A 288358-nucleotide genomic window follows, 5' to 3' on the forward strand; every position below is an offset into this window, starting at 1 on the left:
TTTTTGAGGGGGCATAAACAATCGGAGGGTGAAGGTTGGGAACTCGTACCTGTATTATAACAGTAGCAGCGGCCAGACGCTAGGGGAGAATCAACAGATGCCAAATTCCGAGAGCAGGCTGAGGTTGCTGAGGGGTGCTGAGGTGGTAGTGGTGGTGGTGACTGGTGTAGAGACGATGCTGAGGTGATGCTGAATGGTATTCAGGTCTTGCTGAGTGATGATTATGTGGTGGTGTACTAGTGCAAAGGTGTTGCTGAGTGATACTGATGTGGTGCTCAGTAATGCTGTGGTGGCCCTGAGTGATGCTGTGGTGGCGCTGAGTGATGCTGTGGTGGCGCCGAGTGATATTGTTGTGGCGCAGAGTGATGCTGTGATGGCCCTGAGTGACGCTGCAGTGGTGCTGAGTGATGCTGTGGTGGCCCTGAGTGACGCTGTGGTGGCCCTGAGTGTTGCTGTGGTGGCCCTGAGTGATGCTGTGGTGGCCCTGAGTGATGCTGTGGTGGCCCTGAGTGATGCTGTGGAGGCGCTGAGCGATGCTGCTGTTGTGCTGTGCTGGCCTTCAATAATTCCAGCATAACATTTAAATTCTTCTGCACTCTACCTTCTCTCCCGACCAATCTGCAACCCTTAAGTAGCTACCGTAAAATTCTACTTTACTCAGATTTATGAATAAAGTGCATAGTTAATTAAAGCCATTAAACTTGAAAACACATTAAAACCAATGCAATACAAATAGCGTAGTAAAACAGTTTGTATGTTAGGGTAAATGTTTTTCAAGTCAGGTCGACATGTGGAGAGGTTCCAATGGACTAGCTAATTCATTTCATATATCATTTTCTGTCTTGCTCTCACCGGTGAAGGTCTTTACTATGCCACGAATAGCTGTACACATTTGACAACCCTTTGACCTTTACTCATTCTCTGCTTCTGACCCTACTGATCTCCTCCTTCCCATCACTATGCCCATTTTAGCTCTTGCACTATTGTATTATCTATTTTAACAAATTGGGGTCCTTGCAAGCATTTCTAGGAAAAGTGCACAAGTGCTGCTTAGGGCAGTAGCACTATAGAAAATTGTTAAATAAAATGCAGGTGCAGAAAGGTAAAGGAGATTAATCTATAGTAATCTGCTATACAACACCAGTGATATTTCATGCATTTAAGTAGCTCTCTTGTCAGAGAAATTATTTCCCACTGTAGTTTCTGGTAGAAATGATCCTGCTCGTCAAGAAATACTAAACATCTGCAAAAACGAGTCTGGTTTTAGAAATTCATTTGAGCGGAATTGTGAAGGGTCTATAACCACCCTGTAGGCACCTCAGTGAGCTTTCTGAAAAGGATATGTATATATATTATTAGTAGGTTTCAATTCAGTATTCGAAAGAACCCAGGGGGATATTACCAAGAAATTGCGATAATTATCGCAAAGCGCGCTTAGCGCTGTTTTTTTTATCGCCGGCTATCACTGGATGTCATTGCGGAGATAACGCGTTATTATCAATGCTTATCTCCAAGGTGATAGAAAATCCAGCGATAGCGGCGAAACCCAGCAATAGCGTGAGAAATCCAGCGATAAATTCAACGCGCTAATGAAAAGCTTGCTAGTAGGCAGGTGAGGACTTAACCTTACAATCCACCTAAGTCAGGTTTTTAGCAGGTGTTAGATTCCAGCTATAGTCGCGGTTAGCACAATTTTTTTAGTGCTTCACGGGCATTGCTAATAGGGGGAAGCTGTGTTTGCGACTGTTTTCAGTCTCTTTAAGTTGGGAACGCCTACTTTGCATGTCATTAGCGATATATATCGCTGGCATGCAATGCGGCACCAAAACGGTCGCTTTCGCCATTAAGCTGTCGCTAACAGGTGTTAGCGACAGCTTGCTAATAGGGCGATGGAAATATCGCCGCTTTAGCGGCAAAAAGTGCCGCCAAAGCGGCGATAAGGCCCTTGCTAATATCCCCCCCAGTGATAGGGAAACAGGCGATCAGAGAAGGAGGGTGCCTGACAATGTCATCACTGAGTATTACAGAGATAGGGATTAACCTGCCAGGAGGACAGGCGTCAAATTAGCTCAAATTAGAGGGTGCGTTTGGAAAGATAAATAAAGTATGACCATCAAGCCCTTTCATTATGGTGAATCAGAAAAGATGGATAGTAAAAACATGTCTACCCAATAGCTTGAACTATGGGCAGACAGGCGAGATATAAATATGTCTAGCTTGGATAGAAGCTAGTGGAGATAAGCACAAACTAAAATTTCACTACATCACAGTATGTTAACTGATAAAAGTTTGCCACCTACTCGTGTCTCCTCCTGTAAAAAAGCAATTGTGTTCATGTATTCCACTCTTTAACACAATTATTTGTAAAATAATCCCCTTGTTAATCAAAATGGCTTCAATAAGAACAGGCATGTGCTTTGCAAATCTCAAGATCACCATGTGTGCAGCCACCTATCAGACTGGTTCTGTTTTAAAAACACAGTAGGGTACCTTTTGGCAAAGTAAATTAAGAACACACAACGCCGCTTGTTGATGCAACAATAATTAAAAACCAAAAGAGTTGCATGTTCACTGATGCCACACAAAACAATGGTGTTGAAGCATCTTTGTTCAAGCAGATGGAAAGGAGTCACCGGCTGGGAAAACTATGTAGAACCTCTCAATTGACTCCAGTATACCACGAGCCACCTTTTTTAATTTTTATATCCAAGCTAATTTCATTTGGACTTTATAGTTTAGTAAACATACGATTACTACTGTAGGGGTAGGGCGAAGTGGAGGGGGCCTTTACAGGTATATCACTTGCAGGATGAGTGCCTATGAGGGACATTTAGAAGCAGGGCGAGATCAAATCTTTTGTGTTGGGGTCTAGATGTAAGCCTTTGATTACAAGAAGAAAGTTGTGGTCCTTTTATTCACCGGACGCTCAAGTGTGCTGGCCAAAGAGAGGCAGGGTGAGAGCACGTGCCTCTTACAGGAGTAAGCAGTAGGGCAGAGGTCTTCAAACTTTTTTGCTTTGAGGCCCCCTAAGCAAGTTGTTTTGAATTCACGCCCCCCTCCAAAACTTTATGAGAAGGATTGGGGGAGCGGTAGAAACGGGCTGAGCACAGGGGACAAGACTTATCAGATCATTTCGGTGGTACCTGTCGTTCACAGTCCACACTGAATGTGAGACTTCTAAAACTGCAAATGCATCAAACAAAACCACTAATTGACCCAAAAATACTGCTCCCCATAATTGGGGTGTTGTGAACCCCTCACACTACTGGGCCCCAATGAAACTGCGCCTGCAGCACCAATGATAAACTGAGGCCCTGCATAGCAGGCTATCACCTCTGCTGCTTTCACCTCTTCCCCACCTTCCTTAACCATCATGCCAACCTTGTAACAGGCTCTCTGCCCCTTTCAAGAACAAACAGAAGCTCCCACATGATATCCCTCTTTTTTCTGCAGGGGTGTCCTAAAGTTACATATGACAATAACTCCTCTTCACCCCTTTTTAAAGTGAAAGTGATAATTGTGATGTAGTTTGCCCCTCAAAACTCTAGACTGCTGCACCTACTTCACCAATGATAGCCCGCTTTGCATGGCAGAAGCTATCTCCTCTGCCATTTGTTAAAAACAGAGCTCCCATTTTGCCACACCCCCTCCCTCCCTGCCACACCCCCTCCCTGCCATCTCTGTGAGGCTAAACTAAGGAGCCTTTTCTGCTTCAATTTTCCCCTCCCTTGAGCCATTGCTCTGAGGCTGAAAGCAACACTGACATACAAGTGTGCATTGGGCTCTAATTCAAGCCAAGGAGGGTGGAAAACTGCCATGATTGGCTCCTCATGCCAAGGGGACCTGGTACCACTCTACCTGCAGCACCAATCATACTTTCTGGCCTTGAGTGTGGGGAAAAAAAGCAGTAAGTGATATCCGGGCTCTTATGCTAGCGAGGACAATGGGCCCCTACAGCACCTTTTTCATAGTAAGGAAGACATAATTGTGGGACAGTGGTCACTTACACCCTTGCCTCAGTACCTGTTACACTAATGATTGTGATGGCCCTTTTATACAAATTAAAACAAAAAGCCCCTATATACCGCACCCTTCTTAGGGGGCATCTCTCTGAGTAAGTCGTCTCTGTTCATTTGTAAATGAAAAAATTAGCCCCCACATATTGCCCCTTGTTCTGAGCCGTATCTTTGTCACTACCCTTGGATCTTGTTCCTTTTGTGTTTCTTCTCTGTCGTTACTAATTGATAATGATACATATTCACAGTACTTTCTGTTGCAGGCTGGGACTTCATAGCGCTATAAATAAATAAGTCAGTATTCCACACTGCGCCAACTAGGATACAATTCTGTGCCTGTCTGGCCTCACACACAAAGCAAAACCAAAGGGGATGATGGACGAAGTGTTGAACATTGCAAGCACTCACCCCCAGTCAACTGATCTGGGTTTAATCCATCATCATTCTTTAGCTCACTCCGCCACCCCAGTTCAGACATGGCCATATGCAAATCAGTCTGACCCTGTGGCTCATGGGAACAGTCCAGCCCGAACTGCCAAGCCATGTCTTCCCTGGACTGGAAACAAGCATCCTGGGACCGGTTTCTTGCTAATCAGACGTCATCAGCCAGGCTAGCTTGAATCCAGTGGCAAAGTGAGCAAGGGACCCACGTTTGGGCATACCCTGCCAACTTAGGGTGAACAAAGCAAAACCAAAGGGGATGATAGACGGAGTGTTGAACATTGCAAACACTCACCCCCAGTCAACTGATCTGGGTTTAATCCATCATCATTCTTTAGCTCACTCGGCCACCCCAGTTCAGACATGGCCTGACACTCCGAAACCGGTCCCAAGATGCTTGATTCCAGTCCAGGGAGGACCTGGCTTGGCAGTTCGGGCTGGACTGTTCTCATGAGGCACAGGGTCAAGACTGATTTGCAAATGGCTGGGTTCAAACTGGAACGGCATGATGAGCAAAAAAACGATGGCTTTAGGCCCAGATCTCTGTAATGGGTTGAATGTATGCCATTGTTCTGCATTCTGTCCATCAACTGTTGCTTTTGCATTTGTCACCCCGAGTGGGAAGGGTATGCCCAGACGTGAGTCCCGTGCTCTCCATGCCACTGGAATCAAGCTATCCTGGCTGAAGAGGGGTGAAACCCGGAAACCGGTCCTAGGATGCTTGTTTCCAGTCCAGGGAGGACCTGGCTTGGCAGTTCGGGCTGGACTGTTCCCATGAGGCACAGGGTCAAGACTGATTTGCATATGGCTGGGTTCAAACTGGAACGGCATGGTGAGCAAAAAAATGATGGATTTAGGCCCAGATCTCTGTACTGGGGTGAATGTATGACATTGTTCTGCATTCTGTCCATCAACTGTTGTTTTTGCATTTGTCACCCCGAGTGGGAAGGGTATGCCCAGACGTGGGTCCCGTGCTCTCCATGCCACTGGAATCAAGCTATCCTGGCTGAAGAGGGGTGAAACCCCGAAACCGGTCCTAGGATGCTTGTTTCCAGTCCAGGGAGGACCTGGCTTGGCAGTTTGGGCTGGACTGTTCCCATGAGGCACAGGGTCAAGACTGATTTGCATATGGCTGGGTTCAAACTGGAACGGCATGGTGAGTAAAAAAACTATGGATTTAGGCCCAGATCTCTGTACCGGGGTGAATGTATGACATTGTTCTGCATTCTGTCCATCAACTGTTGTTTTTGCATTGGTCTCACACACAAACATCTACAGTGATCACATTAACCAACTGAGATGTCACATTTGGCACAATAAGATTACTTTTTTTGTGGGAATGTTAAATAGCGCAAATTTGACCCGAGATGTTACAGCACTTTAAATGAGCACAAATTACAGTACACAAGGTCACGTTCGTTTGTAGGCATGGGAGATTAAGTGATTTGCGCAGAAAAACAAGACCTTTAACTTGCATTTATTTTTTTATTTCAGTGTGTGGGTTACTTTGTTGCCTTTGTAACTGCGTATAAAAAAACAAAATCCTTACAGAATCATTTTTTCTTAGCCACCTCTTTGACCCTGCCACCACACTCAATGACCCCAGCCACCATATTGAGGGGTGTCTATACTTTACACTTCAAGTCTGTTTGTAAATTAAAACAGCATGGAAATGCACCAAATAAAGAAGGCCACACTTCTAGGCGATCTTCATTTACAATTCTTTGCTGAGGCATTTGCGCCCCACTGGGAATGCTGTCACGGACCCCCAGGGTGGCGGGCCCCACAATTTGAAGACCTCTGCAGTAGGGCCTTAAAGGGTCACGTTGCATCTTCTGGAGATTTGCTGGTAGTGGGAAGCAGGGTGCGAGCTCAGATCTTATCGAAGGAGTTAACACTGAGTGCTGAATTGCAAGGAGAGCATACGTTCTTACCTACGGGGCGAAGAAAGCAGGTTACTCCGTAGCTGTGTGCTGTCAAAGGGAAATGAAAGGACTGGGAGCTCAAAGAAGCATTGACAATGCAAGTATTACATTTGGTGTCCATGAGAACAACACAGACGTGAATAGTCACTGAAGGGAGGGGAAGGGATAACTGTTAGACACACAGCAGGCCATGAAGAACCAGAACCTTTTTGGACCTGGCGGCGCAGGGTATGCCTTAATCTCCTGTGTTCTCCTGCTTCAGCTAACAGAGACACGGGGACACTCTGTCGGCGTAAAAGATCAGATTTTATTAGCTGCAGCTAGTACAGTTGTCCTAGAAGTACACACGGTATGTTCTCAGGAGACTGCCACTTCACTCCGTGGCGCACAATCTTATATAGTACATAGATAACATATACATTAACACAGAACACACCTAAAACATACATGGAGGACCAATAAAGTAAAGTTAAAGACGGAACGTGTCCAATAGGAAAGGTTGAAAAACAAAGATATCGAGTAACTCGAAGAAGCCTCTCCTCCAACGGTGTTTGCCATCACTCCCACAGGTTAAGGTATTAACATGTCTGTAAGTGACTTGCAGGTGGCGAGATACGTTCGTGTGTTTTGGAGGACAGTTGTGAAACAAGAGAATACGAGCGGAGGACAACGAAGGCCAGAAGATAAGCTAAAGTCAGGAGAGAATAGTGTGAACCAACAGATAGTTAAGACAGGGATTAGGAAAACCAGACAGGGATTAGTGTACTCAGCCAGTGTCTAACACCAGCTTCGTAAACAAGGCTATTTTGACACAATATTGCAGGAAAAGCAGAAAAGACTTTGTTCGTCGTGCTGCCTGAGTGAGGGCAACACAAAATGGCAGCAGAGCACAAAATGGCGGCTCAATGCGATCGTGATCGAAAATTGAATTTCCTCAGACCCTCCTTTTGCCAGAACTCAGGCAAGATACATAGACTCACGTTAATCTGAGTCGATGTCGATGGCCATGAGGTCATCAAGCTGTTGCTGTAACATCATTCTAATATTCTCTGTTCTTTGTGCCTTGGGTTTTGGGATGCACATAGTAGCACAAAGGTCGCAGATGGCGGGACCACAGTGCATACAAAGACAAGAGAATACGATGGCTAAAACCATACCAAGGAATGTTAGCACTTTCCAACCCCATTTGGACAGTAGTCCCCCAAACCATCCCAATAACGACCAATCTCCTTCGTCCTGATGAATTGACTCTGAGATTACATGTAATTTAGAGATGGCCTGGTATACTGTCGGAACGTCATCAGGTATATAAATAGAACAACTCGATTTAATCAATTTACAGACTCCACCACGATCTGCAAGAATAACATCTAGAGCAACTCGGTTCTGTAAAGTCATAAGACCATCCGCCTGTAGTTCCGCTGTAATATTACTTAAAGCTCCTACAGTGATGTCTATAGTAGTCTCTACGACACGAACCAGTTGCCTCATATTCCTGCTGTTTGCCATAGGACCCCAAAAAGGAAGAAATCCCTTTAGGAAGTCTCCTCCCTCTTGACCTGCTGTGTCTTTGGAATCAATAATTCCTCTGCCATATCTGTTTTTATGAAAATCTGAAGAAGCAGTGTATGTAGGGGGAAGAAGAAAAGCTATATAGCAAGTTCCAGAAAAATCAGTCGGCAACCACGTATAGGCTCTATCATGACAGATGAAATACATGTCCTGAGATGGTACTAACAGCGGCGAATTCTGAGAGGAGTGGATGTAAGTATGGGAACAAAATCTTTTTCTTTGTTCAGGGTCAGTAGTTTGGCCATTGATTTGCAAACAGAAATTGCCTTGATGAGGTACAGTCCAAATTGGTGGAGATTTTCCTTGTTTAAACTTATCACTAAGGCTTGTGATGTAATGAGTGACATTCCAATTAGCGTATGCTTTTCTTTCATCAATAGAAATTTTACTATTTTCCATGATTTTAGCCATAGCTACCATTCCCTTTATCAATGAACTATGACTGAAATCTGGTCCACCAATATAAGAACTGACAGGTCGTTTAAATCGGCTTTGATTAGCGTTAGAGAAAATTACAAAATAAGCCCAAGCAGAACCTTCATAAGAGAATGGAAGGACTAAATATGGCATCCCCTTTTCTGTGGTATGAGGCATTAATCCACACACCCAACAATCGGTTGTATTAATTACTAATTGGTGTTGGTGTAATAATTGAATAAACGAATTATTGTAGTATTCGATTCTTCTTACGAGTTCATGTTGAGGAAGTGTTTGAAAGAGATGCAGAGAGATGGTAGAATAAGAAAGCACAGTAACAGAAGAAGGGACAACTTTTTGCTGCATAGCATAAACAATCCAACCTATACACGCCAATAGAATACACAATAATATGAAAACACATAAGGTTATGCTACAACGACTGTATATTATTTTACAATGATTATTCTTCATTTTGCTCCTTTTCTCTCTTTCGCCTAATGTAGTTTCCATCTTCTAAATGGATGCTCACGGCAATCTTCCTTAAACACTTGATCACGATTGTCTGCCGTCCTATGACACTGCAAGTCCTGCAGGCCTATTGCCACTACTCAGGTCACAACCAAGACTCCTACCGTGACCCTGCAACCGGAATAGAAACTACATAGAAGAGAGATTTTCCAATGTTCTTCTTCAGTCTGGGTCTCAAATCATAATGGGTCTTATCAGGCACTGTCTGATCCTGAAACAGTGTCCGTCGGTTTGTGGTGTTCAAACGAAAATGTGATGGTACAGCTTTTTGGAGAATGTCGTCGTTTTCTTTCTCTGACAATGTTCCAGTCAAACGTGCATCACTAAAGGGTACAAATCTGGGAACCTTCTCGCTTTCAGAGTCACTTATACCCTTACGGACCCACTGATCAAAGGGCAAAGGCAAAGGAACATTCTTGCAGTGTACACTGTGAATCCAGTTCTTCTTTCCTTCAACCTTCACTGCTGTACGGGTTGTTAGGAGGACCCGATGGGGCTCCCTCCAGCGAGGCTCCAAATTCCTCGTCCTTTGAAAATTCTTCACACAAACCCAGTCACCTGGTCGGATGGAATGACCTGAGTCTGTGGAGGCCTCTGGCAAAGCGTTCTGAACCTGTTGATGAAGAACACGCAATTTAGTTGTGAGGTCATGCAAGTAATCAATCAACATTGGGTATGGCAAGTCTGAATACTTTTTAGGGCGAGGGACTCCCCATATATTAGCTGGGCGTCCAAAAACTACCTCATAAGGGCTAAGTCCCAAACGAGAATGCACAGCCGTTCTGGTAGATAGAAGAGCCAAAGGTAGTGCATCGGGCCAACTAAGGCCTGTACTAGCCTGTACTTTAGCAAGCTTGAGTTTGAGGGTGCCATTATAGCACTTCACTAGACCCGCTGATTGTGGGTGGTTTGCCGCATGGAATTTTTGTCTTATACCAAGACCTGTACAAACTTTTTGCATGACTTGGCCCACAAATTCGCTCCCATTGTCACTCCAGACAATGCGCGGCAAACCGAATCTAGGGAAAAACTCTTTTAGAAGTACTTTGGCTGTAGATAAAGCAGTATTGTCTTTTAGGGGGTAAGCCTCTATCCATCGGGAAAAGGCACATACCACCACTAGAACATATTTGAGATTGTTGCATCGTTCCATGTGAATGTAATCGATTTGCAACACCTCAAATGGATAGGTCGGAGGAGCAAAGTGACCTGCTGGAGTTGGGGTTCCCTTTCCCGGATTGTACATTAAGCAAACAATGCAATGTTTCACTACATTGTCTGCACACTTCGGTATTCCCTCATTTTGTCATACTGGAGCCAGAAGCTTGCATATTCCTTTCGTACTTAGGTGGGCTGGACCATGCGCCATAGTAACTACAGGTAGTACATAGGCATCTGGTAACAGCCAACGTTGGTGCTCGGACAATTCCACCCAACATCCCATCTCATCTAACATTCCTGTACTTTCTTTCCACCTACTCAATTCTTTCTCTGTAGCCTCTTCTTGAATTGATTTCACACTTTCTACTGTATCCTCATACATTCCTCTTTCTCTGACCCAATTTGCAGGGCCTGCAACATACATGTAACTTGTAGCATCTCTAGCTGTCTTTTTCGCTACCCCATCCGCAAATGCATTCCCGCGACCAATATCGTCAGTAATCTTCTTGTGCGCACTACACTTCACAATTGCTATTTGGGTAGGCAAAGCAAGTGACTCGAGAAGGTCAGTCACCAACAGACCATGTTGTATCTTAGTGCCGTGGGAAGTAAGGAATCCCCTTTCTTTCCACAAACGTCCAAACTTGAACGCTACACCAAAAGCATACTGACTGTCGGTGTACACGTTCACTCTTTTTCCTTCGGATAACACACACGCTCTGGTTAGGGCTATCAGTTCAGCTGCCTGAGCTGAGTTATGTCTGATGCGTGCTGTTTCCACGACTGTATGCAAGGTAGTAACAGCATAGGCTGAAGTTGCTTCTCCATTAGGAAGCTTAAAACAAGAACCATCTACCCATAGTGTTCCATCCGGATTCACTAATGGCATATCTGTTAAGTCAATTCTACCTTTTGTCTCTTCCTCAGTAAGGAAGAAACAATCATGTTGCTCCTGAACACCTTTATCTTCTGGAAGAGGCAACAGAGTAGCTGGATTTAAAGTATTACATCGTTTGATGTGCACGTGACTTGCCAAAAGTGTCAGCTCGTATCCAGTTAAACGAGCGCTCGTAAGATGCTGCGTTTTTGTTCTGTTTAGCAAAGTATCCACTGCATATGGCACCATAACAATGAGAGTATTATCTAGCACCACTCCAGCAGACTGTTGAATAGAAATTGCTGCTGCTGCTGTCGCATTAAGACAACTAGGCAATGCTTTAGCTACTGGATCTAACGTAGCCGAGAAATAGGCACATGGCCGCTGTTTATCTCCAAATCGCTGCGTTAAAACTGACAACGCACAACCTTCTCTTTCGTGAACGTAGAGCGTAAAAGGCTTACTGTAGCCAGGAGTATCTAGTATAGGAGCAGAACACAGAGCAGCACGTAAATCAGTAAAACTCCTCTGACATTCGTCAGTCCATGGAAGGGGCTGAGGCGTATTTTTCAAAGTGAGTGCCAACAAAGGCTTGGCCAACCGAGAGAAGTTAGGGATCCACTGCCTACAATAGGAAGTGATGCCCAGGAAGGCACGTACCTCTCTTTGTGTGGATGGCACAGACATTTGCGCAATTGCTTGGATACTTTTTGGGGTTAATCGTCTTCCCTCCTTTGATAAGAGATGACCCAAGTAGGTAACCTCTTGGCGAACATATTGTAGCTTAGAAGGTGAAACCTTATGATTAAGATCGGATAAGTGTCGCAACAATGCAACAGTCACATTCTTACATATATCCTCTGAATCAGCAGCTATTAGCAAATCGTCCATGTACTGAATGAGAGCAGCACCAGACGGCAAAGAGAAAGCATCGAGATGACATTTCAAAGCTTGACTGTAAATAGAGGGGCTTTCACAATAGCCTTGAGGTGCGAGCTTGAACCGGAAGCTTCGGCCTCCAAGAGAGAAGCCAAAAATGTCCCTACTCTCTTCAGCAATGGGAATACTAAAGAAAGCATTTTTCAGATCGATAATAGAAAACCAAATCGCTGTAGAAGGTATCATCGTCAACAGCGCAGTGATATCTGGGACAACAGGAAACTGTGGTACAACAATTTTGTTTGTCTCCCGAAGATCAATTACAAAACGATAAACAGGAGGCTGAGAAGGATCAGTGCGTTTAAGAACAGGAAGAATAGGGCTGTTACATAAGTTACCTCTCGTTTCCTCAACCACATCTTTCTGAATCAAGTCATGAATGATTTCAAAAAGCGCTCTTTCACCTTCAATGGAAATTCTATATTGAGGAACACGTGGCAATTCAACATTGGGCTTGAGAGTAACAACATAAGGTGGAATTTCAAGACAACCAACATCATTTGGACCCGTAGCCTAAAGCGTTGTAGGAAGAGAGAGCAAATCAGGAGGGAATTGATCTTTAGACAAATACATTGGAGAAGTCAGTTTCTGTCCTAAAGTGAGATATACACCAGAAGGAGAACAATATATTGTTGCATGCAATCTTTTCAATAGATCCAAACCCAATAGATTCTCGCCGCAACCATTCGTTAAGAGAAGCGTACTTCTAAATCATAAGGGCCAATTGAAATAGTCAATGGGCAAGAAACCGGGTTACGGAATGGGGCGCCAGAAAAACCTACAGATTCATTCGTTAAGCCAGACAAAGGTGCCCCAGGGAGTTTTGAATGAATGATAGAACTTCTCATCGCACCAGTATCTAAAAGAAATGGCTCTGAAACACCCATTGTAGTGACATTAACATAAGGTCCATTCTGATCTACTGGAATCGACACAACTCCCTTACTTTGTCCATGGCTGTCCTAGTTAGCATGAAGACTTTTATTCCCGTCTTCAATATAACAATCCTCATTGTAATACTGTGTTGACCGAGCGTTTTGCTGATCAAAGTAGTTCACGGAACTAGAGGGAGGCAGGGAACGCTGTTCTTGGGTCAATATACCTCGACCTCTACCTCTGTTTGCTGACTGGAGGCCAGCACGACCTCGTGAAGCAGATAGTGTCCCATTTCGCAGCAATAAAACCGGACAACTATTCTTGAAATGACCTTCCTCTCTACAATAGGCACATTGATTAGGACCCAGCAAAGGTCGCGGAAAATATGGCTCAGGCTTTTGATACACCCTCTGAAATTGCGGAGGCTGTTGAAACTGGGGCTGAGCATAACGAGGTGGATAAGCCTGTTGCAAGAGAACCTTAGTTTTCAATTCTTTAGTCTTTTTCTCTTGCTTATCTTTTTCTTTTTTATCTCTATTTTCATAATATTGAGCAGTAGCCAATATCTGAGCTGAAGAAGAAACAGCCCATGAACTTTCGGAGTCTTTCAACTTATGCGACAGTTCGGGAAGCAAATTAAATACGAACTTATCTACAAATAACCGCTGTCCACCCTCCGTAGTCATGTCTTGACCACTGTGATCAATGAATGTCTCCTCAAAGCGAGTGAAGAAATCAGAGACACTCTCATCTTTCTTCTGTTTACACGCAGCTAGTTTATCCCAGTTAACTCTCAAGGCAGGCATCATCATTTTCATTAATGTAATAATCCTACCAGGGAGTTCTGAAATCAAAGCATCAGGCTTCGCACCACCCACTTGGTCTCTATCTGCGGCAATTATAGCATCCCAATTTCCACCTAATTCTTGGGCATGATTCTCTTTACGAATCCTAGCCCATAACGCTTGTGGAACTACATTCCCCATCAACATATCAATATCTGCAAAATTCATGATGCAGGCTTCAACAGTTTGTGACAATTCTTTATAATAGCCTGCATGGTTTTTACGAGGATCTGGTAGAGACTGTTTAAGGGCTAAAACTTCAGATCTTTTCCAGGGGACATGTACCCATATTTGCTGAAAGTGAGCAGGAATAGGTGGATTACCACCTGCTCCTGGAACCTCTTCTCTCCATACCGGAGGAACCTCTCTCATTGGATACTTTTTCAGTGTCAACCTAACTGAGGGATCGGAATCTAGAAAAGTCTGGGAGGTAAATAAGGTTCTATAGGAAACAAGTGTCTTTACAGCGTCCTCAACCTTAGAACCCACAACGAGTCCCTTATCAAAATCAGCCTGAATATCTAACAGACCCTGAGGAACCGAACTCAAGTCCATATCCTCCCAACCTTTAATAAGAGTATCACACATAGCATTGAAAACATATCTCTGCGTAGGCGCATTCCACTGTGAGAAGGTAGGCAAAATGTCGGGTACACTATACCGAGGACCCTTCTCAATCCATTTGCGAGCGAGAGAGTCCAACTTTTCTCGTTCTTCGGAAGCTGGGAACTGACTACGAGACTGTCTTCGAGAAAAAGCCAGAGACATATTTAATGCCTCAAAGAAAGGTGATAAAAGACCGGAGACCGTTTCTGTGAGTCGTTTACGCATAGACGGAGAATTGGACATAAGGATAGGGGACAAGGTATTAGGCGAACTAACTGAAGGGAAATCAGTAATTACCGGAGGAGCGGAAGGCAAAGAAGATGAAGGTAAAGGAGTCGAAGGCAAAGCTGGCAAAGGCGGCAATACTTGAGGGGGCAAATGTGGAAGAGCCGGAGCAAGCGGAGGCGCAAATGGCGGCTGAACAGGCTGTAACAACGGGGGTGCATTAGCACCTTGTACATAGGGCGGAGGCAATCTCAATAGGTGAGACATCAAGGAGTCCTCTTCTAAATCCTTTCTTTTATCAGAGGAGGAAGCTGGCAACATCGGATAGCATTTATCTATCGCCATACGATGCTGTCTCTCTGAAATTTCCTTCGCATTATCAACTTCATCATCTTTAAATTGCTGAGCAGCCTGTATAATTGTCATACCCTGTGCTTTCTTATCTTGTTTTTCTTGCTTAATTTTTCTCTGTTTGGCTTCCTTAAGCCAAAGGCGGAAAGAGTCAAACATTGCCGGCCGGGCTTTTCTTGTAAATAAAATAGTTTCCAAATTATCTAGTATGTCAGGCTCAAAGCTACCATTTTCTGGCTATTTTAAAACACCATCATTCTTCGTGTATCGGATCCATGCCTTGTTAAAGGCAATGGGGCCAACACCATGTTTAGAATAGAGCTCATAAGTGGGAGTTCCAACCGAAGGAATCGGACAAGAGTCCTCCAGCCGGGAATCCCTATTACAACCACAACAACAAAGTCTCTCAAACTTAGTCAGACCAGGCATCGTTATTTCACTGGACTGTTCACAAACATCAAGGGGGTTAACTTAATTAACACAGCACAAGTGTACTTACCCCTCGGCTTTGGTTATTGCAATACCCGAATCAAAGAACCTAAGAACCTAAGAATCAAAGAACCAAAGAACCAAAGAACCAAAGAACCAAAGAACCTAAGGACCAAAGAACCAAATGTGGGAGCGACCCACCAATACTTAACTAAGATGTCTTCTTACACCAACAGAGGCCCCGTCTATCGTCTCGCTTTGCCATACATCATCGAAAGAGGGCCAAGGCAGGGCGGCAGTCAGGGCAGCAGTCGTCAGTAGCCGTCAGGAAGGAGTAACCGCGCTGCAAAAGACCTTCGGACCACTTTTGACATACAGGGGTTGCTTGACGTGGCTCGCGATTCCTCCACAATTTTCTTGCGGGGTTCCTCACGACCTTCAGGCAGAACCACTACCTCTGAAGCCGCCCTACGTTGGGCGCCAGTTGAAGAACCAGAACCTTTTTGGACCTGGCGGCGCAGGGTACGCCTTAATCTCCTGGGTTCTCCTGCTTCAGCTAACAGAGACACGGGGACACTCTGTCGGCGTAAAAGATCAGATTTTATTAGCTGCAGCTAGTACAGTTGTCCTAGAAGTACACACGGTATGTTCTCAGGAGACTGCCACTTCACTCCGTGGCGCACAATCTTATATAGTACATAGATAACATATACATTAACACAGAACACACCTAAAACATACATGGAGGACCAATAAAGTAAAGTTAAAGACGGAACGTGTCCAATAGGAAAGGTTGAAAAACAAAGATATCGAGTAACTCGAAGAAGCCTCTCCTCCAACAGTGTTTGCCATCCCTCCCACAGGTTAAGGTATTAACATGTCTGTAACTGACTTGCAGGTGGCGAGATACGTTTGTGTGTTTTGGAGGACAGTTGTGAAACAAGAGAATACGAGCGGAGGACAGCGAAGGCCAGAAGATAAGATAAAGTCAGGAGAGAATAGTGTGAACCAACAGATAGTTAAGACAGGGATTAGGAAAACCAGACAGGGATTAGTGTACTCGGCCAGTCTCTAACACCAGCTTCGTAAACAGAGGCACAAGGCTATTTTGACACAATATTGCAGGAAAAGCAGAAAAGACTTCGTTTGTCGTGCTGCCTGAGTGAGGACAGCACAAAATGGCGGCAGAGCACAAAATGGCGTCTCAATGCAAACGTGATCGAAAATCGAATTTCCTCAGACAGGTAACACAAAAGTGGATATGATGGGACAGACAAGACAGCTGGGGAAGAATGTATTGGAGAAAGCATGACCCGCTCTAAACCTGCATTGGAAGTTGGTCATGATGTCACAAATCCTAAGCTATGACTGATCAGTTAAAGGAGAGGTGTTCACAGGGGTGGACGTCTGACAAACTACCTTCTCTGTGGTGGAGTTTAAAACATGCTCATTTTTTTATTTTTGTAGATACCTTCAATTTTAACACTTGTATGGCACAGGTTAGTAAACTATGGTATAAACAAACTTTATTTAAGCGCACTCTCTCGTAATTGTTTTTTACACACTAATTCAAGAAACACTGTGCTTAGGCAACCAGAATGGGAGGATAATTAATAACATTCACAGTCATGTATCATTGTTTGGCTGTAGCCTCTACCTGCAGCAGGAATGGGAGACAGGCAATTACAAGAAGGGTGTGAAAAGGAACAGGAACCACATGTTCTTGTACTACATTAATACCAACAGAGAAGAAATGTAATCACAGAATGAAAGCAGAACAGATTTTTTAGAGCTATGAATTTGGGGAGCAAGGGGTAACATGGGCATACAGCACCTCCCACAGGATCCTTGCTGGAGTACTTTGTAGCTGAGAAGGACATTAGAGCATGACCTGAGGTGGGGGAGGTGGGGGTCATATGGAGCCCAGAGGCCATTGCCTGATGTCGGGGGACAAACAACAGGCCGAGGTATGACGGGATGGCTGATGTGGTACAAGGTAGGCGTTACCTGCAACAGCTCCTGAGCGTTGGCCACTGCAATCTGCACCTTGACTTGCTCCATGATGATGCCCGGGTCCACTTTCCCAGAACCCCCTGCCCCCGCCGTGGAAAAGTCAGACGAGAAACCATCCATTTCTGCAGGCACCAGGATCAAAGTCACAGCGTGCAACGGAACACTCTCCGAAACCGGAAGAGCAGGGAGGGCGTTTCCAGTCATTAGCATGCTGGGAAGTGTAGTCATGAGCATTGGGGATTACAGCAAACAGAACCGCGAAAAGGTAGAAATAGAACAAGCACAAGCGCGTGCGCGCCTCGCGCGGCAGCAGGGAGAGGGGAGAAAGGAGGGGGCCTGCGCCGGATTCCCTTGTGGAAGCGAGCAGCAAGGCACGATAATTGCTATCATATGGCGCCGCTGCTCGCTCCCGCATGTGAATCGCCAAACGTGCACGCAAAGCTGTGCCGATTGCTAAAGGTCTTTTTCCTATGCAGCGCATGTGCGCTGCTTAGGCAAGACCTAAAAAACTTAAAAGTACATGTCTAACATTTTAAATACCCTGCACCCAGCACTTGGGGCTTTCTAGGGCCTACCTTAGGGGGGACTTATATGTATTAAAAAGGGAAGTTCTGGGCCTGGCAAGTGGGTTAACTTGCCAGGTCGAAATGGCAGTTTAAACTGCACACACAGGCTCTGCAATAACAAGCCTGATACAGGTTTAAAGGGCTACTGAAGTGGGTGGCACAATCAGTGCTGCAGGCCCACCCTTAGCATTTAATGTACAGGCCCTGGGCACATGTTGTGTGATTTTCTAGGGACTTATAAGTAAATTAAATATTCCAATTGGGGCTATACCAATGTTACTGTGTTTTAGGGAAAGAGCACATGCACTTTAGCACTGGTCAGCAGTGGTAAAGTGCCCAGAATCCTAAAACCGGTTAATAATGAAGTCAGCAAAACAGAAGGTCAAAAGGCAAAAAGTTAGGGGGAACCCCGCTAAGGAATTCAGGTCTAACAGTCGCTGTCTATCCCTGTCTGTAGGTTTTGCATTCCCAATGCCCTTCACTAGGATATTTGCAGCTCATCTTACACAAATAAATCTCCCATTTAGAACGCTGAAGATTCTTCTCTGCCAAATACTTGCCTGTACCAAGATTACATACACTTTCCAAATTATTTGGAAAAGGGTGTATCTCATGATAAATGAGGTAGAATGCAAGAATTTTTAGATGAATCTTGTTGCATATTCACAAAATTCTATCTATACTAAAATATATGAATGCATATTTATGAATAATTGATGTATCAAACTACAGCAGCGCAAATGCTGTATATTGCATGTGTGTATTTAATACTAAAGCACACGTTTACAAATGAAAAATGTGCACTCATAAATATATGAGTACATGAAATGTAATCCGGTACTGAAGCAGAAAAACACAAATATTGCATCACCAATGAAGCTCGAGTGGAATTTAAGACGGCCTGCATCACAAATAACACTGTACAAATGTCTATACACTCCAGTGTGGCTGACAAATTTAAAATATTTTGCTGTAAATGAGGGTTTTGAAATGAATCTTTCTCCTTGTGCTTTTTCGATTTAAAAAAAGTACAAGTTATAAAGCAATCCTTCTGTGGAAGTGCCTCAAGAATTTCGAAATTCACTTCCTTCATTTCTCCATATAATTCCTTGTATTGCTACTTTTAAAAAAGGAGCTTTAAATACTTCTGTTGCAAAGACGTTTTGGTCAAGACTTAGAATAATATATACTCAACTAATATTCAAGCTGTATCTGTAGCTCAACTGCAGTTTGGCTCCATCTGCTAGCTCAACACTTTGGTAGCCCAACCTTCTCACTGCTTTCTGAGTACCCCCGTCTTTTCTTTACACTTTGAATTTCTTACTTTGGTTCCACTCTGGATTTTTCTTGTTCTATTTCAAGGTCCTTACCTTTTCTGACCTTCTGTACCTCTCACTTATATCATCCAGTACGTCTCTCACTCAGGGCTGGCTCTAGGGCGGTGAGACCGGTGCCACCTCACTGGGTGCTGGCCTCCTGGGGGCGCCGTGTTTGCAAGTTTGTTATGTTTTTTAAAGCACCTGCTGCCGCGTTCCTTTTCTCCAGCAATTACCAGGCCTCACAAAAATGTCACATTAACTCTTGTGATTAATGTTCTTCCTGGAGAGATATTGGAGTTTTGTATAGTTGATGTTTTGACTTATGGGAAGGTCGTGCAGAGGTTTAATATGCCTGCTGCAAAGAATGTGTACCATGTAGATTACAGAGTGCATATAATGTAAATAGATCAGCAGGTTACTGCTTTTAAAAGAGACATCCTTTTGTTCCTTGCAATTGATAACTTAAAGTCCTAATATAGAACAGTGAGGTATTAACTTTCATCATAGAGCTGCATACACACTGCAAAGTATAGATTAGAGCATAGATTAATATTGCAAAAAGGGTTAATTTGGATAGAAATTGATTCTTATTATTAAAGAAAACTCCCAACTATACTGTTTCTTTTTCGACTCTGAGTTTGTGCTTCTCCACACCAAGGACTCTTAAACTATACTGCCTACCAGTATGGATGACAAGTGACTCCTACACTTTTAGTCCTTTGGCCCATGTAAACATTTCCTATACACTGATTTACACATGTATGATTGATTGTCTCTGTGTAATGTGTGTGTGGTGCAAAGTGCTCTGAGAGAGAGTGGTTATGGAGACTTGGTCACTGTTAAAAGGTGCTAGTGAGAGAATCCGTGGTGGATGTGGTCATTGAGGGGGGCACCAACTAACATTGTTGCACTGGGCGCCACCAGCGCTAAAGCCGGCCCTGGGCTCACTTGCTGGCCACTATTCTATTTGTCGGTCATGGACTCATTGAATTATGCATGAGCCAGTATTTGATGCCTTTTCTCAACCCTGTTCTACTTATCCTACTACCTGGTCTTATTCATCCTTGCTTTTCTTCTTGACATGCTTAGTTGTTCTACTGTAGTTCCTATTTGGCTGGTAACCTATTGTGTTCTTGGAAGTGATGGTTTGGTTTTACTGATGTGTTGGATGTACAATATGTTGTTTATTATACGTTGTGATTAGCATGTCCTTGGTCAAAGTTTTTACTACGGAAAATGGCACAAACATAATAGCGGACAATCTGCGCTTACATAATGGGCAGAAGGACCGCCATTCCACGCAGGTATACTTTTTCTTAACAGTGGCTCACGGTCCTCTGTAAATAAACTAGCACCAGAACACCAACAATCTTATAAATATTTTGGAATGTACCTGTCCACTAAGTCCATCCTTTCTTTCAACTTTTCTTTAGCCTTTGCAAAAGCTATTATAGCAAAAAGCTTGTATAGTGTTTAAACCCTTGATGATTGACTTTGCTTTTAATTCAGCTGCCTCAACTCCAACACTATTTTACTTTCTGATTGATACAGACTTCGAAACACTAAGGTAACCAATCAAGATTCTCCCATAAATGGTCCAAACTACCAGTGAACAGAGGGAGTTAACACAATTAGTTCTACAATGTGCTAACCATTGACTTTGTGGTTTCATCTTAGTTGGAGACTGGGAGAGTTGGGTGCCATCCATGCAAGGACACATGTAAATTGTATTTCATGTATTTCTGCGTGGCTACTACTTTCCATACTACAGGTCACAGGTCTTGTTGTGGGTTGTACTGCTTTGGAAAGGCCATGGCAGAAGCCCAGGACCAACATATCTGAGTCTTGTGCTGCACTTAATGTTTGGTAGGAGGAGATCATATGTTATTTTAGTACCTCCTTGAAAATCATCTTTAGTTTCCCTTGGGAGATGATCAATAAATAAGTCCAAAAACCGTTTTGTAACTACTCAGGAGAATGAAGGAACTACAGGGCCCCATTGAGGAACCAGAGGTCTGGCACAATATCTTACTAATGGGTGAAATTTTAAGGAAATACAAAAAAAATCGAAAATTAAAGGAAACATTTTAAAGGAAAGATAATTTTAAGGAAAAATCCAAAATTAAATAAACTTGGGTGGAGTTTAGGACTACTGTGGGGTTTTTGGTTTCAGGGATGGGTAATGTTTAGGGTAATGAGTAGTTTAAGCGGTGAGGAATAATTGGTGCTAGGTCATAGACAGGGGTTTTTAGGGTTCACAGCTGGGTGGAGTGTAGGGGTGGTGAGGGTTTTTTTAGGGTTCAGGCATGCAGGGTATTTAGGTGTATGAGCTATTTATAGGTTTTGGGATGGGTAGAGTGTAAGGGTGTTGAGAGGTTTTAGGGTTCATGGATTGTTGAAGTTTAGGGCTGGTGAGGGTTTGTAAGGTTCAATTTTGGGTAATGGCTTGGTGGTAAAGAGTTTTTAGGGTTCAGGGTGGTTTGGAGTTTAGGTTGCTGAGTGGTTTTAATGATTCAATGATGGGTGTAGTTTAAATGTAGAAAGGATTTTTTAAGGTTCAGGAATGAGTAGTTTAGGGTGATGAGGAGTTCTTATGAGCCATGGTCGACAGGTGTTTAAAGGAAGTGAGGGCTTTTTAGGGTTGAGGGATTACTGGAGTTTGGAAGTGCTGAGTTGTTTTAAGTGGTATAGGATGGGTGGGGTTAGGCGTAGGAAGGGTTTTTTTAGTGTTCAGGAATGGATGGAGTTAGGGGTAGTCAGTGATTTTATGATTCAGGATGGTGGATTTTTGTGGTAGAAAGGACTTTTAGGCTTCAGGGATGAGTGTAGTTTAGGTGTGGTGAGGGGCTTTGGGGTCAGGGATTATTGGTGTTTAGGGATTGTGAGGGGTCAGCGGTGGATGCTGTTTATGGGTGTGTTTATGAGTGGTGATGGGTCAGCAAATTAAAAGCATCCGAAGTAATTGTCTAACATTGTAAAAGATATAAATATGAAATAATATCCCCTAAGGTAAAACACTGAAATGAATATCTCTGACAAAACTTTTTCTTAAAGTAAGACCTGCAACCATTGCATTTACACTTAAAAAATAAGCTTTCAAAAGCCCCTTTTGACCATAAAGACATTCTATGAATTGGTTTCTATGAAAAGGTAAAGGCCATTCATTCAGGATGAAGGGGGCCTGCTAGGGGCCCCTAAAGTCAGTTTCTGACAGCCTTTTCGTGTTGAACGGACCAAGTCGGAAAGGCTGTCCAAATCCGATATCGTAATACGTCGGTCGGAAACGAGGTCCGTAGAGCTGTACGGTTCGGCTTTGACCGACTCGAAGTTTCTGATCAGAACCGTTTCGAACTGACCGAACGGTTAGCTTTACGAACGAGACCATCATAATCGGTTGGTCGGAAATGTTTTTGACCGAGTCGGAAACATAGGGTCCGACACGGTTTAGGGGAATCCAACTGCCATTCGGAGCATTTCCGACCAATAACGTAATGCGGCCCTAAGCAATAAAAAGCTAGCATTCCAGCATATTGTTAGAAGCTGTCAGCATTTTCTGTGGGAATAGATCTTATCTTGACAGTGAATGGGGATTAACCAGTGTGAACAGCTTTAGCAGAAGTATTGTAAATGCGTGGAGACAGGGGAAGTAAAAAAAAAGGTCCACACAAAAGCGAATGAAAACAGTTATTCAGCATTAGGAACTGATAAGAGCCCCCTTTTAAGATATATTAAATAGAAGAGATTTCAGAAGCACAGCACAAGATCTGTGCAGACAAAACCTAAAAGTGACTACATCTGACCATCAAAATTGGGCAGGCGGACATGTAGCCATTTCTCCAACAGCCCCTACTCCCCAGAGCCGTAGGAGAAGATGACCACGGTGGAGACAGAGTAGTCTTGGCCGTGGCCAATCTGAATGTCCACCCGCATTTAAATCAGGTGGGTAGGCCTTTATGTTGGCGATATGTATAATCTGGACCATTGCGACAAAGTATACATACCGCCTACATATAAATCCCCCCTAAGTCTCTAGTTCTAGATGAAGGACAGTGAAAAATGAAAGTCTAAAAATGAAAACTAATATTGGCTATACTTTTATTCATTCAGCCCTACAGAAGACAAATAGATTTCACTCACAGTAATGACCCATTGAGTAGTACACGAGCTTAGCCTGAAATGGCAAAAAACACCATATATACGATACAGATTGGTAGTCGGGCAATCACAATTGACATAGAGCAAAAAGCACATCAACAGTTCCTCTGAAAGAGAGCATGAGGTTAGAGTTCAATGTAATATAGGTACATGTCCTAAAGTTCAGATCCAGCCTAACCCCCCCCTTGTCAATGATGGGTCAAGCCTCACAAGCAACAAGTCTCTTTCCCTGATCCTTATTATTATTATTATTATTATTATTATTATTATTATTATTATTATGTGTACCCTTGCAAAATCAAAGCAATAGAAATAGTGCAGGTAATCTGAACATGGTTTGACTGTTCATGGCTGCTTTACAGTAATTTGCTTGTATGTTTCATGAGGTTTGTTTGTATGCATTCTGCTTTAACATCATGTTTGTTTCTTTTTCCCTTTCTTTGCCAGGAGCCTATACGGATCCTCATATTACTTTGCGCAGCCCAGAAGAATTTTATAGAGAAAGGCAGAGCTTCATTCTAGATCACACCCATCATAAAGGGGAAACTAGCGAAAAAAATACACCAGTTTCAACAGTATATAAGGGCAGCAATGCCAGCTTTCTTCATCATGAATGTTCGCCTGGCACAAAGGGACAGAAAGGTTACTGGAAGCAGAACAGCTACAATGGGATTCCTGTACCACCAAAAGGTGGCTCTTCCTCTGTCCCCTTTATTCATTCGGGGTATAGTGGAGGATACAACATGATGTTTGCCCAGGACACATTCCGTTATCATTTTGTCTCTGTCCTCAATCAGTTGCCTCCAGTTCCAAATATATCCATGCAGAACAATAGGATACCAGATGTTTTTAAAAGTTCACCTTGCTTCACTTACCACAGCCAGAAAATTCCACTGGACCATCAAAAGTGGGTGGAACCACACAATCATAGGATCTCATGCACGTCAGAAGCTAACAGAGTTTATGGTACAAAACCTATTCACACCAGTAACACTGACCTGCAGTATGGCTCTGAAAGGCCACAGCCAATTATTTCAATTATCCTTCATGAACGAGACTTCCAATTTGCTCCTGCTGGTGGAACATTTCGCCCTCTGCAGGCTCATGACCAAACGTTAAGACCTATTGTGTTTCAAACCCAAAATCTCTCTTCAGAACAAAAACCTGTAAAACAACGGTATGGACCTCCAAGAATTGACAGAGGTTTTCCAAACCTCTTTGACGTAACTGCACTTGGCCCATGTCAGCCAGTCAGTCAAATATCTTTATTCGGTTTAGGTGCAAACCATAAAAGCATATTACAAAACACGATATATAAAAAACAGTTGTAGGTACATAATTCATTTAGCACATAGGAACCTATAAAAAACATTCAAGTAAAACCAATAAAAACAATTTCATTTTTAACACAATAAAAAGAGGATATACATGATATAATTATAAGATCATTTCCTCAAAATTCTTATAGCTGCTGATAAAAAATTAGCTACGTTAAAAGATTCCCACATGTCAGTTAGCATTTGGAGGTAAAGAAGGGTATGTCTCACCTGCACAAACCCATTGTTTTTTAGGATAGGGAGAATAAAGCGTTTCCTAATAGCAATGAGGTGTTCACAGAAAAAAAGGAAATGTGTGATATCTTGTTGTGAGAAATTATCACAAGTACAAGGGCCAAGATCCTCTACCCTTTTCCATCCTTTCTGTTCTCCAATGAGAAGATGCAATTGATTGAATCTGAATCTAGTCAGTAAAAAGCGATGGTTATTCTTTGTAACATATCCTAGATATGGTTCCATGGATGGTGTTGTTTTACATAGCTGGTGAGCCCTTACTGTCACCTTTAACAGCTCACTCTCTTCCCTATCCATGGTGGCTATACGCAAAAACGTTTCCTTACACCATTTTATGTCACCCTTCACTAGAGCTTCTGGTGAGTGATATAATTCTGGGCGGCCCAACTTTATTGCCAGCCTCTGGATATATTTAAGCCAGGGTATATACAACCCATGGTCAAGTGACATACAATCTTTCATGATGATGTGATTAAGCAATAGGTCAGGATTTAACCAAATAGCTATCCATTTCAGTAATGGAGCCACAGCAATAGCATCTTCCACAAAGCCAATTCCTAGCTCCTGATAGATATTGTAGTTGGCTGTTGTTTTTGGGACAGATAGGAGATTCTTTAAAAACCTATCTTCAACAATCTGTATATTCTTTACATTTTTTGTGCCCCATAACTCGGCCCCATACATAGCTAGAGAAATACACTTGGCTCTGTATATTTGAATGAGAGCCTTCATTGGCCTGGCTCCTAGCTTTCTGGCAAAACCCAATACAGCCAGAGTTGCTCTAGTTAATACAATTTTTTTCGCTGTAATTTGGGTTACCCAGGATCCTTGGTCGTCAAAGAGTACACCCAAGTATGGGAATGACGACACCCTAGTTAATATATGACCCTCACAATAAAAGGTTTTAACCTTTGGTGATTTCTGTCCAATGGCCATTACGTGTGATTTTGAAAAATTTACGCTTAAGTCCAGTGCCTTCATGAAACCAGAAAAAGAGTCTAACAATAATTGAAGACCCACTGCCGTTCTTGCAAGGAGGGCGGCGTCATCCGCATATAAAAGTGCAGGAATCAGGCGTTTCCCTGCACTGGGAATATCTTTACAGGAGGCAATTAGGGCATTATCTAAGTTATTAATATATAATGTGAAGAGCAGGGGCGCCAGAATGCACCCCTGTCTAACTCCATTTGATATGGGTATCTCTTCCGTACAGTTGCCCTGTGGATCATACCTGACCGTTGCAGATAAATCCCTATGCAGGTCGGCTAGGAAATAGACGATGTTTTTGTCCACTCCACAGGTTAGGAGCAAGGACCACAGCTTCGACCTGTTTACTCGATCAAAGGCCGAGGACAGGTCCATAAAAGCTACCAATAGTGCTCCATTCTTTGCCACCATATATTTACCTATTAGTAGTTGCAAGTTCAGGCATTGGTCCGTGGTACCCATCCCTTTTCTGAATCCGTACTGGGCCATAGAGAGTGTTCCAGATTCCTCAAGCCAGCCGGTGAGTTGGCCAAGGACCACCCTACCCAATACTTTCACAGAGGAATCTATTAGGGATATCGGGCGGTAACAACTCAGGTCACCTCTATTACCCTTTTTATATATGGGTATGATAACCGATCGTGCCCAAGTGGAGGGCAGGCCCGAATGACAAGCGTTAACAAAGACATTGAATAAAATCTTAGACCAGGTTTTTACATCTGATTTAAAAAGGTCTGCCGGGACTCCATCGGGTCCCGGAGCCTTATTACTTGTCATTTGCATAATGGCATGTGTAACTTCTGATTCTGTGAAGGTCAAAGAATATTTTTCCATGTTTAAGACTGGGCCTTCCAACATCCCATTTCCATCATATACCTGTTTAAAATGACTGTGCCACATTTTTTCCTGGATACCACAATCAAGCTCGCTGTTACTTTTATCCTGGAAAAAAGGCTTGTTAACCACAGTCCAAAATTTAGCGCAATTCTTAATGACATCTATTGATAAAAGCTCATTCCAGGCTTCCTCCCTAATTTCGTTTTTTCGCTTTCTTTGTGCCTTTTTATAATCATTCCTAAGGGCAGCAATTTCCGCTTTGTCAGGCGGGTCAGCTTTCAATGCTTTTTCAGGAACAATGTCCTTTTTGTGATATTAATGCAGATATTAGGAGCGTGGACACTGGACCTTTTATAAGCTTCCGGTCCCCCCCTCTTTTGTATTGCAAGTCATGTACGGCGGCTCAGCCGTGGGACCTTACTATTATACCTTTTTTTTCCTTTTTTATCATAGGCGCATGAGATAATACCCTTTTGAAAGTGGTTCCCCCCGTTATACAGGCACCAGCAATTATGGACCCCTTGTGTATTCACTGGGTCTGTTAACAGTAATGTGGGAACTTTTCTCACTCTAGGAGATCTTACATATTGCAGCAATGATAATTGATTGTGAGCACGAGTTGAGTCTACACTCATTAATAGGCATTATCGTTTGTATTGAGCGCATGATTTGCGCATGTGTTGGGGATTAGTTTGCCCTACCTATGCACTTGCGCGTTAAGCTCATAAACTCGAGCATGCGCACTAAACTTTTCGACTATCCGGATTTACCGGATGGAGTTAACGCCCTGTACCTGACCCCGGTGATTTGTTATAATTGAACCGCGTAAAGCTTCGTTGCTTTCTAGCATATGCAACGATGGGGTAGGTGCACTGGCGGCAGTATCCGAGGAAAAATGTGAGTAGCCTTGTTTAAAAGGGATACAGGCACCACTATTAGTGGGGGCTTAATATATATTTGGTCCCATGTTTGTTTTTGTAAACTCCTTTTGATCTCCCGTTTTCCACAGCACGTTAAATTAGGGGCGTTTCATTGCTTGTGCCAGCGGGTTTTTTCTTCAGCAGTGCGAGGTAAGCACTCATTAAAAAACCCCTGTTTTAATTTTGATGGGGTGGTATGTGTATAAATCTTAGAGCGGTTGATTCCTCTGGACACAGTGTCCATAAGCACTATTCGATGTGGGTTATTATCTCATACGCCGATCTATTTCTTGTTTTTCATGTACTGGATGTGCACACAACGGTGGCACATCATGTGGCATCAAGGTGTTCCTGATGCTTATATTTGTGTTTTACTTCGTTTTGTTTTTTCTGTCCTAGGTACTGATCAGGAGCGGTTACATCATGCAGCTGTAGCCAGATTTCGGGTGATACAGGTTACTGCCCGCCCTGATCTATTTTGAGGGTATTTTAATTGGTTTTCACGTGCACATTACATTTTAATGTTCTGGTCCTGACGAAGCGCCAACGACCCTTATGGCGACGCAGGCGCGAAACATGTTGACCTATGTCTTTCTACACCCGGGCATAGTATGCCTTTGGGGCTAGATTTTATTTAGCAGTTGAGTCTGCTTAGGGTACACAATTCAGACAATCGCTGCAGGTTTACCCTTCACGAATTTTCTCTTCTCACTTGCACGCACTTTTGTTTTCACCCTCATTGGACCCCACACACCCACATGCACCATCCGGCAGTCCTATAAAAGATCTCCGACAAAGAGACCCTTCGGGGGACCCGTAGGGAATTGCAGCGCCGGCCCTACGAGGAGCAACTGCCCGATGATGAAGCATGACACCCTTTGGGGTGTGCGAGGGCAACAGAGGACACATTATGGTTTTCCCTTTCATCTGAGGGTCCCTTCACCTAGGTATTTCTCTCTTTCTTTTTCTTTTTCCTTCCTCTTTTCTCTTTTTTCTGATTCCTCTTCTTAACATATGGTGACTGTTTGCACCTTATTGTATGGGTGACTTTTTGCACCCTACTTTTCAGGAACAGTGTCCTTTTTGTGATATTAATACCATCAACTTCCGTTGGGCTATTGAGCAGTTGTGGTCAAACCATTTTTCCCCATTCCTAGATTGCCTCTTAGCTGCTTTTTTAAGGTCACTATCGACCTGGGTACAAATTCTGCCGTAGGCTACTAAGACCTCATCCCCTATGATACCATCTTTCAGGCAAGTGGTCATGTAATCCCCAACCTTTCCCAGCAAATTTTCCTGGAAATCCTTCGGTACCACACGGCACCATTTCAAGCGGCGAGCTTGATCAGTGGGCCTTATATCAAGAAATCCAGCAGTCAGTATGGGATTCGCTTTTTTCCTTAGGTCATCTGTCAGGGTCACCTTGACTGGATTATGATCTCCATAGGGAGACCAGCTGACATTATACTGACTAACCCTGTTTGCTAAGTTTACACTCACAAAGATGTAATCAATAGTAGACCCCAAACCTCTACCCTTATAGGTTGGGATGTCTCCTGTAAATTTAGTGGGGTAGATCAAGTCATTGCCAACGACCAAATCTTCTAAATACATTCCCTGCGGGGTGTGTTCAAAATGAATATTATCTTGGTTTGCTGGGCCTAAACTGTCCCAAACAAAACAATTACCTTTACAACAATGAACATTAAAATCTCCAAGCACAATAACCGAATAATGATTCGTACAATTAGCATTATACAATTCCAAATCGTGTAGACTGACTAAATGTTCATTTGGAGTATTCTTAACAAAAGAGTTATAAAAGTTGACAATGAGCCAATTCCCATTTGAATTAGTTTGGATTTCCACTGCAAGGCAATATGGTGTGCCAGTCTCCACTTTAGTATAAGTCCCTTCAAGTTTTAATGAAATGAAGGTTAAAAGTCCGCCCTTTGACCTCCCCATGGGGGTAGCAACTGCAGCCGACCAAAAACCCACATACCCATCCAGCAAAAAGGTATTCTCCGTGTCCCAGGTTTCTTGTAACCCAATAATTTCACAGTCTGTTAAACAGTTCCTCCACTGTACATCATTTGCTTTACTGTTCAGCCCAGCGCTGTTCCAACTGAGGACCCTTGTACCTAGACGTGTGGCCCTCACTACCACCAGACCATCAGTGGGGCTACCTTGGACATCCCCCATTGTATTCATAACATTTAGGGTACCACCCTCGCTAGGGCTCACTGAGTTTCCATTTAACCCACAATCCTCCTCCACAATCAGTGTGGGAGCTTCTATGGCAGGTGTAAGATGGTCCCGGCCATATTCAAGTCAATCATTTGAATCTAAGTCACTCAGGGGTTTATAACGATTTAATGTGGCAACCCCGTGGGCAGTGTGCCCTTCAGCGCCTATTCCTCTGCCCCTGCATAACTCATTAGCGGGCTGCTGTGTTAAATGTCTGTAGAAATATCCCAGTGAGCGAAGTGTGATGCCCTGATCAGAATGTGGCAGCGAGGACGCTCTTAACAAGGCATTATTAACTAGAAGTGGGTTACTGAAATTTATAATGACACAGTCCCCCCTGAAATTCTTGTGTGATCGTCCTATCCATGAGACTCTCCTGGTGGTTAATATCTGATGTGATAACCCTACTGGAAACCCACACTCTTTATTTAGCCACGAAACAGTTTTGTTCTTTAAGGAATCGTGGGATTCTAACTTGGTTGGCAAACCGCCCTCTATTAGAGGTGGAACATTAGTCAACACTGCAACAAATGGGGCCCATTCAGGAGGTAAGTCTGGTTGTGCACTAACCGTGCGACCGGACTTTGCTTCTGCCGTCCCCCTCTTACTCCCTAGGGATGTTACTGAAGGTGGAGTTTTACTCGCAGTTGTCAGGGGTACAGCGGCTGCTGGTTCTACTAAACTGGGTCCTTCCTTAAGGGGCTTAGGTAGCTCGTTGTTAACTCTGGGGCCCTTTTCAGCAGTGCTAACACTTACTGTTATATCACTACAGGGTCCCAGGAGGTTTCCTAGTCTCTCGATTTCCGCAGACAACATGTCAATTTTGACCACTAGAGGTTTAACTATCTTAGTGATTTTGGCCTCCAAAATGCCAATCAGGCAATCTATTTGTTCTGAGTCAATTTTAAATGTGGCGTTGTTAGACAAAACCTCATTCATACTATCCCCACTAGTGGGTGGCAGATCTATTTTTTTTATTAGAATTTCGGCCACCCCCCCCCCGTTTGATTTGTGTATGCTTACGGGATCTCAACACTCTCTGTGTTACCGGGGCCGAGGAACCCTCTAGTGGAGCATCATTAATATCATTTGGGTCAGCCGTATTTTCCTGAGTCTGCACTAATTCAGAGGGTAGGAGAGCTAAATCTGCCGTGTTTACCAGATCAAGTTGTTCAATGCTACAGCTAACACCCTGAGTAGGAGGAAAGGGCAATGTAGTGGACGAACTAGACAATGAAGAGGAACTAATACCCTAACCCAATGATTTGCGTCTTTCACTATTAATTTTAGTTACAACTTTCACCAGATAGTTATCGAGTGTTGCAGCCGCAGGAAGTGTTTTGCCTGTTGTAGATTTCAAAATTTTCAACGGTACCACAAGGTTTGTTATTAAAAATACGAACAATATATAATGCCTAAACAAACAAATAATAACAAAACAATCAAAAAAGGGGGATGTTCAGCTCCTTGTCCTATAAGATAGCCACACAAGCTCTTTAAAGAGAAGAAACTCACTATATCCAAAGGAACAGGGGACGGCAGCGAAAACCTGTTGCCAAGAGCCGTGGCCCAGCCCAGCCTCCTTATGCCTCTGAGGGCCCGCCCTTTGCCCGGGCTTAGCCCGGCGCCGTCCTCGCGCGTCCGCGACGCGGAGGAAGCACCCGGTGTTTATGCGCGCTCAGGCAGGAAGTGGGCGGTGCAAGATGTCCCCAGGCAGGCTGGGAGCTGTAGTCTCCCCCCGCGGCGACCGTGCAAAGCAACAGGCTACGGCGGCGGGGGAGAACAAACAGCAGATGGACCCCAGCAACGATGTTCTCCACGATGGTCTCTGCCCCAGGAAGTAAGTTTTACTGTCCCCCGCTCCGCTAAGGGAGCACCCGGTGTTTATGCGCCTCCGGGCGCGCTCAGGCAGGAAGTGGGCGGTGCAAGATGTCCCAGGGCAGGCTGGGAGCTGTAGTCTCCCCCCGCAGCGACCGTGCAAAGCAACAGGCTACGGCGGCGGGGGAGAACAAACAGCGTATGGACCCCAGCAACGATGTTCTCCACGACGATCTCTGCCCCAGGAAGTAAGTATTACTGTCTCCCATGTGTTTTGGAGGAGCCTACATCTCCAGAAATCTTATCTATAACCACTAAAGGGAATATATTCCAAAAGAACCAGATGTGTTGTTCAAAGAAGGTCCAGCTAGAGCCTTTAGAAAATGTAACTAAACATGATGACGTGCACCTTCAGAGCATTGCTCCACTTCAGCCTCTGGACAAAGTGACTGTGGACAGTCAATTGCACTGTTCACAGAATGTTCTGATAGCTTCTGAGAAGAAGTCTCAAAAAGCTCAACCACGACTTCCCGAAAAAATTCCCCTTGAAGCAGCTTTTAATTCCTTTAAATGCGAGGATCTAAGTCATAACGTTGTTTTCAGGGATGAGAGTGTACATTTCCATACGTCTAATGCTCTGAAGGGCATTGGCGCGGAAGTGAGTCATTCTTCCTCAGCTTATTACCCAGATATGTTCTCACCCCAACATACCAAGCAGTGGAATGAATCTGGATCCAGCACCAATGCAACATTTGAAGATGCTCCTTTTGGGGCAATTCCAAGCTCAACAGGTTTCTTATTTAAAACACCTTCTTCATGTTCAAGAGAAGATGGCATTTTTTCCAATCGCACAGCTTTGATGGGCTCACCAGTGCTAATGAATGCTACATGTGGTATGGCTTCCAATAGTAGTGACTCCAATGGAACCTTGTACAATAAGTCTCCATGTTCCCTTCCAGAAGATATTACTTCTTGTGATTACGAGGACCCTGCCATCCATTGTGTGCTGTCCTCCATGGATTACTTCTACAGTGTCAGCACGTATGTTGTAGTTTTCCACGAGTCTGAAACATATGATGGTGGACAGAAGGAGCAGACACAAGACCATAGCAACAGCCTGGAGAGAGAACTAGACTCCATGGTTAATGATTCCCAGTGGACAACAGAAAAAGACAATTACAAGACAGCTCCATGTGCAAACAAGGGTAAATGCGAGCTTTCATATGAGCACGCCCCTCCCAGGAAACACAGAGCTGGAGACTCCTCCGTTCTTGAGGCTGTGAAAGAGTTCTGCATCTCTTCCATGTCCCCACCCATGAAGAAACAGCTTGGGTTTGGGGATCAGTAAGGCTGAGAGAAGGCAGAATAGAGAAGTGAGCTCTTTAGTGATGGTGTACAAGAACAGCGTTTTGGCAACCGTCAGGTTCAGGAAATCCATTTGATGAGAATTCATAGATTTGAATTTTCCCAAAACTTATCCCTGCGCACGGACCAAAATGGAGCTCAAAACAATGTTTCTGGAGCCATATTTCTTTGGAGAGCTCCATTTTGATAGAATCAGTTTAGAGAAGTCTGCTCACCTACATCAGTTAATGTTGATAAGTCTCGTATGAGTTTATTACATATACAAAATCATCCTCTGGGGAACTGTGAAGTCAACCGATGATGGTTTATGTCTACAACCTTATCAGAACCATGTTGTCAGGTATTTTGTCGTCCAGCACATCGCTTTGCTTTTACCCACATTCTGGCATTAGGGAGTGGCTGCAATGGTGTTTGCTGTCCCAGGCGGTCTACACAAGTAGGAAAGACAAATGCTGGTGAACACAGTGAATCAAATTCTATTTTCGATGGCTACTTGTGTTGCTCTTTTGTTTCTTTACTAAAAACACTGTTGGTTCAGAAGCAGCACACTGTAAAGTGTGCGTAATATAATGTCTCTTTGACAAACAAGCTTGTATGGTGCATAATTTTAACTCCTTACAGTCTAGTCTGATTCACACAGAATCTATTTATTTCTTTGAGAAGTGTGACAGACAGACAACTGCATATTTTCGCAAATGCTACTTTATTTCGAGTGGAATACTGTCAGGATTATCGCGAGAGATCACATGACTGCAGTACCTTCTCAATGTCAGAACATGTCGAGCCACCTTTCAGATCAGAAGAGGTCAGGAATGGAGAGTGGGGAGGAAGGGAATGCCGAAGCTGGGTCAGCAATAGGGGTCCTGACTTCTAGGTTAAGGGCAGGACTTCTGAGGCCTTAGGGGTGAGAAGCTATAGAAGTCACACACAGCACTGGATAGGTCCCTGGCAAAGTTTACCAGCGGTCTTGCCTCCACCACTTTCGATCCAGTGTGTTAGTCGGCTTCCGTTTCCACTCACTTTGTTATTTCAGATCCACACTTGTGTTTATGCCACATTAAGCCCCTTGGTTCCTCATTCTTTCAGGCTTCCACACTTTTGTTCCATCTCCTACTTGTTTATGCTCTCCCAGTACTTAAGTTTAAGTTTATTTTTGTTTTGCATAGTTAATTAAAACCATTGCAATAAAATATTCCAAAATTCTTAAAACATTCTTGTTTAAAACCAATAAAAAATCGAAGAGTGAGAAATTCATAACAATTTAAAAGTGGTAGTTCAATCGAGCTGATTATAGATAAGCATTTATACGCTGGCTGCTGGAAAACGATTATCTCGGTTTACGCTTACTCTTGCACAGCGTGACCATTTGTCGTATTTTCCACAAGGACTCTGCTTGTTGCACAAATTGTCCCCCTGGTGCTAATGGACGTCCTTGATAAGGTACCGCTGAGTCTTTTTGCCCATCTACTGGTCAGCTTGGGTCGGTAGATTTTGTAGAGCATTTTCCATTATTTTTGGCATTCTCCGTTCGATCACCATCAGAAATTTTACAAATCTGCAGTTAAGTTTAGTATTTAACGGGTTTTAGGCAGGCCAGCACCGCTTGCCTTCTGGTGCAGATGCCTTTCTGCTGATCTTTGAGGAACTGTTGCTGGGCTTGATGCAGCTCTTCACATAGGCAGATTACGTGAAGGATGTCGCCATTGTTGGAGTTACACAGCCTACAAGTATCTTGTCCGTTTGTCCTCAGCCATGGTGGTAGGTGCCCAGTGCAAGGAAAAATCCCCAGTCTGTGCTTTAAGAAGTTCAATTTTAAGGCTTTGAAATAGCCCTGATTGAAGTATGTTTGTGGAGTTAGTGATTTGTAGGAGTTGAGAGTCATCCATGCGTGAGATCTTTTTGGGAAAATCGCCTTGTCCTCCAGTAAGGAGAGTGATTTTACATTTTTCCAAACAAATTTTTTTAAGTCGGGGTGACCAAATTGTGCATCCCAAAAATCAGAAGGTTTAGTGACTTCCAATGCTAGCGGAAGATGGTTTCTCGCCTCAGAGAAATCCCTGTGTTCTATGTCGCGCCACAATAGATCATTTATCGTGTTTGTGGTGGCGCTTCTTATCTTGTGCCAGCAGATGATGTATGCCCCATACCAGGCTAGAACTTGTTTTTGCAGGCCAAACTCCAGCCTTATTTGAGCCGGTGATGTGTAAGGCGGGAGGGAGAACATGGTTCTATAGGCTTTAACCTGCAAACTTTCCAGGTCTTTAGCGTCTCTTCCCCGCATTGCCTCACTACCATAGGTGATCGAGGGGAGCAGTTTGGCCTGAAGTACCTTCAGTAATGGGGTCAAAGTCGGGCCCATCAGTTGATTTGCCAGGTATTTCATTGTCATGGCGATCAATAAGCCTCTCCTTCGTATTTCCTGTTTCTGACGCACAAAGGTCCCCTCTTTATCGAATGTAACTCCCAGATATTTATACTCATAAACTGGGTAAATTTTTGTACCGCCGATGAACCAGATCTTCTGTGATTTCTTTTTATTATTTATTGACATTGTCCGTGTTTTGCTATGATTTATTTTTAGGTTGTTTTCTGTAGCATATTTCTGCATTTCAGTCAGTAGTCGTTGAAGGCCGATGTAAGTGTGGCTGAGCAGCACTACGTCATCTGCATGCATAAGATTGGTTAAGGTTTTCCCACCTACCCTTGGTGAGTGGGAATTGCAGGCGTCAAGCACTTTTGGGAGGTCTGCCATGAAAAGGTTGAACAAGGTTGGTGCAAGCACACATCCCTGTTTCAATCCTTTTGTAGTGGGTACTTTTGTGGACAGGTGAGTAACACCGCCTAGTTTCACCTGCACCCAGGTATCCGTGTATAAGAGCATCAGCATATTTAGAGTGGTCTGTGGAATGCCCCATCGCTCCAGGTTCCCCCACAGTCTACCTCTCTCTACATTGTCAAAGGCAGCGCTAAAGTCGATGTAACACAAATGTAGAGGAATCTTATATGTTTTTGCTGCGTCAATTATTAGTGAGATTGCGAGGATTTTTGTTGATGTTCCAGTCATTTTACGAAAGCCGGTCTGGTTCAACGGTATTACCTGGTTTGTCTCAGTCCAAAGTGTTAGCTCCTCTAGTATGATGCCTGCAAAATATTTAGCTTCATTGTCAATAAGAGCTACTAGGCGGTAGTTGTTTGGGTCAGCCTTGTCTCCTTTTTTTGTGGATTGGGACTATTGTAGAGCCCCTCCAGGATTCTGGAATTTTGTTTATAAGACTCTCCCAGTACTGCTGTCATGACTTTATCAGTACTTCAGTGGTGTTAGTGTTAGTGTGCTACCTTCCTGCTATTGCTGCAAACAGTACATCCATGTGGCACCTCCGCTTAATTTCGGCAGTTCTGTATTCCTCTCCTCAGCATATTATGCTCCTGGTACTGGGGGATAGTGAGCCAATCCGAGCAGATGTTGCTGCGGAGTCGACGAGCCAGCGGACTGCCGGACCGCCGGTACCTGGTGCCTGTGCGGTGCGATTCCCTGCCACCACCGTTGCCGTTACTGTCAGCTCCCGGTCTCCCTGCAACCGAGAGGAGCGACACGAGGTGAGCGGAGGAGCGGCGGCGGCGGGGTAGAGCGGAGGAAAAACCTGCGAGGGTCACGGTTGTGGAAGAGCTGCCCGGACCTCACCTGGACCTGTTTGGACAAACATGAAAACAGAAGGGAGGAGGAGAGCAAGAGGAGACTGCAACCGCGGAGCCGAGGAGGAGTGGCACATAGAGTGATAGCGGCGGGGTATCCAGGGCGCCCAGCAGCGGATCGCAGGGCAGAGGGAGAACACGCCCCCCCTCGCCGACCCCTTCCCTGTGGCGAGAGCCACCCCACCCAGAAAGCCGCAGGAGCCCGTCTCCTCAAAACCACAACTGTCAGCTGGGACAGAGCGGCCTGCAGGTTAAAATTTCAGATGTGAAGACCTTTGCCTGCTGATAAGACCAGAGACCGTTTGAAAACTCCTCCTATTTTTTTTATATACCCTTTATCCATCTCCTGTCCATTTCCCTAACCCAAGTATCCTCCTGGCACAAATACAAACCAAACTAACCTCCCTAGCGGAAAACGCTGCAGTGTTGATGCGATGAACAAGTGACCATATTGCAGGAAGTCACCTCGACGTGCACCCACCGGGAGGACTACTATACCTACAGTGCATCACTCCACGTAACAGCTACCGCGAGTGAGGACGAGGCGGGGGCCGTCTGTGCCCAGGGCACCCCTCTGAGAATTGAGAACTGATTACTGGCAGAGTTTGTGGTAAGCCCCTAAGAACTGAAGGCTGTATATCACAGGAGTGGGGCATATATAACCCCTTGATTCGAACTGTTATTAAATTGTTAAATTGTAAGCATTGTATTGCCCTGGGAGCTGCAAAAATAATAATAAATAAATAAATAAAAAGCAATGAGTAACATGGGCAAACGTAAGGGTGCTGCCGCCACATTGGACGCTTTTATTATTAGAGCGGAATCCCTACTAACCCATGAGATACAAATAGCAGAAAGACGACTATCTCTCGACCCTGCTAACTTATCTACACTTAGACAAATATGCTCACCTAAACTCACTGTGACCCCGCAAGTAACCCCGTTTAGGCGTACAATAACGGTCTTTAATGATTCAACGTTGCCCGATTTAACAACTACCCCCTTGCTTGTGTAGCCAGATGCCCCAAATAGTTTAACTAGTCCAGGTATGGCATCCAGATTACGAGCGTTAAGAAAGACAGAGGGATGCAAGGAGGGAAAACAACGGGGGAAAAAGAGAGCCAACTCTGGTTCCAAGAAACAGAAAATAAAGAAAGTCGGGGGAGATGGACATGTGGCAAAGCAGAATTGCCACATAGATGTCCAGTTGGTAATTAAGAATTCTGTTAGCACTCAGACCGAGGTAGATCCAGCTCTGCATTCCCCCCAAATGACAGCAAATGTTGGGAATATAGAGCGAGCTATAACACAGTCTATGGAATCTGCACTTGGGGTTATGCTATCGCAGATTGAAGAACTCATGACTGAGAAATTTAGTGCCTTGGACAAGAAGATAGCTCAGTGGAGCACCTCCCTAGGCCATTTGACGAATAGTAGTGGCAGTGCTCCTTTTAGCATACACGAGGGAGGGAACCAGACTACACGATACCAAACACCAATACAACTACCACCGCAAGCAGGGTATTCAGCTCCATCTAGCAAGGATATAGCGAACTCTATGAGTAATGTGGGAAGGGATATTCCTATGACAAATTTCCCCACAATAGTAAACAGCAGGGTGGGTAGTAAACAGGGTGGGTCACTGGATACATATGTCAACCAAGGAAGTCCGGTCAATAGACACTTGGCTCAAACATTTCCAGATGGTCCGGGAACCTATATTGGCCAGATAGCAACATATAGCCCTAAAAGCACAGACTTAATACCAAACACTGATGTCCTAAAATTACCTCCCGCTTCGTGTCCTTATGTGCTAATTTTAGCAGGGGTTCCTGTCCTAAGAAGGGAACAGAAAGAGTCCTGGAGTAATTTACGGAACAAAACAGTGGACTGGTTAACAAAATTTAAGAGATTGAACCCATTGAACACTGAAGATATTCTTATGGTTCGTAGGGTAGGGTGGGTCGGCGAGTCTAATAAGAACATAAAAGGTGATTGTGTGGTGATAAACTTTAGACGGCCTCAGATGGTTCGGAATTTACTAAATATGCAAGAAGTGATATCCCCTCGAAACACTTGTGTTTGCGCTCTCCCACTAGGACATTTCTATAGACCATCACCTGGAAACGGTGTTAATGGTGTGGTCACCCCTGTTGCACTCTGAAATAGATTTGAGGGACTATCATCATTAGATATCCCAGATTGACAACAAAAACCCTTGTATCAAAAAATGAGCAATGATCTTGTCATTTCACAGCCACATGACAACATGGCCTATTTATTGCCTTTACAAATGCAGAATGCAGAAGTGCCACAGTGTGCTCTAAAGATAAATGGGATTCAAGAACCACCAAAGCAGGTGAGGGCAAGAGTCATAGGTAGCTCACACGCCTCCCCTATAGGGCCACACCTGGATCAGCCAATGGAAAATAATATGTTAACCCCATATAATGGCATTGTGGAAAGTGGGGTACCTTCGTCTGTAGAACTGTGTAAGCAGATGGAAGTACGTCTTACCTCATGGAATATAGCAGGGCTAAATAGACATTTAACGGACATGGTATGGTATGAATACATTGAACAAAGCGACATCTGCCTTCTACAGGAGACTTGGACATTGGAAACTCCACACAGAGTGGGATTCAAGACATTTAGTGTGAATGCCATTCCATCAGCAAAAGTCAGGCCATCAGGGGGCCTTGCAATATGGATAAGGATCACCCTTGAAATCCAAATTATCCCACTGTACATAGCGTCACAGGACATGGTTGGTGTAAAATTGATTACACAGGATGGAAAAGAACTACACCTAATTAATATCTATAATAGACCAAGCCCTGCTACCAAAGAATCATTAACAATAGAACAGCTTGATTCCCTTTTAAGTACTTTGGGGTCAAAGATGAGGGTAATTGTTGGTGGAGATTTTAATTGTAACTATGAACCTGTGGCGGGTTTTGACAACCTTTTTGAGGGTGAAGATATGGCAAGTAATATTCCAGCCATAGAAAGTAACCAGGAAGTGCGGTGTACTGTAGCAGTTGCACAAATTATGAAGCTCACTACAGGTAATGGATTAAGAGCGTGCAATGGACGTCTGCCCTCCAATAGGCCAAATGCATATACATTCTGTAGAGGCAGCTCTCGGAGTCATATAGATTACATATTGGTGTCGATAGAGTTCTGGTCACATGTCCTCGACCTAAAAATAGATCCAAGAACCGAGAGTGACCATCGTCCCCTACAACTGTCGCTAGCGCCTCAATATTTCCTTTCTACTTCTTGGGGTAGTAGAAACAATAGTACTACTTTGGATGACATTATATTAAGTAACAACCGACGCGCCCTAAAGTGGCCCCGTATTTTGGGGAACAGCCAGTCCATGGCATGCATTTATAACATCTTTGCAGACACTATTACATCCTTCCTCCACTTACTAGATGATAAAACTTCAACGCTAGATCTACATAACACCCTTGTAGACGGTTTTACTCCGGTTATAAGTAACATACCCAAGGAGAGTACTACTGGAAGAAAGGAAAGGGACGAAGTGGCAAATCCCTGGTACAACAAAAGTTGCCGGGTAGCAAAAGTAGAACTTATCCAGGCAATAAAAAATAACAACATAATTGTAACTAGGGAAAAAAGGATAAAATATAAGAGAACCCTTGCGATTGCAAAAAAAACTTGGAATAATGATATTTGGACAGGCTTGATTAGTACAGCTAAGTCTAAAGATCAGTCCGGCTTTTGGAGAACAATAGCGAAGGGGAATCAGTCACAAAGTGTTAAGAAGGACTTGTTTTTGGACGCCAATACTTGGACTGACCACTTTTCCCGTCTCTATACAGACTCCGAATGTGTGCAATCTGGCACTATTAAAGACTTGGTATTTGTTCCAAAGATTTCTAATTTAAATTTTAGCATGAAGGAAACAATAGTGGCAATTGAAGCAGTTAAACCGGGGAAAGCTCCCAGACCTGACAAAATTCCGGGAGACTTACTGAAACATGATATCAGTGTTTGGGGACCATACATAAATCATTTGTGTAACGCAATAGCCTCCGGCACACCGATACCCGAAACATGGAAAGGGGCAGAAATCATCACGATTTTTAAAAAGGGTAACCGATATGACCCTGAAAACTATCGCCCTATCAGTTTAATTGATATTTTACAAAAAAAATTGCTAGGCATATTTTAAATAGATTAAATGAGTGGATTGAAGAGAATAAGGTTCTCTCAAAATTTCAGGCAGGATTCAGAATCAAAACTAGTACGATCGACCAAGTATTTAGATTTACATGTTTATGCTGGAAATACATACACATCAGAGGGGGTCACCTGTACATTGCTTTCGTAGACCTAAAGGCAGCATTCGACCTTGTACCCCGAAATCTACTTTGGGATTGGTTGAGATTGTAAGGGGTGCCAGGTGAACTATTCATACAAATAATCAGGCTCCAAGATGACAATTTTGCTAAAGTAAGATGGGGCCCGAGGGGGGAAATTACCAAGGCAATCCCGGTGAGAAGGGGTGTGCGCCAGGGGTGCGTACTGGCGCCCACCCTGTTCTCTCTGTACGTAAATGACATCCCTAATTATTTGAATGGCTGCCAGAATGATGCACCTAAGTTGGGGGGTGACTCAGTGCCAGCGCTTCTATATGCTGACGATACCATCCTAATTTCACAAACCCCAAAAGGATTGCAATGTTTAATGGACTCCTTCCATAAATTTTGTACTATGAAAGGTCTCGAAATTAACTCCAGCAAAACCAAATACATGTCAATAAATCCTCATAGATCGTTTAAAAAGAATTTAGTGCTTAATAATCAAAAATTAGAATATGTGCAAAGTTGTTATTATTTAGGCATCACATTGGACACCAAATTATCCTGGAAGCCACAATTGGAAAAAAACAAGTTAATTCTGCTTCAAAACTCACTTCCAATTTTAAAGAAACATGGGGACAGCACATCAAAGGCAGTATCCCCTGCCTTAGAAGTATTCAAATATAAAGCACAATCTGCCTCCCTTTCTGGAGCTGAAATATGGGGACCTTATTGCAAAAAGAATTTTGAATTGGAAGAAAATAAGTTTTTAAGGAAACTATTAAGCCTCCCCATTAGAATTCCCCTAATTCCGATTCTTATTGATTTAAATATCAAACGCACTGACCACCATGCTTTATTAAGACCACTTTTATTTTGGGTGAGGATATGGTCAACCCCAGAGTTGCTACATTATAAGGAAGGCCTAGAAGAGATCATGAGAAACAATAAGAGTAGGGACATCCCATGGCTTAAACATGTTGCTCTGTGGATGTCGAAGTTGGGCTTATCTCACTACTGGGAAGTACCAGCCCAGCTGACACTAGCTTGCAAGTCCACCTTGTGGGCCTACATCAATAATAGTGTGCTACATAGCCCCTTTATTGGGTCATTAACATCTAATTTTCTTTTGTTTGAAGATGTAGCAGAGTTTGAACCCTTTTTGGATGAGGTATGGCCACAATTAGCGAAATCTCTGTTCATGAAGTTTAGATATGGGGTGCTTCAAACAAATGCCAATAAATCACGATGGAGCAACATTCATGATGGCAAAAGTAGTGAACTATGCGTATTATGTTCAAACAACAATAAAGAAAATGATTTACATATATTATTCTTTTGTGGAAAAGGTGGATAAAGCCAGTTTGCAAAAACCTGAATACTAGATGGTGTAGTGAGGCTGAACGTGTATTGAAGACTGACACCTCACAATTGATTGTTTTCAATGTAAGTAGATATTTATTCAATGTGAGCCATATAAGAGCCAAAGCTGGGCTGAAGTTATAACAGGTTAGGATTGTGTATATTTTTGTAAATGTTTTTAGTGAATATTGCACTTGCACTTTACGATCTCTGGGTGTTTATGGGAAATTGTGATTCTGAAACGATAAAAAATTTTTTTTGCAATTAGAAACCTTCACCCAAATAGAAATTGATGTATATACAGAAGAAAAAGTTATGGATTTTAAATCAATGTTGCCTTGTTAATTTTGCCTAGCTTTTATTGTATTCATTGTAATATATACGTTTTAATGGCGATAGATGAAATAGGTAATCCAACTGCTATTTTATTAAAATGCTCCTACTATGTTCAATTGTAACTTATATATTTATATCAATTGTATTTAAACTAAAGTGTTTATAACTGTATCTTTTATGGTCGAAACTGACCGAAATAAAGATTTTGAATTGAATTTTCAGCTCCAGGCCTGATTCCTGGTAGAATTAGGACATGTCACAGATAAGCTGAGGATGCCACATGTGTGATGCACTGTGTGAATATATTTTTATTTACCCAAGATCTCACGTTGTTTATTTGTCTCTCTCTTTGTGAAGTTAAAGACCAATGGTTCTAAGATTATCCCAGGCTGCTGCTGGCGCCATTAGTTGCTCTGGTGGCTCTTCCCTTGTCCCCATTTGTACTAAGGTGCACAGCCAAGTATTGCTATTCAGTGCTTTGACTGTTTCAGGTAAATGGTCTGGATATTTCATTGTGCTGAACATTCCCTTTATACCTCATTCTGATAGACACTGCAGGTGGGCATCAGTCGAATGCACATAGTTTATAATTTGCCCAAATGTCGTACTAGATGAGGGTATTACCATGGCAGGACTAGGAATTAAAGTGGTTCTTGGACTATATGGTAAATACCATCATCACATTTCACACAAAAAGAGATTGTGCAAACCAATCGCAACCTTCTCAAGGGCGGGGGGGGGGCGGTTTCAGGTGGTGGGATAATCTCTATATCTCCCACCCCACATGATTTTTTAGTGAAAACGCTTGTGGTCTAAACAATATTTGTAACAGCACATTTTCAAGCTAAAATGGATACTAGATTTTGGAACCACCCCTAAAGGGAAAGTTGTGCAGAGATCCAACTTGTGAATGCCACAATAACCAAAAGAATCACTGAGGCACACTATGTGCCCGTCAGGAAACTGATCGGCTAGATGACTATCTGAATTCATAGCAGACACATGTTTGTGCATCAGAGGAAGTTGTGGCTAGCAGGAACATTTTGTTCCAGCATACAAAATGTCCATTGTGTTCCTTCTAGTTGAAATAAGACCAGTTTTATGTATTGGCTCCAAAGACAAACCCCGCATTACTATTAAGGGACCATTCCATAGATTTCAGTGCCAGAATATAAATGAATATCAACACTGCATAGAAAGATGTCCATATTGCATGCTAATGCGCTGCCATTATATATCTGGGTACCTCTATGATGCTCAAAAGGTCCTGCCAAGCCATGCAAAATGCTGCTCCTGCAGCTCAGTCGACCAGTGAGCTGTGTGGAATATCATGGTGATGCGCAGCATGTGACTGTTGAATTATCACAGTATGCTCTTCAGTCATGCTCTGAGGGTGTTGAAATATGCCACTGCTGCTCGGTTATGGTGATAGGTGCTCAGTGATGCTTCTGCGCAATAATGCAACAGAGTGCTGCATATATATGCCAGAAACTTGATCAAGAATGCCAGTGGTGTCTGTCAATTATGCTATATGGTACCCATGAAATAATTCAGAAACTATCAAAATCTGTCATAAAAACTGTTAAATCTTACCAAGAGACAAAAGGGGGAGTGATGTATGCCAAGGGCAGGGCAGCTCAATTATTGTGTGGTCTGATACTCGGTTATGTTAGAGAACTTTAGAAGTATGCCGTGCAGGATGATTGTTTATGCCTTTATACATGAATTTAATTTAAGGTGTAGAAATTTACCGCAGACAGGTGATGATTTCCTCTCGAAGGAGCAAATGTTTTTATAGTAAGTGGAGTTACCACTCAAACCCAACGTCAATGGCCAAATATGCACTAACAAGAATAAAACTGAGACAAACACTGCCCGTATCTGCTTGAGGATAATGTCCGATGTGGATTCTGATTGGCCCTAGCTCTCGACCATGTGCACAGTGTCTGTAAATTGAAAAGGTGGCAAGCAGTCCAGCTAGGATTCATTAAATTTGGTTGTGGTTCAGTGCCATTCATGCTAGGGATGCTTAGTCATGTCATGTGCAATGTGGGCTACCTGTGATGCATCTTAGTAGTGCCATGGGTATGCTCAAATATTCCACAGGGTGCTACTTAGATTTGAGATGGGGGCCTGCTAAAACGCCATGAAGTCACACCTAATTAAGAAATGGACCTGCTCAGTTTTGCTAGTGGTGGTGCCATTTGCGCCATGTAAGCAGTTAAGTTGGTGGTTTTTTTAATTATCTTGTGGGTAGCTGATCCATTATGTCAGTGAGGTGCCCAATTATGCTTAATAGATGCTAGATACATGGTAGATACATGTTAATTTTGGCTTTGGGTTCCTGCTCAGTTATTTCATGGGATCCCTGATGATGCCATGTAATTGTGCTTTCTTTTGGGGGGAACCGAGCTCACCTTATCGCTCACCTTAACGCTGCCATCAACAGGAGACCGCACCGAGCAGACGGTTGTGCCACCACCGCCAAGAGTCATTGCCAGCCAGATACCGCGTCGCCGCACAACGGGACTACGAATCCCAGCAGCACTTGCGGCGGCGCACAGCACGCACGTACCAACAGCGCCAGGAGGCGCATAAAATCAGCGCGAGGCCGGCGGAGCGGGGGGAACCGAGCTCACCTTAACGCTCACCTTAACGCTGCCATCAACAGGAGACCGCACCGAGCAGACGGTTGTGCCGCCACCGCCAAGAGTCATTGCCAGCCAGATACCGCGTCGCCGCACAACAGGACTACGAATCCCGGCAGCACTTGTGGCGGCGCACAGCACGCACGTACCAACGGCGCCAGGAGGCGCATAAAATCAGCGCAAGGCCGGCGGAGCGGGGGGAACCGAGCTCACCTTAACGCTCACCTTAACGCTGCCATCAACAGGAGACCGCACCGAGCAGACGGTTGTGCCGCCACCGCCAAGAGTCATTGCCAGCCAGATACCACGTCGCCGCACAACGGGACTACGAATCCCGGCAGCACTTGCGGCGGCGCACAGCACGCACGTACCAACGGCGCCAGGAGGCGCATAAAATCAGCGCAAGGCCGGCGGAGCGGGGGGAACCGAGCTCACCTTAACGCTCACCTTAACGCTGCCATCAACAGGAGACCGCACCGAGCAGACGGTTGTGCCGCCACCGCCAAGAGTCATTGCCAGCCAGATACCGCGTCGCCGCACAATGGGACTACGAATCCCGGCAGCACTTGCGGCGGCGCACAGCACGCACGTACCAACGGCGCCAGGAGGCGCATAAAATCAGCACAAGGCCCGCTACGCGGGACGCGTGCGGGCGTGTGCCGGGCTAAGCCCAGGCAAAGGGCGGGCCCTCTACGGCCCTCATCGGCAGGAGGAGGCAGGGGCTGGGCCATAAACGCTATACGAGCCATCTCTATCATCACTACTGAAGTAAGGCGAGCCTATACAAGACTTAATTTATAGTTGTATTTACGTTTGTTTGAAATATACGTTACTTCATTATAAGCTATGCCTAAAAAACTTGGTGGAGCCCAACTAAACAAGATTAATAATTATCTTGTTCAGACTGTACAGAAAATTAATATGCAAAGGAGGGAGTCCCTGGGGTTGAGCAAATCCCCTGATCTGGTTTGTCTGTCCCCACCCACATTTGATATTACTCTGACAGACGAAATCATTACGCAAAATGCTGATAGTGCAACCACGTTTGTTGATATCTCGTCCCAAATTATACCTGGTTCTCCGGATAAGGTATCCCCGGCCTATGAGGGTTTGCCCGCTGAGGGCAATGCAGATATCTACAGTGAAAATGATTTTGATCAAGATACACAGACTCAGGCCTCTGCTCTTGACCAATCTCCTCTAGGTCATGTAGCCAGACATAAGCAACATTGTACAAAGGTTCCCCCTAAGCGGGGTGGTCTACGCTCAGGGACAAAGCGGAAGAAGGCTATCACCCCAAAACGCATACAAGTGACTCATGCTGAGGATCACCCTACTTGTCTTCTTGAAGAAGCTCTTCTTGATAAAATTGCAGATCTTATCGAGACTAAAATCAGCATTATTGTTAAACCTCTCTTATCTAAGATTGACAAACTGCAAGCTGAGGTTAAGAAGTTGGGTGCTTCTCAAAATACAGTTGCAAGTGGCATTGAAAATATAACTACGTTAGTCACTGGTTTGGGCAATAATTCTAGGGGAGTTGTCATCGGAAGTGCTTTGGGGGTTGGAGAAGGAAGTGAATTACTTAGGGAGAACTTATCGCCATCAATCTTGTCTGATATCAGTGATGGCCCTATACTACCATGTCCCCCAATAAACCCAAACCCTCCAGCTAAAATTCCCCCAGCGCAAACACAAGCACAAGCCCAAACTTTTACTACGGATCCCCTGCAATTCATAGTTGAAGCCACACCCGTGGTTTTAGTGCTCGCAAATGTCCCCCCGCTGGAAAGAGGATTGGCGGAAAGCTCTAATTCACTGTGTAGCAAAGCCCTACATTGGCTAACTAGTAATATGCGGTTAGCTCCCGGGGGTCAGCATCATCTCGCAAATGCAATCAGATCAGCAACTAGGGTTCCCTGGCTGGGAAATCGGCCAAAAAAACTTAAAGGTGACTGTGTGGCTGTGAGCTTTTCAAATCAACACGTTCTTCCTAACATCCTTGCAAATATCCTTCCTCCCCAACGAAGACAAGGTACTGTGGTCCCCCTTACTTTGAAATTCTTTTATGGGGAACAACAGAATGTATCTATCCCAAGGACTCCTGCCCCAGGGTGGAACACTAATTGGGAATCGCATTCCAGATGGGGACAAGTTTCAAGGAATAACGCATCAGTTCATCGCCATTGTCCTTCTATGCTTAACCCTGATACCCAGCCTCTGGAACTGTTTAACCGCTTTATGCCACTATCTTCTATGGATCAAAATGACTGACTTTTGCCAAGTCACAAAAATGACGTAGAGGGAACACATCTTGCTTTTGGTTCGTCAGCACAGCCCTTTGCAGGCGTCAGGATCTGCAAAATCATGAGTTGGAACATCGCTGGGCTTAGAACCAAATTCAAAGATAAGATCTGGTTGGACAAAATCAGGAACTATGATATTCTTGCTTTTCAGGAAACTTGGGTAACGCTAGATTGTTTGGCCTTAGATGGCTATGCTCATTTCTTTGTACCTGCAGACCCAAGTAAAGCAGGAAGAGCAAGGGGCGGGTTGGCCATATATATTTCACTTGACATCAAAGGTAAACCTAGGCATATTAAGTCTAAATCTAAAAACTGTTTAGTGGTTGAATTGACTTCACCAAATTGTAACCCTATTTTACTTGTCAACTTTTATAATTCCCCGACCAGTCAATTTTTAAACGAGCACTTGTTATCCCTTGAGGACCTCTTATTCACTTATATCGAAAATAGTTGTCACGGGTATGAGGTGATCCTCATGGGAGATTTTAATATTCATCCCTGCTTGGCGGGTTGTCAGAGGGAAGCTAAGAAATTTTCTTTGTATTCCTCCTCGCCTCATTTTGAACACACACCTAGCGGAGAGGCTTTGGAATTGCTCTTGGCTACCCTCAATCTTTATGAATCATGTACCTGTTCAAATGATCTGAGGTTACCGACATATGTGGGTAACGATTCAGGCTCAATCATTGATTATATTTTTGTTTCTTTAAGATTTCTACCTGAAATAGATGCTTATAAGGTAGAAACTTCTGTTTTTAGTGATCACAACCCTGTGATTTTAGAGGTTTTAGCTCAAGGCGTCTTGGGAACTAGGAAGATGGACACATTGTGTGCGACAGATCTTGTGCTAAGAGATCAAAATCGGAGGCTCAAATGGGAACAAGTTACCCCAATAACTTTCCTACAGGAAACTCTGGCCAAAGTCGCCGGTGAAATTGCTATCTGTCTAGATAATACAAACCCCAGTGTCACTATGGTCGAGGCCTTTGGTGTTATTTGCCATCAAGTCAACTTAGACCTGACTGTAAAGGCAAAACTTAATAAAATAAAGGGCCCTAAATGGTTTGACACAAACTGTTCTAGGGCCCATTCAACCCTTCTTAAGGCCCTAAAACTTAAACCTAGAGACAGAGCGCTGATAGCGCTACTGAGGAAACAGTACAATCTAGCTATTAGGAAGAGGAAATCTGAGATAAAAGACGAGGCCTGGAATGATTTATTACTGCCCGAGACACAGAAAGATAGCGCTAAATTTTGGGCAGTTATAAATCACCCATATTTTGTGGGATTAGATAATCAGAGAGCTGATTGTATTATTCCAGATGAACAGTGGGTGACACATTTTAGTAACATCTATAGTTATACTCACACCACTATAGAACGTGAAACTCCTCTCCTAAAATCGCTAACTCACATCTCACCTTTTACTCAGGAAGAGGTGAAACAAGCAATTAAAGACACACTTTGTAAAAAGGCACCGGGGCCAGATGGGGTCCCTGCAGACTTTTTTAAGAGCGCTCCTGAACTTAGCTCAAAAATTTTAACTAACATTTTTAATGCTACAAGGGAATTTATTTTCCCCTCTAGCTGGGCAAATTCGACCATTGTGCCAATCTTCAAGAAAGGACAAAGGACAGACCCGGCCTGCTATAGGCCAATCTCTCTTATTGACTCGAGCGTTAAAATCTTAGGGAGAGTCCTCTTAGGTAGATTGACCTTGATTTTAGAAAGTAAGGGTATTTTATCTAATGCACAATACGGCTTTAGAGCCAATAGAGGAACTTTAGACCAGTGCCTAAACCTAGAATTAATCCTAAATAAATATGTAATCGCCAAGGGGGGTTCATTGTACATGGCCTTTATGGACCTCTCCTCAGCTTTTGACCTGGTCAATAGGTCGAAGCTGTGGGGGATCATTTTGGCTGTGGGACTTGACCCCCCTTTGGTTGAATACCTAGCTGAGCTACACAAGGACCTTATGACCTCAGTTAGAGTCACTAGGGAAGGAAGATGCACTTGTCATTTCAGGTCAGAGAGGGGGGTTAGGCAAGGGTGTATACTCGCCCCCCTCCTCTTCACTCTATACATAAATGACCTTGAGGCAGTAATGTCAAAATCCCATAGTGACATCCCGCGTGCAGGTGAGACAAAGATACCCGTCCTCCTGTACGCGGACGATGCTGTTCTTTTAGCACGCTCCGGAGTTGCGTTGAACAAACTTCTTACTTCCTTTGGAGTTTTCATGTCATCTTTGGACATGAAAATTAACACAGAAAAATCACATGTAATGATTGCTGGATCCGCAGGTAGGAAAAGAAAGTCGCTAACATTTTATTGCGCAGGGAAGGAGGTTAAGAGAGTCCCCTCTTTTCCATACCTAGGCGTGACCTTCGATGAAAAGGGCACCTGGGGCCCCCAGCTTTTGGTTAAAAGCAGCGCTGTCGCTAGAGCGGCCGCAGGGCTGCTAGGTTTTGCTAAAAAACTGGGCGCCCGCCCCATGGAAAGTATCATCAAAGTTTATAAAGCAAAATGTTTGTCAGTCGCCCACTATGGCTCTGCTATTTGGGGATATACTAGCTCTGTCAAAATACAGAACGTAGAAAATAAATTTTTGAGATCTCTGCTTTCTGTTCCCCAATCAACTCCGATCTTTTCACTGCATACAGAGTTAGGTTTGGGCTACATATCTGACACCCTAAAATTAGCTCCAGTGATTGGCTGGTTAAAAACTTGGCTCAACCAGGAGCTCACTTTAAATCATATTATCTTAAAAGATTGTTTAGCCCTGGATAGAGCCCTTAACATTCCATGGGTAAGACATGTGAAAATCCAGCTTACCCTAGCAGGTCGTCCGGAGCTTTTCTCATCTCCAGATGGAATAACCCATGAAGACTTAAAATCAGTCAAAAACACTCTGTTAAACTTATATTGTCTGGAGAGGGAAGAAACAGAGCTGAACAAAATCATGGTAAGGAAACACTGTATGCTTTCCTCTGCCCCAGGAATGGAACCATACCTTTTGTCGGTTACAAACCCTTACCACCGTTTTCTCCTAACAAGATTTCGTTTTGACTTAATTCATTTTATTTGGGGCGATTTTAGAACCTGGGCTAGACGTGATGACGCTGAACCATGTGACTGCGATCATTTTTCAACGCAGGACACAATGCACTTTATTATGTTTTGCGGTCATTATATTGAGATTAGAAAAAGATATTTGTTCCCTATTTTACGTAATCAGGGCTTCATTCAGGTAAAACCAGCCCTGCTGTTTTTGCAACTTCTTCCTAACACAAAAGTAGCTTTTTCAGTTGCTAGTTTTCTAGTTGCAGGAGCACGTTTAAACAAGCATCGTACAAGGCACAGGCACTTTATCTCTGAAAAATGAATTTTCTCTTTACTTAAATGAGCTTGTATTTTAATAAACCCTTCTTTTTATCTTTTTTAAATATTTATGCACATTTTATTGTAAATTTTAGTGTTTTTTTATAATGATTGTTTGTAAAAAATTTTGATCTGATGAAATGGTGACATGTACTTTTGCTCGTTCTTTTATGATTTTTAATAATCGAATAAAGATAATTGACTGACTGACTGGCTTTCTTTTGAAACAAACAACAAAGTGATGGAAGGAATGCCTGGGTTGATCTCACCAACTGGTGATTGCTTAGGGCAGCATTCCAGTCCATATTCATATCTTTGAGAGTCGTTCTTGACTGAGTGGCAGAGTGGGCAAGAAGATGATTGACTGGAATGTGTTCAAGAGTAATTACCAGCGCCTGAGATTAACTCAAGCATTCCACTAATCACTTTTGTGCTTTTCTCAGTGTGATGTCCTAAGTGTGGAGGTTTGCCAAGGTGTGGGCCCTATCTTCACTGTGCCATTAGAGGGAAGCTCCATCTTACTGATGAGACCCGAAGCCTAAACCAGTATGGGGGTGCCAATTTCCCATTCGGTGGGGCCCTGGCCTAGCAATATGGACCAGTGTACCTACTGGAGCAGGGCCAAGCCATGAGAGTGGTTTTTGTCTGGAGTGTCATGGTGGCAGGAGAAATGATGGGCAGGGAAGCTGCCCAAATTAATGACCAGTGGCTGAGACTAAATCAAGCATTCCTCCTATCACGTATTTGCTTTCCATGGTGCCACTCCTTCTTTTACAAGCATAATGCCAGAGGTAATGTTACATTATGCTGTAGATTGCGGCCTTGTTCTGTACAGCGCCTGCCCTTCTGTGACAGGGCTTGTTCATCTATGGCATGCGTGCCGCCTTAATTATTCCAAGGGTGCATCAATTAGGGCCATCAGCTTCTCAGTTATGCATGAGCATCATGCCAGTGATGTTACTCATTTAACTAAATGAAGACTGCTTCATAATGCAGTAGACAGTATGTGAACTGCATAATGGATTTATGCCATTGAGCTGTTCAAATATGCCAGAAGATGACCTATTAAACAATGAGGGGACTAAACTTCCAAAAAAGTGGAGCGCTTCTATTATCTTGTGGATCCAATGAATTAACGCATGTGATATTGTTCACTTATTATATTTTTACTGTTCAAATATGCCAGTGCTGCTTAAGAATGTGTTCATTTGTGCCATTAAGGTCTGTCGATTCAGTTTAAAACAGACGTTGTTCCTTCACGCCACGGATGAAGTTTATTCATTCCTTGGGGGTGTTCCATTATTCTATTGGAGAGTATACTTACAATAAAGACCTCCTTAAGCATGCCTGAGAGGATGCTACATTACAACATGAAGGTGTCTTCATAATCTTAGCATAAAAGCTGCTGAAATGTGCCATGAGGAATGCAATGATGCAGTGGCCAAATACCACCCTTCTCCTAGTTGTCTAGCTTTTTCCGACCTGTTTACTGATCCTCTGGTATGTGCTGTACCTGTTTTTGTATGTTGTCCAACAATAGAGAGCTCAATTCTGGTGGATGATGGGGTTGCACTCAAAGTGGTACTCTTTTTTTATCATGGATGCCTACTGTCTCCGTCACTATACCATGACATGACTAATTGTTGGGTAGCAGATCACATACAATTGTAGGGTGCAGTACATTTGCCTGAGACTCATTTGGGAGACGTCTTACTGGCTCCCACTTGTTTAGTATGTCTATTCTGTCATGAAATCCCCCCCAATTCCCATTAAATGTAAAAGGTGGAAACGGGATACACTGATGAGGGCTGCTCCTGTATATATGCAGCCCCAGAGGTTGGAAGACATTTTGTAGCATTTGGTGGTAGTGAAAACTGCTGCCTCTCAAAGGTGCCGGATCACCCCTGTGTTGCTCTCCACCCCTACCCCGGCCCTGCTTATGTCATTGTAAAGCTTCATTTACGTGTCTAACTAGGATTCACATTACTTTGAATGGAGTAGGATGGCTTCTTTCTGTTCACCTTCCCTGAATGAATCCCACTGCAAGAGGTCAGCCTAGGGTCTGAGACCTATAACACCGTAACAAAGGACTCTGATCAAGGGCAAACCCATTGCTGAGCACTTACACAAAGAGGCGGGCTGAGATTAACGTTATTTGGAGTGCTAATCTTCTGGAGAAGCAACAACCCGGCAACATTCTCTGTTAGGACAGAGGTTGTCTGACTCCTTTATATAATAGTAAGTTGACAATATGGGATTCCTGTGATACCCAAGGACATCAGATTGACACCATACATTTGGAAGCTGGCTGGCATGAACTGAACAACATCTACAGGATGATGTGCTTTGGAGTAATTCATTCCCTCAAAACATCTTTGTGTACCTTGAAATCTGATTGATCAGCTGACTTTGCTCCCACTGTCACTTTTTCTGAATATAAACTGATACAGTTGGTCAGCTTGGAGTACATTTCACGTTATTTTAAAGAAGCTCCAATCTCCTGTGCAATGAGAAACTAAGACCAGATATTGTTCCTTGACTGCCTTTTCTTGAGAAGTAGGTCCTGTAGATAAGGACTGTGGAAAATATTAGTTGTTTGTAGGAACAGAAAGGAGAGACAAAGGAGACGGTCGGGCTAATGGAGAACCCTATTCATCATGCTTCCTTGAGTAACTTCAATCCATGAAGTCGAGACAAGAAAGTAGACGTGTACCTGCTGCCCAGTACCGGCTCACAGATCAGTGGAGAATGGCAGAAACGAGGAACTGTGGGTAAGCATGGAGAAAAAGAAGATGCCATATTATAAGTACACTCAAAGCCTATATCCCATCCCATTGTCATGATGCAGCCTGGTGCACTACAATCTAAAGTGGAGTCCAACTGAAGTTGTCCTGGAAGTCTATGTCAAAGAGTGACCCTCCAGCTGAAAACTGCACTACTTCCGGAGAGACCGCAGACATGCAAGTGCCCAGGTACCTGACAAATGGATGTCCCCCAGAATCCTGTTGCATCCCTGATTAGTCTGTGACTCTTCAGAGGCAGCATGTTAGCCATTGTTGCCTGCCCTACTGTGCAGATGCCATTACAAGAATCAATCAGCATCTACAACCTGCATCCAGCTCTTGTGAGTGTACCCTTCATGCTTGTAACATCACTTATCGGACGTATGCGCCTCTGACTCCCCTGTGCAAGCCCAACAGCCTTGGAATTCCTGGGAGGGCAAGGACAGCTCCAAGTGACCGGCAAGTCATGATCAAATCCTAAGCCTCAGCAACAGACTCACACAGAACATTTGAAATGCTAGCATCCCTTTGAGGATTTAGAAGCTGTCCCACGGCTATTCCCCTTCATCTAGCTCTGACAATGTAAGTGCAGGGAGCATGGGCAGAAATAATTGACACACATGTGGTACTTCATGCCTATTGTGTTCATAAGTGAAGAAACAAATGCAGATGTTTCCTATATGAACACCTTTTTTTAATAACCTGATGGATATTGTTGAATGACCACTGGTAGTGTGCAAGGGCTCCTCAACACCCAAACACCTGATACATATCAGTAGAGCAAACATTTCAAAATATATATTACTCATATGTCCTGCACAACACAAACCCTAAAGTCACTTCGTAAACCACTGAGTGATTTGCTAATACGTCAGGCTCCAAAACACACAGAACATCACTTGCTACAGTGGACGGAAAAAAACCATATTGCCTCATCAGTATGTTTGACTAAACAAATGTACATTTGACTCAACCATTAAATGAGTGCCTTTAATCCTCAACAAAATGATGACTCAATGATTGAGAGGCTGCATTCAGTGGCATGGCTAGGTTGTTATGGGTCCTAATGAATACAAAGTAAATGGGTCCCCTCTCTAGGGTGACATCTCAGTCTGCCAAAGCCCCTGACACACCTCAAACTCCTACGATAAAGTCTGCATCTGTCTTATAAAAACGCACTATTCTCATACACACACTATTGTACTTCTATTCCCTGCACTGGATTTCTGCAAGTCAAATTCATAACCCTTAAAACCATTACCAAAATCAATATATTTGGCTCTTGCAAAGTGCATGCACACAAAGATATAACATGCTGGGAGTTGGGGCCCCAAATTCACATAGCTGCCCTCACATAGGCACATTCCTCACGCTGCACTCGCGCAGACATATACTTCACTCTGCATTCACACAGGCAGAACCGCAATCAACAGACCAATTACTGTGCACTTACAAAAGAAAATGTTACTCCTGCATTTACACAGGTACATCCCTCACAATGGACTCGCAGAAATTGTAGTTATACTGCAATCACACTGCTCACACACAGGTGCACCACTCATTAGGAAGGAGCAATGTTTGCCCAGAAGATTGCATAGGCGAGCAATGACAACAGAGCTGCTGGTACTCTCATTACTCAATTAGCACTAGCCTGCTTTTACAGGTGAGCTGCTGGGAGGTGAAGTAAAGGAAATATCTCCTGAGGTTGAACTTCTTTGGATGCAGAGTAACACAGAGTAAGCACATAAAAAACTATTACTCAGACTCCCTGACATCCTGAAGACCAGCGGTTGTCTACTTGGCAAAGTCAAACATTTGCAACAAAGCCAATGGCTGAAGAGGGCTGATGCACTGCCCAATTGTGTGTAGGCTGTTCTGAAGGCCTGAAGTAATATGCAGAGGACACTCTGTATTATGAATAACTAAAGTAGTCTTCCTAAAGCCCATTTTCTCCAAGAAAGATTATCTAAGCAAGATTATTTACTATTTATAAGAAAATATGAGGCTGCAGTGAAACTAAAACAGTCTTTTAGTCAGGGCTACAAAGCACAGAGAGCAGCAGTGCAGGGGGTCGTTGGCACGCACACATAAGACATACAGCACTGGTCAAGAGCATCACATTCTTCCCCAAAGGAAATAGAACAAGGGTGATACTGCAGGATCAGTGAAAGCTTTCTTTAGCAACATGGAACAAGTGTGGCACTGCAGTGCCAGCCAGTGCAAACCTCATTCAAAGACATTAAACAAGTATGCTACTGCAAGGTCAGTCACTGCAAGTTTCCTTCAAGGACATGGAACAATTGTGGTACTTAGGGCCAGTGCAAGCTTGTTTCAAAGATATGGAACCCATGTGGTATTGAGGGGCCACTGCAAAATTCCTTCAATGACAAACCGTGTTGCACTGGACAGCACCATTCACTGAGATACAATGAAAAATCAGCATTTTAGTTTTAATACAAGTGTACAGATCAGCACTGTGGTGTATGAGTACAAACTTGACTCACACGCATAGTAAGATATCCACACAAAAACAGGTACAGCACCAGGAAGGAATACACACTTTTCTCAAACTCATAGAAGACATACAATATGGTGAGCAACAATGCAAACTTCCTACACATGCACAGAACATGGACAGCATCTGCAGCAGCAGTCAAATCCTGTTCGTAAACATTCACAATGTGCAGCATTTGGCAGCCTTGTAAGTCCACCTCACATGCAGCACAGGTACAATATGGTCATCAGCAGTGCAAGCTAAGATATCCTCACATTCAAAACTGGTATCACACCGGCAAAAGCATCTAAGCCTATTTCAGGCACAGAATACCCAGAATTAACTATAGAGGTGGGAGAGCCACTGAAGGGAAAAGGGTATGCCCAGACAAGGGTCCCTTGCTCACTGCGCCACGGATTCAAGCTAGCTTGGCTGATGAGGGGTGGTACCCGGAAACTGGTCCCAGGATGCTTGTTTGTGGTCCAGGAAGGACCTGGCTTGGCACTTCGGGCTGGACTATTCCCATGAGGCGCAGGTTCCAGACTGATTTGCATATGGCTGGGTCTAAACTGGTGTGGCATGGTGAGCAAAAGAACATTGGATTAAACCCAGATCTTTGTGACAAGGGGTGATTGTTTGCATTGTTGAGCATTCTGTCCATCAAGTGGGAAGGGTACGCCTAGAAGTAGGTCCCGTGCTCACTGGGCCACTAGATTCAAGCTAGCCTGGCTGATGAGAGGCGATACCCTGAAACCGGTCCAGGATGCTTCTTTCCAGTCTAGGGAGGAGCTGGTTTGGCAGTTCAAGCTGGACTTTTCCCATGAGAATCAGGTTCAAGACTGATTTGTAAATGGCTGGATCCAAACTGGGGTGACATGGTGAGCAATGATCAATGATGGATTAGATTCAGATCTTTCCGACCGGGGGTGAGTGTTTGCATTATTCAGCATTTCATCCACCATTTTTCTTTTTACATTGAGAAAGTTGGCATTTTCTTACCTTGGTTGGGTGTATTTGGCAGTTGGGATGTATGTATTCCTCCTAGACATCCACACACAATGGGACCTTAGATGTGACTGAATGGGCCATCACTGGCAGAATGGGAGGGAGAAGCTGGGCCCAGCCTCACTTACACCTGAATAGGCTTTGCCCTGTCTCCACACAAAGGGCTGCATGCCCCCTGTAGTTAGACTGGAGCCAGGGCAGGGAGGGCAGGGCATCTGTGCACTTCAAATGCATACCTCTAGAACATACTCCCCACTTCAATGGCACAACATTGTAAAAAAGAAGAACCTCAGGCACCATCCCTTCAGCACACTTCTGAACCTGTGGCTACTCTGCCAGGAAGAAGGGCTGCTGTGCTGCTGAAGGACTGCCACTCTGCTGGACTGCACTCTGCGTGACTCCTGCTCTGCTCTATTGACTTGCTTTCTGCTGTCCTGTTGCCTGTGTGAGACCTGTATCTCTTGAACTCAGAACCCAGAGTGACTCTAAGAGCCAGTTGACTGGCCACTTGATCTGAAGCCTCAGGGACATAACAGAGTTTCAACCAACTTGCACCAGGACTCTGCCATCTGTGAGTCTACACTGCCAAGTGGTGCCACCCCAGTCCTGGACCCTTGGAAGTGGGACCAAAGTGCTTGCCTGCAGAACCAATGCATCTCCTTGGCTGAGCAGTGCATCCCAGAGCAGAGCTGATGCATCGCCTCTGCAGTCCTCAGAAACCATCTCAGAAACCTGCATCCCTCCTGCAGTCTTAAGAACCTACAGATTGCCCGACAGCGCTGCACATCCACAGTCCAGGCTCTCGCATCTCTCATTGACGGCAGCCTCGATGACAGCCCCACATCGCAGCCTGACAGCTCTTCGGAACTGTCACATTGCAAGATGCACGCCCTGTCTCTGATGTCGGATTTTGCATCGCAAGCCCCGCCGACTAGATTCACAATATAGACCCAACAGAACCTCACACCGCAGCCTTGCCACATCTCAGAAGTGACGCAATGCTTCAGATGTGCGGCGCATCTTCAACACAGACCCGTGCAATGCTCTGCCATCAGGATTTAAGGTACTCTGCTGAGTGGGCCTAACTGGGTCCCTGTAGCTGGCCTTTGCTTCATCGTGTTTTGCCTAAACATGTCACTTTCTCCTGGTTCAGTGCAACCAGATAGCCCCAACTGGCATCTTGTGCTTTTTGGTGCAATTTTCAATACAAACTTTAAAATTCAAAATCTCCGCTGCTACTAATTGGATTTTTGTCATTTTTTGTCATGTTAATCTTGTTTAATTTATTAAAAATACTCTAGGTTTCTTAATATGTTGTAGACTCCTTTTGTGGTGTGTTTCTACTACTTTACTGTTTGAAGTGTTGCACAAATAATTTACACATTGCCTCTAAGTTCAGCCTGACAAACTCTGTGCAAAGCTACCAGGGTGTTGAGTAAAGGTTAATTTGGATTTTCTTGTGCCTTACCCTGACTAGGATTGTGATTGCTGCTTGACCAGTGCTCACAGCCCAGCCAACAAGTAACCCAATTTCTAACAATAGCCTACCAGGAACTGGATGTATCTTGCTCAGTTTCCAGGTAGGCACTGTTTGGACTAACAGTCTTCGGTAGGAAGGGAGGATATTTTACACACTTACTTCACACACTCAATGAATCACTGATATAGGGAATGGTGAAACACGGACAACCTAGGCCTTCCAGTTTTCAGTTAAACAGAAAATAATGATTTTAACTTGTCAGATTGAAACTGTAGCTGGTCTGCTTTAAACCAGCAACCAATGATTTCAACTCATTGCAAGATAGTCCCTAAACATGTGTATGGTGATGTGGACCTCAGGGGCAAGGGTGGGTGCGGTTAGCCCAGAACATGAGCTGGTGCCCAGGTAGAGCGTAAGGAATTCGGATTCTTAGTCTCTCTGTGGGGTTCATGCTAAATGTGGACTGGTAAGCCTATTGCAGCACCCGCTAATCTCTGAGGATGTGATGCATGAGGTCAAACTCTGTCTGCTTCACATATTTAAACATAATTGGCTGATATCCAGCATTGGCATCTCCTATCCTGCCCCACATGAGTGATCTGTACTGCGGCCAGAGCCTGAACCTGCCTCAGGAACACTCTGACAGCCACATCAACACACAGTTGAGAGCTTTGCCATCAAGATAGAGCATGAGAAGAAAGTGAGGGTGATTACAATGTTGCCAGTTTTAAGAAGGGAGAATATTATGAGGTGATGCTGATTAGGTTTCACCATGCAATACTCTCACAATACCCCAAAGATGGTCCTTGGATTCACAATAATGAATCCTTAGCTCAGTCCTGGCAGAGTGACAAAGAGCAGTCAGGCTTTACTAGAGGAGCATATATTAAGCATTTCAGAGTACCAACATGTCCGAAAAGTAATTGACACAACTTGATAGAAGTCTGACAATTTATAAAAGCAAAGCAGGTTTTATATTAATTTAGACACTAAAACAAACAAAATTAGATACATATAACTAGAGTTATGGATTTTAGAATGAAACATAAATCACAGCAATTCTATATTGCGAAGCTGTAGCATTGCGGTCAATAGGAATTACTGGTAGTGACAATCGGTCACTTGTAGGTCGAGTTGCCTGGAACCTGAGGAGGGTAAGGGTGATGCAAGTCCCAGGACCAAGCCACAACAGTCAGTTAAATTTTGCCTGGCCGGAGAATCTGGGGTGCAGAGTTGTCCTGGCTGTCCTTGGTGCTGAAGCAGGAGCCACGGCAGAGCTGCTTTTACTTCTTAGATGGTGCTGCTGGGGAACCTGGTGCAAAATGTCGACAATTGAGCCACTGCTGGCATCAGATGAAGGTTTTGCAGAGTTCCCGGAAGGTGCAGTGTCAAGTAAAAGGGTAAGTTGTAGGACTGGTGACTAACAAGCCTTAGCAGTGGTAAGCTCAGCAAAAAGGCATTTTCATGTCTGGATGTCAGGGTGCTTATGGAAGCTACCTGAAACTTTGTGGCGATCAGGACTACATTTCCTACAATGCATTGGACCACCTACTTTTGTACATTCCCTCAGAGTGCCCAATGGCCAGCAGATCTTTGGTTCCGGTACATTTTTTAATCTGCGGACTGCCGATGAGTCTGGAGTTGCCTTTGGCTCTCAATGGGTCCCTCTGTTTGGGTGAGCCGAACATTGGTCCAGGATGCGTCGTAGTTGTGCAGTTCCAGGAATGTTATTGCAGGTGCAGAGTATTGCACCTTTGGTTTGTACAGATCCTCTTGTCACAGACAATGGTCTCTACTTTGTCCATCTTGCAAGTCAGATCAGAACGGAGGTTAAGTTGTCAGGTGGTGGCCCTTAAATCCTATTTATAGGGGCATCAGGGGTGTGGGTGCAAGTGACCAATGAGCTAGTAGCCTTATCCGTTAATCCACCCCTGAGGTGATCACATCGGGGGGAGTCATCTTTTCCACCCATAGCTCTCCATTCTAACACTTTTAAAAATGGCAAACGTCTTCCTCAGCTGTAGAGATCAGGCAGCCCACCCTAGAGGTATGGCTAGGCTTTTGAGGGTGTACACCTCCTGAATACCTAATGTTCCCACCTGCCTGGGTCCAAATGTGCCTCAGGCAGGGAAGGGCTGTTTACTCCTTTGGGAGGCAGCCTGGATGTATATCAGAGGCGGTGAATACGTTGAGGCTCACCGCCTTGATGTGCCACTTCAGTAGGCATCCTGGCAGGGAGGGAGGTGTCACCTCCTTCAATCCACATCATTGTTTCTGACCCCTGGGAGAGGTAACACCTCCTTGCAGGGGGTCAGATTCCTGTCTTGGCGGCAGCAGCTGTGGGCTGGCAACCAGAGCGCAGGAAAGGCTGGGGCAACCAGGTGGGCAACCTCTTTGGTAGTCACCTAGGTGCATGCCACATCATCCTCGACATGAGATTAGTGTCAGGGGTGATAAGACACATTTTTTATAAACCAAACATGACATTTAGGCAGTGCCATAATGGAGCTTCTAACCACGGGCTTTCCCGGCTGTACCGTTTATCACATATAGAAGCCTTTAATGGTAAAGGGACAGTTTGCACTTACATGTCCACACCTTTAATATAATGCACCCTGCCTTCTGGGCTCAGGAGGCCTTCCTTAGGGGTGACTGGCATATATTAAAAGGAGTGCTTTGACTTTGCCACACATGCTTAGGGCACTGTGGAGTTTGAGCATTTTACACTTTTCCTGCATTCTGCAATGGCAGGCCTGCTGTCAGTAGTTATCTTGGGTCACTCAGGGTGGCCCAAACAGTGCTTCAGGCCCTGGCGACCCCTTTAACACCCATGACCTGGGCACCACTGGTACCATATACTAGGGACTTATAAAGCCGTTAAAGTCTTTGCCATTTGGGGTTACCAATTCACGCATATAATAATGATAATAATAATTATAATAAACAAATTTATAAAGCGCATGGCTACACTAGGCTAGTGTGTCCCCGCGCTGCGGAACAATATCAGTTTTAGGGAGAGAGCACTGGCAGTGAGACTTGGTTAGCAGGCTTCAGTGCACTGCCAGAGTCAGAAACCAGCATCTAGAAGTCCAAATGGGGGCAAAAGGTGGGGGAGAGGGCATCCGCAAGTTGGCCTGTCTTCTTACACTAGGCATAAGGGGGAGGGCTTTCTAGAAGGAAAGGGCAGTGACAATATTACAGGAATGCTTTGAGTTGGGGGCTTATATTGTACATGGACTCCATGATGAGATTTGAGGTCTTAACTTCTTTGGAATCAAAGGAACACATGACCGTGATGTGAAAAAGGAAGGCTTATGAGAATAAAGAAAACATCCTAAAATGAAGCATGAATACTGAGATCTGATGGTATTTTATGTTCGTAATTAACAGGCAGAGATGTTAAGAGCTTGGACAAATGAAAATAAGAGTCAAAGTAAGGGTGAACATTTATGTATTGGGTACTGGTAATGCAATAGCTATAACAAGTGGATCAGCTTCCACGCCATCTGCAACTGACTGATTTCCACTAACGCCCCCTACATTTTTTCAACGCCTGTATATGACAGCCTCCATCAGAGGCCTTGGGATAAAGAAAACAAATCATCCTATCATTGCTGTGAAACCCCTTCTTCTTTTCACCTTTGCATCTGTTGATGCAGTGGCTCATGGTTGCTCTATACACTTAGCTGCCACACAAACATACTTGAGAATTATTTTCGGTAACATCAAGAAAATAGCTAGCAAAACACCTGGAAAATGTCAACCACTGATATTCAAAATATTTCTCTATCCACCTCCATCGGTCATGTTCATGTCCCAGTGCAATTAAAATGTGAATGTTTTTGGTAAAGAGTGGAAAACAAGCCTTGACAAAAACAGTGAAAACCACTGATTTTCAGAATATAATTCGAAGAGGAAGTACTTTTCATTATTAGGGGCCCCCTTCACCAGTACTCCCATAAAACATGGGGATGTTTTAATCTCTTTTTCATTTTAGAAACACCTTTAATCCTGCTTTCTGTATGCTTCCCATTTGGGGAAAAAACGTTTATGACTACCCAGTAAGGTACTTCGTGGTTGTTCACAGGAGTTTGCAAGCTCGCACATTACATGTAAAACACGCTTGCCTTCCCTTTGGTATCCCTAACTCAGACTTTTCCGCATAGAAAGTTTTGCCACGAAGGTGGCTTTCACCACATGAGCAGATTTTCTAGTCATAAAAATCCACACATTTAAATTCTATAAATCAGAATTTATGAACGGAGATTCACCGTTTTGTGACCCCAGAACGTTTTGTGAGTTAAGCCGTGAACAGGGTATATATAATGATTCGAATCCAAAACCATCGGATCCCCAATCAAGATGTTTGTAACAATTTTGATGCCATTCTTCAGCCCGTTCAAAACGCCACAATCAAAACTGTCGCAGCCCTTTTTCAACAACCAGCATCTGCTTGTTCTACCTCTCTTTCATGACCCGACCCTTCCGATACAATACTGGCATCTCTCTCTATTTAGGACAGGAGTAGGACAGAGGGGAGAAAAACAAAGATCTCTGGGCTAAAGGACCCAATATATCAGGCATCTCTCTACTTTCCAGTGCGGCACTAAAAAAGTGTTTTGATCTATATGGAAAGGGGCAGAGCTACGGTCATTTGCATAAATAGTGGATATAAATGAATTAAACTCCCAGACTTCTTACATTTAGTGGACAAGTTGTTTTTATTAAGCATTTAATAACTATTTAAACATCTCTTTGCTGACGAAAAGCATATGAAATTCATCAATGATGCATTGGTGGGACACATAAGATTAGGGACCGCTCACCCATACAAAAGCCGACCACATCTAACTATATCATGAATTTTTTCAGGGAACAAAAGTGATTTTGATGGGAAAAATACAGAACGCTGGCAGGTGCCAATATTGCAGAGGGAGTAGCATGACTCATCATGCCTGGTGCTTGTACAGGGAAAGTGTTGCGTCAAAAAACCTCTGATTGTGTAATGAATTACAGGAGATATGTATGGTGTTAATTACTAATTTATCACTGCATTGCTGCTTTAGGTAGCGATGCATCAGTTTCTTGTAAATGAGTCCCAAAAAGTGGCAGGTATTTTTAAGTCAGAACACTGAGATCAATACAAATAGCTTTTCCACACATTTCTGGAATTGGGAGTCTGAGATTGAGATCTTTTCAGAAATACAAGAGACCACTGGGGAAAATAGCTGATTTAGATTGGGTTTGAATTGGGTTGCTGGTGGGCATTTGACAGATATCATATACTTAATGTGCAAGTGAAACATTTATTTAGAATGGTTACAAAGTTTTCTCTTTACAATTCATTGGAAAGGACACTTCTAGAATTGTCATGATCACAGAATCATTGGTCAAACAAAGTAAAGCAATGCTACTTGGTGACGATTCATTTAGAAAGCACTATGACTGAGCACTGTTGATTTTTCTCTTGAAATCGCACACCCCATTTCCCTGTAAACAGGACTCTTTGGATGTATCAGGCTTAATACAGTTTTCAGAAGTCACATCTTTGCACATCACTATATTCCCACCACATGACCACGCTGATGTGTATTCACACTTACACGCAGTGTGGGCTATGGACGAGCGAGAGATTGTACAGCCACCAGGTTGATACTTGCAGTCACAACTGTCAGAATAGGCATTGCAGGTACCCCCACACTGAAGGCAGGTGCCTAGAGATTTATCTGGATTCTTACAAAAGAAAGCATTAGGTTGGGCACAGTCTCGGATTTCTCCTACACAATTCATCCCGTTGAGTTTGCAGTGGCAGGCCATGTTGGGAGGTGGTGCTGCCGCTATCATACATCCTCCAGCTTGGTAAACACAGTTACACGCATCAGGGTCATGATGGTGGTGACCTACAAACCAGACAATAGCAGAATTGAGTTAAAGTACAGTAAAGAATTTACTTTGCATCCTATAGTTTCTTACATTTATAATGTTCCTAGTGTCGCATCAACAGTTCAACAAGCATGAAAGTGGCATTCAGACGTATTTATGAAGATTTAAAAAATGAATAAACTCCTGATTTCAAATAGCAAGTGCAGGATACTTTTAAGATATTCCTTTTAATTGATCATGTTGCCACATAAGTACAGGGGTCAACTTAGAAAATATGACAGGTGTGCAAAGGAATGAATGTCAGTTCATGCGAACCGGTTCCCGATGGATGTGATCACTGTTCACATTAAAACTACTAGAGTTTCTGTTAAAAAAATTCCGTACACCATAATCTTTCTTTAGATGAATAAATCAACTGTTTCTGTTTTGATTAAATCAAAGATTTATTATCTTCTTTGATTCTTTTTTTTTATTTAGAACATTCCATAGTTTATAGTAATTCCATCAATCCAATTATTTTAACATGGCCCAATGCATTTCGGCTCTGAATTGACCCTTCATCTGGGGTCTACAAATAATAAAAAACAAGAAACCACATCAGTCGTTCTTTAGTTTAAACTTAGTTACATTACTGAAAAGATAATATGATTTAATTATTAAACCGTTGGTACTCGATATTGTGTTCGTCTTCCTATAACTATTGCCATGAATATGCATCCAACATTTTCATCTGTTAACTATTGCCATAAATAAAAACCAAACCTTTTTGTCCGTTAATCACGAACCAACCTAATATCTGTAACCATTATCATGCGATGTGCCATTGTGCTGAAAACAATAGTGTAACCACATAAACGTACTTGTTTAAATCAAAGAATACGGATCAACCGATATCTGTGTGTAGATCGCGCTACGCGCGCTTGCTCTTCCTGGTCGTGCGTTGAGCGAAATGACGTAACGTTATGTGACTCTTAAATTAAAGGAAACAATCCCGTGTGCGCGTGAGGTTTAACATAACGCAGTAGCGTCATGGAATCTTTACGACCTGATAAAGTAACTAGATTAAAAAATGGACAAAATACTGATCAATAAAGTAAAAAAAACGTGAATAATGACTAAATATAAAAAAAGAAACAGTCTTTTGTGTATAAATTGATATAACTTCTGGGAGAACCTGTATATTCGGAAGTTCTAGGACAGCTTTAACATGGCGCTACTGGCATCTATATGACTATGTATTATATGGTTTATAAAGGACACTGATTAATGGTGCAACTAAATATTTTGACATAAAAAACATTGTAAAATAATGTTTGAATGACAAGAAACATTCAAAACGGATCTACAATGAAATTAAATTATTGAAACATCGCAATCTTTTGTATGTGATATGAACGAAAAAATTAATGATACAAAGAATTACAACTATGTGATTCTAGGCATTAGTCAGGAAAACTATGATAGATCTATGTGTGCCATATGATTGCACGTTGACAACCTTACCACGTGATTAATGATTATCATCATGATCATTAACAACATTTCTGTTAATTTGACAATTCCAAAGCTTCTAAAGAAAACATGACATTTCAATACGATCATTCATCCCGTTCGGTTGCAAGGAATTCAATCTTTTATCCAGTAAAATTCAGATCCAAGCAATTGTTTGTGGATCAGTATCAGGTCTGGTTGTAGGCACTTCAAGAATGGTGAATCTGAGTTGTGAAATATTATGTCCAGCTTCAAGCCAATGCATGGCTATGGTAGATTTCACATTCTTTAATTAAATACTACTTTTATGTTCAGTGATTCTCACTTTGATTTTTCTCACCATATACCCACATATGTTTTCCCACAAGGGCACTGCATTCATAGTGTCACATGTACTTGAATGTTGAAGTGCTATCTTCGTGCCTTGTGATGGATGAGTACATTGATTTCCTACGATGACATTATTGCAGTGAATGCAATTTTCACACTTTTGCATGCCTTTAAAAGTTTTCATTTTGTTCTCTGGTTTCTTGTTGGATAGTAGTTCTCTAAAATTGCAAGATCGTTGATAAGAAAAAAACACTTTTTTTTCAGATATACACCGTAAATCATGTTATGTTTTTATCATCATCCAATGTTTATTGATGATATTTTTTATTTTCATTGCATGTGTTGAATATTTTAATACGCATACTATTGGTGCTTCTTTCACGGATTCCTTGGGTGTCAATAAGGTTTGTCTGTTAATGGTATTAACTCTGTTCATGGATTCCTCAATTAAAGACTTCGGGTATCCTCTTTTGATGTATCTTGTGGCGTATTTTTTAATGGTTTCTTCAGTTTCTTGCGAATGGCTTGTTATTCTTTTCAACCGAATGAATTGTGAAAATGGAAGGTGTCTTTTTAATGATTCTTTTGAAATGTAAACAGTTGTTACGGTCAGTTGTTTTAGTGTGTACATTAGTCTTAATCTATTTCCATCAATCTGTACTAGGACATCTAGGAATAAAAAAAATTATTTTTCAAACTGATGCTTGAATTTTATCTGCTCATGGCATTGGTTTAGTCTGCGAATATTTTCTTGTAACACTTTCAAATTACCCTTCCATATAATGAATATATCATCTATGTATCTCTTAAAGATAACTATATTCTCATTCCATGTGGGATCTTTCAAGATGTGCAACCAATGGAGTAGCACAACATTAAATTTAGTTGAATATTATTAAAATTTGTATTACTGAGTGCACTGAGAAACCTTATTGAGTTTATTTAAGGTGTGCAAAGGACACAGGCGAAAAGGGTTTTGATGTCTCCATACGTAAGCGATTGCTTTGCTGTTGTTAATGTAATGCCAATGTTTGTATATCAAAGATGGAAGTTAAGATACAAACCTGATGTTGCTAAAACACTTATGGCAGCTTCTTGTGTAACACTGTGAAAGGTCTCTAGTGATGCAAAGTGGGATGAACCCTGTAGTGTAAATTAAGCTGAATCGTGTTTCATACCTGTCTAGTGATCTTTAACAAGAGGTCATCTGACACCCTTCTTAACAACCCTTCACTAGATGGTGCTGGCTGTTGGGCAGTTGCCCATGTCACCAACAAACAATGCCAGAATACACCTACAAGCACCTAAGGTAACGCATTGACAGTGAAGAGTAGCATCAAGATGCAACGGTGTTTAGGGAGGCAAAGATGCTTTGGCCACTGGTCCTGCCCAGACGAACACCAATACTCATCTTCTAGATGAAGTTGTTCTCCACTGTAGTTGAAAATCTCAAATGTTATTGGGTAGAAGGCCATACACTGTCTGATGTAGTGAGGAAGAGAGCTGAAATTAGCTTTTTGGATGTGTGTCAGGCTTGAAGGCAACTCCTGCACAGTAATTATTTATTCCCCTTTTTTAGTGGAATCCTATGCACTAATACAGTCTAATCTCTAAGTGAGATCCTATATCCCACGCCCCTACTCACTTCTTGCATAGCACAAACAAGGCCCGACATAATCCAAAACTAATGTGTTCTGAATTTATCAGATTCCCTTTCTGACTTTTTGGGAAATAACTTACTGCACCTAACTTCGCACGTCTCAGTAAATACCAGGCTTTGAACCCTTGTTAAAGTCTGACACGTTTAATCTGCCAATTTGTAACAAATGGTGGAAACTTAACAGCACCAGGTAATTATCCGATGCAATAAAAATCACACAACTTCGAACTCCGGTTTTCGAGCAGGGATCAAAACTTGACTGGTCACCTGAACTCAGGTTCATACATTATTATTCTCAAATATAATGTTTAGATTTGTCATGCAACAGTTTTCTTAGGGCAAAATAACTACATCCACTGACTTTGGCAGTGCTCCTAAATGTGGTTGGTCCATACATCATTTGGCTGCTTTTTCCACTCCACCCCCGCACTCCCCCTATTTTAAGCATAGATGAAAAGAAAAAAAAGTCTGACACGTTTAATCTGCCAATTTGTAACAAATGGTGGAAACTTAACAGCACCAGGTAATTATCCGATGCAATAAAAATCACACAACTTCGAACTCCGGTTTTCGAGCAGGGATCAAAACTTGACTGGTCACCTGAACTCAGGTTCATACATTATTATTCTCAAATATAATGTTTAGATTTGTCATGCAACAGTTTTCATAGGGCAAAATAACTACATCCACTGACTTTGGCAGTGCTCCTAAATGTGGTTGGTCCATACATCATTTGGCTGCTTTTTCCACTCCACCCCCGCACTCCCCCTATTTTAAGCATAGATGAGAAGAAAAAAAAAGACCCAGGGGGTTCAAACAAAATTTCTTCAAACTGCAATTCTACAGTGATGCTTACACAGTGTAAGAAAAGGAACAGGTACGGGTCCAGAGATAGTTAATAGCTACTCTAGGAAATAGGAGACGCAGCAAAGAGAACCAGCGGCAGCAACGATTAAGAAAGTCTTAACCAAAATCAAATGTGACAAATTGTACCAAACAGATTAAAAAGCCAACCAGGTTCCAAAGCAACCAGGTCTGTCCTGCAACAAATGACGATCAATTACATCAGAGTGCATCCCACATTACAGCCGGATAAATGCTCGGCCTCGCATCTCTCCCATGAACTTCTAAGGCCACAGGCAAAAGGGTCAAGCATTTATCTCAAGACTCTCAAAGAAACTTAATCCTGCTTCAGAAGTATGACTCACATCATTTAGGGCAGTTCAGTCCCTGACCATTGTTTCTATCATGGTTTCTAGGAAGACGTCATGGTTGATGGTGTTGAAAGCTGAAGGCTTGTCTACAAGGCTACATTTTAGCGAGCTTTAAAATTCACACGTAGATCTATCATAATTTAATCTTTCATGTAAGGCACTAGTTAAATGCCCCACTAGGAGCTATGACATTCACTGACATTCACTGTACCTCATCCGAGGAGCATCACAGAACCTCTAACAGAAAAACATATAACCTTGACCCACACAGAGCTCCATGGCATCCCCAATGCACAGAGACAGTAATATACATATTGCCCTGGGGAAATCTCAGAAACAAAAACAAAATGCAAAACAAAATAGAGCACCTTTCTCTTAATTTAATAAAGTAAAGAAGAACAGGGAAACACCAAGACACATGAGACATGTAACTCATCATCAGCATTAATCATCAAACAAATTTATTTTAGTTTTTTGTTCGGAAAACCGTAATAGAAGACAGTAGCAAAGCATCACAGATAAACTTCAGGCAATATGAATGTTGAATTAAAAAGATAAAGTAAAAGTGGGATAAAAATTAAAGTGGTATTGCGTCTGGATGCAATAGAGCACAACGGGGCAGCTCCATACTGAGACAATTTTCGGGAGGACAAATACAGAATTAATTACAAGCATCCAATTTAAAATAGATTAAGAACACAGTTCATCTCTTTATATTTGGGCAAATTAAAGTGTCTCCTTGCTATAGCAAATTCAAGAAAAGCGAAAAACCTCAACAAGAACATAATGATAAGCTCTAACATGGTCCGCTATGCCAACCGTGATATCAAGCAGTACATACTATTTCAGAGATATTTAGGCACTTAACTAATGTAGTTAGACATAAAATGCATAGTACAAACATTAAATTGGTTCTAAAAACATTAAAACATTAAGAAGTTAAAAATCTCCTTTAGATTCAAATATTTGTCCAGACCTTTAATCTGTTGTGCAAAAATGAGCATAAAAACTTGGAGATTGAATAAACAACGTTGCATCTATTGTGTGTCGATTGTCAAACTGGAGGACCCGACAACGAGGGAACAATCCAGCAAGCTCACTGTTTTGCATATGCATGACAAAAGAAGACAATATGTTCTTCATTTTCCACAGTTTGGCAGACCATTGGACATAAATTATTGAGAATATCATTATGTTTTGTCCAAGAGAAGGTAAACAATGCTATTGCCAAGATCCCTAGCCTAAATTTAATTATAGGAACTTATAAGTGGAGCTTACACATTGTCCATGAATTCCTCGAATTGAGGTGCACATTTGTGGAACAAGCATAAGTCAGTCAGGCTGCCAGAGGGTTCAGTCAACATTCTATTACAAATAACAGTGTTCTAACAGCACTGTTTAACCAAATCTTGAGCACCTTTAAGTATAGACGAAGGCTTCAGACAATATTCAGTTCACCCTACCCTGGTCCACTAGGATTTAACATGGAAAACCCAGGGAATCATAGAAGTCGAGCGATTGACTACTATCTCCCGCAGATGGTCTTTGTATACAGCGACAAATCCTCTGTAGTCCAGAGCCTAATCCAGTATAATATAGTTTTAATGGAGGCTATATCTGAGATCTGTCTGAGATTTAAGCCAAACCTCAGTGGTAATAGTGGGACACTTTTTTGCCGCCTTAGCATGGATTTAATAAAGGTATTTTCACTTCTAACAAGCAAATCTAATTTACAGTAGCCCCACAAGTTAGTCTTATTTAGAGCTGCCCCACACACTTGGACCTTATATATTTCTAATGGTGGGGATATTCGTTATGAAGCTGCCCTATTAGCAAACCTTGCTATGGAGATGGCTCTATATTTGATAGTCAATGTGCTTTTTTCAATCAGGTCCGTAATAGTGTGGGAGTTGTCGAGTTTCACACCAAGATAATCAAATCCATGGACCCTTTCAAGGCTGTACCCCCCTAGCACTAACTTCCCCCTGATTTACATCCAATAGTTGAATACCATGAATTTTGTTTTCTTGTTATTTATTTCTAGGCCATTGACATTACAGAATAAGAGAAACTTCCCCGAGAGGGTGTTTAAGCTACAGTGTTTTAGAAAGTAGAAATGTGTCATCTGCTAAGAGCAAAACCGGTACCTAGGACCCAGTCATTAGCTATTATGGGGGAGTTGTTATGACAATCCATGAGATAGGCAATGCACCCACTAATGAATAACAGAAATAAAGTGGGTGCCAGGACGCATCCCTGGAGAACACCTCGTATGATTGGTAACTCAAAACCTTCACAAATCCCTAAAGCAGACAGATGTAATTGACACCTACTAACTAAGCATGCATTTTCCCCAACATTAAGACACTGAGGTAAAAAATCAAAAAAGAAACCAGTGACAGCAATCTCCATCCATTTGTCGTCTACCACAGTGGTGGAAATTGGTTTACTGGTTAAGGGGGGTGAAAACCTACGCAAGCAGAAACCACAATCTCTGTTAGGGTGAAACACAAACAAACCTCCTATTAACCAATGCTTAACCCTCTGATAGATTGGCACAAAGTGCTCAGGCATAACTTAGAGGCAATGTGTACAATAGTTATGCAGCACTTCAAACTGTAATAAAGTGAAAACACAACAAAGAAAAATCCCTTACCAATTTGGAAAAATAGAGTACAATGTAATTGTTAGAAATGGGGGCCTCTAGTTGGCAGAGGTAGGTATGTTTGTCTAAATGGGGACCCTTGCTTCTAGTCTGTGTAAGGGGGATACACACTGTAGATAACCCCTGCTCACCCCCTTGGTAGTTTGGCACGAGCAGACAGGCTTATCCCAAAGGCAATGTGTAAAGTATTTGTACCTACACTCACAATAACACAGTAAAAACACCACCAAATGACACCACAACAGTTTAAAAAACATAAAGTATATTTATCTAAACTAAACAAGACCAAAACAACAAAAATCCAACATACACAGTTAAAAATATGACTTTCAAAAGGTTTCAAGAACTTGTACCATAGAAATCTATGGATGCGTGACTTTTCACCAAAGTACCTGGAGATGCATCAAAACTTCCCAAGCCTAACAGCTGCAAATTTGGAAAACAGAGGGATGCAACACTCCTGAGACCTTAGGAAGGCAATAAAACAGTTCTGTGGCCCCCAGAGGACGTGCTGGGGCGGTTCTGGCCTGTATGGGGAGTGATGCATCGATTCTTCGTGTCGGTTCCGGTTCCCAGGCGATGTGTCGGTAAAGCATGCCGCACTCCGGGATGCATCAGCGATCGGTGCAGCAGGGTTGAGTAGCACTGAATCGGTACTCTTCAGCCACAATCCCTCAATGCGTCGATTCTTGCAGCGGCGACAGACACTGTGACGGTTTTCGCAGCGGCATGGCAATGCGTGGAAATTCTCGCGCCGTGGAGATGCGTCGAGAAAAACAGCCGCAAGGAGAGCGATGCGTCGATTTTAGCAGTTCTTCACGTTTCTTCTTACTTCCAGCTCCCGAACAGCAGCAACAACCTCCAGAGGTCCAAAACTGGCACATGCACCTCTAGGCGGGTCAGAACTCACAGCAGCATAGTTCAGGGGAGCTGGGGGTCAAGTCTTTGTGTCCCTGAGACTTCAGAACAGGAGGCCAGCATACACAGGCCCTCGGAGATCTTCTTCAAGCAGGGGACACAGCACACAACAAAGTCCTTCTCCTTTGCTTGGCAGAAATAGTAACTGCAGGCCAACCCCAGACACACAGTACTCCACCTCAGTTTCTCCAGCTCTTCTCCTTGGCAAAGGGGTCCTCTTGAATTCCAGGAATGATCTAAAGTTCTGGGGTTCGGGCCCCAATATTTATACTACAAAAACCTTTGTTCTCTGGTGGCAGAGAAGCCCTGTACCCAGCCACAACGAGTTCTGTCCTCTCTGGTGCAGCTTCCTGGCAGGAGGTGGAGACAGCATTGTGGAAGGCAGACCAGGCCCATTCAGGAGAAAGGAAATCTCCTCCACCTACTCTAAATGCAGCCCAGGTCTATTCAGCCCAGTCCTGACACATCAGGCTCTCTAGAGTCACTGCTCCTCCCCCTGACACTCCAAACCCAGACAGGCAATCCATATCCTAGCAGAGGCACACTGGATGACCAAACAAGAAATTACCTACTTTCTAAAAGTGATATTTTCAAACACAGAATGTAAAGATCACCCTCACTAAAAGATGCATTTTAACATTCAGGCATACTACACTTTATTTTCCTACCTTGTTCCCAGGGGCAGTCATGTTTATAAGATGTTACAAACAAACTCCCCATTCTGTCCTGTGGGAACAGGCAGCCTTGCAATAGTGAAAAATGAATTTAGCAGTAATTCACTATCAGGACATGTTACACACTTCAGCGCATGTCCTAACTTTCACATACACTGCACCCTGCCCAGGGATGTACCTTGGGCCTTCCATAGGGGTGTCTGATACGTAAGAAAAGGGAAGGTTATGGCCTGGCAAGTGGGTGCACTTGCCAAGTTGACATGGCAGTTAACAAACTTTGCATAGGCACCGTGGTGGCAGGCCTGTGTCATCTTTTCAGGGTTACTCATGTGGGTGGTACAATCAGTGCTGCAGGCCCACTAGTACCATTTGATTTACCAGCCCTGGCACACTTAGTGCACTTTACTAGGGACCTACTGGTAAACCAAATATGCCAATCAGGGCGAACCAATCACATTCACAATTTACACAGGGAGCACTTGCACTTTGACACTGATCAGCAGTGGCAAAGTGCCCAAAGCATCGAAGCCAGCAAAAAGGATATCCAACACAGCATCAAAAACACAGAAGGCAGAGGCAAAAAGTCAGGGAAAACCACGCCAAGGATACCAAGTCTAACATGTGTCCCCTCCAGCTGAAAAGTGGGGAGAACTTACCACCCTCTTGGGAGTTTTCATCACTAAGGCCGAAGAACCTGGACAGACCATCAGCATTGGCGTGTTCCGTACCATGGCGGTGTTCCACCGTAAAGTCCATTCCCTGTAGGGATATGGACCACCTCAACAGTTTCGGATTCTCACCCCTCATTTGCATCAACCATCTGAGGGGCCTGTGGTCTGTCTGAACCCGGAAGTGAGTCCCAAACAAGTAGTGCCTTAGCTTCTTCAGCACCCAGACCACAGCAAAAGCTTCCCTTTCAATTGCACTCCACCTCTGTTCCTTGGGAAGTAGCCTCCTACTGATGAAAGCTACAGGTTGGTCCAAGCCCCTGTCTTTCAATTGTGAGAGTACTGCTCCCACAGCATGCTCTGTAGCATCTGTCTGCACAACTAATTCTCTGGAGAAGTCAGGTGCCTTAAGCACGGATGCCGTGCACATGGCAGATTTCAGGGAATTAAAAGCAGTCTGGCAGGCATCAGTCCAGTTCACCTTCCTGGGCTGGATCCTTGAAGTCAGCTCTGTCAAGGGGACAACAATGGTTCCATACCCCTTGGCAAACCGTCTGTAGTACCCGGTGATACCTAGGAAGGCTCTCACCTCTGTCTGGGTCTTGGGGGCTCCCAAGCCAGAATGGTGTCAATCTTCGCTTGTAGGGGTGCCACCTGGCCGCTCCCTACCTGGTGTCCTAAGTACACCACAGATCCCTGCCCTATCTGGCACTTACTAGCCTTGATGGTGAGAGCTGCCCTTCGCAAAGCCTTCAACACTTCGCAGAGGTGGAGATGAACACAGCAATGTCATCCTGGTTAGAGGCGCTGAATTCCTCCAGCCTGGACAGTACCTGGTTGACCAGTCTCTGGAAGGTGGCAGGGGCGTTCTTCAACCCAAAGAGCATAACCCGGAACTGGTAGTGCCCCTCTGGTTTTGAAAACGCTGACCTCTCTATTGCCCCATCGGTTAATGCAATCTGCCAGCACCCAGATGTCAAATCAAATGTACTGAGGTACCGGGCAACTCCCAACCATCAAAGAGCCCATCAGCTCTGGGGATGGGGTGTGAATCAGTCTTGGTGACTGCATTGAGCCCACGGTAGTCCACACAGAACCGGAGTTCTGGAGTGGCACCATGTGCAGCAGCTTTTGGCACTAAGACCACTGGGCTAGCCCAGGGGCTGCTTGAGGGCTCTATCACCTCTAATGCCACGATCTTGGAATCTTCTTCCTTGATGTTGGCCATGAGTTTGTCAGCTACCCTGCTTCACAGGTAGACTATCTCCAGTGTCCACATCATGGATGCACCAATTGGTGACTCCTACTGTCGGGGACAACAGCGAGGCGAACTGTCCCAGCACCTGGCAACAGTCCCTCTGCTGCTCTGGGGTCAGGGTAGTAGAGAGGTTTACCCCATTCACTGACCCATCATGTTCCTTCGCTGACAGGAGGTCAGGAAGAGGCTCACTCTCCTCCTCCATTCCATGATCTGTTGCAAGGAGCATAGTTACTTCAGACCTCTCAGAGAGCGGCTTGAGGTGGTTGAGGTGGTTTTCATGCAGGGCCCTCACAGGTTCCTCGGAGTCTGCAAGTCAACCAAATAGGTCACCTCACTCTTGCGCTCCACCACCTCATATGGACCAGTCCACTTATCTTGTATCTTGTAGTGCACAAGGCTCCACTGGTGACATCACCCACACTTTCTGGCCAAGCTGAAATTCGACCAGAGTGGCATTCTGGTCAAACCATCTTTTCATTTCTTCCTGGCTAGCTTCCAGATTCGCGAGTGAGTTTCCTGCAGCGTTGAGTCTGGTTTCTGAAGGCCAGCACATAACTGAACACATATTGTGGGGTCTTACCAGGAGTTTTCTCCCAGCACCCCTTCATCAGACTCACAGGTCCTCTCACAGGGTGCCCATACAACCCTAAGGACATCTGCGGTACCTCCCTGTAAGCAAACAGCAGGCATGGCAAAAAGACGTCCCACTTCTGTCTCATGGGTTCTGCAAGACCCTTTATCATGCCCTTCAGGGTTTGGTTGAATCTCTCAACCAACCTATTCCCTTGAGGATGGTAAGGAGTAGGCCTGGGCTAAAATTTCGTTCCGTTCGCGGAAATTGCGATAATTTGACATTTTCGCGTTCCGCGGAATGCGCAAAAATGTCAAAATTTCCGCATTCCGCAGCTTTGCGATAATTTGGATCTTGCTCGCGCTGTAAAATAATACATTCTCGCGCGCGCGCGATCGCCTTACCTGAATCCCTGCGTTCGCCGACATGTTTTCTTGATCCGGTCACGTTCTCCATGAGATGTTGTGTTGTTTTTAGCCATTTGCGCTGTCTCGCGACAGTTCGCGCCCGCAGTGACATCATGCGTCGCGCGATTACGTCTTTCTTCTCGCGATCATGCACCGCGAGACAACTGAAAACAAGATGGCCGCGCCCGCGAGCAACCGCATGGGTAAGTTGGCGAGCCGCAACCATGCAGAAAATCTCGCGAACATGCGGGAAAAAAACTTCCGCATCTTCGCGATATTTCCGCGTGTTTGCGATAATTTTTAACATTTTCGTGATAATTTGCGAAAGTGGATTTCGCAAATTCCGCCCACCCCTAGTAAGGAGTAGTGAACTTGTATGCCACACCGCACTCCGAAATGAAATGAAGTTTGTACAGCGGTCAGAGTACACCTCTCTGGGGATCCCCACACGGGAAAAGATCCCCATCAATGCACGGCCCACCATGGGGGCTGTGATTGTCAGAGAGGGACAGCTTCCGTGTAATGGGTGGCATGGTCCACCAAGACCAAGATAAACTTGTTGCCTAAGGCTGTCTTGGGTTCTAGTGGACACACAAAGTCAATGCCCACCCACTCAAAAGGGGTGCTAACCACAGGAAAGGATTGGAGGGGAGCCTTACACTTCCCTCCACTCTTGCCACTTGCCTGGCAAGTTGGGCAAGATCTACAAAGTGTGCCAACGTGCCCTCTCATTTGGGGCCAGTAAAAGTGGGTGACAAGCCTCTGAAATGTCTTGTCACACCCCAAATGTCCTGCTAGAGGCACGTCATGAGCCAGACCAGTAGGAAGGTCCTGAAGCCCTCGCGTACCACCAGCACATGGGCTGGAAAGACATCAACGACCCCATAGTCAATAGCCTCAAAGACTTCCTCACGGACTTAAACCTCACCCAAATCTGCAACAGGCCCACACATGACAAGGGCTCAACCCGAGACTTGGTCATCTCCAATGCCGATTCCATCCAACTGAACACGATTCTCCCCTGTGATTGGTCCGACCACCATTGCATCACACTCTTTATTAACGAATCAGTAAGAAAACGCTCAGCCCAACCCAGGAAACCAAAAATATGGAAAAGGAACCTACAGAGTGCCAGCACAGACTTACTCCTATCATCTAGTGCCAACCTCCTGATGCTCCCTGCAGATATATCAGATGTCCACGCGCTCACAAACCACTAATTTACCTCTATGACCACGGTAATAGACACAGTCGCATCACTACAATTGAAGAGGATATCCACAAAAGATTTGAAATCTTGGTATGATGGCAGACTCAATGAGGATAGACTTTCTCTAAGACTAATTGAACGCCAATGGAGATCATCTCTATCCCCTGACCACCTTAAGCTGCTAAGAGCTACCAGAAACTCTCATTACAGAAATATCAAAAGATCAAAAACCACCTTTTTTAGGAACCAATTAGACCAATGTAAAAATAGACCTAAAAAACTATTTGATATAATTAAAGCACAATCTAAAGGCTTACCTCACACCCCACAAGCTGTTCCTAGCTCTCAACCCAGCTGCGAAGACTTTGCCTCCTTCTTTACTGAGAAGACAAAATCATAAAAACGGATCTACTTAAGACCCGAGCAACCCTAAACGGCACTCACGAGAGCACCCCTCCTCACTCTCTAACCTCCTCCAGCCCACCCCCTCCAAAGTTCGCCCTCAAAAACAATGCAGAATAGTCTTCATTCAACCTTTACACAGAAGATGCAATACTAAAAGTAATCACATCACTCAACCTCTCGAACCACTTCACTGATCCTCTGCCTGCCAATTACCTAAAAGAGTTCATACCAATGCTTCTGCCTCTATGGACCAAGATTGTCAACACTTCTCTGCTTCAAGGAATCATACCTAAAAGCCTTAAATCTGGGCAGGTATCACCCATCCTAAAGAAACCAGCAGCAGACCACACAGACCTAAATAATTACCGCCTGATCTCCCACATCCCAACTTTGGCCAAACTCCTGGAAAAAGTTGCACACAGCCAGCTGGGAAACCACATTGACCATTTTAACCTGTACAACCAATACCAATCCGGCTTTCGTGCAGGGCACAATACTGAATCGGCCATGACTCACATAATAGATGACACACTAAAAATCCTTGACCATAATGAAGCCTGTCTACTAATCCTTCTTGATGTCTCTTCGGCATTTGACACCGTCAAACATGATAATGTTCTAGACCTTCTGAGATATAGAATGGGCCTATCAGGATCAGTTCTAAATTGGTTTACACCTTTCCTCCAAAACATATGCCAAAGAATTAAGGTCAATCAATCCCTGTCTATGCCTGTCCCAGTCACTCTAGGAGTCCCCCAGGGTGTATCCCTCTCGCCTACACTCTTCAACCTTTTCATGCAACCCCTAACTGAAATTCTCAGCTCCTCAAACATCCATTATCATATATACGCTGACGAAACACAACTATACTTAAAGATCACCTCCCTGAACGATATCACAACTCTCAATTCAATTCTGAAAATACGCCAGACCTGGCTGGCGGACAACCACCTGACACTAAACACCCTCAAGACTGAATTCTTCCTAATCACTCCTCCTAACAAAACTACCAACATCGAAGAATGGCTTAAACAACTCACAGCGCTCAACTGCCAACCTCAGATTGTTGACTCAGCAAAATCGCTAGGACTGATGCTAGAGAGAAATCTTAACATGCAAAAACAAATCAGTGCTGCAACAAAAGGCACAAATATTCAGATCAACAGCTTGAGAAAACTAAAACCACTTCTTTCCGCAAATGACTTCAAACTGGCAGTTCAAGCATTAGTAATCCCAAGACTAGACTATGGAAGTGCAACGCTATGCGGTCTTCCCAGATCATCAACGGCCCCTTTAAGAACCTCGCTCAATTCAGCGGCTAGGTTATTCATGGGCTCAAAAAGAAATTGTCATATCACCCCGATCTTAGAGCTCTTAACTGGCTTCCTTTCAAATCCAGAATTCAACTAAAAATCAATTGCATGACCTACAAAGCCTTACATCACAATGCACCGAGATAATTGGCTCAAAAATTGGTGCTCTCCTGTGGAAACAGATCCTCCAGAAGTACCAGCAATCTTGTACTGAAACCTCAACGCTTTGCCAAAAAGAAAAGCATACAACCGGCCTTCTCTGAAAACGCCCCTAGGATTTGGAACACACTACCCCCTGAAACCCGATGGAACCCTTCCTTTACCTCTTTTAAAAACAAAGTAAAGTCCATACTTTTAAGGAAATTTTCAAGAAACATTGTATATATGCATTTACGCAACTGAGAACTGTACTACAAGTCTTAATTATGTATTCCTGTGTTCCTTTTGTTTCCCACTCTCTACTCATGTAAAATGCTCTGATACCCGCAAGGGTCATGCTCGCACTATATAAAACCTCCAAAATAAATACACAGTTAAAAATATGACTTTTAAAAGGTTTCAAGAACTTGTAATATAGAAATGTATGGATGTGTGACTTTTCACCGAAGTACCTGTAGGTGAGTCAAAAGTTCCCAAGCCAAACAGCTGCAAATTCGGAAAACAAAGGGATGCGACACTCCTGAGATCTTAGGAAGGCGATCCGACAGTTCTGCGGCCTGCAGAGGATGAGTTGCAGCGGTTCTGGCCTCTATGGGGAGGGATGCATCGATTCTTCGTGTCGGTTCCGGTTTGCAGGCGATGTGCCTGGAAAGTGGTCCACACAGGTATGATGCTAGGAACGCCAGGATGCGTCAGCGATTGATGCGGCGTCTATCAATGCGACTGCTTCGAGTGGGGCTGCGTTGGTCCTGTTCAGCTGCGATCCCTCAATGCGTCGATTCTTGTAGCGGCGATAGACGCTGCAACGTTTTTTTTTACAACAAACAAATGATGGACGGAATGCTGACAATGCAGACATTCTCCCCCAGTCAAGAGATCTGGGTTAAATCCATCGTTCTTTTGCCCACTACACCACCCCAGTTTAGACATGGCCATATGCAAATCAGTCTTAACCCTGTGCCTCATGGGAACAGTCCAGCCCGAACTGCCAAGCCATGTCTTCCCTGGACCGGAATCAAGCATCCTAGGACCGGTTTCTGGCTATCAGCCGTCATCAGCCAGGATAGCTTGACTCCAGTGGCGTAGTGAGCACGGGTCCCACGTCTGGGAAAACCCATCCCACTTAGGGCGAAAAGCGTTACAACAAACAAATGATGGACGGAATGCTGACAATGCAGACATTCTCCCCCAGTCAAGAGATCTGGGTTAAATCCATCGTTCTTTTGCCCACTACACCACCCCAGTTTAGACATGGCCATATGCAAATCAGTCTTGACCCTGTGCCTCATGGGAACAGTCCAGCCCGAACTGCCAAGCCATGTCTTCCCTGGACCGGAATCAAGCAGCCTAGGACTGGTTTCTGGCTATCAGCCGTCATCATCCAGGATAGCTTGACTCCAGTGGCGTAGTGAGCACGGGTCCCACGTCTGGGAATACCCATCCCACTTAGGGCAAAAAGCGTTACAACAAACAAATGATGGACGGAATGCTGACAATGCAGACATTCTCCCCCAGTCAAGAGATCTGGGTTAAATCCATCGTTCTTTTGCCCACTACACCACCCCAGTTTAGACATGGCCATATGCAAATCAGTCTTGACCCTGTGCCTCATGGGAACAGTCCAGCCCGAACTGCCAAGCCATGTCTTCCCTGGACCGGAATCAAGCAGCCTAGGACTGGTTTCTGGCTATCAGCCGTCATCATCCAGGATAGCTTGACTCCAGTGGCGTAGTGAGAACGGGTCCCACGTCTGGGAATACCCATCCCACTTAGGGCGAAAAGCGTTACAACAAACAAACGATGGACAGAATGCTGACAATGCAGACATTCTCCCCCAGTCAAGAGATCTGGCAGCGGCACGGCAATGCGTGGAAATTCATCTCGCGATGTGGAGATTTGTCAAAAAAAACACCTGCAAGGAGTGCGATGCATCGATTTTAGCAGTTCTTCACGTTTCTTCTTTCTTCCAGCTCCCAAACAGCAGCAAAAACCTCCAGAGGTCCAAAACTGTCACAGGCACCTCTAGGCGGGTCAGAACTCACAACAGCAGAGTTCAGGCGAGCTGGTTGTGACGTCTTTGTGTCCCTGAGACTTCAAAACAGGAGGCCAGCACACACAGGCCCTTGGAGATTTCTTCAAGCAGGGGACACAACACACAGCAAAGTCCTTCTCCTTTCCTTGGCAGAAACAGCAACTGAAGGCCAACCACAGACACACAGCAAGGGCAGTACTCTTCCTCAGTTTCTCCAGCTCTTCTCCTTGGTAAAAGGCTCCTCTTGCATTCAAGGAATGATATAAAGTTTCTGGGGTTTGGGCCCCAATATCTATACTACAAAATCCTTTGTTCTCTGGTGGCAGAGAAGTCCTGTACCCATCCAAAACCAGTTCTGTCCTCTCTGGTGCAACTTCCTGGCAGGAGGTGGAGACAGCATTGTGGAAAGCAGACCAGGCCCATTCAAGTGAAATGAAATCTCCTCCCCTACTCTAAATGCAGCCCAGGTCTATTCAGCCCAGCCCTGACTCATTAGGCTCTCTGGAGCCACTGCTCCTCCCCAGCCCCTGACACTCCAAACCCAGACAGGCAATCCACATGCTAGCAGAGGCACACTGGATGACTAAACAAGAAACAACCTACTTTCTAAAAGTGGTATTTTCAAACAAAGAATATAAAAATCACCCTCAATAAAAGATGCATTTTAACATTCTGAGTTCAGGCATACTAAACTTTATTTTCCTACCTTGTTCCCAGGGGCAGTTATTTTCATAAGATGTTACAAACAAACTCCCCATTCTATCCTATGGAAACAGGCAGCCTTGCAATAGTGAAAAACGAAATTAGCAGTAATTCACTATCAGAACATGTTACACACTTCAGCGCATGTTCTAACTTTCACTTACACTGCACCCTGCCCAGGGATGTACCATGGGCCTTCCATAGGGGTGTCTGATATGTAAGAAAAGGGAAGGTTATGGCCTGGCAAGTGGGTGCACTTGCCAAGTTGACATGGCAGTTAACAAACGGTGGCAGGCCTGAGTCCTCTTTTCAGGGCTACTCATGTGGGTGGCACAATCAGTGCTGCAGGGCCACTAGTAGCATTTGATTTACCAGCCCTGGCACACTTAGTGCACTTTACTAGAGACCTACTAGTATATCAAATATGCCAATCAGGGAGAACCAATCACATTCACAATTTACACAAGGAACACTTGCACTTTGACACTGATCAGCAGTGGCAAAGTGCCCAAAGCATCTAAGCCAGCAAAAAAGAAATACAGCACAGCATCAAAAACACAGGAGGCAGAGGCAAAAAGTCAGGGAAAACCACACCAAGGATGTCACGTCTAACAGTAATAAATTATTTGACACCAATCCGACAAAAATAGAAGTAGAACCATAGATATTCAATTTTAAAGATTTAAGTGAAAAATGTGCCTGGAAGCACAAAGCGACAACTGTGGTTATCTGGTCACGCTGGACCTGGACATAGTCACAAGTTCAGGCTAATTGCGATGGAAAGTGTGCTGGATACAAGGACCAAGTTCGGCCCACTGAATAAGAGTACCTTCAACCCTAGTTGCGGAACGTAGCGTGATCCTGCGAGGCTGCAATGCGTAATACTGCTGCACTGTCATCGAGGATGCTGTCGACGAGCAGCATGAGATGCGAAGTCCTGTGTCGAAGATGTGTTGTGCATCATATGGTTCCAAAGAGGTTGCGGGGCTTGCGATGCAGAGTCCTGCATCTTTATCAAGGATGTCATTAATGAGGGTCTTACAATGTGAAGGCCTGCATTGAGGATGCCATAGTGCAGCGGTAGTTCTAAAGCTGAGCTGTGAAAAGATGCACAGAACTGTGAAATTTCTGCCCACAGGACCACAGCTGCGATGGCAGAGCACCTTCCTGGGCCACTTCCAAGAGTCCAGGACTTGGGTGACATCACTTGAGGGACAAGACTCACAGCAAGCTGAGTCAAGGTGCTGGGTTCAAAGAAGTTGGAGCCTGTTCTGTCCCTAAGTCTTCTGTTCAGGAGGCCAGCCACCTGGCCCTTGAAGTCACTCTGGTGGTCCTTGGATCAAGATGCAGGTCCAGTCCTTCACTCAAGCAGCAGGGCAGCAGGCAACAGGGCAACAAAGTAGCAGTCCTTCTTGCAGAGCAGCGAGCAGTTCTCCTAATTCTTCCACAGCTCCAAAGGTGCACTCAAGAGTTGGGTCTAAGGGTCCAATATTTATAACTGTTGCACACTTTGAAGGTTCCACAGGTTTCCATCCCCAGAGATGTTTGGATTTTCCTGCCTCCCTCCCCTGGCCTCGATTTTGTCTGGGGTCACAATAGACTAGTGTCAAACCCTCTGTGAGTGTGCTCAGGTAGAGCCTTTGCGATATACAAGTATGGTAGGTGACAGCTCCTCCCTCTCATCAAGTCAGAGAAGGCCCATCCTGCCATCACCTATGGCCCTTTTTTCACTGCTTGGGAGCAATACACGAAGACCAACTGTTAGCTAAATCTAGTCATGTGACCCAGGATACAGGCAGCAGGCACTATATGGTTGGGACAAGAAAAATCCATTTTCAGAATTGTGACTCCAAATCCGACTTTACCATTAAAGAGGGCTTTAGATTATAGTTTTTTAGACACAGAATTTAGCATTCCTATTTACTCCCTATTGGAAGTGATAACTTATTAAATGTAATAATGTAATTCAATGTTCTCCTATTGAAGAGAGGCAGACCTTGCAAAAGTGAAAAATGAATCTGCGAGTTTTTCTCTACCAGGACATGTAAAACTTAAAAGTACATGTCTAACTTTTTTAATACACTGCAACCTGCCCAATGGGAAGCTTAAAGCCTATCCTAGGGGGAACTGATATGTATTAAAAAGGAAGGTTCAGGCCTTGCAAAGGGTTTATTTGCCAGGTCGAAATGGCAGTTTAAAGCTACTTAAGCTGGTGGTGCAATGAGTGCTGCAGACCCACTAGTAGCGTTTAATTTACAGGACCTGGGTATGTGTAGTACCACTTTACTGGGGACTTACGAGTAAATTAAATATGTCAATTAGGTGTAACCCAATATTGCCATATTTACAAGAGAGAGTGCAAGCACTTTAGCACTGGTTGGCAGTGGTACAAAATACAGATTCCTAAAAGCCAACAAAAACTGGGTTCAGAAAACAGGAGAGTGGAGGCAAAATGTTTGGAGATGACAATGTAGAAAGGATCAAGCCCAACACACAGAAAAAACACAGGAGAAAAGACACAATATGCAATACGATATTAACTAACAGGCAAGCACTCAGAAACTCATTCACATACAACAACCAACACCACAGAACATATCCTGGACCAAATGTAAATAACACTAGCAAGTCATTTGCACAATCAAGCAGTCTCTTGCATACAGCGGGTAAATAAAAATAACAGACTCACTGGGTGGACACGTCAGGATGAGACAGAAAAATGGTGAACAGTGATGGAGACAGAATTTGGCTCTGCATGCCAGGCAAAGACCTTTTCCCTACATTTGCCTTGCCCCACTCCAACAATGTATTTCCTTATTATAACTTTACATTTGTAAGATTGACGGGTATTTCTGTATCCCAACACTATTGCCAGACAGTTCACTTTACAAAATCCTTTAACTTTGAGGTCAGAGAAAGAAAACTAAGCTCCAATCTCCAGGATAAAATAAGCATCATTTGTAGAAGACATAAGTTGACATTTGACCTCCCAGCAAATGTGACAAGGTAAAAAAAAGATTTAAATATATTTGTATTGCTCATTCCCCTTCTGAATGAACAGAACTGTTTTTAGCCAGCTCATGCTGTTTCACCAGAAATGATCAGTAGTCCCTAAAAATAGCTCATCCTGATAAAGTATGACTCGGTATACCAAAAGGGAGAGCAGATTTGTTGAGGCTTGATCAGAGATGCTGTCCCAAAGGTGTGACTGGCTTTGCTAATGCATGTTTTTTTGGTGATCACTGGCTGGTTTGTGACTTTGTGTACTATGCAAAGCTTTATAACAGTTTCTCCCTTCGGTATTAGAGATGTGAGAGCCACTGAAGGCCGAGCAAGGCAGGAGCCAAATGCATGGCTCTCGCTCAGCCTGAGGTCCTCTTTGACCTTGATCGCACAAGCTCAGCCTTCATGTGACCCTGCCACCCATATTCTACCCTCATACGCCAATGAACAAACTATGTGATCCGAGGGCTTCGCTCGTACGAATATGAGATGTTATTTCACATGCCATTACTTCGCATGCTATTACTACGTGGTTATTACTTAGCAATAACCGTTAATAAGCATGTTTTTACTTCGCATACCATTACATTGAAAGCGTTAATGTATGCAAAGTAAAAACTTGCTTATTAATAAAAATGGTATGCGGAATAACATGTCATATTTTAAAAAGATGTTTAAAACACAACACTATATAAAATACACTACCCTACACCAGCCGCGGTCGGTAGTAGGAGTAACTGCAGGGCGGTGACGTGGGGAGGGGGAGGGGCAGGGTGGGGGGTAGTAAACTATGGATTCCGGAGGTTTACAGGTAAGTTAACATATAAATTAATAAAACGAATTTCGTTGCGTGCACAGCATCGCATTTGGGGATGCAGTGCACGCAACGAAATTCGTTTTATTAATTTATATGTTAACTTACCTGTAAACCTCCGGAATCCATAGTTTACTACCCCCCCACCCTGCCCCTCCCCCTCCCCACGTCACCGCCCTGCAGTTACTCCTACTACCGACCGCGGCTGCCCTACACATCTAAAAGACTAAAACACTTCTAAAACACTAAAACACTACACTACCCTACACTACTGAAACACCACTACACTACCCTAAACCCTAAATCAATTCCCCCTGCACTAACATACACATTCCCCTACTCTTCTCCCTACACTCATTCACTACCCATCACAACCCCGATACTACACTCAACACTTAAACAGTAAACTACTCTAGACTAACACTCAACACTACCCTAAACCCTAAAACACAACCCCCAGCACGACCCTGCGCCTAGCCCCAGTCCTGTCCCTACTCCCAAACACTACCCCGCACAACCCCCGACTTCCCTAAACCCTAAAACCCTACACTACACTAACCCCACAACACTACCCTTAACCATAAAACACTACCCCAGCACGACCCTGCCCCTAGCCCTACACCAACACAAGTACACAACCCACAACTCTACACTACACTAACACAAGTACGACCCTACACAGCCCCTGCACGACCCTACACAGCCCCACTTACCTCTTACCATGCGTGGTTCCCTTCTTCTCTACCTTCCGGGTTCCTCCATCGTGGGCAGGCAGGATATAAAGCTGATAGGGGGCTGGAGGGCAGGCGCAGAGAGTGGCGCCCGGAAAAGAAGCGGCATACCCCTCACTGGAGCAAATGGCTGCCGTGACGAGCTCCAAGAGCGGCGCCCGCCTCTTACGCATGCGGCGTTACTACGCATGCGATGTAACAGCATGCGTACTAAAGGCAGTGCGTTGCTACATCGCATGCGTAGTAATGCTTGCGAAGTAATGGCATGCGTACAAACAGCCGCGCACTAATGGCTGTTCACCCTGCTCATTGGTTTAAATCTGGTATTAAAGGTAAAAATCTCACATTGGGGCAAAAAACTATTGGCTCTCTCCATAGTGCTGTGAAGCCCAGAGAGTATTACATTTTAAGTCCAGAACAAATAGTGTGAAAGTTTTTACATTTGAAAAACATTTAGTTTCAATGTTATAATATTTGTAAACATTGAGTCTGAAAAATGTTAGGAGAATGTTAAAATTGCATTAATAATGTGACATTAGGTTTACATGAGCTAAAATAAAAATAAACATTTAAAAAAATAATAATAAAGGTAATGAAGCACTTTGAAGTGGGATTGCTTTCTCGTTTAAGAAGTAAGTGCATTTGCTTTTCAGTGATGTTTGGTTTTCTTAAAAACTTCGTAAAACCATATTGCCACTTTTTTAACAACCATTCATGTAAACCCTTACTCACCACTGCCCCAGCCATTGACCTGATGGGACATTTCTGGCAAGATAAATGCCATTTCTACACTGCGTCATCAAACGAGTCGGGAAACACTGAGTTGATCTTCATCTTGTATGTGAGTGGTGTCTATGCATAGACATAAGTGTGACATAAGTGTGATTACCACTCTTGCTGATATTAGGACCCTGTGAGGAGATGACCTAGTTTTGACCATTATAAGCCTCACTGTTTGTCAGAGGTCACGAAGGCCCAGGGGATTGCACAATAATCACAGCTCAATCAGTTTCTAAAATCACGCAGAGCTAATTCAGGATGAATTGGATAAAACAAATTGTAAATTGGCAGTTTTTACCTAATCTAATCAGGTTCACTTGATATGGTATAAGAACGCATTAATGTGATATGCGTGACCATTGGCTAGATAGCCATTTCGATTTCCTCCACATAAGATTTTCCTCACTTACCAGGTTTGCAAATGAAACACCTTTTTATGTTCTAATTAGTATATTGAAGGCTTGGGGGAACCTCTCCTTGAGATGACAAATGGTTAGTCTATTGGAAGCAGCACCAACATACCAACCTAGTCCTTTTGAATACAGATAGGTTCCAGCTCAGGCAATGGTGGTGCTTGGCTCCATAGGATTGTTTTACAGCACTGAAAACTTTTGGCTGAATAAACTGATGAGTGTCAGACCCCCATCCAGGAGGCCAAAGGGGAGGCAAAGTTTACTCAGTCACATCTGAATGGGTGGATGCCTTTTCCCACTGCTGTCCGGGGACCAGCCTTACTATGGCTCTGCACAGTGCACCAAGTACAACCCTCTCCACTCTTCACTCCCAGTGGTAGCATAGGCAGGCAGGCAGCCACAGGCTTCTTATGGAGGTAAGTGTGGGGGATAGCAAGGCTCAATCATCAATACCACCTCCAGCAGCGCAATAAGATCAATGTCTAGCCCAGTTATTTTCTTTGTACTTAAGACGAGTGCTTTGTTACACAAAAAACATAGATTTCCAGTACACATTCTGCCATGCACAAATTCCCGACTCACAGGTGTGAGTCTTTGTGATCTCAGGGACATCTGCTGACTAGGCTTTCACCTGTCTCTAGTGGGTCACCCCCCTCGCACTGGGTGCCGTCATTTTGCAGGTTCAGGGCCTAAAGGAACTGCTCTTCCTCAGGCGCTGCTTTAATTTGTCTTCTTAGGCCCGCTCACTGTGCTACAATAACCTGAAACAGTTTCAAACACCAGTATATATACGAATGGAAGAGAAGGAAGATCCTTCGCTTATCTGACAGCCAGGTTGTGGAACACACTCCCTCATGCTTTTAGAAGCAGCGCTTCAGAAAGGTCTTTTAGAAAAGGACTAAAAAATATTTTTGGGGACTCTGCACAGCGCGTCACTCAATAGGGCTGTAACTGGAGCAGACACTTCTATCTGTGGCCCTATTCTGGGCTGCAGCAGCGGATCACAGCTTGCTCCAGCACTCCAGTGGATAACTGAATCACATTGAGGGTCAAACTGATGAGTACTTGGCTCTTACTTCTTGGGAACACCAGCCACATACCCACAAATGGCAGGTCCTCTGTGAAGTGGATACCAATAACTATCTTCAGCATGCAATGCCTTGAGGCAACAACCTCATTTCTTTACGGGGCTCCCCCAATATACCTTTCAGATCACTTAATTTTCAGGACTGGTCTGACTCAACAGCACACTTTGCAGTGTAATGTATACAAAGTCCACTTACAAACAGTTCACTTATAGGACACCTCGGCCACCAGCAGGCGCTATCCCAGCTTCAGTCAAGCCTACCACACAGACACATCACAGGACTGATGTCTACGATGGGGATATTCAACAAAGGTGAACTTCCCAATCCTTCAATACTGCAAGTCCTTTCCCACTCTTGTTCAGTGCTAGGGTAAATTACAGCAGCTCCTTCCATGAACTGCTCCTCCTTCACAGTTCGCGTTGGATGTGTTGATACCCAGATCGAACTCCAGGTTATGTTCCCTCACCTTTGGGGAGTTTGCTGTCAGTGTGACACCAACCCTTGGCTTCATAGTAAGTGGTCCTTGAGTATTCTGTGGAGTATTCACTTCTTGGTAGAAGAGACCACAAAAACAAACAGCAATGGTTCTTAAGCTCCCATCTTTAAAACCGTTTTTGCAGATGGAGAATTTTTATTCCATGTCCACAGAACTGGTTTGGGTTGGTTGCCCTTTCATGCGTCCTTGACAAGCTACCTTCTAGACCTGGCCTTTGTTTGTGAGGATGCCCTGGCTACTTCAGCTCTGCTCCAGGTAGCACACCCACCACAAAAGAACAAAGAGGTGACAGCAGGCTGCTCCGAGCTATTTACAACCCCTCCTAGCAAAAATCCAGAAGATCTCTTCACATTACTTCTTTCCCTAACAACAGATATTGCAGGTCACATCCTGTACCCCCTGCCATCTACCTAATGGAAGCTGCAGTCATTTACAGGCCCATCTATCAGGAAGGCCCTGGCACATCTAAAGAAATCCTGTCTCCTCTTTCCTCTCCATAGCGCCTGGTGTTCCCCTTTTGTCTACGAGATGACAGCAATACACATCGGCTAGCTGTCTGGAGAAAGCAACTTCTTCTTTATCTTGTACTGTGGCCCAGGCTGGGGGCTTCCAAAATGGAACCTGCAGCCTGTATAGCTTATGAACAGCTTACTACTAACTACAGCACACATGTACATATACAACACACAGGCTGTCAAGTTCAGGATTTTTTTTTCATTGCGAATAGCAGATGGGCCAGCATATGTCTATTCATGTCTCACAGGTAAAAAGGCCTGTTACTATAGCTCTGGTACACAGTATGCTGCCACCACCACTCTCCATATCAGTATGAAGGGGCACTTGTTGTGTCCCATCCAGTTGAAGATTAAGTCCTGAAGGTATCATTGTCAAAGTTTAGGCCAAGTTCATTGAGCGCACACAGGATTAGTGTGTGGCATGATGAAAAATCAAAGAACCTAGATCACCAGTATGCAGTTTGGGAACACAGTGCATGGAACACAACGGCACATAATTCAGGGGACATTCCTGCCCCAGGAATGTGTAATTTGTATTTTTAACCTTGATGCTAACACACAGAATCTTTCAATAACATTAATAGTAAGTTGTTTTACATAACACTGAATCAAGAGGTAGGCTTTTTCTAGAGGTGGAAGAGAGGAAGAAAGAGAAATAGTTCCTATAAGAATCAAGGGGCCTCACACACCCCAAAGGGATCATGCTTCATCATAGGGCAGCTCCTCGTTGGGCCGGCGCTGCAATGCCCAACAGGCCCCGCAGGGGAGCTCTTTGCGAGAAATCTTATTAGACCGTTGTCTAGGCCGTAGATGAAGTGGGTGTGTGTGGGGCGTGTGGTATATTTCAGTGGTGAGTACAGTGTGAAGAGTGTGTGGATTAAAAATAACTATGGAAACCCATTGAACTAACTTTAATTAGTGGGTTCCATGCCTGATTAAAAATGGGTATTACTGGGGACTGAAGATGCTAATAGTCTTGTCAAGTATTTAAATGTAGGTGGTGGTCGACATGTTTCATGCCCTAAATTGTCCGGAATGATCGTGGCATTTCTTAAGGACCTAAAACAACTACTAGCTACTCCAAAATAAAAGGGGGGGAGTTGTACACATCTATAAGTTTAAATATCGTTCACAAAGCAGAGTGCCATAAAGCAGAAGTTTCCCATCAGTCAAAACCTTTCAAGCACCTGCAATGCTAGTGAGTGAAGTGGTTGCATAGGTATAGTAGTTCTTGGCTGCTGCATTTTGAATTCTGAAATTTGATGGAGATACCTAGAAGAGGGACAGTGCAGTAGAAGTTTCACATAGCAAGGAAGGTACAGCTGGTTACATGATTCTACACCATTAAATTTCTTTACTTCGGTTTACAAAGGAACCATAAAAGAACAACCTCACAAGGAACAGATGACACACAATAATATAAAAAGAGCAATCAGGCAAAATTAAAAAATGCGCAGACTTAATGAGCCTATGCTATGAGGACACAAATGATTCAATTGCCCAAAGATATCTAGTAGAATAAACCCTCGAGAACAAAGTTGATTAGCTCATATTGCCTGAAAATGCCCTTGGTTGAACTAAAAATATATGTATAAATATATATATATACTTCCAAACAGGGCTCGCTTTCGCTGGCACTGTGGCGCTTACTTTTATAGATGGAGCGATATTCCTCGGCTGAGCCACGCTGTGATCAACCCTTTACAGAAATCCTCCTGCTGGAGAACAGATGGAATGCACTCTGGGACGCTTTTCAACAATTATTTAATCCAAAATTACAGGCAATTTCCTCCGTTACAGCATCTAGTTGCTGTAATGGGGGAAATTGCCTGTCATTTTGGATTAAATAATTGTTGAAAAGCTTCCCAGAGTACATTACATCGGTTCTCCAGCAGGAGGATTTCTGTAAAGAAATATATATATATATATATATATATATATATATTCACTGAAAAAAACATAGGTTTCACACACGTTATAGTTAGGAATTAGCATTTAAAAAACCTTGCAAATTCACTGAAAAAACCATAGGTTTCACACACGTTATAGTTAGCTGGACATTTCACTCGAAAAAAAACATTGAAATTCCCCTGTTATAGTTCAGCTAACTATAACTCGCGCGCCCGCAATCCACTGCTGATGACGTCACATATTACATCACTCTTGACATGATCAGTGACATCACTGATGACATCACTGATGACATCACTGATGACATCTCAAATGACATCACTGATGACATCACTGATGACATCATCCAGTGACTGTGTGTTTCTGTAAAATTTAAATATGTTTTATATATTTATAGTGAAAGGCCTGTGGAAGAATGAGTGGCTGTACAAGTGTGTGAATGGATGATTTTCTACGTGCGTAATTGACTGGAAAAGTGAGTCATTAAATGTATCTTACTGCAGACTAGTGACTAAACTGTGTGAATGTCTTCCTGTTTCTGTCTGTTGGTGTATAAGTGGCTGCATGGTTTTGTAAATAGCTATATGAGTGTCTATATGGATTATCGATTGGTTGTCTGAGTATCTGTATGGGTGCTTGAGTGTTTGTGTGGGTAGGCTGTGTGTGACTCTGTGCATAGATGTGTGAGTGGGTGATTCCATGGGTGCATGGTTTTAACAGTGCATCTGTGATGGACTGTATGGTTGAGTGAGTGTATGTATGGGTGTGTTAGGGATTGAATGTATATCTCAGTGGTACATTTGTGACTAACTACATATGTGAAAGGCAGTATATATGCGTGTAAGAGTATATAAGTGGGTATATGTGAGAGTGTGTGATTGTGAGAGTGGCTGTATGGATGAGTGTGTGCTTGTATCAATGATTGTATAAGAGCGTAAGAATGCGGTACTATTTTTATGAGTAAGTGAACTTGTGTGTGTATAACTGCATAGGTGAGTAAATGGGAGCGTGATTAATTATTTGCATGACTGACTAGGTGTGACAGTACCTCTATGGATGATTGGTGGTGTGTGAGTGTCTATGTAGGTGCATAAATGCATATGATAGTCTTGTACGGAGTGACTGTAAGTATGAGTGACTGTACATATGAATGAGTGGAGGTGTATGTAAACCTAAGAGTTAATAAGTGGGTATGTAGTTATTGGTATTGGAGTATCTATGGTTTTGAGAATGGACGTCTGAAATTTTGAGTTTGTGTATCATTGGTTAAATTAGGGTGTGAGAAGATGCAGTAATTTATCACATTGATGATGTCATCAGTGATGTCATCTGAGATGTCATCAGTGATGTCATGAGTGATGTCACTGACCATGTCATGAGTGATGTAATATGTGACGTCATCAGCAGTGGATTGCGGGCGCGCGAGTTATAGTTAGCTGAACTAACTATAACGGGGGAATTTAAATGGTTTTTTTCGAGTGAAATGTCCAGCTAACTATAACGTGTGTGAAACCTATGGTTTTTTCAGTGAATTTGCAAGGTTTTTTAAATGCTAATTCCTAACTATAACGTGTGTGAAACCTATGGTTTTTTCAGTGAATTTGCAAGGTTTTTTAAATGCTAATTCCTAACTATAACGTGTGTGAAACCTATGGTTTTTTCAGTGAATTTGCAAGGTTTTTTAAATGCTAATTCCTAACTATAACGTGTGTGAAACCTATGGTTTTTTCAGTGAATTTGCAAAGTTTTTTAAATGCTAATTTATGAATGTTTTATTATATTTTTTAATTATTTATTTTACAATAAGCTACCTATGTATATAATTTTAGATTTAATGTATCCTGCAATATGGAATGTCTCAGATTTTTTTGGGGGATATAGTTGAACAGCATAGTTAATATCTTCTATAAACCTCTAAACATATTTCTTTTATTTTTGAAGGGTTTTTGACTGTGCGTGCACCGGTGCGCGCACGGTGCTTGCATGCGTACGTGCTCCGTGTGCGCATGCGTACGTGCTCCACGTGCGCATGCGTACTTCGTGCGTGATGCGTACGCACGTGCTCCGTACGCACATGTGTGCGTGCTCCGTACGTGCGTGCTCCGTACGCGCATGCGCGTGTGCCTTGTACGCACTCCGTACGCGCATGCGCGCGTGCTCGGTAGGCGCATGCATGCTTGTACCGTGCGTGCTCCGTGCGCGCACCGTACGCGCTTGGTCATGTGATCAAGAAACAACACTTTTCATTGGTTTATAGTAGTTTCAGGTCATGTCATTAAGAAACAACACTTTTCATTGGTTTATAGTAGTTTCAGTTCCAGAAACTTCCAACACCACACCCACTCCCCTCATTATTACTTCTGATTCTCTGGGAGAAGGAGCTGAGCAGCTTTTCTAGTACTTCAGTACTTCAGAATGGCAGAGCAGCAGTCATCTTCTGGGAGTGAGCAGTAGACCCTTGTGAGACAGAGACAGAGGAAACAGAAAGACTCTTTTATAGGGCAATTTTTTACATTTCCACTGGGGCAGAGGAAAGTGAATGCTCCCAAAGTCACCTGCACTCTTTGTGATCATGTCTTATCAAGAGGAGATCCTAAAAAGAAATACTCTTTTAGTATCTTCACTATGATCAGGCACGTTAGAGATGTACATCCTGTGGCTTATGCTCGAGCTGCTAGAGAAAACCCTCCAGCAGCTCAGCCGAGCACATCCGCAGCAGCTCAGCCGAGCACATCATCGGCAGCTCAGCAGAACACTTCATCTGCAGCTTCACCTTCTTCGGTTCCTCTGGATATACACCCTCTGTTTGAGAGGGTGCATATACGGTGCAATTCGTGTAATGCTCTTATCTCTTATGCGGACACCAGCATTCCTCTAATAGAGAGGAAGATGCAGCAGCACACGTGCGGCACCCTATAATTTTTGCCATGTCTTTTTTTTCCTCTGTCCCTCAATTAACACGGCTCTTTTTAGAGCCACCTAACATCTAAACACTTAAATTTGTTTTTTAATTCTTTTTTTTTCCTGCACCCCGCGATTTAAAAAAAAAAAAAGTCACCCTTCATGGTCCTTCAGGGACCCCCTGACAAAAGCTAGGGGGTCAGGAACTCTGTACCCTGCCCCCTTTTCACGTTCTCTACCTTTCTTTTAAATTGAAACACACATTTTGTTTTTTTTGCATATTTCAACCCTTTCCAAATGATTTCTACCCCCAACATGACTTCTGCCTGCTAGCATAGCATTGGATCATGGAACACTGGTGTGAGCAGAGACGTCAGAAGTTCAGCACATAATGTTTCTAATCCAAAGAGCAAGATTGCTTAACTTTTCAAACCTAACAGCAAATCCAAAGTAATGTTCTGTGGGAACACATTTTTCTGGACCAATACAAAACAAGCTTTTAAAAATTTAAACATACATCCTAGTTTTTATTGTAAAATGGTCTGAAACAGCCAATGAGTTCTTTTTTTAAAAAAAAAAAGTATATAAGCCTCCATTTTACAACTACCTTTCTTTTCATTTTGTCATTCTACTGAAAGACACCTTCAGAGTGCAGCCAGGTCTCCTTCTCACTCCCTGAAATACACTGCTGTTCTACCATTTTCAATTAAAATTGATTGCTGCTCAGCTCCTTGTCCCAAGTAATAAGAAGAAATAGTGAGAGGAGTGGCTATGGTGTATGAAGATTCTGGAAGAGAAACTACTATGAACCAATGCTTCTGAGTGCATCCAGATGTCCTCCTCACTCCCTGAAGTAGAGTGCTCTTCTGCCATTTCCAACTAAAATTGATACCTGTTCTGCTCCTTGTCCCACGAAATAAGAAGAAATAGTGAGGGGATTGGCAAGGCATTTATAGAGTAGACGGTGTACATTTCACAGATGAAGGGAACAGAGTCTTCCTCTTGATCTTTAGACTCTGCATCGATACTTACTTATAGGTACCAAAAAACACTCAATTAACACAATGGCTCTTTTTAGAGCCAACCAACATCCAAACACTTAAACTTTATTTTTAATTCTATTTTATATACGATTTTTTTGTCGCATCTCTATGCTTCCCCTGCGCAGGCGTACAAACTGCAGCCATGCGCCGGCGCAGGCTCCCTTGCACCATGGTTCAAGGATGCCTGCGTGGTGGGGAGATTGTTCTTGTGCAGGAAGGGACACCTTCCTGCACAAAAACAATCAAAAGAGGCTTTTTCCTCTTTCAATGCGTGCTGCAGAATGGAGGACGCACTAAAAGAGGAAAAAACGAGGAGAAATAAAAACATTTTTCCTCGTTGTGCCTCGCAACACCACCTCTAGGGTGGCGTAGCATTCACACGCATCTCCAGAGTTACGATTTCCCGTAAACCTGAAGATGTGTCTAGTTCTTTGTGTGTTGCGTGGGAACACCCACAACAACACCCATGGAACACCCCTTCAATGCACAGTGCTGCGTGTGAAGTGGCTGTATTTATGTGGAGAGGAAAAGTCACGCAGGGTGGCTTTTCCTCTCCTTGTAAATATGGAGGAGCTCCCTGCGCCACCAGTACGTTATGAAAAGTGACGTAGTGGTGGTGCAGGGGCCTTGTTAATCTTCCCCAGAGATGTTAAGCAAATTAAGGGTAAGACAGACAAAGGGAGAGAGACTGAAACAGAGACAGAGAGCAAGGAACTGAGAAGGAGTAAGGCAGTTAGAATGACTGAGACACATGGAGACAGGGAGAGATACATGGTTGAAAAAGTAGTGATGGAGGCAGTAAACCTAGGGGAGTAGTATAGAAGGAGTGAGGGAGTTACGAAAGAGCAGTAAAGGAAGAGGAGAGAGAGAAGGGGAATGAGAAAAGCAGAGTGAGGAGAAGTGAAGAAAAGGGAGCATGAAAGTGAAGGGGTGAGAAATACAGATATTTCAAACTTACCTGACCAACAAAATAACTTAATTATAAATAAATGTTTTTTTTAATTGCTAGAAAAAAGGATTACATTTCCTAAATTTTCTTTCTCGATCTGAAAAAAAAGAAAAAAAGTAGTAATATTTAACAATACATTTTAGAATACAGTACACATATTTTCATATTTAACAAAGTAAGTTTTTTGCCCTTTTTTTGCTGTTTTCAGAATATATTGAATTTCACTGCAAATTGTGAAATCAATTGCATTCATCACTTAACAGCGGGCAAAAAAACTTAACAATCTGAAAGATTGTTTAAAAAAAGCCCTGAATCTCTACTCAGTAAAACATACCTTGATAGAAATGTAACATATATATTAAAAATATCATCTAAGAACAATAACTATTTGCAATAAATAACGTCTGTAAATCTTGTTGCTTAAGCTCATACACCAAAATAATATCTGTCAAAGAAGTCCATTTTTGGTGAAATATCCAATGGTAATCCTATAAAATCGAAATAATGGTTTCTTCAGATGCTGCAGTTTGTATCTAAAATTTTGGTTTTAGAAAAATTAAGTAGGAATTTGGTAATTCTGCAGGCAAACGTTGCTTGAAAATCAATTGTGAATCATTACACAGTGTCCTGCCTTTTTCACATTTTAGATAAACTGTGTAATGACCAGAAGTTATAGAAGGTCCATCATGGAAAATGATTGCAACTGCACCAAAAGTTTTTCCTGATATTGATAATTGATTTCATGTAAACTTCTTTATTAAAGTGTCCAATTTTGTTCCATCAGCTCTACAACGTTGCATCATTAAAATTACATACTGTCCATATTTCTTTAAAAATAACGTTGATAACATTTCTGATTTACATTGAGAACATTCCATGTTGTGATTTGCATCTTTAACTAATTTACTAAAAGTCAATGATTTACTCTCTGGTAATGTTAAATATATGAACCTTTCAGAATCAACATTTGAGCTGCATGTGTTCAAACAGTTTTCACAACTATGTTCCCATTTATAAGAGACCAAACATATTTTCTATTTCTACCCCTTCATCTTCCAGTACCATAAGCATATACATTAAGAATTCCTGTGCATCTTGCTGGACATTTTGAGTAAACTTTGTACATCCAGAACATACATCTAAAAGATTTCTAACATCAGAAGCACTTTCTATTTTAGTTTTATCATTACTCAGCTTCTCATAAAGGAAACTCAGAAGAGAACAGAATCTTTTTTCATGATTTAGTATTATCTGCTCTTTCAAACTTTCAAGATAAAATACAACATTCAGCACTACATTAGCGTAGCAGTTGACACCAGAGCTATTTTCAAAATGACAACCAACAACCTCTTCAGCATTGTCCTTTTTCTTTTTGCTTGCAATCACATCAGTCTCTATTTGTTTACTCTTCAGTACATCCTCATTACAGATATTCTCAATTCTCCTTTTCCGACAAACAACACGTTTTTCAAACACAGGATACTGACCTAAATGAGGAGCATAGCTTCTTCTTAATCTATTATATTCCTTCACACAGTTTGCATCAGCACTAACTTTTGACTCATCAAAGTCTATCATGAATAAACCAGATATTTTTTTCACGCGTGACAAAGCAACATATGCCATACCTTCTTTAAACACAGTAGATCCAATGTTTACAAAAGCACGATCTACAATTAATCCTTGTGAATAGTTACAGCATATGCTAGATAAAACAGAAACTGCTTCCTACGTACATATAAGTCTTTCACAAGCAAGAAACGAACTGAACAACGACTAATGTCTTTAACCTCTTCAATCTGATCAAATTTTATTTTTAAAAATTCAATTCCATCTTTTTTCTGGTAATTAACAAAAGCCACAACTTTACCCATAGCTCCATTCACTAAACCTTTTTCAACATCCAAATTACGTCTTAAAATTACTCGACAGTTCATACATACATAAAGATTCTTTTCTAAACCAGCTGTTTTTGATATTTTTTTCTCTAGAGAATCCAATTTAGTTGTCAATTTGCTTGTCAATATAATAGTTATTCCTTCATGCTGTATTTTATCCACAGCTTCCAGTTTTATAATCTCTTCATTTTCCGATTTCAAAAGTTCTTGATTGAATATAGAGCATTCATGTAGTGTTGGCATTAAGCAGATTACAGTATTTTTTCCAGCAATTTTCTTGTATATTTTCTCTGGAACTATTTGTTCTGTTGGAAACAAATTACATAGCAATCAACTCTGTAAAGCTTTTCTGCCATGTTCTGTGAGTAGTCCAATTCTGATATCTTTGAGAATACTTGCATAATCATCATCATTTGCTTGCCGCACATTGGTAATGAGTTCTTTGTACTCAAAGTATGTCCAAATATTCACATTACCTATACTTCCTAACGACTTTTTCGTGTCTTCATGTGTAACAGTATGAAATACTGGTAGTCCTTTAACTGGAGTGAGCTGCAGTAGATCCCCAAAAACTATAACATGTTTTCCTCCAAATAGCACGTCATAGTTTGTCTTTAGAATTTGCTGCATTCTTAAATGCACAAAGGCAAGCATTAAGTTTGATACCATGCTTACCTCATCAATAACTTTCATTTTTTTCAATACTCTTGAAACTTCAAAACATGCTTCTCCTGTTAGCTTGTAGAATTGTATTTTGTTCTCATGCTCTACTGGTAACATTAGCAAACGATGGAGGGTAATTCCTTTTATGTTATATGCTGCTAACCCAGTTGGAGCAGTAACAACACAAGACAAAGTTGAATCAGTTTTTTTCTGTAGGTAGCTTCTAATTACTTTAATTAAGAAACTTTTTCCAGTTCCAGCTTGTCCACTCACATACATTCTGATTGGTTCAAATGATGTGCATGAGCACTCTTTATTTTCATGTAGTAATCCATGATCAATTTGTTTTGTGACTTCCTCATAAATTTGTTGTTGTTCATCATTCAGTTGTTGTTCCAAATTTGGTAAGTTTATTAAATCTTCCTAAGCTTGATTCATAGCTGTTTCCACTTCAGTCATGGCTATTGCAGCTTCATTTTCTACGATTGGTTGTCCTAGAGGATCTTGACTGAGCGTCCCAGAACTTTGACTGTCTTGAGAACTGTCTCTAGCTACTTCAGCTGCAATTGTTGCTTCTTGTTCAATTTCTTCATTTAACATTTGTACATAAGTTGTGAAAGTACTTCATTCTATGGTATCTTTGCATGCATTAAAGGAATCTTCATAGCTTTGAAAATGTCCAAGTAATTCATCCTCTGAACGCCATGGTTTAAACAACTGTAAAAGTGCTAAGTGGTGAAATTCCTTCTTGTCAGTAGTGTCGCAACTCAGCTTTCTGTGATTAATCAAACTTCCTTTTGTTTGTTTTACCAAACATCCTTCCTCACCAATGACTTTATATATTCCATTGTTGATGTATTCTGTGGTATTCCGTTTAAAAATGTAATTCTGCAGCACTTCATAGAGACACATGTTCTCAAGATGATGACTTCTCTTTGGGTAATATGTGTCCAACATGTTTGTTCTTAAAATGTCTGTACTTTGTGGTTCGTACTCTGCTAAATATTCAGTTTCTCGAATAGATTTCAATACCCGATTTCGCATTCCTGCAAGGCCTAAACTTACCCAAATTATTCTTCTGGATTTGGAGTACAGACTTGCAGATGATAACCTATCTGAGCATTCGTATGACCCAATTTCTCGATGCGATAACATCTTTAAACTGAAACTGTATAGCTTTTTACTGACAGTCTTCTCGCAAGAAATCTCTTCCCACATCTCTTTCAATTCCATTTTCTCAGATTTAGTGATGTAAGATGTGACATACTGAGCAACAGCAATAGAATTGTCAGCTACATACTGAATATCCATGTTAGCATTCCAAATGGATAAAATGACTGGGTTGTAGTCATTTATATATTTTGACACTTCTTTTCTTTTTAGGTTGTAGGTATTTTTAGGCGATTTTCTTGTAATAGTATGTCGCACAGCTGACATAAAACTGTTTACTCTTCCTTTTGAAAGAACAGGTCGTGGAAATCCAAATCGACATTTTGTGTAGAATTTATCTTTACTTTACTCTTGTATTTTAGTCGACAGTATTTTCCACACCGATGACTTTGGAAACGTAAAACTTGCTCTTTTAAGTTTTTTTCTTCTGTGCTTTTAGGTATAGCACATGTTGCATATCCTTCAATGAAAGATAAAACTGCATCATCAGAATCTGTTCCAAATTTTGGGGGCATCCTTGATCCACAACAGCATATGAATATGAGGAGCACCTCTTGCTTGGTACTCTTTTCTCCAAAAGAAATCCACAACTTCTCCAAGAGGTGGATTTTTTTTATTGCAGATGAAGGACATCATAGCCTCAAATCTATGATTGAAATATCTGCAAACATTAACCGGATCCAATGAGCACAATTCTCCTGCTGTCTTGTATTATATGTTTTCAATATTTGAATTTGCCTCGAAGAAAATCCAGTAAATCATCCCAAGCGTACTCAGCACAGCTTAGGGTAAGGAACCATGTAGGAGTTCCTAAATTCCGTAACATACATTTCAATTCTCTGTGGCATTGGTACCAATATTCATTAGTCCCACGCTGACAAGCCATCAGATTAATCAATTGAGATTCCAAATGATCATCTCGCTGTTGCACTTTGTTCAGAAAATCCTTTGCAGACACATTATGTAGATGTACTCCAGTTTTTAAAATGTGATTTACTGCGTAAGATAGTGCAGATAAGTCACTTTCAAATAAAAGATGGAACAAATAAGGAATACTTTGACGAAATCTTGGATCTTCTGCATATAATCTTGTGGTCCGATACTCAGAAGCAGGAATCTGTACTGGACGTTCATCATATCGTCCAGCTGGGGAAAACAACGAGCTTCCAAGCTCTCCTCCCATACACTCACGGGAGTTCCTTTTGCTTTTTTCATCTGAAATAGATCAATAATTTTTCCCATAACTTCTTTAGAATGATGAGGATGTATGCTGAAATGTTCATAAATTTCTTCTTCTTTTGATTTATCCACTTTATCAATTTGCGCAGTTGGTATTCCTGTGTCTGCTACTAAAACTTCTTCATCTTCATCCATATAAATTGATTCATACCATTTATTATTTCTTTTCAAATATAAATTTGCTCTTTGTACTTTTCGTACATCTACCAGCTCCTGCCAAATTTTCTTATTCTTTGTAGGTACACCATTAACCAGAATAACCAATGGTTCAGTTTCCAAACTATCTGCATCAATTGTTTCAATATTTTTTTTCAAATCTAATGGCAAATAGACAACTCTTCCTTTTAAACCTCTTTGTAAATCTGAAGGAGGTAATTTACCTGTTTTGGGCTCCATACGAACTATAGTCTGAAACGGATGGACACATTGAATGAGTATAGACTCATACGTATTTAAATCACAAAGTTTTGCAGGAATATCAACCAATTCTAAATTATTATGTACAGCTCTAGCTGGCATTTTATTTTCTTCTAACTTGTTATAACAGTATTTACAAATACGCTGATCTTCACCCAAATCAAAACAATTTTCCAGAAACAAATATGTAGCAAAATCCTTCCACTTAGAATTATTTTCTTTTTCACTTTTTTATAGAGATCAACATTCCTTGTTTGAGTTTTATAATGGCTTCTCCGGCAACAAATACAAGTAATATTTGGTCTTTCATTAGAGATGATAGTAAATTTTGTCATTTGATCTTCAAATGTTTTACTAACAGTGGGTTCTACATTCTCTTCCACATTTTCTTCAATAACTGTGTCATTTCCTGCACTTTCTTGCTCTGGACCAAAGTAACAAAACTCAATATCCTCACAAACCTTCTTCACATCTGATACAGATCCACGGAACAGAGCACTATTCAACTCATGTAACTTTAGTGCTGGACTTTTAGCAAAATACAATCTTCTCACAAACTTTCTCATTTCAGTATGATGAACTGCCAGCATCCTAAAATGGTGAAAAACACTTTGACAAACTTTCCTAGAAAGACAAGCCAGAAAATGTCCTTGCAAACCAGTATTCTCTCTCACTCTGCAAGGATCTAGTCTTTGAAGCACCTTAATCTTCTGTTTAACACTTTTTTACTAAATTCTCTTAGAAAGTCACAAAATTTATCAATAGATTCCTGTCGTACAGTACAAATACTACTAAAATTCCAAGTGTACACTGGGGCTTTAGGACGTCTCCCCATAACCTCATCAGCTAACACTTCTTCCTCATTTCTTGGAACCATTTTCTCCTTTTCCATTGCACAACTATCTTTAACTTCATATGCTCTACCACTGGTGTCAACTGCATGCAGCAAACTATTACTTTGAAGATAACTCTCTTCATTAAAAAATGGTTCAGTACTAGAACTATGCTTCCATTCTCCAAAGAACACTTTACAAAAGTTTTTTTTTTCACTTCCCTTTTTCTTTTGCTTTTTGACTTCATTACATTCACTAATTTATCTAATGTACGGATCCTGTTCAAAATTAAAATGAATAGTTTTCTTTTTAATTCCAAAGCCTTTGCAACAATTGATTCAATATGTTTCTTTTTCTTATAAAATTTGGCTTTCTTCCTATATTTTTTCACACCCTTTAGCAAATTGAACATCACTCTTCTCTGAAACATTTTTCTACGAATGTTTTTAAAATCTATATTTCTTTTTAAGTCATTCTTACTTCTGATTGTACATTAGCATTTAGTATATTCTGTCGATTGTCTTGTTGTTTTCTACTTGGAACACTATTTCCAGTGGATATATTTTTTAAATTTTTTCTTTGCTTGAGGATATTTTTTATAAAATCCTTAGTCTGCTTACACGAAGGCTTTTTCTTTTTTCCAACATGAGGTTCTTCAACTAATTTTTGTTGTCCAGTTGTCTTCAAATATAGATGTTGTTGCTGTTCTTTTCTCTTTCTTGATTTTATAGGCATCTTTAATTTATTTCAGTGTTGTTCAGCAATACCTGAAAGAAACTAAAAAAAAAATACCTTTATGTAATTTAAATATATTACTATATTTTTTATGAGCTTTTCAAAACCTATCATATAAGCTGTCCCTTTCCTACGACTGCAAGTCTTACACAATAAAAGCTACACAAATTAAATCTCTGACAACAATTCCTGTGAGCACACAGACTCATGGTGTGATTCTAGGCAGAAAACTATATTTGATTGGCAATTTCAAAGCACATTTACTACTGTGGTTTTGCAAGTGATAATTACTGTAACAGCCTGACACATTTTCCTTATAGTTTAGAGAGGCAGAAAAGAGCACATGTCCTAACAGCTACTTGAGAGCATGAGCATGTGGAACCTGGGTGACTGATTAGACTAGAGCAAAGGAAATGAGCCTTGGTGATGTTGAATGTGGTAGCGTTATACACTACTATCTAAAATACCACACAGTGCTGAATAGTAAGCATGGGAGTGTAGGAGAAGCAGCTGCCTGTGTGCTAAGAGTGTGTTTCTGGAGACTGTGTATTGTGAGGTGCAAGAGAGATCTGCATGGACGCTTGCACACTGCATGAAGCCTGCAGAGATGTATGTAAGAGTACATGTATGGTAAGGGTTAATTGGAGTTTGGAACATGTAGGAACTACCTCACCCATGGCAGGAGTGGAAGGAAAATATACCCTGTTGTTTTCAAATGTGTTTGCATTTGCTTTTCATCTGTGAGATAGTGATGTGTGCTAAATGCTAACCATCACAGTTCAAGAAAACAAGCTGCCCCTTTCCTACGAGTGCTAGTCTTACAGAAGCACAGCAACACAAATTAAATCTCTGACAACAATTCCTGTGTGCACACAGTCTCATGGTGTGATTCTAGGCAGAAAATGATATTTGATTGGCAATTTCAAAGCACATTTACTACTGTGGTAGAGCAAGTGATAATTACTGTAACAGCCTGACACATTTTCCTTATAGTTTAGAGAAGCAGAAAAGAACACATGTCCTACCAGCTACTTGAGACTATGAGCATGTGTAACCTGGGTGAGTGATTAGACTACAGCAAAGGAAATGAGCCTGAGTGATATTGATTGTGTTAGCATTACTCACTGCTATCTGAAATACCACAAACTGCTGAATAGTAAGCATGAAAGTGCAGGAGAAGCAGCTGGCTGTGTGCTAAGAGCGTACTTCTGGAGACTGTGTATTGAGAGGTGCAAGAGAGATCTGCATGGATGCTTGCACAACTGCATGAAGACTGCACAGATGTATGTAAGAGTACATGTGTGGTAAGGGTTAATTGGAGTTTTGAACATATAGGATCTACCTCACCCATGGCAGGAGTGGAAGGAAAATCTACCATGTTGATTTCAAATATGTTAGCATTTGCCCCTCATTTGTGAGATATTGATTTGTGCTGAATGCTAGCCATCACAGTTCAAGAAAACAAGCTGCCCCTTTCCTACGAATGCAAGTCTTAGAGAACCAGACCACCACAAATTAAATCTCTAACAACAATTCCTTTGTGCACACATACTCATGGTGTGATTCTAGGCAGAAAATGATATTTGATTGGCAATTTCAAAGCACATGTACTACTGTGGTTTTGAAAGTGATAATTACTGTAACAGCCTGACACATTTTCATTATAGTTTAGAGAGGCAGAAAAGAGCACATGTCCTAACAGCTACTTGAGACCATGAACATGTGGAACCTGGGTGAGTGATTAGACTAGAACAAAGGAAATGAGCCTTTATGATGTTGAATGTGGTAGCGTTACACACTACTATCTAAAATAACACACAGTGCTGAATACTTAGCATGGGAGTGCAGGAGAAGCAGCTGCCTGTGTGCTAAGAGCATGCTTCTGGAGACTGTGTATTGTCAGGTGCAAGAGAGATCTACATGGACACTTGCTCAACTGCATGAAGACTGCACAGATGTATGTAAGAGTACATGTGTGGTAAGTTTTAATTGGAGTTTGTAACATGTAGCAACTACCTCACCCATTGCAGGAGTGGAAGGAAAATCTACCCTGTTGATTTCAAATGTGTTAGCATTTGCCTCTCATTTGTGTGATATTGATTTGTGCTGAATGCTAGCCATCACACTTCAAGAAAACAAGCTGCCCCTTTCCTATGAATGCAAGTCTAACAGAACCAGACCAACACGAATTAAATCTCTGACAACAATTCCTTTGTGCACACAGACTCATGGTGTGATTCTAGGCAGAATACGATATTTGATTGGCAATTTCAAAGCACATTTACTACTGTGGTTTTGCAAGTGATAATTACTGTAAAAGCCTGACACATTTTCCTTATAGTTTAGAGAGGCAGAGAAGAGCACATGTCCTAACAGCTACTTGAGAGCATGAGCATGTGGAACATGGGTGAGTGATTAGACTAGAGCAAAGGAAATGAGCCTTGGTGATGTTGAATGTGGTAGCGTTACACACTACTATCTAAAATACCACACAGTACTGAATACTTAGCATGGGAGTGCAGGAGAAGCAGCTGCCTGTGTGCTAAGAGCGTACTTCTGGAGACTGTATATTGTCAGGTGCAAGAGAGATCTGCATGGACACTTGCACAACTGCATGAAGACTGCACAGATGTATGTAAGAGTATTTGTGTGGTACGTTTTAATTGGAGTTTGTAACATGTAGGAACTACCTCACCCATTGCAGGAGTGGAAGGAAAATCTACCATGTTGATTTCAAATGTGTTAGCATTTGCCTCTCATTTGTGAAACATTGATTTGTGCTGAATGCTAGCCATCACACTTCAAGAAAACAAGCTGCCCCTTTCCTACGAATGCAAGTCTTACAGAACCAGACCACCACAAATTAAATCTCTGACAACAATTCCTTTGTGCACACTGACTCATGGTGTGAGTCTAGGCAGAAAACAGTATTCCTGGGTGATACCAGTGCACCTTAACTTATGGTGAAGACATACTCCATAATATCTTACAAGTTCAAGGCAGTTAAATATCTTCCAAAACATAAAATGTAAAACACAACTTTAAAAAAAGAATCACATTTATATTTTTTATATCAAAATGCACCACATACATCCCCTCTCAAATTCATAACTCACCTTTAAAAGTAGTTAGTTGAGAAAGAAATGTGGCATTCACACAGCAGATTATCAGAGCCAGAATCTCTGAACTGTACACCTCTCAGCAGAACAAGTAAATGGCAAGATGTTCACAGTGTGGATTGTAGGTCATAGCTATGTCTTCTGGAGTGAAAAGTATGCAGAAAAAAGAGGTATTTTGAAAGACCTTGCTTTGCCAAATGTAGACATTAAATGGATGGGTCAGAGAGGGTTAAAGTGGCACCAATTAATGCATTTGGTGAAATCCTTTCTACATCTCCCACAGCCTGACCTTATAATTGTGCACTGTGGTGGAAATGACCTAGGCACTTTAACTGGGGTAGGTCTGGAAATGCTTGTTAAGGACACCTTTGTGCAATTGATGTCACTTTTTCCACAAACTACCTTTGTATATTCTAATATATGCCAAAGGCAAAAGTGGAACTGGTCCAACCAATATTGTCCGCAGATTGACAAAGCAAGAAAGCACGTCAATAAGTCTGTTTCTGCTTTCCTCAGAGACTATGGTATGGGTTCTATATACCACAACAACTTGTTACAACATGCAAGGCATTTATAGAGGAGACGGTGTTCATTTCACAGATGAAGGCAAAAGAGTCTTCCTCTTGAACTTTAGACTCTGCATCGGTACTTACTTGTAGGTACAAAAAAACACTCAATGAACACAATGGCTCTTTTTAGAGCCAACCAACATCTAAACACTTAAACTTGATTTTAAATTCTATTTTTTTATGTTTTTTTTGCCACCGTGCGCACACCGTGCGCGCACCCCGCGATATTTTTTTTTCTTTTTTTTCTTTTTTGTGACCTAAGGGGTCTTTCATGGGTCCCTAAGAAGGCCTAGGGTGTCAGGGACTCTCTACCCTGCCCCCTTTTCACGTTCTCCACTTGTGTTTTTAGCTCTCTTCTGCCTCTAAAACTCAAAATGGCGGCTGGGTTTTTTTTTTCACCCTTCGGGGTCCTTCAGGGACCCCCTGACAAAGGCTAGGGGGTCAGGAACTCTCTACCCTGCCCCCTTTTCACGTTCTCCACTTTTCTTTTTCCCTGTCACACAAACAACACACAAAATGGCGGCCGACACTTCCTGATTTCGACCGATTCGAATGTTGACTGTCATGAATCCACCAATCAGAATTACGCTCGCACACAACACCATCCGCGTACCGTGCGCACACAGTGCACGGCTATAGATATGTATGTGCAGGAACTACTGAACAGATTGACACCATATATGCAAAAGGCACATCCCTGACCTGAGGACTACCTCTTTGCCAAATTTCAAGTAATTCTGTTCAGCCGTTCGGGCTGTACCTTCGACTAAAGGTCCTATGGGAAAATGCATGGGGAAAACGCGTTTTGGGACCCCCTTTTTTCTCGGCCCCCGCTTGACGAATCACCCCGAGACTTTCAGGGTAGGAGCTGAGCGGAGCGCCCCATTAGTTTTGAAAATTTCGCGAGGAGTCGTCAACCGGCGCCAAAGTTATTCAAAATAGAATTTTGAGATTTCCTATGGAAACACGGTCCTAACTATAACTATCTACTGGCGACCGCCAGTAGATAATATATATATATATATATATATATATATATATATATATATATATATATATATATATATATATATATATATATATATATATACATAAACACATATAACATAAATATAGTATAAAACAGATATTTTCAAAAAGGATTTTAACATGACTAAGAGACACTTTACTGGTCAGGGCCAACTCCACGTTTGATACAGGGTGATGACAACATTGCTGACTGAGCTCTCCTCCTTATTGCCCAGAACTGGCCCAAGAATGTAGCTGTTGCACAGGCAAACACGGTTCTAGCATCCGATTTTAAAATTCATAGAGCTTCTTGGGAACTTCGGGTGCCTAATTGCCTGCACACAGGTGTTAACCATTTTATCCAAGGTTTGACATAGGCTGGACAGGCAAAAAGAACATGGCGTATAGTTTCCTGTGGGCTTTGGGCAGGAGGGACACCCCATAGGTATGGTTTTAATGTTCAGTCAAGAGTTGGTGAAGGAATTAATAGGTGGAGTGACGTATCTAAACTGTGTATATAGTTTTCTATCTGCTGGCACTTTAATGATGCTAAATAGCTCTCCAGGTGACAGATGTTTTTCGAATCAATAAAAACTTCTGTCTGCCTACGCATGATTCATTTGCCTCGCTAGTCATAGGACTGCTGCCAGATGGCTTTTGGAAAATAACTCTCCCAGTTCCTGCTGGTGAGGATCACGATTTACAGTGAGTAACGTTTGAAGGGGTTGATGAGCATCCATTGGTCTGTGACTCTGATGCTGTGGTCCCAGCCAGAGCAGTTTATAGCTTTAGATTTTCAAGCTTGAGATTGATCAATGTGTCATCTGCATACTGTTTATACGCTACACTGAAGGACTCGAGTTCCGGGAGTAAGCTGAGGAATCAGCACTGAAGAGGAGTTGAGAGATGATTGGATCCTGCCACACGCCAGAGTCAGTGCTACAGAGTACGGTAGAAGCTCATCGATACTTGATCTGTCAGATCCTGAAGTCCTGAGCCTAGAAGGCTCAGTAGCAGGGTGGGGCGAGGCACTGTGTTTTTCTTTGTTGAAGATCAGTGTAACGTCATATCATTCCTTGGAGATTGCACCGGTTCTACTACATTGAGGTTTTGTTTCTTCAAGTTTGGCGTGATGTAGGAGGCCTTGAGGACATTTGGAAAGATGTCCGAGTTTCATGTCAGTATTAGAATGGAAAGTTTTCTGCAGTTCAAATGGCAGCAGTTTATAAAGTGAATGCACAAAATGAAAAGTTTGCATATTTGAAAGCCCAATACACTGTATGTTTTTTCAGACAGTGGTGTATATCTTACTCATTCCAATATGTCTATCAGTACAGCTTTCTCCCTCTTTATAGCACCAATAATTTTTCGTTATTTCTAGAATATATTGTTTACAGTGGAATTGTGGTATGTAATGTGCATGTAACAGGCCTGATTTTATATATATGCAGAGTATGCAGGCCTCTATCATATGCACAGTTTTTATGCCTCCAATACATGCCCTGCGTGGATGCCTCTGATATATTCACAGAACAGAAGCCACAAACATATTCATAGTATTGCAGCCTCTGATAAATGTACAGTTTGTAGGCATCAAACATATTTATATGATGAAAGTTTCTGATAGATGCACTGTATGACTGCCCGATATGTGACTGGCAGTCAAACTTAGATAGTCTTTCTTGCAACATTTCAGAAGTTTCAAAAAGCTGCAAATAAGAGGGATTAGTATTAATACATAATTCATTAATGGTACTCAAATAGGCAATATAAGAAGGATAAAAAAAGGGCGAAAGTCTGAGTCGCCCTTAGTAGGACTCGAACTTGTGATTTGCAGATCACAACAATTAACAGAAGTAAGCGTTAACTCAGAGCCAGGAGCTGTATTATATTCATGTTTAACCAATGTAATTATAAGGCAACATGCTTTCCAAAATTCAAGAGGGCAGAATAATACCATAATGAACACAAATAATAGAAGAGGCTTTGTTGGTGCATAAACTCAACCACGATTAATAGACGTTTTCAAAACATTCCTTGAGGTGGAAATCCCCGGCCAATGACACGATCAACGTTGTCCATCATACTTTTTAGGTCGAGCATTCGAGACCTATTGTAACTTCTCATGTGGGGTGAAAGACATCCCCCTGCTACCCATTTGTTTGTGTCAATCTCCTTTAAAAATCCTCTCTTACTAGGGGTCAATCTTTCTCTTTATCCCTCCTGTTTGTCTTTCTGTTCCTCCCACACAGCATGGACTAAGTACTGTATTATTACAGTTTAGTTGTTTATTTGTAGTTTAGGAACTTTTTTTTTTCTCCCTTCCTGCTCATGGAGTGTGTGCCTGTGTTCAACGCGGCGCCTGTAACTGCTCGCATTTTAATGGAGCTTTCCTTCCTCTCATGTGGCTGCATGCCCGTGCCACTCTCCCTTGTTTATCTAGCAAGCGTCATTTGTTTATTTGTCCAACTAATGCTTTTTGAGGGGTGTAGGAGTGCGTGAGTGTGACTGATACATTGTATGAGAGAGTCCGGATGGCTCTCTACATCCCTCCTTTCTTTTAGTTGAAAACCACCAAGGTCCTTCCGTCATGGAGACGTATATACAGAGTCCTTCAGCCTCTGACTCTGGACTGGATTCAGACGGAGACCATACTTCTGGCTTCGGACACAGGGTTCCGGGGAGATGCCCACCGGGACACTCAGGCCCCCCTCGGTAGCGGGGTTCGGGCTGGTTGGCCAGACATTGTCCTCATGGTCCTGATGGACTGGCGACGGGGTGAGCGTTGAGGCGCTCCCCTCTCTGGGCGACGCAGGGGCAGGGAGGAGTACCGGTGAGTCTGGATAACTAGACCCATCTCGATTTGTATCTGCCTCCGAGATCTTCTTGAAGCTCGATACGTTCCCTGTGATGGATTGCAGTCCCCGTTTGGCCGTGACCATGGTCCCTTGAACTCTGACCACTCCCCACACCTCAGGCTCATAGGGAGTCCGGAACTTCCACCCTGGGTGGCGGTCCTTGATCACCAAGCGGTCTCCCACTCTTAGCTGTGACTCTTGGGCTCTGCGGGCCCTGCTGGCCTTCTTATTAGTGGTCTTCCTTCTCTCCTGAATCGCCGCATCATCCCGCACAGCCGGTACCCACCACGGGTCTGACGGAATGCTATCCCGTGGAGCTCTCTTGAACAGAATGTGAGCCGGAGCACACTTGGCGGTGCTGTGAGGCGTCTGGCGGTACGCACCTAGGAACTGGTCCAGAGCGGTTTCCGGGTCTTCTCCGTTCTCCACAGCGACGCGCAGGGCTTGGTTGATCGTCCTCATGAGCCGCTCCACTTCCCCGTTTGCTTGGGGCCATAGGGGGGGTAATCTTCCGGTGGCGGACCGCTAAACTTGCAAGGTAGTCCTGGAACTCTCGCCCCTGGAAGGGGGGTCCGTTGTCCGACTTGACCTCTTCAGGCAGCCCCATCATTGCAAACACTCGATCCAGGACCTTCCATACATGGGGGAAAGCAGTGGCCGCTATCACTTCAACGATGGGGAATTTCGAGAACGAGTCGACCACGACCAGCATGTGACGACCGTCTGGAAAACTCCCAAAGTCCATGCTGAGATGCGTCCACGGGGTCTTGCTCGCTTCTTCAGTAATTACCGGGGCTGGCGCAGGGTCCCCTCCGGTGATGGTGCAGGCGTGGCATTGTCGGACCATCTTCTCCACTTTGGAGTCCATCGCTGGGAACCAGACCTTATCGCGCAGCCTGGCTTTGGTTTTGGCCATCCCTTGGCGGCCCACATACGCCAGCACCAGGATTCTTCTCTGTAGGCACTCCGGGACCACCATGAGGCGTCCCCTCAGAATGACTCCTTCTTCCCCCACACTGAGTTCGCTCCGGACGTGCCACAACTGTTGGCGAGCATGGCTGACTTCTTGTCGTAGCGCACGAGCTCCATCCATGAAATGGGCCCACCCATTACTGTCAAGCGCTTTACGAACGCGGGAGAGGGTGGGGTCCTCTCGCGTGGCGTGACCCATCTCCTCCAGCATCATGGCCTTGGGACATGCCCCTTGCGACACCATGCTGACAAACGCTTCAGTGTTGCAGGTGTCGTCCGATGAAACTGGCAGCCCCGGCGACTCCGGGTGACGGGACAGATAGTCTGCTGGGTTGTGAGCCCCGGGACGGTAGATCACTTTGAAATTGTATGCTTGCAACTACACTGCCCATCGCTCGATCCTCGGTGGCACCAGCCTCGACAATCCAGCAAACAGTGGGAGCAGCGGCTTGTGGTGCGTCACAACACTAAAGTCTTGCCCACACAGGTACAAATGGAAATGTTGGCACGCCCATTTGATGGCCAGCGCTTCCCTTTCAATCTGTGCGTACCTCGTCTCAGTGTCTGTGAGAGCTTTGCTGGTACATGAAACAGGCTTCCACACTTCCGGGCCATGTTCCTGCATGAGGACCGCCCCTAGGCCCACCGAGCTGGCATCTAGGACCAGTTCTGTTCGCCGTCGGGGGTGAAAGTACGCCATGACCATCTTGTCTAACAGCCCCTCTTTGATATCTTGAAACGCCTTGTTGGCGTCCATTCCCACTGGTGGTCGTGGCGCGTGAGGGCGCGTAACGGCTCGGACATGGCTGCAAGATTGGGGATGAACCGCCCACAGTATGTGGCCATCCCAAGGAAACTCCTTACTTCAGTGGGACTCTGGGGTGTGCTGGCCGCCCTGATTGCTTCAGCCTTCTTCGGGTCCACCAGGAGCCCTTCACGGGTGAACGTGTATCCAAAGAAGTCTACTCTGTCTTGGTAGAAGGAGCACTTGGCTTGGTGTAGAGTCAGTCCACACTCTGCCAGCCTCTTCAGCGTGGCCCGGAGGTGAGAGTGATGTTCCTCGAGCATGGCGGAGAATACCAGAATAGGAAGTGGCACATTCAAACTTGAGTGTGTCCCCCTGGGCACACTGTGAAGAAAAAACGTTTTCAATTGTTCATGTGTCTCGCAATTTTATTCATTGCTTGTTTCGACATATGAAGTTTGCAATAGTGTCAATTCTTAGATTTCGAAGTATTTACATCATCTTGTTATTCAAATGTTTGTTTATCGTCCAATGCATTTTGGGTTGCTACGAACCCTTCGTCAGGGACAAACCTGTGAACGCAATCAAAATGAGGAGGCTTGTAAACTACTATAGAGTAGGGTAATCATTGTTTAAACATTGTCATTTAACAATTATTTAATGCGTCCTTCTATTGATTCAATGTGGGGGAGAAAAAGGTATTCCCTCAACTATTGTGTGTTGGTTACCGTCTGTGTCTAGTCTATGGGATAGTTAGTAACAGGATCTGTGAGATTGGGTGTAGTCGCGTGTCGATATTAGGCTGACTGTTTGAGCGGGTGAATACGTGATGGTAATCTGTTTGTACTGTTGTTTGTCAAAAAACGTACGCGTAACCAGTAAGTATGGTGTTATTCTACGAAAAAAACGAGTGCGTAAGTGCTTATGTGTTGTCGTGGTGGAGTTAGTTGAAATGGTTGAAAAAGGTAATAATACGAGCCTTACTTACATTAGGTGCACGGAGCTTAGATGGTGCTTCTGGTAGCTGTGTTTGAATTTGGCGTGTTGAGTGTTGGTAATAAATGGCTAGTTCCGCGAGGCATGTTTATTTAGAAACTAAGGAGGGATCCTAGTGAAGCTATTCATGTGAATGGGCTTGGCGGCCATTATTAACTGGTGTGCTCAACATTGCTGGATGGTGAAATGTCGCTATTGTCATCGTTACAAGTAGTTATATGGGTGTCATTGTATTGGTGTGAAGACAAAAATGATAATTCATAGGCGCGAAACATTATAGAGTGTTGTATGTTTTGTGGAAATTAGGGGAGGGTCATCCTGAAGCTATTCCTGTGATTGAGATTAGTCGCCGTGTTGAGCAAGTGTATGAGACGTTCCAAAAACTCTTGGGGAGTTGGTGTATCTGTGTGATTTAATAATGTGAAAAATTAAACATGAAAATGCCTGATAGTTCAAGATACAAACATTACAATGTGTTAAATGCTTTTCGATTACGAAGGCAATCATTGGTAGTGAATATCCAAATATAATCTAAATCTCTACAGATAACATTGGTATTCGATTCGATCGTAAAGACCATGTGGTTTGAGAGAGTCCATTTTCTTGATCCAGAAATTTTCGCGTTGTAATAGAAATTTGTTGTTGTCTCTTCCTTCCGTTTTTGTTATTATCTCCAAAATTTGGAATTTCTATTGGCTGATGTTGTGGAAGTAGTCTGAAAAATGTATTGCTATGCTGGATTTGACATTGTGTGTACGAATATTAGATTTGTGCTCATTCAACCGTGTCTTAATTTTTCGTTCGGTTTTGCCTATATATACTAGGCCACATGGGCATTTGAGCAGGTATATCACATTTGTTGTGTCACAAGTGGCTGTGACTTGTAGTTTGATGGTATGTCCTTTCCGTGGATGTGTGGTGAATGGTCCTCAAATGATGCTGTTACAATTGTTACAATTTTGGCATGGTAAGGTGCCTTTGTATGTTATTTTTATTCTTTCATCTTTAGTTTTTAGAAGTTCCCCCAGGTTCTTGTTCCTTGTGAATGCAAAGATTGGAAGTTCATTGAATATGTTATTGAAGTCTTGCTCTTGTTTTAAGATTGGCCAGTGTCGTTTGATTATTTTTTTTAAATTATTACTGACCGTGGAGAATTTGGATATGAGAACATTCCGTTCTTTGGTGCTCTGGATAGATTTCTGTAACAGCTGATTGCGTGTCTTTTGTTGGGAACGGATGATAGCTTGTTCATTGATGTTGTTGAGATATCCTCTTTGTTCAAAACGTTCTGACATTTCTTGTATCCTTTCGTTGGCAAGTTGTGGTGATGAAACAATACGTTTAACTCTGAGTATTTGTGAGTACGGTAGGTGATTTTTGAGAGGTTCCTGATGGAAGCTACTGTAGTGTAACATGTTGTTACGGTCGGTCGGTTTACGATGTAGATCTGTATGAAATGTGTTGTTGATCTTGGTGATTGTAACATCAATGTATGAAATACTTTTTTCTTGTATTTCATAGGAGAATTGTATTCTTTCATTGATGGTATTGAGGTCATTGAGAGCTTGTATCAATATGTTCTTGCACTGTATTTTCTTTAATGCTGATTTGTGCTCCTGTATGCCCCCAAACCCTTGTAATAACAATAGCTTCCGAAGTGCACGGATGACAGGGGAATATATTCATAATTATAATTGTTATTGTATTGTTTTCTCGTGGTAAATAATTTAGGATATTACTTCTGCAGGCCATGTCTATTCTTTAGTTACGATACTGCAAGGAGTATGATAGATATTTTCATAAAACATGTTTATTTATTTCAAAGGATACCTCATTACCAGAAAATAGCAAGGTAAGTGGGTGTAGTGTTGCATGCTCCGTTTTTTTAACATTTATTAAGGAAACAGCTTTATGATTGCCGCATACAGAATGTTATATCTTTGTTGACTTGCATCGAGCCACTTGTCTTTGTGCTTTAAAGTGCCTTAGAATGTGTCCATAAATGTTTACTAATGCAAGCATACATTTCTAAATCAGACTACATGAACTAGTGTATAGCAGTTGTATAACTCTTCAATTCCTGGCTGCACAACACCCAGGATAACGTGCTGCATGGCTAAACACTCATAAGGTTCTAAAGGCGAGACCTATTGGCTATGCCAATGCTTGTTATTTATGTTGTTATTTCCAGGGACAATGCCCCAAGCCTATGTTTCCGGCTCCAACTCTGCTTGGACGACACAAAAGGAAGTCAATGAAGACACTTCTAAACAGGCAAAGTGAGCTCAGGTTTTCTAGTTCCAGAGATATGAAAATGTCACATAGTAATATATTTGCCAGAGCTAGTTCTGGGTAGTACGAGGGCCTGCAAACAAGCCAGTTTGATGCAAAAAGGTTTAACTTGTTTTCAGGGAGTGAAGGATGTTTTGTACAAATGTTATGAAATAATCTGTTTTATTTTTAAACTCTGATACCTGAGCAAGCATGCATTAGTTATTCATGGTTACAATACATATTATAGTATTGCATAGGCTTATTGCATTTTACTATTTCTTCTGTCAGCAATTCTGCGTTACTTGCATACAATTAGAAACCATTTAGTGGCAGGTGGAGCCAAAATTCAGAGAAAACAAATTCAGGAGAGTAATAATTTGCCTCCATTTAAAATATGTCTAGATTTACCCTCGTTATAATTTATCATACCCAAAAAAGATTCAGATGATGCTAAGAAAGTGAGACCCCTAGCCCTGATGATTCATTACTATACCTACATAGTAAAGCCGATGTCCATAGGTGGCTGCATTGAACTGATGCAACCGCAGAGACCTAACGTACCTCATGGCCAGAGTAGTGCATTGACAGAGGCTTTTCAAGGAATCTCATTGACAGTTGTAAAGGGTATAAAACTAGGATCCAGAATCTGGAAAGATGAAAACTTGTTCTTCATTAGCCTAAAAGGATCCATCACACCTAACAGCATTAAGGTTAAAGAATAAGCATTTAAAGCCTAACCACATCTCATAAGTGCAACCTGCATCAGGAGGGCCATATATAACTAATCCTAAACGCCCTCCAACAGCTCCCAATGGATCCATGGATCAAGCCGAATTTCTCTATCCTGTGCAAAAGGTCTTCTAGAAAAGAGGACCATAATACCTTCAAAATCTGGCGCGACGTGGCGTACCAATCCTAAACCTATGACCAGTGACCGCACACTGGAACAATCAGTCAACATTCAAACAGAACAGAGAAGATCCTTGGGAGTTCAGCATCCTGTGGTGTGCCAAATGCCCTGAACCCACAGAACAGAACACTGCTACAAATGCTTCAGCAAACACCCATATACTTAACTACTGAACACAGTGGTTGTGACTGAAGAATTTTGGAAAGGGTGCAAGCAACTGGACTCCAATTCCACCAACCCTGCATTCACACAGACATAAGGGAAACCTAGTTTCATATTTAGCTCACACTGACTTCAGTCATATACCTCAGAAGTGGCCGAACAGTGAGGCGTAGTGCTTTATAGAACCATAAAATAAGTCAATGCGCACATGCTCCTCTTGAAAGAAGCTGGCGCACTCTGATCTAGTGAACAGATCGCTCACCGTTATGATGATCCTGATCGACTTCGTTGTTAGTTTCCGTGTCGGTCAGGTTGATCTTGCAGACGCTGAGGAGATACATGTTATTCACTGGTTGATCGAAACCTTTAACCGCTAGGAAGGCACCGGTTGATAGACCTCAATAATAACAAGAGAAACACGTTGAGTCCACTTTCTGCAAATCTCAGAATATTGAGCAGCATTTGTCAGATTTTGCAAATGGGAGAACAAGAAATACTTTATTGTAAATAATTCGTAGGAGGCAATTTCGTGAAACTGGGGCTCTTGCAGTTGAATTATCTGTTAAATTTCACCTCTAAAAGATTAATATCTTCTCAGAACAATGAATACTGTTGTAATTGGTACTGGAAACACATTTTAGGAGAAAAGCTCTAAGGTTTATCAATTATTAGCAAGACGGGGGGCGTGGCCAAGCGGCGGGCTGAGATGGCCACGCGGTTCTGAAGCTCTGCCGTCGGCCCGGCACAATTGCGGATGTCCCCTGCCTGCTGACTCACGAAATGGACGGCGAGCGCTACTGCGACACCCCCTGACCCCCGGAGCACGACCCGATGGCAGTGGGGCCACGATTCCATCGGAGGCGGCCGGACGAGAGATCGGACCCGATGAGCTGCGGATCCAAGATGTCGGCCTAAGATCGGCGATCGGGAGCGGCTCTTGGAGCGGCTGCGACTGGCGCGGAGACAGGTACCTTGGGGGCTGCGGGGGGGGGTTTGGACTCCTGGGTGTGCTCTGACGGGGTCGGCCGTGCTTCCCGCACTGCTGCTGGCTCGGGGCCGGCCGGGTGCTCGGCGTTAGACTGGCGCCTCGGGTGCGGCCTCGCTCGCCTTCTTCCCTCGGGCCCCTTGCCGATTCAGACGGGGGGGTCGGGGGGGAGCGGGACAGCCTGTTTGCGGTGGGGGGGACGGTTTGGCCGCTGGTTTGGGCCGGGCACTCGGGGTACTCCTGCCCTTTCCTCTGAGCCTTCCCTGGGGGCGACTTGTGGTCCGCGGCCCGCGTTAGTTTCCCTCCTTGACCCTGCTCTCCAGTGCAGGGCGGAGGCCGCTGGGTCCCAACAGCTAAAGACGGCACTGTTTCTGGCTTCCATGCCCTGCCGGGGTGTCACGGCGCCGCGCAGGAGCTCTCTTGCACTGCACTAAGGGGTGTCTACGGGCGGCCTGGCCTTGCTGCTGCTGCGGCCCTCGTCCGGGGCGCAGTGGACTCGATGTGGTCCTGACGCCGCTGATGGAGCTACGACATTTGAAGAGCCGCGTCGAGCAGTTCTGGACTGTGCTGCCTAGCTGATCTTGCGCCATTTTCGACACGGTGCCAACATTGATCTGGTGGAGACTGGCTGGTGACCAGTCGTGCATGTAGGGCCATGGGTCGCAAAGATCCGAAGCAGAAAACGCTGCCATTCGAAAAGCTGGCTGAGCACTCATCGGTGAGGCCCCCCGACATGGCGGCTCCGGGTGATGGCGCAGCTGGTGGGTCGGCGGCTCTTGCCCCGTCCCCAGACTGGTTACAGGAGATGAGAGCTGGGTTCAGATCCATTGATGGTCCCTTCGACTCTTTGGATAAAACGCTGGAGGCAATGGGAGCCAAGATTCAGGCGCACGACCGGCGTTTGGATATGGCAGAGGCCAGGATTTCAGCTATAGAGGATGGCGCTGTGCAAGAAACCAAACGATTAGATAGAATGGAACGCATTTTGAAAGAGGTGGCCATCAAGAACGAGGACCTTGAATCGCGCAGTCGGTGCAACAATGTGCGCATTACTGGGGTCCCGGAGTCCACGGCCACTGGCCGGCTCGATGTGTTTGTGGAACAACTGTTGACTGACATTTTTGGGAGAGAATCCTTCACATCGAGGTTTGTGGTTGGGAGGGCGCACCGCTCCCTGGGGCCAAGGCCTAATCCGGGGCTCCCGCTTTGCCCGCTGATAGCCCTCATCATGAACTTCCGGGATCGTGACACTGCTCTACATCTAGCTAGGGAGAAGGGAGATATAACCTGGCAGGGCTCCAAACTCTCGTTCTACCCTGACTTCACCGCTATGGTCCAGGAGGCCCGACGGAAGTACGCTGGGGCGAAGGCTGCGCTCCGCAATCTCGGCTTAAAATATGGTATGCTCTACCCGGCACGGCTTAGGGTTGAGATTGATGGCAGGGTCAGGTTCTTTGACAATCCTACTGAAGTGCAAGACTTTTGCCGCACATACAGGTCAAATAAAAGCCCCTCCCGGGGCGATGGGGGCGGTCCGTCCCCCCCGCACAGTGGGTCAGCGGCTAGCCAAGACTTGTTCACAGGCTCTGGGGTGGGGTGAGATGGCGCCTGCGTCCACGTTTAGTTCATTCCAATTCTTGTGGCATGGGGACAATGGTATACTTTTATTCAACTGTTCAGTAGTGCTGGGTTGATATCGGGTCGTTGACACCCCCCGTTGGTGGAAACCACTGTGGATCATTTTGGCTATGATGCTCCGTTTGTTGTTGTTTGATTGCAACTGGCGAAACTGTTTGGAGCTTCTTTTTTTGTTTACAGGTCTGGGTTCGCCTCACGTTTTCGTGCTATGGCTAGGTGGGGGGAGGGGGGCAGGGGTAGGTTGTTTTGATCTCATAAACATTGCTTGGTGTGTGTTGAACTTGACGATATATGATGGTACGATTGACTCCTGTTTCCTACTGTTTGGTCGGCTGTTTAGATGGCTCGTATAGGCTTGAATGAAAACCCCATCAACTTATCATTGATGTCTTGGAACGTCAGGGGCCTGAATAACCAACGTAAAGGCAGGCAGGTGATACATTATCTGAATCGGTACCAAGTGGATGTTGCCTTTATTCAAGAGACACACTTACACTCCTCAACCACTGCCCGATTTGCTGTGTCCTGGGGTTCACACCGGTACTTCGCTAATTTTAGTAACTATGCTAGAGGAGCGGCAGTGTTGATTCACAAGAGAGTCCCGTTTCATTGCCAGCAGTTTATAGGGGACACAGAGGGGCGCTATTGTATAGTGAGAAGGGTGCTGATGGGACACGGGATCGCTCTGGTGTGTGTGTATGCTCCCAACACTGATTCCCCTGACTTCTTCCACGCGCTTGCCGCCCAGCTCGCAACCCTGGAGCCGGCCTTGCTCCTGATTGGCGGCGACTTCAATCTATTGATGGATGTGGGTTTGGACAGTACCTCGGAGGCCGCTGACTCTAAGCCCAGGGCGCGGCGCGCCCTCTTAGGACTCTGCCACCAATTTTCCCTGATTGACATATGGCGCAGGCGCAATCCCGACACCACTGATTACACACATTTCTCAGGCCAGCACAACACCTGGACCAGGATTGACTACTGGCTGCTTTCCCCGGGTCTGTCCCTCTGGTTTCGTACTCTAAAGACTTTCCCTAGAACGTACTCAGATCACTCTCCGGTTTTACTATGCTTGGACGTTCCACGCCCCGAAGGTTTTGAGCGACAATGGCGATTCCCTGGGAGAGCGCTCTTGGACGACCTCTTTTGTCACGAGGTTTCCGAGGCGATTGAAGATCACTTCACAATTAACACCGGCTCGGTGGATTCTTGGGCTGTGCTCTGGGAGGGGTTTAAGGCATACATTAGGGGGGTTTGCATAGCTAAGCATGCCGGGGTCCTAAAGGCGTTGCGCACGATACTCACTCAGCTAGAGGCCCAGTTAGGCTCGATAGATGCGGAGGCACGACAGGCGCCGTCTGACGATGTTTTTGCTAGGCGACTGCGTCTACTGTCCGACTACCGGGAAGCCGCGGACAGGGAGATCCTTTATCTTGGAAAATACCACACGGCACGCAGATACGGCGAGGGAGACTGGCCGGGGCGCACGTTGGCGCAAGCTTTGCGACCGCCGTATGATAATTCCTTTATAACCGAGGTCAAGGGGGAAGACGGAGCGCTCCGCATGACACCCTCCGAGATTAGGGACGAGTTCCTGGCCTACTTCTCGACTTTATACACGACCAAGCAGAGTGATTCCTCTTCTTCGCGGGACGCCTACTTATCGGAAATCGCGCTAGTATTCTTAGAAAAGGGCATGCAGGAATTCATGGCAGAACCCATGGGGTGATTAAAGTATTGCGGAGTTCCTCGGCCCCAGGCCTCGATGGCTTGTCAGGGGATTTTTATAAGGCATTTTCAGATCTGCTGGCCCCCAAACTTATTGAGGTATATGCGGAGGCCCTGGAACGTGAGACTCTCCCGCCCACTCTTAGCGAGGCAGTCATTGTCCTGCTTCCAAAGCCGAATAAGGACCCGACGATGTGTGGGTCATACAGACCCCTTTCATTGTTGAACATCGATTTTAAAATTCTTGCCAAAATAGTTGCCAACAGACTTTCACAATTGATGGAATTTATCATTGCGCCTGCTCAATCTAGCTTCATCCCCCATCGTTCGACATCATTGAATTTGCGGACTCTATTTACAGTATTACATAGAATAAATCCTGGCACACCCGCGGCGGCTATTCTCCTCGACACCGAAAAAGCTTTTGACTCCCTAGAGTGGCCATTTTTTCTTTCCGTGATGCAGCGAATGGGCATGCCGGCTGGCTTTATTGCCACCACGCGGCTCTTATGTAGTCGTCCTACGGCGCGCCTTTGTATTAATGGCACCTTGTCTCGCCCGTTTGCTCTTACTCGCGGCACGCGTCAGGGCTGCCCGCTATCTCCATTGTTGTTCATCCTCGCAATGGACCCCCTAATCAGACACTTTCAGGAGCGACATCTCCACAGGGGTCTCCAGTTCCGGACGGGTCCCCTGTTGGTCTCCCTCTACGCTGACGACACCATACTGTATGTCAGGGAGCCGCAGCTAAACCTGGCTCCCCTGATCCGTGAAATACTTCGCTTCGGCCGCCACTCGGGCTGCTTATCAATTGGCACAAGTCTATAATTTTCCCACTGACTAGCGGCACCTCCCCTTGGCAATGTGAGTTTCCGCTGGAGTGGTGCTCGGACTCGGTGAGATATTTGGGCATACATATACACCTGAGCACGGACGAAATTATCCGCCTTAACTATGGCTGTGCGTTTGCGAAGCTCGAGTCACAGGTGGACAGGTGGCTGCGGCTTCCGCTTTCTATAGCGGCCAGAATCGCCCTTATAAAAATGATAGTGCTTCCTAAATTTTTGTATCTTTTTAATAATATCCCTATCCCCCTCACCCAAAACGTTTTCGCCACCCTGCGGTCCCATTTAATTAGATTGGTCTGGGGAGGAAAGCACCCCCGAATCCGTTGGAAGATTCTCACGCTCCCGCACGACAAAGGCAGCTTTGGTGTACCGGATTTGTATTTATATTACCTGGTAGCTCAGTGCGCCCACGCCTACGCCTGGTATCATCCCGACGCGCGGATCCCATTTCTTCATCCAGAGGCGGATTTTGTTCTCCCGGGTCGCTTGTCAGCGGTATTACCCAGGGGCGTACCTAGAAGTCCAGTGGATATTCAAACGGTGTCCACCACTTGCTGGGCCTGGAACAGACTATCGCGCTACTTGGACCAGCCCCTCTTATACTCCTCTTCTCTCCCGCTTCCCAATGCAGGTTGGTTGCCCGGCACGGGCGAGAGGCTTGTGCAACTCACGTTAACGAAGGTTCACCTCACCAAAATTGGGGATTTATACCCGGGCGGGCACATATTCTCGATATCGGAAGAGGCACGATTCAGTGATGCCACTTTCATGGATAAATTCATCCTTAACCGGCTATACTTTACGGTTCGGTTGGAAATTAAGGGATTCCCCCTCGAGCCGGCCTCATTCGAGCCCCTAACTCTCCTCATTGACAGGGATACAGGTGCGCATATTATTTCTAAGCTGTACAAGACATGTGTTGCGCTGGTTCCTTGCTCAGATGACCAGTTGCATATGGCCTGGGAGGCGGACTTGGGTAGGCCTATTACGGACGAGCAATGGTCCGCTTGCTGCAAAGTCACTAATGGGATTTCGCTCAATAGCCGCCACAAACTTCTACATTACAAGTTTTTCCGCCGTAGCTATATGACACCGGATAGACTCCATTCCATTGATCCCAAACGGCCTCACACATGTTGGAAGTGCTCTTCACCTCATGCAGATTTTGCCCATATGACCTGGACCTGTCCGAGACTGCAACCACACTGGACACAGGTACACAAAATCCTAGAGGAGATGCTGGGGCTTACGCTGGTTCCTACCCCCGAGGTGGCATTGCTGGGCTATACGGTCAACTTTCCCGAACCAATTCGGAGACTTGCGTCTCTGGGCTTTCTGTTAGCTAAACGAGAAATTGCTAGGCGGTGGGGTGGTAGGGCAGCTCCCACGGCTAAAGCATGGCTCACGGCAATGGCGTTCTGCAGCACGAACAGCGAGATTTACTCCAGTCTCCTTCCCAGTGTGGCCCATCCCAAGGACATCTGGGGTCCATATAAAACATACATTGCGAATCTGCCGAGCTCCTCTCAATCACACTCCAGCTCAGGAATAGTGCCCACAGGGGTAGGTTAGGTTCTTGCTTTGGAGGAGGTGCGCGACTGGTTGGGCCTTGGGATGGCTGGAGCGCTGCGGGTTCCCGTGCTTCGGGTACGGAAATGAGGGCTGCGCAGGGATTTGATATGACCAATATGAAGGTTGAGTTCTAATGATCGGGGCGGATATGGGGAGGGTCAGTGCTGCACAGTACTCAGCTATGGGTTCCGACGGATGTGATTGTTGTAATGGTTTACAGAATAATGCTGCCTGGAGCCAGGCTTATAGAGTGTTATTGGACAGGAGGATAGAATTGTCTAAATGTATCTCTCACACCTATGTTGAACGTACCCACTGCGGAGATCGCTGTATTGTTTCTTTTCCAAAAATAAATAAAGTCTTAAAAAAAAACAAAAAAAAATAATAATAATTATTAGCAAGACAAAAGCAAATACTGTGTACAGGTGTTACACATTTATTATAATTAGTGCAGTCCGGTGATGCTTGTACGTGTGTGCGTGTCCATAACGACTAGCCACGTGTATTCAAACATTCAATTACAATTCAAAGATCTTTATTTCGGCACCAGGCTAGAAAAACACATAAAAACCAGTGAAACAGCATAACACGAAATATACAATGTAATGCAAGTAATCAGATATTTGTGACATTTGTATACAACAAAGATATGCTGCCACGCTACAAATCAAATACATCCCCCTATAAACATCAGACAAGAGTATGGCACAGAGAAGATGTTATGTCTCTTATCAATAATTCATTAATAAACAAATAGAAAATTAGGCAACAGCATTGATTAAAATTCATAAAAACAAATACCTTGCTATTACAATAGTAGGACATCACTTAGTCATATCTCATCAAAATTGCATTAAACATGGCGGTTCGCTACTCTGCTGTTTTTCCTGGCCAATGCGCGCTTTCTGCCTTGTTCTCGAAATTCCCAGCATATAACGAGAGAGGGCAAAAACCACAAAGGTTTGCTAGTATCATATCTCAGTATCCTGAGGGCTTCTTTGTGCTCCCTGGTGCCTAAATTCCAAAACAGCGGAATAATCCAACACCTCCTGTTACTCTTATATGCTGGGCAACAAGAGAGCACGTGTTCAACTGTTTCATTTGTGGCGCCACACAACGGACACAGCCGCTCATGGGCTTTCGATACTCGTGTCTGCTTAACAGTGAAAGAATGAAGTGGCAGTGTTCCATATCAAAATTGCAACTACAGTCGCCTAGCTAATGGAGGCTCTACCTCACCCAAAAAGTCCTCCTTTGCTAAGGTATCCTTGACTGCAAGAAAAGTGTCTGTTAGGGGACCATGCCTCATCTGGGAACATAGAAGCATATCTATGTACTGCCAGTAAGCAGTCTTAATCATAGTCTTTGGGGTGGACACAGCCTCATATGGGGCACTACAAAGACTGGGTATCCCAATCTCACTCTCTGTGGACTTCATATACTTAATCCACAGAATCTTACTAGATCTTGAGTAAGGTAGAATTTCTTCTAGCCCTTGACAATAAGAGAGGAGCTCTGGGATGGCCCAGATCCTCCTCCAATATAGCAGTGGGCGCAGTCCTAACCTTTCAGCCCAAAAGCCAGCCTAAGAGGAAGAAAAGGGGTACTTGCAGGTACACCTACTAACTGACAAATAAAACGATTTGACACCCTCTTGCCCGATGTCGCCTTCTTCACGGAAACTTGGACCAACACCACCTCCGGCCCCGACATCGCCACTGCCATCCCGGACGGCTACAAGATACAGAGAAAGGACCGCCCTCACTGCCCGGGAGGAGGGATCGCCGTCACACACAAGACCCCCCTGCGACTCTCTACATCCAGCACGAGTGATCCCCACTCCAACACAGAACACCTCCACTTCCAGATCCAGACCAGCCCCAGGACTACGCTACACGGCACCCTCATTTACAGACCACCAGGACCCCGCACCCAGGCAGCAACCACCATCACAGAGCTCGCCGCACCCCACGCCATCACCTCCACGGACTACATTCTACTCGGGGACCTGAATTTCCACCTCGACAACAGCAATGACCCCAACTCCACCACTCTCCTTGAGAACCTCTCCAACCTCGGACAGAAGCAGCTCGTCAGCACGCCCACCCACAGAGCAGGTCACACCCTCGACCCCATCTTCGCGGGAGGATCCAAAATCCGCTTCAGCCACACCACCCAGCCCATCTGGACGGACCACCACTGCGTACATTTCACCTTCAACACCACCACCGCACCCAAGACCGCCCCGCGTCCGCCGCGATGGAACTGGGGCAAGGTCACTGAGGAACTCCTCAACACCGTCCTCCTCAAAGACCCCCCCAGCGCCATGACCAACACCAACTCCGCAGCTAGGGAATTTCACCGCTGGGTCTCCTGCTGCGCCAACAAGCTGGCTCCTCTCTGCCACCCCACCAAACAACGCCCTCTGAAAGCGGCCAGGTTCACCGCAGAACTCCAAGAAGCCAGACGCTCCTGCAGGCGCCTAGAGATAACCTGGAGGAACGAGAAAACCTCGGAAGCACGGACCAACCACAAGGGCGCCCTTAAGAAATACCACCAGCACATAAGAGACACCAAACGGGCCTTCATAAGAGACAAAGTCAAGACCAACGCGACCAACGTCAAGAAACTGTTCAACATCATTTAGCAGTTCGCAAAACCCACCAGCGAAACCATGGATGTCACACCCTCCAAGGAACTCTGCGACAAGCTCAGCTCCTACTCCCACTTGAAGATCAAGATCCTCTATGACAACTTCAGCGAGTCAGCACCTAACATCACTCCCACCACCACCAAGAAGCCGACCATCACATCCTGGACCCCTGCGATCGTCGAGCACATCACCGCGACCATGAAGAAAACTCACTCAGGAGCCCTAATGGACGCCTGCCCTCCACACATCTTCCACAGGGCCGCCACTGTCATTGCTCCCAAACTAGGACGGATGTTCAATACCTCCCTCAGATCCGGCACCTGCCCAGATGACTGGAAACGTGCAGAGGTGAAACCCCTTCTCAAGAAACCAACGGCCGACCCAACGGACCTGAAAAACTACCGGCCCATCTCTCTCCTCCCCTTCGCAGTTCCACAGCAATCACAGCACCAAGACCGCCCTCCTCGCTGCCACGGACGACATCCGCATGCTACTAGACCAGGGACACCCTGCGGCCCTCATCCTTCTAGACCTCTCCACAGCCTTCGACACGGTCTCGCACCGCACGCTAGCCACCAGACTCCACGACGCAGGGATACAAGGAGCCGCACTCGACTGGATTCAATCCTTCCTCTCCGGCAGAACCCAGAGGATCAGACTCCCCACCTTCCTCTCCGAACCCACTGACATCATCTGCGGAGTACCCCAAGGATCATCACTCAGCCCGACCCTCTTCAGCATCTACATGGCCCCCATCACTGCCATCGTCAGACAGCATGGGCTCAGCATTGTTTCCTACACCGACGACACCCAGCCCATCCTCTCACTCACAAAGACTCTGCCCGAAACCTCAGCATCATCCTTGACTCCTCCCTCTCCATGAACCCCCAGATAAACGCCGTTGTCTCCACTAGCTTCAACTGCCTTTGCATCCTCCATAAGACATTTGAATGGATCCCCCCTGGACTGCAGGAAGACTATCACCCACGCACTCATAACCAGCAGACTTGACTATGGCAACGCCCTCTACACCCGACTCAACAGAACTCTTTTACACAAACTCCAAACAATCTAGAACGCCGCAGCCAGACTAATCCTCGGGACACCGCGTCACGAGCACATGACCTAACACCAACGAGGCCTCCACTGGCTCCCCGTCGAGAAGAGGATCACCTTCAAACTCCTCACCCATGCCTACAAATCCCTCAACAACATCAGACCCAAATACCTCAACGACAGAGTATCCTTCCACGTACCCCAGAGGAACCTCCGCTCCGCTGACCTTGCCCTGGCAGAGGTCCCCCGCATCCGCAGAAACAGAACAGGTGGGAGAGCCTTCTCCTACATCACAGGCAAGATCTGGAACGAGCTTCCTGTCAACATCAGACGCTCCCCGACCCTGCACACATTCAGAAAGGACCTTAAGACCTGGCTCTTCGACTGGTCCGGAACTGCCTCCCCCCAGCACCTTGAGACCCTCACGGGTGAATAGCGCGCTATACAAACCCCTGATTGATTGATTGATAGATTGAACTAATGTGGATATATCTAAATGCCCCTTAACTCTGCGCCATAGGAAGCTGATCCCAGTGCCTGATGATTATATATCAGTAAAGCAAGTTGGATTGGGCAAAACTGTGACCTAGCATCTTAAGAATTCCTCCTGACACTTGTAACCTACGCTGAATAATGTGTGCTTGCCACCCCAGGTGTTCATTCAGTGTTATACCTAGGTAAACAAAAGGGCCCCAGCTAGTGTTGGGTTAGCCCTTGTCGAGGGCCCAGGGTTCAGGACCATTTACTTAGGTTTGCTCACGTTGATCTCTAGGCCCCTCATTTTACAGAAACACACAAGTTGATTCAAGGCTTTTTGAAGTCCCATGGGTGATTTGGAGAGGAGTAAACTATCATCTGCAAACATGGGGACCAGAACCCTCAAGCTTGCCAATCTGGGTGTGTCATTATCACACTGGTCTAAAAATGTACAAGTCCATTAACATAAAGTGTGAACAACGTAGGCACAAATATGCACACCTTGCCTAACTCCTCTAGTCACAAGGAAAGGGTCAGCCAACTCACCTGCACTTCCAAACCTAACTTGCACATAATTCTTATGATGCAGTCTATTTATAATGTCGAGCAGTCAGTTTGGCACCTCATCTCAGAAAGAACCCGCTAAAGCGTTGACCTGTGTACTAAGTCGAGGGCAGTGCATAGGCCAATAAAAACGACATAGAGTCGTCTCCCAACAAATATGACAGTCTTCCAATACAACACCTGCAGATGGAACACTTGTTCAATAGTGCTAGTCAACTCTTTGATCCCTGCCTGAAGGGGAGTCAGAAACCCATTATCAGATGTGGGCAGGTCATGTGAACTCTTTTTAGAAATAGGGATGATTTCGGCTCCTGCCTATGTTGATGGAATAGGTGCCACTTTCATAACAGCTGTTAAAAACACTGACAAATAAGCACTCTTGCTTGGCTCACTCACAAATAGACCACTGGCGATGTTATCTAATCAAGGCACTTTATTAGAAACAATTCCCCTTATTGCTATACTAATTCTTGCACAGCGATTTCGAGGGCTCCGAAATCTTGCCTGCATGTGCTGCACCCTAAATGGACAACCTTTGGGTACACGTCTTGCTCCCCTTTATTGCTTTGAAACAATTGTATTAGTTGTTCCCCAGAACCCAGTGAGTTACTGAACATGGCACGGTGACCTTCCTCCAGGGAATATAAACTAGAGAAATGCAACACCAAGTCCCTGGCTACGATGTTGTTTTCTATGAACCGAAACTCATCCCTGCTGCCAGAGCACACCCTAATTTCCAGAAAGAGCAATGATTGTCCAAGCTGGCTAAATCTAAGAGGGCCTCCCATATTCTCCGCTCCAAGTCCTTTTTGGCCTCAGAAAGCACTTTCCTGTAAGACTGTGGTGGTATGGATCGAAGGTCTATGTTCCCTTTTAATTGCTTGAATAGGTTCAATCTTAGCGTCTCTGCATGATTTATTATACCAGGTTGTGGGCGTGTCCTCTCCAATGTTTGCCCTCATTCGATCACAAAGTGATTCCTCAGGCTTTTAAACATCGGTCGTGGGCTTCGGATTTCGCACTCAATATCTCAGGGGCCTCTACTAGCTGGTCCAGAAGCACCGACCCCTCCATGCCATTGGCAGCTAATCTGTAAATTTCACTGATGGACTCCTGGGAGTATTTTAAACAACTTAATTTAACCCTGCTTTTATTACTAGTTTATTATCAGTCTTCTGCCAAGGGGTTCACATTGGAACTACATTGTGCGCTGTGGACAAACTCAACTTGAGAATCAGGGCAGTATGATTGCTATCAAAGTGGGGGAGAACTATCATGTCAATCATGAGAGTCCACAATTTGACATCCAGCAATTTTTGGTCTATTAGGCTAGTGTGACTTGGCCTATTAAATGTCTGGTTGCCTAATTTGTCGGAAATTGATCTACCATTGCAGGCCTGAAGCCCCTGATTTAGCTTAAGTGCGTTAATTTGGACTGCAGCAGGAGACCATCTCTTGATGAGAGGAATTTCTAACTCAGGGATAGACCAGGCAACATCTTCGTCTGCCGCAAGGGCCTGGCTGTCCGCACAGGGTTCAAATTGACAACTGAAATCCCCCACACAATTTTCCTTGCAGAGGCTGAGAGTGTGGCTAAATGCCCATTCAATATATCCACAACTATAGATTCCTTTTGTTCCCAGTTGGTCTGCAATAAATACTATAAATATAGTATGTTACATCTGAAGTCGTTTTCAAACTAAGGCACCCAATGTCAGGGGAGTCCATATTGATCACTTTCATTGAGCCACATGTGGAAGTTCTAGCTCAAATCATTAAACCCCAGGAGGGCTTGCCCTTCCCAGAGGATGTAGCCACTTTGTAAAAATGTTTGTACCCTACATGATGGAGGGGCTGCGTAGACCATGTCTATTGAAAGATACAAAAGTCATGTTGGTCTATGAATTCACATCAATCGGGAATAACTAGTTTGGATGCCAGCCCAGCTACATTCCAGGAGATAAATATGGTATGCATAGTCTCCTCAATGTGAACCATCTAGTCTGGTTAAGCGGTATGTAAGATTATTGTGGCTGAATAAGAGGACCCAGCAGGATCTAGTATCTCCAATAGCATTGGGTGGGTACCACAAATACTTGGAATGACTTGGCCTAATTCGGCGCTATCCAATACAATGCCCGGGTTCCATACCCCACAATGGGAATGGTATGCACTATATCCCCATATGTACCATTTAATTGGGGAATCTTTTTTGGCTGGACTCTTTTAATTCCTTCACTAATATGAGAAAAAAGACCCAACCAATACTAGTAGTTGGGGTGTTTGTATTTGAAGTACTGAACTTTTTCTGTCTCATCGTTGGGCTGTGTACGACAGTGTCCATCGCCAGGTTATGTACAACAATGCCCACATTTTCAGCTCCTACATTATAGGTGGTGTATTGCATTCTATTCAGTGGTAACCATAATAAAATTTAGTAGACTGGCCACTGGGTAATTCTAGATTTTCATAACTTTGGATTCTGGTTTCAAACTGAAAAGATCTCCACAATATCTCCTTCCATCAGGAGCCCATTCAGACTGCCATACTACCTGTTAATAAGAAGTGAACCCTTTGATGAAGCATGCCACCAATAGTGGGTGAGGGCACTGCTTTCTAAAAAAAAAAAGCCACTTCTTTGACAGAGGAGGATCCAATGATCCACTTTCTGTTTAGGTTCACCATATATTTAGTTATTATATCTTGCAATTTGGACGGATGCATAGTGGACCTATTTAAAATTCTCACACTCTTCTTTGGTACTTTTGGTACTGGTGTGGATATTAGACACTTTCTATGGGCATCAGTGGGTGGAGTTCCCACCAGTTCTATGCTCCCCTCAACCTAATAAAACTCATGGGCTTAAAAGGGAAAAGCATTACGTGTCTAATGGTAAGGAGGGCGGATAGATGCAAAGTGAAATGGCAGCAACGGAAATTTAGCCTATTTCTGGCAAAGGTTAATGCTGTTCCTTTCACTAGCATTGCTAGAAAGTCATCCTTTTGCCCGGTTCATCCCCATTTTATGCTGAATGATACTGGTCCTAACTGACTGACTGTACCCTGGGCTCTGCTAACCAGGCCCAGGGCCAGTGCTATGTTTAAAAAGGTACATATAATTGGTTACACTTACAATTGGCATTGACAGACCCTATAAGTCCCTAGTATATAATAGGTCTAGGGGATTCAAACTGCATACAAGTCCCTAGTATATAATAGGGCATCGAAGTTTAGAGGCCCCGTAGATTTCCTGCACTGCTGAGTGCCTGCTGTCCTTTTCAAGGCACCCTGGCTTTGCAGACTGTTGCTAAAAATAAATGTGTGCAACCTCAACTTTGCTGGTATGGGCACTTCAAAAGTAACAATCTACCTTATTTTAACGTATTAGGCATCCCCAAGGTCTCATCTAGGTGTCTCTGGGGTGGGGTGGCCTGTAACTATAAGGAGAGACCTTATAAAATATGTTTTATATGCCCTGGTGAGGGATAAACTGCCCATTTAATTTTTCCCCATTGCAGATACTTAGCTCCATAGGCTAACATTGCAATATTTGACTCAGGTATAACTAGGAAAGGAGAAATATCATTCAAGGACTTAAAAGATTGGTATTGATGAATTCAACAACTTGCCACTGTTGAATTTATCATAACTCGTACAGAATACAAGTTATAGAACTTTCTCTTCTGTAAGCCAAAATCAAGCCCCATAGTCATCTTTGCTGATTGGTCAGCCTTAACAGGCTTAGCCAGGCTGCTTTGATTAGGTGATAAGTGGCCTGGCCGGAGCAAAGGTTATCTGATGGAGAGAGCTCTGACGCTGAGGATGATGAGTCCTGCAGAGGGGGCTGGGTAAATCAAACTGAGGTCAAAGAGAGAGCAGATCAGTAAGGTATGCCAGGCGTACCTATCCCCACATCCTGTGCCCCAGCTTGATGGCAGGTTTAGGACATGAATTTGCAGAGGTCAGAGGGAGGAGAGCTAATGGAAATGAGCCACACCACTGTGGATTGCTTTAGCTACCTCTTACTCCTCTGGAGAGAAATCATCCATGTTGGATTTTGGAAGTACATTGCTTTGTGGGACAAGAAGATGACACATTTTGGAGGAATTTGTCATGCTTTTGTGTGGCGCCCAGCATCTCACTGGACAGAGGTGCCCCTCTGCTTGTCATCCTTAGAACACTGAATAAATATGATAGAGCTTGCATAGTCTCTCAGTTCTGCTGACTGAAACCACACAGAAAAAAGGAGTTCCCTGCTGGAATCTGGATTTACACCCAAAGGCCTGCAGTCTGAATAACTGCACCATCTAGTAATACAGGCCTGGGGACTGAGCCTTGCTTTAAAGAAGGGTTAAGGAGTGGACTCCCTGCAAGCTACAGATTAACAGACCCCAGCTGCATCATCTCCAATAAAAGTCCCCATTCTGGAGTGTGTCCAGTGGACTTTTAAGGATTTGGCCAGATGCATTGTGGGGACTGTGGACCAGAAATCCCAGAGACCATCTAGGAGATTCCAGACCTTTGGATTGGTGAGTTGGACACTTGGAACCTAAAAGGAGACCTTAAGGAAGCACCTCCTGAAGTTTGAAGAACTTTTGCGAAAAAGCTCCATGAGACGACCGACCCGACATCGAGAGTCAAGCCAACTACCTTCAACTGTGACCCGGTTAGGATTTCAGGTTCAGCCCGCTGAAAGCTCCGTAGCTCCAGACTTCCAGGATCTGACCGGGCCTCGTGAAATGTCAAGCCGGCAAATCCTCTCCGAATCCGGCCTGCTGTGGAGGCTAGAGTGACATATTAAGAAAAAGCTCTAGAAAAGTTTCTATGTGTGAAGGTAACATTTTGACCAGGGCCTCCTGCTTGTGTATCCAACCAGATCTTCATCGCAGACGGCCTTAAACTTTTACTTTGTCCTGGTCAAGCGTGACCAGATGTCCCAGAGTGGTGCTATATGTTTTTAAGCAGTATAAAGTGGTTAATCGGTTCCCTACATTGGAGTTTTGTCATTTTGGTGTCCATTTGTTCACAAAAATACTTCCCCTCTTTATAAATTGGTGTGGATTTTTATTGTGTATTGTGTTTCATTTATTTGATGAAATAGTGTATTTAAATCTTTTTTACTCCTGCCTCCTAAATTAGACCTGACTGCTCATTGTCAGCTACCAAGGGTTGAGCAAGGGGCTAATTTACTGAGACCTTTACTGGACCCTATACCATGTTGGTGGCCTTATTACTAGTGGTAGGTGCATACTTACTCCTACCAATATCCCGCTTTCCAACAAACATTAATTTTGTTTCAAGGTGCACACACCACACACGAGTAATGACTTAGACCATATATTTACCTCATTTGAGTCAATGGGAAAGGAAAGAATAAAGTATGGTACCACCAAATTGTGCAGCTAAAAGAAGAGAAAATACCAAGTAAGAAATATTTTGCTTCCTATATTTTTTTTTATCTGTAAGTGCTCCTGTGACTCTATTGCGCATAGTGTCCTGGGGCTCTGTGGGTATTTGCACCCGCTTCTCATGTGCCCGGGGCATTTTCATATATGTGGCCCCTTATATAATATAGACCATGGCAGGACACATTTTGTGCTAGTGCAAACACGAGGGGGAATTAGTTCATTGGTAGAGAAACCTTTTCTGTTATGCTTGTGGAGTACTAAAGGGGCAGGCACAATGGCAATGAAGTCATCAGGAGTCGCATTGACTGTGCACTACATATGGAGTTAAGAACAGTGCGCACCCCAAAGGTGCCCTTTGTAACGGTCTAATGAACCGACCTAGACCCTCCATAGCAGGCAGATGCAGTAAAGACACTGGACCACCTGCAGTGGGGATACCTCTCTCCCTCTTTAAAAAGAGGCAGATCCACCCACAGAGAAAGAGGCACTTATGATTTAAATATGCAGCTCCATACTTTACTAATTTGCTCTCCTCAATGCAGGGGAGAACTGTGAGAGTTCATGCCTGTGCTGAGGGCAAAGGATTTTTTAGTATAAGCAGGCGCACTTTCCTGGCCTGCACCAGGTGCACTGTGGTGAAAAGAGCAAACGTGCGCCCTATTTATAATTTGAGCCCAGGGCTCTTGGAGCTTACATGTTTCTTATAGAGATGTCAAATGGACACAGAAAGTTAACAGACACCTTTTTATGAGATAGTCCTTTAAAGGGATCACAGAAGTGAGAAACTTTAAATCCCCTAGCTCCTTGGTGGTGGGGAAGGGGTTTTTAGGGCTCATTTTTCTTTTTTTACAAAGGAGCACAGACAGTGGTTTTGTAGATATGTGGGGTCCTTTTTTAAGCAGTGACATAGCAAATTTTAGTGAAGCAGGGGCAGTGGCACCTGGGCCTAGGGGTGTAATGGGCCTCTTGCAACCCAACTATTGCTGCTTTCTTAACTAGAATTGCAGTTGGGCCCATTTTCTTGCTAGCAGTAGGGCCCTGGGGCCCCAATGCTGTACAATGTTGCTTCAGACATTGAAAGAGCAGGGGAGGGAGATGTCGAAACTGCTTTTTCTCAAAAGGACAGCCTGTTTCTTTTTCCGGCATCAGGCTTTGGAGTGATGGCTCAGTGCAGGGGGGAGAAGAGACAGTTTACATCACAGGGTTGTAGCTATTAGAGGTGCAGCAGGCAGAGTGGCATCAAGGAAATACGACATACAAGCCATGGCCACTATTCACACTGCTACTTTTCTGAAGAAATTCAAAGGCTTCTAACAAATGCTCGGTCAAGCACAAGTAAAAACTCAAGGGCTTATTTCAAGCCCATTGCGCCACAGTTGCGTCACTTTTATTGATGCACCGGTAGGGCAATGGGCTTCCCCATATTTACAAGGCCATGTAAAGTTACCCTGCGTTTCTTTTCACAGCCTTGTAAATATGTTTCCCTTTCATGCATAACTCTACATGAAAGGGGTGTTCCATGGGTGTTGTTGTGGGTGTTCCCATGCAACATGCATGGAACTTAACGCCTTCCAAGATTTACAACATTTTGGAAACCAGGGAATGCATCAGCATTCTGCAGCACACATAGAAAGAGGAAAATGCCTTTAATGATTGTTTTTGTGCAGGAAGATGTCCCTCTCCGCACAAAATCAATCATCCCTCAGTGCAGGCACCCTTGCAAAATGACGCAAGGGTGTCTGCGCCGAGGAGAAGGACAGGAATGTACTGTATCTTGTTGATACGGCTCATTCCTGTACTTTTATTTTTACGCATGGCAGTGCAGCAGGAAGGCTTGCTGCGTTGCCGTGCACCAAAATATTGTAAAAAAAAGCCCTCAGACACAAGCCATGTGTCACAGTGTCGTTTTTTACCAGATCAAGTACCTAATAGCCATTAAGATCATTCAAAATGTATTAAAAAATATTTTAAACATTTTAGGAAGTGCCTCACATAAGCAACCGCCATGGGCCTGTTGGCTATTACTCACCATCTGGCTCGCAGTGTCATCTTCGGCACTTTCCTATAGTCACACGAGGTCCAAGCACCATGCTTATCACTAATGGTGCTCAATGTGTATAACTTCTAATTAACATCACAAGAGTAACCACCGCCCCTATAGGTCCTCAAAAAATGAAGAAAAACATGTAATACCTTTCAAAAGAGTGGCATCAGGGCTCAAGTGTTAGAGGGGCCAACTATAACCAAATTACTTCTGTCTAATTACCCAAAGTATTCTTCCTTGCTTATATTAAGGTCATAGCACCATTGCTGTGACAGAGTTGTTTTGGGTCTAGGAACGGTCAAGAGGAGTGGGAAATAGAAGCTGAACAGTCCATTTAAAGACAACTTGGGGGCATATCAACAACAACCGGCGATAATTATCGCTGAGCGCACTTAGCGCTCGGATAATTATCGCCGGCTAGCGCCGATTTTTATCGCTGAGATAGCGTGCTATTAGCAACACTTATCTCATCTGCGATAAAAATCCTAGCGCTAACTGGCTAACGTGAGATTATCGCTGGAAACCCAGTGATAATCTCACGTTAGCTAGTTGATAGGGACTCACAAACTTAGCCATGATATCCTCCATCCATAGGATATCATGGCTAAGTCAGTCCTGAGGCAGGTGTTAGGAAAGTAGCGATAACAGGTGTTATCGCTACTTTTCCTGACGCTATGCTTCATAGCGTGGGGCTTGATGATAGGAGAAATGTCGCTTAGCGACATTTCTCCTGTCATGTCAGGTCAGGAACGCCCACTTTGCATCTCATTAGAGATGCAAAGCTGGGAGTTAGACATCTCCACGCTAAAGCAAGGTTTCACGCGTTAGCGTGGCCTTGCTAATATAGCGATAAAATTATCGCCGCTTTTCGGCCGAAAACGGCCGCTAAAGCGACGATAATTTTTTATCGCCTCGTTGTAAATATGCCCCTTGGAGACATCTTAGTTTTGGCCTCAAAAATATGGCCCAGATGGGGGTATTTGGTGAACTAAGGCTCATTATTTTTTAGCAAGGGCAAAGGCGATAGCCTGCTTCACATGGTTTTCTCAGTTACAGTGGCACTGGGGCCCAAAGGTGGGCAAGACCTACTGAATCTCAATTATGGCTGGCCTAAGCAGGGCAGTGGGACCCATTTTTCATGCCACCATCAGGTTCAGTGTCCCCTCGCAGCGGAGAGAGTTGTTGAGGCTCTCTTTCTTTTTACAGTGACGGAGGCAGCCTGTTTCAGGCTAAGTCATTGTTGAGAGCGGAAAAGATAGCCTGCTTTGTAGAGATCTAACTGTTCTTAGTGCTGCTGGAACAGTTGCTTGGGGGCCATGGAGTGTGAGGGATTCATGCCCCCCCCCCCCAATTAAGGAAAGCAGTGTTCTTCAGTCACTTTCTGTTTTCATTGATGCATTTGCTCATTCAAAACTCTCACATTAGTGTTGGCTATGGACAACCCCGGAAATGGTTTCCTAATCCCCACTCCCTTCACCCATTCCTGCCCCCACGGATCCTTGCCATGAAGTTTGGGTCGGGGTTCGACGTGGGCTTGGAATAAAGAAAGACTGAAGACTTCTGAGAATGTGAAAGAGGAACTGCTTGCCCAAAATTGATTGCGTACTTAGATGTGCACTAATCTAAATGCCATGCCTGTATGAGTAGAGTCATGCATCAGTACAATGGTTCTGAAAGATACAATCAGTTCAAATGCACCTAACTATGGGCACCGTTTCAATGCGTGAAAGAATGACCACAGAGGAGAAGCCAGCAAATCATCACTGTTAAGCCCAAGACAGTGGCTTTATGGCAAACCAGATGTGTACTGTTTGCAAAGAAGCAGAAACGACTCCCTTTAATATCAATTCCGAGATTATCTACATTGGTAAACTGTGATCAGTGTCAGTGGACAACGGGAGTCACTATTTCCAGTTTAATCGTCGAGCACTTCTCAACAAATTCCTGTCATTGTATGATTCGTCCAGTGAGTATGTTAAGATGGCCAAACAAAAATCAATTCGGACAGGCAGACAGAAAATAATAATTCTGAAGGCATAACGTGACAATTCATGCAGAGGTGGAAGGTAGACACATTGGTAAACCTACCTTTTGCCATTGTTGAATTTCTTTCTTTAAGTATCCAGAAGCTGACATCCTTCTTGGCGCCAAAATGTTTGCTATTCCAGAGGTTAAAAATATCGCCATTATCCACCAAATCCATCCGAATACATCTGCAAAAACACGAGGCTTTACTCATTGACCTTCATGTCAGATGGTTGGGAAAACATATTAAACAGCGCTGAAAATGAAATTGTGAATCCATCCTCCCAGAGTGAGAGTCTGTAACTTTTCATTTTTTTTTAAAACAAACTTTATTAGGTCACAGAACAAAATGCAGTCAATCCCCGTCCCCCATAGTCCTCCCCCCAGCCAAATCAGGACATCTTGCAATAATCACCCCAGCACATAAGCTACATCTGTACAGCATTCACCCCAATAATGTCCGTGCTACTAGGTAGTGCATCCACAGGAGTAATCCACCATGAGTGTGCGAGACAGCCAAAATACCCCCCACCCCATCACCCAAAATCCCCCCCAACGAGCCCCTCCTCCCTACCCACCCACCCAAGCATGTCGCCCGTACCTATCAGAAGTACATGTACATCAAAACCTCAGTCACCACCCGTCAAGTCCGCCTCCCGGCAATCCCAACAGACAGTACCGCAAGAGCAGAGGGGGGAAGCCCTGTATAGTGCACTCAAGGAACCGGGGTCCCGTCATCCCCCACCGGATCACCCCCATCCCCCATGACCGAACATTTGAACAAGTCCAGGAGAGCCATCCATGCCCGGGCCCATTCGTGCGATCTTTCATTGTCACTGCGTCGAGCCAAGCACAATCTATAAGTCCCCTCACTTCCCGCCCATTTCTCCATTTCCCTAGCCCACCGTAAGAAATTAGGGCCCTGCCGCGCCTTCCAATGAGAAGTAATCTCCCGCTTGGCCAGGACCAGCCCTAGATCAATAAACCTACTGGTGATCTTAGTCTTTGCAGTATGCGGAAAGCCATGTAGCAAGCAGACCCCCGGGTGAGAGTCTGTAACTTCTCATGCATCTGTCTTCCTTCTGTACCTCATTGGGATGTCAAAGACGAACAAGTTACTTACCTTCGGTAACGCATTATGTGGTAGACTCTAGCTGCAGATTCCTTACCCTTGAATTTCCCAGGCTTCAGGCTGGATCCAGAAACTTTTGCTGAGCAACACCCCTTGTGTGCGCAGTCGCGTGACTCCATTCAGCTCAGCGTGATGTCGTCGACATCCGTTATGACGTTGCTGTGCCTATATAGGCGCCACTCAGGTGCACGGACGTCAGTACTTTCCTTTTTTCCACACCAGAAACACAGAGCCACGAAGTTACTGATGTAGTCGTGTGCAAAACTAGGGCCCTGAAAAGGGGAGTAACCCTAGCCCTAATAAAATCAGTTCGCAAAACTGGGAGGCATGTGTGGGGCTGTAAGGAATCTGCAGCTAGATGGAGTCTCTTCCAGATTATGCGTTACCAAACGTAAGTAACTTGTTCATCTTATAGAGAATTCTAGCTGCAGATTAGTTACCTTTGAATGAGATACCCAAGCCATACCATCTCGTCGGAGGGTTGCGGACCAATCCCTTACACTAGGAAGTCCTGCATGACTGAACGGGCAAAATGATGGTCCCTGCAGACCTGACTGTCCAGGCAGTAGTGTTTTGCAAATGTGTGCAAAGATGCCCACGTTGCTGCCTGGCAGATGTCCAGGACTGGGACACCCAGAGCCAAAGCCGTAGTTGCTGCCTTTCCCTTGGTGGAATGGGCCGTTAATCCCTCGGGGTCTGCTTCTTAGCCAGGGCATAGCAGATCTTAATGCAGAGAATGACCCAGCGAGAGATGGTCCTTTTCTGCACTGCCCGACCCTTCTTATGTACCCCACAAAGAGTTGGTCGTCCACCTGGAACACTTTTGTGCGGTCACGGTAGAATGACAACTCTCTTTTTGGGTCCAGTTGGTGGAGACGCTCCTCCATCTTTAGAGGGATGCGGGGCAGTAAAGAAGGTGGGCAGCGGGATGGATTAACTCAGATGGAATGGGGTCATGACCTTTGGTAGAAAGGAAGCCTGGGTGCAAATCACCACTTTTTCTGGATAAGACATAAGATAGGGATGCGTGCAAAATAATGCCTGAAACTCCCTCACCCTCTGGGCAGATGTAATCGCCACTAAAAAGGCTGTTTTGATGGTCAACAGCCAGAGGGAACAGTTATGTAAAGGCTCAAAGGGAGCACATATTAGGTAGGTGAGGACCAAATTAAGGTCCCACTGTGGCACAACAAAGGGCGTGGGTAGAAACAAGTGAGCCGCCCTTTTGGAAACCTATGTAAAATTGGAGATTTAAAGAGAGAAGCTGGTCTGGCAGCTGCAAATAGCAGACAAAGCAGAAAGGTAAAACTTGAGAGTTCCCAGAGCAGAGCCCTGCTGGGCAAGGGTCAGAATGAATAAAAGAACAGTGGAAAGAGAAGCAGAAATAGGGTCACTAGACCTTTCTGTACAGTATAATACAAATTTCTGCCAACTGCAGGCATATACCATCTTAGTTGAGGGCCGCCCGGTCGCCAAAACAGCGTTACATACTTCATGAGGAAGGTCAAAAGATATCAACTGCTGCCACTCAATCTCCAAACATGAAGGCACAGAGTTGACAGGTTCAAGTTAAGAACCCTCCCCTGCTGCTGCGACAGAAGATCCTCCCGAAGGGGCAGCTTGATCGGGGGATCAATGCTCATCTTCAGAATCTCTGGATACCAGACTCTCCTTGCCTAGTACCGCATCACAAGGATGACTTCTTCAGAACTTTGGGCAGAAGTGGTATGGGCAGAGAAGGCCTACAGCAGGCCTGAGCTCTACGAAAGGCATCGCTGAGCAATAGCCACCTTGGAAACTCATCTTCAGAATCCCTGGATACCAGACTCTCCTTGCCTAGTACCGCACCACAAGGATGACTTCTTCAGAACTTTGGGCAGAAGTGGTATGGGCAGAGAAGGCCTACAGCAGTCCTGGGCTCTACTCATGACGAAAGGCCTCGCCGAGCGATAGCCACCTTGGAAACTCCAGCGAGTATTATTGGTGACACTGCACGTTCTCTTCAGAAGCGAACAAATCTAACCAAGATTCTCCCCACTGCTGAAAGAGACCTTGCGCCACCTCCAACTGGAGACGCCTCTCGTGATCCACTAGGAATTGGCGGCCAAGTTCACCTGCTCTGGTGTTCAGAGAACCTGCCAGGTGTTGAACCACCAGGGTTATGCCCTGCTGTTCCTGCCAAGTCCAGAGATGCAGGACCTCTCAACAAAGAGTCTACGACCCCACCCCATGGCGGTGGTGTTGTCCATGAAAACCTGCACTAACTTCCTCTTGACAGAGGGAAGAAATGCTTTCAATACCAACCGAATCGCTTGAAGCTCCAACAAATTGATGTGGAGCCCTGACTTCGCCGGAGACCAGTGTGCCTTGATCTCTACCTCGCCCAATCCCAGAAGTGACACATTTGCCACAACTGAGAGCTCTGGTTGGGGAAGGGAGAGGGGTCTGCCATTGACCCAATCATGGTTCATTAACCACCACCGCAGATCTCTTGCTGTACCTTCCAAGATCTGGACCATGTCGGTAAGATTTCCTTGATGCTGTGCCCACTGGAACTTCAGGTCCCACTGCAGAGCCCGCATACACCACCTGGCATGCTTTGCCACCAGGATGCAGGAGGCCGTGAAGCCCAACAGCTTCAGAGTCAGTCTCACAGAAATCCAGGATAGAGGCTGAAACATCAGAATCATAACCTGGGTATCCTGGAGTCACTGCTCGGGAGGATAGGCCTGAAACTGTACTGTGTCCAGAAGAGCTCTGATGAAAGGGAGCATCTGAGAGGGAGGCAGGTGTGACTTTGGCATGCTTATAAAGAACCCCAGGGAATGCAGGAGGTTCGCCATAGTCTGAAGATGGGAAACAACAGCCAGTTGACGAGGTAGGGGAAGGCAGACAACCCTAACCTGCTCAGATAAGTTTCACCACAGCCATCACCTTGGTGAACACCTGACGGGCACTGGTAAAGCCCAAGGGGAGCACAGTGAACTGAAAGTGCTCGTGCCCCACATTGCACCGCAGGTAACGCCTGTGGCGCGGCAGAATGGGGATGTGAAAATACACATCCTGCAGGTCCAACGCTGTCATCCAGTCTTCTCAGTCTAGGGCAGACAAGACCTGAGCTAGAGTGAGCATCTTGAACTTCTCCTTCTTGAGGAGGAGATTGACGGTCCGTAGATCTAAAATGGGTCACCACCCTTTGTTCTTTCTCGGAATCAGAAAGCAGTGGGAGTAACAGTCACTGCCTACTTCTGACACCGGGACCCTTTCTATAGCTCACTTGGTCAAGAGAGCTTTAACCTTTTCCTGGAGTAATTTCAGATGATCCTCCACCAGCCGTACCTGATTTGGCAGAATGGGAGGAGGAAAAGAAAGGAAAGGCAGAGAATAGCCCTCCTGAATGATCTGCATGACCCACTTGTTTGATGTTATGGACCTCTAGTGATGGAGATGATGACAGATTCTCCAGCCAACTGGAAGGGTGTGGTCTTGCAGATTCAGACTCGGAGTGCTAGGAGGCTGCGGCTGCCGAGGGCAGTGTGGCCGACATCTTCTGACTTTCATTCCTTGGTCAGAGCGCACCACGTCCATGTTCCTGCATGGCTTGGGAAGTTTGTGCAGGACGGTGGCTGGGATAGGGCTGACTTGGCTGGAAACCCCTTCCGTTGCCACAAAAGGGGCAAAAAATAGACTGGCCACGAGGAGTAGAAGAAATGCCCACGGATCTGGCCGTAGCTCAAGAGTCTTTGAGCCTCACTAGGCTGAATCTGCCTTTTCCCCAAAAAGATGGGTTCCATCAAAGGGCATTTCCATCAAATTAGCCTGGACATCGCCTGAGAAGTCAGTTGTCCTAAGCCAGGCATTGCGCCTCAAGGCCATTGTCATGGAAATTGATCTGCCCAGCGAATCTGTCATATCAAAGGAACACCGTATGGTGACTTTTGCTGCATCCCTCCCGTCCTTAACTCCTTGGGAGAGCACAGCCCGGGCCTCCTCCGGGACTTGTGGCATCACTTGTGCAACCGACTCCAAAAGGGAGTGGGAGAAACGGCCCAATAAGTATGCGGTATTCACCGACCGCAATGCTAGGCTGGAGGAAGAAATCATCTTCTTCCCAAATGAATCCAACCTCTTGGATTCCCTATCCGGAGGGGCAGAAGGGATGTAGAGGCCTGTACCACCAAACTTTCAGCTGTGTGGTGTTGGCTAAGGATCTTTGGGCCACCCAGAGCAGTCCGCTTGGACTTCTTCTTCTTCTTCTTGTGCCTCTTCCCCGAGTGTCCTGAAGACCTTGAGTGGGACGAAGTGGGCTTTGGGCTCTGGGAGTGGTCCCACGACCTCCTCTTCTTCGATCGGGACCGGGATGTCTGCGGAGTCACGCTGGACGGTGTCAACTGCTGGGCTACAAGGAGTTTCACGGCCCGCTCCAGCAAGGCCTTCAGAGCCATAGCTAGGCAGTCCGAGCACAACTTTGAATCATTGTCACGCTTTTGACACCAGAGGCAGACGAGGTGGTGGTCGGTAACTGACATCAATGAGTGACAGGCACTGCTTGGTTTGATCCCTGTCTTCCTCGAAGACATCCTTAAACATAAAAGAAAAAATCTTCCAAATCCGACAAAAAGTGGAGAAAAAGCCTATCAAAAAGCAACAGAGGGTTAGCTGTTCCCAGATCCGCCCTTATCTGGCGCGTAAAGAAAATAACTGACGTCTGCGCGCCGGGGTGGTGCTATATAGGCACTGTGATATCATAACTAACGCCGATGACTTCACACGGAGCCAAATGGAGTCACCAGACGGTCCGCACAAGGGGTATTGCTCAGTAAAGGTTTCTGGATCCAACCTGAGCCTGGGAAATTCAAAGGTAAGGAATCTGCAGCTAGAAGTCTCTATCAGATTGGCCCTCACTCAATAACTGCAGTATGATATTTAATTTCAGTGCAGACCTTAGTGCATTTGCATTTGTAATAATGTTGCCTTTCTAAAAAGCAAGGCTACTGTAACAGAATATCATAGTCAAAATATTGTCTCACATAAATATTGTGTCCTAAGTATTGTTTCCAAAAATATTGCCTCAATGGGGATCATAAATAACATTTACATCCAATGGGACGACATTTAGATGTCAGACCATATTTCTGGCTATGATACTCTGACATGCAACGCTCATTGGCCAGCTATACGTCATCAGCTCAGCAGCACGAGTCATTGGATGAAGTAGTCTGCTGATATGATGGTTATTGTGGTCTCACTATTGATGGGTAGGGGTCCTGGGTAGCTGTAGCGAGGGTGTTTTTCATCCTGTTCGGCCCCTGTAGAGCACTCTAAGTGTGGGAGGAATGTGTGCAGAAAGGATAGTCTTAGGTGTGGTTCAGGAGCTCATATTCTGAGTGGAGGATTCACTGTTGTGAATTGGTCTGTGATAGATGGAAAAGTCGTTAGAAATGCTGCAGATAAGATCTGTTGTAGTACGTAAATGTTCACTAGTTTGCTTTAATGTTTTAACATTTTGTGGCAACTTAATGCTCATAAATTAAAGTGCTGAAGGACATATTTTTCCTTCCCACTGCTTTACCACCTCTTCTTAGTTGGAACCATGGAGGTTTTCTGTTGTGGATATATAAAAGCCCTACCAAAAACTCTTGCAGTTTTTTCTAAGCAGTACTGGTATGTGATATCTCATGGCATATGTATGGTTACCTACAGGCATGCTGTATGGCCCTAAAATGTACTGTGTTTAGGTAATTTGAGCTTGAACTAAAGAAATATCTGTAATCTTACAACTTCCAGCTAGAATATACCTGCTATATTTAAAACGAGCCACCTCGGTACTTGATCATAACACTTTGAACACTGGGTTACTACATCCAACATCAGCAGGTATGTATAGTATTACATATCACAAGCCGTAGCCAATGTCCTTCTTGTATAATGGTCCTGAAAGTACCTAATTCACTTTTGAAGTGTTTACTCTTTAGCGCGCACTTACAATTGTGATTTTTAGCTTTTTTGCTCCCAAAGCTCTACCACCACTATAAATTTGAGCCTTAACTTCTGACTTCATGGACATGTAAGGTGCATCTGGGGGACTCTGGAAAAAGAAAATGACTCCTGTTAATATGGCAGACTCTGGCATGGTGGTTAGACGCCTGGGAATAGGATGGACACTGTGATGGGGCTTGGGCTCCTCACAACTTGGTAGCTTTAGGATATGATGCTGTCTCTTCCTGTATGGCAGCAAACCCCGGATTTGTACACCATCTGTAGGTAGGGTGGCCACTCCACCAGATGGGGGAATATCCATTGGATGAGGCATAGGCAGGGCTTTAAGTGGGATGAAAAACCTGGGGGGGTCTCTCAAAGGGATGTGGTCAATGTCATTAAGGGCGTGGCTTAAAAACGTGAGCTAAAAATCTGTGCTTAGCATAGTGTGCCACCCAACTTGTATTTGGCTGTTTCTGTTATTGCATCCAGATTTATGATAAAAGTACCATCATACCTACAAAAAAGCCAGGAGTATTGGCTTTGTCAATGGTTGTTAGTTGCATAAAATAAATAAGCAGCAACTATGGCTTGTTGTATGGAATATTGAAAAAGCTTCCACTTAAAACCCTGGTGACACCACAACAATGTTGCTGCTCCTGAGTTTCAAAAAGAGAAGAGCAATCCAGAGAGAACGTGACTCTCTTTAAAGGATTTCCCTTCCCCTACAATGCCCACCTGGCATGACTTCATGCCGTAACTTCTCCTCTAGTGAGAAGTGAGCAGTGTGAGCACGTGCACATCAACGTGCCTGCTGTCACTGTAGTCCGAAAATAATGGACCGCCCGTGCCAGGGCACAAACCAGAGCCCAAAAGAGACCCGTTTCGAGGCCACCTTTAAAAAATTGCTGGTGCTCAGCACCGGTGAGACTTGGCCCACTTAAAGCCCTGGGCATAGGCAATCGGAAAGCTGTAACCAGTTTCTAATTTGGCACTTTATCTTTATACCAACACTAATGACAGCCTGCCACATGGTGGCGGTGTTAACCTTATTTTGAGATGAGTACAACAACCCTTGTTTAATAATTCAATATATATTAAAATGACTGATACCTGACACTCAACCCTATATTAATAGCTTGAGCGGCAGGTATTAGTCATTTTTAGGTCGAGCCTAGCGCAGCTCGCATGCGTTTCTCTGCGAGCCTTCTTGTATCTACTCTGTTTGGGTCCGATGCATTGGGTTGGCTTTTGCGTGTCTTTTTCGATTCAAACCCTGAAAATGGCTAAAGGTGGCTGCATGTCCCACCGCTTCTGAAAGGTTTACTCCCATGGCGTTATGCCGTGGGAGCGAGCAGTGCTGCCCAGGGCGGCAGCTGCAGTGCCTCCTTGTCTCCATGTGTCCGCCCAAACCACTCCTCTTTGTGTCCCTGTGCCATCTTTGCTCGCCTCCACTCCCCCTTGTCTCCCTGTGCCCGCCCCCGCCACTAGAGCGGCTTGTTGATGTTTACCCATAACAACAGCAGCTGGAAAACGGTAATTCATACACCGGGAGATGTATAGCACCAATCTGTTACCTCACGCCCGATTCTTCTAACTGCTCCAACCAGAAGTCACACTACTGAAGCGCATCCGACACAGTTGTGCATACAGGTGCGAATGTGTCGTGCAGTGTGCGGCATGCCATGAGTGACTGCACGTATTTAACTACTGAGGAAGACAGTATGCAGAGGTGCCAGTGTCACCAGGTAAGGGCAGCTGGTGAGGTACGAGAGTTTGTGCTGCGCAAGAACTCTAGCTCTTTTGAGCAGTGCATGGACAGCTTGCGATCGGACGAGAGCTTGCACTTGCCAAGGCCTTGTTTCATCTTATGTCGCTGCCCCCTCCATGGAGGCCAAAAGCATCTCAGGTTTTGGTTATTTGACACATTCAGCTATATTAAAAGACTGTTCTATTTTCAACGTGTGTAATAACTCTAGGACCTGAAGTCTCTTTTGGGTTATAATCTTCACTTTATGAAAAGCACCCTTCTGCTCCAAGCGTCCTTCGCTCATGCTGTATAATGCACTTTCGAGCCCCCTCTCTGAGTCGGTAGAAATCATGAACCCCATGTTACAGCACAACTGCACGATGTTACAGCAACCAATGGGGTTGTGCACCATCTGTTGGTTAAAGAGTACCATGCCAGTTTATCATCGCTTGTTCAGTAAGAGGAGGACATTTAACCCTTTGATAACGCTGTACTATTTCATTTTTTTTAAAGTCACACCATGTGGCCCTTTATGATTGGGCATATTTTTGCAAGCCAGCGTGTCTGCTTGTCAGGGTCTTGTGACGTCAGGGGTGCACTTAATGACAGTAAAGAGCACTCACGCTTGCTTCCCAACGCTTATTTGCGTGGGTGCTGGGCCTCTCCCTTCCCTTGAATATATCGTCACATGTAGCCCTCGTTCAAGAAAGCGCCTCGAGGCTAGCGCAACTTGGTGTGAGTAATGCATTCAGGCTGCTGCCTACTTCTACGCTCCTTTCCCAACAGGACCCCGCTAGCATGGGTTAAATGATGCTCACTTCCTGGGTAGCAGCTATACCACAAATGCATCCACTGCTTATTACTACAGCACGTCTTCATATCGCACCCCTCTGGGATTTGTTAAGAGCCATTCATTTGGCTGCTTCACAGCTACAGGCATTGTTAAGTGGATATAAGATAGCTCCAATATAGAAATATAAAGGCATTCTGGCTTGTACACAGACACCACTTCTTCCTGCTGCACAATCTGATTACAGAGGAGTGCTGAAAGATTTATGTGTGTAGGTGCATTGGCTGATGTCCTGTTTAAGATTCTGTGTCCCCGTGACAAGGTGGACAAACAGAAGATTAATATGTCGCATTCATGGTAATGATTTTAAGTTGATGCATGGCCTGCCTGTGTTTGTAAGTAAACTGATAATGTCACAGAACTTTACACGATGGCAACACGAAGGTCCCTGGTTGCAGAGTGAATGGATCAATGACGTGGTTTTCGCGGATGTATGACATTACAACGCGTGTCATTACAACGTGTGCATTAGAAAAACATTAGAAAAGAACATTAGAAAAGAACATTAGAAAAGTGTAAATTACTATTCCAACTCCAGTCCACGTAACAGTAGGGAAGGGGTTGGGATAGTAAACTACACTATTTGTAATGTTAGCACGCCATCTAGCGCAAGTCGATGTAAAGACTTGCGTTGTAATGGCATTGCGTTGTAACATCGCATGCGTTGTAACGCATGCGATGTAAAAGCTGCGCGTGGTAAAAACCGCGTTGTAATGGCTGTTCCCCGGTTTTCGCCTATGATACAGGGAAAATATCATTCTGCTAAAATGTGAACGGTCTCTGGCTGTGAAACATCCCCATAGCGGTCAACTCTAACCGGTTAACTCTCAACCACTCAGTTTAGCCCTCAAAAAGAAATTATATATTTTTCCTGTTGTCCTGTCTACCACCGAGCCGTTCATCCTATGCTGCAGGTGAAAGGGCGGGGTTAGAACTGGTCCACTATGTAGCAGAGAATACACAAAGAACAGGCAGCAGTCACAAAGTATAGGCACCTGTCACCAAAGTAATGAGGTGCAACTCTCACACCCCACTCTTTTTTATAATAGAGTGCTTCATGTTGAAGTTCTACCATTTCTAAGCACTGTTACCAACAGGTTTTTGTTTCCCCCCATAAGAATAATACTTGTTTTATCCAATTTGACCATATAGGCCCTCAGAGGGGGCTCATCTTGCCAGTGGATAAATCTCAGGAGGCGAAGAGGGTAGCAACCAATGTCACTATAGTTTAGCACCAGTGTCTGATGCTTGTCAGGCAATGGGGAGTGCACTAAATGGAGTCCCAGTAATTTTTCCCGAGAGATGCCTTATCTTCCACCCTCTGGATGGAGCAGAAGTTGCTGCCCAAGAGCGTGGAATAGAGATTCTGATGATGGAACAAGTGTGTGGACTGAGCTGGCAGAGAGGGATTCATGAAGCATTATTTGAGATGGGTTTGCTGTTAATGTTCAACCATGCAGTCTCCCATCCGACATTAGAAAGATGTGAAATCCTTGGTAGTGGCGTCAGGTGAAGCCTGGACACTGACAGTAGTAGTAACCCTGGCCTTGGGTATAAATGGCGGCTTCCTTAATGACTGAGGATAGTGCAGTGTTGTGACAAGGATTTCAGAAGCTGCTTGAGATTTTCGCAAAGATCTTTTGGGCAGTGTGTGATTATTGAGTATTGAATGCAGTGAAATAAGTGCCAGTCCCCAAAAATAAGTGCCGGTGCCGCCCCCACCCCCTCCCTCCCAGCAACCACTTGCTCAAATTAGGCACTGCTCATACCACTCTTTAACCGTGGCTTCTTCCTGGATCCCACATCTGGAGCACTAGGGGGTTTTGAAGTGCTGCTACTAAACCAGACAAAACACTTCCATGGTCACCCTGTAGCTCTTGGCAGAGGAAATCCTTCTGTCGGTTTCAAGGTCGTCAAATATCGTTGTAGCAGAGCATTAAATATTTCAAAGGCAGTATGTTTGATTTATAGAACAATCAACCCGTTTTAGCTCGAACTTCTCTTTGGCATTGGCTTTGCAAGCATTTGGAAATGAAATCCACTTTATAGGGCACAGGGAGGTATTATCTTGCAGGAAATGATATTTAAACACATGTGAAGACTGCTTGAACAAGGGATGTCATTACCAAATGCTTGCTGTTGTAGTTTTAGTTCAGCACAATGATGTATTCGGGTGGGAGCGGGAACTTTGAGAGATTCCATAGAAACAACAGTGAGCTGAGCAGGTAGGGAGTAAAGGAAGGGAGAGGGCAGGGCCTCCCCTAGCGAGGGACATGTTTGGGTCAAGTCGAGAGTCACCCAGGTCAAACAGGATTACTTTAGAAGCAATCCCAGAGTCATTGGATGATCATCCAACTACTCTAGAAGTCATTTTCACATCATCAGACATCATCAAGCTCTTGAAGTCATCAGCAGAGTTTAGAAACTTGAGCTCGATGACTTGTGGATGACTTGAAAATGAGCATCTGATGACTTCACAAGGTGTGACTATTCCTGATGACTTCAGGAGGATTTAAGAATGAGTATGCGATGACTTCACAAGGTGTGACTATTCCTGATGACTTCGGGAAGACTTAAGAATGAGTATGCGATGACTTCACAAGGTGTGACTATTCCTGATGACTTCAGGAGGATTTAAGAATGAGTATGTGATTACTTCATAAGATCCAATTGTGCTTGATGATTTGAAAATAAACATCCAAATCTCCACAAGCATCATTTCTTCTTAACATGATGAAATTGCTCCTTATGTTTTGAGAATGATTATACTTCTAGTGCAAGAGGTAAACACAACTAATCTTTGACCACTACTACCATCACCCCGCATACCATCACAATGCAACTACCATTACTCGGCAATGCCATTACAACGCATGGCATTACAATGCATATGCATTTACCACACATGCTTTTACAACGAAATTTGTTGTAAATGCATGAATGGTAGAAGCATATGTGATTTATATGTAAGTATAAGGTATGCATAGCATAGGGTTTGTGTTTTGGAGTGTAGGGTTATATGTTTTGGGGTTCAGGGGTAATTTTAGGGTTAAGGCGTTTGGGGTGCTGGGGTATTTATAGGGTTCAGGTTGGGTTTAGGTTTTGGGGTGTCTGGGTATTTTTAGGGTTCAGGGTGGGTTTAGATTTTGGGGTGCAGGGGTATTTTTAGGGTTCAGGGTGGGTTTAGGTTTTGGGGTGCAGGTTTATTTTTAGTTGTCAGGGTTAGTTTTAGGGTTAAGGACATGTTTGGGTTTTGGGGTGCCCAGGGTATTTTTGGGGTTCAGGGTGGGTTTAGGTTTTGGGGTGCAGGGGTATTTTTAGGGTTCAGGGTCGTTGTAGGTTTTGGGGTGCAGGTTTATTTTTAGTGGTCATGGCTAATTTTAGGGTTAAGGGTATGTTTGGGTTTTGGGGTGCTGGGGTATTTTTATGGTTCAGGGTGGGTTTAGTTTTTGGGGTGCTGGGGTATTTTTAAGTGGCATGGTGGGTTAGGGTTTTGGGGTGTAGGGGAATTTTGAGGGTTCAGGGTGTGTTTGGGTTTAGAGGTGCTGGGGGATTTTTAGGGTTCAGGGTGGCTTTAGGTTTGGGGTGTAGTAGAACATTTAGGGATCAGGGTGTGTTTTGTTTTTGGGGTGCTCAGGGTAATTTTAGTGTACAGGGTTCAGTTTAGGTTTTGGGGTGCTAGGGTAGTTTAAGGGTTCAGGGTGGGATTGGGGGTGTAGGGGTATTGTTAGTGGTCAGGGTGTGTTTTAGGGTTCAGGGTGCATTTGGGGTGCCAAGGGTAATTTAAGATTTTAGTGGGCATGGGTATTGGGGTGGTATGGGTAATTTAACAATGTTAGGGGTGTTTAGTTATTGGGATAAAAAGGCCTTTTTTTGTTTTTAGTTTAAAAAAAAAAAATTAAAATTAAATATATATATACATATCATATTAAAAAATATATATATATTTACCATAAACACTTTTACAAATTTTATGCATTCACCGTGCACGCCTTTGCGTTGTCATGGCATGCGTGGTAAAGGCATATGCGGAGTAAAAGTTTGCGGGGTGATTATATCGCGTGGTTGTGCATTTTTATACAAAGGTGAAAAATTGCTTTGCAATTTTTAATAAACAAAAAGGGCAGAAATGGTGCTGTGCATGAATAGCAAAATGTATGCAGCGTTAAAGGTTAGAAATAGAATTTCACGCACCTAAAAGTATCCCCGACATCAATGCCGCTGTCTTCACTGTGGCCTGGAGGCACCGCTCGTAAGTTACACGATGCACTGCCCCATCCCATACTGCAGCCTTGGCCCACTGATGTCGGCGCCATCGCCTTCAGATCGTCTACTGACGACTGCACTTCAGCAACAACACCGCTACTTGCAGCATGATCTGCCAGCAGCACAGCGAGCACCCTACTTGGACAAGGTGGATGCCTCTGCCAACTAGAGAACTGCATTTCTAACATGTATGAATTGAGATTGCAATAAAAATAATGTTTCTTGCTCAAAGGGAACCTATAAACACACAGCAGACTTGGTGCATGCAATACCATGGCAAGCACACTGGAAAAGCTAGCTAGTCAAGCTTCAAATGCCTATTGCTGTATGCAGATATTAAACAGATAATAAAGAGGTACAAATATTTGTACAAAATATTAATGACCTCAACTGAATGTCTGGGGAAGGAGTTTCACACTTGCCAATGTTTTATAGCTGGAAAGTGGAATATTTCAAAAGAAGTCGGGGTAATGCATTTTCCTCATTGACATACATTGAAACAGAGGCAATTTTTAAGTGAGAGGCAGGTGAAATAAAGCCATTTTTGCTTCAAAAGTCCGGGGTCTCCCGCCTGAATCAGGTGTGTTGGCTTGTATGGCCCTTGCATGCAATATTACAAAATCTTTTCCTATTTAAAACTTATCAGACAGTTTTCCCTGCCCTGGTATAATACCAGAGCAGCCACATCCTTAGTGTCATCTTAAGTGACTGGTGTTAATATATGACTCAACTCTCTGCAACTTGTTTAATTGACATCATAAGGGTGAAACGCCAAGCTGGCCATGCTGGGGTTTCCTGCAGTTAACATAGATATCTCTGCAGCAGATGCAGAAACCCATTGTATCTCATCCTTTTCAAACACCAAAATGTGTATGTCAAACCAGCGTGTGTGCTACACATGATAACATACACTGCAAACTTGTCAACCCAGCAACAGCAGCTACATTGCATCTACCAGTAGCCAGCTAGGCTGGTAGAGACTTTAGTTTTCTTCTTACTTGCCCTGTTGGTGCTTTTTGCCCTGGTGCTCCTGCCCCGTCCCACATCGTGTTCCCCACCAGCCCTACACCCCAACCTCTTCAATGTTGCATTTATAAAGTGCAAAATAAGACCAATGGCTTTGGAGCGTTTTACATGCGCGCCGGATTACATTACAGAAGCTCATATTATTTATTGTATTGCTTCTATGGTGTTGCCTGCCCCTCCCACCACCCTCATGTCTCTTTTTGCACCCTCTGTTGCTGTCAGTCCTTCCAACATTAAAATCATGTTTGTTGTAAAATGCAGTTCTTCGGTGGTGAACATAATTCGCCTTGCCGTCCACATCGGAAATGTTTCTCTTGAAACTGAGCTTCAAGCGAGTCTCAAAATCCTCGGCTTTAGGTGTCTATTATTTGCATAAGGTCAAATCAGTTGATCATTTTTTGCTTTTTTACTAAAGGGCTGGAAAATTGGCAGCTATTACCTGACTGTCAGCATACATTATTTTGATGTAAAGGCATATTATATTAAACCGGCTTTGAGCGCGCATCCCCTGCACCGCCATGGGGCAACTAACAGAAAAGGCAATGTGCGAGCGTTGGCCCGGGTCAAACACCTTTTAACAGGAGGTAGTAGTCCTCTGGTCAAGCCTCCTCAGCTGTATCACATCCTGCTTCTCCGCCATTAAAGTAACAACGCCGACCCCAGGGGGACACTTTTAAAAGAATGATTTTCCCTAACTTGAAGAAAGACTAAAACAAGCATAGGCAATGCAAGTAGATCTCAACTATGAGAGAGCTATTAGCTTTGTCAATGTTTTTAGCCATGTCAGACAGCAGCTTGGCTGAATGAACAAAAAAAAGCACCATGACACGTCTGTCATTGTGCTTTTTTTTTTTTTTACTTCTAGCCTCGCTGCTATACCAGATGGCTTAAAATATTGCCAATAGTTCTCTTGTAGGTGAAACCTGTTGGTTTTGCCAATGCTTGTTGTTTTCTGGCAGCACGATTTGTCATAATTTTAGTGACTTTGACACTATTTTTTAGAACAACATTTAATAACATTTAGGAGTTAAACACAAGTTTACAAGCAAAAAAAAGAGTATGTTTAATTCTGGACATAATTTTTATTTTGTTGCAGATTTATATAGTGTGAACTCGACCCGAAGGTATTGGAGCGCTTTACATGTGCACCAGTTATGTTACGACACATTCATTTTTTTGTATTATTATTAAAATGGTGTGTTCATTGCATTTGTGCAACTGAAATGGCACTATCTAGATTCTAGAGGTACCGTGGTAAGAAAGCTGGAGCTAAACATTACCCTGGGGTTTACTGTTGTCCCTTTTCTATTTCACGTTTCTCAAACGGAAGTTGCCCTCGAGTACCGGAAGCGGGTGGTAGCCAGACTGGCGAGGAGAGACAAAGAGGAAGAGCTGCTGTACGTGCCAAGTGACCGTCAACTAATTCTGTGATGTCTTGTGTTTGCGGAAGAGTGGAAGGGAGATGGATGGATTGCTGAACATCGTCATATTTGATTAAGTGTTTTTGAAGAGGGAGTTGTGGCTTCACACGTCTGGGCTGTCTCATCTGTGGTTTCGAAGGCGGGAAAATCTCCAGACATGTCGGCCATTGAAAGAGGCGCCTTATTTAAAAGAGGTGATGCACTAGGCTACCTCTCATCCAGCATCGCATTGCTCCAGTGAAACGGAGACTGGGCAATTATACATCCAAGCCAAAATCCACGTCAGGGTAGTACTGGGGAAATGTACTACTAACCTGACTTTGCACGCTCTCTATGTCACTGCGGCAGATGTACGAGAATCCAAGATATCAGGTAAGGAAGGAAATGTCTGGGCTGTGAAAGGCGGGCACACGGGAGACCAAGTCTCTTCTGTCATTGAAAACATACAAGGACCGAAGGTGCTAACTCGGTCGGGTAATACTGCAAAGCCAGTCCTGCTGTTGCAATGTAACAGTGGAATCCGTGCAGCGCTTGAGTCCTTCGTGAGCGAAAACATGAAGTTTACTTAAGTGACATTCACCTTTCCTTTGCTTTTATGGACGAGCTCGAATTTGTGACCAAAGAGAAAGCGGTCATACTTTGAACATATGGAAGGCTCTTACAACAAATGCCGCCTGGCAAGATTATGCGTGTTTGATGTAAATTATAACTTTTTGTAAAAGAACGCCTTTTTCCTGGGTTTAAAGAAAGCAAGTTACATCTGAATAAAAGGCCACACATGCCAGGCAGAAAGCTAGTATTGTAATGAACGTAATGCTGTGGGCAGCGTATTTCACTCTAGTCACCGGCATGTGGGCCGCTCCTGGCGTCTGAAACTTTGGAAAGTCCACATACATTTTTGCCTCTTAGAAGTTCTCCATTCAGAATACCCTGCGCCACAGTCTCGCCTTTTCCGTATGCCAATAGCCACCCCTGCTCTCTCCACGTCTTCTCTATTAACCGGTGCCCACACTTTCTCTTCCAATCTTGCCACTGCAGCTGAACCATGTCGATTTTGTACGCTTAATCCTGTCAAAAAACGGTCTATCCTCCACATTTTCTGCTTGTTTCTGTTCGCCTGTACCTTATTTGTGTACATTTCTCATCTCCTGTACCTCAAATCAAAATCGCTTCCACAGTGCTCTGGTGCTGTGTGTTAAATAAACGAAGCCACTTGAATTAAGAGGGAGGGAAGCTCTAAATTATGCAGCAGGGCTGGCGACAAACCGAAAATTATGTAGCATAGTGCGTGATATTAGTTTTGAGTTTTACTTCATTATTTTGACACCTGTACGCAGGTTTACACTGCGCAAATGTTTCGCCTCATTAATTTCAGATTAACACCCAAATACAGCAATAACCAATGTAAAGTGAGCAGTCGATATTTGTGATCATATTACATCATTGTTTTATAATTTTTTACCCCAATCCAGTCCAAAACAATCAGCCAGCTCCAATCAGAATCAATCTGCCCCGCTCCAGGCCTAAGCAAGCTGGCCCGCTCCAGTCCTAAGCAAGCTGGCCCGCTCCAGTCCAATCTGGCCCGCTCCTAAACCTAAACTGCTTTTAGGCGTCTCCTTAGACAGCGCATGCGATGTAGTTTGAGAGACATTGTGTTTATTTGGCGGTGCCATGCCATCTAACTTTTGCACTTAGCCATGTGCAACAAAGCTCATCCATCCACATGCTAACAGCGCCTTCCACTCACTTTTATCACCACTCATATAACTGTATTATAATACTAATTACTTATCTTACTCATTCACCATAACACCCTTACAAAGCACCACTCAGCCACTTGCGGTACTGCACAGCAATATCAGCAAAAACTGATTACTCACAGATACGAGCAGGCCAACGGTTTAATGCTTAAGCTGATTCCTACTACTTTGACTACCAACAAAACCATTTTCACTCCATGCACCTGCTGCACCATTCAAATCAAGCCCCTTTTTATCTGCAATGTAACTGCTTTTATAGTAGTAAAATATTGCAATATTAAGTCATGACCCTGTTGTCTGCAAGGCGAGTGCACTTGTGACTGCCTGTTTTGTAGTAAAATATAGCAATATTAGGTGTTTAGTGTGGTCCCTAGAGCTATTGGTTCTAGTGCTACTGCACCTGCTGCACCATTGAAATGATGACCCTATTGCGTGCTAGATAAATGTATTTGTAACTGCCTTGTTTAGTAGTAACATTTAGCAGTGATCTGGGTTTGGTGGGGTCCCTACACGTTTTGGGCCTGGTGCCATTGCAACTGCTGCTCCTTTAAAATAAAGTCCCTGTTAACTGCAAGGGAACTTCAATTTTGACTGCTTGTTTAGTAGTCAAAAATAGCAATATTGGGTGTTTAGAGGAGTTATGACATCTTTTGGGACCGGTGCCACTGCACCTGCTGCACCATTCAAATCATTACCCTGTTGTCTTCAAGGTAACTGCACTTGTGGCTGCCTGTTTAGTAGTAAAATGTAGCCTAGTTCTTGTATATTTAACTTTATTTTTAATGTGCAATATTTATTACAACATTTAGAATTTTATCACAGTGACCAAACAGATTATGTTGAAAAAATTGAAAAGGTATTTGCTCAGGAACAGAACAATTTGTTCAATAATGCTTAGGTCATTATGGTACCAGTAGTTACTGGTTGTGTTTTTATATTTGCGTTTACTTACCTGTTCTGATGGTTCTGACCGTGGCCCTATTGGCCTGGTCCTGTATATAATCTCCTGTGAATATTGCCTAGTGCCAGTTGGCACAGTGTAAATGTGTGATTATGTTTCTAATGTGTTTTATGATAATACAAAGGCCATTTTTTATATAACCTTGTGTGGAGTTTCTTTTGTAGGCAGGGTACTGTTAATTATATTTATAAACGAAAGGAAAATAAATTACCTTTTAAATTGCACAAGAGGAGAGGCAAGTCAGGGCGGTGGCCCAAATAATTATTTTTATATTGGAAAAAGTGTGTATGAAAGCAAAAAGTAAACCTTTGTATTGTGATGCTGTCCTTCTGTAACTCTACTAGGCCCTACTCCTGGTATCAGGGCTGCTTCACTGAACGCAAACCAAAAAACGTGGCACTATTTATTTTCTTTTGTCCCCCTAAACGCTACTGAGTAACATAGGCTAGTCCTGTGGGTGAAGCCAGAGTATGAAGCACGGACCAGTGACCCTGTATAAATGTGAGCTCTTGTGTCTGGCACCGACCAGTGCTCCACATCTAGTGTATGTAGCATGAATTAAATGTGTTCTGTGCAGCTAACCACTGGTATATGGTATTTGAGCCTATGTTATGCACCTTCGACCAGGGCCCTGCTTTTTTCTTAGCCTGGTTATGCAGCATGGCTGAGAGCCCACATCTTTGTTTGCCTGGTTCTGCAGAATGGCAGTGACCCCTTTTTGTGAGCTTAGCTATTCACCTTATGGTAAAAGAAGTTATATGTATAATTGCAAAAAACAATGAGAGGGACTAACCTCAACAAATGCCACTGTAGCACTCAATTAGACCCCAAAAATATACATCCTAATTAATACTAGGAAAAAAACATATTTTCCTAGATAGGATGCAATATGAAAAATCAACACAAAAAGGTGCTGAGTCAGATAGGGATATAGAGTCTCCTTAAGAAATCAGGAAACTAATTTATATCTATTTTTTCTTTATATCCAGCCCGTGTTAAAAAAGGGAAGCAAAAGAATAACCATTTTTCCACTCTCTGTGAATCAGATAAGTAACAATGTCCTTCTAACCATATATAACATCATCATCCTACCATATACCTGATAGATCAGGATTCTTTGGTTAAATATATCTTTCTTCTCTCATTGTATTCTCTACAGGACGAGAGGCTGAAGAAACTCCGGCGTGAAGAAACAGAGCTACACAAGCAGGTACCTCCGGCGAGGGAACATGGATGCGGACAGAAACCCTGAAGAAGAGATCAACAATATGTAAGAGGAACACCCGCGTGTCGGAGCCGTAACATGTCAGAGACGTCCAATCAAGGTACCACGAATTCCCGACTGCGGGACAACAGGACCCGAGCATGGTATGTCTTTTCAGAAAGTGCTTCTGGGAGCAAAGTGATATATGACTGTATGGCGTACCTGTGCTGAGTTGGATGTGAGATGTTCTGTCCTGTGTAAGGTTAGATGAGTGTGTGTCGTTTCATGGTGGCAGGTGCTTTGGATTTCACAGTGATGACCTTGTAATAAATATATGATATTCACCAGTCAATATGCCGTATAAGGTGTTGGTGCAGTTGAGAGAAACATAGGGTTTCCTTTCCTATTTGATTTGCTCAAGTGCGTTATCTCATCTGTTGTGTGTGGGTGGGTTTAATTTATTTCCTAACATGCAACACAGTGGGCAATCATTTCATTTGAGAATTAGTGAAACTCAACCACGCATTCTCTGTTTATGCTTAAGAAGTTGAATTCCCAATGTTATGTGCCTATTTACAAAATACTTTTTTTTCATAAGTTAATCATGTATAACTCCTTGTCAATTATTACTGGAAATTACAGCTGTTCGTCAGATTACCCTGCTACGGGTCTGAATGAGGAGCTCGAACTAATACAAACAAATGTAAGAAAATTTCAAGATAAGAATGATTTCTCAAAAGGTAAGTGAAACTCATCTTTTAAAACTAAGTGAGTAGAAGCAACTTTGACCACATAACCTAAAACGCCTAATTCTCCTGCACTTTGTACTCCACCTGCATATCTCAGAAATAAGTTTCTGTTCACCAAAAGCTGTGCCTTAAAATAAAAATAATAATAAAAACACCTACTGAATTGTAGGCCAGCTGAAGTACGTGTGGAAATCAGTAGGCTATTTATCATTTGCAGGCAGCGCTGTGTGCTTTGACAAACATTGTATGTTCTTTGCAAAAAGAAATTGGTTTTGGAGTACATTTTTGAAATGACCAATGCGTATTTCTGGCACTAATGCATCATTTTTGATCACTGTTACACATGGTGCTTATGAATGTCAATTAGACGGCCAGAAACAAAAACGTTTACTTTTAAAGTCATGTATATATGATGGCATATATATTAATGCTTTCTGTTACCTGCAGGATGATATGCAGCAGCTGGTAGAAGTTCTGTTGGACCCTATTCATTATGAAATTGTGTGCTGAGATGAGCATTGGGCAGGGATCAACCGGAAATTGCAGATTTATTTGGTAAGATATTCCAAATCATCTAATTACCCTTCTGGTAACAAACATTCAGGTTAAAGATGCAAATTGTTTGTGTAAAAACAGTAACTAACATTAAAAATGTGTTTTGACTTATAAAACCTTAAGGCCTAAGTGGTCCCATAGCGGCTCATGTTATTGCTGCAGTGTTCCTTTTATGCTGTTTTGTATTGCCTTTTTACTCCTTCAGTCAGTTCTCTTCAAATAAGCAAGCAATCCAGCCAGGCCTTAAACTAGAAATCTTCATGACACCACTGAAAGCACACAGTGCTTCCAGCCTTACTTCGTACTTTCATCTGCATCCCTGGTCCAAACACTTGCTTGTTTGCATTCATGTACTGGCCGCAAGGGAATTTGGGACTTTCTTTTCCAGACGGGCATGCTGCAAGCGTAGTTCAGTGGACCTTCAGCCAATATTCTTCTTGAAGGCAGCATAAGTTGAACCCAAGGTAGTTTACTCCCTGTTTGCACAGGCTACATCTAGTGGCTTACAGACTCTGGTAACTGGGAAACCACTCTTTACCTTTGTACATCTGTAATTTATCCTGAATGTTAGAGGAGCAGTGATTAAAGGCACAATGCTGTCAAACTGTGGTCAATGTGTGGCGGAGATTAAAACCTAAAATTCGCCGTCTCTTGAGGATGAAAAGCCGGTTTTTACAATAATATTGAAACTCTGGGACTGTTCTGAATCCAATTTGCCCCTTCACTCTTACAGTTGAGAAAGGGATATTTTCTTTCTTCACCTTCCATCTGATCAATGGCCTCAGTTCAAATGTGAACCAGAAGCCTCAGCAAAGCAGTGTTAAAACCTCTCATGAGGAGCCCTTTATGGTGGAGGGGAATCCAGTGATTTATGAAGGCAGCTAATCTAAAAGAAAATCTAAAGTAACTCAATTGTAGAAAGTGTACTAATATAGTCTTTTGTTATCTTTTCAGAATGTTATGAAATCTTAGTGCAAGCTGGCTTCCTCTCAACAACCAAACTACGAGAAGGGCTCTTGTCGTAAGGATCTGCAATTGCAAAAGAGGACAAAATACTCTGAATCTGGCAACACACAATAGAGCTGCTTCTTTTGTTGACTTTTTAAAATTCTCTTTCCTTACTTTTAATGTTATCCTGAACAGTATACTATCTCTCTTTGAGGTCATGTACATGCTTTGGCGAAATAAAAGCACACAGTGAGAAGTAATTTCAGATCCATTTATTTGAACCAATTCTTTGTTCGGTGTATTGCCACAGGTCACCATATCAAAACTTAGAGTGACGTCGTTTAGCTCAAATGAAGACCTGTCACAGTTAGTATGGGGAAAGGTCATACGCTGCAAGGCTGCTACTCAATGCAAATGGTATTCTTGCCAACACCAACGCTCCTCACAAATTCATTTTATATCATTGTCCTTGGTTAAAGAAGGATCCTGTTTTAAACCCATACAGTTTTCTTTTTTAAAGGGACACCATGTTTCACCCAAGTATTTCATTTCAAATTTGTTTTTAAATTAGACTTGAGTAATCCAGGATGAAGGAAAGGACATTTGGAAAGTCTGTATTTAAACATTTAGGAGTGATCTACAAGCATCCAGAACATTTTATTAAACCATTCTGAAGTAATCCCCATTTGCAATAGCCAAGAGTGCCCATCCAGTGGATACTCTTGGATGTTACGAATTGGGATTACTTCTAAATAATTCCACTGAGTACTCTTGGTTGTTAGGCAGTGATGAGGGGATGTACCGTAGTGTTTTCCCAATATGCTTGTGTACATTAACTCCAATTTGAAGTTGTCATAAAATCATACTACAGTAATGCATAATAATTCTGAAGATGTTAGCAAATCATCCAGTGGTTGTAAACAGTAACCATGGGGTTGTCCTGAAATCATCCGGTAGTATTTCAAACTCATCCTGCACTTGTCAGTTAGTATTCCTTGAGAAGTACAAGATCATCACGCATTTTTAATTGAAGTAATCAGGACACCATCCTGGAGTAATTCACACTCATCCTGCAGTTGTCAATTAGTATTCTTGGAGTTGTAAAGGATCATCACGCATTTTTAATTGAAGTAATCAGGACACCATCCTGGAGTAATTCACACTCATCCTGCAGTTGTCAGTTAGTATTCTTTGAGTTGTAAAGGACCATCACGCATTTTTAATTGGAGTAATCAGGACACCATCCTGGAGTAGTTTTTGTGATTACAGTAAGAGTCATCTCATTTAAATATTTCTCCCTGTGGGCAGACTTCAGGATGGCTTGGGATAACTTCCCCAGATAATTACAGGAATAGCCTGGCTGAAGTCATCGGATGACGCTAGAATGAGTCCAGGATGATCTTCCTTTTTGACTTGGGCAGCGAGCATGCACTGCTCTGCGACGCATGCTATAGTCTCTGCGAGGTTTGAACTCGTCAACTTAGCTAACAAGCATTAGCAAAATCAATAGCTCTAGCCAAACACTTATAATGCCCCAAAGGCGAGACCTATAGGCTTTGCCAATGCTTGTTAATGTATCATAACAGTCTGAATTGTCACACTTGTAGGAGTGTGATGGTTGGTTGTGTTGGTACTGTCATTGGCAGCACTGGCAGTGGTAATGGATGGTGCAAGCTGCAGCGGCCTCCCGACTGGGGCCCTCGTACGTATATTTTCTACAATTTAAACACTAGCTATAAGTGATTAGCAGGCTGAGGGACTATGCCAGGATGGGATCAGTGGTCGAACTGCTTCATAAGACCTTTGATTGGTTAGAAAAAACAATCCTCTGCAAAAGACGGCAAGCCTGACCTGGAAGAAATAGGCTCCATTACTGATTGGTCCGCTCCCTCGGAAATCGTTGCTTAGTTGGAAATATGCCAGAGCTCCAGGCCGGGTGCAGATGCGGTCTTCCCCCATGTGGTCTATACTAGCACCTGTTCAAAGAAGCACTCGAGCAGCCGGACCCCACAGATGTCTGTCTCTGGCACTGGCTAGGGGATGGGCGTGCCTGTGGCTGACAGACGGCATGTCCGTGCCAGTCAGTATTTAGGAGGAAGAAATTACGTTGTTTGGGTGCATATCGGTGTGGGGCCAGAGCAGACAGCTGGAGTGCCTGCAATAGCCGGTGAACAGTTCAGGAGACACACAGTGGTAGTGACTGTATAGGAAGGCCGTGCCAGTCTCTAGGGCAGGTTTAGCACAGCCAGAACTATGGAGATAGAGGCAACTTTCATACCTCTGTCAGCTCTTGAACATTAGTAGTTTGAGATTTTGAGCAGGATGAGGAGCTAGTAGGGCGAGATGTCTGAGGGTGTAAGGCATGTTAGGCATTTGGAGCGTGGGACGAGAGTGCTTGGCATCCTCCTGTGCCGGGAACATTCTCTTTCTTGGCAGAAACCACAAATGCACACACACACACACTCCAGGTCAAGTTATCTACCCATCCATCATAAATATGCTCTAACTCATTCACTCTTACATCCATGCACCCACACACTTATCCACTCATCTACCCATTCATTCTTGTATCCACCCATTCATCAATACATGCAGTCATCCACTAACTGAGCAGATCCTCAGTCCTTGCACTCAACCGTAATCTCACTGACACATTCATTCATCCATGCACTCCCTCATCTATTCATCATCCATGGACTGATTCACCCATCCATACGCTCACTCAGTTATTTATCCACCCATGGACTGTGTCACTTACACAACCATTTCTTAATGAATGTGTTCATCTTCTAATCATTCTTTCATCCATTAATTCGTGCATACATCCTTTCACACTACTACTCATTCTGGCATTCATTCACCTATGCACACACAACCTATTCAAGCAATGAAAAAGCATTTTCACTTATATGAAAAATCAGACTTATCGGCTTCCTCCATGCTTGTTCCTTATGTTGGATTTAGGAAATCGGTCTGAAAATGTTCCTCCATCATGAGTTTAGTCTGGTCCTCCAGGAAAATCTATGTCTTTTTCTCTTAATACACCTTGTAAAGCTTGAAATAATAACTTCTGTAATTTGCTAATACAACCTATTACTTCCCTGACTGTCATGAATATTTTAATGGCAAACAACGTCCTCCATGCCCGGCTACATCAGAGCCAATTTTCCACTGGCATGGTCCAGCACACATTCAATGAGCACAAACAGGGAACAGAAAACACTAACATTGGGCAAGTCGAATCACCTCAACATGTACATTAGACATTTCAAAATCAAAAGATTCTCATACTTTGACTTTGTAATCCATGTGCCATCAAAGAGCCTTTCCAAACATCTGTTCATGAGTTTGCTAATGGAGGACTCATAAGTAAAGAAAGGTGTGGAGGCCATGAACCATCTCACTACCTCAAAGAGCTAGCATCACAGACACATGGTGAACCATAAGAGTGCAACCTACCGGTACATGTTTCGATCAGGGGATCTTTTGTAGCTCTTCATCGCTTCATCTCCAAGGCAGGTGTAGTTGGATGGAGGGATCATCTCGTAGATTGTAACTGGTCTGTGTGCAGAACTCCCATTATCGCTCCAGATTTTCCTGCAATGTTCAATTACATTTTTCCAGTTACATATGTATCCATAATACTTAAATGAAGATACTGAGGTCTAGCGTCAAAGCCTCCAGCCTTCTTTGTGTGGAGTAGCGTACTATAGGCATTAAGAGCAAGGCAAAGTGCCCAGCTTCACACAGTGATGACTTTAATGTTGGTAGCGCCCGGTGCAGCATTCTTTGTTGGTGCCCTCCCACCCCATGATCTACTTCACAGATTCCCTCACTACCACTCTACGGCGGTGCCCTCATCTCTCCTCAGCCTCTCTCCCATTTATTTTATAGCACTTCTCATTCCAATATGGACTTTCAAAGCACTTAACATCACAAACATATTATACAGAGACAATGAATCTTACACGTGTGTAAGTCAATGTATAGCAAATGTTAAGACAATGATGACTACAAGGGGTAAAAATCATATTTCATCCATACTGGTAGGCAATGTGGTTTAGATTTGCTAACACTTTGCGCCAGGTTTGGCTTACAGTTGAAACATAAACCCAAAGCAAACTGTTATGTTGGGATTTACTATCCAATGCAAATCACGGTTTGCATTGGGTAATTTCCTAAAGTAACACAAATTTGTGCTGTGTGCTGCTTTGCATTACTTTACATGAAAGGGGCGTTCCATGAGTGGTACATTGGTGTTTCCATGCAATCATCCAAGTGTTTGATGCAAATCCCTACCTACAAGAATCGTAGACAGGTATTTGCACCAAAATCTTACGATTCCTTGAGGTAAGGTCAACAAGGACAAATGTTTTCATTTCTCCTCGTTTTTTAGGTCGAGCATACAAGACCTATTGTAATTTCTCTTGTGGCTTAAAAACATCCCCCTGCTCTTGATTTGTTTGTTTCACTTGCCTTTAAAAATCATGGCTTGCTAGGGGCCAGTCCTGCCTATTTGTCCCTCCCGTTTCTCTTCTGTTCCTCCCAGCAGCAGGGACTAAGTACTGGCTCATTACGCAATGGTTCTTCATTTGTTGTTAGGGGGACTATTTTTTTTTCTTGGTTTCCTGCTCTGGGACTGTTTCCTTGTGTTCAGCTTTGGTGGCATAGCTGTTTAACTTTAACTATAGACGTTCTCCCTCCCACCTTCTCTTAATGCTACAGTTGGGTCAATGCAGCCTCCCACGCAGTGCCTCCTGCTCCATTGGTTGTATTGTTTAACCTTTTTGCATTTTTCCATGTCGAGCGGCAGTTGGGCTTTTATTTGGTAGGATATGACTTTGTTTGGGCTTCTTTTTACGGGTGGTGGGTTTGTTTTGTTTCCCTTGCTCGCTTACTTTCAGTGTGGCACGGTTTACTGTCTGCAGTGCCATGTCTTAAAATATGATTTCAGCAGATTTTGCTGCCTTACCCTAGCCCACTTCAACATGGCTGCCCTTGTCCATGTTCTTTCCTTTACTTTTTAGGTCTCGGCTAGCGAAGGCTGCGCTTGCGCAGTCTCACTCGCGAGATTTAACGTTTTATAGTACGGGGCTTGAACCCGCCCCTCTTCTCCATTGGCAGGCTTCCTAAACGGAGGCCAGCCATTGGAGGAGAGGGGCGTCTGTCCGTTTAAGCCCCGTCTTTTTTGGATTCGGGGGCGTGTTTTTTACTTTCTTTCTCTCCTCTGGAATGTAAATATTCCAGCCAATGGCAAGAGGAGAGAAAGAAAAACATGCCCCCCAATCCGAAAATTTGCTGCGTTTCACCGAGGCATTTCTGCTTGACCTCGGAGAAACATGGTTACCAAGTCGGCGAGCTCCTACGGGGTCCTGGGGTCGGTGTCAGCCATGCCGTGGTTCGCCTCCGTGCTGGTCCGCTGCATGGCAGCCCGGAGTCCCGCTGGCACCTTTACTTTGAGCATGAGGCGCGCGCGGCCAATGCTTGTTTATATTAGCATGTCAGACAAAATATTTGGAGTTCCGGCTTCGAGTTCACATAAAAAAAATACGTCATTGTAGATCTAACTTAATGAAGTGTTTGGCGCGCGATGTATGACATGACCCCAGTCACGAGTGCTGTGGCCTTTGTGAAAATACCTGAAGATCATTTCACGATACCAACACGTCATACCTTCAAACAAACACGATTGATTCTGCCTTTTGAGTTCACTCTCTGCGGAGCTGAAAGAGTATGTATCTGAGCTACCCTTCCCACCTCCTGAGCAACGTTGGTGATTTTGAACAGACTCGCACACTCTGTGGCCATGGACTGTAATGACGTCACCTGTATATTTTATTCTAACATAAAAACTTTGATACTTAAAACATTGCAGGAAATATGCGTCTCACATTACCACGCTACCAAATACACCAAGCGCGCGCGCCTCACTTCAATGCCCCTCCCCCTACCCCACCACAGAGCGCATCTCGCAGCTTGTGTTTTTTCTTTTTTTTTACTTTGAGCGCGTGGCGCGCGCACGTCCAGTGCTTGTTTCCTTGTTTTCCACGCATTTTAAAGTTTAGAGTGTTTGAATCTGCCAGACAGCAGATGTGTGTTATTTTAAACTCGCTTCCTCCTCCCCGCCCCCAGCGTTGACACGGCACTGGTCCCGTCTCCTCGTGGTTCGTGTCAGGCAGCCCCAAAGGGGAACTGCTGCTGCCTCAGACACCGAGGGCTACGAGCCTGCGACCCACCGAAGGTGGGAACAGAGACTCAGGCCTCGAAGCTACGGCTAACTGACTGGCAGGAGCTGGAAAAGCCAGACTCTTTGGCTGACTTTAGGAAGCAAGGGAAGGCGCATCGCTGTCTTCTGTGTCCATTAAAGGTGAGTTATTTTACTGGTTCGTACATTGGTATTTTGCCTGCATTCTGGTTAAGCTTTATGATTTTCTCTTCAACCCCTCCCAATCACAGAATGTGAAAGCTAGCCTGGACGAGGTACCCTTAAGAGTTCGGGGGCTTGTCTTCCCCCAACTCCATTACTGAATGGCTCTACTGTCCCTCCCGAATGGAGGGGCTTCTCTTCTTCTGATCTTCTAGGACGTAACTGTCTTTATGTCTGAGTTGTTTATCGAGCCCGAGTTGTCTTTTATTTTTGGCATTTTCCGCCCTGTTTATCCCATTGTATGTGTAAGACTACATGTACCACAATGCAAAGTAAAACCTGGACTATACAATTTACTCCCACATGCAAATGGATAAACACGGAGGCCCGATGACCGAGAGCGATAAATAAAAAAATAAAAATCCCTTTTTTATCTCTGCTTTCCAGTTTTCTGCTTTTCTTGTCTACAGTTTAAGTGTTAGAAAACAATGTTGGCTTTTAAGCGCGACGCCCGCCTTGTTGTGACTGGTATCTTCATGGTTTGGAGATTGCAGTAATTTCGGGCCACGTTGTGGGTTGCCTTTTCTGTGCACGTGAAGCCGGTTTCGTTTGCCTGCATCTCGAGGAACTGGATTTTGTAAATGTAAACTGTGCTTTCGCTATTCTAAGCAAACAAATGCCACTTGTTTACTTTGCTTCACACGTGATGTGCCTGCAAGTTGGCATACACGTTTTGTTTTGTATGCAGTTTTGTTTTTTATAAGTGATTCAATTTGGGCGTAATATAGCCTTACACATATTCTGGAAATAAGCTCAAATGAAACGCTGTGAGTTAAATTATGAGTAGATTGAATCAATTGGAAGAGTGTGTGTATAGAAGGAGAGCACGGAATCCGAGAGAACTGACTTTTATCACAATAGATGAGGTCTGCGTGATCGTCTATTTATTTATACACTCACTTCCTTAGTTCAATACTTGACTTGAAGCTTGAGAGTTCCACTAAATTTATTAGTCGCATCTGCGTGTCTCGTCTTACCATCACGTGAAATGGAGGGCTCGGTTAAGGATTATCTATGTTGATTGATAGAAACTGCACACTTGTGCATACCAAGCTATCGAGATTGCTTCTAGGCCCAGAAGCCCAACCAGAGTTTTTTAAAGGAAGGGTGAAGCCTTCAGGGGTTTCATGAAGGTGGCATTTGTTGATACTTATAGGAGCAGTGGTAGGCACTTTCAAGTCATTGGACCTTCTTGGCTCCTTCATTCCACACGTCCCACCTAATGCACAGCAGTGAATCTGGGTTCTTGTTACTGAGTAATGTTAGAGGGGTACAGATATGAGGGCCGGTATTAATGAATCTTGTAGCTTAGCTACTCTGTAAACACAAACTTTGCGTTAGGCACATCAGTTCAGATATATTTTGTTCCACAACCTGTTGACAGTGGATGCCTTAATCGCCATTGGAGATGGGACTGTATGTTATGATTCCCTTAGAGCAATGGGACTGACAGTTCTTGTTTTGATTGCAATTTTCGGAAAATTGGAAAAGGTCAAAGCAAATCGTGCTGGTTGCAAGATGGGATGCAACAGCTGTGCACACGCTCTGGCATCTGTCCACAAGATAATACATGCCATAATGCATTAACTTTGGTGAAATGGATGCCAGGATTCCTAATCAACAAGTCCATTTGGGAAGTAGGATAATCTCTGCATCCACCATAACTCCAGGATACCTGCAAGGTGGTGACAATGGGGCTTTGGAGTGTAGTGAATGAATAGTTTGTGTCGTCCAACTTAATAGCTCCAGAGCACTTATTTGCACATAGAAGTATGTTCCTGGAGGAGTAAATGGAGCTGCCGCTCAGAGGTGTGTTGCTTTGAGCCATGGTTCTGCACCACCGTTCTTTACTCCACTCTGTCCAATAGTTCCATTAACGAGGGGGTTGTTCAGCTGAAATTATCAGTGCTGACCTCCTCAGTGAATCTGCATTTAATAAAAACCATAATAATTATTTCAGAAAAAAGTGTATTCCCTCCCTAAAAGTGCACATACTGTAAATAGGTCATCGGGCTACTGCGTGTGTGTGTGTGTGTGTGTGTGTAGGTGGCTCTGTGGGTGGCTCTATTTGTGCGTGGATTGCAATATGATAGTGGCTCTGTGTGTGTGGGTGGCTCTGTGTGTGTGGGTGGCTTTGTGTGTGTGGCTCTGTGTGTGGGTGCAAATGCAATAGGTCTCGCATTTGAGAGTGATTAAGCTATTGACATTGTAAATAACAATGCCGTTTCTTTAAATGTTTTAAAAACAAAATCATAAACAAAAATAATGTCATGAGCAATGCCAATAGCTCCAACTTTAACAATGCCGAGACCATTGCATTGTAAATGCTTGTTTTTTATAATCCTGCAGGCATGCGCAGTATTCTCACTAAATCACCTTCGCCTCTTTTACTTTACCGGAATCGGATTCTGGCATTTTCCTTCCTGACAAGACGCTCACTGGCAAGTGCTGCCCTCGCTCTACATTGAAAGTCTGTGTGGGGGTTCCTGATACAATTAATCACCATGCCCCGTTTTGTGGTTAGTGAGTCTCCCCCGTTCCCCCCAGACGAAGCAGAGGTGTTAATCCCGTGACAGGTGTACAGGATGCTTAGTTGGCAAGACTGCCAGGAAGGGCCTTGCTACAATCCTTGATTTAGATTACCGCATGAACAGCGAAGGACTCTGTAGCTGCAGTCTTGTAGTAAGAGCAGACTTTGCGGGCTGAGAAAGCCCGGCAGTGCATTGCTGCAAAGGAAGCGAGGGGCCTTTTGGCGGTATGCGGTGTCAGATCTATCGGGGGTTGTTCTATTAAACAAAGGGATGTGTCAAAACCTGACAAACGCAGAGAAATCCACACTAAACATTTCAATCTTTTTTTTTTTTTTTTTTTTTAAAGGCTGTTTTTCTAAGCTTATAGGTATACCATGAAAACATACATTAGGCAATATAAGTACCAAAGTATCATTTTTTCTGTCGGTGATTTTCTGTGAGAATCCAATCGATCTATGTGGCAGTGTGCCCTGAAAAATATCAGCTTCGATTATATCCAACTACCCCATTAAAAATTGCAAATACTGACATTTTGTTTCGTATTTCTTTTTTCTATTAAAGAAAAGGCTGCAAGGGGCCCTAGGCGTATAGCGCAAACACAACCCGAAGACATTGGAGCGCTTATACATAAGCCGCAGTTACGTTACACAAGAAGGCATTCATTTTTTGGAGGCACAGGAAGATTAAGTGATTTGTCCAGAATCACAGGATGTTGAGCCGACGCCGAGACTCAAGCCCTGTTTTCCCATTCCACAACCACCATCTCTGGTTGCTAGGCCACATCCTCTCCCTGTCCTTTGTTTGCATTGTATTGACTTTTTGCTTTCCATTCCCATACCTTTCTAATTTATTTCATTTCTGATCTACTTACGTGCAGTTTACTCCCTTCATCCCCATCTCTTGCCCTTGCTTAACAGAATAACCGCTATTTGGAGTTTTCGTGCCAAGCTAAGGCAGATTTTATGCAAAAAAAAAATGTCAAATAAAGTAATCAAGATTTTATGCATCAAAAAGAATATAAAATAAAGTAATCAATGTTTTTTCAATGCAAATATTCTCGATATGCTCACATAATCCTAGCTCTGCAGTTCTGCTGATGATTTTATTGTTCCTTGCTCTGTATATGTTATTTAGTCTTGTAAGCCTTACTTTCACACAATGGTGGGCGGCAATGCGCACCACTCCCGGGATGGGCAGCTTTTCTTCCAGGCACTCCATCATTTGAATGAGCATGTAAGCCAATATTGCAGTATTTCGCTCAGATGGAACGGCTGGGAATGAGTTATGAAGGAGGTCTGTTCAGAAAATCACAGGGTTTATAAATGGCTCTATAGCAATGTACATGCAGCCTGCATCTCTTGTCTTTTTAAATCACAGCGTCCGCTGTGCTGCTTGAAGGACCACAGAATAGTTTAGCAACGCGCACCAATTTGCTTAGTTGCATGTAGTAGCCTTGAAATAAATTCCCTTGAAAGAAGATTGATATGTTGGATTCTTTATTACAACCCCCCGCATACAGGAACAGGACCAAAAACAAAAAATATATAATTAACTACAATCAAACATTTCTAAACATTTGGGTTTCCTAATAATTCTTCCACTAGATGTTTTAACCAAATTTTTATCACAGGAAAGACTTGGTGCATTAGAATCAGGAAGCATATGTAAATTTTCATCCACAAGTGGATTGGACTCAGATGACATTACTGGCAAGGGAACACAATCAGGGATAACTGAAGATTCATGCAAATTTTCATTTAACACTGGATCATAATTAGATGAATCCGCTGGCAAAGTCATACATTCAGGACTAACAGTACATCTATCACCAGTCAAATTAGAATCAACAGTATCTTGTGTGAAATCAAATGTATCCCACCACCAAAATGTTATGCTATTGCACTCATTCTCGGTTTTACAATTAATTGATACTACTGCAAGGCGTCAGAAATGCCAAACTTCACCATTTTGTAGCAAGGCAGTGTTGTACGTGACTTTAACAACTAATTTAGGTTCACTAAATTAACTATCGCATTTGGAGACTTTCTTAGCATTTTTAACACAAACCCATTGACCTTTACATAAATTCACATGTTTAGAACATAGTAATTTTTTTTTTTTATTTGAGAATCCTTGATGCGTTCTCTAACAGTAGGTATATCACACTGGATCATTCCACTCTTGTTTAACCAACCAGGATTAATTTTTGCATGTGGAATTCTGCCTCTCATTAAGGAAAAAGGACTTTGGCAAGTGGTATTGTGGATAGTACTTCTATAGGCCCAAAGTAACTTCTTTAACTCATCTTCCTAAAGTAGATTACTCTTATTGGCAAGTTGCAGAACCCCTTTAATACTACGGTTGGCTCTCTCAACAATGCCATTTCCGCTAGGATGATATAAAGCTGTGAACCTTTGTTGAATACCAGATGCAGCCAAATAGTTTCTCATCTCAAGAGATTTAATTTGTACACCATAATATGATAGAATAAATTTAGGGAAACCCTCTCTCAAGAAGATGTCATCCAGGAATGCAATTACAGTTTTTGTATTGATAACATCCACTACACAAATTTCGAACCATCTTGAAAAAGTGTCAATAAGCACTAAAATGTACTTTTGTGATCCATCTTGCCAGCTGACCGGTCCCATAAAATCAATGGCAACAACTTCCCAAGGGAATTCTGGACAACGGGGAGAAGCTAAAGGTGGATTAAATGTTTTAAGGGTTTTGTCAGAAACTTCACATTTAACACACGACCTTACACACCTCTCAACATCTAAATCCATCCTAGGCCACCAATATAGCTCTTTCAAATGAAGTTTGGTACGTGTAATTCCAGAATGTCCTTTATGACATAAATCAAGTATTTTCTTTCTTAACTTTTTCGGTGGCACAATTCTGTTACCTCGTAAAACAAGTGTATCACAGAGACTGAGTTCATCCCGAACTTTCCAAAAACCTCTTAAATCGTCATTGACAAACTTTTTGTCCATACCATTCCAACCTTTCATAATCAACTGTTTAAGAACAAGTAAGATTTGGTCAGCATTCTCCGCTTCAAGCCACTCTTCTTTACTAAAACTACTCTGAGTTGTATCTATAGAAATGTGAGCGACTGAAAAATCATTCCAAGAGTTCTTGTCAAGTTCAATAATTGGTAGGGACATGCGACTTAGAAAGTCAGCAGTGAAGTTTTTGGCTCCAGGCATATATTGTATGTCATACATGAAATCCTGTAATCTCATGGACAATCTAGCTATTCTAGCTGTAGCGTTGGTTAAACCATCAGTAGTTAATAATTTAGTTAACGGTTTATGGTGCCAGCGTAAAACAAATTTCCTGCCCCAGAGAAACTTCCTAAAATGTTCTAGGGCGCAGACACAAGCTAGGGTCTCTCGCCCAACAACAGAATATTGTTCTTCAGTAGGGGTGAGAGAACGAGATGCAAAGGCAATGATGACCTCTCTATTGTTGACATCTAGTTGGGTCAATACGCTTCCTAAACCCTTGCTGCTAGCATCGGTGGTCACAATAGTTTTTGAAAGAGGATCAAATCCTTGAAGACTAGGTGCCTGAGTAATAGCTTTTTTAATCTCTGCAAAAGAAATTTAGCAAGAAACACACCAATTAAATTGTGTTTTGTTTTTAAGCAAAGATCTCATGACATGAGTTTTTTCAGAAAACTTATCAACAAACTTCGAATAAACTTCTGCGAGTCCTAAGAAGGATCTAAGATCTTCTTTGGACTTGGGTGAAGGAGCATCTTTAATAGCACTTCCTAGGCTGGCTTTTGGTCTTATGCCTAAAGAACTGACTTCATGTCCTAGATAAGTTACACTTTTTTCTGCAAATTTGCATTTCGAAAGTTCAGCAGTGACTCCTTTATCTTGTAAGATACGCATAACTTTTCTCAAACGTTTATCATGGACTTTCTTATTTGGTCCCATTTTCAGGATGTCATCTTGAAAAAATACTACTCCTTGCATATCACCAAATAGTTCATACATGAGCCTTGGAATACCGCAGCTGCGGAAGCTAAACCGAATGGCGTGCAGCGAAATTGGAAACAACCAAAAGGGGTACAGAAAGCTGTAAGATGTTTGCTCATGGGGTGTAAAGAGATCTGGTGATATGCACAGGACAAGTCAATGGTAGAAAACCCTTTTTCACCATTAGTTAACGAGAGCATCTCGTCAATCCTCGGTAGAGGAAATTGGTCAATGATTATATTGTCGTTTAGATACCTTAAGTCAATGCACATGCAAATTTTGCCATTAGCATGTCTGGCAATACCAATCGGGGAAATCCAATCAGATGCTTCAATTGGTTCAATTATTTCAGCATCTTGTAATTTCTTAAGTTCAGTTTTTACTTCATCCCGTACAATTAGTGGGATGTGACGCACTTTTTGAATTTTGGAAACAGCATTGGGTTTGACTCTTATCTTATGTCTAAAACCATCAAGATTTCCAATACTACCTCCAAAAACTTTAGGAAATTCATCCAAAACCCATTTCTTTGTATTTTCAGCTTCACACATTACTAACACTTGTTCAGGGCTGTTTGGATTCAAAATAATGTCAAGAGAACGTTGATCTTTCCAACCTAAAACTGAAGGTCCATCCATAGCTACATATAACTTACATAACCCTTTTCTACCTTTAAATTCAAAAATTAAAGATCTGACACCAAGCATTTCAATTTTTTGTCCAGTGAAGCTTTCTGGATTTACATCAGTCGGTTATAAATGTGGGCCAATAGAATTAGCAAAGTCGGCATCCCAAATTGACTTAGCAATGATGGTAAATGGAGATCCAGAATCGGCTGCAACTTGTAGGGTTATACCACCAAAGGAGATCATACATAAAGGTTTGTTGCAGTCATCACTTGTAATATTCACTACAACATGTCTAGTAGCATTCTTGGAGATATTGGAGTTTTCCAAGGAATCTTCATCATCGTTATTATCAGATAAATCTGAATTGTTGTTTGTGATGCAAGTAACACGTGACCTTTTTAAAGCGTTTTTTTTTCTACAAACCTTAGAGAAATGTCCAATAATTCCTCACTCTAAACATTTTGTTGATTTGGCAGGACATTTATCAAATCTTGCTGTGTGAGATTTACTCCCACATCTGTAGCACACGAAACCAGATTGAGAAGTGTTATCTTCTTTTCTTAGATTTGAGTTTTGGAATGGTTGCCAATTTGTATTTAGGTAGGATCTTGGTTGTTTGCTAGTAAAACTTTTCTCCTTCTATTGTCGCTAATTTTGTTAACAGTGACTGCTTCATTAGAAAGAGATACTGCTTTCGCGCATCTTTCGGAAAGTTCTGCTTTCTTAACCAAAGTTATAATATCTTTGAGACTAGCATCACCTTCAATCCAAAGTTCATCTTAAATGCTTTTATTTTTAGTGCACATAACAATTTGGTCTCTAATCAATTTGCATTTGATGGCTAAATTTTTTAAAGCAGAAACGTAATCTTCAATAGATTCGTTGGTATCTTGTTTACGTTTGTAAAACGTGCGTCTAGATACTGCTGCACATACAATCGGTGAATAGTGGTCATCCAAATCAGCTATTGCACATTTAAAAACATCGACGTCACCACTTCTTTCAATTTTCTGCATTTGATTATATACTCTAAGGCCTTCAGGTCCTAAACAATGCATTAAAATTCTTTTTTTTCTTTCTGGAGACATGACACTGCCATTGTCTTCAAGAGTAGCTATATAATTTATAAAATATTCTTTCCACTCTTGCCATTTTATGATAGGTTCTCCTGGATTAGTTAAGAATTCTTTTGGATTACTTAAAGTAATGTTTACATTTGCATTCTGTGCAACATTACCTGCTGTGGAAGCTGTATTAGATTCCCCATCCATGTTATATTTTTAAACCAATGAAATTGAACTAAGTTGAAGAAGAAAATAACATTAAAAACAGTGAAATTGAATCTTACTGTAACGTAGGGCTCATCACGTAGTAATGAATCGTGAATTTCAGCTGGATACTAGGAAATTGTGAAGAAAAACAGAACGGTGCTCTAATTATGATGAAGTACGATGTAGGATTGGTAAATCAAAATGGCCGCCGGGGTCGCGCTGCGTGACCCTATGCGCTATGACGCCAGCGCGATATGTTGATAGGAAGACATCTGAAAGAGCGTTGTTCAGAACCAATCCACACGTCAATGAGAGCGCTCGCGGAGCAACTATGACAGAAGAATGAAAGGTAAACAAGCAGTCGCACTGGTGTCACTATTAATGGCACTGCAGTTTTTTGGCCAATTTAAAAGTTAGCAGAGTTTACAGCGTAAAGTACACACAACTAACTAAACTCACGTAATTGTAGAGTTGTCCATCGTTGTTTCACTGTAGCAGTAATTGAGGCCAAATTAAAAGTCAGTAGCACTTAGTGACGTAGAGAGAAAAGAGTCGTACAACAACAAAACTCACGGAGTAGCAGAGTTGTCCGTCGTTGTTTCCTTTAAGGTAGTTGCACTATATCAGTACTCAATGTAGAAATAGTTGAATCGTCGGTTGAAATATGGAGTCCGATAGATTTTCTTTATATTAAATAGATAGCAGGGTGTTGATCATCCTTGTCACCATAATGATGTAGTAGCCTTGAAATAAATTCCCTTGAAAGAAGATTGATATGTTGGATTCTTTATTACAACCCCCCGCATACAGGAACAGGACATCCAGCAAGAACGGCCTCCTCAGCAGAACCGTCAGGAAAAGAATGTCATTACACAAATCGCTCCACAATTCTAGATTGTAAACGAGTTCCAATATGATGACATACAGCTTACATTAAGGTCACATACTACATTGCATCAGCTGAATGTACGATGTAAACTGGGTTACAGTAAGGCTACAACTGCTTGTTACAGGCTTTGAAATGGCTGGGGTGCGGATTGAAGCACTGTCAAGGCAACCTACTCACATGAACAAAGCAGCCCGTGCCTCCCTCACTTGCTGCTAGGTGCTACTAATGAAGCAAGCACATCGGCACTCACAAGCTGCAGTGTGGAATGGGTTTACAGTTGGTAACTGCGAAATATCTTTGTTTTAGTGTACACTAAATTAAATGATAATACATAGAAACCGCCGCACGCATTCGATTTGGAAAACTCCACTTCTGGGGTAGTAAGTGGGAGCCATTCCATTTTGTGTGGTTAGTTTTAATGTGCACATTATTTGCGGGCCCAGCACTTCCTGCAGTTTGTATCCTGTCCAGCTACTTTGCTTCTCCCAGCTCCTCTCCCTCTTGCCTCCTGGCGCTGCAGACTCAGCCGTTGCCCAGCACTTCCTGAAGATGACAACACTGCACTCCGGTAAACTTTTCCTCCAGGACGAATCCGGGGTTCCGGTTAATGCCTTAGGACAAACCATTATCTGCACTTGTGCGACTAGCGGGGGAGGTAGCTGCCCCAATCCCCTCCAACCTAACTACAGAGAATGCTTCTGTGCTACCTACATGTCCAGGAGGACACTACACTCACCGAACACTTAAAAAAATATTTTATTTCTTTAATGCAGCTGCCTAGCCAAACTCTTTTTTAATATTCTATTTTTTTCATGTAACTCGGTATTCTGCGCTTGATCTTTTAAAATAATAGTAATGGTTCTCAACCGTGGAAAGGATGAAAGTCAGAGTCAGCCCTGCTTTGATTTGAACCTATGACTGCTGGGTGCTCACGGATTTCGTCAGTACACCCGGTGACATTTGCAGATGCAATCTGGGGTTTGACATGCAGGGTACATGCGAAGTCTGCAGCAGATTGCTCAACTCTCATTTTGTGTAAGTGGGTGATAATATTTATGAAGCACTCGAGATCCACGCCCGCTTCGAGGCACTTACCACAGGATAAATGGAACGGCGGGGCCGGCATCGGCCATACCCAAAAGTATGGCGGTCGAGCCGGCCCCCTCCGCTACAGCTGGGGGCATGCCTATCGCGCACCTGGTGACGCGGTGGGCGCGCCCCCTACCCCCATTGGCCTAGGCACGACCCGGAAGTGATTGCAATCACTTCCAGGTCGCGATGATGGGCAGACGTCCGGCCATAGGTCTGGACGGACCAGTAGGTTATAAAGGGCTGGGGAGCCCAGGAACTGGTCTCTTGGTTCCTGACTCCCCAGCTTGCCCCCCACACCTTGCTAGGAGGCGTTAACCTTGTATTTTTTTTCCCCTTTTGCAGGATCCTGCGCATGAGACCAGGCTGGCAGCTTGGACCGGATGGGGAAGGCGTGATCGTACCTGCTAATATCGCGAACGTCGCGTGTTGTCTCCGACTCAGCGGAAGGCGGTTTTGCTGTTTTTGGGTCTGGACGCTACGTGTGTGGCCTGTTCACAGGGCAGAAGCGCCCCACCGGGAGTTCGTTTTGGCAGAGGACGGCGTAGAGCCTAAAGCAGCCTGAAGCAGCTGATCGTGGGAAGAGCGGAAGCAGCAGCAGGTAACGGGAGGCAGTGGCGCACGTGGCTCGAAAGGAGCGCGCTCCCCTCCGGCAGGGGCAGTGTTTTGGTTTCTGTAAAACGCGCTAGCATTGCTAGCTGTGCCAGATTAATTTGGGCTGTTGGCAGCGGGTAGAGCGCCGATAGCAAGTAGAAGTGGGCTACAGCGCGCGCGCGGGGGATAACACGCGCTGTGGTAAACACAGTGAATCGAATTAATATTAGCTCGGCTGCATAGTATGTATCCATCGCTTTCAGGCAGAGATTCGTGCAAGGTTTAATCCCTTTGTCATTTTACAGATCGCCTAAAGACTGCAGGGTAGTACTTTATTGCTGTGTGGGGTAGCCTAACAGTTGAGGTTAGAGACGCTTACTCTCAAGGTTACAGGTGCATTCCCCTTTAATGCGGTATTAGTATGAGTGTTTGCTTGTAGTTTAAGGTCTGAGTCTCAGACTCTCAGGGTTGCAGGTTCAATTCCCAATTGATGTTGTATGATTATGAGTGTTGCTTGATGTGAGGTCTGAGTCTCTGACTCTCGGGGTTGCAGGTTCATTACCCATTGTTTCTGCTCAGGTAGATCTCCGTAAGACTGTGTAAGCACCGGAACGTGTAGGAGTTCTCGACAAACGTTATATTGGGAATTTTTGGTGGTAGGCAGCGGCGCGCTTGGTGGCTGGTTCTATCCCTATTGATCTCCGCGTTAGATCTGCAGGTGTTTTGGTTGGGGTGTAAATATCACTATGGCGGGGAAGGCGAAGAGGGGGGAGCAGGGCTCTCGCATGGAGAGGCTGCTAGAGGATATGATGAAGAAAGTGACTGAGATGGGGCAGGACCTTGCTAATCTCAGGGAGAAGGTTGAGGGTCGAGAAGGAGACAATGGGCCCTCCAAGGGTGTCGTTCCACAGGTGCCAAAGAGGGTGAGAACAAAAAAGCGTGTGCCCAAGGGAGTGCCTCCACTCACTCCTCAGACCCCGGGGGATAACGACCCAGTGTCACCTACCCCATTGCCTGTCCCTGTGCCTGAGCCAGTGTCCCCTTTGTCAACACCACCCGCAACACCCCCACTAGTACCGGCACCACCAGGGGCACCTCTGACCCCACCGCTGCATCCTGATCCACCAGCGATCCCAGTGGTCCCAGTCCCCTTCCAGTCCCACTGGGGGTGCCAGTACCCGCAATCCCGGTCGGTGTGCCTTTACCAACACCCGTAGGGGGGTGTCCACCGGAGGGGGGGGCAGTCCCGCGGGACGTAGTGTCACATCTAGTGGCAATTCTGCCATGGTTGGGGAAGGCAGGCATTCTCGCCCCAGCGGTGGGGGTGAAGGAGTTGGGTGCTGATACTTTGGCTGAAGCAAGGCGCACTGTGCAGGAATTCAATGCAGGGCCCAGGGAACCGATCAATGTTGGGCCAGTCGCACCATTACCTGTCATTTCAGGGCGGGCTACCGGCGCTTAGGAGAACAAAGGAGTGTCAGTCCCCAGTGTGGCGACAGGGCTTCAGCCAGAAGCATCAGGCACAACGGTAACAGGTAAACTGCCAGCATTACCAATGTTGGGCGTGGGCGAGATCAGCTCTGAACGGGAGTTTTTGGGCAGGCACGTGTCTCAAGAGTTAAAAAACAGAATTTGAGCTGGTGAATATATAAACATTTTTTCCTTACTGATCTGCGAAAGGGAGAGGGAGGAGTCAAGGAAGAACAAGGATTATATGCTTCCCAGAGAATGGGCCAGTGAGATGCTGAAGTATAGGGTGGAAGAGAACTTACTCAACTGGATTAGGGCCTTTTGCATATTTATGGCAGTCACAGCTGAGCGTTTCCCAAACGTGCAGGCACAGATGGCATGTTACCACAACAGGATTGTGCTGGCCCATGATAAATTTGCAGGCGGTGGGTGGCTAGTCTATGACAAGAATTTCAGGGTTGCAAAGGCATCCGACCCAACACTGTCGTGGGACCGGATTTACACTATTTCTTGGTTGGATCTTTTCAGGGGCGAGGGCCAGGGTAACACAAAGAGTCAGTCCCCACAACCAGCTCAATCTCTTCAGCCCTTTCGGTCACAGGGTAACAATAACTACACCACTAGTTCAAACAACAATAGTGGAAGAAAGGGGACGTGCTGGGACTTCAACAGGCGGACGTGCACCAGACTACAGGGTCAGTGCAGGTTCAAGCACACGTGTTCCATCTGCGCCAACCCATCCCACCCCGAGTCGTAATGCCTTAAAAGATCGAAGGATAAGGGTAGAAAAAAGCAGGAGTGAGCGGGTATCCCTGCTCAAAGCACGTTCCCCTATTGATGTGACGGCTCTGACACCATGGCTCAACAAATACCCATGCCATCGTACGGCAAGAACTCTATTAGAGGGTTTCAGGGATGGTTTTAGGATTCCAGCCCCTAACTATGTGGGGTCATCTGAGTGCCAGAATCAACTCTTGGCTCGGACTAATCCAGGTATAGTCTCCTCAAAGATTGCCAAGGAGTTGTGCCTGGGTAGGGTTGCGGGCCCTTTCGAGTCTATGCCGGTTGAGAACTTTGTCTGCTCCCTGTTGGGTGTAGTCCCCAAAAAAGTAGAGGGGGAATTCAGATTAATACACAACTTGTCCGCACCCAAAGGTAATTCATTAAATGATGCAATTGATGATGATTTCTGCAGTGTAAAATACGCGTCCTTTGCCCAAGCGGTGGAGATCCTCAGGGGCTTGGGCCCTGGCGCTTTGATGGCAAAATCTGACATAAAATCGGCCTTCCGGTTACTCCCGGTACATCTGGACGATTATCACCTGCTTGGTTTTAAGTTTCAAGGGAGTTTCTATATGGATATGTGTATGCCAATGGGCTGCTCTGTTTCATGCGCATATTTTGAAAAATTCAGTACTTTCCTGGAATGGGTTTTCAGACAGAAGACAGGGCATCAGTGGGTCATGCACTACCTAGATGACTTTCTTATCCTGGGGACACGGGGTTCCCCTGAATGTGGGTGGGTGCTGCAGGAATTTTGCGCGCTCATGCAGGATTTGGGGGTTCCTTTGGCTCCAGGAAAGACAGTTGGGCCTGCATCTACGATAGAGTTCCTGGGCATTGAGCTGGATTCTGTTCAGAGATGCTTTAGGCTACCCAAGGACAAAGTCAACAAATTCAGGGCCGCTTTACAGCTATGCTTGGGCTAACAGAAGGTAACACTACACCAGCTGTAGCAGACAGTAGGGCAACTGAACTTTGCTTTAAGGGTCATTCCTATGGCTAGACCTTTCTCCAGATCCATCTCCCAAGCCATGGCGGGCCTTAAAGAGAAACATCACGACACAAGGCTGTCAGCTGAGGTTCGGCAGGACATGCGGATTTGGATGGCATTCCTGCTGGATTTCAATGGCAGGGTAGTGTGGCCCGGTCCGCCCACTGCGGCCACGGAGTTGGGTTTAATGACTGACGCCGCGGGCAGTGAGGGATTTGGTGCCATACTCGGTACCGAGTGGGTGGCACGACGTTGGCCGGAATGGTGGGTAGCGAATGGCCGAACAGGTAACATTGGGTTCCTCGAGCTCTTCCCCATAAGGGTGGCATTGACGGTATGGCCTGAACAATTGCGTAATCAGTCAGTAGTTTTCTGGTCTGACAACATGACCGTGGTGGAATGCATCAACCAGCAAGCGGCCCGGTGTAAAATGATTCTCCGTCTCTTGAAGGAGATTGTTCTCACATGCATGAAATTGAATGTGCAATTTAGGGCTAAGCACGTGCCTGGTGTCCTTAATCATGCTGCTGATGCACTTTCTCGCTTTAAGATGCAGGTTTTCAGGGCTCACCTCCCAACAGCGGCAGAGTATGCCACCCTCTTCCCAGAACGACTCTGGCAGATTGGTGCCCCCACCTACCGGACCTCATGGCAGCCAGCCTAGCACCCAGGACCAGGAAAGCATACGAAGGGGCGTTTTGGCAATATTGTTCTTTCTTGGGTGCGGGGTGGGCTGAGCGGTGGCACGACCCTGGGGCACTCATTGCATACTTAGGTTGGTTGAGGACCAACGGGCGTTCGGCGGCAGCAGCTAGGAGACAGGTGGCGGCGATCTCCTTCTTCGCTCAGACCAGCGACAGGGGGGATCCCACTAACAGTTTCACAGTAAGGAAGGCTCTGAAAGGGTGGCAACGCCTCCAGGGGGCGGCCCCAGACACAAGGCAGCCTATTGGGGTGGAGCTTCTGACGTCAATACTAGCAGCCCTCCCCGCAATTTGCAGCACATCAGGGGAAGTGCGGTTATTCACTGTGGCCTTTTCATTGGCCTTTTATGGCGCATTTCGAATTGGGGAGCTAGTGGCCCAAAACAAACTAGACATACACGGCGGCCTGCAGTTTGAATCCATTAAAGTCAGGGCCGACACCTTATTAATAATGATCAGGAAGTCCAAGACCGATCAGTAGGCCCGGGGTGATGGGGTAGTTCTCCACCGGGCACAGGGTAACCCATGCTGTCCTGTATCACACGTTGAGAGCTACTTACAGGTTAGACCTCTAAACATAGGGGGGCCTTTCCTGATCCATGCGGATGGGGTCCCGCTGACACGCTTTCAATTCAAAAGGGTGTTGGACATGACAATTCTGAAGTCAGGTCAGAATCCAGAGAGTTTTGGTACCCACTCCTTTAGGATAGGGGCTGCCACTGAAGCAATGGCCAGGGGTCTATCAAATGGCGACGTACAGAGGATAGGGAGATGGGTGTCCAATTGTTACAAATGTTATGTGCGCTTACACATGCTGTGAGTGAGAGTGCCGCACAGCCCTGATGCTTGGTTTTTCTGCTTCCATTACAGTTTCTCAAGCCTGTTAAGCAGGGGAGAAACTCAAGACACTGCACCAGCACCATTCGTCAACACGTATATCATCTCCATGAAAGGAAAGGCTTCAGACTGTGTGGATCATAGGCCATTCATATGTAAGGCGACTGTCTAACCTTTTTTCTACAGGTGATTATAGGGAAAGAGCGTGGCAGGCGGGTTTTGAAATAGCATGCCATGGAAAAGGGGGGCTATGTTTTGATCGGTTCAGGGGTATCATACTGGACCTGTTAAGAAAAAGGGGTCCACCCCCTACTATAATCATACTGCACTTGGGGGGGAATGATTTAGCAAGACTGGGAAGAAGAGGGTTGGTGGAAACTATAGTCACTGAAATAGGCTGGTTGGCTAAGACTTGTCAGGACTGCACTATTGGGTGGTCTCAGATGATCACCCGATTCCAATGGAGAGCCCCCCAGTAAAGGCTGCAAATCACTCTGCAAGGAGAATAAATAACAAGCTTGAGAGACTTTTCAGGGCTCCCCACTTACAGACCATCACCCATGGATGCATTAGGGGCGAACCGTGCTTCTTAAAAGATGACGTTCACTTATCCCAGGTAGGCAATGAGGTGTTCCTGGAAAATATGTTGGCATGGTTGAGGGGCCTTAGTCGCAGGGGATGACCTTTCTAGTGAGCACAGGGGGGGGCTAGATAGTCGGTCAACTATGCTAGCCTGTGGCGGTAAGGTCATGATTGGTGAGCAGTAAATTTAAGGTCCTTAGAGGGCGGCGCCATTCACGAATGTCGTCGCCCAAGTGGGAGGGACAACTGGTCTCTCCTAGAACTCCAGGGGCAGTTGGGTGCGGGGGAAGAGGGAGTCACGCTTTCTCTAGGCTGATTGGCAATCCCGCACGTGCACAACGGCTGCAAGGGCCCCTTTATGGAGATCAGGTACAGAGCATATGGGGGTAACCGGGAGGGGGGAAGTACCCTCACGGTGAACGGGCCCTCTGCGCATGCGCACTCCGGCTGGAGGGCGTGGTTAGAAATTGATAAGGATCTGACGCCAGTTAGTGACCTTGCCGTAGGCTCTATTAGGTACGCAGAAAATAGAGTTTGTACAGATCAATAAAAATATGTTTAGATATGGATAGGAAACCTTTGTATTAGAGTTATGTTAAGGTTAGCCATCGGATATCTGTACTTGTCAATTGTAATCCGTGTAAAGTATATATTTTCTGATACGTTTTGTAAATATTGTAATTATGATTAATGTGTATTAATTGTATATAATAAATACGGCCGGGGGGTGTCACGCCCCCCGCATCCAAAAACTTCTCTCCTGTCACGGGTCTTGAATGGGGAGGAGGGGGTGTAGGTAGTACCTGGCCATAAGGTGCTGCTCTCACCTATTTTAGCATGGCTGGTCAGGGGGACTCTGTCTAAAGGTCAGCATGGAGGTTTCAAGAGTGGCAGCATGGAGGTTTCAAGAGTGGCAGCATGGAGGTTTCAAGAGTGGGTCTGAAAAGTAAGCAGGGTTGGGTAGAGTCAGTCATGTGTTACGGGGGTTGATGGACCAGAGCAGTATCTCAGCATCTCAGCTGTGTTCCTTAATGGGTTAATTTGAAGATGACTTCCTGTGAAATGTGAAGGCCAAGACACAGAGAGGTAGGATGAAAGGTTTGTAGACGAGTGAGTGGTTTGCTTCAGTGATGGAGTAAAAGCAAAAGTGCTGTAATGAAGTAAACACTTTGCGGGTTGTACTCTTTCTATGTTTAGTAGCTTGAGCTGCCACCTGTGCGGTGCCTGATCTTCAGAGGAGGAACCTTTCCTGTTGCTGTGTGCACTTCAATTCAGTGTGTGATGAATGCAGGCACTGCCCTGCCTGTTTAGTACCTTTTTGGTATGTGTGAGGAGTGCTTGCACTGTCCCCTGTTCATAATCTACCTTTTCTGTGCAGGTGTGAGTTAATCTTGAATTGCTGCAGCTTGTGCAGTTGTTGCTCATACTTTCAACCACTAGATTACGCGATTCAGTGGCTCTGCGTTTTCCACATAATTATGGATTTGTCACATAATCCATCTGCTGCAAAATTTGAAGATTTTTAACAAAAGTTTCTATTCACATGTTACTATTAATGCAGCGAGACGTGTTGCTGCGCAGGGGAAGGCCCCTCATGAAGGTTGACTGGACTCCTTTCAGTTGCCTATTGCTGTACTTTGGTGCTAATCTGGTACAAATGAGGTAACACTTTGCCAAGAGAGTGTTAACGTGTACAAATAACCAAGTAATGAAGTAATACTACCACAAAAGTGGCTGCATAATTTGGCTTTTCTTGCTGCATTTTTAAGTCAACCCTGCCACATAATTTGGTACTTCACTACAACACAGTTCCAGTGGCCTTGCTTGTACAGTAAAAGTGTGTGAGTTAATCTTGCTCTGCGGCCGCTTGTGCAGATTCCGTTTCAAGTGTGGAGAAAGCTGGCACCAATTCTTTGCATGTTGTGAGGTACACTTGCATTGCTGTACTTGTGCACAAGAAATGATTGCATTATGTCTGCCTGTGGTGTATATTATGTGTGTCTCTCACATCGCTTCTGCCTGTGCTGTACATTCTGCTGTACATCCTGTGTGTTTTGCTTCTGCCACCGCTCTATATTCGGTGTGTGTGTCTGTCCCATTGCTGCTGTTTGTGCTGTACATTGTGTCACAGTGCTCCCATCTGTGCTGTACCTGTTACTCTGCAGTGCTGCAACTTATGCTGTTCGTCACCTGCGTGTGTGAGCGAAGCTTGCATTACTGCTTACGCCATTAATTACTGAATTTGTGCAGTAGTCGGGATGTTTGTAATGTTGTTGCTGGAGTTCTACCTGTTTTTTTTCCCCTGAGAGATGCGTGTAGTTGTGACAGCTAGAACTATTTTATGTGGGGGAGGCTTGCACCATTGCGGCCTGAGCTGGAACTGGTCTGTGTGAAGGGCGCTTGCACAACAGTGCTTGTGTTTGCAATTTACTGAAAGGTTTCCTGGAGGCTGTGTCTGGCTGCTCTCTTGAGGTCCGCTCTCCACCCACAGCATCAGAGGAAGTAAGCTGCAGACTGGGGCCTGGCAAAAGGAAGGTCAAACTGTGGACAAGTGATCGGCTTTACAACGCACGTGTACAACATAGTGGGCAAAAACCATTGGTTGTTCAGGTAGTTCCAAAACGTTCCAAAATATCCGGGTCTGGTACAGCACCAAGGAGCCTCATTTCTCTGCAGCAGCAAATCATATGGGCGTCTATTTTCAATGTGGAGTCGGAATTGCCATTTTCACTCCCAGCGCTACTGCACCATTGCAGGTTTACTACATAACAATAACCCACAACAGAGTTCTTTATTTTATTAAGGTGGGGAGAGCATATCTATTGCATAGATAAAAAACATTGGCATTTATAATGCCAATAGCCCCAACTCCAACAATTGCGAGACCTATTGCATTTCCAATGCTTGTCCTACTTTGCATGTGTGATGCATTGTACAGCGCACTACAAAGCATGAAGTGTTTTCGACTGTTTTTGCACTGGAAGTCCTGTAACTTGGGAAGAGCCTAAATAAATCTATATTTTTTCTAATTGGATTGGAAGCCATGTGTAAAATTCCACACGTTTTTAGAATTATTCTAGTTTGGCACAATCCAAATTGTTTTTAGATCGGGCTTTAGACAATAAATAATAAATCTGTAAAGCGCAAACTACTCACCCTTATGGGTCTCAAGGCGCTGGGGGCTGTTGTGGAAATTAAGTGAGCTATTGCCCAGAGTCACCTAGTGCTGGGCTGAGCTGCCACGGGAGCTGGGGATCGAACCATGAATCGTGTGGTCTGAAGTCAGCTGCCCTGGCCGCTGCACCACACCGCTCCACCATTTGATGATACTAAAAGTATGTTTTCTGTATACATATTTCTAGTGCTTTCAGACAGCCCTTTTTATGCCTCTGTCTATTGCTATGTCATTCACATTTTTCTTTTGCCCTCTACAGCCTTGTTATGTGAACATTACAGTATGTAATTACATTGCAATTTGTAATGTTGCTGCGTTTCTTCAATGCTGTTGATGAGCTATTATTTGGGAATGTATATATGTCATCGTTTTGGGGTTCTGGAATGTGACGATGTGCAGGGATTGAAGGTTGTCGGAGTTGGAGAGAATGAAATCTTTTTTAATTACACATGCGAGCTTGAGAAAAGTTTCTTGGATCTGTTTCGACACACTGACCACTTTTAACTCGGAATTGCTGTCTTATTTGTAGACAGTTTAGGATTTTCCTACAGAATTACAGTGTGGTTTACTCTACTGGAGGTGAGAATTCACATGAAGGTGACAATTCATATGTCATGTAAGGATTATATGCTTTTACATATTTTACCTCAGTGACAGTTAAATTGCGAGCTCTGCATGTGAGAGCTTCTAACCATGGATACACACGCTTGCATTCCCAAGATTCTTCGGTACTAGCACATCTGGAGAGCTTTGTCGTCTTCTGTTAAGCAGGGCGGCGTATGGAGGAAGTCAGATATTGTGTAACAAGCTTAATTGCCCTCAGAAATTGACGTTTAGCAGTTATTTTAGGAAGTTGGGAAAGGTTTCATTCACAACCTTAAGATTCCGTTTTGACGAAATAGGTAATTGCTGTCCTACCCCATTACCTGTGTTCAGTTACTGAATTGAAGAAGTCTTCTCTTGCCATTTATGATAACAACCATTCAACTGTGTAGTAAGGTAATAGGAACTCTATTATATGCCTGGCCAGACAGTGATAGGCACAGCTTTGTATTCTATTACCTGCCTGTTTGGAACTGTTTGTCTATATAGCACGGTGACAGGCACACCTTTTGATTACTTCTAGGCTCGCTGTGCTGTTTTACTATTTTTTGTTACTTATATTTATTCAGCTTCATATTTATGATTGTTGTCATGGCGAATTCAAGTAATGTTATTCAACCACCACCTTTTCTGCAATTGCCTGTCTAGCCACCTATGTTAAAAGAGGCGGCTTTGGATTTTTGAAAATTATTTGGTAGCAATTAATGTTTATTCACTTAGGTAAAGCTGGTCAACAAGTTTTTGACAATTTACCACAAGTGGAAGCTCCTACTGGTTTGGATTCGTGGGATGCTTATTCTGGACCTTTAGCTCGAATGGATAAGCAATATTTTGATGAGCCTTCAGATATGTTGGAAAGACATAGTTTGTTTAAGAGAAAACAACTTGTGAATAAGAAAGTGGAAGATTAAATAGCAGGTTTGAGACTACCTGCTACTAAAATTGAGTTTGGAAGTAATTTAGATATTTATTTGTGTGATCAATTTGTTTCATATTTTTCTACTACGAAAGTTCATGAAAGCATTTTGACATGTAAACATCCTTCACTAGGTGAAGTTATAGACATTGCTAAGAGCGTAGAACACTCATTAGTCTCATCTAAAATTTTAACAGATGCTCTTAAAATATTATTCATGCATCTACTGTGTGTGTATTAGGCAATGCAGAAGTGTGTGCTATTTCAAACAAAAGTAGGTTTAAAAGAAGTTGGAATAAGAAATGGTCTGATGCTTGTTACAGGTGTGGTTCTAAGTTGCATTTGCCAAACAGTTTGTTATTCCCAGCCCAAGGAATCAAATTTAACATTGTAAAAAACTATAAGTCCTTTTCAAAAAGTTTGCAGATCAGCCAGGGTGAATTCTAAAGTTAATCAGATTGTGACAATTAAAAAGGATATACGTGAAAGTTTGAATAATGTTTTGCTAAAAGTGTATATCGGGGTGGTATATTTATCTAAGAAAAAATATCAAGTTCTGATGTGTGTGGTGGAGATCGCCATAATTAAGTTGGGAATAATGGCCGGATCTCCCATTAAGATTTTAACTGATGTCATTTGTGAAAAGTCGTTTGGTGATTAGGATATCACAATGAAAGGATTTTTCTCAGACGTCTTGAAGTTTAAAGGTTGAGAACCTTTTGCAAAAGTGCATGTTGCTGAAAAGGGGAGAGATATTATGGGTTGGCACGATCAGGGTAGATTTGGAATTTCACTTAAGCCTGGACATGAGCCAGTTGTTTTGTGTGACATGCCTATTTTGTCTGTGGAAACACCACATTTATGTGCAGATATTGAAATGTTGCTCAAGAAGTATGAAAGGGTGTTTAGTTACAGTGTGGTCCTTGTCGAAGGGTTTGAGCAAACAAATTTAATTGAAACGTGATGCCCGGTTATGCAAAAAGTGAGACCTGTACCTATATTGGTCAAGAAAGAGCTGAAATGTTTTTTAGGTAAGATGTGTGAACAAGGAATCTTCAGACCTGTTGAATCGTCAGAGTGGGTTTCCGCAGCAGTTATTGCTAGGAAAAATGTGGGTAAAATATGCTGATGTTAGAGTGTTGAATCACATAATTGTGGATTGCCATCCTCTTGTACGCATTCATGCTGTTAATCTAAAGTGGTAGTAAATTCTTTCCTACTATAGACTTACATCCACCATATCATTGAATTCCTTTGGCTAAAGAGTCACAGCCATTAACAATCTTTGTAACTCCATATGGGGCCTACATGCATTTGGTCTGGTATCCCCTGCAAGTGTGTTTCAGCGTGTGGTGGAAGCAATGTTTGGTGGGTAGGCTTGAATTCAAGCTTTTCAGGGTGATATTCCCATTTATGCAGAGACTACTGAATGACATATTGAGAAATTAGAGATTGTGTTAAGACAAAAGCAGTGGGTTGTACAAGACAGGTTATCCCTAGCTCCCAGTGTATAGGTAATTTTGATCTCATGCTAGCGTTATTTATACATTTTTAAATACATATGGCAGCTGCTGGTCGCCCCTCCATGTTCCTTGGAGATGGCCAAATGATTTAATCTGTCTCATTTTAAATGAATGAATTCATTGGTTTTATATGTCTACTCTAGAATGGAATAGAAGTTTATTGTGTAATTATGTATACTGTTTTATTGTGTTTTACAAATTAAGTTATTAAAAGTAAAATTTTAAAGTTAAGCAAACTATTGAGACATGATATTACAGTAAACAGAGAAAAGTGTCCGTCTTTGACCTGTCAAGTTGATTATCTAGGACACAACATCACACATCAAGGTATAAAACCCAAGTCATCTTTAGTGAGGGCAATAAGTTAAGGGGAAATATCCTTTACAACGAGGTTTTTACCTCGTTAAGCATTTACAACGCATTTTTTAGCACGGATATTTTTACTGCGAGTATGCATTAAAAACACATGCCAATACAACGCATTTAAGGTAAGTTGCGGGATACAAATACATTGTTTTAAAATATAAATAGAAAACAATGCATGGTATTGGCATGAGTTTTAAATGCATTTTCGCTGTAAAAACATGCGCGCTAAAAAATGGGTGTAAAAGGCATGCAAAGTAATTGCATGCGATGGACTGTCGTAAAACCGAAGTGAAGCACCCATTCCTAAAGACAAAGATTCACTCAGATCCTTCTTAGACCTGAGTGAATATTATGCCAGATTTATTCAAGAATACACTTTTGTGGTACAACTATTAAGAGGACTTTTAAAAGAAGAAGTGAAATTTGAATGATCAGATGAAAAGCAACTGGCATTTGATAATCATTTTGTTGAAGATACATATATATGTGTGTATGTATATGTGTATGTATATACGTAATATATATTACGTATATACATACACATATGTAAACATACATGCATATATACATACACACATACATATACACATACACATATTTATATATTCAACATAATGAATATTATTTATGTCCTGTACGTTAATATATGGTAGAGAAGTCAATGAAAAATACCATATCATTTTCGTTAAAACGTTTACTGTACTAACTTTGGGTCAATAGGAACGCTGTTGTTGGTTAGCTGTATTGAATTTTTAGTCAAGACATTTTCTGTCCACAAAACATATACATAATTATTATACATACATAAACTATATATATATGTATATATATATAGTGCAGTGTGCTCACAGACAAAGATGGTCTACACGTTTCGACAACAGCCTTCAGCTTGGTCATAAAGTTTATGTGTAAAGTGTCCTTTTTAAAGGGCAACACACCCTACACCACCACAATAGAATTACAACAAATATCTTCAAAACAAAAGAATGGGCAATACTTATTGTAAAAGACAAATGCTCTTGGACTCATTATCTTAGCGATCATCATAATCATACTACCTGTGTCTAGTAAAGTACCAAAATCCCTTATAGCTATTAAAGTGCATGTCTATTTGTGGCACGTAACATGTTTTCTCAAACAACTCCACAAACCTATTTGTAACGTTGAAAGCAACAATCTCAACATGTCCTGTAAAAACTAAGGAGCCAATAAAACATAAACAAGTTAATATAAGGTAGAAAAGTCAATGAGAAACATGTAAAAACCATATCATTTTCGTTAAAACGTTCACTGTACTAACTTTGGGTCAATAGGAATGCTATTGTAGGTTAACTCTATTGAATTTTGAGTCATGATATTTTCTGTGCACAATATATGTACATAATTATTGTACATAAATATACATATTGAAAAACAAAGGATGCAGCACTCTTAAGCAGACTTTTGCTGTAGTTTATTAACAAGCGTTCACTCCACCAACGCGTTTCAGCCTCACTTGGCTTTTTTCACGGTCAGTGAGTCTTTCTTCACTTTACACATTTACACTGCCCATCTCTGCCTTAAAGTGTCATTATGGGAGTTGTAGTTTTGAAGATATTTTACACAATGTACATAATTTTATACATATTTACAAGAAAGACAATTGCGCCATTTGTCAACTATTTACATTCTCTACAAGGGAGGGCAGTAAGGGTATGGACAGCACCCTGTCGACTTGGAAAACTGAAGAAATAGTGTTGGCCATTTTAAATCACACACCTCAATTCGAGGCCTGGGGTATATCTTTGTCTATACCGATTAAAAAAGGGTATCCCACACCGCTACTACAGCAGGAGCGAAATAAGTCCAACGAGCCCAGAAGAAGGCTTGTTTATTCGATACTTCGGGGCGCAAGAGGTAAAGACGAAACTGAGGGCCCCCCTTCTGCGGAACGAAGAGAATGACCTAAGGGGATGAGTAGCAGAGATGATCGTAGTTCATCAAATCTTCTCTCATGGAATATAGCAGGAACAAAGCACGATGTACAGGATAATGCACCACCTGAGTACTGGAATAACTACGAAATAGTGGCACTTCTGGAAACATGGCTGATAGACCCAGTTCAGATCCCAGGGCGTATTCTCCATCACATAACGGCCACAAGGACCCAATGATTTGGGAGATCAAAAGGCGGCTTAGCGGATTATATTTCAACAACTTTAAATATTACATCTACCCAATTGCCAATAACTACACCAGATATGCTAATTATAAAAATGGAACTGGGTTTAAATAAAAAAGCCATAACAATTATTCTCATCAATCTCTACGTGCATCCAAAGCATAAAATTAAAAAAGAACTATTTAAAGCTTTAATCACCACCATATCAGATTTTCGGTTCGAACATCCTGCATGGGAAATAATACTAACAGGGGATTTTAATTCAAATTTGATTTATACTCCTGAGAAAGATGATCTTTTAAGTGCTGCTAATGCAATATGAGCAGTACAAAATCAAGCGCATACTACATCCCCACAGGTAGATCAAATGGGGCAACAGTTATTAATTGACTTAGAGCATTTGGGGCTGCGAGTTTTATACGGCAAAGCGGCTCAGGACCGCCCGCCAATCAGCACTTATCATGGCCATAAAGTTAGCTCCATTCTGGATTACACAATTGTTACACTACCACTCCTTGAACAAGTAAAAACTTTTTTAATAACATATTCCACGGATAGCGATCACTCCAGTCAACATCTTGAATTGCTAAACTCATGTCCAAGGCACTTGGAAGCTGTACCCGAGTTTGGGAATTATATCAACAACAAACCTGAAAAGACTAAGATGGTCAAGTAATACACTTCCCCAAATTGCTGAGAAATCAAAGGAGCTGTGGGCGTCTCAAGACTCACCAAACAATAGGATGATGGAAACCTGGGTTGCCATTTTAACAAAACTCCCCAAGGATGCTAAAACAATAAAATCATATCGAAATTAGATGCACAACTCACGAAGATTTCTAAGTCTGACTGCAAAAAACCTAAGAAAATGTCTACGCGCTGTTGTAAGATCAACAAGGAGTAGCAAAGTATCAAAATCGAAACAGGAGCGAATACACCAACTTAAAAAACAATACAAAAACAAGTCTGGGAGGATAATAAATTACAGCAGGCCAATTTCTGGGTGAAACCTTTATATAATGCTAGAAAATCCAACCCCAAAGCTTTTTGGGAACAAGTAAATTCCCTAGCAAGAACATCAAAATCGATCAATTTGACATGCGTAACGGAACAAGACTGGGTAGATCATTTAACTGCCACTTTTTCAACATCTGAAAGAGTGAGCACCTTGCAGGTATCTCCATTTACTGAATATGCAAAAGAAAGAACTGCTTTTGCGCAGTCAAGTTCAACTACCCATGCGGCGCAAGTACATATAATTAAGGGTTAAAGGCATAATTAAAAAGAAGGATACATCAAATATCTTAATCAATTACCCTAAAGATTCTGGAAGTACAAATCCTTCACCCACGCATTTTGTTCAAGATGAAATAGTTTAAGTTATAGCCAAGGGCAGGCTTAACTGTGCCCCTGGCCTGAATGGTATAATGCAACTAATATATAAAAAAGATCCCAAATTCTGGGCTGAACCGCTGTCTCGCCTGTTTTACGAAGTGAGCACTTTAAATTGCCTGCCAGACAGCTGGAGACGCTCAATAATAAATCCATTATTCAAGGGAGGGGAGCGAACTGACTCAGCAAATTATCGTTTAATTGCGCTAATCGATGCCTAAGCAAAGTATTATGCCTCACTAATCTTGGCAGATCTAATTAGCTGGTCTAATAGCAACAAAATCATCCCCGTTAACCAGTCTGGTTTCCGACGCGGCTCTAGTACCATTACGAACATATTATCGCTAGGTCTGATGGCAGAAAAAATCTTCCGACGGCAACTTGTTTTTATGCTTCGTTGATTTTAAAGCTGCCTTCGATCGAGTTAATAGAGGCATTTTATGGAACAAGCTAAAGCAGTGGGGTCTGCCAGATAGAATATTAACACTGATCATGGAATTATACTCAGATACATGGGTGCAGGTAAAAATAGCTGATGGGACGAGGCTCTCAAGAAAGGACTCGAGCAAGGGTGCGTCCTAGCACCTCATTTATTTAATCTCTTCATGGCGGATTTGTCACCACGACTTGATAAAATAAACTCGCACCCTCCTCGTTTGGGAACTTTGCAGATTACTCATTTAGCGTATGCTGATGATATAGTCTTGGCAAGCCATACAAGAATCGGCCTCCAAAGAGCAATAGATGATCTAGGGAACTTCGGCAGGAAGAATGTGTTGGAAATAAACGCAGCTAAAACCAAAGCCATGATTATAAGTCGAACTATTCAAAAATTAACCTAATTTAAATTTGGTAATTCGAATCTTGAAGTAGTGAGTAGCTACAAATACCTAGGTATTCATCTGGATAAACGATTAACTTTCCGAATACAAAATGAGGCCATACAAAAAAAGAGAAATGGACTTACATTCGCATTTTGTTCTATTTCAAAAAGATTAAAAGGTCCCTCCCTCACCCCATTGCTATCCATCATGAAGGCAAAACTACTCCCCACCCTTGCATATGGAAGCGAAGTCCAGTTCGGGAAAGATGCTGGGGTTCTGGATAGACTCCAAACACGAGCATACAAAAAAGTTTTCTCACTTCCGTATAATGCTTCGCCGGCGCAGGTACGATTGGAATTCGGCTTACAACAGCAACAGCTTCATAGAAGATATGTTACGATGCAAGCCTGGTATAAAATCTGGCGTAATCGGAATAATGAAATCAATAATGCACACTGGACTGCGTTACAAGAAGATCCGCAGTCCGCCTACTATACATATCTTCAAACTTCACTACAGGTCACCAACATCATAGATCTTTGGCAGAAGAACCTTCCTTATCCCACTTTCCAGAAAATCTTGAAGAAGCGAGCAAAGCAACATTCATTACTTGAGGACAAGGCCACCCTAAGCAGACGGGCACATGAATGGATGGTATTATTCACTTAGTCTGTATCTGCCCGGCGTTAGGCGAGGATCGCCGGAAATTGTTTAGGGGACCACTCAATACAAGAGGCGTACGCTCTTGCAGAACTGCAATATTAAAATGCCTAGATCCGGAAGATCCACAGCTTAACTGTCGTTTAATCAAACTCCTAATTAAACATGAGGAAATATCAAATAAAGACTTGTGGCAAGTTTAAACGGTTATAAGATGTGACATTGGAGATTATGTAAAGTGAACCACTTACCTTTGAGGAACTGATTCATTAAAATGCTCCTGTGCAGCTTAGTCGAACCTTGATTAGCCTCAGAATTTAGTCAAAGGATCATTCAAAATAAGGCCAGTGGCCTGGTAAAATGGTTGTTTGATGTAATACTTGAGATATTGTTTTAATTAGGCTAATGTTTTGTTTACATTATACCGGAAGAAGTGTAAATATTAGGATAAGAAATGGTTTTGTCTTTAGAGAACACAAAAAGGGATATACCCCGTTTTTATTATTTTACATATTTGTTTTAATGTTGCTATTGTTGTGGTTTTAATTATCTGAACATTAAATGTATGTCTACCCTCATTCTCCACGATTTCATCATTACGCAAAGTAAATGTTTTTAACAAGCGTTGTTTAAGCCAAGTTTCCTGTTTCTTTTTTTTTGAGTGACATGCTGTTTTGTAAATAATCTTTTAGGTCAGGTATGTACCTGGTGTTATAGACATTCATTATTTGTTACGCTTTATATGATCAATTAAATGGCACTGGTGTCACGAATTTCACAGCATAGATTATTAGTTCACTTTGCATGTACCTTAATGTTTGGGTATAGTACACCATTCATGTATCTACAATATTATATTAGTTCAAAACGGCTACCAAACTATTTACATTAAAGAAACATTTCTTCATCAAGGTGTACATAAAGTTCTTCATCGTTATTTATGCCTCTCGAGGTCTTAGTCCTGAGTCTTATAATGAGACGTGATTCCATTTGTCTTACCATCTTGACTCTATCCCCCTACGTTATCCTTGGGGTACCGTTTTAATCCCATAGTAAACCATTGATTTACAGTCACCTTTCTGACATTTACTCATGTGTTTCGCTGCACGTATGTGCTGAAGAATACGTTTCTTAAGCATGCATGTGGTACTGCCAATGTATTTCATGACAAATTTGCATTCTATAATGTAGATTACAAATTTGGATGTGCAGGTGATGTTCTGATCGATCACAATAGATTTTCCATTGGGTTCAAAAATAGCAGTCATGTTTTTTCCTATTTTGCAGGCTTTGCATGAGTTACATTTTTTAAATCCTTTTTGTTGGTCCAATAGCCAATTAGTGTGTTGCTTAGGTTGAATAACTTCTTACTAGTAGGTCTTGAAGTGATGTTGTTTTCCTATAGGTCACCACTGGTTTAGTGCCTATCATTTTGCCTATGTCAGGGTCTCCGGAAATTATGTGCCAATACTTCCTCATTTTATTTACAGTTCTTCCACTCTCCTTACTGTACGTGGTCATAAATCATGGTGTCACGTTATCTTGAGTGATTTTCGGTTTTTCAATTAAGCTCTCTTCTCTTGCTTTTTTATCAATCCGTTGTTTAAATTTTCTGGGTGTTCGTTCATTATAGCCTCTCATTTTGAATCTTTTTTGCTTTCTTGAATTTTTTGTTCTGCATCTGCTTCTTTGAAACAATTTCTCTTCATGCGTGTAAATTCTCCGAAAGGGATGCTGTTTATTAACAGTTTTGGGTGGAAGCTTGTCCCGTGCAGGACACTGTTGGTGGCGGTCTTTTTTCGGGAAAGCTTTGATTGTAGTTTCGCATCTTCTATATAGACCTTAGTGTCCAAAAAAACAATTTCTTTCTTGTGCGTTGTACATGTGAACTCCAATCCAATTTGATTGTGATTAAGTTTGGAGAAATATTTGCGAAACTCCAGTTCAGTTCCATTCCAAACTATAAACAGGTCGTCTATATAGCGTACCCATAAGATGACCCGATCAAGGTGTTCTTGATTGTCTGCACTCCACGCTATGGTCCTTTCCCACCATCCCATGGTGATGTTGGCATAGTTTGGGGGAAATGAAATTCCCAAGGCTGTATCACACTCTTGCTTGAAGAGTTCTTTATCAAACAGAAAAATATTGTTCTTTAAGCATATTTGTCTCATACTGAGAAGCATTTCCGTATGCTCAAGTTCCGATATGTTCCGCTGTTTTAGGAAGTATTTGCACGCTGTTAGACCAATGTCATATCTAATTGATGTGTGCAATGAAACAACGTCTATTATAACCAAGAGGTATTCTGGGTTGCATACTAATCCTGTTAGAATTCTGAGGAAGTCTCCAGTGTCTTTTAGATACGAGCTCATGCTCTGTGCGATTGACGCTAGAAACTTATCCACATACTGTGACAGATTTTCATACAGAGATTTGCAGGAGGAGACTATTGGTCTCCCTGGTGGATTGATCAGAGTCTTATGAATTTTTGGCACAAAGTATATACATGGTATCACCGGAAAATCTTTTGTTAAGAATTTTCTTTCTTCATCATTGATGAGCTGTTTCTCAAACCACAATTGGAGATTTGAATTTAGTTCCATTGTCATTTTATTTATTGGATTGTTCTGCAATCTACAGCAGTTACCCACATCATTTAATTGTCTTAATGCCTCTTGGATATAATCACATGTGTCCATTATCACGATGTTTCACCATTTATCGGTGGGCTTAATAGTGATTTCCTTGTTATCCACCAATTTGTCAATTGCTTTTCATTCCTGTGTTGTTAGATTTTCTCTGTGTTTTAAGTTACGTGTTTGTGGCATTCTTTCCAGTTCTTCAATTATTGCATCATAGAACAGGTCTATTTTGTTACCTGGAGACAGTGCAGGGCAATATTTCAATTTTCTCCTTATTCCACTTTCTGGTCTCCTATTTGTTTATATATCCAGATGTTCCAGTACTTCTTCCTCTGTCATTACCTCATCCTCCAAATTATATAAGATGTCAAACATATTTTTAAGATCTGACAATTGATCTATTGTCATCGCAAGATCTTCATTATTTTCAGTCTGATTTAAATTTTGGATTTTGTGTTCCTTATTGGCATGTATTTTCACCAGCTTGAGCTTCCTGGTGTATTTATACAGGTCTATTCGTGTTTGTGTGTAGTTGAAGTGCGACTCCGGACAGAATGATAAGCCTTTGTTTAAAACTGATATCTCATCTTGTGTTGGTTGATATTGTGGGATATTCACGATCAAGTTGATTTTTTCTACTTGCAACTGCGCATTGAATACTGCTTTCTTTCGCTTGGCCCTTCTTGTTTTTCTTGTGCTGGTGAGGAGTTTCTTGTCCCTCTTCCTCGGCCTTGGCTTGCGGCTCTACCTCGGCCGCCCCACCTTGTTAGGGTCTTGTCTAGGTTTATCAACCTCATTTCTTCTAAAAAAAAATCATCCTTTCGATGCCACACATGTCCCTTGATGTTTCACTCTCACTTGCCTCTGATTCACTTGTGCTCACTACTGCTGGCTTCAAGTATTGCCCAGGATACTTCTTTTTTAAGGTGTCAAATCGTCTTGCGAACGTAAGTATTCTGCCTTGTAGGTAATCCTGTTCATCTCGTTTGAATTTGCGGGCCTTACGCTCTTGTATCACTAATTCATGCAAAGTGAACTATTAATCTATGCTGTGAAATTTGTGACACCAGTGCAAAGAGAAATTTATTGGATCAAATCTTTAGACACAATGATCCCATTAGGGTTGAATGACCGACCAGACATGAGTTGTTTTTTTGTAACACACACCTGGCTATGTAACATATGGAATCATATTACTGCTGCATTAGAGAGCATCTTAAATAATACACACTTTAACACATGGTGGTGGTGTCACTATGAGCACGACTTTGAATTTTAAGACTTTTTTTTTTTTTTTTAAATCTTTTAATTATTCTATTGATTTCATTAAGTGACTACTGGAGTATCCGTCCTCTTAATGGTATGAGTTAGATATTTAGACTTTTTACACATAGATTAGTGTCTTGTATGTATGTATGAGTCTAAAAATGCATATTTTTCTGCATTCGGGTATGTTTTACCGCATGTGTTTCATAACGATTTCTTGGATGAATTATTGGCACAAAGTATTTCTCTCTGTTTAGAGGCGGTATCCGTTCTTTTAAGATGGCGACAGCAATTGTCATCTCGTCACATATTCTCCACAGTCCTCTTTCTTTTTCTATCATCCCGCCACTATTCTCGGACGTTGACAGAACGCCATTTCTGGAAACATAGGCTTCGTCCTATTTCCATTACTTTTTCATCACGCTCTTTATATAAAATGCTTAGTTTCCGCCAGCAACCTGAAGAGTTTTTTCAACACGGACATACAATGATAGACGGCTTCCATTAGTGGTAAGGTGTGATCCGGTTCATTTGTAAATGACATGACTTTTCGGTAACCTTAAGACAGGATTAGTTCTCATGGGATCACTTTTTCTGTTGTTGCAGGGAGCTTTGCTTTGCGATATTCATCTCATTGGGTGATACATTAGTAGCCTGATAAGGTGAGATTTTGGAATCTTTTTTGAAATTCATAGTATCACGCACCCAGAGCAACATATTGATAGATGTTTTTTGTTGTTTCTAGCATTGGGATATAAGCATCAAATGTGCGGAGTCCTTTATAAAATAGGAGGTGAGCTTCTGTGACTATTGGGATAGCCCCATTGATGGGGAGACTGGAATGTTTGTTCACTTGTCTGTTTCTCGATTTAGCATTGTTTTTATTTCATTCAGATACTTGTTGAAGCCAGGTCACAAGATTCTTGACAAGAGGTATTTTCTAGTGAGATCATTTGGTTTTACATTCTTTTCACGTTGGGTGTACTACGTGTATTATTAACTTCACTCTTTTATTTTAACACAATAGACGCAATATAATTGATCATTTATAGAGTTATCACTTAGCAGCAAGAAAATGTGTTACTAGTAGATAATTTGGGTAATGTAATTCATTTATGTGGCAGTCTGTATCATTTTTGAATATATCATCAAAAAAGTAATATCACATGTTTCTTTATAGGTTGGCCCCTGAGGAAGGGACGATATAGTCCCAAAATGCATCGGGCTTTCACAAGAATCACATGGAACAATTATTCATGTTTTGTTATGCAATGTTTATGAAATATATATGTTGTAAACTATGTGAACATTGTTGAAATTCATGACTATTTTGATGGATAGATATCCATGCTTTCATTTATGATTTGGATGCGAAATTGATGTTTGTAAACAATACAGTTCATGAATGAATTTAATTTGAGCATTTGTTGATTCATTCAAAGTATTGGTCAATCTACAAGGTTTTGTTTAAAACCCAGTGAACAGTGCACAGTGCTAGTAGATGTTCTTGCTATTATTTCATTCCAGTCTTATCCTAACCACTATCAGGGGAACCTATCTTGAACCTCTGCTCATACTAGGCCTAGCTGTGTGTCAGTTTCTAGGCGATAGCACTTTCTAAATGGCATACAGTTAATACAGAATTTCCTCAAGTTAGTGGTGCAGACAGCATAACTCAGGAAGTAAGAGAAAACCACTGCCTGATATTTCCTGGAGCAGAACCGTTAAATACATGTTAATTCTGGGAACGTTCGCACTAAATTTGCGCCCGTGCATTAGTCATTAGTGCAGGAAAATCACATAGGTTTAGATTTTCACCAAAATACCTAAACTTCCTAGGTGGCTTCACAAGTCCGGTTCCATCATCTTCCACTAACACAGCTGCGTGGTCAGGAGATTCATGAGACGTTACCGCTGTGTCTCCCACAGGAAAGAAACCTAGAAAGAAATTCAAAGTGTCTGTAAGCATAGAGCTACCTGGTGTCTAAAACTTCAGACAGCATTATTTATTACATTCCTGTATGTGTATTCACATACTAGATTTTGCGGCGACGAAGATCACAGTCTTGGTGCCAGTTGTAACATAGCTTCCAAACTGCCTAAACAAAAAGTCCCACAAAGATTTTACTAAGAATAACACTGGCTCGCTTCTGTTAACTGCAGGATAATGTGCCTAATGAACCAGTCAAACAGCAGAACAGTAAAACAGAGTACTTAAATGTCCCCACAAGAAGTAAAATTGCAAGTATTTAATATTAAATATGCAAAAATATGCAAAAAGCAAGAAAATCTGCGTGCGAGAAATTGATAAAGGATTTAATGGAAAGATCATTTATCCCTTAACCTGTGTGCATACCAACATGTCAAATATAAAAGACAAGCATTGGCAATGCTAGTAGGTCTAGCTTATAAATGAATGTGTTTCTTGAGTGAGTGATGTGTAGGCACTAATTTGGCACTAAGTACCAGATGTATGACCATTCCGTTTTGCTGTTTGTAAATTGAGATCTTTTGTGACTCGAAATTTGCGACTTGCAAAACGGAATGTACTAATTACTTCATCAATATTCAGGAAGCAGGTCGCAATTTGCGACCCATTGGGAATGGGCTACTATCACTGGGATGGTAGCCTGCTGGGGACAGCAGACCACCATGTATATGTTTGCTTTTTAAATAAAGCAACTTTCTTTTTTAAAATGCATCCCGTTTTCCTTAAAGGCGCGCCCCTTCCTAATAGTGACTAGCAGACCCTATTTTGCAAGTCTGTAATAGGTTACGTACCACAACCCTTTTTAGTGGTCCCAAACAGACCGATTTTCGGTTTGCGACTGCTAAAGAGGGTCATACAACTGACCTCAAGTCACATACATGCACTCTTTCAATCATTATTGCACTCATGAATCCTTTATCCACCCATTGACTCATTTTTGCATTCACCCCCTTATACAACCTCAATAAAATACATACTCAAACTCAAAACAATGCATGGCAAGCATATGCTTGCAATAAGAAATAAAATAAAGCATAGCAGTGTGTGGTCATTTTGCAACTGTATTGTTCATAGTGTTAAAGTTCCATCATGGCCGCCAGGTTTGGAACAAACATGTTACCAATCTTGCAATGTAAAGCTATGATAAAACCACACACAACATCATTAAATGATGGTTGCCTGGCTTAGAGGCAGTGCCTGCACAGGATTCAGTTTGCTACAGATAAAATGAGCGAGCAGCTTGTTAATATTGGCCAGGGAGCTACAGTTTTAGTAAATAACGAAGTTAAAAACAAGATCTGGAAATAAACGTTTGTCACTGGTGGAAGCAGGGCATAAATGACACACAAACAGTTCAATGGTGAAAAAAAGGCCTGACCCAAAACAAATGTTTGTATGTAAACAAACAGATGTTACATAGAGTGGTAATCCTCAAAGGACGACTTCCTTTGAAAAGCAAGAAGTGCAAAGTTATTTCATAATCCAAATAGATGTCTCCTTGGGAAACAAACTACAAGATAAGATTACTCCTAATGGATGCCATGTTGTAAAACGAATAAATGAAATATGAGTTTACAATCCTCTGTAAATTCCTGGATAATTTTCAAGTGAAAAGTCTATATCCTTTAACATGTGCATTGTGCCAGAATAGGACTTATGATCAACAGTCTATTGTCAAAATCCCACAAAGAACAGATTGCAAAGTTTCTGAATTCTATGGCAGGACCCGAGGCAAGGATTATGCTCTACTTTCTTTATTTTCCATCACCAGCAGTATTCAATTTGAACAGAAAAACTCTTTCCCATGGAACACCAGGAAATTCCAATCACAGAGGTCAACCAATAGGCAGCTACACATGTCCTGAAAGGGCCGGGGCTGCTGGGATACCTCCTCTTTCTTTTCCTGCTTCACCAGCAGGTAAGTCGATTTCTCTATTCCTGGCTATTGTGGCTTGATACTGTTAATTTCTGCTGAACTGTATTGTGTACTGCCTTTTTCCTTGAAGTGCAAGCGCTTTCCTTATCAGCGACGATCTCACCGCGCTCTTAGCAGCGGCGGGAGTGTCTCTCATCGCTCCATACGCGGCCATGTCCTTGCAGGCTCTGCGGTAGTGCTGATGGCCGCTAGATGGTGCCCATGTAGCGCAACCCGCGTCTCGTTGCTCGGCGGGAGTGCGTCTTCCTGTCAGGTTTTTTCCTGTCAGTGCTTTACCCGCCGAGCTGCAGCCCGCGCCTAGAAGCCTTTATGCCTGTGTGTACACGGGTCTGTATTGAAGCAGCCTGACGCCCGTATCAGATTGGTAGAGGTGTCTTTAGCACAAATGCAATTCTAAGTCGAGTGCATGTTTAAGGCTGTCATTGAAGTGAGGCTTGGCCCATGCACACTATTACCCCCCTGATTAGTTGGTGAGAAGCCCCTAGGGTCCTTGTTACCCAGATTGCTGCGCTTGCGCAGCCCAAATATAGGGTTTTCAGGCACACCAAAGCTCTAGAACCACTGGTTCACCAAATTTCTGTGCTGAGTGAACGGCCAGTGTTGGTACATAGGGTCCTGCCCCTAGATGATGAGTTTTGCAATGATGTGGACACCTCCATCCACCAGGCAGTCGCGGAGGCCATAGGCCCTTTGAAAGTCTCCAGATCGCTTACTCCTATTCAGGTGGACCTGGGGGCATTCGAGCGCATTCGAGCGCCTTAAGAAGGCCTTCCTCATGCACCCGTCTCTGGAGCCTCTAGGGGCAATCGATGAGGTGGTTCCCTTGTCCCCTCAGGGGGGGATGACGAAGGTGATGACTCCCCTACCAAGTCTACTGAGGAACTGGTCCCTTCCAGGCCCTAGCGACAAACCACGAGTGGTGTGGAGCCTCCACCGGACATGCTGATCCCGGAGGAACTCATGCCCATGCTCATGAAAAGGAGGTTAGGTCCTGTCTGAGCCTGAATGCGGGCAAAGTGGCGGGAACACCTGAAATAGATGCTAGAATAGCCAAGTTTCTTCAGAAATATATTCACGATCCCAAAAAGGGGATTGATAGGTCCTGGAAAGCTTGCCCGGACAAGCTTTTGGACGCTGGCGGCCAACTTACGAAAATCTTGGATCTTGCGGAGGAGGTCAAAGCTTCAGGTTCCGAGCTTTCTCCTGAGTCCGTGTCAGGCTGGGCCCAGCTATGGTGTTCGGGGCAATGCTAATTGTGCCCTAGCGGCTGAGAGGAGGCACTATTTGTTGCTGAAAGTGGACCCCAAGCTTGGTGATTTGGCTTCCTCAGAGGCAGGTGCTGTGGCTGACGGGGGACTCTTCGGAGAACCTTTTGTCAAGGAAACTAACTAAGTTCATCTCAACCTTCACCACTTTGGATAAAGTGTAGGCTTCCATAAAAAGGGTGTTTCACCCTAAGGTTTTCATCAGGGCTGGCCGTGGCAGGGGGCACTCGACTGGCAGTTTCTACACCCAAGCCCCTGCCAGAGGCTTCAAGAAGACGCAAGAGCTGCCCAGACAGTTCTTCCAGTCAAGGAGAAACAACAGGGGCAGAGGCTCCAGAGGTGCAACGAGAGGTCATTTCCAGACCCAATCAGGTGAGACTCTCTCTTTACCCCCAGTTGCAGGTAGGGGGTAGGCTGGCACTATTCGTGAACAATTGGGAGGCTATCACTTTCGACTCATATAGAGTTTTATGGGACCCCGTACAAGAGTCCCGCCCCCGTCCCCAGGTCTTTACGACAGCCCAGAATGCCCTAGTAGACAAAGAGGTACAGGATCTATTACACAAAGGGGCGATTGCTTGCTCTTCCCTCCATCCAAGGGGTTTTCTAAGCAACATTTTCTTAGTGGACAAAACAGATGGAGGTCAACGCTGGGTAATAAACCTAAAGGAGTTCAACAGCTGGTTGGTGTACTGCCATTTCAAAATGGAGGGGATGCACCTGCTGCGCGACCTCCTGCGCCAAAACGACTGAATGGTACGACTAGATCTAAAGGACTCATACCTGGCTGTCCCGATTTTATCACCGCACCGCAGGTTTCTTTAGTTTCAGTGAAGAGGGCAAGTTTACGAGTTCACAACACTTCCTTTCAGTCTGTCCTCCTCACCTTGGTGCTTCACCAAGGGACTCAAGCCCACAATAGAGTACCTCAGGGCTCGGGGCTTCCGTCTCATCATATACTTAGATGACCTCCTCCCTTTAGCCCAGTCTCCCGCATTGCTTACAGACCAACTGCAAATGACTGTAGCGCTGTTGCAGGGACTCGGGTTCGTTATCAATGAGAAGAAGTCCCTTCTCATCCCGGCCAAGCAAACTACGCTCCTGGGCTTTGTTATAGACTCAGTCAACAAGACGTTAAGTCTCCCTTCCAGGAAGGTTTCGAAGATTCATCGGGAGCTCAGGAGAACACAGGCAAGAACCACCATTTCCCTCCAGCAAGTCACCAGGATTGTAGGCCTCCTATTGTGTCCTAAGGTCAGCTGCAATGTCCTCCTCAAGATGGACAATGTTCTGCTGTCCGCAACATAAACCACCTGGGTGGCACAAAATCCAAGGTGCTAGTGGATATTGCCAAGGAGTTCTGGACCCTCTGCCTTGAGAACAATGTCTCTGTGACAGCGGAATACCTTCTGGAAGCATCCAATGTGGTGAGAGACAGGAACTCCTGGGTATGGTCGGATGTGAGCCTCTGGCAACTGGAGCCCAGAGTTTTCCAGCAGTTGCATGCCCTTTGGGGCCCCTTCTCGGTGGATCTTTCCGCTTCTTGTCTGGATCACCAGCTTCCCAGGTTTTTCAGTTGGAAGCCGGACCCTCTGGCGGCAGCCACGGACGCCTTCCTTCAGGACTGGTCAACTGAGGCGGGTTACGCCTTTCCCCCGTTCACCATAATAATGTGCCTCTTAGCTCAGGTCCACAGGCAGCAAGCGAAGGTGGTGTTGATCACGCCTTATTGGAGATCACACGTATGGTTTCTAGTTCTTCTGGAACTTTCCTGGGATTCTCCGATCCTTCTACCACGAGATTGGATGATTCTCCGCGATCCTCAGGGGAGCCTCATCCCCTGATCCTGCAGAATCGGATGCCCATAATGGCCTGGCGGATTTGCGGCAACGTTGGAGACTCCGGTGCTTATCAGGAGAAGCTCAAAACATCCTGGCAGCAGCATGGGCGGATGGCACAACAACCGATACAGATCAGCTTGGTCCAGATCAGGATCCCATGGGGTGCGAGGTGGTCCACATTTTGAACTTCCTGGCCTTTGTGGCTTCAAAGGGTTTGGCATACCGCACGATTAATTCTTACAGATCGGCAATCTCAGCGGGCCATGACCCAGTGTAGGGTACCACGGTGGGTGAACATCAGTTCGTATGCAAACTGATGAGAGGCATTCGCTTGTCCCTGCCTCCTCTGCCTAAATATTCTAAGTTGTAGGACGTCAACAAAGTGTTATCTGTTTTTAAGTCCTGGCAACCGAATAAGTACCTATCCCGCAAGGAGCTATCGGTGAAGTTACCATGCTTCTACCCCTGGTCTCTTGTCGGAGAGTCTCTGACATGAGAGCCCTGGTTATCCACGGCCGTCTTTTTACTCCTCAAGGGGTCACCTTCCAAATTTCCCGCCGCACGAAGTCGGACTCCAGGGTGATCTCGTACCCGGCTTTTGATAGGCACCATAACTGTGTGGTGTGCGTTGCCTGAAGGCTTAGAAGTATGACAGATGAACATCATCCCCATGGAGAGTTACTGATATCTCTTAGGAAACCCTTCAAGGCTGTCTCTTCTACCACCATAGCAAGATGGATCAGATGGGTCATGCAGGAAGCAGGCATTGACATTTCGCACTTCGGTGCTCATTTGGTCAGAGGAGCAATGGCCTCCAAGGACTTTTTTCTCGGGGCACGCCTTGAAGATATTATCAATGCCGCAGACTGGTCATCAGACTCCATGTTTAAAAGGTTCTATTTCAAACCAGTCATGGACATGACTTTCCTGGTGGTGGACAAGCTTTGAACGAGCATAATCCTCGCCTCCGGTCCTGCCATAGAATGAAAAATGTCCTAATCGGCCCGAAGGAAAGTTTCAATCCTATTAAGGACACAGAGGCGAGGATTATTTACGCCCTGGGTTTCTTGAGGATTCAGTCATCACCCACCCTCAGCCATAGATCAGCAATCCGTATGGTATAAGTATGAGTCAGTGTTTATCCACTGGTAAACTATTGTATTTAATCAGACAGTAGTTTGCACTTCGACTTGACATGTGGATGTTTCATAATGTTGTAATCTTCCTTATGTACTATGTTCCTTCTGTAAGCTTTGGTGTTAAGTTTAGATTCATCTCCATATCCTTTGGCATCTTGTAGGATCCGAGCCTGCTAAAACGGACTAGTTGAATTTAACGAAGGCCGGATGGTCGCAGTCAAGAAAGAGGAGGTATCCCAGCAGCCCAGGCCTTTCAGGACGTGTGTAGCTGCATATTGGTTGACCTCTGTGATTGGCCTTTCCCGGTGTTCCATGGGAAAGAGAGTTTTTTCTGTTAAAGTTGAATACTGCTGGTGATGGAAAATAAAGAAAGTAGAGCATAATCCTCGCCTCCGTGTCCTAAATAGAATTGAAACTTTCCTTTGTGCCTACTAGGAAATTTTTCATTCTGCCTACACAGTTCTGTCGGCAGGAACTATGTATTGTGAATGCCCAGCAAGGATTTTGTGGACCATGAGGAGCTTATTATTTAAGCATTTAAGATGGCCACCACCATTTACAATTCTCATAAGAGTTCTATGGTCCCTTGGACATGTGTCCCGCCTTCGTTTCACTCAGGTGTTTAGAGCAGAATGTCAATTTGAGATATGAAACCTCTGTCAGGCCTTGCTGACACTCTGAGCACCATGCCATTCTCTTCTGATTCAGAAGATGTACATGTTCAGGACATTAAGAGTAGCGCAACTCCATGTGTGATCGGAGCACAGAGGTAAGCATATTCCATACATACAGTTGCCAGAATCTAAAGCAAAAAACAGTACGATATGGGCTATTCAGGCATGGCACAGGCTGATGTGAGATGTCAGAAGGACTTATGCATGAGGGCCACTTGGGCCCCCATTGCACAAGTCTCTCAGAGATCCATCAACTCAGGAACTCGAAGGAGGACAGACGCTTTAGGGAGACCAAGAGCTGAGAGAAAGACAGCGTCTGCAAGGGGGATGTACATAAGAAATGAATCCCCAAGCTGTTTGGTATTCAGGAACTTGTGGGATCCATCATACCAGAAGCTGCAAAGAGACCAAAACTGCTGGATAGCGAGGATCTGCAGGGAGAGCCTCAAAACAGAGTAGCAGGCAAACCAAAAGTTACAGGAAAATCTTGGGCTGTAGCATGGGCTGATGCTGCAAGAACACTAGATTATGTAGAAGCAGCACCGATACGGATGGGATTCACAAGTGCAGTGAGAACAAGGTTAAGTACCTGCAGTTGTAGATCATGTGAGAAGAGCACACAGAAGCAAGAAACAGGAGTTGCAGGAAGCACCCCTACTTCAGGAGCTATATAGATGTCTAGTGGTGCATGGAGTGCAAATGCCTTTAGGCAGAATCAGAAGCTGCAAGCAGAGCTAGGAGCTCTAGGTAGGGTTAGTTTGATGTGCAGGTGTCGACATTCAACTGGATAGATAATATTAAATAAAAAATAATAATAAAATCACTTACCTTGCGCTTGCCGCATCGCTGAGCCGGCAATGCGGCGAGCTCAAGGAAAGCGGATTATTATTATTTTTTTTTATTGTATCTATCCTGTCAGCTGCCCTACTCTGCCCCGCCCTCACCCAGACCCACCGCTCTTACCTGTGCCAGCCACGCCTGCTGATGGGAATTCCAGAAGCTACTAGTTAGCAAGGAACTGCAGTGAGAGCACGAAGCTCAGGGAAGCCATACGCAGTCTAGGGAGCTGAGATGCGGAAAGAAGTTCAGGAGCTACAGGATAAAAAGACAGTGGGCCCAGGAGAGCAAGTAAACTGATGGATGCAGAGATTTGACGGACATCAGGAGTGATGGAGCATGATTATTTTTAAATGATTTTGCTTGGTCAATTCTTGATCATTGCATGAAAAATGACTAAACCGTACTCATGAAATCGTTTAACGTCTCTTGTCAAATCTTGGGAGAAGCTAAAAAACTGCATCATAAAAGCATGCAGAAGGGTTCATGTTTTATTATTTTTGCTTAATAAAATAGATTTGAGACTCAGCTTTCATGATTAAGAAAAACGACTAACATTATATTGTTAGATAAACATGGTTTGTGCGTTTAAAGAATAACGTTGAAAAAATGCAGAATGGTATTATAAATTATTAGTGAACATTATGAGATATTTAGATTGCTTTGATGAGCCATTCACACTTATGAGATTACCTTTACTCTTAAACTAACGGAATATGCTTACATTGTGCAATATGGTGGTTTGTGTTGCTTCCAGTGTAGGCCCAATTTCTATTGTGACATTTATCATTGCTAGCCTCAGTAATGTGTTTTGTCCTTCATTATTTCATTTTCACTAGAAAGGCTGACTCAATTATTCAGCAGAGAATGTTAACTATATTTTCCTCCGCTTAAAATGTATATTTGTTGAGTAGATAATAACGATTTGCTGCAGTAGTAATATTTGCGTGGAGAGAAATCACGATTATGCTTCTTAGTTGAAAATACTTTATCATATTCTAGGAGGATGGTTGTACAAAGAACAATGGATCATGTGAGGGTGTTGCACGATTTGGGATTGAAAATGGTCATTCTACGATCACACCATGAGCGACCTGCCCAATGAGAAGTGTGAAAAATGAGCTAAGGATACTTTATGGGATGGAACTAAGAACATTTCGAGGTATAATTGCCCGATGTGAAAGGGTGTGGGGGCCGGCTGTTTCCTGCAACTCCTGAGCACCGACATGGGGTCGGTCTGCACTTTGATTTCCTCTTGAACTGAACATTCCTGACTCCTTCCTGCATTTTATCATGCAGTGAAATTGTGCAGGCTAAAACCTTTGAGCTGAAGGGTTTGATTTCCTTGACTATAGCACACTGTGCTCTAGTTACCCTGACTCGCTCTTGAAAATCTGCAACCGATTCTTGGTTCGTATGATTCCTGAAATTGCATATTCTGAATTGTAATATATTTAATTTCTTTCTCACTCCCTCTTTACCCTCTCAACAGGCATTTGATTTTGAATGTATTTGCGCAAACTGTTATCGAGCTAAGATATTCTCTGTATTACATTTGAAGACTGTTCATCACATGTTTCAAATATATCTAGCAGTATGACCATTCCGTTAATAAGATTGAGATGAAAGTACCTTGATAAGTAATCTGAGTTTGTTGTTCTTTATTGATGACTTATTGATAGTGCATTGATTATTGGTTATTATTGTTGGATAGACACTTCTTCATTACCGATCCTCATGAGGGAGTGCCAGCTGTCTCTGATTTACCTCAGTCCCTATTAACTCTTCTTCTAAGATCTAATTATGCTAATTATTCCACTGAGACCGCCCTTCTTGGGTTAACAGAGAGTTTAAGACACAGTGTCGACCGCGGTGAAACATCGGCGCTTATCCTTCTGGATTTAAGTGCGGCGTTCGACACTGTGTCTCATCCCATTCTTGTTAGCTCTCTTTGTTCCCTGGGACTGGACGGTCCAGCTTTAGCATGGATTGCCTCCTTTTTAAGTGAGCGCACCTTCCAGGTCTTTTCCGCGAAAGCCTCCTCTTCCACTTACACATCAGCATATGGCGTTCCTCAGGGGTCTATACTCAGCCCTTTGCTGTTTAATATCTATATAAGACCCCTTGCCTCCATAGCAGAAGACGCTGGGCTGACCATCTTTTCATATGCTGATGATACCCAGATTGTTTTCTCCCTCTCCAGCTGCGAAAGCAACGATATATCGGTTTTGAAAATTGGGTTGTCCCGTATAGCTGGGTGGATGCAAAGGCATCTCCTTAAGCTAAACGGTGACAAAACCGAAATTCTTATTTTCGGGAAAAAGAAAGATCTATGGGGCCCTCAACATTGGCCTTGCGAGATGGGACCTCTCCCTCAACCTTCTTCAGTGGCCCGTAATCTTGGCTTCCTCGTAGACGATAAACTCTCCATGCGACAGCAGGCCACTCAGGTGGCCACCATCTGTTTTACTACTCTACGATGGCTCCAGAAAATTCTATGGATGCTGCCTCCATCTACTAGGAGAACCGTTGTTCAGGCGTTGGTAACTTCTCGCCTGGACTACGGAAATGTCCTCTACCTTGGTGCTGATGCGGCCACTGTTAATAAACTCCAGGTTGTTCAGAACTCTGCTGCCCGTCTTCTCTGTAACATCCCGAGAAGACAATCAGCTATGCAGGCTCTTCGCGATTTACATTGGCTTAGGATCCCTAGCCGCATTAACTTTAAAGCCTTATGCTATCTTTTTAAAATCAAGCAGGGCTCGGCTCCAATGTATCTGCATAACCTCGTTCAACCTTATATACCTAATCGAACACTCAGATCGTCTGCTAACTGTGACTTTGTCATTCCTCGATTTAAACTGGTTAAAATGGGAGGGCGGGCCTTCACCCACCGCGCCCCCAAATACTGGAATGCGCTACCTTCCTCCTTGAAAACTGAGACTAATTTTCTTGCCTTCAGGAAACGTCTTAAAACATTCTTATTCTGCTGATTTGCATGGGTATCTAATTGTCTCAGGGTGCTGCTAACAATGGTCCGTTTTTCTTCTTTAGTCTATCCCTCTGCGCCGGGAAACCCACTGTGGGTAGCTGTTGCGCGTTACAAGTTTAAATAAATAAATAAATAAATAAATCTATCAGAGGATCTAATGGTTTGTAAGTGGTTATTGAGTTTCTATGGGCCAAACTCTATTATTTTGTGAAATGTTATGGTGGGTAAATTTAGGTTATTGTTTACATATAATTTACACCGCTTCCGCTGTATCAGGAGCTAAATAGAGTCCTCAGCCCAAGAGCTGCAATAATGCTACGAGCTAAAGAGAGTCCCCGGGACAGAAGCTACAGAGGGCGTTAATGGTTGTTATCATAGTTCAAGAGCTGACAGGAAGCCATTAATTGTAGGGTGTTGTATACATGTGCAATGGATGAAAGAAATATAATACCTTCACACGCTGAAGCAATTCCCTCAGCCAAGAAGATCTAAACAGTCATGGGGCAGTGGAAAAGTTAGTCAGAGTACCTGAGTAATCAAGCATGAAAGCCAGAGTTCAGTTTCCTTGAACAAAGTGAGAATTTTCTGACATCACCCAATGAGTATTCCGAGTCTTCAGAGTTGCGGAGTTTCAAGGGGAATACCCCACATGTTTAAGGGCGGCGAAGGAAGACAGGAGCAGTGGAAGACTCTGCCTTAGTGATCCCGTTTGAAAGTGCTAGCTGACAGAGTCTTCACTGTGCACACCTACAGAATACCACTGATCATCAAACATGCCCAAGCTACAAGAACACTATATACCGTATGTACTTCAAGGTTTTAGAATTATGTTTGTTTCCAGTCCTGGCGCTCCACTGCAACAGTATTTTTTAAGACTTTCAACTTCAATAGTTTCCTATTAATGACCTCCTGGCCCTCTCCAGTGTCTCCAACATCATCTCCTTCGGCCTACTCTGCTGCTTTTCTCTGTTACATGCCAGTTTCTGTTCTTCTTCATGTATTTCCTAGATTCAAATCAGTGTTTTGCTGTATCTTCTTGATTACCAAGGCTTCTTGCTGTCCCTAAATTACTATCTTCTTGGAATTGACCTGTAAATCATCTCAAGTCGTCCTGAATCCTGCATACTGCTACCTTTTGGACACTTGACTGTGCTTGCCCGCTATTTTCACCTGGGGCAGTGTGAGTGTCTGAGGTACAGATTAGGTCCAAGTCTGCCACTCGTATCAACCGGGGCTGACAGTTGTACAGCTTAAGCTCATAAACTCAATCCGCAGCTGCCTCCCGGAGCCGCAGTGTTATTTTACATTTACAAGGAAGAGGCTTGGGGGTTGCGGACCATAGAGGGGCTTCTCTTGAATTCATAAGGCTTGGGTGAAGTGCGCCTGCGCTGACAACAGATACACAATGGCCCGGACCTGACCCCAGATGAACATGTACCTTTCAAGGACAGCCTGGGACGTCGGCAATATATTCCGAACAAAGACTGTTGTGTGAACTGGAACTGACAAGGGTCATAACCCAAGAGACACTTTCGTGAGAACTTAAAAAGGATGATCCCTGATTGTCCAATCAGCGAACTCGGATGCCCAAACTTTGATACATTTGATATTGATTTTACTATAAATTATGGTAGAATAGAGAGGTTGGTGCGATGTAGGAAGTCGGAAGTCTGTAACGGTTCCGTAGTAGAGCAGAGGTAAGCGCTGCTCTCGGGAAAGACGGAATTGTTGTTGCCCTGTAGGTACACAGGGGAAACGTGTGACAATTGAAGTTGCACGACGCATTGTCTGGGTTCGATCCGGTAGCATCGTCGTGTGTTGCCATTAGAGACATTTTACAGTGTGAGAGAAGTGTGTATGATAGCGAAGGTTACCTGTGAAATTCTCGTCTTAGGTACCAGGGATCCAACTGGCATTCCGATAACGCTTATCACTGGAAAGGTAATAGGTACTCTCTGAGCTTGTTAGAAGGACAAAGGAGAGGTAAGCGCTGCTTTGTTAACGTATGACATAATTCTGTAGCAGGACAGACTGTTCGCTGTTCTCGGGAAAGATAGGATTCTGTGTGAATGTACTACATTTTTCTAGTGTGAACGAGTGTGACCTCAAAGGCATTTGGGTTGATTGCGAAACTCTAGGTTTATTTCTCAGGAGCATTGGGTTTCCAACTATGTGTCTTAAATGCTAGAGAAACAATTAGCTAATGCTTGTTAGAAGGGTGAAGTAGAGGGATGTGCTACTTTATCAACGGAAGTAATTATTCCGTAGTAGGGCAGAGGTAAGCGCTGCTCTCGGGAAAGACGGAATTCTCGTGAGAAAGGTCTTTTTGCTGTTCTTTGGTTAGCGAAGCGGACAATAGTTTCTATGTTGTTACTAACAGAAGTGTAGAAATTGAAACAAGAACTTATTGAGCAGATTTGTAAAGGAGGGGTAGACAGAAGCAGGAGCAGGAGCAGGAGCTGCCGCAGCAGTTGCTGACGTCAGAACAACCGCGCTGGAATTGGACAGTCGGTCAGAACTGTGAAACGCCCCGGATTGGTACGTTAGTGTACGCCGCGCTAGGATTGGAGGAAACAGGGTGACGTAGACGCTCCTTATTGGTGCGTTAGTGTGAGTTGCGCTGGGATTTGAGGACTGTGACAGTGACGTGGACGCTCTGAATTGGTGCGTTAGTGTGAAGTCACGCTGTGATTGGATAGATTAGCGGTACAGTTGTAAAGAGGGACTAGCGTTGTGCGAAAGACAAGAAAATGTATTACGACCCACCAGAGAAAGAAAAGAAAAACTGGTTAGGGAGAATCAAGAAGTGGTTTAAGAAGGACAAACCAGTTAAAACTAGGGAAGGACAGTTACTTCCTCCACCGAAAACCCCCGCATTCTTTATGATTGCGAAATATGGGTATCATACTTGTATTTGGTTGGATAACTGGGTGAGATATACAAAGGACGATGGAGTATTAGCTTTTCCAGAGCATGGTTCATTTAATTTGGCTGTTTTGAGAAATTTGAGGGAAAAGATGATGAATTTGGAACCAAGACCTAGACCGACACAGTTTGAGGCTTTGACGGAATGGGAAGACGAAATGCATGAACGAGAAAGACAAAGAAGTGGTAGAGGATATAGGTACTGGTTTGGAAGACCATATGGACATGAAACGCATAGTGATCGAATGAAAAGATGGCGAGATGCGAGTATGACTGAGGGTGTGTTCCCTGTAAGAACTGTAGGAGAGAATGAAGGACGAAAGTGTATAGAAAAGAGGCATAATGTGGAGTCGAGAGGGTATGGAGCGAATGAGTCTGAGTATGATGTTCATGATGATATGTTCTATAAAAATCCACCACCGTATCGACCAGAACCAGAAATGTTAACTCCAAGTGCCCCAATGAGAGAAACGATGCAAATTATAAAATCGGAACCAGAATCACAGAATTTGAGTAAAAACAGTGTTACCAGGGAAGTAGAAGAGAGATCGGAAGGAAGAACAGATGGAGAAAATTCTGCAGAATTAGCGAAAACAACACTGGAATTAACTGAGAAAATAAGAGAATTGACTAAGAATCTTGAAGCGGTAACTGTTCCAGTAACGATAGGTCCAGTAATGCCTATTTTTGACAAACAGAAGGACAGTGAGCATTGTTTGACAGTCCCTTATAGAAGTAATAAACCAGTAGAACAACCAGGAGTGAGTCAGAATGAGAATCCATGGAGGCAGACTATGAGTGTAATGGAACCGAATTTTACAAACAATCAATTTGTAGATCAGAATTGTGCAGAGAGACGTATGACAATGATAGAGACAGTGTCAGAAACACAAAAAGATTTTGGACAAGGAAGTATAGAAAAACCAGTAGGACCATCAACAGACGAGTTAAGTGAATGGTTGAGAAGCTTGCAGAGGAAAGACAAGGAATCCCAATCAATTGATGTGGCCAAGTTACGAATGGTATTGGAAGAATTAATAGTAGGGACTATCCCAACAGAAAAATTGAAAACCTATCAGGATGAAGAATTATTGTTTTTGTGCAAGAGTGTGACCTGGAGAGCGAAAAATTTGCATGAAAGGTTAGAAGAAGTAGCAAATGAAATGGGTATTGATATTGAAAAGGTAAAAGCCTTACAGAAACCATATTGAGTAGAATTCACTGAAAAGGACTTCGAGAATATGAACACCTCAGGATGAATAGGTCAAATTAAGGACATAATCATTTTGCTGAGAAAATGGGGAGACGTGGATAAATGGAGAAGCAAGTGGTATAGAAAACGAGATGATGCCTCAGATAAGACATTTTCAGCCTTTCCTGTAAGAGAAAAGGAGAAGGTAGTGACAGAGTGCCCTATGAGAGAGATTCCAGGAGGAGGATATGTACATGTCCCATGGATGAGACAGGATATTTTGTCTTTTACGAATGATTTCCCTCGACTACGCGAAAAGCCCGTCGAGTGGTACAGGCAGGTAGACAGATTTGTGAAATTGTCTAAAGTACTATGGATTGATTTGAATAGCCTATTTGACATAATTGTACCAGCAGATCTATGGTCAGAGTGCAAGCTAATGATAAATTGGCCAAACAAGGAATATCCTAGGGATCCTAAAACAGGAGCACCAGACCCCGAGGGAATGAAGAAATATGAGCAGGTTATGGTATTTCTGAAAAATAAAGTGCCCCTAAAGAGAAAGACTGGGTAAAAATTGATCGAACACACCAGGAAAGTAAAGAGTCAGTGCATGCATATTGCGAGAGGCTAATACAAGCTTTTAAGCAGTTTAGCGGAGATGAGAATCTGAGTGAAAAGGATTTGAGCCATTTTGTATACAGATTTGTATATGGTTTACGTCCAGAAATCAGTGAGATGATTAAACAGAATACGGTAGATTGGCAAAACAAGAAAAACAAGAAAATAGATGAAGTATTGAGACATGCTAAATACTTCAGTGATAAAATTGAAGCAAAACAGCGGAAGTTAAAGGAGAAGGCAATGTGGGCACAGGTAAAGGTAGCGGAGAGACAGGAAGCACAATTGGTGGAACAAGCAGGGACCAAGCCAAAATTTCATAATGGGAAGTACAAAGGGAACATTGAAGAAGCTAAAAAGAAATTTCCTTGTCATAATTGCGGCAGGATAGGGCATTGGAAATCCGAGTGTAAGTTTCCCCCGAGTACTAACAATGAAAATCCATCATTGAACCCACAGGTGCAGCATGAGGTGAGTGGTCAACTTCAGCAACAGCAGCAAGTTGTCCCCCCCCCAGAATCAGGTGCCAAAACCGCCTTTTCCACAGAGCAGAAACACACAGAAGTATAGTAGTGAATCGGGATTCTACAATGAAGAACAGGTAAATAAGCTGCCACGCGCTAGCGCTGTCTCGCAGTATTGGCTGCAACGCGATGAGAGTGACGCAGAAGAGAGCTATAGACGGTGCCGAAGGGAGGAAGAAGAGTGCATACTTGGCGCAACTCTAGAAGTTGACCAGACAGGACCTTTTGTAGATGGGAGGGTTAATGATGAAAATATTACTTTCCTAGTGGATACTGGTGCTACTCGATCAACTGTTAGATCAGCTGGTGTTAAGAATCTTCCTCTCTCGGATGAAACGATCCAAGTAGTTGGTGTGTCCAACAGACAAATTAAGACATATCTTACAGAACCAGTGAAAGTTAGCATAGGGAAATGTTCAGAAATGCACCGTTTTGTGGTGTGTGACTCCAGTCCTGTGAATTTATTAGGTAGGGACCTGTTGTGCAAAATGAATTGCACTATATTTTGTACTCCGGATGGAATAGCTTTTGAAACACCAGATGATGATGCTTTGTACAAGACGACCCTAGCTAACAGAGAAAGTGAAGTTACTGAAACATATGCTGTATTCAACCCAGACTAATTACCTAAAGAACTGAGAAAATCTGTAAAAGCAGAAGTTTGGGATTTCACTGGAGAAGATGTAGGACTAATGAGAAATGTAGATTCAGTCAAAATAACTGTAAAAGAAGGAGTAACATATCCAAATGTTCCACAGTACAGACTGACACCTGAAATAATTGAAAGTGTAACTCCTGTGATAGAGAAAATGATCAGGAATTTTGAGAGAAATAATGAGTAGTCCATGTAATTCACCGATAATGGGACTGAAAAAGCCTAATGGGAAATTTAGGATAGTGCAAGATTTGAGAAAGGTAAATAAAATTGTGGTATCATTTGTCCCATTGTACCAAATCCATCAGTGATTTTATATCAGATTTCCCATGATGCAGAATGGTACACGGTGATTGATCTGTGTCATGCTTTCTTTTCCATCCCATTGCATCATGACAGTCAGCAAATTTTAGCATTTTGTTTTGGTGAGCGTATTTTGGCATGGTGCTGAATCCCACAGGGGTATACAGAAAGCCCCTCAATATTCAATCAGTTATTAAAGAAGTCTTTGGAGAGTCTAGAAATGCCAGAAAGCTCTGTATTGGTCCAATATATTGACGACCTTTTGGTAGCGTCAAAAACACGGGAAGCATGTGAGGTAGATACAATGGCCTTGCTGAATCATTTGGCAGATGGAGGACTTGAAGTGTCACCAGCGAAACTACAGTTTTGTAAGAAGGAAGTGCAGTATTTGGGACATAACATTGAGAAAGGACTAAGGAAAATAACCATAGACAGAATCAGAATAATAAAAGGAATGAGAGCTCCCATGACTCAAAGAGAGGTGAGAATGTTTTTGGGAATGGTTGGGTACTGTCGTCAGTGGATAGGTAACTTTTCCTTGATCGCAAAGCCTTTGGTGCGATTAACGAGAAGTGATGTGAAAGATCCCCTTGTATTAAACAAAGAAGAATTGGCAGCATTTAGACAATTGAGAGATGATTTGTGTGAAGCACCTGCATTAGGTATGCCTGACTATGAAAAATTATTTGAGTTGTATTGCAGTGAGAGAAATGGATGTGCACTTTCTGTGTTGACCCAGAAACATGGAAAAATGAGAAGACCAATTGCATATTTTTCATCAATGCTAGATCCAGTAGCTGTAGGTTTACCTGGATGTTTGAAAGCGGTGGCTGCAACATGTCGAAGTTTGGAGCAGAGTGAAGGAATTGTGATGGGATATCCATTGAAAGTGTTTGTACCCCATGATGTAGCAATTCTGTTGACAAGGAGTCGTACTCAGTATATGACACATAGTCGGCTGACTAAATATGAAAAGGTTATATTGGGTGCCACTAATGTGAGTCTTGCAAGATGTGTGAATGTGAATCCTCCAACTTTGTTGCCTGATGCTGAGATTGTGGAAGTAAGAGATGAAGTGGATCATGATTGTCTGGATGTACTTGATTTTTGTACAAAACCACGACCAGACATAAAAGATGTACCTTTGCCAGAAAGTGATTTTGTGATGTTCGTTGATGGGTCATGTTTGAGAACAGATGAAGGAGTGCTGAGTGCAGCGTATGCAGTATGCACAGTCGCAGCAATAATAGAAGCATCATATCTGAAAGGAGTGAAATCAGCCCAAGTAGCAGAACTTGTGGCTTTGACTAGAGCAACTAATAAAAATATCTCGCAAAGAGTAGGGGTCTAAGGGATGTAGTTTAAAGACTCGAACAGTTTATAATCCCCAAGTCAACACATGTATACAAAAAGAAACTGTGAGTCAAAAAAGGGGGTTGAATGACCGTAACAAAACCACTAAGTAAGTACTGATCCCGATTTATTTGCTGTCTATGAAGTGCCAAATATATCAATAGGTATGTGTATGTATGTATGAAAAAGATTCCCATCACCCACAACAAGTGGCTCGCTTCATCATTTGGGAACCTGGGAACTTCACCAGAGAACCGTGTTCTACCAGATGGACGTAGATATCGGTTCAATAATGTGTCCCAAATGTATCTGTTGATGTATTGATTAGATCGAAGGAACCATCGGGTAACTGATAGGGGTTGATGTATGCAGTGCTGGTGATAAAGAGATGTGCTAGTTAAAATTGGTTAACCAGGCACAAAAGTGTTTTTAATGAAGTGCTACCTGGATACCAAAATAAAACAAGACAGTGCTGTAACAGTTTGAAAGGATAACTGTGTTGGAAAAGACTGGTCAACATGTTTCAGCTCTTGGATACACTGTATCCTAGCTTTCGTCAGGACCAGAACGCTACTGCAAATATTAATGTTGTGACTAAGATACAAAGAATTTTTGAACATACAACCTGGACCTTGTTTTCGGTACAGGGGAATACCTATAAAAGAAACAGCAGTAATCACTTTAAACAGACTAACAAAGTGGTTAAATGTTGAAAATCGGTCAATAACTGCAAATTATTCAATAAATAGTTTGTGCAAGAGTACCGTTGAGTGTACAGGGACAACCATATAGCCATCATTACAAATAGGAAAAAATAATTAAGTTGTCACTCACCCGAATAAATCTGGGTATGTGCCTCACCCCGCCTGGCAACTGCTCAGGTTAGGAGGCACCGCTCTGGGGAATAATATGAGTATAGAACATAACGTTATAGGGCTGAAATTATTGAAATGTTCAAACATCATATGGCGCTGAATTTAACAACTGGGCGGTTGAAACACACGGAAGTCCGGTTATCAAAAACCATGCCAAACGGCATTGTAAGTTTGTGATTATAAACGTTAAATGACTAGAGCATGCAAGATTGGGAAGAGTGTGAGAGTGACTGTGATAACTGATAGCCAGTATGGCTTTGGAGTCGTCCACGACTTCGGCCAACTATGGCTACAAAGAGGTTTCCTGATCTCGAGTGGAACTCCCATTAAGAATGCAGAAGTGGTTGGAAAGTTGCTTGAGGCGATACAGCTGCCTAAACAATTGGCTGTTGTAAAATGTGCTGCACATAGTCAAGGTGGTGATTATATTGCCACCGGGAATAGGTATGCTAACGACATGGCGCAGTATTGTGCACGAAATCAGAATTCGGTCAATCGGGCTAAGGAAAGAGAAATGTCTTCTTGCTAATTGATGTTCACTAACATTGTGGGAACTTGGGAAGAGGTAAGACAATTGCAGGATGAGGCAGGAGATGAGGAAATGAGACAGTGGGTAAAAGCAGGATGTGCCCCAAGGGAAAAGGATCATGTGTGGGTCTATCGAGATGGAAGACCAGTTATGCCTGATAACATGATGTCTACCATGGCACGGATGTATCATGGCCAGGGACACATTGGGAGAGATGTCATGATCAGGTCATTTAAGCAGACCTGGTACAATGCAAAATTCAGACTTGTAGCAGAAAGTCTTTGTGAGAAGTTGGCCTGGTATATGATGTTCACTAGTTAAAGTGACCACCTTGTACCATGCCAAGCAACCCTTATGGTGTGGTTGTAAGTCAACCTTTTCGGACCAGCTGCCCTAGTGGTAGCGTAGGCTAAGCAGTCTTTGAGGCTAAACTCGTGAAACGTGTTAAGCAAGCTGTTTTACCAAATGCAACCCCCTTTTATACCAATGAAAGGACACCACACAGATATATATTCAAAATATATATGTATTTGTTTCTCAAAGTAACCCCTAGTCTCTTTATGAGCACAGGAGCACAAATCGTCAAACAAGATTACAGTAGAATACACAGAAGTTGCACTTTATATGGATAGGCCCCGGTGGCCGCTCAAACCATATACTAAAATAGTGGTATAAGTACCACAAACAGAAAAGGGAAAAGGCCTAGGGCCTCTAGAATCGCTGGGCCTACAAGGAGCTAACTTCAGTTAGTGACCAGGAGGTCCACGGGTTGCGTGTGCAGAGCAAATAGTCACACGCGTGCTCCCATAGGTTTTCAATGGGTGCGTAAAAGTTACAAAGTTACTGCAAAAAGGATCTTCCGGGTGGACTATGAACTCAAGATTGGAAACACAGACACTAGAGATGATACTCTACACTTGGGCACCGGAGTGCCAGCTTTACCTCACCCACAGGAAGCAGGTGCATAGGCCTCGAAGTGCGTCAGGTTTCTTCTATCTGTTCAATGGAGCCTGTGGACAAAGATGTTGCAGGCGGTCGGTCCGGAAGGGATGCGGTGGATCCAAGAGTGGATCGGAGTTGTAGAGGACCTGTAAGCAGAGGGGACAGTGTTCACAGTCACTAGCCAGTGACCAGCGTGGCACCAGGTGGGTACCAGGCGATGTCGGGTGCAAACAGGAAGAAAGGTATAGCTTGTCTCTGCAGCCACGTGGTCCCTGAAGGTCGACGACGTCCGGGAGTCGGTTCACGAGCTGTCCCACGCAGGCTCTCACTGTCGGCGGTGTCGGCGACTTGGTCAAATCAAACAAGCCTTGGCAAAAGCAATTGTTGTGGAAAACAAAATAAGCTGATGGTTCTGACCAGCAAGGTCAGAGGGACTGCTCCTTTGGAGGGGAGCAAGGGCCAGTCTGGAGCAACCAGACCAGTGGTGTATTTCTTGAAGTTCGTCGCCAAGATGGCCAGCGGGCCAGCAACCGGTTAGGCGCGTCAAGTGGCAAAATGCAGAAGGGCCCCACGCAGATCGTGGAGATGCTGGAGGGCTCACCTTTGGTGCAGATGCTGCTCGGGTGTTGGGCTTCTCAGATCCCAAAGCACAACTTGGAGGGAGCCTCGGTTGTTGCACTTGCAGCTTGTCGTGGTCGTTTCAATGTGGCTGGCTCCACGTGTCTCGTTGCATCCACGTCTCTCCTCTTTTCAGGGACTGTGGATCGGGCGGTGAGAGGTCTGGAGGTCCAGGTCTTGTCAGTCTCTGGGCTCGGGCTCCGGCGGGAGGGGGCGGCAAAGCAGACGTTGATTCGTTGGATGGTGCTTGCGTTAGCAAGGTGGTAACTCCCTGACCACAGGGGAGATTTCCTTCAGTCTTCTGTGCAGCAGAATGTCGAAGTTCCCGTCTTCTTCTTAGTTTCAAGGTGATTCCAGGATGTCTGAAGTCTTAGGACACAGCTCCTACCTTTAAGCGGATTCTAGGGGCCGGACTACCTGCTAGGTCCCTCCCTAAGGGTGGGACCAGGAAGGGGGGTGGTTACACCCCCAATCCTTTGTCCAGCTCGCCCCAGGCCCGGGACTGGTGTGCCCCAGGACCGGATTGAACTGGCATATGCACCGAGGCTCCTTGTGAGCCACAGGCATGTCTGGTTTCTTTCAAGCCCTACCTGACCAATACACAAAATCCTGTCTGGGGTGGTGCACGCACCTCCCCTGGCAGGAAACCCTTTGTCCACACCTCCCAGGCTGGAAGGACTCCCAGCAGCAGGAGGGCAGACTTGTGTCTGTGGTGGCAGCATCCATTTTGTGGAGCTGAGGCTATGTCTGATTTTACCCGGGTTTCAGGTACTGTACATGTCGTGTCCCTCTAGAAGGGTGGAATGCTAACCCCGTCGCCAGAATTGGCGAGGGGTTAGTATTCCAATTCGTATGACACCTTACTCGACATGTTTTGATAAAGCCAAACCAAAGATAGCATTTAACCGCGAGGTTCATAATGCACTTAAGAGTATATGGTATGACGATATCTGGAAACAATAGAAGGAAGTTGTTCCGACCACTGCAGACAGGCTCAGCTCATGCCAGAGCACCATCTCACATGGAACCAAGCACTCTGCCTTCAGGATTGTTAAGGCCTGCCATAGGAGTGACTTATAGGTTAACATGTGTCCCATTTAAGGTTAGGTATAGGTATACTACACCTAAGTAAGAGGTGGTTACACCAACTTACCCCAGCTGAGTGATCAGCCAGTTGTGTCAAATTTGTTAGGCCAAGCCTGGGGTGGCATAATACATGCTTCAGCCCTTGGCAGGCCTTGGGTACACCAATGCCCTGGGTACCTAGTGTACACTGGTACAGGGGCTCACAGGGTGATCCACTTCCAATTGGTTATGCACCTAGGGTGCATAGTGTAAATTTAGTAGAGAGAACAGCAGGCTGGGGGTCGGATTGGCAGGCCCACAGCCTCAATATGTCAAAAACCAGTGAAGCAAAAAGCAAAAATTTGGGGTGTCCATAGGATAGCAGACCCCACTCTCCTACAGTCTTTGTCAGAGATGCTTAATATGTCAGCAGTACAATCCTGGAAGGAAGACAGTAGTGAGTCTGGGAACAATAGGTCGAGAAGGAGGGCCTTTCACCAGAATGCAAGTAGATTTCATTGAGATGCCTCCCTGTAACAGACTGAGGTATGTTTTGGTTGTGGTCTGCCTATTCTCCAGGTGGGTGGAAGCATTCCCAACAAGAAGAAATGATGGGTTGACCGTAGCTAAGCTACTGCTGAGAGAATACATCCCCAGGTTATGGTTCCCAGTGACAATTGAGTCAGACCGAGGAGGACATTTCCATAATGAGATTGTAGGATTAATTTTTGAAGCATTGAATGTACAACAAAAACTACATTGTGCCTACCGACCAGAGGCTTCTGGTGTGGTTGAACAGGTGAATGGTACTATCAAAAATGGAATAGGGAAAATGTGTTTGGCCACAGGTATGAAATGGCCTGATGTCTTGCCTCTAGTACTCATGACAATAAGGTCAATTCCAGACCGAACTACAGGCTTGAGTCCTCATGAAATAATCATGGGACGAGCTATGAGACATGTGTTTATACCAGTCAACAAGCTGATGACAATAACTGATGACATGGTGTTGGAATACTGTAAAGGCCTGGCTGACGCAGTTCATTCTGTGTTTCATCAGGTTGGACCAGATGCCACCACACTTGAAAAGAAGCCAGCCCATGATATGAGCCCAGGTGATTGGGTAAGGATAAAAGTCCACCGAAGAAGAAATTGTTTGGTTCCAAGGTGGGGAAAACCACGACAAGTCATTCTGACCACGACCACAGCTGTGAAGTGTGCTGGACTGAAGAACTGGATCTATGCCAGTCATACATTGAGAATTCCAAATCCGGTGGACAGCACAGGAAAAGAATACTTTGATGAATCAGAATCAAGTACTGAGTCAGATGACGAAGGGTCAAAGACACGAGGAAACTCTGAAAGGGGGGAAACAGAACAAGTTCAGCTTTGGTCCCCAGAAGTAGCTCTCTGAGAAGAAGATTGCAGATTTCTGAATCCAGAGATTCTGGAAACGAGCAAGAAGCGCAGGGTTCTAAAAGAGAACACAGAAAGAAAAGAGGGAAGAGTACTGAAGACACAATAAGAGAAATTCGTGAAAAGGAAGTACCAGATGAGAGACTGAGAGAAATTCCACCTGAAATAACAAATTTAAGTGAACAAGGGACAGGTACAGAGAGAGAGGGACAGATTTCTGCGGAAGACCCCCGAGGAGGTGTAGGGAACTGCAACATCCAGTTAGGTGAAGGGACAAGTAGCCAGCAGAAGGATTGCGTGTCGGAGATCCAAGGAGGGACAGAAGTAGGAAAAACAAAACAAGTGGTGGAAGAAGAAGTCGCTGAAAAGACAAAGCAGGTTGAGACAGAGTCTGAAGAGAGTGAAAATGAAATACCTGAAGGTCGAGTTCTAAGAAAGAGAGCTTGGAGGAATGAAAAGAATGACAAAGGGAGCAAAGTAAAAAGAGTTGCAAGGGATGATGTTTGGCCCAATAAGATAAGGAACCTGAGATATCGACTGACACGAGTGAATTCACCAAGAGCTGAACAGGTGAATGAAGTGACAAGTCAAGAGAAATCAAAAGAAGACGAAATAAATGAAGATAAAAAGAGTAAAAGAACAAGGAAGCCAAACCAGAAGTATAAGTCACCGGAATGGACGTACGTGGCTCTGCCTGAAAAGGGAGAAGAGGCAGTTAGTCAAGGAAATCCAGAGGAGGCTGTACTGAAAGTGGTTGAGGATGAAATAGAATCGGAAATCCTGAGAGTTCTCTTGTCCGACATTGGAGAAGAAGAAACGGAAGTTCAGCAAAATCTGTATTTGGATGAAGAGAGGAGAGTGAAGAATGATGAGATGCCAAACTGAATAAATCAAGAAAACTATTGATGAAGAAACAAGATATTGAATTAAAAGCTAGAGACTGGTAGAACCAAATAGGTTTTAGAACCTTAGGTTAGAAAAACTAGTTGTGAAGTGAAAGAGGCTAAGTCAAAAGACATGGTCCATTTTAACAAAGATGGCTAACATAGAATGTAGTAAAGGTAGATGTACTTCATGAAAAGATGGTGTAAAATGTGTTGTTGTTGTACAGGATTATTAATGCTTTTATGGAGCATCCTTGCTCTTGTTATTTCATTTAAGGTCACTACTGTAGGAGAGTAGGGTCTGCTATCCTATGGTCACCCCAAATTTTTGCTTTTTGCTTCACTGGTTTTTGACATATTGAGGCTGTGGGCCTGCCAATCAGAACCCCAGCCTGCTGTTCTCTCTACTAAATTAAAACTATGCACCCTAGGTGCATAACCAATTGGAAGTGGATCACCCTGTCAGCCCCTGTACCAGTGTACACTAGGTACCCAGGGCATTGGTGTACCCAGGGCCTGCCAGGGGCTGCAGCATGTATTATGCCACCCCAGGCTTGGCCTAACAATCTGACACAACTGGCTGATCACTCAGCTGGGGTAAGTTGGTGTAATCACCTCTTACTTAGGTGTAGTATACCTATACCTAACCTTAAATGGGACACCTGGTAACCTATGAGTCACTCCTATGGCAGGCCTTAACAATCCTGAAGGCAGAGTGCTTGGTTCCATGTGAGATGGTGCTCTGGCATGAGCTGAGCCTGTCTGCAGTGGTCGGAACAACTTCCTTCTACTGTTTCCAGATATCGTCATACCATATACTCTTAAGTGCATTATGAACCTCGCGGTTAAATGCTATCTTTGGTTTGGCTTTATCAAAACATGTCGAGTAAGGTGTCATACGAATTGGAATACTAACCCCTCGCCAATTCTGGCGACGGGGTTAGCATTCCACCCTTCTAGAGGGACACGACATGTACAGTACCTGAAACCCGGGTAAAATCAGACATAGCCTCAGCTCCACAAAATGGATGCTGCCACCACAGACACAAGTCTGCCCTCCTGCTGCTGGGAGTCCTTCCAGCTTGGGAGGTGTGGACAAAGGGTTTCCTGCCAGGGGAGGTGCGTGCACCACCCCAGACAGGATTTTGTGTATTGGTCAGGTAGGGCTTGAAAGAAACCAGACATGCCTGTGGCTCACAAGGAGCCTCGGTGCATATGCCAGTTCAAACCGGTCCTGGGGCACACCAGTCCCGGGCCTGGGGCGAGCTGGACAAAGGATTGGGGGTGTAACCACCCCCCTTCCTGGTCCCACCCTTAGGGAGGGACCTAGCAGGTAGTCCGGCCCCTAGAATCCGCTTAAAGGTAGGAGCTGTGTCCTAAGACTTCAGACATCCTGGAATCAACTTGAAACTAAGAAGAAGACGGGAACTTCGACATTCTGCTGCACAGAAGACTGAAGAAAATCTCCCCTGTGGTCAGGGAGTGACCACCTTGCTAACGCAAGCACCATCCAGCGAATCAACGTCTGCTTTGCCGCCGCCTCCCGCCGGAGCCCGAGCCCAGAGACTGACAAGACCTGGACCTCCAGACCTCTCACCGCCCGATCCACAGTCCCTGAAAAGAGGAGACCCGTGGAGGCACCGAGACACGTGGAGCCAGCCATCTTGGAACGACTACGACAAGCTGACCAGTGCAACAACCGAGGCTCCCTCCAAGTTGTGCTTTGGGTCCTGAGAAGCCCAACCCTCGAGCAGCATCTGCACCAAAGGTGAGCCCTCCAGCATCTCCACGATCTGCGTGGGGCCCTTCTGCATTTTGCCACTCGACGCGCCTAACCGGTTGCTGGCCCGCTGGCTAGTGGCCATCTTGGCGACGAAATCTACGACAAACACCGCTGGTCTGGTTGCTCCAGACTGGCCCTTGCTCCCCTCCAAAGGAGCAATCCCTCTGACCTTGCTGGTCAGAACCAACAGCTGATTTCCGATTCCTCCTACAATTGCTTTTGCCAAGGCTTGTTTGCTTCGATCAAGTCGCCGACACCGCCGACAGCGAGAGCCTGCGTGGGACAGCTCGTGAGCCGACTCCTGGACGTCGTCGACCTTCAGGGACCACGTGGCTGCGGAGACAAGCTACCCCTCATCACCTGTTTGCACCCGACATCGCCTGGTACCCACCTGGTGCCACGCTGGTCACTGGCTAGTGACTGTGAACACTGTCCCCCCTGCTTACAGGTCTTCAACATCTCCGATCCACTCTTGGATCCACTGCATCTCTCCCGGACCGACCGCCTGCAGCATCTTTGTCTTCAAGCTCCACGGAACAGATAGAAGAAACCCGACGCACTTTGAGGCCTATGCACCCGCTTCCTGTGGGTGAGGTAAAGCTGGTACTCCGGTGCCCATGTGTAGTAATACATCTCTAGTGCCTGTGTTCCAAATCTTAAGTTCCTAGTCAACCCGGAAGATCTCCTTTGCAGTAACTTTGTACTTTTTACGCACCCATTGAAACCTATGGGAGCACGCGTGTGACTATTTGCTCTGCACACGCCACCCGTGGACCTCCTGGTCACTAACTGACGTTAGCTCCTTGTAGGCCCAGCGATTCTAGAGGCCCTAGGCCTTTTCCCTTTTCTGTTCGTGGTACTTATACCACTATTTTAGTATATGGTTCGAGTGGCCACCAGGGCCTATCCATATAAAGTGCAACTTCTGTGTATTCTGTGATAATCTTGTTTGACGATTTGTGCTCCTGTGCTCATAAAGAGACTAGGGGTTACTTTGAGAAATAAATACATATATATTTTGAATATATATCTGTGTGGTGTCCTTTCATTGGTATAAAAGGGGGTTACATTTGGTAAAACAGCTGGCTTAACACGCTTCACGAGTTTAGCCTCAAAGACTGCTTAGCCTACGCTACCACTAGGGCAGCTAGTCCAAAAAGGTTGACTTACAACCACACCATAGGGGTTGCTTGGCATGGTACAAGGTGATCACTTTAACTAGTGAGCATCATATACCAGGCCAACTTCTCACATTGGTGAGCAGCGGTTGGATTTGAGCTTGCTGTGTTTTACCATTGTAATCTCTTGGTTACCAATTGAAAGATCACATAGGTACCTGTAGGTACATATAAAACAAGATTAGATATACTTAAGTTCTACTGAACTTAGGTGTTGTAGAGCAAAGGGAGTAGCACACCCTGACTACAACTACTAGATAGGTTTAGTAGGTAAACCCAAGTGTAGGTAGATTGCAACACATCCACCCACACTTAAGAGCAATGGCCGGGGCAGAGGGGTCCACTGTACCCATCTCTGTTGAGAGTGACCCCCAGAGGGCACCATCCAGCTTTGCTACCCTTAATCAGAATGAGCTCAGGCATTTGGCAACTCTTAGAGGCCTTAAACAGCCCAAGAACCCAAACTCTGCTGAGCTCAGAGAGCTCTTACAGAATGATGAGAATCAGAGAGCACTCAAGAAAGCTTCCCAGTTAGCCCCCTTAGGGACAGGAACAGGAGGCCCCCCTTCTAAAGATGCCACTGAAGTACCCCTTCCCAATAGTCACCCCTTAGATGGGATGCCTACCACAGAGGATGAGAGTGAAAAGGATACTGACAGTAGTGAGGATGAAGGGAGAACTAGCCCAGTGCCAAGTATTATACTTGGCCCAGCTAAACCAAGGCTATTGGGGACTGACAGTGGGTTCAACCCACTGGATCTCCCCAGTGGACTTAACACAGGGCTTGGAAGGCAAAGGAATCGCTCACGTGACTCCAATGCTTCCCATGGCTCTAGAGGCTCTCAAGGTCACTCCAGGAAAAGGATGACCACCCCTCAGAGGAGGGAACATGAGGCCAGAATGCAGGAAGCCCAGCTGAGGATCAGGAAGCAGGAGCTAGAAGTAGCCCTGATGGAAGAAAAACTGAACAAGGCTAGGCAACCTAGAGAGAGTGGGTCTATACCCACTGGTGGCAGCATTGTCCCTAAGGACAAAGATAGGGTTTTCGATAATAGAAACCTGTCTAAGGTTGTGCCCCCCTACAAAAGTGGGGATGACATCCACAAGTGGATAACTGCTCTTGAGAGAGCCTGCAAAGTACAGCAGGTTCCTGAAGATCAGTGGGCAGCAATCCTCTGGCTCTCCTTTGAAGGAAGAGGCAGAGACAGACTCCTCACTGTTAGAGAAGAGGATGTCAGAAACTACAGAGTCCTGAAGAGTGTTCTAGTTGATGGGTTAGGCTTAACCACTGAGCAGTACAGGTTAATGTTCAGAGACACCCAAAAGACACAGACTCAGGACTGGTCTGAATACATTGAATGTGCCACTAAGGCTTTGGAGGGTTGGTTGCTGGGAAGTAAGGTATCTGATTTTACAGGATTGTATAATTTGATGATGAGAGAACAGATTTTAAATAACTGTCAAAACCAGCAACTGCATCAACACTTGGTTGACTCTGATCTGACCTCTCCCCAAGAATTGGGAAAGAAGGCAGACAAATGGGTCAGAACCAGGGTTAAGCAAAAGAACCAGAACCAGGGCCAAGGGGGTGATCAGAAGAAAACAGACCAAAAGGGTGGAGATCAGAAATCTAAAGACCAGAAGTCTTCAACAGGGCCCCAAACTACTGCTAAGGAGGGTGGGTCCCAACAACAGTCCAAAAAGAAGAAAGAAGGTCAAAAGAAACCCTGGTGCAATCATTGCAAAAATACAACTCACTGGACTAGTGATTGCAAAAAGGGTGGAGCCCCCAACACTGTTGCCCCTAAGGCACCTGCTCCCAGTACTACTGTTAGCAGTGTTGGTCCCCAGACAAAGGGTGTAGTGGGAATCACTATGGGAACTGAAGGAGATTCTGACTTAGACAGAACCCTTACACAGGCAGTCTTGATCTGTGATGGGGACATTGATTTGTCCCTGACTGTGAGCCCCAGTAACCTGGGCAAGTACAGACAGACTCCTTTAATTAATGACAAAGTGGCTCAAGCCTACAGGGACACATGTGCCAGTGTCACTATGGTGACACCAGGCTTTGTGGATCCTGGACAGTACATACCAGGTGAGAACTACCTGGTGACCAATGCCAGCAATGCCACTACTTCACATAGTGTGGCAGTTGTTAACTTCTCATGGGGAGGGGTAACTGGCCTCAAAAGGGTTGTGGTTAGTGCAGACCTCCCAGTAGAATGTTTGTTGGGCAATGACCTAGAGAGTTCTCTATGGTCAGAAGTGGAGTACAGGACTCATGCAGAGATGTTAGGTATATCATCACATGTCCTTGCTGTGACCAGGTCACAGGCCAAAAAGTGCCTCACTGAACCTCAGGTCTTGGATCCTGGAACAATGGACCAAGTACCTACCAAGAAGAAGAACAGGAGGGTCAAGGCTGTGCCTTCCCCCCTGCCTCAGAGTGATGATCAGCCTTCCCAGGAAGCTGATCTAGAGGACCCTGAAGGAACTGTCCCTGAAGAGCTTGAACCTGATCAGGTTGAGTTTCTGGGGACAGGGGGACCTTCAAGGGCTGACTTGAGGCAGGCTCAGTTATCCTGTCCCTCTCTTGAACCCCTCAGACAGCTGGCTGCTGCTGAGGCTGCTGGGAATGCTCAAGGTACCCATAAAGTGTATTGGGATGAAGGGCTCCTTTATTCAGAGGCTAGAGACCCCAAGCCTGGTGCAACCAGGAGGTTGGTCATACCTCTGCAATTTAGGGGCTTCCTTCTTACCTTGGCCCATGACATTCCTTTAGCAGGACACTTAGGCCAGAACAAGACTTGGGACAGGCTTGTCCCTCACTTTCACTGGCCTCATATGAATGAAGATACAAAGGAGTTTTGTCGCTCCTGTGTTACCTGCCAAGCCAGTGGCAAATCAGGTGGCACAACAAAGGCCCCCCTAATACCACTACCTGTGGTGGGGGTCCCCTTTGAAAGAGTGGGAATAGACATAGTGGGTCCCATGGATCCTCCCACTGCATCTGGGCACAGATTTATACTGGTGGTAGTGGATCATGCCACCAGGTATCCAGAGGCAATTCCCCTTAGGACCACTACAGCACCTGTTGTGGCCAGGGCCCTGCTGGGAGTATTCTCCAGAGTGGGGTTTCCTAAGGAGGTAGTATCTGACAGAGGTACCAACTTTATGTCAGGATACTTGACAGCTATGTGGAAGGAATGTGGTGTCAACTACAAGTTCACCACCCCTTATCACCCACAATGCAATGGGCTTGTTGAGAGATTCAACAAGACCCTAAAGGGTATGATCAAAGGATTACCTGAAAAGCTCAGGCGAAGATGGGATATCCTTCTACCCTGCCTTCTGTTTGCTTACAGAGAGGTCCCACAAAAAGGAGTTGGCTACAGCCCCTTTGAATTGTTGTTTGGGCACCCTGTGAGAGGCCCACTGTGTTTGGTGAAGGAAGGATGGGAGTTACCTCTCAAAAAGCCTAAGCTAGACATAGTGGACTATGTACTTGGTCTCCGCTCCAGGATGGCTGAGTATATGGAGAAGGCATCTAAAAACCTTGAGGCAAGCCAGGCCTTACAGAAAGCTTGGCATGACCAAAAGGCTGTCTTGGTTGAGTATCAGCCAGGACAGAAGGTATGGGTGTTGGAGCCAGTGGCCCCAGCAGCACTCCAAGACAAATGGTCTGGACCCCATACAATCCTGGAAAAGAAGGGAGAGGTCACCTACTTGGTGGACCTAGGAACTCCCAGGAGTCCCCACAGGGTACTCCATGTTAACAGGCTTAAAGCATATGTTGACAGGGCAGACATGGGCTTGCTCATGGCTACAGATGAGGGACAGGAGGAAGAGAGTGACCCTCTCCCAGACCTGTTGTCTCAGAACCCTGAAGATGGCTCAGTTGAAGGAGTGACCCTTGGAGGCAACCTCACTGCCCATCAGCAGACTGAATGTAGACAGGTTCTACAATCATTTTCACATATGTTTTCCTTGATACCTAGTCAAACTGACTGGTGTACCCATGTTGTGGACACTGGTGACAGTCTGCCTGTAAAGAACAAACTTTACAGACAACCTGACCACGTCAGGGACTGTATAAAGGCTGAGGTACATAAAATGCTGGAATTAGGTGTCATTGAACCCTCAGAGAGCCCCTGGGCTAGCCCAGTGGTTCTGGTCCCCAAACCTCACACCAAAGATGGCAAGAGAGAGATGAGGTTCTGTGTGGACTACAGAGGAGTCAATGCTGTCACCAGGACAGATGCACACCCTATTCCAAGGGCAGATGAGCTCATAGACAAACTAGCTTCTGCAAAGTTCTTGAGCACATTTGACTTGACAGCTGGCTATTGGCAAATCAGGTTAGCTGAGGAGTCTAAGGCCAAAACAGCATTCTCAACCCCAGGTGGGCATTATCAGTTTGTGGTGATGCCCTTTGGTCTGAAGAATGCACCTGCCACCTTCCAAAGGCTGGTGAACCAAGTCCTTACTGGGTTGGATGACTTTTGTGCAGCATATCTTGATGACATTGCTGTCTTTAGCCCCACCTGGGAGGATCACCTGATCCACCTGAAGAAGGCTCTTGAGGCCCTGCAGAGGGCAGGCCTCACTATCAAGGCTACTAAGTGCCAGATAGGGCAGAGTAAGGTTGTGTATTTGGGCCACCTTGTAGGTGGGGGCCAAGTTCAACCACTGGAGAGTAAGATACAGTCCATCAAGGATTGGTCCCCTCCAACCACCCAGACTCAAGTTCGAGCTTTCTTGGGCTTGACTGGGTATTACAGGAAGTTTGTTAAGAACTATGGGTCCATTGTGACTCCTCTTAATGATCTGACATCCAAGAAGATGCCCAAAAAGGTTCAGTGGACAGTAAGCTGTCAAAAGGCATTTGATGACCTGAAGGAGGCCATGTGCTCTGCACCTATCCTGAAAAGTCCTGACTACTCCAAAGAGTTTATTGTCCAAACAGATGCTTCTGAGTTGGGTGTGGGAGCTGTGCTGTCACAACTTAATGTAGATGGTCAAGACCAACCCATTGCTTTTATTAGCAGAAGGTTGACCCCCAGAGAGAAGAATTGGTCAGCTATTGAGAGGGAGGCCTTTGCTGTGGTGTGGGCCCTGAAGAAGCTGAGGCCATACTTGTTTGGCACTCACTTCAAGATTCAGACCGACCATAAGCCCCTCTTGTGGCTAAATCAGATGAAGGGTGAAAACCCCAAACTGCTTAGGTGGTCCATTTCCCTACAGGGGATGGACTTTACAGTGGAGCACCGGCCAGGTACTGACCATGGGAATGCAGATGGTCTCTCCAGGTACTTCCACTTAGGACATGAAGACGAGACTGGTCAAGGCTAGTTTAATGTCCCAGCGTTTGGGGGGGGGGGTTGTGTAGGAGAGTAGGGTCTGCTATCCTATGGTCACCCCAAATTTTTGCTTTTTGCTTCACTGGTTTTTGACATATTGAGGCTGTGGGCCTGCCAATCAGACCCCCAGCCTGCTGTTCTCTCTACTAAATTAAAACTATGCACCCTAGGTGCATAACCAATTGGAAGTGGATCACCCTGTCAGCCCCTGTACCAGTGTACACTAGGTACCCAGGGCATTGGTGTACCCAGGGCCTGCCAGGGGCTGCAGCATGTATTATGCCACCCCAGGCTTGGCCTAACAATCTGACACAACTGGCTGATCACTCAGCTGGGGTAAGTTGGTGTAATCACCTCTTACTTAGGTGTAGTATACCTATACCTAACCTTAAATGGGACACCTGGTAACCTATGAGTCACTCCTATGGCAGGCCTTAACAATCCTGAAGGCAGAGTGCTTGGTTCCATGTGAGATGGTGCTCTGGCATGAGCTGAGCCTGTCTGCAGTGGTCGGAACAACTTCCTTCTACTGTTTCCAGATATCGTCATACCATATACTCTTAAGTGCATTATGAACCTCGCGGTTAAATGCTATCTTTGGTTTGGCTTTATCAAAACATGTCGAGTAAGGTGTCATACGAATTGGAATACTAACCCCTCGCCAATTCTGGCGACGGGGTTAGCATTCCACCCTTCTAGAGGGACACGACATGTACAGTACCTGAAACCCGGGTAAAATCAGACATAGCCTCAGCTCCACAAAATGGATGCTGCCACCACAGACACAAGTCTGCCCTCCTGCTGCTGGGAGTCCTTCCAGCTTGGGAGGTGTGGACAAAGGGTTTCCTGCCAGGGGAGGTGCGTGCACCACCCCAGACAGGATTTTGTGTATTGGTCAGGTAGGGCTTGAAAGAAACCAGACATGCCTGTGGCTCACAAGGAGCCTCGGTGCATATGCCAGTTCAAACCGGTCCTGGGGCACACCAGTCCCGGGCCTGGGGCGAGCTGGACAAAGGATTGGGGGTGTAACCACCCCCCTTCCTGGTCCCACCCTTAGGGAGGGACCTAGCAGGTAGTCCGGCCCCTAGAATCCGCTTAAAGGTAGGAGCTGTGTCCTAAGACTTCAGACATCCTGGAATCAACTTGAAACTAAGAAGAAGACGGGAACTTCGACATTCTGCTGCACAGAAGACTGAAGAAAATCTCCCCTGTGGTCAGGGAGTGACCACCTTGCTAACGCAAGCACCATCCAGCGAATCAACGTCTGCTTTGCCGCCGCCTCCCGCCGGAGCCCGAGCCCAGAGACTGACAAGACCTGGACCTCCAGACCTCTCACCGCCCGATCCACAGTCCCTGAAAAGAGGAGACCCGTGGAGGCACCGAGACACGTGGAGCCAGCCATCTTGGAACGACTACGACAAGCTGACCAGTGCAACAACCGAGGCTCCCTCCAAGTTGTGCTTTGGGTCCTGAGAAGCCCAACCCTCGAGCAGCATCTGCACCAAAGGTGAGCCCTCCAGCATCTCCACGATCTGCGTGGGGCCCTTCTGCATTTTGCCACTCGACGCGCCTAACCGGTTGCTGGCCCGCTGGCTAGTGGCCATCTTGGCGACGAAATCTACGACAAACACCGCTGGTCTGGTTGCTCCAGACTGGCCCTTGCTCCCCTCCAAAGGAGCAATCCCTCTGACCTTGCTGGTCAGAACCAACAGCTGATTTCCGATTCCTCCTACAATTGCTTTTGCCAAGGCTTGTTTGCTTCGATCAAGTCGCCGACACCGCCGACAGCGAGAGCCTGCGTGGGACAGCTCGTGAGCCGACTCCTGGACGTCGTCGACCTTCAGGGACCACGTGGCTGCGGAGACAAGCTACCCCTCATCACCTGTTTGCACCCGACATCGCCTGGTACCCACCTGGTGCCACGCTGGTCACTGGCTAGTGACTGTGAACACTGTCCCCCCTGCTTACAGGTCTTCAACATCTCCGATCCACTCTTGGATCCACTGCATCTCTCCCGGACCGACCGCCTGCAGCATCTTTGTCTTCAAGCTCCACGGAACAGATAGAAGAAACCCGACGCACTTTGAGGCCTATGCACCCGCTTCCTGTGGGTGAGGTAAAGCTGGTACTCCGGTGCCCATGTGTAGTAATACATCTCTAGTGCCTGTGTTCCAAATCTTAAGTTCCTAGTCAACCCGGAAGATCTCCTTTGCAGTAACTTTGTACTTTTTACGCACCCATTGAAACCTATGGGAGCACGCGTGTGACTATTTGCTCTGCACACGCCACCCGTGGACCTCCTGGTCACTAACTGACATTAGCTCCTTGTAGGCCCAGCGATTCTAGAGGCCCTAGGCCTTTTCCCTTTTCTGTTCGTGGTACTTATACCACTATTTTAGTATATGGTTCGAGTGGCCACCAGGGCCTATCCATATAAAGTGCAACTTCTGTGTATTCTGTGATAATCTTGTTTGACGATTTGTGCTCCTGTGCTCATAAAGAGACTAGGGGTTACTTTGAGAAATAAATACATATATATTTTGAATATATATCTGTGTGGTGTCCTTTCATTGGTATAAAAGGGGGTTACATTTGGTAAAACAGCTGGCTTAACACGCTTCACGAGTTTAGCCTCAAAGACTGCTTAGCCTACGCTACCACTAGGGCAGCTAGTCCAAAAAGGTTGACTTACAACCACACCATAGGGGTTGCTTGGCATGGTACAAGGTGATCACTTTAACTAGTGAGCATCATATACCAGGCCAACTTCTCACAACTACAGATACATTAGAAGGACACAGTGAGAATAAAACTAATATAGGGAAGATTTCAAAGGTAGTTCCAACTAGAATAGATAATAACTATTTACATAAAGACAGGTCAATAACATATATTTCTAATAATGTGTTATTGTATGAATATGTAAAGACAATGGACGTACGGGACTGCTACGTATGTATGCAGTTACCTGCATCTGTTTCTGAGGGAGTGACATATCATCACCTTCCGGCAACGTATGGAATAACATGTAGTGTAATAGCTAGTTTATTCTATGAGACAGGGAAATTAGAATATTATTTTTCAGATGTAGAGAACATTTTTGCGCAAGTGCCTTCTTATAATACATTAAACAAAGTAAAACCTGCTAAGGTATTAGGTGAATTCTTATTAGAAACTAAGGAACTAACATTAGAGTATATTTTTAGAAACAATCTGACATGCAGTTTGAAGAAGGAGAAAAAGACATTCTTAGACATGGTTGAGGAAAGAAGATTGAAAATGCAAAGAAAGGCAGCAGAAGGAAAAGTGGAGAAAACAGTCTGGGATTTAGAGAAAGAAAAACGTTTAGAAGGAGAAGCTAGTCCAACTATAGCTTTAGATTGGCCTCAGAAAGGGAAGTTTTGCATTCAAAGGAATCAAACAGTGTATGATAATTATTTCCTAGGTAATAGTGAGTGCCATGATACATATCGAATCATGGGTGGATGGGGATTCAAAGGTGGTAGAGATCCAGTCTTTCCTGGATTATATTTTATTTGTGGGAACAGGGCATATTATCGTTTGCCAGACCATTGGTATGGCACATGTTACGTAGGCCTGGTCTTTCCGAAAAAAATTCATAAGGATAGAGGAGAAGATGGTGTACATAGCTTAAGTAATCATTTAGCCAGGACCAAGAGAGAATCTTGGGCAGAAATTGTAGGAGATATTTTTCAGGCATTGATACCAGCAGTGGGAATAACTCTGAATGCAAACAAAATTAGAAAATTATCAACAGTAGTGGATCGCTTGTCAACAAGCACCGCTGGAGGATTTTTATTGGTTAACACTGAAATGGTTGACATGCGTGCTATGGTAATGCAAAATCGACTTGCCCTTGATATATTATTGGCAAAAGAGGGTGGAGTCTGTGGAATGCTGAAAGTTCAACATTGTTGTACTTACATTCCTGATGAAAGCAAAGATCTGAAAACTTATATTGAGAATATTACTGAATTGCATGATGAACTTGTACCATTGGAGGTTGAAGGTGTTTGGGAAAGAATTGGAAAGAAAATTGCTGCTATTAAGAATTTCTTAGTGAAGCTTGATAGTACATTTGTAGGTAAAATATTGTTTCCATTAACATATGTAATTTTCATATTATTAGTAATTAGATTAGGTTGTATGTGCTGTAAAAATAAGAAAAATAAGAAAAGAATAAAAAGAGAAAAATAAAAAAAAAAGACAAGGATCGAGATAGAGATTTGGAAGAGATAACATTAGGGGAATGGAAGGAGAGTATGTATAAAACTGCAAAAAGAGAAGAAATGGGTGAAACTGAATTATAATTAAGAGCAAGAAAACATTTTAAAGATTCCGTAAGACAGAATAAAATTTGGGTGGTGTGGTGATAAAATCACCAAAGGGGGGATTGCTGGAGCGGGTTATGCAAAATTTTGTATACCCACCCTATTTTGCATGTTATTTTATTAATAAGATTAATTAGTTAATTATATTTCAACTAATGGATTGGAGTGATGTGGAAAATATTTACACGTGGGATTTGCATCTGCATGGCTTAATTAATATGTTAACTAAATTTCGTATGCATACTAAGGATAGACAATTAGAATATTGCATGATATATGTCGCTTTTGTGATGTATTTGTGATTTGTGCTTTATTTAGTAAGTATAAACCGCACTAAGTGTTGCTTTTGCTAGATAAATACACACACATATGGGTATTAGCGAGGGAATAACATTTAATTAGTCATTTCGATGTATTATTACGATTTTGTGTTTCTTTGCTTAAGTTGACCATTCCGGCCTATCGAAAGATGGCTGCCTTTGGTGCCTAACCCGACTGCCAACGTCGAACAAGGCTTGGGTGAAGTGCGCCTGCGCTGACAACAGATACACAATGGCCCGGACCTGACCCCAGATGAACATGTACCTTTCAAGGATAGCCTGGGACGTCGGCCAAATATTCCGAACAAAGACTGTTGTGTGAACCGGAACTGACAAGGATCATAACACAAGAGACACTTTCGTGAGAACTTAAAAAGGATGATCCTTGATTGTCCTATCAGCGAACTCGGATGCCCAAACTTTGATACATTTGATATTGATTTTACTATAAATTATGGTAGAATAGAGAGGTTGGTGCGGGTTCGTTTCTGGCCTTTCTCGATTTCCTGACGTTATGCTGACGGAGAGGACGGTGACACTGCAGGACAGCTGATTGCCTGAATCTTTGATGGACTGAATTAATGCCCAAACTCCTGATGAACTGAACCTACTAAATTGATGGGCATAGATTTGCGAGACTGCCAGATTTGACATAGAGTACGACATTAGTAAGAATAGGTAAATATTGATGGTAACTTGATCAAATGAATGATTTAATTTGCAATATTAATATAAATTTGAATTTTAATATCTACAGAAATGAGTTGGGTTGTTTATTCATTGAAATGTGTTAATGAAAAGGTTAATTAGGGAATTAGAAATTCACTTAAACCAGCAACTAGCTGATCCGTCCTGTTTTATGAGAGGCATACTAAAGGTGAAGTTTAGGGCCTAATGAGTATCAGAAGGTTGTGTAGATTTGTCGCTCATTAGGTTAGTAGTGATATTTTCCTCTCATTTCCAACGCTTAGAAGGATAATCGCCTTCCACACGGACGGATGGTGAGTGAATGTTGGTGTTGTGGGCCCCACCAGCGAATGTATGAGTAGTGTGTGTATGTGAGATCTTCGTTCCGTGATGGTAGGGAAGGATTTTGCACTCCGCGCTGGAGCACAGATTAGGTCCAAGTCTGCCACTCGTATCAACCGGGGCTGACAGTTGTACAGCCTAAGCTCATAAACTCAATCCGCAGCTGCCTCCCGGAGCCGCAGTGTTATTTTACATTTACAAGGAAGAGGCTTGGGGGGTGCGGATCATAGCGGGTCTTCTCTTGAATTCATACGGGGGCAATTTTTGTTGTGCTGTAAAAGCACAGGCTACTGCTGTGGTCATCTTCCACTGCACCTAGCCTAGGTCGGACTGGCATATAGGGCAATGAGGCAGTGCCGATGGGATCGTCTAACAGATCAGTGTGTGGGTTGGTTTTTCTGCAGTTTTGGGCCGGTTTTATGGCCAGGTGTGCTAGTTTTTACTGTTTATTTCCATGATATTAAAACTTTTCTGTAACTATATGCTTCGCTGATGTGGGCCACTTTTATTTTGGTGGTTGGGCTTACATTTTGGCCCAGCCGACCCTGCTCCTAGGCTTTTCAGATGTCATTGCAAGACCTGGGGCTAAAGCTTAAACCAATTCCTTTTTTGAGCTCTTTGGCAGATTCTTCCTCATTATCTAAAAAGAAACGTATAACGTCACACAGAAAGCATGTAATTTGGAGTTACCTAGTGGTACATCCGCGTAAAAAGCCTCTATAAGTGACAGCTGACTTACTTTCAATTAAATATTTATGAAAAATAAATTTTGATGAAGGAGCAGGAAGTCCTTTAACGCTTAGTTAGGACCATGGACATTATGCCTTATCTTCCTTCATCTGCAAATGAATATGGTACATTGAATTGCACAGCCGTTCCCTTTGGCGAGTCGACACCACCGCCCCCAGAGATATAAAGACCTTCGGTCATATCTAACTTTCTCAAGTTGGATAGTTTCTCTTAGCAGATTATCTCTCTAATTTGTTATTTTAGTTTGCTCTGCATTTGTTGCCCCCAATTGGCCTTTACATCTTGATTGTCTCACCCAACTCCACAACATGTGTATAGTTTAATTTATTGTTTCACTGCATCACTGGTATTTGTTTTGATAGGTAATGTATTGCTAGTTATTTTTTTATACAATAGCTATTTCGTAAACTTACAAATATCTAAAAGCAATAAATCCCCTGTATTCGGTTATATTACAGATGTGTCTGATTATTTCGCAGAGCATGGTTCTGTCTAAATATTCATCACCTAGGTTCATTCTTCTCCACCATTCTATGATAAAATACTCATTTAGGTCTTTCTCACAACTTTTAATTCTTTTGAAGAGTTGTGGTTAATCATAACATTCTTATTGCATTTCGTAATGGTCTTTTGTCAGTGACGCTCTCAATATGAATCTGCAGCAGGCAAATATTATTAAAATGCACTGTGAAGAAATCCGAGGTCTAACATTTCACTTTGCTACACAACAAAGGATAAGGTGTTATTTATACTTGGTGTACTGCACAGTTTAATAGTATTTTGTTACTAAGTCAGCAGGTGGCGGTAAAGCATCGCGCTGCTGACGCCAGGCGAGGGCTTCTTGGAATCAGTACGGTTCCAGAAGTCGTGTCTCTGCAGTAGTAGTATATTCTGATACCATCGATCATCATGCGTGTCCTTAAAAGTGACAGGTCCCCCTTTTGTTGCCCCCGCCCCTCGCTGTGTCCTTAAAAGTAACATGTGTGTCTGCAAAAGTGACATGTGTGTGTCCTTAAAAGTGACGTGTGGCTGCAAAAGTGACAGGTCTGCGAGTCCTTGAAAGTGCCAGCTGCTTGTCCTTAAAAGTGACAGGTCTCAAGCCCGTGGAAATACAAGGATGTTGCACGGGTTTGTGTCAGAGGGTGAGCATGTGTTGAAGTTGGTGTTAGGTTTAAAAGCGGCATATGGTTAGGGTAGTGTAAATTTGGTGACATGACAGTGTACGCAAAACTGCCTGTGTCTAAGAGGGGCATGCCAGGGTTTGTTCAAGACATGACAAAAAAAAAAAAAAAAAAAGAGCCGGGCCATGAATGTCACTGCAGGGGGATTTGTGAAAAACGCAGGCAGACAGCCCCCCAGCCCTTTGGTGACACAGCTCCTAGGGGCGGTTTAAAAGAAGAGTTTGTGAAAAGTAATTAAGCACACATGGAACTGCAAAAGGGTCAAACAAGGAAGCATCTTAAAGTCCTGAAATGTAATTAGCCACATATGTATGGTCAAGGGTCAGGCAGCCCTAAAAAGGTGCCAGTCCTGATTAGCAGATGGTTCCGGATAAGATGAACACAAAAGGATGACCCCTAGGACCAACGAAATGACCGTAAGTGCAGATGCTGCTGCCGCCTAAACCCACCACCCAAAAAAATATGAGACGTCGTGCATGACAGTAGAGGCCGGTGTACAAGATGATCCCAAAGGTAAGCTCTAAGGACCTGGGGTTGGGAAATGAAACCTCAAATCAATGCACTATCACCCATTAGGAGCCCACTCCACAAAGGACGGCTCGTATAATTAGCATACCATTCAAAGTATAAAACCCCACAAGCACGTATCTCAAGAACAAAGCACATACAGAGACCACACTTCTGGAACGTTGTATTGGGGAATTGCCGTGGTACAGACTCAGCCAAGGACTTTAAAGGGAATAATGGATCAGTGCAACTTGTCACAGATTGACGCTGCATGCAACAGTTTAAGCGAGGTATGTAAATAAGGTGCTGGATCAGTGATGCAAGCTTATGTTATTTATTGAGTTGGGGAATGTATTTAAGTGAACAAAGCTGCATTTTAAAAGGGGTTTTGGAGCTATGTAGGGCGTTGTTTATATGGTTTTAAATAATGTTTAAGATATTGTGATATGTTGTTTAATATGAATAATGGGGGCTGTGAAACACGGCTACAATTTTGAATCTTTTAAAAGACGCAAAGCACAATGCATTTAATGTGAACAATTGTGTATTTTTAAAAAGATGCTTAACGCTATGTATGCTGATGTTTACGCTGTCTTAATTAATGTTAAATATGGGTGCTGGTAGGATGCTTAATGTGAATAATGATTAGTGTAAAGTATGTTTGGAATGTTAAGTTCTAACAATGTCTAGAAGCATTTTTACATAGTTACCCACTGCTTTAGAGGCCCCAGAGTCCGCAAAATCAAAACCCGCAAACAATTTAAAATAAATAAAAACTGTTTAGGTACTCACCCAAGGGGCGCTGTGTTGATAGTTGTCCAAGACCGATAGGTGTGCAATCCAAAATGCCACAAGGCCACGGAGGTGTTCTGGCAGGCACTGTAGGGTTGCTGGGGCTGTGGGGGGCTCGAGCCCCCCGTAAGTTATAATAAAGACCCCTTAGCCCCCTTACGGCAGGCGCTGCTCAGGGGTCTGGTAAGGGCTGGAGGGTTGCTGGTGGGGTGTGTGGGCCTCGAGGCCCCGTAAGATAAAAATAATTGTCCCTGAGGCCGCTTGTGTTCCATGAGCGCTCTGGGGCGTGTGACAACGACGTGCGATGTCTCGCGGCCCCGTTTAAAAAAATAGAAGGCCCCCCACCCCGGAGTCCGCTCTGATCCATACAGAGCTGCGGAGTCTGTGAGGCCTGGGGTGAGTGTCCAACGGCTCCTAGGGGAGGCGTGCACAAGGCCCGACTTGTTTTAAAAAATTGAAGCCCCGGAGCCCGCAGGGCGCCATGCGAAGCGCCGGGGGTAGTGAGGCCATGGCTGGGGACACACCTGGGGGCGATGGCACAAGGCCGTCACTGTTTTAAAACGAAAGACCCCAGAGTCCCCCTCTGCTCCATACAGAGCTCTGGGGGTTTGTGAGGCATGGGATGGGTGATCATGTGGCTCCTTGGGGGTCGCGGGCGCGAGGCCTCCGTTGTTTTTTAAATTTAAGCCCCCGGAGCCCGCTGTGCTCCATGCGGAGGTCCGGGGTAAGTGTGTGCCTGTTTGGGGCTCCGACGGCGCCTTGGAGGCGTGGGCGCTGCGACACACTTTTTTTAAATATTGAATCCCCTAGAGCACGCTTGGGTACGGCGTTGCTCTGGGGGGTTGTTGTGCAGGCGTGGTGGGGGTATCAGAGGCATCGGGGCCAATGGGCAGTACGGGGCGCCAGGCCCCGAAGTATACAAAACATAACCCCCCGTGGAGGCCGTGTGGGATGGTGGTGTTCGAGTGCTGCTGCAGCCCCTGAGTCCCAGCCCCTTATGTACCGTGAGTGCGCGCTGGGGTTTGTGGCAGCCGTTGTGCAGTGCTCACGCGCCACCAGGCAAAAATAAATAAATAGTTGCCCCAGAGGCGTCTTAACAAGGGTCTGGTGAGGCGGTGGGGGGCGCTTCATGAGCCCCATCCACGGGGATCCCATTGGCGGCGGCGGTGTCATGGCCGACGGGAGTTCCTTCGAGGCATTTGCGAGGGTCCTCCGCGACGTCAGGGGTGTCCCCTGTGATGACATCACGGAGGGGCGGCCTCGGCCTTCGCAAACGCCTGGTGGAAGCTACCGTGACACCCCCCTCCCCCCTCCCTTCCCATCCCAGGGCGTTTACAGATAGTTTTTTTATTTAATTGCGTTTTTATATAGCGCGGACTTTACCCGTAGGTGTCAGAGCGCTTCACAGTATGAACAGTGATGACACATGAGAAGATAAATTACTAGTGAGCATGTTACAAAAGCAAACGTTATGTTACATGAGGCAATAGTGACAAATGTGCAAGTATCACGAGCAAACAAAATACACGCCGGAGCTGCTGCTTATTTAGCTTATGCAACTAGCAGCCAGTGACAAAGCCTATAGGCTGACCTTATGCAATTAACAACCATTGACAAAGCCAATAGGCCTACCTTATGCAACTAACAGCCCGTGACAAAGCCAATAGTCCTGACAATGTTACTTGTTGTATCATATAGCAGGACACACTGTCAGAAACAGTACATGCAAAAAATAAATAAATAAATGAATATATATATATATATATATTTTAAAAACGTGAATGGACGCCCATAGCTTAAGGGGTTATTTATTATAAAGGCATCAGATACCATGATTATTGTTTCCTTTGCTTCATGGTTAAAATGAAATAAATAAATAAATGTCCTGGTAACTCCGGTAATTAATACGCATTTTAGAGAGGGCTATATGATTTTGTCTAGTGGATGCTTTGAGGGTGCATCAAATACCCAGATGTTTCATTTGCAGGCTGTAAAGAATGTGTACAACGCCATAAATGCACAGGTTTTGTTTTCAATTTAGATTTTTATGCTTTCCCAAACTTTAACCAACCCTTTTAGCTAGGGGTCTGACATGTCATGCCTACAGGTTGTCCACCCATAAACGTTGCAACATATTCCTAGATAATGTATTACATATACCCTGTGTAAGGATGCGTGTCTCTATGTTATGTATATTTGGGTTTTCTAAGCTACATGTAACTGTAATATCCTGCTTATGAGGTGTGGTTTTAAAACAGCCGTTTTTATATTCAACCCAGATGCAGGACCTGCCAGAATTATTCCTCACAGACGACGAAATGCACGCCCTACAGACAGGTATATGTATTTAGAAATGTCTACTTCGAAGTAGTTTGTTACACCTGTACCTTAGACGCTCTGCTTGTCCAATGGTAGTTCTCATGTATGTGTGTTTTTATAGGTCTGGATCCTGAACTACAAAAGATTCTTGAGGATGTACATCGGCGCGGGTGGTCTCAAGACATGTCTCTGAATGTGCTGGATAACCCTGTACTTACAGGTAAATCAAAAAAAAAAAAAAAAAAAAGCTCTGATTCTTTCAAAGGCCTAAGACTGGGGAAAACACAAACGTGAACTATAGGAACGCTCCTCAGAGGAGCATGCTAAGGCCTGGTTTATACTACAAATATGATTATTTTTCCCTGTACAGGGTCCCCTGATGTCGTGTTTGTGCAAGAGACGTCGCAGCACTCAAAAGAAAGACCTGGGAAAAGAAAATCCTCAGCATCTAAAGACGGTCCCCTGACAAAGAAAGGAGCTGGGAAAAGCCATATAAAAGGTGTGTTTTTACAAAACAAATAAAAAAAATAAAAAAAAGCCCTGATTCTTTCAAAGGCCTAAGACTGGGGAAAACACAAACGTGAACTATAGGAACGCTCCTCAGTGGAGCATGCTAAGGCCGGGTTTATACTACAAATATGATTATTTTATCCCTGTACAGGGTCCCCTGATGTCGTGTTTGTGCAAGAGACGTCGCAGCACCCAAAAGAAAGGCCTGGGAAAAGAAAATCCTCAGCATCTAAAGACGGTCCCCTGACAAAGAAAGGAGCTGGGAAAAGCCGTATAAAAGGTGTGTTTTTACAAAAAAAAAAAAAAAAAAAAAAAGTGTGAAAAACGATCTCTCGGGTTGTATTCAAACAAAGGGGTCCACCGTAATGTAGCACCAGGTGTACTACGCAGGGTAATGTAAACAGCTTATACGGGATCCTATACGGGATCCTTATTGTTCTAATATATATATATTTTTTATGTTACATTCTAGGAGCCGTTCAAAAGAACAGTGGTGAAGATACGTATAAGGCTGAGAGGGCGACAAAAACGTTGGCGGATATAACAAAGACTGTGCTGAACACCAAGCCTGCGGCAAAAGGTGTGAGTAGGCGTGTACGCCAGAATAAGATCTACACATACTACACCCACATACGACGGGGAACTGACGCATCCGCTATGTATCTGAACCCTCTCAAGCCCTCAAAAGGGAAGCATATCTCAAGCAAACCTGCTCCTGCGAAGAAACAGCTGAACTCATTAACCCAATCAGGTCCTTTAAACCTCAAGAAGAAGTCGTTGGTCGTGGAGTCCCTAGCAGACCCTTTAGACCTCAGCAAGAAACCTCTGACCCCCGAACCCCTAAAGACTCCTTTAGATCTCTCATTAAAAAATGTTGCTAAGCAGGTGACTGAACCAGATACACCTGAACTCTCTAAGGAACCACCGTTTGTAACGATACCTGAAGAAGCTCTTTTACAACCCCAAACCCCTAAAGTCAACCGGCTCTCAAGAAAATATCTTAAGAATAAACAAGGGGTCCAGGCGTTACAAGTAGAAGCACCGGAAGGGTCCTTAGTCAATCTTGTTACACCGCAGCACCCATCCCACCCTCTGAAGACCTCTATAGCTTCAAAAATAAAACGGATGGCGTCTGTAGAGGAATGCCCCATAACCCAAACCCTGGAACCTTCTGTAGTAGCGCCGTCTGAGTTTAGAGACAATGTGGCTGACAAGGGGAAACCTTTAGGAGCCCCTTATACCGGCAGTATGGTGTGTCCCGAGACAATGACCTGTTCTGTAGACACATTTGCTAGACCGTCAGAAGCAGCGTCCGGGGGGTTCTCTAACACAGACACTGGGGTTTTGCAGCCATCATTTACACATACGCCAGACACCCTCACGGCCATTGTCTTAGACGGTAGCACCCTTGATTATTTCGACAGGCCTTTACACTCACCCGGTCTTATGTCGCCTGCAACCCCGGAGGGTGCATACGACCCAACAAGCCCCTCAGGCTGTGTAAACCCTGTATCCCCCCCAACTATATACACCCATAGCAGTACGGGTTGGGACGATTGGTCGAATCAGAGTATGGAGGTGGCCTCTAACGAGGTCCCTTCACCAAGCGCTCCGGGGTGCTCGCACTGGGATCCTGTTTCTAGGATACCCCCAGGACCTCAGTTACAGAAGGGTGATGGTGGTGGAGGCGTTAGACAGGACACTGTGGTGTTAAAGGATGTTATACAACCAAACCCGGTATTCATCCCTGCCCCTCCGCAATATGACTCTGTAAACCCTAAACCTGTACTAGACGCATATGTAAAGGATATACAAATGGCTGTCAGGAAGTTAAAACGCCAGGCGAACACCGCAACCTTAAAATTGGGGTTGGGGGGTAGTGGTGACAGGGTCATGGTGGAGACCCAGCAGAAGATACTGCAAAGGGTTGACATTTGTAAAAGGATAATCCTCCAAACGTGTCAGGAAGCGGGATCGGACATATGGCGTATACAGACGTGACTAGGGCAGCTACACACCCTGAAGAATGCCAGGGCCTCTGGTTTTAACAAAAGAACCCTCACATCAAAATACCTCGGTAAAGTACAAACACTACTGACAAAGTCCCTACACTTCTTACGGTTACTCAGGCGTAAAGAGTACATAGAACACCGTCACACCGTTTCACAAGCTACGTCTGAACAACAGCCAACACTCCGTCATAAGGAACGCATAGATGACCCTCGGGGTGAGTCTGTAGCAGAGGCCGCCGTGAGTTCAGAGCCCCTAGGCACAGCCCAGACTGTTCAAGTAGGCGGGGGCCGGCTACCTCGAAAAGCATGGCCCCGTAAAAAACAAAAATGGGCTAATAGCGCTAAGCAGCGACGGCTTTTAATAAGTAAACTGAAGAAAGCCAGAATATGTGCTAGACGGGTGTTTAAAAGGGGCCCTAAGCCCCCATTGGAACAGAATCCCCAATACGATACTGCAACAAGCTCCCCAGCAAGTCAATTACCTCAAGATGAGGATTCAGAGGTAGTATATTTAGAGAGCGTTAGAAGCTACAGGCGTGATGTAGAGAGATTTAATGCCGTCGAGCACTACGAGGAGTTTAGGTTTGCTAACCTTCACCAGATAAGGTCCTCCGATCAGGGTGTTTTAGCTATACATCAGGCGGTGCAAACGCTCATAGAAAGGTTGTTACGCGATGTGGGTCCTAATGATTTTTTCCAACTACGTTTCCAGGGACAAGGTTTTGACAGTCCGTTGTTCACCAAAAAGAGGTCCCGAGATGTGTTTGACGCTGTGGGATTTTTAGAAAACCTTTCGAGGCTTTTACAGAGTAAGACTGAACTAGTCGCCTATGGCACTTTCCGAGTCATAGCCCTCATTGTCCGGGGTCGTGAGGGGGGTGTTTCCAGACCTTTAAAGAGCGTGCTATACAGTAAGATAATTGGTAAGAAACAACGTTGGCTGCTCGACTTTAACAACGATGCAAGCAACACGTGTCTGGCGGCCAGCATCGTAGGTCTGCTGATGGGGCGCAACACCTGGTGTTGACGCGGTCATCATGTCTAGAGCGGCTGAAGCCCATGAGGTTCTTGAAATACCTCCTGACCGTATGGTCGGCTTTGGCGATATAGGTCTTTTTGAGAACTATTTCTCTGTGACGGTGAAAGTTCTTTATCACAATGGCTCTTGGAAGTACTTTACAACAGGCATCCCTGTGAGAAACAAGACCGTATATGTGCTTCACCACGAAAATCACTTTTACGGGATCTTAAACCTTAAAGGTTTTCTGGGTGTCAAGTATGTGTGCACCCACTGCGACCATATATACAGCACTAAGGACCGTCATCAGTGTGAAATGCACTGTAAGATGTGTCAGAGGGATGGTTGTGTCGTAGATACCGCCCTGAAGGTGAGGTGTCGCACCTGTAAGCTGTTTTGTCGCTCTCAAGACTGTTTGACAATCCATAAGAAAGCTGTTAAATGCACCCCTAAATTGGATTGTTTTGAGTGTGGTCGGTATGTGGCATCTGATCACAAATGTAAAGGTATGAAATGCCCCCGATGCCATACGTCTTATGTGGCGGGTACCAACCATCGTTGCTACATGGTTAAAGGCCAGCCCCAGACCAAAACCGAAGCCTACATAGTGTTTGATATAGAGTGCACACAGGAGACGGGTGTACACCAACCTAACTATATTTACGCACACCATCTAACTTCCGACGACAGCTGGGAGTTTGAAGGCCGAACGTGCGTTGGTGATTTCCTTAACACTTTCATTCAAACCAAATTCAAAGGGTATACTATGCTGGCCCACAACTCAAAAGCCTACGACTCATTCTTTATTTTACAAAATATGATTCGTGAAAAGGTGCAAGTAGAACTCATTACTCAGGGTTCAAAGCTGATGTTGTTAACAGTCGGACATTTACAAATAAGGTTTATAGACACTCTGAATTTCCTACCCATGAAATTGAGCAAGCTGCCAAAAGCCTTTGGTTTCCCAGGGTGTAAGGGCTATTTTCCACACTTTTTTAACACATGGGCAAACCAGAATTATGTGGGACCCATGCCAACTCCTGACAGTTACGGGGTTCAATATATGATGCCCGCCGAGAAAGAGAGCTTTCTACAATGGTACTCTGAAAACCATGAAAAAGAGTTTCATTTTCAAACAGAGTTGAAAGCTTATTGTCAGGCTGATGTAATGATCCTGCGACAAGCGTGTAACCTCTTCAGAGACACTGTGGTGGTGATGACTAAGAAAGTCAGAATGTTGAAGCCTACGAAACCACAAATGACAAAGAAAAGCCGTGTCTTGAAACCAAAGATGACGCAAATGATAAAAGAGGTCGAATACATAGACCCTTTTCAAAACATTACTTTGGCATCCATGTGTATGTCCATCTACAAACACATGTTTTTAAGATCTCAAAGTATCGCTCTAGTGCCGCCAGACCTCTATAACGGTAAACAGAAACGTTATTCAACCCCCTCGATCAGGTGGCTCATGTACATCTCTGAGAAGGAAGACGTACATATTCAACACGCCCTGCAGGGTGGTGAATACAGGTTGGGGCCCTATTACCTGGATGGGTACGCTGTAATTAACGGTGTGCCGACGGCCTTTGAATACAACGGCTGTTTTTACCACGGCTTCCCTCAGTGTTACAAGCCCCACGAGTTTAACAAACTTCTGGGTGCCAAATTTGAACACATACACCGACGTACTCTGATGAAGGCCCAGTATGTTGAAAAATGTGGATTTGCTATGAGGGTTCTATGGGAGCACGAGTGGTTAGAGATGTTAACAACCGACACCAAACTCATCTCTTACCTTCAGAGTCGTGATTTACCAGAACCCCTGGAACCCCGCGATGCCTTATTCGGAGGCCGTACAAACGCCATACAACTGTACAGGGCCACGGGTGAGGGTGAGAAAATACACTACCATGATTTCACCAGCCTGTACCCCTTTGTAAACAAAATGAAGGTATACCCCTTAGGACATCCGACCATCATATATAGAGACTTTAAGCCCCTTTCGGAATACTTTGGGCTAGTTAAATGTGAAATCTATCCGCCAAGGCAGCTTTACTTTCCAGTGTTACCCTACAGAGTCGATGGTAAGCTGATGTTCCCCCTCTGTCGAACATGTACATTGCTTAAAGAGACCGGTGGTTGCAGTCACACCGAGGAACAAAGGATGCTCACAGGGACCTGGTGCAGCATCGAGGTCGAAGTGGCCTTAGAGAAAGGTTACAGGATCGGGAGGATACACGAGGTGTGGCATTTTAAGAGGACCACGACTCGGCTCTTTGCCCCGTACATTAATCTGTTTCTCAGAGACAAACAGGAGGCCTCAGGGTATCCCGAATGGTGTACTAGTCAGGATGCAAAGCAGAAATACATCGATGACTACTACGCTCACGAGGGTATACATTTAAGACCCCATTTGATAGAGGTCAACCCAGCCCGTCGCCAGTTAGCTAAACTCTGCCTCAACTCCTTATGGGGAAAATTCGCACAGCGTACAAACCTATCAAATACGACCATAATAACAGATCCGGACGAGCTGTTTAAGTACCTATTTGCCCCCTGTTATGAGGTGTCCAGCTGTAATTTTATCGATGATGAGACAGCGGCAGTGTGTTGGAAATACACAAAAGCATACCCCACAACGTGTAACAACATAAATATCTTCATAGCCTGTTTCACTACAGCCCACGCCCGTCTAGAGCTCTACAGGGTTATGGATAAACTCCAGGACCGCTGTCTGTATCACGATACCGACTCGGTGATTTTTCTGAGTAAACCAGGGGATGAAGACCCACCTCTTGGGGATTATCTGGGTGATTTGACCAGCGAGCTCGATAAGGGTGAGCATATAATAGAATACGTCTCGTCAGGACCTAAGACCTACACCTACCGCACAAACATGAATAAAGTGTGTATGAAGGTCAAAGGTATAACCTTAAATGTCAGCAACACCCTAAAAATCAATTTTGACAGTCTAAAGAATCTGGTGCACGAATACGCTGCATCAGCCGATTGTGAAACTGCTAAAACCATAGTTGTGAACCAACCATGCATAGTCAGATCCAAAAAGAAGTGGGAAATTACAACGCAGCCCTTACATAAAACCCTGCGCGTTGTTTTTGATAAAAGGATCCTGACAGCGGACTATAAAACAATCCCTTATGGTTATTAGAGCCATTAAAGAGACACCCCCCACACCATGGACACCCGTTTGCAACATCCCTTCTCCTGCGTGTTAGCAGGCCCCTCAAACTGTGGTAAGAGCTATTTTATAAAAAAGCTCTTAGAAAATACGCCCTCTGTTTTATCCCAAACCCCTAATAACATTGTGTGGCTATATTCCTGCTGGCAGCCTCTTTATACAGCCCTGTCCCGTAGTTTCCCACATATCCGTTTTATAGAGGGTATACCAGATAATCTCAACGATGATGAGCTACTGCCACCGTCCCATATAAACATGATCATTGTCGATGACCTTATGCGTGAAGGGGGTGATCATCCGGAGTTAGAGAGAGCTTTTACGCAATATTCACATCATCACAATCTAAGCATATGCTACATTGTACAGAACTTGTTTTACAAGGGCAAGAACAGTCGGTCTATAGCTCTCAACGCTTCATACCTTGTTTTATTTAAAAACCCCCGGGACAAACAACAAATAGCAGTCATAGCTAAACAGATGTACCCCGGAAACACACACTTCTTCATGGAGGCCTTTAGCGACGCTACGGCAAAACCCCCTGGCTATCTGCTGGTCGATTTAAAAAATGAAACTCTAGAAGACTATAGACTGAGGGCTGATATTTTTCCCCCCGAGCTACCAGTCGCCTACACTCCAAAGACCAGACCACGGCCCCATAAAAAGAAGCTTTGACGTGTTTTAGAGACATTTACACACGGACCTTTATAATATAAGGTGGTGACCATGTCTGCCCGGCTACGCCGCAATCTAGCTCTCCTGAAAATGCTTGTTACAGCCAGTCCTCAACACAGAAAAGCCATCCTGTGCGCTGCTTCTGACGACTTAGTGGCTGCCATTTCAGAAATAGCCCTAAACACCCTAAAAGACAACGTCCCTATATCAGGGAGTCAGTTACAGGTGCTGAAGAAGAAGAGGAGTCTTATCAAGAAGCTCAGTAATAAAAGGGCCTCACTCATTACAAAGAAGAAACTGGTGAAACAATCTGGGGGTTTTATAGGTAACCTGCTGGGGATTGCTATACCGGTAATTACAAGCCTCTTCTCGGGACAGTAATGGAGCATGCCACAAAGATGTATTTGGTTCCTAAACAGCAAATGGACCACCTGGGTTCTTCCACAGACAACGCGTGGGATATACGCAGAAATGAGACTCTGCGCCTGGATGCTGAAATTAAAGACATTTTGAACCGCACTGATCTAAACCCCTACGACAAGGCAAACCTTTACACCAGCACCCTTAAAAACTTTTTAAGTTACTACAACCAGTGGAATACTGAGAAAAACAAGCTGACTCTATATACCCCGGACTCTGAACAACCTGCAGCCCCTGCGAATACCCCTCAACCCCTACAACCACCGCCGGACCTTGCGTCAGCCCCAGATCCCTTTGTTGATGAACTCTTAAAAAATATAAGTCAAAGACATAGAGGTGCAGCGCAAATGCTGATGAGTAAACTGGCAACTTCTAAAGACCTCGCACCCTGGAATGAACGAGGCGAATTTCTCTACAAGGGGCAGCCGGTTGTAGGGTCGCACATGTACGACCTGGTTAAAGGGCTCACGCACCCGAAAATGCTAACATCTCAAAATGCACCGCGTGGTTGGGATCATTTTCTGCGAGCCGCTGCTGAACTCAACATCCCTTCTACGCTCATTGGTAATAACGATCATCGCCGTATGTTTGAAAGTTTAAAGACAACCCTCCCACCATCGCCACCCGCCTCTGAAGGCCTACGGATATCTCCCTCTTGGACTACCCCTATGACACCATCTACACGGCGAAAAAAGCCTTTGTCCATACCCCATACATGGATTCATCCATAATTTTTAAATGTACCTATTATGTGTATAAGCGTGTCTGATTTTCTTCATATATTTCTTCAGCAAAGTTTGTCAGTGTAATGCACAACTTACATACAGGCTTGTAATAAACACTTTTATAACTTTACAACCGTCTCAAGCGTCTTTTTAAACCTTTTTTAAAAATAAAAAATAAAATATGATGCATGAATAAGCAGTGAAATACAAAGTCTGAATGCTTGCTTTTTAAAAACAATGTCTTTTATTGTAGACGTTCATCATTAAGCACATACAAGTTATAAACCCTTACAATTTTGACAAGCTACATATTCGGTTCTAGCAGGTCTGACCGAGGCCCTTGTGTTTTCTTTTACATATTTCGTAACTAGACTATCGTTGTTAACAAGGTCCCTCGAGTATAGATTTAAGAAATTTCTAAATGAAATACCCTCTGACATTTTACTGATAAAATAAATACAGTGTTCACCGCATGTCATGGCTACCGAATCCTGGACCCTCAGTTTATTAAACACCACTCGCTCCGCAACTTTTTTCACAAACTTGAATATGGGCTGTGTATATATACGGTGTTCAGGGAACTCTGCTGTACTGTCAAACACGGTAACCGTGTCGCTATCTATAAACACGGCGGCCCAATGTGTTCCACTCTTGTAATGCGGATCGGTGTTAAAGACCAGGGTGCATGGTCTTTCTGAGCCTATTTCAGCCGGTAGCCCATCGCTAGGGAAAACACCTAAAAAGTATTTCCGAGCGTATTTATGCCGACTTAGGAAGTCCCGTATCTGCACAGTGTCCATTTCACAATTGTTTTAAAGATAGTCAAACAAAATCTGTCTGGCGTGGTTGATCTGGATGAGGCTGTCGAACACTGAGAATACGATCATGTTCACATTCGCCGCTAGAGGGTTAGTAAATCGTATTTCAGCTTTTAGATTCCCATTTTTGACCAGGTTGTAGTGCCCACCATCTTCCATGTCGGGTGTCAGGTCGAATGCGAACAGAGTGTATCCGGTCCCATAGCCTTCACGTGACACGGCTACACCGCAGTCCCTTAGATGTTTCCCTGTTATTGAAACCAAACCCTGATATTCCCGGATATAGTTGGAGGTTATAAAACTGGGTGTGTAGGGTTTTGCAGGAATCACATTGCCCTCATGGACCAGCGCGGCGTAGTTGATGCTGTAGTGTTTAAAATTGAAAGGGTTTGAGGCATAGGTGCCGCTAAAAGCTGTATTGTCCACGAATCTGATGATGATGAGTTTGGGAAGTTGCCCCAGAAATAAATTCTGCTGTTGGGTTAAGCGAGTCCCTGCTGGAATACTAAACACCTTCAAACCCACTCTTTCAACAGCGTACTTGGCGTTCGATATTTGTAAAGCGTCGGCGTGCGCTAACCTGACGCTAGGTGACACTTTCACTCTCTTTACAAACAGGCTCGCTGATAGTATGTCCAGTTTGTACTGTTCCGCATCACCACTGATGAGGCAGAATGAGTCCTTGTTGCGAGTGAGTTTGATCTTAAGATCAATTCCGTTGATGAGCAGTTTATCTTGGAAGAAGAGGTCTGAATGTATGCGCCCCAGGAGGTCAAAGGGGCGACTGCCGGCTGCAAACCCCGCACGTTTTACAAAACCCCTATTGGCACCGTCCAGAGCCGTGACTTCGAACTGTGCGTGTGTATCCCTGTAGAAGAGCCCAGTTGAAAGCTGCGTGTCAAGGGCGTCGCTGCTGTAATTTAGAATGCTCTCGAGGTAGGCTCTGTAGGCGTACATGTTATCGTTCTGTGTGATGATTCGATCGCCCAGGGTGATGTCCACCTGGGTAAACATGGTCGCTAGGGGATAAGCGATCGTCGCCACTCTAGCGGCTGCTGCTATGTCGGACCCATCCGCTTTTACGATTTTACACACAAGATGCAACAGTGTGTTGTTGAGATCCAAATACATATCCGTGGACCCCGACACACAAAACTCTATAGGGGCCAGAGGTGTCAATGCTGCTAAAGGTGATACCTCCATGAAGAAGCTGTTTTCGATGCTCGTCTGCGTTGGTTTTAGAGTGAACAAGTCTAGTTCGGATTTGGCGCACTCACCAGATGCACAGTGTACGAAGGCCATGGTTTAGTTTACGATGCTTTAAAAAATATTTACTTTAGAGCTGTTTCTCTTCTTCTTAGCAGCTCTCTTCCGTGTTGGAGCTCTTCTTTTCTGAGTGCGTTTTGAAGAGCTCCGTCTTTTTTTATAGGGGGCCGGGGGGCCGCGTAGTCTCGAAGCACGACGCTTCCTTTTAACACTCGCGCGTGGTGTGTACATCAACCCCGATCCTTCTTGCGGCTGTTTGTTCATGCGCTCTGCAACAGCCGTAGTAACAGAACCAACCCCATCCTGGGCAATGCTCGTAGCCGCTGCCTTAACATGTGGTTTTGCAATTTCATAACCTCTTCTCAAGAACGGCATAGCTCTTCTAAACAGGCTCCTGAAGAATCCCCCTAAACCAGCCCCGTACATAACAGGCGACCCTTGAAAGTACGGGGGCCCTCCATAACCGGCTTGGTTTCTGTAATAGTCCCTGTACATAGACGGGTCCCCGTATGTTTTCACGACCACCATGATGCCTGATTAATAGCCGCTGTCGCGTCTCGGTCTTAAATGAAGCTTAACAATAACTTTCCCGTATTTAAAGGCCACCGGTTCAGACTGATCATCGTAGATCATAATTGAAATAGTGTCAAAATGGTTTTTAGAAACTGCGACGTAGTCGGGTTTATTAAATTGAATATTGACCGTCGTATTATTTTCACCCTGTACGTGGACCCATCTTAGCAGCGGCGCGTAACTATCCCCGGTCCTCTGGGCCTCTACTATATCGCTATACACATAGAGCGTGTAGAAGCCTCCGTTAATATCGGGACACGTGTGATCCTGTTCCGCCAGACTTTTCGCATGCAACACGGTGCCTAAGACCCTTCTTAATTTACCGGTGCTGTTAAACGTCGTGCCTCGACTTGGGGCTTTAAGAAACACCTTCCTTCTGACGTTATCTAGAGACAGATGAATATTCGCATATGATTCGATGCTGGCTATGGATTTGTTGATTGCATCGACAACACTTGCAACGGTAGGGTAGTAACCGTACGGTATGCCAGCGTGCATGTTCACATTGTCCTGATCACGCTTTATGTAAAACTTAGCTTCACTAGCTGTAAATGTATTCCAAGTTCTAGGGTATTGGATTTCTGTTAGGGCCACCTCCCAATCCCCTTTCAGGTCCACCGGCTTAGCCAATTTCACGGTGTACTTAGAGATCTGATTGTCGGGGAACATGGCCTTAGAAGCGTTGGATGGTAGGGTAATATAAAAGGGCGTTGTCTCCATCTTATCAGCTGTTTTTTTTCAGGCGGTCCTTAGCTCACACACCTTTCAGGGAGCTGGCCAGTACCCAACTGTTAAATTTATCAGGCCATCCCCTCCATTTGACATACGCCTGGCTGTTAACACCTCGACCTTTCCTCTTCAGAACCTTTTCAACCCTATACACACGGTTCGGATTCTCAGGTATCAATTGTAACTCTTCCTTGTAAAAGATCCCCGACACAGCTTCCCCTGCGTAGTCCTTTAACCTGTAAATATACAGCCCTTCTTTAAGCTCCACACGTTCCACTATAAATATTTCATCGCTAAAAGTTTGTTGGTAGCCCTTCGTGAAGATACCTTTCAATTTTGAAATCCTCACGTGATCACCTTTTTTAAAAATGGGTTTCTTCACCTTTGTAACAAAATTACGTCCATACACGGTCCTCCAAACAGCTAAGGAATTACTAGGAGTGACCTCTACGGGGGATGTTTTGATGGTCCTTTGATAACTGGCATTATATACATCTAAAAATGCTTGTAGAACATCCACGTATCTGTAGGTGTTTTGGGCTGTAAAATACCGCCACATCTTAGACTTTAAAGTTCTGTTAAACCGTTCTACAACTGCTGCTTTTACCTCTGTTTGGGTTACAAAATGTTGAACACCATGGTGGTTTAATAATTTCTGAAATGTCTTGTTTAAGAATTCTTTACCAGCGTCTGTTTGTAGTTTTTGAGGAATTCGACCCTTCCCGAAGATGACTTTAAAAGCGGCCGTGACACTAGCACCACTTTTATCGCGTAGCGCTTCTGCGTAGGCGTACTTGGACAGCACGTCTATGACTGTTAATATATAACAGGCGCCGTTGTTATGTTTTGCGACATCTTGAAGGCTGATTATGTCCGCTGGCCACTGATAATCTATTTGCGCATTAACGATTGTGGGGCGTCTATTAAAACGTCTTCGGGCCTGTTTATGGAGTGAATACGCCTCTTCTCCCGATAGCCACGTCTTGACAAGGTCTCTGCTTACCGGTTCATTTTCATCTACAGCCCTTCTGTATAGAGCTTAGACGCCTCCATAGCAACCAACACCCCTTGCATCATAATAAAGTTTTCTTAACCGAGCCCTCGACATGATAGCATCTGTTACAACAAATTAAATGAAAGACGCTTGTTTTGTGTAAGAGCGTTTTATTTAAAAAACAATACTGTCAAGACCTGTGCAAAAGATACTTTACATTTTCACAGTAATTGTCATAAGTAAGGATTAAAACATAGCCACCTTAAGGTGTGACACTCCGCTAGTTTCTTCGAAATACACGCTATCATTTCACATTACATAAGACCTTAGTTAAACAGTCTTCGTGGGGCCAAAGACCCTATTGTTCTATTTTTTTTTATAAATATTACACATACGTCTTTCTATGAGTCTTTCTATCAACTTTCTGTCAAAAGCAGGACACAGCTCATACATAGCAGGTAGTTTTACGCTCGGGGCATAACCATGTCGGATATCATTGATTGCTGCTGTTAGGATCCTCAACATATCGGGGTGTACATATTTCCTTTCAGGGTGCATACCGTACACCACCCTTAGCAGTTTATACACCTTGTACGGGTCTAGCAAACCACAAATATAGCGTATTGTTCTTGTTCTGTATGATTCGCACAAACATTCGTGAGCGGCCTGCTGTGGATCATTAATTTGATGTCCGTGACAAAGGCTGTAATAGTCACGCTTGACACAGTTTAGTATCACAGCCGCTGCAAAACCCTTAACTTCTCGCCTCTCATAGTAGGACACGCCGTCGTCGTCCTTATCACAGGCATCGCTCTTAGAGCCGCAAACACACTTGTCGCAACCCTCACGGTTTTGGCATGTGGAGCTTTCAGCCTGTTTTGAGCACCACAGACAATTGAAGATTACATTGCTCGCTTTTGCAGGCCTCCACTCTGCCGCTGGTCCTTTTGGAGTTTCTCTCTATGGTTCAAAAGTAGAAATGACAGTCCATTAGTCGCAGAAACAAAATACAGCAATTATGTAGTTGACTGCTCATAAGCTTTTCCTACTAACCTCAGCATGTGCACAACCCTCGGCGAAGGCTCTGAAATCTTGAGAGTCGCTAATGTCCTGCGATGCCCCCTCATCCTCGACGCTTGTACCTGGCTGATGCAGAACAACCTCCTCAGCAGCCATATCCTCCTGAGGGCCCATGTCTTCATAGACGGTGTTTCAACTTCTTTACCATAGTGCTTTATAAAGTATGTGCATCCGGCTGGTTTTGTTCTCTATGGGGTCAAAAAAAAAAAAAAGAAGGAGGATTGACATGCCCGCAGTTGAAGACATAAAATACAGCATTTTGTAAATGACTGTGTATAACATTTTTATTTTTTTATTGTTTTTTTTTACTAACCTCAGAATTTTCACCGTCCTCGGCGACGGCTCGGAAATCTTGAGAGTCGCTAATGTCCAGCGATGTCCCGTCATCCTCGATGCTTGTACCAGGCTGTTTCAGAACAACCTCCTCAGGCTTCGTATCCTCCTGCAGCTCCAGGTCTTCATAGACGGGTGGGTTAGGAGGTGCTACAGCTTCTTCAACTTCCTCCATGTCCACGAAACCGAGGCCAGCAAACACGCTGCCGCTACATGAGACCTCACTCTCGCTGCTGGCGTCCTTAATCGGAGACATCCTGCATAAACACTCCTTGGGACTGAGTTTTTGCACCCCCCGACAAACGTCAGTACCAAAACCAGTAACGTCGCAGCCCATATCCTTAGGTGTTTCTGGTTGAGCATTCTCGTCCATTACCAGGGGTGCTATGCTATGGTAATATCTATCGATAGTGGTCTGGGAGCCACCCCACATGGGGCTTATGACGAGCGGGTTGTATCTCTTCATGTTGCTGTGGGAACCTTTTCGTCTTCAAGCGGCTGGTTGCTGTACAAGGTTCTTAAGGAGGCCTTATATGTATCCTAATCAGATCCTAAAAGGGCGTACCCTTCTACACCACAACAAGGACATACACGCCTCATAGGTCTCTGGTTCGCTGATGTCTACATAAGAAGCAACGCCCCAAGGCGGCCCCATGGGACCGTTGAACGCCCACATCCACCCTGATGGGCTTGAGACCTGTCACTTTTAAGGACAAGCAGCTGGCACTTTCAAGGACTCGCAGACCTGGCACTTTTGCAGCCACACGTCACTTTTAAGGGCACACACACACACATGTCACTTTTGCAGACACACATGTCACTTTTAAGGACACAGCGAGGGGCGGGGGCAACAAAAGGGGGACCTGTCACTTTTAAGGACACGCATGATGATCGATGGTATCAGAATATACTACTCTCTGCTCCGCCCCTAATTTTGATTCGCGTGCATCGTTTGTCGTTATTCATTATGCCGAACAGAGTTCCTTGATTGGACCGGAGGGTTTTTAGTCCCTCCTGGTTACCACCCTGTCCTCTTTAGGCGGCGTGAGACGGTGGGTTTAATATTTACTTTAGGCACTTTTTTCTTTACTATTGCATGCGTCTTGCGTGTCTTCAGGCGCGGTTTCTTGCATGTGTGATGCATTTTCTTTATTACTGCCATCTTGGTAGTATACGCTTGAAGCGCTGTGTGTTGCGTGTGGGCTGCATTTTGTTACTTGCTTACTGTTTAACTGAATTTTATGGGGATCATGAGACGGTGGGTTTAACTGCTTGCTTTGCAAGCACAATTTTTTCTTGTGTGTTAAGCACTTCATGAAATGCCTGTGTCCTCAAGCAGTCTCCCTCGTGTACTTTTCTCCCTATGCACTTGTGTTGCTCTTTGTTGCCTAAGTGCGTCTTCCTGCCTGTTGCTCTCCCTCGTGCTTCTCCCCATTACCTTTCCACGCATTCCGTGTTGTTTCCCTAAACCCCCATTTTGATTCTCCATATCTGTTTTCGTTTTACCTATAGTCCTACTCTCCTCTGTGTTGCTCACGCCCACCTCCCAGCCTCCCCGCATTACGTCCATTTTCCCCGTCTTCCTTCGTGTTGCTTCTACGTCACTTGTTGCTTGTGTCCCGATCCCCCCCACTTGCTTTGAATCAAAATTAAAACATTTGCACACCCAGAACCCCAAGAAGGCACTCCGTGCACAGAGGCCAAGGATTGGATGATCATTTGATGTGACCTACTGACATGCACCGCAAGACACTCGCGTTGTATTCAGCTTCAACTAGAGATCTCAGCCGTGCCCGGTTATGAACATCCATCCACAGTTGAGCACACCCAGACACCGAGAAGGCACTCGGTGCACATTATGCCCTGTACAAGCATTGAAAATGCAATAGGCCTCGCCTTTGATTAAGTTAAAGCCATTTGTTTTGCTAATGGTATTGTATAGCAAAGCAAATGGCTTTAACTAAATGAAAGGCGAGACCTATTGCATTTTTAATGCTTGTTTTATTTTTGTTTACATGCCGTCCTTCACATTTTAACGTGATGGCTATATTAGATGAGGTGAAACACTCCAACAGACAATAAGAGTGCAATTAAAGCACTCTTTCAGGCGAATTAAAAAAACTCGGCCCAATCAAATCATGTAGACACGCCTCCCAACATTTGGGCGGATCCAAAGCTCCTCTTCTGTAAATACCACATAATTATCAGGGGAAAGCTGCGCTGTTAATCCAGACCATAACGAGCACTACCAAAGCCAATAGGCATTGGCTTTGTGAATGTGTTTGAGCCATGTTCTACAGCAATGAAGCGGCTGTGCAACATGGTTAAAAATGAGAAAACAAAACATTGGCAATATGAAACGATCTGTCTCATGAAAGCACTGCCCAGCCAGATGTAAAAATCCATGTATGTTAATGACGGCCTTCTTGGTGCTACTGCCGAAGAAAAACATCATAAATTATTTAGCTATCTAAGACACTTTAACAGCATTATAATGGCATGTGTGTGCCCTGGAAATCTCACGCTCCGGCAGCTGAATAAACTAAATGATTAGGCCAACATGCACAAAATCCACCTCTTTCCATATATGACAGAGGCGTCCATACACTGTGCCTCTTCATACAACCAACACGCAGCAACCAATATACTACAATTGGGCACCATCACACTTAAATTGCAGAGCCAAGCCTGCCATGGGAAGCATGGCCGCTGGTATTATTTGGCAGGAAAGGGCCAAATAGTGCGGCAGAATTGCCAGAATTGTACAGCTAGAAAAGGCAAATTATGCTGCACAAAGTGCCATATTTTATGATAGTATAACTACAATATTTGCCAATTTTTGCACTTAACGCTGGGCTTGTGACTGCACCTCATTAGTACAAATGTAACACCCTAATATAGTAGAAAGCAATAGAAATTGCATCTGTGCGCTATACAAATCCCAGCAGAAACAGCGTTACCAAAATAGCTTAGTGAATACACGGTTTATACAAAACAGATTCATGAAAATAGCATAGTATAAAATATATTATTAAGAAATTACGCACAAGGGGTTTACAACTGCTCCCAAATATTCCTGGATTGTAATTGGAAAGATTAAATTGCCTACTTCTAAACCTTCACTCGCAGCAAAGTCAAAGGGCAATATTAATATGGCCTTATGTTGCATGTTAACTTATAAACAATTAATTTGTTTTCACAGCTTGACCGTAAAATGAGTTTAAAGTGAGTGGGGTTGACTGACAAACAGAAACCTCAATTTCCTCATGAAATGATGTACAAGCAAATTTGTATTTTTGCAAAATGTCAAACAATTCTTAAAGACATTTATGAATGTGCATCTGGGTTATGCAACTACAAAAAAATTGGGTTTGGATGTTTGTGCAAACTAAACGGAACTAAGTTTTCACACATAAGAGTAAGCTGCTATTGCGCATGCCCGCAGGGAGCTTTCTAAGTCAAACTGCAATATCAACTACTAGTACTAAAGAATTAAGGAGTGCTACCATGGCTGGTGTTAAGAGGCACACTCAAAGGCTTCTATTGAATACAAACTGGTATTTTTGAGTAACACAATACATATGTCCTCTACGCTGCAGCAGAAACAATACCCATTGAGCTACTTTACCCGCTTGCAAGCAATGGAGCTGCCCCTTTTGACGTCTTACAATGCTTCTAAAATAACAAAACATATTTCTGAACCCAGGACCGGCCTTGGGCATTGGCAAGCTGGACCTAGGCCCGGGGTGCCAGTTTTCCTGAGGGGTGCAGAAGGGCGCTGCCCGACTTCATGTCAGCGCCTGGACACCTCTTGGAGGTGATTAGCATGCTCTACAGATGCTGATTGATTGATGCAAACAGCAGCTCGTCCAACCCACTTGGTCTCAATCGGGTACCGTTAAAGACTTTGTAATCACCTCTCAGTGCACCTCAGCATAATTGTTAGCTCCCCATCAACCCACTTCCCTCCTCCCATCTTTCTCACCCCTCCTGCTGTCATACCACAACGACGGCCACCCACCCCCACAACAAACACCAAATGTTCTATCTGCCCAGGGCGCTATCCCTGTCAATCCGATTTATTGCCGGCCCTGTCTGCACCTCACTATTGAAGAGACGGGGTGGGTGCATGGGTGCAAATAAACTAAACAAAAACAGTATAAGGTACCTAGTGTAAGCGTCTAATGTTCATAGCTCTGATTCGAGTGCCATGAGTCAAGGTACCACCAGCATTCAACCTACCTGCTTTCCTAGATGTTGGTCTCCAGATTGAGAGATTTCCTCCAGCGTCGCTTCCCTCGTCATCCCAAATGGCTTCAAAGTTAGTTGTGAACTTTATCAATAACAGTTTGATGCTGCAATCCGCTAGAAGAAAGCACAAGAGAAGAAGGGAAACAATTATTTGGCTGTGCCCTAGGCGACCTGCTGGGAGCTGGGTAAAATGCACTGTTTGCAGTAAAAGGAGGAGCAGCAGAGGTATGTAGGTGTCCAGTTGCAGTGCGCATTTAAGGCGAGAAAAAACACTTTGACTATTGGCATAGAAATATTTCCCAAATCTGACTGGTTATTTAATTTTAATTTTGTAATGACAACGAAAGACATGACATTTGCGATTTCCAAAACCTAACAAGAATTTTTAAACTCCACTGAAAGGGTTCTTAATTATGCCCTGAAGAGTGATTAATTATAACTTTGCCCAATTTCTCTCTCATTTTAAATAATTCGGAGGACACGCCATGGCATTTTTGGGTACCTAAAGATCACAAGGCGCGCTCAATGTTTAGTAAAGTAAAAATCTATAAGATTCTTTGGAAACTTGTTATTAATCATGACTGTGCCGTTCGGGATCTTCATTCTTTGCCGCACAGGGAGCCAGCCCACAGGACTGCGAGTACCAGCAGCCAGCAGCGTGAAAACTCACACCTGTTGCCTCTTCCTTTGGGGCTCCGCCTCTCCCTCTGGACACTTCAAGACGCCTCACGGCCCCCGCTTTGCGGGAGCCGTTCGGGATCTTCATTCTTTGCCGCACAGGGAGCCAGCCCACAGGACTGCGAGTACCAGCAGCCAGCAGCGTGAAAACTCACACCTGTTGCCTCTTCCTTTGGGGCTCCGCCTCTCCCTCTGGACACTTCAAGACGCCTCACGGCCCCCGCTTTGCGGGAGCCGTTCGGGATCTTCATTCTTTGCCGCACAGGGAGCCAGCCCACAGGACTGCGAGTACCAGCAGCCAGCAGCGTGAAAACTCACACCTGTTGCCTCTTCCTTTGGGGCTCCGCCTCTCCCTCTGGACACTTCAAGACGCCTCACGGCCCCCGCTTTGCGGGAGCCGTTCGGGATCTTCCTTCTTTGCCGCACAGGGAGCCAGCCCACAGGACTGCGAGGACCAGCAGCCAGCAGCGTGAAAACTCACACCTGTTGCCTCTTCCTTTGGGGCTCCGCCTCTCCCTCTGGACACTTCAAGACGCCTCACGGCCCCCGCTTCGCGGGAGCCGTTCGGGATCTTCATTCTTTGCCGCACAGGGAGCCAGCCCACAGGACTGCGAGGACCAGCAGCCAGCAGCGTGAAAACTCACACCTGTTGCCTCTTCCTTTGGGACTCCGCCCCGTTTGTTCAGGTAGTTAACTACGTGCCCTTAGTCACGCAGCGCGGGACGCAGCGCGGGCTAAGCCCGGGCAAAGGGCGGGCCCGTTGTTGCCCGTTTGAGACCGGCGAAGACCGGACCGGGCCCCCCCTCCACACTCTGTGGACAAAACTGTATGTGTTTTCATTTAAACTCTGATACTTTTTAGTGATTTTCATGCTCCATGACTGTACCTAGTCTTGTTTAGGTTGATTGCAGCAACTAATTAGTGTACAACCACCTCTACTCTATAAATTCCACCGTCCTGTCAGTCTTATGGCAACTAAAGAGGGTAGGAATCATGTTCCTAATGGCAACCTTACTGGTACTCTGGATCACTTCATAGTAAGAGCTAATTCTGTGATCGACTAGGGCATAGATCTTATGCAACGTAGAGTCTCGCAGGACCTTGCCCTGGCTAAGAGATCTTCGCTGGGCCACTTTGCTACTGCCTGCACGCCTGAAGCTTCTAAGGGTGCCCCTAATTGTACCGGTACTAAAATAACCATCCAGCCTCTTACTCAATTTTTAGATGAATCATCACATAGCGACCTTTTGAGCTGTGACGATTCGTTGCTGACCCCGAGAGACTTAACGCCCCCAGTGACCAGGCATGGACCGATTCTACGGAACAAAAAGGGCAAAGTCCCAGGGTCGACTCTAAAAATGAAGCTCCAAGCCCCTAGTGCCTTAAGAGTAAAATCTGGGGGAGTCAAACAATTAAAACGCCGGAATAACAAATTTACTGAGGCTCCCAAATCGGGCACTGAGGGTCCTGGAAGCTGTGTCTCGCTGTCCTTGCACCATGTGTCTCCAGGGGAGTCCTTAGGTCAGGCACAGGCTCCTCCTTCTATAGCGCCCCTAGTAGATGGGGATTTCTCACCATTGAAACTAGATGCGCTGTGCGCTCCCTCCTTGGCCCTTTGGAAAAGAGGCTCGACAGTATAGCGACCCATCTTACCAACCTTGAACAGCAAATAAAGGGTATTTCAGGCAGTGTTGCTATTAAAGTATGCCCACAGTGCTCCTGTAATTGTATTCCTAACAGTAGGGCTGGGGGGGCAGTGACAGATGTTACCTCTACATGCTTAGAGACCCGGACACCTCCCATCCCACAGGTTATACCACAGGTAGTGTCTGCCAATATACATAATCTCTCACATATTCAACATGAAGCCAGGCATACCGACAATCAGCAGCAAGACCATAACAACATAGGAACGGCCCCCCTCGACAATGATAGCGTCATTGGCAGGGTAGCATGAAAGGGAGGCATGGGAGAGGCCCTTAGAGTTACTCTGAGAATCGATCTGCCCCCGGAAGCAAGCCCTTATTTGGTTGTCCTCACGGGGGTACCAGAACTTAGTGCCACAAGTAGAGAGAACTTTAGTTCTCTGAAAAATAAAACAACACAATGGCTTAACAACTATAGGCCTTTGCCCCCTGATGTTAGAAGTGAGATTATTATGGTTAGAAGGGTGGGTTGGGTGGGGTGTACCCCCAAATCTCTAACTGGTGATTGCGTGATAGTCAACTTTAGGGATACCAGGACAGCAGAATATATCTGTAAGTGGGATATACTCAGCCCTGACACAAAAATAGGAGTTCGTCCCCTCACATTCTTCTACCCGAGAGAATATCCGAGGCCCCAGGAAGAAGGATGGTCTCCTGTCCCATATTCGCGATGGGGAGGAGGTGGGAAGTTCAGGTGTGATACACAGCCTTTGGCGCGGTATTATACCCCTTGCTCAAACAGGTATAGCTACCTGGATCAGGTTGATTGACTGGGTTGGTTTAACCAGGTAACACTGGGTAATACTGTGAGTGACCCAGTGGTTCCTGAGTCCACTGTGGTAGCAAGGGAAAGTAGTCTGCCCCTCTGTACACGGGGGATTCCCACTTATTCTGTAGGGACCAGCATAAACTCCACCACACAGGAAATTGGCTGCATTTCTAGCGAGCAGCTCCCTCCAATCAATCCAGAAAGTAGTAGTGATGCTTCATCGCGGGCAACCGATATATACCAGCAGGGGTGCCCAACCCACTCACTAGACACCCCACACCATACTCAGGGGCATTCTGAGCACATGATTATAATGTCATGGAATGTGGCGGGCTTGAAAAGCAAGCTAGCCTGCCCAGAATGGGGTACTTTTGTTGATACTTCCGATGTCATTCTATTTCAGGAGACTTGGGCTAGGGAGGAGCCTCATAGATTGGGGTTCGCGGCCTTTAACATCATGGCCCGATGGGGAGGCAAAGGCCGACCTTCTGGTGGCCTGACAACGTGGGTCGGTGTACACCTAGGCTGTAAGGCGGAATCGATCAATACCAACTCGGATGACATTCAGTGTGTCCTTATGACATGGCCCACATCATATAAATTGGCAGTGGTAAATGTCTACTCCCGACCGACCACTTTGGCCAAGGAGTCTAGCACCATTGGGAAATTATCGGTTTTTCTTGACTCCTTAAGTTGTGACACTCAGTATGTGGTCGCTGGCGATTTCAATTGCCACTTTGAGCCTCTGCGAGGGTTGAATGAGGGGGCGTTGATGGGAGAAGACGAGTACTGGGGAATCCCACCCTGCAAGTCCCCTTACGCTAAAGTATGGTCTCCATTGGCCATGCAAATCACGACCTTAACATTACATAACTCGATTAGGGCGGTAAATGGTCGCAAGCCCTCAGATATTCCCTCAAAGTGTACTTATAACAAAAAAGATCATGAATCCCACTTGGACTATGTTATGGTAGAGACCCGGATGTGGCCAAAGATAGTGGATCTGGAGGTATTGAATAGAATGGATTGTGACCATAACGCCCTGATGTTGAAGATGGAATCTCCCCATACTCCAAAAAGCCAGAATGAATTGACTAAGGACCCCGGCCTTGTTATTACTAACAATAGGAGGCGGGTTAAGTGGGGAAACTTGCTTGAGAAGAGGGATGCATTCCCCAGCTTATATACACTAATTCTTCCCCTTCTTATTAAGGCAAGTGATATCTGGGCACAAGACCTGAGCCCAGGTGTATCAGTGAACCTGCTTACAGTTCATCAGGAACTGGTGTACAGTCTAGCAGACATCTTTAACCCGATTTTTCCACTAAACAAGACCAGGGTGCCCCTTTCCTCTTCTTGGTACAATGGCATCTGTAGGAGGTTAAAAACGGATTTGGTAAGTGCCATTAAAGATGGCACCGATAGGTTGAAAATCCGTTCACTTAGGTCGTTGTATAAAGAAGCAATGAAACAGGCAAAAATAGATTGGGACTGGGAGAGATGGCAGAATTTAGCCTCCGCGCTTGCTAACAAGGAAGCACGGAGATTCTGGGCCATCGTGAACACAGGGTGTGATGAACCCCGCAATGCGATTGAAGCCAATTTAGACGCGGGGGTGTGGGAAACTCACTTCAAATCCCTATATGCAGCAACTTCTGATTTAGATCTCATGCCTCTGCATATACCTATAACTGGGGATGTGGAGGTTTTGGAATTTACCCCTGAGGATGTTTCCATTGCCCTTGGAAAACTGACGCTAGGTAAAGCACCAGGTATAGACAAACTCCCCGGGGATATGTTCAAAGATCAACCGAAGATTTGGGCGCCATATCTTTGCGCTTTATTTAATACTATTTTGCGTGGTATGGAGGTGCCGGGCACGTGGCTGGGAGCAGAGATTATACCAATCTATAAAAAGGGCTCCCCTCTGCTCCCCGTCAACTACAGGCCCATTAGCCTCATTGATGTCCCCCAAAAAATCTTCTCACGACTCATTTTAAATCGTTTGCAGGAGTGGATCAATGAGAATGAAATTCTTTCCCCATACCAGGCTGGTTTCAGGAGGAACACATCCACCATGGACCAGATCTTCCGTTTAGTCATGCTGTACTGGAAGACTGTGTTAATAGAGGGTGGCAGCCTCTACATGGTGTTTGTACACCTCCGATCAGCCTTTGATACTGTGCCCAGGGGGAAACTTTGGGCTGTGCTTCGGGATTTGGGAGTTCCGAATACATTATTGGGGATCTTGGTGAGGTTGCACACTCAGAATTTTGCACGGGTCAGGTGTGCGAGAGGTGAAGTATTGTCTGCTAGGTTTTCGGTGAATAGGGGGGTCAGGAAAGGGTGTGTCCTGGCCCCAACCCTGTTTTGTTTGTATGTGAATGGGATGATATCACACTTGGATGCAGTGCCAAATAACGATGCACCTAGACCGGCAGGTAGGAAAGTTCCGGCTATAATGTTTGCCGATGATACTCTCCTACTTTCCAAGTCACCCATGGGGATACAGCGCATACTGAATGGTTTTAACAACTTTTGCTGTACTCACGGTCTACAGATCAATGTAGACAAGACAAAATGTATGATATTCAACCCCTCATTACACACTCGATCAACACCAATTCTGGATTCGGTCAGATTAGAGAGGGTTCAGACATTTCAATATTTAGGTGTCACATTAAGCGAAAGCCTCTCTTGGGGTCCTCATCTGGCTAAATCCCAACTCAAATTGTCCCAAACAGTGGGGGGAATCCTAAAGATGTCAAATGCCTCTACATTTAGGCCTATAAGCCCAGTGCTTGAAATATACAAAACTAGGGCGAGAGCAGCGGCATTGTATGGAGGGGAACTTTGGGGGCATGCCTCCAGGCCTGAAATTGCCAAAGTAGAGAATAGATTTCTGCGGCAGTTGCTGCTGCTTCCCCAAAGTACACCCCTACTACCGCTAAGGCTCGATTTGGGTTTACTCCCTATTCAGGAGGAATTATCTATTAAACCCCTTAGGTTCTGGAGGAGGTTATGGATAACCCCCAAACTCTTGCAGTACAGAAACGAATTGCAAGAAGTACTGAGCTCAAGTAAGGCAGCGAATATCTCCTGGCTCACCTATGTCAAACAAGAACTACTGACAATGGGCCTTTCAGATATGTGGCATATTCCAGCTAAGGCCTGCAGGGAGATCTCAGGGAAATCACTTACGGAGTGCTATAAACTACGCTGCAGCAGTGTATGGCTGCATGATTTGCAGAATGGCACTATGGTAAAATCATTTTTAGAGATTAAATCTGCATATTCCTTTGAAGAATTCTTGAATGTTATTCATCCCGCTGTGGCCAGGAAGTTATACATACAATGGAGGTTCGGTTCACTCCCAACAGGGAGCCTCACAAGTAAATGGTCATCCTACAGGGCCACTCAATGCCCAGGTTGTGGAGCTGAAAAGGAGAATGAATGTCATATTTTTTTCTTTTGCCCTGCTTATAGTAGAGCTCGGAAGTTCTGGATTGTACCAATTTGTAAAAATCTGGGTTTCCGGAAATGTTCAGTTGCACTAAGAATTTTTAAATCTGACACTGCAGGTTATATTGTGTTTGCCCTTTCTAAGTTCCTGCATGCCATGTGGATCAAAAGGAGTTTTTTAATTTCAAATAGTGGCTAGCGCCAGCGGTTCTTTCTGGACTTTGAACGTGTATGTACTGGTTTAACGCTGTACTTTTCCTTTGTATATATGATTTTATTTGTATCTTTTATGGCTGAAATATTGCCGAAATAAAGAATCATGATGATGATGACATTATAATTGCAAATACATCTTTGGAGTTTTTAAACTATTGGTTTCCTGTTGAGAAATTGTTGTCCACAATTATGTATGACTCCATACCAACTGGAGATTTCCCTAGCGTGGTCTTTGTACCTGGGTTTCAATGCAACCTTCAGTGGTTTATGGAGCATCAAGAGGCGGCACGTGAAATGGAAGCCCACTGTCCCCATAACTACTGTCCACCCATCTCCAGGTAACAGTTTGAGACAATCCTTAAGGTGATCTTGACTCTGAATCTCTCATACATGCCAAATACTATGAAACAACAATACACAGTCTATGCAATCATAACATGGGGATGCCCACATGGAGAAAGCGCTACAGTGCCATTCTATTGTTACGAGGTGATAAAAAATGCTGGTACGTAACGTTAAAGGAAAGAAAGAAATTGAAGAAATCATGGGTTACACTGTAACCTGTTCCAAATGGAACTACTACTTATTTGATGTCAACATAGGGTCATGTTCTGACGCACAGCAAGAGTGTAACATATCCGTTTCTTGCAAAAGTTACCTCTAATACAACATTGTCATAGAAATATATTGTGGATTAGCATAAGGATGCATGCTGCAAAAACTCAAGGTGTCCTCTGTTCGGTGAGAATTGTTTGTGCTGTGCCTGTTTTGACACTCTGGTTGCCAAAGTAGACTTTACTTTTCTCATCATAAACGAAGGGCCATACATCCCAAAATGCAGATAACGCAGGACAGGAGGAGTTACTCAAATATGTCTAGAGACATCTTAATAACTGTGCATTCACATCCATGTGTGACGTGCCGTCACTTTGGATGGATGGATTGAGTGGATACACTTTGCTTTATTGTTACTGTACTGAAGTTCGATGTGCCCCAGGGCCCAAGTGACATTATGCTTCCCTTTTAACAGGAGAGCATACCAAACAGGTGAACCAGCAGCATTGATGTGTGCTGAAAAGTATTGCTAGAGAACCCTTATGAAATATCGTAAGTGTCTGTGCTCATCAGCAGTTCATCGCAGGAAGAGCTAAGCTTTCATCATCCACAGCTGGATGAGTGTGCAGTATTTACAGCGCACAGAATCAACACGAATATTGTATCAATATTGTGCAGGATGGTGCACATGCACGTTTAGTAAATGTCGTGGAACTCTGCTCATCTGTACACTGCTCACCTACTGGCCAGCTGCTTCTTCTTTCCCTCAAAAGCCTCTTCTCGCCCTACTTGTTGCTAAGAATACTTCCATGATCTTAACTACCATTTTAAATTAAAGTTGATTTTTTCTTTCTGTCACAAGCATTTCACTGGTTACATTTTTTAATCTTATTACTTTGCTCACTTCATGATTTAGCCATGTTTACCATGATGTCGGCTGGAGCGTGTGGAGCATTAACAAGAACCTTTTGAGCCTATTTGCTAAGATCAGCAGCTAAAGAAATTTGAAGATGCCAAAGCACCGCTGAGCTGCCAATTCTATATTCAAGGTTAACGTTAGCCAATCTTTCCGTGGTTTCTAATTGCATTGATCCAGTTTGACTTGTTATTGAAGTAAGCTATGGGGCCCTGATGAAGCCCTGGGATTCTTCACACACACTCTAGCTAACGTTTCCCAGAGCTAACCTTAGTGAGCGAGGATACGCAATACTATTGATCAGCTAATAACCTACCGTCCTTAGCTTTCTCATCCTTCCTGTGAGACGAGTGCGCATTCACGGAGCACAGAATCAACACGAATATTGTAGCAAAGCTGCCCATACCGCCAAGGGAAAGCGCTCATTTCCTGAAGGGAAAAAAGATACAATGATTTAGTCGATTTGTTGCAAAAGACATTGGAAACTGTTTTTTTCCAAACTCCTTCCATCACTTAAAATACATATAATGGATCTCGGAGTTTGACTGCGCACAACAATGTTCTGCTTTTCTAGTTGACTCTTACTGTATAACCCTAAATGTAGCTCTTTCACAATTAAAGATTTGGCTGGTAATTTTTAGCGGAAAGCGCCGAAAGAAAGGCCATTGATTTTTAGAGGGCAGAAATATGTGTATATTGAGTTGTTACAATATGGGTTATATACAGGAAACTTGACTATTTTCTAGCTTTTCCACAATCATCTTTGTGCCGCGGATTCCTTCAGTGCCCCGTACAGCAACATCAACAGGGTGGGTCATTTCGCTGCTGAGAGAACTCGTGCTCGCCGGCCCTGCGCGTGGACAGCCATCTCACCATCCATTCATTCATTCATTCCACTGACAGACATGGAATCGTTTTTCGGCACTGAGGTGGGTTCTACAAGTCACCAACCGGAATGCTGATTAGCTTTAGAACACGTGTGTTAACTACTGTCACTGAAAAACATGAAGAGTCGACCAGGTTATAACTTGAGATGACGACATCTCATTGATTAAGCAAAAGTGAATAAAGGCACAAAACAGTGTTGACAATGAATATAAACAAACACATGCTTTAATTATCACCCCTATTATTATCAAAAATCAATGATTTCCAGCACTGACATTTTGTGACTTGTGTTTCATTGTGACAGAGTTTACACAACTGCAACCGCGGTAGGCCTTGACAACATCTCGAAATCTCCAGACCCATCAGGCATCTTCATGTCCCGCCTGCTCTGACATCACAAGCTCCATCCAGGGTCCAACTTTTAATGTAAGATTTCCAAATGACCGAGCCTCAAAAACATGTCTACCTTTAACTGTGCTGCAAGGCTTATCTGCAACACCACCACCACCACACCATCACTCAAAAACGAAACCCCATTTACTTGGGGTAATCACTCTGAGAGAACCTGACTACAGCCACAACTCTCTGCCTGTTGACAGCACAAGTCTGCCTGTTCTCGCTGCTGACAGAGTCAGACGCATGTCAGAGTAATGTCTAAGGTCAATATAATGAGTACAATGCCTAAACGAACCAGTGTGTTCTAAAACATTTATGCTACTGAATATCGCCCTCCCCCCTCCCCAATAATCGTGGGACAAGAACATCAAGGGGCAAAATATAAAAAGTTAAGTGCATATAGGGGAATAAAGATTTACTATTCCTAATTCTACCTTTTTTTTTTCTTTCTTCCAGTTCCAACATCCCAATGATAATCGGATACCGACACAAAGGTACGACACTCCAGGGATTTTCCTCGCACATTTATTTATGTTGCTGTTGCTGTATATGTGTGTGTATATATATATATATTCACTGAAAAAACCAAAGGTTTCAGGGGCGTTATAGTTAGGAATTGGCATTTAAAAAACCTTAGCAATTCACTGAAAAAACCATAGGTTTCAGGGGTGTTATAGTTAGCTGGACATTTCCCTCGTACAAAACGCTAGAAATTCCCCTGTTATAGTTAGTTCAGCTAACTATAACTCGCGCCCCCGCAATGCACTGCTGATGACGTCACATATTACATCACTCATGACATGGTCAGTGACATCATCTATTTTGAATAACTTTGGCACCGGTTGACGAATCCTCGTGAAAATTTCAAAACTAATGGGACACTCCGCTCAGCTCCTACCCTGAAAGTTTCGGGGTGATTCGTCAAGCGGGGGCTGAGAAAAAAGGGGGTCCCAAAACACGTTTTCCCCATGCATTTTTCCATAGGACCTTTAGTCGAAGGTACAGCCCGAACGACTGAACAGAATTACTTGAAATTTGGCAGAGAAGTAGTCCTCAGGTCAGGGAAGTGCCTTTTGCAGGTCTGGTGTCAATCTGTTCAGTAGTTCCTGAGAAAATAGCATTTAAAAGCATATAAATATCTATACGCGCGTACCGTGCGCACACCGTAAGCGTACGGTGCGCGCACCCTAACGTGCGCGAGCAAAATTCTGATTGGTTGTTATATGTCTGTAAACATTCGAATCGGTCGAAATCAGGAAGTGTCGGCCGCCATTTTGTCTGTCACACTGAAAAGGAAAGGTGGAGAACGTGAAAAGGGGGCAGGGTAGGGAGTTCCTGACCCCCTAGCATTTGTCAGGGGGTCACAGAGGGACCCCGAAGGGCAAAAAAAAGATTTTAATTTTTTTTAAAAATTCGCGAGGTGCGCGAACGGCAAAAAAAGTTTAAAAAAAAAGATTTTAAAAAGAAGATTAAGTGTTTATATATTAGGTGGCTCTAAAAAGAGCCGTTGTGTTTATTGAGTGTTTTTTGGTACCTACAAGTAAGTACCGATGCAGAATCTAAAGTACAAGAGGAAGACTCTGTTCCCTTCATCATTGAAATGTACACCGTCACCTCTATAAATGCCTTGCATGTTGTAACGCAAAATGTTGTGGTATATAGAACCCATACCATAGTCTCTGAGGAAAGCAGAAACAGGCTTATTGACTTGCTTTCTTGCTTTGTCAATCTGCGGACAATGTTGGTTGGACCAGTTCCACTTTTGTCTTTGGCATATATTAGAATATACAGAGGCAGTTTGTGGAAAAAGTGACATCAATTGCACAAAGGTGTCCTTAATAAGCATTTCCAGACCTACCCCAGTTAAAGTGCCTAGGTCATTTCCACCACAGTGCACAATAATAAGGTTAGGCTGTGGGAGATGTAGAAAGGTTTTCACCAAAGGCATTAGTTGGTGCCACTTTAACCCTCTCTGACCAGTCCATTTAATGTCTACATTTGGCAAAGCAAGATCTTTCACACTACCTCTTTTTTCTGCAAACTTTTCACTCCAGAAGACATAGCTGTGACCTATAATCCACACTGTGAACATCTTCCAAGGAGATCTGGATGCACTCAGAAGGTGTCTTTCAGTAGAATGGCAATATGAAAAGAAAGATAGATGTAAAATGGAGGCTTACATACTTTTTTCAAAATAAAAAGAAATCATTGGCTGTTTCAGACCATTCAACACTAAAAACTAGGCTGTATGTTTACATTTTTAAAAATATTGTTTTGTATTGTTCAGAAAAATGTGTTCCCACAGAACATTAGTTTGGATTTGCTGTTAGGTTTGAAAAGTCAAGCACTCTTGCTCTTTGGATTTGAAACATTGTGTGCTGAACTTCTGACCTCTCTGCTCACACCAGTGTTCCATGACCTGTTGCTATGGTAGCAGGCAGAAGTCATGTTGGGGGAAGGGATCATTTGGAAAAGGGTTGAAATTTGCAACCAATAGAAATGTGTGATTCCATTTGAAAAAATGTGGGAAACACTGTGGTTTGAAGTTAACATGTATATGTGTGAAAAAAGAGAGGGAAAGATTGCCATTTACTGGTTCTGCTGAGAGGTGTACAGTTCAGAGATTCTGGCTCTGATAATCTGCTGTGTGAGTGGCACATTTCTTTCTCAACTAACTACTTCTAAAGGTGAGTTATGAATTTGAGAGGGGATGTATGTGGTGTAGTTGGATATAAATAATAGAAATGTGATTCTTCTTATAAAGTTGTGTTTTACATTTTATGTTAAGGAAGATATTTAAGTGCCTTGAACATGTCAGATATCATGGAGTATGTCTTCACCATAAGTTAAGGTGTACTGGTATCACCCAGAAATACTGTTTTGTGCCTAGAATCACACCATGAGTCTGTCTGTACACAGGAATTTTTCACAGAGATTTAATTTGTGTTGCTCTTGCTCTGTTAGACTTGCACTCGCAGGAAAGGGGCAGCTTGTTTTCAAGAACTGTGATGGTTAGCATTCAGCAGAAATCACTTTCTCACAAATGAGAGGCAAATGCTAACACATTTGAAATTAGCATGGTACATTTTCCTACCACTTTAAAAGTTGTGTATTACATTTTATGTTAAGGAAGATATTTAATTGCCTTGAACTTGAAAGATATTATGGAGTATGTCTTCACCATAAGTTAAGGTGTACTGGTATCACCCAGAAATACTGTTTTGTGCCTAGAATCCCACCATGAGTCTGTCTGTACACATGAATTTTTCACAGAGATTTAATTTGTGTTGCTCTTTCTCTGTTAGACTTGCACTAGCAGGAAAGGGGCAGTTTGTTTTCAAGAACTGTGATGGTTAGCATTCAGCAGAAATCACTTTCTCACAAATGAGAGGCAAATGCAAACACATTTGAAAATAGCATGGTACATTTTCCTACCACTTTAAAAGTTGTGTTTACATTTTATAATAAGGAAGATATTTAACTGCCTTGAACATGTCAGATATTATGGAGTATGTCTTCACCATAAGTTAAGGTGTACTGGTATCACCCAGGAATACTGTTTTGTGCCTAGAATCACACCATGAGTCTGTGTGCACACAGGAATTCTTCTCAGAGATTTAATTTGTGTTGCTCTTGCTCTGTTAGACCTGCACTCGCAAGAAAGGGGCAGCTTGTTTTCAAGAACTGTGATAGTTAGCATTCAGCAGAAATCACTTTCTCACAAATGAGAGGCAAATGCTAACACATTTGAAATTAGCATGGTACATTTTCCTACCACTTTAAAAGTTGTGTTTTACATTTTATGTTAAGGAAGATATTTAAGTGCCTTGAACTTGAAAGATATTATGGAGTATGTCTTCACCATAAGTTAAGGTGTACTGGTATCACCCAGAAACACTGGTTTGTGCCTAGAATCACACCATGAGTCTGTCTGTACACAGGAATTTTTCACAGAGATTTAATTTGTTTTGCTCTTGCTCTGTTAGACTTACACTCGCAGGAAAGGGGCAGCTTGTTTTCAAGAACTGTGATGGTTAGCATTTTCCTACCACTTTAAAAGTTGTGTTTTACATTTTATGTTAAGGAAGATATTTAAGTGCCTTGAACATGTCAGATATTATGGAGTATGCCTTCACCATAAGTTAAGGTGTACTGGTATCACCCAGAAATGCTGTTTTGTGTCTAGAATCACACCATGAGTCTGTGTGCACACAGGAATTCTTCTCAGAGATTTAATTTGTGTTGCTCTTGCTCTGTTAGACTTGCACTCGCAGGAAAGGGGCAGCTTGTTTTCAAGAACTGTGATGGTTAGCATTCAGCAAAAATCCCTTTCTCACAAATGAGAGGCAAATGCTAACACATTTGAAATTAGCATGGTACATTTTCCTTCCACTCCCGCAATGGGTGAGGTAGTTTTTACATGTTCAAAAGTCCAATTAACCTTTACCACACATGTAGTCTTACATATATGTCTGCAGTCTTCATGCAGTTGTGCAAGCGGACATGCAGATCTGTGTTGCACCTGACAATACACGGTCTCCAGAAGCATGCTCTTAGCACACAGACAGGTGCTTCTCCTGCACTCTCATGCTTACTATTCAGCTCTGTGTGGTATTTCAGATAGCAGTGTGTAATGCTAACACATTCAACGTCACCAAGGCTCATTTCCTTTGCTCTACTCTAATCACTCACCCTGTAACACATGCTGATGGTCTCAAGTAGCTGTTAGGACATGTACTCTTTTCTGCCTCTCTAAAATATAAGGAAAATGTGTCAGGCTGCCATAGTAATTATCACTTACTCTTCCACAGTAGTAAATGTGCTTTGAAATTGCCAAACCAAAATCGTTTTTTGCCTAGAATCACACCATGAGTCTGTGTGCACACAGGAATTGATGTTAGAGATTTAATACGTGTTGCTCTTGTTCTGTCAGACTTGCAGTTGTAGGAAAGGGACAGGTCATATGATAGGATTTGAAAAGCTCTGAAAAAAAATCGTAATGTATTAAAATTACATAAAGGTATTTTTTTTTTAGTTTCTTTCAGGTATTGCTGACCAACAGTGAAATCTATTAAAGATGCCTATAAAGTCAAGAAAGAGAAAAGAACAGCAACAACATCTATATTTGAAGAAAACTGGACCAAAAAAAATAGTTGAAGAACCTCATGTTGGAAAAAAGAAAAAGTCTTCTGGTAAGCAGACTAAGGAGTTTTTTAAAAAATATCTTCAAACAAAGAAAAAATGTTAAGAATATATCCACTGCAAATAGTGTTTCAAGTACAAAACAACAACAGAGTCGACAGAAAATACGAAAAGCCAATGTTAAATCAGAAGTAAGAAAGAGTGACTTAACACGAAAAATAGATTTTAAAAACATTCATAGAAAAATGTTTCAGAGAAGAGTGATGTTAAATTTGCTAAAGGATGTGAAAAAATATAAGAAGAAAAAAAAAATTTAATTAAAAAAAAGAAATATATTGAAACAATTGTTGCTAAGGCTTTGGAAATAAAACGAAAACTATTCATTTTAATTTTGAACAGGATGCGTAGATTACAAAAATTAGTCAAAGCAATAAAGTCACCAAGCAAAAGGAAAAGAGTAGTGAAAAAAATAACTTTTGTAAAGTGTTCTTAGGAGAATGGAAGCATAATTCAAGTACTGAGCCATTTTTTAATGAAGAGAGTTATCTTCAAAGTAATAGTTTGTTGCATGCAGTTGACACCAATGGTCGAGCTTATGAAGTTAAAGATGGTTGTGTAATGGAAAAGGAGAAAATGGTTCCAAGAAATGAGGAAGAAGTGTTAGCTGATGAGGTTATGGGGAGACGTCCTAAAGCCCCAGTGTACACTTGGAATTGTAGTAGTATTTGCACTGTGCGACAGGAATCTATTGATAAATTACGTGACTTCCTAAGAGAATATAGTAAAAAGAGTGTTAAACAGAAGATTAAGGTGCTTCAAAGACTAGACCCATGCAGAGTGAGAGAGAATACTGGTTTGCAAGGACATTCTCTTGCTTGTCTATCTAGGAAAGTTTGCCAAAGTGTTTTTCACAATTTTAGGATGCTGGCTGTTCATCATACTGAAATGAGAAAGTTTGTGAGAACATTGTATTTAAGTCCAGCACTAAAGTTAAATGAGTTGAATAGTGCTCTGTTCCCGTGGATCTGTATCAGATGTAGTGAAGGTTAATGATGATATTCAGTTTTGTTACTTTGGTCCAGAGCAAGAAAGTGCAGGAAATGACAAAGTTTATGATGAAAATGTGGAAGAGAATGTAGAACTCACTGTTAGTAAAAATTTTGAAGATGAAATGACAAAATTTGCTATCATCTCTAATGAAAGACCAAATATTACTTGTATTTGTTGCCGGAGAAGCCATTATAAAATTCAAACAAGGAATGTTGATCTGTATAAAAAAAGTGAAAAGGAAGATAATTATAAGTGGAAGGATTTTGCAACATATATATTTCTGGAAAATAGTTTTGATTTGGGTGAAGATCAGCGTATTTCTAAATACTGTTATAACAAATTAGAAGAAAATAGAATGCCAGCCAGAGCTGTACATAATAATATAGAATTGGTTGATATTCCTGCAGAACTTTCTGATTTAAATACGTATGAGTATACTCATTCAATGTGTCCATCCGTTTCAGGCCATAGTGCGTATGGAGCCAAAAACAGGTAAATTACCTCCTTCGGATTTACAAAGAGGTTTAAAAGGAAGAGTTGTCTATTTGCCATTGCATTTGAAAAAAAATATGGAAACAATTGATGCAGATAGATTGGAAACTGAACCATTAGTTATTCTGGTTAATGGAGTACCAACAAAGAATAAGAAAATTTGGCAGGAGCTGGTAGATGTACGAAAAGTACAAAGAGCAAATTTATATTTGAAAAGAAATAATAAATGGTATGAAACAATTTATATGGATGAAGATGAAGAAGTTTTACTAGCAGACTCAGGAATACCAGCTGGGCAAATTGAAAAAGTGGATAAGTCAAAAGAAGAAGAAATTTATGAACATTTCAGCATACATCCTCTTCATTCTAAAGAAGTTATGGGAAACACTATTGATCTGTTTCAGATGAAAAAAGCACAAGGAACTCCCGTGAGTGTATGGGAGGAGAGCTTGGAAGCTCGTTGTTTTCCCCAGCTGTTTCCTACAGGAAAAGGTGGACGATATGATGAACGTCCAGTACAGATTCCTGCTTCTGAGTATCGGACTACAAGGTTATATGCAGAAGATCCAAGATTTCGTCAAAGTATTCCATATTTGTTCCATCTTTTATTTGAAAGTGACTTGTCTGCACTATCTTATGCAGTAAATCACATTTTAAAAACTGGAGTACATCTACATAATGTGTCTGCAAAGGATTTTATGAACAAAGTGCAACAGCGAGATGATCATTTGGAATCTCAATTGATAAATTTGATGGCTTGTCAGCGAGGAACTAATGAATATTGGTAACGACGCCATGGAGAATTGAAATGTATGTTACAGAATTTAGGAACTCCGACATGGTTCCTTACCCTAAGCTGTGCTGAGTACGCTTGGGATGATTTACTGGATTTTCTTCGAGAGGCAAATTCAAATATTGAAAACATCCAATACAAGACAGCAGGAGAATTGCGCTCATTGGATCCGGTTAATGTTTGCAGATATTTCAATCATAGATTTGAGGCTATGATGTCCTTCATCTGCAATAAAAAAAATCCACCTCTTGGAGAAGTTGTGTATTTCTTTTGGAGAAAAGAGTACCAAGCAAGAGGTGCTCCTCATATTCATATGCTGTTGTGGATCAAGGATGCCCCAAAATTTTGAACAGATTCTGATGATGCAGTTTTATCTTTCATTGAAGGATATACAACATGTACTATACCTAAAAGCACAGAAGAAAAAAACTTAAAAGAGCAAGTTTTACGTTTCCAAAGACATCGGTGTGGAAAATACTGTCGACGAAAGTACAAAAGTAAAGATAAATTCTACACAAAATGTCGATTTGGATTTCCACGACCTGTTCTTTCAAAAGGAAGAGTAAACAGTTTTATGTCAGCTGTGTGACATACTATTACAAGAAAATCGCCTAAGAATACCTACAACCTAAGAAGAAAAGAAGAGTCAAAATATATAAATGACTACAACCCAGTCCTTTTATCCATGTGGAATGCTAACATAGATATACAGTATGTAGCTGACAATTCTATTGCTGTTGCTCGGTATGTTACATCTTACATCACTAAATCTGAGAAAACAGAATTGAAAGAAATGTGGGAAGAGATTTCTCACGGGAAGACTGTCAGTAAAAAGCTATACAGTTTCAGTTTAAAGATGTTATCCCATCGAGAAATTGGATCCTACGAATGCTCAGATAGGTTATCATCTGCAAGTCTGTACTCCAAATCCAGAAGAATAATTTGTGTAAGTTTAGGCCTTGCAGGAATGAGAAATCGGGTACTGAAATATGTTCGAGAAATTGAATATTTAGCAAAGTACGAACCTGAAAGTACAGACATTTTAAGAACAAACATGTTGGACACATATTACCCACAAAGAAGTCATCATCTTGAGAACATGTGTCTATATGAAGTGCTGCAGAACTACATTTATAAACGGATTACAACAGAAGACATCAACAATGGAAAATATAAAGTCACTGCTGAGGAAGGATGTTTGGTAAAACAAACAAAAGGAAGTTTGATTAATCACCGGAAGCTGAGTTGTGACACTACTGACAAAAAGGAATTTTACTACTTGCCACTTTTACAGCTGTTTAAACCATGGCGTTTAGAGGACGAACTACTTGGAGATTTTCAGAGCTATGAAGATTCCTTTAATGCTTGCAAAGATAGCATAGAATGCAGTACTTTCTCAACTTATGTTCAAATGTTAAATGAAGAAATTGAACAAGAAGCAACATTTGCAGCTGAAGTATCTAGAGACAGTTCTCAAGACAGTCAAAGTTCTGGGACGTTCAGTCAAGATCCTCTAGGACAACCAATCGTAGAAATGAATGATGAACAACAACAAATTTATGAGGAAGTCAGAAAAAAAATTGATCACGGATTACTACATGAAAATTAAGAGTGCTCATGCACATTGTTTCAACCAATCAGAATGTATGTGAGTGGACAAGCCACAACTGGAATTTTTTTTCTTGATTAAAGTAATTAGAAGCTACCTACAGCAAAAAACAGATTCAACTTTGTCTTGTGTTGTTACTGCTCCAACTGGGTTAGCGGCATATAACATAAAAGGAATTACCCTCCATCGTTTGCTAATGTTACCAGTAGAGCATGAGAACAAAATACAATACCACAAGCTAACAGGAGAAGCATGATTTGAAGTTTCAAGAGTATTGAAAAAAATGAAACTTCTCATTATTGATGAGGTAAGCATGGTATGAAACTTAATGCTTGCCTTTGTGAATTCTGTAGATAGTGCTTTTGTAAACATTGGATCTACTGTGTTTAAAGAAGGTATGGCATATGTTGCTTTGTCACGAGTGAAAGAAATTATCTGGTTTATTCATGATAGACTTTGATGACTCAAAAGTAAGTGCTGATGCAAACTGTGTAAAGGAGTATAATAGATTAAGAAGAACCTATGCTCCTCATTTAGGTCAGTATCCTGTGTTTGAAAAACGTGTTGTTTGTCAGAAAAGGAGATTTGAGAATATCTGTAATGAGGATGTACAGAAGAGAAAACAAAAAGAGAGTGATGTGACTGCAAGCAAAAAGAAAAAGGACAGTGTTGAAGAGGTTGTTGGTTGTCATTTTGAAAATAGCTCTGGTGTCAACTGCTACGCAAATGTAGTGCTCAATGTTGTATTTTATCTTCAAATTTTGCAAGAGCAGATAATTCTAAATCATGAAAAAATATTCTGTTCTCTGCTGAGTCTCCTTTATGAGAAGCTGAGTAATGATAAAACTAAAATAGAAAGTGCTTCTGATGTTAGAAATCTTTTAGATGAATGTTCTGGATGTACACAGTTTACACAAGATGTCCAGCAAGATGCACAGGAATCATCAGTGATGTCATTTGAGATGTCATCAGTGATGTCATCAGTGATGTCACTGACCATGTCATGAGTGATGTAATATGTGACATCATCAGCAGTGGATTGCGGGCGCGCGAGTTATAGTTAGCTGAACTAACTATAACGGGGGAATTTCATTGGTTTTTTACGAGTGAAATGTCCAGCTAACTATAACATGTGTGAAACCTATGGTTTTTTCAGTGAATTTGCAAGGTTTTTTAAATTCTAATTCCTAACTATAACGTTTGTGAAACCTATGGTTTTTTCAGTGAATATATATATATATATATATATTACCTACTGGCGGTCGCCAGTAGGTAGTTATAGTTAGGACCACGTTTCCATAGGAAATCCGCAACATTCTATTTGGAATAACTTTGGCGCCGGTCGACGAATCCTCGCGAATGTTTCAAAATAGGTGGGGCGCTATGCTCCGCTCCTACCCTGAAAGTCTCGGGGGGATTCGTCAAGCGGGGGCTGAGATAAAAGGGGGGTCCCAAAACGCGTTTTTCCCATGCATTTTTCCATAGGACCTTTAGACACAGCTACAGCCCGAACGGCTGAACAGAATTACTTGAAATTTGGCAGAGAGGTAGTCCTCAGGTCAAGGAAGTGCCTTGTGTAGGTTTGGTGTAAATCTGTTCAGTAGATTCTGAGAAAATAGCCTTTAAATCAATATATATATCTGAGCCAGCTTACGGTGCGCTTACGGTGCGCTTACCGTACGCGTACGGTGGCGTGCGCGAGCGCGATTCTGATTGGCTGTCAGATCTTAGTAAACATTCGAATCGGTCGAAACCAGGAAGCGGCGGCCGCCATTTTGTGTGTTACACACAGAAAAAAAAAGGGTGATAACTTGAAAAGGGGGCAAGGAGGAGAGATACAGACCCCCTAACATTTGAAAGGGGGTCAAAGAAGGACAGAAAAGTACAAAAAAAACATTTATTAATTTTAAAAAAAAATCGCGGGGTACGCGTACGGTAAGCTTACGGTGAGCTTACCGTACGCGTACGGTAGAAAAAAAAAATAAAAAAAGAAATAAAATTCAGATTTAAGTGTTTAGATATTAGGGGGCTCTAAAAAGAGCCGTTGTGTTTATGAAGTGATTTTTTAGTGGTACCTACAAGTAAGTACCGATGCAGAGTCTAAGGTTCAAGAGGAAGACTCTGTTCCCTTCATCAGTGAAGTGTACACCATCTCCTCTATAAATGTCTTGCATGTCGTAACGCAAGTTGTTGTGGTAAATGGAACCCATACCATAGTCTCTGAGGAAAGCAGAAACAGATTTGTTGACGTGCTTTCTTGCTTTGTCAATCTGCGGCCAAAAATTATTGGACCAGTTCCATTTTTGCCTTTGGCATATGTTAGAAAAGACAAAGGCAGTTTTAGGGAAAAGTGAAAACAGTTGTGCAAAGGTGTCCTTCATAAGCATTTCCAGACCTACCCCAGTCAAAGTGCCTAGGTCATTGCCACCACAGTGCACTATTATGAGGTCAGGGTGTTGGATTTGCACGAAGGATTTCACCAATGGCATCAATTGGTGCCACTTTAACCCTCTCTGACCAATCCATTTAATGTCTACATTTGGCAAAGCAAGGTCTCTCACCATATCTGTTTTCTCTGCATACTTTTCACTCCAGAAGACATAGCTGTGCCCTACAATCCACACTGTGAACATCTTCAAAGGAGAAATGGATGCACTCAGGAGGTGAAATTCAGTAGAATGGTAAAAAGAAATGAAAGACAGTTTGGAAATGGAGGCATACATATTTTTTTTATAAAAAAAAGAACTGATTGGCTATTTCATACCATTCTAGAATAAAAACTAGGCTGTATGTGTAAATTAATAGAAGCATGTTTTGTATTGGTACAGAAAAATGTGTTACCAAAGAACAGTACTATGGATTTGCTGTTAGGTTTGAAAAGTCAAGCACTCTTGCTCTGTGGAATTGAAACATTGTTTGGTGAACTTCTGACCTAACTCCACACAGCAGTGTTCCATGAGCTGTTGCTATGGTAGTAGGCAGAAGTCAAGTTGGGGGAAGGGTACTAGGCAGAAGTCAAGTTGGGGGAAGGGTACTTTTGGAAAAGGGTTGGGTTTTCAACCAATAGAAATGTGTGATTACATTTGAAAAAAAGGGGGAAGCACTGAGATTTGAAATTAACATGTATATGTGTGGAAAAAGAAAGGGAAAGTTTGCCATTATCTGGTTCTGCTGAGAGGAGAGAGGTGTAAAGAACAGAGATCCTGGCTCTGATAATCTGCTGTTTGAGTGCCACATTTCTTTCACAACTAACTAATTTTAAAGGTGAGTTTAGAGTTTGAGAGGGGATGTATATGGTAAATTAAGAAATGAATAATAGAAATGGAATTCCTTTTGTTGAAGTTGTGTTTATCATTTTCTGTTTTGGGAGAAATTTAAATGTGAGGAACATGTAAAATAATATGGACTATGTTTTCACGATAAATTAAGGTGTACTGGTAAAAATAAGGAATACTTTAAGGGTTTCAGGTTGCACTCAGTAATGCAAATACATACAGCATCAGTAAGGCTGGTTGCCCTTGCTGGAGTGTAGGCAGTCACCCAGGTTACAAATGGTGCTGGTTTGAAAAAGCAGTTTGGACATGTGCTGTTTTCAGAATCTGAAAAGTGGATTCAAGATGTGTCAGTCTGTAAAAGTGTTTATCACTTGCCAAAAAAAGAAAAGTAAGTGTGCTTTCAAATTGGCAAAGAAATTTCGTTTTGTGACTAATGTGAAAACATGACTCTGTGTGCAAAGAGGAATTACAGGCAGAGATTTATTGCGTATTGCTCTGGTGATTTCACAGTTGCATTAGATGGAAAGGGGGAGCCATTTTTTTTGTGTAGAAGCAGACTCTTAGCACACACCCAGCTGCTTATCCTCTGGAATCATGCACAGTATTCACAACCGAGTGGGGTTTGAGGTTTCAGTCAGTAATGCAAATACATACAGCATCAGTAAGGCTGGTTGCCCTTGCTGAAGTGTAGTCAGTCACCCAGGTTACACATGGTGCTGGTCTGAAAAAGCAGTTTGGACATGTGCTTTTTTAAGAATCTGAAAAGTGGATTCAAAATGTGTCAGTCTGTAAAAGTGTTTATCACTTGCCAAAAAAAAGAGTAGTAAGTGTGCTTTCAAATTGGCAAAGAAATTTCGTTTTGTGACTAATATGAAAACATGACTCTGTGTGCAAAGAGGAATTACAGGCAGAGATTTATTGCGTATTGCTCTGGTGATTTCACAGTTGCATTAGATGGAAAGGGTGAGACATTTTTTTTGTGTAGAAGCAGACTCTTAGCACACACCCAGCTGCTTATCCTCTGGTATCATGCACAGTATTCACAACCGAGTGGGGTTTGAGGTTTCAGTCAGTAATGCAAATACATTTAGCATCACTAAGGCTGGTTGCCCTTGCTGGAGTGTAGTCAGTCACCCAGGTTACACATGGTGCTGGTCTGAAAAAGCAGTTTGGACATGTGCTTTTTTAAGAATCTAAAAAGTGGATTCAAAATGTGTCAGTCTGTAAAAGTGTTTATAACTTGCCAAAAAAAAGAGTAGTAAGTGTGCTTTCAAATTGGCAAAGAAATTTCGTTTTGTGACTAATATGAAAACATGACTCTGTGTGCAAAGAGGAATTACAGGAAGATATTTATTGCGTATTGCTCTGGTGATTTCACAGTTACATTAGATGGAAAGGGGGAGCCATTTTTTTGTGCAGAAGCAGACTCTTAGCACACACCCAGCTGCTTATCCTGTGGAATCATGCACAGTATTCACAACCGAGTGGGGTTTGAGGTTTCAGTCAGTAATGCAAATACATTCAGCATCACTAAGGCTGGTTGCCCTTGCTGGAGTGTAGTGAGTCACCCAGGTTACATATGGTGCTGGTCTGAAAAAGCAGTTTGGACATGTGCTTTTTTAAGAATCTGAAAAGTGGATTCAAAATGTGTCAGTCTGTAAAAGTACTTATCACTTGCCAAAAAAAAGACTAGTAAGTGTGCTTTCAAATTGGCAAAGAAATTTCGTTTTGTGACTAATGTGAAAACATGACTCTGTGTGCAAAGAGGAATTAGAGGCAGAGATTTATTGCGTATTGCTCTGGTGATTTCACAGTTGCATTAGATGGAAAGGGGGAGCCATTTTTTTGTGCAGAAGCAGACTCTTAGCACACACCCAGCTGCTTATCCTGTGGAATCATGCACAGTATTCACAACCGAGTGGGGTTTGAGGTTTCAGTCAGTAATGCAAATACATTCAGCATCACTAAGGCTGGTTGCCCTTGCTGGAGTGTAGTCAGTCACCCAGGTTACACATGGTGCTGGTCTGAAAAAGCAGTTTGGACATGTGCTTTTTTAAGAATCTGAAAAGTGGATTAAAAATGTGTCAGTCTGTAAAAGTGTTTATCACTTGCCAAAAAAAAGAAAAGTAAG

At 43.8% G+C, this 288358-nt stretch overlaps 1 protein-coding gene and 1 long non-coding RNA gene across 3 annotated transcripts; one reads left to right on the plus strand and one right to left on the minus strand.

Annotated features, from left to right (window-relative positions):
* Positions 1-63534: 63534 nt before the first annotated feature.
* Positions 63535-209216, minus strand: LOC146871055 (uncharacterized). Its single transcript, XM_085646128.1, has 6 exons — positions 209201-209216; positions 201354-201465; positions 164667-164804; positions 138670-138794; positions 117872-118006; positions 63535-64734 (listed from the first exon to the last, which is right to left on the minus strand). The coding sequence occupies exons 1-6, from the start codon at positions 209214-209216 to the stop codon at positions 64274-64276; spliced, it is 987 nt and encodes a 328-aa protein (XP_085502254.1). The 3' UTR covers positions 63535-64273.
* LOC146871056 (uncharacterized) lies at positions 154965-161435 on the plus strand. Of its 2 annotated transcripts, none has more exons than XR_014959495.1 (5): positions 154965-155402; positions 158741-159119; positions 159598-159695; positions 160152-160259; positions 161214-161435. It is a non-coding gene; the product is annotated as an uncharacterized LOC146871056 (long non-coding RNA). The 2 variants fall into 2 exon arrangements; XR_014959496.1 differs by having other exon boundaries at positions 158911-159119.
* Positions 209217-288358: the final 79142 nt, after the last annotated feature.

The sequence above is a fragment of the Triturus cristatus genome, chromosome 1_1, assembly GCF_964204655.1.
Source record: "Triturus cristatus chromosome 1_1, aTriCri1.1, whole genome shotgun sequence".
Classification (NCBI taxonomy): domain Eukaryota; kingdom Metazoa; phylum Chordata; class Amphibia; order Caudata; family Salamandridae; genus Triturus; species Triturus cristatus.

Bases quoted from the DNA above. Each gene is read 5' to 3' on its own strand.
- LOC146871055 (XM_085646128.1), bottom strand. The intron at 138,795-164,666 runs GTAGGTTGCACT...GTGTTTTTGCAG, and splicing joins CCTGATCGAAACATGTACCG to ATGTATTCGGATGGATTTGG. The intron at 64,735-117,871 runs GTGAGCGATCTG...TCTGGTTTGTAG, and splicing joins CGATCAGGATCATCATAACG to GTCACCACCATCATGACCCT.